The sequence below is a fragment of the Prionailurus viverrinus genome, chromosome D1 (assembly GCF_022837055.1).
Source record: "Prionailurus viverrinus isolate Anna chromosome D1, UM_Priviv_1.0, whole genome shotgun sequence".
NCBI lineage: Eukaryota > Metazoa > Chordata > Mammalia > Carnivora > Felidae > Prionailurus > Prionailurus viverrinus.
In genome coordinates this window covers 84,730,854-85,019,211 of record NC_062570.1, presented here as the reverse complement: position 1 = coordinate 85,019,211, position 288,358 = coordinate 84,730,854, and the positions used below count along the sequence as shown (strand labels likewise).

Sequence of the window (288,358 nt, the reverse complement as noted above, 5' to 3'; positions counted from 1 at the left end):
CTGGTTCTGCAAGTGACCACACACGCTATTTTTGTTCTGATATTCTATCTGTAGTATTTGGGAATATACCCATCCTTAATGAAGTTTCCTTAAATCCAGTCTATATAGCCCAGAGACTATGTTGCAAGGAGGGATCAGTCTTATTAGAGGCCATTAGGATCATTAACTAAACTCATGAATCACTCCTACAAAGCAACTGCTTGGTGGAGAGGCCCTGTTAAAAGCCAAGATTGCTCTTAATTTAATCTAGTGCAGGCAGTCCCCTGGAGAGTTGCCAAAGGGCTGTTTATGGGGATGGGGAAGTAATCAATACACCATCAGAGATGGATTCAAATAACTTAGGTCATGTTCATCTGAGGGAGGGCAGACCTTCTAGAAAGGGCATCTGTAACTGTAGTTGAGGGACAGAGAGGAAGGGAGGTGGGAAGGAAAGGAGAAGCAAGAAAGAATATGTTCATCAGGGGAATTTGAACATTTTTGTCCTAATCAGAACAATTAGGAAAAGTTGACAGGTTTCTTTAAACATGTTTCCTGTCAGATCTATTATTCCTAAGAGGTTCCTCAAAGGCCAGTTTGGTTGTTTCCCATCCATAGTTGAACATTCTGGAGCAGGCATTGAGTTCCTGCATCAGGCCTTCCAAGCTTCTCATCCATAGCTTCCTAGCTCATTGATGGCAACTGACAATTCCTGTTCAGCCCAAAATGTTCATCTGCATTCAGGTAACTGAACAGGCTACACATGCCTTTGGGTAGACACATCCCACCATTTAGATCATGTTTGGAAAATGAATAAGAGGAGTAACACAGACCTGAGCATGAACAGGTTGTTTGTGCATTCAGCAACTATCTTTCTACACGTGAGTCTATTTATTTTTACTCTTTCAAAAAGGCAATATCCACATGTGCTAAAAATTTCAGGTTTACAAGAGGGGCTAAAGGGTAAAATACGTCTCCCTTCTACTCATCTTGACCCCTTTCCATGTATACTTTCCAGAGACAACCATTATTATCATATTATTATTTTTTAACATAAGATAACATTCTTGGCACTGTTTACATTTTGCATTATTTTCACTTGACAATGTGCTTTGAACCTCATTCCTTGTGAGTATGCTTAGATCTGCCTCATTATTTTCAGTGGTCATATAGGATTCACTTTATGTGCATTTAGGTTGCTTCTAGTCTTTGTTTTCCTTTTCTTTTTTCTTTTTCTTCATCTCTTTCCTCCCCCTCTCTTCTCCTTGTCCTCCTCGTCGTCGTCCTCCTCCTCCTCCTTCTTCTTTTTCCCTTTTTTTTTGGATGCTTTCTGAACATCTCCAAAGATTCTGAGGACAAGATGAATCAGATATGATCCTTGCCTCCTTAAAGATGCCCTAGTGTAGTGGAAGAAACAGGAATAGAAGAAATTAATTGATTATTTGATTAATTGTTGTGTGGGATACAATGCTGAAGTGAATCAAGAATTAGAGAGACACACAGGAGAAGACACACAATTCTCTTCGGTGGGGACACAGATGGCATCATGGAGGAAGAGACAGGGAAGCTCACGGGGTGGACATGTAGGGAAGGAGGCAGAAGATAACTCTGCCAGAAGAGGAAACAGCCTGTGCCAAGGTGGGCCTAAGGGGCAACTTCAAGAAGGAATTGCAGGAGGAAGAGAGAGACTGATCATCCACTGACCACAGAGGTTTGCAGACAGAGCTGGTTCCTTCTCTAAGCCTCAGCATCCCCAACAAACAAATGCTCCTTCCTGCACCTTCTTTCTCAAGCGCCCAAACCGCTTAATACACAAGCCTCAGGGAGAACATTCTCAGGCCTAAGCCAGGCTTCCTGGGCACAGAGTATTTGCAGCCCTTCGTGGGAGCGCGACTGGCTCCCTCCACTGTCCCCCTTCCCTCCCTCCTGGAGCCCAGGCGGGAGCCGTGCACCTGCCCCTGAATTGTGTTCAAGGCAGTTGCCGCCCCCCCCGGAGCTGAGTGACACAGCAGGTGCCTCCAGCCTGCAGACAATTCCATATTTCAATGGAGCGTCGCCACCAAAGCTTATTATCTAGGGCAATAAAGTTTGGGATTAGGGGGATTCGGAATGATTGTGTGATTCTCCACAAAGCTTATCTTCTAATAGACCAGCTGCTTTATTAGGCTGCCCCCGCCCGCACCAGGCCCTTCCTAAAGCATCCCGAGTCCCAGGCAGCCGAAGGGGGCCTTGAAGGCGGCAGTGGCAGACAGCTGGGGGTATCATATCACCCTCAGTCTCCATCTGTGAGTGTTAAATTACGGGCGGCTTCCAGCTGGGCACACCCCAGCTCCCACCTTCCTCCCACAAAGCCCTCCCCACCGTGTCAATGTCGGGCATCTGCCAAGGACACGACATGGCTGCCCCTCCCCCATTGGTCCCCAACTCTGAATTCTGAAGGGGCCAGATCTGGGCATTTGTTTGGAGTGAGGGCCATCACTGTCACAGAGTGAAGTGCAGTGGAGAGCTGGACAGGAGGGGGCACCGTGGAAATTTCGTTTGCAGATGGGGCTCTGCTAGAAGTGTTCACTATAAGAAAAAAGGGGATATGGTTGTGCAGGCAGAATCTCAAAAAACCTGGCATGCTTATCATACTCTTGATTATTTCCCCCCAAACAGGAAATTAATTAACCCTTAGTTGTTATGGGGGTCACTCCCACACCCTGCTCCATCCCACTGCTCAGTTTCTTTTCTGGCTGGTACAGAGCATGAGGACAGTGCCTCTCCAGCCCCATGTGTGCCAGCAGCACTGAGGCCACCCTCATTTCCTAGCCCTCCCCAAGACCCCAGTCCCTAACAGAATATCTGTTCAGAGTAGAAGTTTATTAATAAGCATTCCTGTGCATGTTGAGAGGAATGTGGGAGTCTGCAGATAGGTTTGAGACATAATGAATGCATACCCTTGCTTTCTATGCTGGAAAACATGGATTCTACACTTACTTTGTAGGGCTATGGTGAGGATTAGAAATAATGTGAGGCAAGTGTTGTTTCCAACATTTGGCACGAACTCAGTGCATGTTGATAATAATAATAATAGTTATGATTATTATTGTTGCTTCTGCAGTCATCATATATGACGTGTAAACACATTTATTAATATGGACTCTATAATGATCCTACTAGTATGAGTGTGGGCAAGAATTATTGACTATAAATCTACCACAGTCAGAAGGGCTTGGCTGTTGTGAATGAGTTTGAGAGCATAACACGCCCTTGAGCAGTGATGAGAGGTCCATGTTCATCTAATCTGTGAGCTCTTTATTCATTTATTCAACAACCAAATCCTGAACTTCTATATGTGCTGGGCACTATCCTAGGCTTTTGGGGAAAACAACAGTAAATGAAAATCTAAAAGTCCTTGCCCCTGTGGAACTCCTATTCTTTGGGTGAGGAAAGAAAATAAAATGTAAATTTAAAAAATAATTTCAAATTGTGATACATGCTATGAAGACAATAACCAAGTGATAGGATAGAAGAGGACTGACAGGGTAGGGTGGGTGGGTGACATTAAAGAGTCTCTGATGGGAAAGCATTTGGGTGAAAACCTAAGCAATGAGAATGAGGCAGGCATGTGAAGATCTGGAAATGCTCAGGCAGAAGAAACAGCAAATGCAGAGCTTTGAGCTTCCAGTAAAAGAGAGGCAGAAAAAGAGGCCAGTGTGGCCGTAATTGGTGAGCAGAGGGCGAGGGACTGGGGCAAGAGCCAAATCACTCAAGTCCTTGCAGGCTCTGGTAAGAGTTCGAATTGTTTGTTTTTTGGTTTTTTTTTTTTTTTCAGCCTTATTGAGGTGTAACTGACAAATCAAACTGTAAGATATTTAAAGCCTATACTGCGGTGATTTAATACACATTTGCATTGTGAAAGGATTCCTCCCAACTAGTTAATTAAAACATCCATCATCACACACGTGCACACACGCACACACACACGTGCATGCGGGCGCGCACACACACACACACACACACATACACACATATAGGTGAGAACATTTCAGTTCTACTCTCTTAGCAAATTTCAATTTAGGATTTCATTCTAATTGCTATAGGAAGACAGTGAAAGGTTTAAGTAGTCAAAGGACATGATTTCATTTATATGTCGGGAAGGTCCTTCTGGCTAGTAATAGTGCACTTGCATGAAGACCCTTCACAGCATCGTCAACACAAATGTCACCAACTATCATGAAAATTCAAACACCCAGGACAGTAGAAGGCCTGATCCACAAGTGACCTGGCTCTGGAAACTAATATAAGCAAGAAGCCCAAGAAAAGCCTGTGCTGAAGATGAGCTGTAAAGCTGTGTCGACATTGTGTTCTCTATGGGCTTGGTGCTTTGCTCCACCAAGCAAGTATCTAGAGCAACTATAAAAGCTTAAGATTGGAGAATAGCAAGAGATTATACCTGATTATCTTTTGAATTGGCTACTATGTCCTACTGCTTTTTTTTTTTAATTTTTTCAGTGGTTATTTATTTATTTTGCGAGAGAGAGGACATGAGTTGGGGGGCGGGGGTGGGCAAAGAGAGAGGAAAAAGAGAATCCCAAAGCAGGCTCGGTGCTAAAAGCTTGATCCCATGAACTATTCAGATCATGACCTGAGCTGAAATTAAGAGTCAGACACTCAACCTACTGAGCCACCCAGGTGCCCCATGTAACAAATTCTTGTGAGTCTGTGGTCCGGTAGGAAATCTATAGAATGAGTGATTAAGAAAGGTGAAGTTTGGTTCTGGCTCTGCTTCTAACAAGCAATAAAAGCTTAGACGAGAAATTTATTCTTTCAGATTTCAGTTTCATTTCTGTTGTACGAGCATAGAGTAATACCTCTCTACAAAGAACCCAGGTCCCCTATACATGATTGAAAATCAAATGCAATTAAAAAACAAAAACCCTTCCATAAGCATCAGGCTAGATCTCCTACAATCCACATACAAAATCTCCTAACAATACAAATTGGAGATACCTTATTTCTACACTTGTTTTCTCATACTTTACACACATTGCTAACTCACTTGGTTTTCTGTTCCTAAATTTACCACATACATAGCATTACATAGCAGAAGCAAATACAGAATGAGAAGGATTCCTGTGTACTGACATCCAGGAACTATGGTTACATGATATTGTGCCTTAGAACTGTATCTTCTTTTTTTTGTACTTATGATGAAATCTAGCATATTTTAGGTACTTGAGGTAGATGCTCGCTGAAATAAAATTGATATTATCAATTGTTACTGATTTTTTTAAAGTCAGAAAATTCATAAAGCCAAGCAGAATTAAACGAATGTCTAAGTCTCTTAGGGTAGAGGCAAAGGGCCCTAAAATCATGGTAGTATGATACATAACAAAGTAATTAACAATGATATAACAATGATCTGTACCTCTCCAAAATAGCTAAATTATGGACAATATGCTTCAGTTAAGAAGGTGAGAAAGCCTTTTATATATTTCAGCAATGAGTTCATTTACATTTTTAAAAACCCAAACTCAATTATCCAGAAGATAGAGCTATTTCAAATAAATTATTTGTTGTTTATTTGTACACAAATATTTATTGACCACTTACTATATACCAGGGGGAAATAGTCCTGACATAGACAAACCGGGTCCCTTGCCCTCACGGAGCTTGTATTCTACTGAAAGAGCAAGAATATAATAAACACGGAGAAATACATAAGGAATTTACTTCAGGAATCTTAGTGGCTGAGGGTCTTCTCTAATAAAATCTCATAGGTCCGTCTGAGGAACAACTAAGAAATTAAATGTGAATGTGCTGTAAAAGTTAAATACACTCTAAAAATGGGAGAGTTTAACAGTTATTAATGTCCATCTTATTACTATGTATTCAGATTTGAAATAAAGTAAGTGAAAAAAAATTAAATTGCAGTATATATATAGTGTGATTCTACTCTTGATTATTCATTGAAAAGAAAGTCTATTCTGGGATTTTCACTTTTTGAAAACACTTCTATAATGTTTGATTTTATTTTATAAGGGACTTGTATGGTTGTTGTAATTTAAGGGTCTTTAATGCATAAATAGTCAATGGATGCTCATGGGCCTCTATAAATAGGCATGTGTGCATTCAAAAGAATCAGAATGTGTGTAAGATGGTTGCCATTAAACATGAAAAGTCTCTGCTGTATCTAGCTTGGGTAATGAGGTAGAGAGAAAAATTCATCAAGATGAACTTGGAGATAATTCCTTTAGCACAGAAGGCAGAAACATTAATTGATGGATGTGATGCCCACACAGGACAACACATTTAGCTCCTGAACACGACAGCTTCAGTTGGCCAATGTAAAAATGAAATGAAATGAAATGAAATGAAATGAAATGAAATGAAAGACTCTTGACTTTGGGATGATAGGGGAGAAGAAGGATGACTTTAGTGGGCACCAAGTATCTACTTTTCACTGACACAAGGTCCAATTAGGAGAGCTCATCCTCATTATCCTTGGGTCAAAAAATCAGGACTGGACCTTTCTTCCTTTTTTCTTCCTTTTGTTTTCCTTTCTTTCATTGTATCTTTTATTTTTTCCATTAAACAACTTCACTCAAGAGGAAATATAGAAATAAAGAAAAATGTTTTACTTTTCAAGAGAAACTATTCCCATTGGAAGACACCACACAAATCTATGCTGGTGTTTTCTTAGGTAGGTAGTTTGAGAAACAACGGTCATAAGGATCATAATCAAGGTGAACCAAGATTACCTGAACTCACTCTGAACCTCACGTTACTACAGAAGAAAACAAATCTTCCTGATTCAGACAAATCCAAATTGAAGGCTGACTGCGTAGACAAATCCCAGCTTATGGATCAGGCTGTTCCAGGGAAGCTAATTCCCAATGCCAGATCCCCTGTGCCCCAGCCTGCCTGGGATTCACTGCTCGCTCTTTTGCCTGACATTTCTTTCCTGCACATACATAGCTTGTTCAAATGGTGTAGCCATTGTAAACGAACAGACAACCCAAACAGTCAGAAAGAAAACAGGCAGAGGTGAGAAGGATGCCTCAAGTGTTTCTGAGCAAGATTCGAGATCCTCCCACTCTCAACAGACAATTTGCATTTACCTGAAGCAACACAGTAATCTCAGGGAAACAGAGGGGGGGAGAGGCTTGCATTTAGACAGAGCTGGGTTCAACTTTGGACTTGGCTATCTGCTAGCTGTGCAACCATGGGCAAATCACTTGATCTCTTGCACCTTCAGTGTTCTCTTCTGTGCACTGGAGACAATGATACCTGCCTCAGAGGGTCACACGAGGATGAAATGAGAAAACACAAGTCGAGTGTTTGGCGTAGCCTATCACATAGTAAGCACTCTGTGTTTGAAAGTATTATTACGGAGACTCTCGGACATGAAGATGGCGGCTTAGGAGGACGCTGGGCTCACCGCACGTCCTGCTGATCACTTAGATTCCATCTACACCTGCCTAAATAACCCAGAAAACCGCCAGAGGATTAGCAGAACAGAGTCGCCGGAGCCAAACGCAGACGAGAGGCCCACGGAAGAGGGTAGGAAGGGCGGCGAGGCGGTGCGCGCTCCACGGACTGGCGGGAGGGAGCCGGGGCGGAGGGGCGGCTCGCCGGCCAAGCAGAGCCCCCGAGTCGGGCTTGCAAAAGCGGAGGGGCCTGACGGACTGTGTTCCCACAACAAGCGCGACTTAGCGTCTGGGAGGTCAGAAATTAACAGCTCTGCTCGGAAAGCGGGAAGGCTGGAGGACAAAGGGAGGGAGAGCTGCTGAGCCCCCTGACAACAGAGCTCAGTTTGGTGGGGAACAAAGGCGCTCGCCAGCGCCATTTCCCCCGCCCATCCCCCAGCCGAAATCCCAAAGGGAACTGGTTCCTGCCAGGGAACTTGCTCGCTCCGCGCAAACACCCAACTCTGCGCTTCTGCGGAGCCAAACCTCCAGCAGCGGATCTGACTCCCTCCCGCTGCCACAGGGCCCCTCCTGAAGTGGATCACCTAAGGAGAAGCGATCTAAGCCTGCCCCTCCTGCCCCCGAGCACCTTGCCTACCCACCCCAGCTAATACGCCAGATCCCCAGCATCACAAGCCTGGCAGGGTGCAAGTAGCCCAGACGAGCCACACCACCCCACAGTGAATCCCGCCCCTAGGAGAGGGGAAGAGAAGGCACACACCAGTCTGACTGTGGCCCCAGCGGTGGGCTGGGGGCAGACATCAGGTCTGACTGCGGCCCCGCCCACCAACTCCAGGTATACACCACAGCACAGGGGAAGTGCCCTGCAGGTCCTCACCACGCCAGGGACTATCCAAAATGACCAAGCGGAAGAACTCCCCCCAGAAGAATCTCCAGGAAATAACAACAGCTAATGAGCTGATCAAAAAGGATTTAAATAATATAACAGAAAGTGAGTTTAGAATAATAGTCATAAAATTAATCGCTGGGCTTGAAAACAGTATACAGGACAGCAGAGAATCTCTTGCTACAGAGATCAAGGGACTAAGGAACAGTCACGAGGAGCTGAAAAACGCTTTAAACGAAATGCATAACAAAATGGAAACCACCACAGCTCGGCTTGAAGAGGCAGAGGAGAGAATAGGTGAACTAGAAGATAAAGTTATGGAAAAAGAGGAAGCTGAGAAAAAGAGAGATAAAAAAATCCAGGAGTATGAAGGGAAAATTAGAGAATTAAGTGATACACTAAAAAGAAATAATATACGCATAATTGGTATCCCAGAGGAGGAAGAGAGAGGGAAAGGTGCTGAAGGGGTACTTGAAGAAATCATAGCTGAGAACTTCCCTGAACTGGGGAAGGAAAAAGGCATTGAAATCCAAGAGGCACAGAGAACTCCCTTCAGACGTAACTTGAATCGATCTTCTGCACGACATATCATAGTGAAACTGGCAAAATACAAGGATAAAGAGAAAATTCTGAAAGCAGCAAGGGGTAAACGTGCCCTCACATATAAAGGGAGACCTATAAGACTCGTGACTGATCTCTCTTTTGAAACATGGCAGGCCAGAAAGAATTGGCAAGAGATTTTCAGGGTGCTAGACAGAAAAAATATGCAGCCAAGAATCCTTTATCCAGCAAGTCTGTCATTTAGAATAGAAGGAGAGATAAAGGTCTTCCCAAACAAACAAAAACTGAAGGAATTTGTCACCACTAAACCAGCCCTACAAGAGATCCTAAGGGGGACCCTGTGAGACAAAGTCCCAGAGACATCACTATAAGCATAAAACATACAGACATCACAATGACTCTAAACCCGTATCTTTCTATAATAACACTGAATGTAAATGGATTAAATGCGCCAACCAAAAGACATAGGGTATCAGAATGGATAAAAAAACAAGACCCATCTATTTGCTGTCTACAAGAGACTCATTTTAGACCTGAGGACACCTTTAGATTGAGAGTGAGGGGATGGAGAACTATTTATCATGCGACTGGAAGCCAAAGGAAAGCTGGAGTAGCCATACTTATATCAGACAAACTAGACTTTAAATTAAAGCCTGTAACAAGAGATGAAGAAGGACATTATATAATAGTTACAGGGTCTATCCATCAGGAAGAGCTAACAATTATCAATGTCTATGCACCGAATACCGGAGCCCCCAAATATATAAAACAATTACTCATAAACATAAGCAACCTTATTGATAAGAATGTGGTAATTGCAGGGGACTTTAATACACCACTTACAGAAATGGATAGATCAACTAGACACACGGTCAATAAAGAAACAAGGGCCCTGAATGAGACATTGGATCAGATGGACTTGACAGATATATTTAGAACTCTGCATCCCAAAGCAACAGAATATACTTTCTTCTCGAGTGCACATGGAACATTCTCCAAGATAGATCATATACTGGGTCACAAAACAGCCCTTCATAAGTTTACAAGAATTGAAATTATACCATGCTTACTTTCAGACCACAATGCCATGAAGCTTGAAATCAACCACAGGAAAAAGTCTGGAAAACCTCCAAAAGCATGGAGGTTAAAGAACACCCTACTAGCGAATGAGTGGGTCAACCAGGCAATTAGAGAAGAAATTAAAAAATATATGGAAACAAACGAAAATGAAAATACAACAATCCAAACGCTTTGGGACGCAGCAAAGGCAGTCCTGAGAGGAAAATACATTGCAATCCAGGCCTATCTCAAGAAACAAGAAAAATCCCAAATACAAAATCTAACAGCACACCTAAAGGAACTAGAAGCAGAACAGCAAAGGCAGCCTAAGCCCAGCAGAAGAAGAGAAATAATAAAGATCAGAGCAGAAATAAACAATATAGAAACTAAAAAAACTGTAGAGCAGATCAACGAAACCAAGAGTTGGTTTTTTGAAAAAATAAACAAAATTGACAAACCTCTAGCCAGGCTTCTCAAAAAGAAAAGGGAGATGACCCAAATAGATAAAATCATGAATGAAAATGGAACTATTACAACCAATCCCTCAGAGATACAAACAATTATCAGGGAATACTATGAAAACTTATATGCCAACAAATTGGACAACCTGGAAGAAATGGACGAATTCCTGAACACCCACACGCTTCCAAAACTCAATCAGGAGGAAATAGAAAGCTTGAACAGACCCATAACCAGCGAAGAAATTGAATCGGTTATCAAAAATCTCCCAACAAATAAGAGTCCAGGACCAGATGGCTTCCCAGGGGAGTTCTACCAGACGTTTAAAGCAGAGATAATACCTATCCTTCTCAAGCTATTCCAAGAAATAGAAAGGGAAGGAAAACTTCCAGACTCATTCTATGAAGCCAGTATTACTTTGATTCCTAAACCAGACAGAGACCCAGTAAAAAAAGAGAACTACAGGCCAATATCCCTGATGAATATGGATGCAAAAATTCTCAATAAGATACTAGCAAATCGAATTCAACAGCATATAAAAAGAATTATTCACCATGATCAAGTGGGATTCATTCCTGGGATGCAGGGCTGGTTCAACATTCGCAAATCAATCAACGTGATACATCACATTAACAAAAAAAGAGAGAAGAACCATATGATCCTGTCAATCGATGCAGAAAAGGCCTTCGACAAAATCCAGCACCCTTTCTTAATAAAAACCCTTGAGAAAGTCGGGATAGAAGGAACATACTTAAAGATCATAAAAGCCATTTATGAAAAGCCCACAGCTAACATCATCCTCAACGGGGAAAAACTGAAAGCTTTTTCCCTGAGATCAGGAACACGACAAGGATGCCCACTCTCACCGCTGCTGTTTAACATAGTGCTGGAAGTTCTAGCATCAGCAATCAGACAACAAAAGGAAATCAAAGGCATCAAAATTGGCAAAGATGAAGTCAAGCTTTCGCTTTTTGCAGATGACATGATATTATACATGGAAAATCCGATAGACTCCACCAAAAGTCTGCTAGAACTGATACAGGAATTCAGCAAAGTTGCAGGCTACAAAATCAATGTACAGAAATCAGTTGCATTCTTATACACTAACAATGAAGCAACAGAAAGACAAATAAAGAAACTGATCCCATTCACAATTGCACCAAGAAGCATAAAATACCTAGGAATAAATCTAACCAAAGATGTAAAGGATCTGTATGCTGAAAACTATAGAAAGCTTCTGAAGGAAATTGAAGAAGATTTAAAGAAATGGAAAGACATTCCCTGCTCATGGATTGGAAAAATAAATATTGTCAAAATGTCAATACTACCCAAAGCTATCTACACATTCAATGCAATCCCAATCAAAATTGCACCAGCATTCTTCTCGAAACTAGAACAAGCAATCCTAAAATTCATATGGAACCACAAAAGGCCCCGAATAGCCAAAGGAATTTTGAAGAAGAAGACCAAAGCAGGAGGCATCACAATCCCAGACTTTAGCCTCTACTACAAAGCTGTCATCATCAAGACAGCATGGTATTGGCACCAAAACAGACACATAGACCAATGGAATAGAATAGAAACCCCAGAACTAGACCCACAAACGTATGGCCAACTCATCTTTGACAAAGCAGGAAAGAACATCCAATGGAAAAAAGACAGCCTCTTTAACAAATGGTGCTGGGAGAACTGGACAGCAACATGCAGAAGGTTGAAACTAGACCACTTTCTCACACCATTCACAAAAATAAACTCAAAATGGATAAAGGACCTAAATGTGAGACAGGAAACCATCAAAACCTTAGAGGAGAAAGCAGGAAAAGACCTCTCTGACCTCAGCCGTAGCAATCTCTTACTCGACACATCCCCAAAGGCAAGGGAATTAAAAGCAAAAGTGAATTACTGGGACCTTATGAAGATAAAAAGCTTCTGCACAGCAAAGGAAACAACCAACAAAACTAAAAGGCAACCAACGGAATGGGAAAAGATATTTGCAAATGACATATCGGACAAAGGGCTAGTATCCAAAATCTATAAAGAGCTCACCAAACTCCACACCCGAAAAACAAATAACCCAGTGAAGAAATGGGCAGAAAACATGAATAGACACTTCTCTAAAGAAGACATCCGGATGGCCAACAGACACATGAAAAGATGTTCAGCGTCGCTCCTTATCAGGGAAATACAAATCAAAACCACACTCAGGTATCACCTCACGCCAGTCAGAGTGGCCAAAATGAACAAATCAGGAGACTATAGATGCTGGAGAGGATGTGGAGAAACGGGAACCCTCTTGCACTGTTGGTGGGAATGCAAATTGGTGCAGCCGCTCTGGAAAGCAGTGTGGAGGTTCCTCAGAAAATTAAAAATAGACCTACCCTATGACCCAGCAATAGCACTGCTAGGAATTTATCCAAGGGATACAGGAGCACTGATGCATAGGGCCACTTGTACCCCAATGTTCATAGCAGCACTCTCAACAATAGCCAAATTATGGAAAGAGCCTAAATGTCCATCAACTGATGAATGGATAAAGAAATTGTGGTTTATATACACAATGGAATATTACATGGCAATGAGAAAAAATGAAATATGGCCTTTTGTAGCAACGTGGATGGAACTGGAGAGTGTGATGCTAAGTGAAATAAGCCATACAGAGAAAGACAGATACCATATGGTCTCACTCTTATGTGGATCCTGAGAAACTTAACAGGAACCCATGGGGGAGGGGAAGGAAAAAAAAAAAAAGAGGTTAGAAAGGGAGAGAGCCAAAGCATAAGAGACTGTTAAAAACTGAGAACAAACTGAGGGTTGTTGGGGGGTGGGAGGGAGGAGAGGGTGGGTGATGGGTATTGAGGAGGGCACCTTTTGGGATGAGCACTGGGTGTTGTATGGAAACCAATTTGTCAATAAATTTCAGAAAAAAAAAAAAATAAAAAAATAAAAAAAAAAAAAAAAGAAAGTATTATTACGGAGAGAAAAGCAGTTAAATTGTGAGTTGAGGCTTAAGGGATTTGGTGTAATTGGCCAAGGACAATCCTTGCATATGGAACTCTTCCAGAATATCATGGGAAGGAATGCAAAAATGGGTAGTTTCGTCTGTGCTGCTAAATCACAGTTCCACAAATGTGTACTGAAAGCTTGGGGTGAATTATGTAATTTCTCTGAGTTCCAATATCCTTGTCTTTCAATGGGTAATATTTATACCCTAATGCAAATGAACTCACAGATCATGTAGTTCTATCTCAGAGTAATGTCACATACTGATTTCAACAGCCCAAAAGTAGTTGAAAGGTTATTCCAGTGTTCGCTGGTTTTCCTCAGAAGATGTTATAGACAATTTAAATACTTGGTTCACAGCAGTATTTATTCATTTCTTATACTCTCCCACCCACTTAGTTTACTCCCACAGTTGCTCTAAGCCTGTCTCCTCATGTACTCCTGAAAATCTAACACCACACCCCCCATCAGCAGCAAGGCATTCTTCTACCCTTCTATCAGTATTTTAATAATTATGTCAGTATTTCGTCCCTTCACCAGCAAGAAAGAATCCTTCCTCTTTGGGAGGGAGGAATTGGGGGAAAATTGAGATGGAGATCACAGGTGTCTTTCTGTTAGGCTAGAAGTCTATGAACATTGAAAATGTGCCTTCGCTTACATCTGTCTCATAAGGTTGTTGTGAGAAGTAAATGACCTAATATACATAAAATATAAGCAAAGTGCCTGAACATAGCAAGTGTTCAATAAATTGTTATTTGTTATCACTATTACTTGTGGGCTGATGATGGTCCTTGCTCAGCAAATAGTATACCTTAGTATAAGAAACATCGCAAAATTAGAATGCACAGACCAGAGTTCAACCTTGTTCACAGGCATAGATCTTACGACTCTTCTATTTGACACCTTGCCTGTTTAGACCTAGTGTACCTACTTGCCTCTCTTTAGCTGACTTCCTTGGAAATGACCCTCTGACCTTCCTAGGGAATCTACCAGGCATTTAATTTCCCTGGTCCTCCCTGCCAGAACGATTTAATTGTGACTGTCTCCCTGGAATTCCACATTTTATATCACCATATGTTCAGCAGAGATCTCTCACCATGAGAGTTTTCTCATGGCATGGTAGTCTTTGGATTATCCAGCCACAAGAATAAGGAATATTTTCTACCCAGTCTTTTGGGGATACTTCTGTTGATCCAGACTTGTATTTTCTATTTTAAGCAAAGTGAGTAAATAGTGCAGAAAGGTCCAGGCTACCGCAGTCTTTTTTTTTAAGTTTATTTTTATTTATTTTGAGATACAAAGAGCAAATGGAGGAAGGGCAAAGAGAGAAGGAGACAGAATTCCAAGTAGGCTCCACAGTATCATCCCAGAGCCCAATGTGGGGCTTGAACTCATGAACCGTGAGATCATGACCTGAGCTGAAATCAAGAGTCTGAAGCCTAAGTGACTGAGCCACCCAGGCACCCCTCAGCTACTGCAGTCTTAAATGGCATGCCCAAGCAGTGATGTAGTCACATGCAAACAGACCTTAGAATAAATCAGTAGAATGTTTACTTATCTACCATGGTAATATTTTTAGGAATTGAGCATTTTCTGGTAATATTTTTAGGAATTGGTCACAAAGTAACAGATACAGTTGATTAGGGAACCTCCCTCCCCATGCCTACACACATACTTTTAAAAATCAAGCTCTAGTTTTTGCAGAGGTTTATTAATATTTTCCAGCCCTGACAGCCCCAGTTCCACTACAGGACCTGTTAGGGGGTGAAATGGACTTAGTAATGCCTTTGACTTTCATTACTCAGCCAGATTGTGGAGTCTATCAATTATCCTAGCATTGACAGTCAGGTGAATTAATTGGTGCATTTGACAAGGACAGCTATTACCCTATGTTGTTCTGACAGCTGGTTTTGATATCAGGAATTTGTCAACCTCCCCTTCACAGGAGCAGTGGGAGGGATGGTTAAGTGAACCAAGAGAGGACATTTCAGAATTTTCTTCCTACTCTCAGCAGCTGCAGATTGTCCTCCTCCTAAATAGAATTGCTGACATTCTTAACCTGAGCATCCTGACATATGTCAGACTTTCACAGAATGACAATCGACACTGAATGGGGCTGACAAAATGAGAAAAAGACCCAGAAAAGTTGACGAAGTTATTAACACTGAACCGGGAACCCTTTGGTAATGATCTCGTGTGCCCTCGGAGAGCAGGTACCCTCACTATGCTCCGCCCTCTGGGCTGCATTCATCTGACAGTAGTGGACTTCTATCCTGATCAGTAGATAAGGTGGCTTTGGCCACAGGTCATACATGCAGCAGGTTCTGTCACCTCTATTTGAGATGGAAAGATGCAAATAATAAATGACTTTTTAGGTCTTTTTCAAGTTCAAGATTCTGTGATTCTAAAGCTTTTGGTAGCTTCCACAACAACCTTTTGGAATTCTCCTAACCAAGTAACTTGGGCTAGTGGGGGAAAAGAAAGAACAGGAAAACCTACTGACTCTGTGTGATAACGAAGAAGTCACATCTTTCTCTGGAATCTTGCAACCTGCATGCAGGAATGGAAAAGTGGCCATCCTGCAGCTTTCAAATACGGTTTTCCAAGATAAGGCATCTAGTAAGATTGGGGTAAAAATTTGAACTCTTTGGAAGATAAGCACAGTTAACCCAAGCCATTACTTTTACATTCCTCCTGGGTTTGTGCTGGGTGAAAAAGAAGAAGCAAAGTGCTGATTTCATTGGGATGCTCTAAGGCCAGGTGTTAATCACACTATGCTACGGTCATTTGGTATAACTAGTCTCAGACATTAATGCTGACCATGTGAGTTAACAACTCAGTAGGTCTGCGATTGTCCAGGGTTGAGCAAGAAGTGCTGAGCAGTAAATGTAATCCACAATCCATAAAATTAAGCCTGGTGGAGAAATGCAGTTCAAGGACATTTAAAACAGTTAAGCAAGAGGAAAAGCAAAACTGATGTTCAGTTACATTTTCTGGGTGGCATGTTGGGCTCATAGTGTGGAAGTGACCCTTTGAAAAGGTTAATGGCAAAGCAACTGCCTCCACCATTAGTGAGAAGCTGGGCCTTTCCCTTAGGACATGATTAGGTCTTCAGGGAGCTTGTAGAAGGTGTTTCTTGAAACTGTCTGCTGTGGATTCCCTCTCAACCGCTGAACATGCCACAGCATTAATCTCACTTCCGAGCCTTCCGATACTCTTCATAAAAAGATTGTTGTGTTCCTTGTTTTCTGCCCTCATTACTCTCGCCTGTTTCACCACCCACCCTTCCCGAAGATTCTACTGTGAGAGCATTGTTGGGGATGCAAGGAGGGGTCCAAGGGTATATCAAACAAGAAGAAGCAGAAGCTCTCAGCATCAAAGTGTACCTAAAAGTTCATTATGCCCAAACAGCCTTCCAAGTGTGGGCCCACAGGACGATGGCCATTGCCAGATGATTGTGCAGCTTTTACTTAAACACATCTGCTGTCGTGAAACTCATTACTCCTCATAGCTTCCGTCTTCAGCTTTATAAGGCTCTGAATAATAAAATGCTTTTCTTAAATTGACCTGAAATCTTTCCTTCTGTAACTCCCACCATTAATTAAAGCTCTAGCTTTCTGGTACCATATGAAATGAGCCATCTTTGCATATTAACACTTTGAAAATAGCTAACACAGGCCTCAGGAGCGGGGATGAATCCAAGTCTTGTGAGACCTGAAGCTTATGCAATTTGAAAGGCCCTCTTTAAGGTAAATGATATAAAATTACTCATGAAAAGTTAGGTACAAAAATAAATATTTATTTTGAATAAGAAAATGAATTTTGACCAACTGTACATTAAAAAAAAACCGACGATAATCCATGCTTCACAAATTCCAGAAAAAGAACATAACAATTTTATTACTAAATTGTCCAAAACACCACTGTGATATTGTGACTTATAATAAGAAAGGCATATTTGGTCTCATCCCCATTTCCTGCACAGAGGGCCTAAAACTCTTGGAATTCCTAAGTTAAGAGAACAATAAAGGTGTCTTGTTATATATTATGAGGTAATTTTTGGAATGCATCTAAGGAAGGGGGCTGGTTGCCAGGAGAACCTATCTCGTGATTACAGGGTTAGAATATCAGTCTTACCTCCCTTGACTTCCAGGGAGGGGAGAAGGGCTGGAAGTTGAATTGAACCAATGGCCAATGATTTCATCAATCGTGTGTATAGAAAGAAGCCTCCATAAAACCCCAAAAGGATGAGTTTCAAAGAGCTTCCAGGTTGGTGGAAATTTGGAGAAAGTAGAGCCTGGAAAAGGCATGGAAGCCCCATATCCCATCCTCATACCTTGCCTTAGGCATCTCTTCCATCTGGTTGTTCCTGAGTTACATCCTTTCATAATAAATGAATAATCTAGTAGCTCAGGTCATAATCTCATGGTTCATGAGATTGAGCCCTGCATCAGGCTCTGTGCTGACAGCACGGAGTCTGTTTGCGATTCTCTCTCTCTCTCTCTCTCTCTCTCTCTGCCTCTTCCTTGAACTTGTACACTCTTATGCTCTCTCTCTCTCTCAAAATAAACAAATAAATAAATGTTCTTACAAAATCCGTATTTTGTTTGCTTATTTGAGAGACAGCGCACACATGAGTGGAGGAGAGGGGCAGAGGGATAGAGAGAATTCCAAGCAGGCTCCATGCTCAGTGCAGACCCTGATGTGGGGCTCAATCCCACAACTCTAGGACCACAATCTGAGTCGAAATTAAGAGTCAGACCCTCAACCAACTGAGCCACCCAGGCACACCTTTGTATCAGTATTCTGAATAACTCTATTTGACAATTATTTTGTAATGTTATCTAAGGAAAAGAAGAGAAAGATAACTCAATCTTTCTTCTAATCTCAAAATGTGTCTTTTATTTTTGATAGATTAGAAGTATTTTTTTCAAACATGCTGGTTGCCAGTTGTGATGGGTAACATCAATAAATTTTTAGTATTGTCAAATTTGAGAAAGCCTACGTAATTTTCTTTTATATATGACCTCTAGGATTTGGAAGAATTTTCCACAGACCAACTTCTGGCTCTAAACATTTCATGCCTTGCTTCTCCACATTACCTATAAACATCTGATGCCAGGTACTGAGACTTTGGAAGTGCCATGAAACCCCAGCCTTGTATCTTTCTGACATGCTCAGTGATGAAGGTTAGCCAGCATAATCAGTGAAAAGAATATTCTTGGAAGCCATTTTTGTCTCAGTACGGTTAGCCATACTTAACTGTGTATAGAAATGAGTCATGTAACAATATATATTGAATCACTATGTTGTAAACCCGAAACTAATATAATATGTCAATATATGTCAATAATAGATAGATAGACAGATAATAGAGGAAAAGAAACACAATGATCTAGAAAAGAAAAGTAAATGTGAACCACCAACATATATCCCACTACACCCAAACTAAATATAATCCCATCCCAAGTTCTTAGCTGGGACTGAAAATACACACTGTCACTCTAACACTGTCTTGACACAAAAGAGTGTGGGTGGGAGGGGATGCCCTAATGGAAAGAGACAGTGGCTTTAACCAATTGTAGTTACAATATCTTACTTTAGTGAATATTATTAAAGCTTGTGACCATGTGAAACATATTGGTGCCCCCTCCCAAATGAAGGTCCCTGAATCTTAAGTTTCCTTAGCTTCACAGAAATCTGACTCTGCCTGTGAGTCTTCAAAGGTAAATAACTCCCATGGGGCCAAAGAGAAAGCAGGTCCCTTAACACTGGTCCCAGAAAACTGATGGCACCAGACAGGATCAGGAAGTGGGCCACTCATCTACCCTGTGGTTACTGTGGCTTTTGGATATGGCACCAAGCATGATACATTTACTGGCAACTTGACTGATCCTCGCTTTTTTGGGATGTGGTATTTTTTTTCCAGTAAAAGTCTGGATACCCCCAAGCATCAGCTATAGAAAAGTAAAATTGGCAGTAAGTTGTGTCTTATAAAGCCAGGATCAACCTCAGATACAGGAAAAAGCTTTACTTAGGAGGGAAAAAATTATCATCCCACCACATGAAGTTTTCATTGAACATATAACCATTTAGCTTCTCATTCCTTGTCTATGGCATGAAAGGGCAAGGTTGTCTTGAAACTAGGCTGTGCATTTAGATGAATAAATCATGCTGCCCCTCTCCTTTTCCACTTAACGCATCCTGGACCATGCTGTTTGTTTATTTAAGTGAATGTATTCCTTCTTCTTAACAAGTTTTTCATGAACTTAAAAATTATTTTTTGTATCCTCAGTATCTTTAGTATATATTATGTATAGCAGATTCCAAACAATATCAGTGAAAACCTCTTACATATATTTAGATTAGTCATCTGAGTTTAACAATTGAAATGAAAATTAGTTTTCATTTTTTTCTCCTCCATATTTTTGCTTCTCTCTTTTTTGCTTTCCCTATCTTCCTTCCTTAATTCATCCTTCTGTCTGTTGTCTTTTATTTCTGCTATATTTGGGCCTTTGGACCTAGAAAGAAACTGAATCCTGGCATGACTGACATTGGGCAAGAGACTTAGCTACGCTGATCTCCAATTCCTACATCTATAAAATGGAGCTAATAAGAGATCTTCTCAAAATCATTGTAAGGAGTTGATAAAATAATACAGTGAGTCTCAACCCTCCTAGAACAAATGCGGTAGTTTTATTACAAATATTTTGCAATGCCTCCTTTACTATCCTGAAATAAAATTCATAAATAACATAATCTATATGCACACATAAAAAATCCCAAATGCCCATATGTGATATAAAGAAGATATAAAAGGAAAGTAATTTATAATAAAATAACTTATAAATACTCAGGCACAATTCCACTAGACAATATGAAGCGGCCCAGTGTTTACACCTACATTTTTCACCATATATCTGTCAGGTACAAATGCAGACCAATACAAGTGTGTTATATTAGCAACTCAAGTACCATGGAGCACAAAATAAAATGCAGTCTTCCCTCAGTTTACGTAATAGTTGCAATTCTGGAAAGTTATATGTATATAAAAATATGCCAACATACTCTGTAAATCAAATGAAGTCAGGTTCTAGGCTCAGATAATTATAAACAGGTGTGCACTAGTGAGCCCCTTGAAAGCCATGTGGACTCTGGCACAATTCTTCCTTTTGCAGAATTGTTCCATGCACTGAAGGATGTCAAGCATGATTCATCTTTGGTCCCCACTTTTGTTGTTGTTTTCCAGCACCAACAACCAATTCTCCCAACACCAACTGGATATCCAGTTCTGTTCAATTGTGATGTTAACTATCTAGAGTCAGGGCAGATCCCACATTTAAGGGCTCATTCCCTTAAGGCTTCCCCCACTTCAGTCACTAGCTTCAAATGGAATGCCCAAGTCACCCACACTTTTGCCCTACCGACTACAGATGGGGAGTCACCACCATCTCCCCACCCCAGGCTCAATAATTTGGTGGAATGACTCACAGAACTCAGGAAAGTACTATATTTACCATTAAAAATTTGTTATAAAAGATACAATTTACGAATAGCCAAATGGAAGATATGCACATGGCAAGGTCTAGGGTAGAGGGAGGCACAGAGCTTCCCTGCCCTTTATGGTCATGCCACACTTTTGGGATGGAAATATGTTCACCAACTCGGAAGCTCTCTAAACCCCATTTGTTTAGGTGTTTTTTTCTTTCTTTCTTTTCTTTGTGGAGGTTTTATTATGTAGACATAATTAGTTTAATCATTGGACTTTGGTGATTGACCTCAATATCCAGCCCCTCTCTCCTCCCCAGAGGTGGGGAGGGGAGGGGAGGGGCACAGAAAGTTCTAACCATATCATCGTGGCTGGTCTTTCTGGTGACCACCCCTCATTCTGAAGGTATCTAGGGCCCCCATAGCCTCCCCCATTCCCCATCTCATTCCCTACTCCTTGCCTAACAGCTATCTCATTAGAAGACAAGACACTCTTATCGCTTAGGAGATTCCAAGCATTTTAGGGGCTCTGTGCCAGAAAACTTGGGCAAGTGTTTATTTTTTTCATTCTACCACACTACTCCATAAATGTCAGTAGTATTCTTAAATTATTATGGCAACAAAAAATGGCTACACAAACTTTCCAAATGCCACTTGAAGGTGGTACCCCCTTGACTAAGGACCATTGAAATATATCTCTAAGTAGCTAATGTAGTGCCCATATTGTAGTAGATGTACAATCAAAGTTAGTTGCCTTTTATTTGTCTCTTCTATTCTCTTTTTCCTCTATCAGTTGCATGAGTCCTGAGGCATTGAGGAATTATAAAAGGGTGGTGGAGGACTATGTCCAAATCACCCGTTTGGGAATAAGACAATGGGAAAAACAAACATGACTGAAGTAGAAGAAAATCCATTCTCATCCATGGGGCCCTTTGACATTTTTTTCTTTTTCCTTCTGTCTCTGTCTCTCGCTCTCTCTTTCTCTCTTTTTGCCCTGCAAGACATCTGTACTCTATAAGGACACACGTCCACCTAATTAACTTATTGGTAGATGGGAACTTCATCATGTTCAAGTAATTTAGAGGCAGTTGCCAAAGGATTAGGGGAATAGTCTTGGTTGTGTTTGCTTTGAATGGTACTGAAAACAAAGGTGACATCAGACTTCCCTACGGGCATCTGTTTCATTTCACAGGGAAACTGAAAAGGAATTGCCTGTTAAGGCCAGAGCACATTTGGCAACAGGATTTCCAATGAGTACCTTTGTGGTGCTGACAATAAACAGTGTCAGCTGAAGATTCCTGGTTCTGCGGAACACGTGTCCTTTGGGAAAGCCCACAAAACTTTGAACTTGGATTGGGGGGCAGGAAAGAGCTTTGCAGAGATAAGGTGATAATAAATTGGGTTAATTAGGATCCTTTCTGGAACTCATTTTGATGCTCTTATCTGCCAGTTCAGTGTGTCCTATGGATATTAACTCTTTCATCCTCACTTTTTTTTTCTGAATGCATTATAGAACAGAGACATGTAGCATTTCAAAAAATAAAATATTTCAGAAAGTAAAGAGGAGAACAATTTTGATGAGCATGCAGGTAACTGGGTGAAAATCTCTTAGAGTCTTTGCTCTTATAGAAGTGATAGAGTCCTGGTCAGATAATGTTGGGAACAAAACATCAGATACATCTTTTGAGATTGTCATAAAATTATCACTTAGAATTAGTTGTAATATGAACAACAACAACAACAAATACTTCCTTAGCACAAAGCACTGAAATAAGCATTTCATATCCTTACAGCAGCACCCTGTTGGTTTTACCATCCCATTTTATAGAAAAACTCTGCAAGGTTAAATACTTTGCCAGAGTGCTCGCAGCTAAAAGACAAATGTGAACGAGGTGGGAAGAAAGTCCACCTGATTGCAGAGACCTTGAGTTTTCTACTTCCTTCCTCTCTCTCAGGTTTAAGATATCCCAGAATAAACTCTTACTTTTCTTGGCACTGAAGCAGTGTCTAAGTCTTTCAGGTATAGAATAGGCACATGTTTAAAAATACGTAATAAAATTTAGAGGCAAAAAAGTTGATAAATTTGACTACATAAAATTAAGTAAAAATTTTGCAGGGCAGAAATACCTTTTTAAAAGGTCAAAAGTAATGAATGAACTGGGAAAAAATATTAAGTTCTTTATGCTCTTAAAAACTGAGAGATAAATGACCAGAAGTATGATACAAAAATGAGAAAAAATGAACACAAAAAATATAAAATGGCTCTTAAACATATAAAAAAAATATTCAAACCCACCAGCCATTATCAGCAAAATGCAAATTGAACCAACAAACTATATGCTTTTTCTCACCAATTATATTGGTGAAAATTAACCAGTAGATAGCACATTCTGTTGTCAAGATGATGGAGGAACAAGTATTTCTTTTTTTCCAATGTGGGGCTCTAACTCACGACCCCAGAATCAAGAGTCACATGCTCTACGAACTGAACCAGGTAGGCTCCCTGAAACAAGCATTCTTATATATTGCTGATAAAAATGCAAATTTGTGTGACCATTTTTTAAATGTTTACTTTTGAGAGAGAGAGAGAGAAAGAAGGCGGAGGAGGGGCAGAAAGAGAGGGGGACAGAGGCTCTCATGCTCCATGATGAAAGCAGAGAGCCTGATGTGGGGCTTGAACTTGCAAACTGCGAGATCATGACCTGAGCCAAAGTCAGACACTTAATCAACTGAGGCACCCAGGTGCCCCTGGCATGTCCGTTCTTGAGGATAATTTGGCAATGTCTAACAAAACTACAGATTCAATTACTTTTTGATGCAGCAGTTTCACTTCTAGGAATGTATATTGAAGATATATGTCCAGCAGTATGTAAATACATTTGCACAAGTTTGTTCATTTCAGCAATAGTTGTAATTGCAAAATATTAGAAAGAATTAAAATCCGCATACATAGGGAAGTGGCATAGTCACTCAATGAAGTGCTATGTAACTATAAAAAAAAAAGAATTGGAGTGATTTTTGGGATATGCTGTTAAATGAAAAAAAAAAAAAAGAAAGCAAAGTGTAAAGGGTATTTGTAGCATGTTACCTCTTGTGTAAGAAAGAAGGAGATATAAGAAAATATATAGGTATCAGTCATTTGTGCAAAAGATATACAGATAGGAAACACTAGAAACTAATTGAATTATCTACTGAGAGGTGGTGGGTGAACAGGATGGAAAGAATGGGAGAACAGGACAGGGTAGTAGGGATCAGAGAGAGTGACACTTCTTTGAGTGTATTTTTAAAAAATATATAGCTCTCTTAGGTACATTTTGCACACTCCCAAAATAAATTTATGAAGTTTATAAAAAAAACAGGATACGAGGAGATCCCCAATGGAATACAAACAATAAAAATGAACCTAACTGTATGACAAATTAATTATATAACTACTCCAAAAGGAGAAAAGAAGAACTAATATAAGTAACATTGAAGAGCAGTACTTGGATATGATTCAGCTAAAGACAAAAGTAATTATGTACAAAGACTATACTCCAGTTGGTAAGTTTATTTTTTTTCAGAGGGCATGTACTAGAAATTCTGAAATTCTTTATGTACATTCTAGGCTTGAACAAATAAATAAATGTACATAGTGAAAGGTTGCTCACTGTTGGATAAAGGGGTTATAAATAAGAAAAGGGGGGATACTAAAATTAATGCTATAGAGTTTGACTAGAATCATAGGTATCAACATGAAATCAGTGATAGATAGACAGGGGTAGACATAAAAATTAAGATATTTTTGCATTTATGTGTGAGTACACTTTGTTTATTTCCAAGCTCTATCCACTTGGGAGGGCTTAGAAACAATGATTCCCTGGTACCAAGGGGAATATCTTGTGCCCATATCTTGGTTTCTCTTTGAGAAATGTTTGATGCCAGAGGTGAAGAGAGGAAAGCACAAGGTGATTCTAGAATATCTTGTATGCCAGAAAGTAAAGAAGTGCTGAAAAAAAGGACGGGGACATGTTAACAGCACACAGAAATGAACTTAAAGGGGCTCTCATTGGCCAAATCTGGGGCAGTTTAAGAAACCAAAATCATTAATGATAACTCACGAATAAAATAAATAACTATTAGTTCACACGTACATAAAAATAGTTGAATAAATAAATAAATGGAAGCAAAGGGACAAGTCTTTCTTACAGTGGATTTCTAATAAATAAATATGGAATAATATTAGGAAACAAAAAGTAATAATTTTGTTTTTATGTATTTTGAAGGAGAGCAAGTATGAAGGGGGGAGGGGCAGAGAGAGAGAATCCCAAGCCGGCTCCACTCTGAGTGTGGATTGAGCTCTGTTGAGGGGCTCAATCTCATGACTGTGAGATCATGACCTGAGCCAAAATCAAGAGTTGGATGCTTAGCCGACTGACCCACCTAGGCACCCCAACAGTAATAACTTTTATAGATAAGAATCATTATGATACTAAAATTAGTAGGTGAAAGTATGATGATTTGCATAGTACAACATAGCCTTCCAAAAGATACTTATTAAGTTATCAAAATTAACAAAACCAGTAATAAAATATACTGACATAATGTAATTCCTCATATGATGCACTGAGAAGGGTACATCACAAATTCTGTGATCTTTTTGCAGAAATGTCAAAAATGCATGAAACTAGCCTGAGAACACCTCAGACAAATTCAAGTTGAAGAATATTCTACAAATAACTAGTTAGGACTCTTTAAAAGTATTGAGGTCATTAAAGATAAGGAAAAAAAACTGAGAAACTGTTACAGAATGTAGGAGACTAAGGAGACATGACATCTAAATACAATGTGGGAACCTGGGTTGGATTTTGAACCAGCAAGAAGATATTAGTGGGGACACTGGTGAGTTCAAATGAGTATTCCATCAGTGCTGATCTGGTTTCAGCCTTATTTCTCATAGGTTCTGGAGGCTGAGAAAGCCAAGGACAATTAGTAGATTTGGTAGCTGGTGAGAGCCCACTTCCTTGATTCATAGACAGCTATCTTTTTGCTATGTTCTCACATGGAAGAAGGGCTAATGATTTTCTTAGGGGTCTCTTCTATAAGGGCACTAATTTCATTTATAAGGGCTCTATTCTCATGACCCAATCACCTTCCAAATATCATCACAGTGGGGAGTAGTTTCAACATATAAATTTGAGGAGGATACATTCAGCCTATAGCAGTAACTCTAAAATTATTTCAAAATAAAAGTTTAAAATATATGCCTATTGATTATAGAAAATCAGAAAAATTTAGAAAAGCACAAAGAAAAAACTAAAACCATCAGTAATTCCATCACCAGGAGATCAAATATGTTATTATTTTGGTATAATTGTACATATATTCATATTTTTTCCAAAATTAGACTAATCAAATGTTCATTGTTACATAACCTGCTTTTTTCCCCCCAGTCAATGAGGCAGTGCTATGATGCAAGAATAACCACCCTGCAAATGCAGAAGCCAGGGTTTTCTTTGGTCTCTTTCACTAAGTTGACTTGTTAATTGGCTGTGTGATCTCAGGCAAATTCCTTAACCTCTCTGGGCTTCATATTATTCCATCTCAAACCAGGTCTTGGATTACTTCCATTGGCAGATTTTGACCAAAACTCAAAATTATTGCAGGGAAATATAGAACTTAATTTGAAATTACCACAAATGCGTTATGGAATATCCATGAGTTGGGCAGCAGTAGAGATCATTTAAGCTTTTCCAGGAGAGAACATATCAGATGCCACATAGCTTTGTTTCTGACTTTCCAAACCACCAAGTTCTTTACAGCCTCAGGGCATTTGCACTTGCTACTGTAAAATGTTTCCTTTGACCCACAGCTAGTTCACATTTCTCTCATCTCAGATATAATCTCAGATAACATCTCCCCAAAGAGGCATTATCTGTCCACTTATCAATTACTCTGTATCCCATTATCATTCTATTTCAATTGCTTCATAACATTTGAAATGATCAGACTTGTAGATTTATTCAGATACCCATCATCTGTTTCCCTCCACAGATTGTAAGATCCACAAAAAAGAGTTATTGAGTCCTTGTTCAAACTGTGCCTAGAACATCACCCAGCATCAAAAATGCCTCAAGGCAGGAAAGAACTTAGTGGGCTGAAAATTAGAAAGGAGGCTGTGTAGCTGGAGCTTTTAGGGTGAGGAGAAAAGCCGTAAGAGGTGATTCAGAGAGGTAGGCAGGGCTTAGACCACATAGGTCTTATTGGCATAATGAGAGGTGAGAATGATCCTGTCACAGGAGAGCCTTTGAAGCTCCTCAGCCATACATACTTCCAAAAAATAAACCATTTGCAAATATCCACACTTTACCTATTGTTAGTGACCAACTACTTGAGACATGCTTCAGAGCTGATCATCATCATCCTGGCGTCATGACCTTATAGCTTTACATGATGAGCTCAAAGGCAAGGGATCTTTCAGCCCTGGCTCTAGGGAGTTTGTGCATCCTAGAAGTGGAAGGAAGAATTTTGCTTATAAGTGCAAGCATGCCTGTGTGCTTCTGGGGAGAGTGTCCAGTGGCCTCAGCATATTCTCACTGGGGCTCTCTAAACCTCTAAATTTAAGAATTATTGATCCCCTCTCTTAGCTTTCTATGAACACCTTGACTCTTAGAGCACCTTGTTCTAGGCTGGTTGAGTATGCTTGCTGTCTATTTAAAAAAAAAAAATCACAACTTAAATTTGTGAACTATACTTTTATCAATAAGCAAGCTGAGAAGTAAATATGGGAAACATTTACTTTTTACAAAGATCAATTAGCAAATGACAGCACATGAGAAATCAGTGCTCATGTATTAAGTAACCTGAGTGCAGGTGGCGATGGCTGATTTTCCTCCCAAATGACAGTGGTTGAAATATCCATATAAAATGATCTTTAAATATTTGACTGTTGCCTTAAAATAGCTATCCTGATTTTTTTTAAAAGAACATAATTTAAAAACCCTTAGCTTATTTTTAATTTATAGTCCTTGAAAAAAAAAATAAGTGCCTGGCCCAATCATTTATATGCCTGGGCAAAAGCAATACATCTATATAAAAGTACAGTGATATATTTCTGTTGCTGGTTTAATGTGCTGCTCCTCGCCCTGTATGTTCTGATTCATTGGAGAGTAGCAATCATGTCGACAGGCTCTGTTCTTCAGTTCCCATCAGCGACAACTAAAGGCCAATTCAAGGTTGTGGTGGGGTCATGAATCTAACACAGTCGCTGATAGAACAATTTCCCTTCCGCACAGCATTGTCAATGGGACACACTGGGAATAGCCAGGGAGGCTGGCTGTGTGTATCTCTATCTTCTTGCTTTTCCTTTTGTTTCTGAGGCCATGTCTGTGGTGTGTACCAATCCAGTGCCATTAGGGAACAGAGGGCAAGTCCATGGAAAATTGATAAGGGAGAAAATTTCTAATGCCTCAAGAATTTGGGGGAAAAAAATCCTGTGCAAACAAGTCATCTAACAATGCATTGCAGAAGGGTCAAGAGCGGAAAGAACAGGAGAGGTGGAAATAAAGACCTACTGGTTGGAAACAAGAGGAGGTCTCAGGGCTTTACAAAGAAAATGTTTTACCTTCCAGAGACTCTGTGGGTTAATTAAATAACTGAGTTGTCTGTTCTTTCTACCTCTGCAGCTGCTTTGTCTGTATTCCTTATTCATCCTAGGCTGCCACCTCGGGTGGACCAGAAAGCCAAGCCTTACCCTTGGCCATCCATGGGGTGAAGGTAGGTTTGAATTAAAGCAAAGTACGAAGGTAGTGCCTCTTTAATTAGGCTTTCATAGGTGGTGTCATGACTTTTGTGGGATAAGCCTAAAGTTTCCTTCCAATTAAAGACATCTGTAAAGTGGGGTGTAGGAAAAGGACGAGGCTGGTTGTGGGACAGGTTTTCTTCAGCGGATGGTCCCAAGTCACAGTATCCAAGGAGCATGGAGTGTATCAGACATTAACAGCATTTAGTGGAGGATTTAAACATAGGTTTGGAATCCAGAGAGGGCATAGAGGGGTTAAGAGCTGATTCAAAGACACATTGGTGAGTGTGAACCTGAATTTGAAGCAAGGCCTGTTGGAGTGCAGAGTCCACTCTTAGTCAGCAGACTCACGGCTCCTAGTTTTGGATGTCCATACAAAGGAGGTTAACCATGCACATGCCCTCCTTCTCGCATCCCTCAGGGTCCTGAACAGCAACTGTCTTGACAGCAGCCCTGATTCTAAGGGTGGGAATTCTTTGATCTAACGGCTCAACTGTTTTTAAAACATTAAACAATTTAAGATGAGTAAGCAACGTGTTTTGGGGAGCTATCAATTGGCAAAGGTGGACCTAATTCCAGCTACCATGAAATAACTAACCATGCCTTTCTTCCTAGAACAAAGACAGCTACCTAGAAAGAATCATAATAAAAGCTAATAAACACAATAAATCCACATACAAGACAAATCCACCACAACAGGTCTGAAGTTCACATAAGGGACAGTTCTATTTACCACTGTTTCTTCTTACAAAAGAAAAAAAGGCTTACTTTTTAAAAAATATTTTTCCATATTATAAAATGAATACGTTATTATTATAGAACATTTTGGAAGTACTGAAGGAGAAAAGAAGTAAATTAACCAGCCATTGTCCTACCACACAATTAATATTTTAGTGTATTTCTGCTTCACCTCTTTTATATAATTTTATATAATATTTTTCAGATTTCAAATAGTCCTACTGAATACATAATTTTGAAAACTAATTTTTAAAATTTACCATTTCTATGTAAGCATTTTTCTATTTCCTTATAAACTGCTAATAAATATTTTAATGGCTGCTTAATGTTCCCACAAGTGGATATTCCAGAGTTTACTTAATGATTCCTTTACAAGACATTAGGTGATGTTTCAATTTTTTGCTATTACAAATAATGTCATGATAAATATTTGGGGACATTTGCTACATTTCAGATTACTTCCTGGGGCCAGATTTACAGAAGTATGATTTCAGGGTCAAAAGGTATGGAAACATGTGACACTCTTGAGAAACACTATCATCATATTGCTTTATGAAAGAGTTGATGCTGTTTTCACTGCCACTAGCAACTAATCGAGCAAAACTGCAAAGTGACTAAAAACAGTCTATGGGGTTAGACCAGGGTTTCTCAACCTCAGCACAATTGACCTTTTGGGCTGGATAATTCTTTACTGTAGAGGGCTGGTTTGTGTGGTGTGGGGTGTTTAGCAGCATCTCTCATATCCACCCACTAGATGCCAATAACAGCCTCCAGTTGTGACAATGACAAAGATCTCCAGACATTGCTAAATGTCCTGGGGAGGGGGTGTGCAAAAATCACCCTTGATTGAAACCTATGTGTTAGACAAACTTCAACTTCTATTTGAGCTCAACCTCATACTAATATGCCAATGTGAGCAGGTTACTTGATCTCCTTGGCTCCTCATTTATTCATTGTAAACTAGAAACGATCACACTCAGCCCAAGGGTTGACAACACATGTAAGGCATTTCGCATAATGCTTGGCACATGGTAAGAGCTCATAGCCATTTATAATGAAGATTACCATGTTAATGCTTCTAGTATCCCATAAAAAGATCTGGCCTTTTTATGTCAATAAAGGAGAGATGTAAGTATCTCCCTTGGTAAATCATTGATACTCATTTATTCACTCAATTTATTGAGCCCTAACTACATACCAGGTATTGTTCTAGGCACTAAGGACACCACAGTGAATAAAAAAAACTGTCCTTTCCACATGCAAGTCGGGAGACAGACTAAATAAGATAGAAAAAGTGAATTGTATAGTATGTTTGGGAGATGGAGGAGGTTAAAGCTTTAGGTGTGATACCTCAGGAAAGCACTCTCGAGAAAGCAACATTCGAGTTAAGACCAAATTTCACCATGCAGGCACTGTAGTAACAGCAACTCAGTCAGAGGGGACAGCAAGTGCAAAGGCCCTGAATCAGGAACATGCTGAGTGTGTAAGGACTAGCACACAGGCTAGTGTCCTGGAGGAGGCTGTAGAAGGAATGAAGATGGTGCGTGAGTGTTTGGTTGGTGGCTTGTTGATGAGGGACTTTGAGTGAGATGGGAAGCCATTAGATATGATTGTTTCATATCCTTTAAAATAATTTCTGATACAAAATCATGGAAGAAGAAATAGGCAATGGAAGAGTGTCCAAGGGATGTAGACCATATGCTAATAGTGGAAAAGTGGAAAAATCTGCTGCTGCTTGTTGACAGGGCTTATCCAGCCACCCTCCAGATCTTCCCAGTTTGGAAATTTCATCTTATCTCCACTGAAAGACCTAATTTGACTGAAGGTAACAGTTCAAGTTTAATGAAGATAGCTGATTGCAGGCATCTGGCATCATCATCATCCAAGGAGATGAGCTTGTTTTATTCTCGTGTGTGTGTGTGTGTGTGTGTGTGTGTGTGTGTGTGTGTTTGTGTGTGTGACTTCCATTGCCATGGACACAATTCTCTCCTAAGAATATGAAACTCAACCCTCTCTCCTCTCTCTGTACCAGCAACAAGTCTTCTAAAGCATCCATGGAGGGTATGTTTATTTCTCTTTCTTCTTGAAATGATTAGAAAATAAAGTATTGGAGTGAGAAACTGAGACAATAACTAAAAAGAACAAAGTTGTGTGGGGAGGGTTGAGGGCACTCCATTGTAGCTTGTTCTTATGGCTGTAGAGGGGGCAATCACTGAAACAAATTTCCGTCTCTTGGCAGATTTGGAATGTCGACTTTCTTGGTAAGACTATATCAGTGATATGCTTTTCTCTATTATGACTCAGATTTAAGGTGTATCCTTTACCCGTGTCAACAAGTATAAACACATGTTTGAATGTCTTTTTTTCCATAGTCCAAGTTGATATTAATCAGAATTCATTTCAGATAAAAATCTTAACAAGCACTTGAATTCAAAGGTGAGAGTGCATTCCATTCCGTTCTCATTTTATGGAGTAACTTTCTTGCCAGCTCCAGGTTGGCACCTTGACTCTCCTGCAAAAGACAGTTCTCAGGAGTGCCTACAGAGTAGGGAACATCTCTGACTACCCCCCACCACTTTGAAGGCAAGAGGGATTGATTCCTTGGTGTTGCCTAAGGTTTGCAGCATTGGAGGCAATTCTGTGAATTTTGAACTTTTAAAAATCTCTTTATATTTTGAAAAGTGAAATACTTTAGCTCAATTCTCCCTTTTGCTATTCATTTCAAGATTGTCACAGCAGGGTTTGCTAAAGGACCAAAGACAACTGTGAACCCCTTAAAAGGCAGTTTTCCTCTATAAATGTTACATAGGCAGATTGCTTGGGACTGCATTTATTCATTTCCCAACATTCATTACCATACTTCATCTTAGATTAATTTCTTGACAATGCTGACTGATCACTTTGTGAGCACCATCCCAAAATGGGAATTGAATCACTTCCTCCAGCCCAGAGGGCAGCCTTCATCTACTTGGGATGACAAAGATCTACGGTCCCTTGATCCAGTCATCTGTTTCTTAGTCAGCGTCCCTTTAGCTGAGGCACCTGAGCTATTGGGTGCTACCAGCCTGTCTGATGACTTTTAAGTCTTTTCTTATCACTAATCAACCTGCCTTATCAAAATCTTTAACCTTGAATGTGAAGAAAACCTGGCTGTTTGTGTGGAATGCCTCCTCACAACAGAACATTTCCCACCCTTGTATTAGGAAGGTATAAACTGGTACTCTTTGTTTCAGTGCTGTTCTGTGAAGTGGGACAGGAAAACAGGTGATGTCAGTGGCTTCAGGAAGCATCCACAACAGTAGTGGATCATTCTTTGGTTTCATAGGGTAGGGTCTAGTTTGTGATCATCTGCAATGGCAGACGCAGACCTCAGGACCAGGGAGAGCGCTGTGGCAAGTGGTGTAAAAGGATCTCTGTGACAGGAATATGCAGACATGGGTTTAGCTAGCTCTCGCTTCATTAGATAGATCCATCTTCTTGGTTGCAGAGAGACTTGAGCCAACTAAAAACTACCTATACTATCTGTATAATATTATGCAATTAGACAATCTCTGCTATTAGTATAGAGCAAAAAAATAATCTATTCTTATTTGCTGAATCCTGGGGAAAAATGGAATTGAAATATTTTCTACTGTTTTCTACTATTTTCTACTAATAATGACCCAATATTTCCTACTAATCATGACCCAAATCATTATCATCACTAAACCTACCCACACTGGCGAACACACACTCTGGGAAGGGAGAGAGGGTGCAGGAGGGTTGAATCAGTGAATGAATGAGAACCTGCTAGTAAAAATAAGGACCAAAGGATATAAAAGGAATATCAAATCATTCTGTGCAGTAAACCCAACTGAAGCAAAATGGTATCAATCCTCCTTTTTCAATCAAAGACTAAGCATTCTGGTAAATAAAATGAAATGATTTGGGGAAATGTAATTTACTTTAGTAGAAATACAATATTCCAATTTAAGAGTAACTTACATATAATCAAGTACATGAGAGACAGTGGGGTTCAAAATGTCCTTTTAATCTGTAATAAGCCAAGCATTGTAATGAGAGTAGTATCTAAACGGCTTTCCCCTTCTTGTGGTCTACACCAAAGAAGATGATTAGCCTGGCTTAGCTACAGAGAAGCAGCCTCCTAAGCAGCGGGGGTGAATGTGTCCTTCCTCTGGGAAAATGCTGGGAACCAAGAAGGCTTGTAAACATCAAGGGACAGGTGTATCCTTTTTTTTGCTCTTCACAGTTGAGGATCTGGAACATTCCAGGCTGCCTCCAAAATTGGCAGCAAAAAAAGCTTAACCAGCTGTAAAAGAATGGAAAAGGTATATCTAAAGGGGCAAACTCTTTCATGCCCTAGGGATGCTTTGGCCTCTTGTAAGAGATTCTGTCCACCTCAGTCTCTCCTCGCCTGAGGGAGGGCTGAAGCTAGCCAACCTGGGGCTTAGAAGTAGGTCCATAGCTGCTTCATGGCTTGTTTTCTAAACACGTCCAAATCAGAGACAGATCAAGACCAAGCTCAAATAGAGGATTTTTAGGCACGGGGTAAACTCGAAATTTTTGATTAGAGAAATGAGAGCTGAGGCAAGAGAGTGCTAATGAAAGATTCCAGGCAAAAACGTCAGGGCCAGCTGCCAGCTCACAGACTGAGCTTGGCAGACAGACAGTGGAGCTCTGACAGGGAGTTTCTCTGTGCATTTTAGAAGAAAGCAAAATGGATCTAAATGCAGCGAACCTATTGATTTATTCTCTTTGTACTGGACATGGCTTTTTATTAAAGAAAGCAGATATTCAATAGTGTTAACTAGTAATGGGGATTGACTTTTCGCTAATTGCACAGACCTTGGCATTAATACACTTTAATGGAACCTGGGCTCTGCGTCCCTCAGATCAATCCTGAAGTTTTTCTCTAACTCTTTCTGGTCAAAGGACATGAATAGCATTGTAACTGAGGGAGACCTTTTTTAATCTTTCTTTCTTTCTTTTAATTCATGGAATGAATAGTCTGAGGAACTTTCTTTTATTCCACAGGACCAGAGAGAGGGATAGTTTGTACAGAAAGTCTGTGGTCTGAACTGACTGTGGAGTTTGGTGTCGGCTGTTTAGAATTCAGTAATGAATGCTGGAAAAGAGTTTGGCTCCCCATGCACCTGGCTGGGTCCTACCCGTGCTGGATTCTCTGAGGCGGAAGACTCATCACTCATTCATCACTCATTGTTGGATTTATTAAAAGTAAATAGGATCCCTGACAGACGCTGAGCTCACACACAGACCTGGAACCAGCGATGTGAGAATATATATTGCTCTCACGAACCCCTAATAGAATCTGATCTCACCCAAAGGCAAAACACCATGGAATACCAGATCCTGCCAGGAAGGAGGACATTCCTGAAATTCCCAGGATGGCAAATGTTCCATCTCCTGTTCTCTAGATTCTTCCCCTGGCCCAGCAGGGCAAAGATGACCTTCTCAGACATAATGTTTCAAATCCAAACCATGAGACTGTGAGGTTTTCAAAAAAGGATGTTTGTGTCTTATTCATCTTTGAATACAATGCCCAGAGTCAGAGTGGCAAACTGCATTTAATTCATGACTTTAACCTCTTTCTAGCTGTGTGGCATTGATTGAGCCAGGCGCTTTGGGCTGCTATGTCTTTACCTAAAAGAAAATAAAAAGGGCACAAGAAACATATGCTTTGCAGAGTTGTTTGGGGATTAAGTTAAGATACTGTAAAGCTTTTACTCATTACACTCAAAGCTTTTTAGCTCATTGAGGGCACATAGTAAACTCCAGAGAAGGACAGTTAGGAGTTCATCATCTTGGAATCTTTTGAGCTTAGACATTGGGCATTTGGTAAATGGAGTTCAGTGAATGGGTTCATTCTTTGCTTCAGCTATTTTTATGCCTGCTATGTGCCAGCCACGGTTCTGCAGGGTACAGGCAGACACATCCCCTGACCTCATGGAGTTTACAGTTTGGTGAGGACATAGGCAATAAGTAAATGAGGAAAGAATGACTAAACTATCTGAAATGTGATTTAGGATAGTGATAAGTGCTGTGAAAGAAATTAAACAAGATAAAGGAATAGGAAGTAACTGTGTCTGTGAGAGAAGAGAGAAGGGTGGGGGAGGCAGAGAGCGAGGGGCTGTCGGGGAGACAAGTGAATAAATAACCGGACAGAAATTCTTCAAGTACCCATCATGCACCTCCCCCAGCTTGTTTCAATTCCCCTGACCATGTGCTAACTCAAGAACTTCTCTTTTCACCTAAGGATTTTCGTGCTACAGAGTTTGTCACTATGTAGTGAGGTGACGTAACTCCCATTATCCAAACCTCCGTATGCCTTGCATCCTTTTTCCTAAAGTGTCCCCCGCCCAAACCCAGGACTTCACCTCAAAAACGAACGCTACAATCTGGGAATTTTTCAACAATATAATTTGCTCGAGGGAGTCAGGAAAATGCCTCTCCTTTTACATCTGACTTCTGTACCTCCAGCTTGCCTCTGGAAGGGGACAGCTACGGATTCAAGATGTCTTGGGCCTGGAAGGAGTCTTTGCTTTCTATCTGGCTCTGCAAAGTATAACAAAACTAGACTGCCATATTGAATTATTTTCAGCAGTAGAAATTCTTCGGTGCCCCATCTCAGACCAGGCTCTAATTTGAAAGTAATAACATTTGGGCAAAGCTCAGATGCACTAAGTTGCTGCCGAGGGCTTGGTGGGTTTTGAGGTAATTGGTTTTACTCAGTTGCTGATGCTTCACTTGGACAAATGAGAAATCAAACTACAGCTCAGTTTGCAGAAAAGCCCACGTCAGCAGTTTATTCTGACTACTATTTCAGAGCTTGTTATGTTATTGGCAATAAAATGCAACTAATATACTGTTAATTAATATTGCATCCTACAGCTAATTTATCACATTATTAATCAGAGTGATAAAACCAGGGAAAATGCAGCTCACCTTTACTGTCTTTTCATCTGTCTCAAACACTGGTATTTATGCACAAATACATGTTTTGGTCAACACTGCCAAGTGTTTGGTTGTTCCTGGATGAGTGTATTCTATTTTCAAACAGTAACTTGCCCCTCAGGAATATTTTATTTAGCAAGACAGGACTTCAAGTGAAAGGGTAACCATTTCTGATCGTAACCTTGGCTTTGTGCTTCTGGTAATTATCCTTTAATTGCATTACCCTATTTGAAATAGAGTTGTAATTGGAAAAAAACAATTTGACATTCCCTGATGCTTACTCTGACATGCACTATTTGCTTTTTATTCAAATGTAAATTCTCTCCATAATACTATCAAAGAAAGAAAAAAAAATTAAGCAAAATTGAAATGTCAGTTGCAATTTCTGACGTGCAGGCAGTGTCATTCACTCGTGCTGTCTGGAAGGCAAGACTTTCGGTTCAGATGGAAAAAAAAAATCAAGCTATGAAATTAGCATGCTCTGAGGAGAGGGAGAGATGGATGGCGGAATCACAGATCCATCCATACGTGTCCACTTTGCACAATGGCTCCAAAATATCAGACAAGCTGCCAGCTATAATTTTTGGATGAATAAGCCTTTCTGCTTTACTATAAAAAAATGTTTTTGGTTAAAAAACCGAAGGATAATACACTTAACTCTAGAGTTATTTCACCTTAAGCTTCTTGAGGGTGTAATTTTAATTTGGAGCATGTGATATGTGATAGGCTCCAGCGATTTCAGCCCCCTGAGTCTCACCCTTTTGTAATCTCTTCCCTTTGAGAGTGAGCTGGACCTTCTGACTTGCTTCTAATGAATAGAACATGGCAAAAGTAATGGGATGTCACTTCCAAGATTAGGTTACACAAAGTGCTGTGGCTTCTGCCTTGGGCTTCTCTGTTTTGCCCTCCCATGTGCTCACTCTGAGGGAAGCCAACTACCATGTTGTGACCTGCCCTATGGAGAGGCCATGTAGTAACTGAGAGAGGTCTCTGGCTGACAGCCAGAAGGGAATGGAGGCCCTCATCCAAGAGCTCATGAGGAACCCAGTCCTGCCAACGGGATGGAAGTGAATCATTGCTCAGTTGAACTTTCAGATGAGCCTGCAGCCCCGGCCGACACCTGACTGCAACCTCCAGAGAGACTGTTAAGTCACAGGAACCCAGCTGAGTGGCACCTGGATTCTTGACTGATAGGAACTGTGAGGTAGTATGTGTTCATTATTTTAAGCTGCTAAGTTTCAAGGTAATTTGTTATATGGCAATAGATAACTAATATATAGGGCAGGAGAAAATGGTTACTAAACAAGTAATTGTAGATGTTTGGTTTGCCATGGGACTTGATAGGGAAAAAAATGAACAGTGGTGGAGGAAAACAACAGCTATGCTACTACCTCTACTACTCCTCTACAAAATGAGGAAGAGAATATCTACCCTGTCTTTCTGCAGTAGGTTTCCTCAAATAAGTCACATAAACTTACTGTGCCTCAATTTTCTTATCTTTATCATAGGAATAATTTACTCACAAAATTTTTGAGTTGAAAATGAAATACCAAATGCAAAAGCACTTAGAAAATTTCTAAGTACCATACATAAATGAAATGATTGGTATTAAAAATTTCTAGTACTTTTTCGGCACTTGGGTGGCTCAGTCAGTTAAGTGTCCTACTCTTGGATTTGGCTCAGGTCATGATCTCATGGTTTGTGAGTTCAAGCCTTGCGTCAGGCTCTGCCCTGGCAGCACAAAGCCTGTTTGGGATTCTCTCTTTCTCTCTGCTCCCAACTCTTGCTCTTTCTCTCAAAAATAAATAAATACACACACACACACACACACACACACACACACACACACACACACAAATTGCTTGTACTTTGGACAATATCCCTCCAATGTAGGACCACGGTATGATAGAATGAGCACTATGTCTCAGTAGACCTGGATTCGAATCTAGGCTTTTCCACTGCATGGCTGCATGACCTTAAAAAAGGACTTAGGCTCTATCACTTTCAATTTCCTGACACTGAGAAAAAGGGAAATAGGACAAGTAAGTTTTGATCAATAACAGCAGCCTAACAGCATGGGTATAGTAATTGGTCAAAAGTAATTGGTCACTCTGGTCAAAAGTCACAGAAATCCAACCTGAAATAGATTATCTCTAGGATCTACTCTAGATTTTAAAATATTGATTTTTAGTATTTGTTTGGGTTTACTAGGTTCCCAAAGGAATGTGATTGTAATTTTCCTTCACCTAGGACATATGTGTGTCAGAACGAGTGAAAAAAATACATTTCTTGAGAGCATGGTTAGCTAAGTGAATCAATTATACATGCAAATCCTGAGCAAAGGTATTAGAGCAATGATGTCGAAATGCCAGGTATGACAGAGTTGACTACCGGCGACTGTTTCTGATCATCTGATTCTTCCACTCAACATACCTCCAAACACTTCCTTAGGTGTGGAAGTGGTGTTCTTATTCACATACCCCTGAAGTCTGAATTTTGCAGCTATGACCTTCATGATATCACAGGGCCAGGACAAGCCCTTGCATAACCATGAATATAGGTGTCTCCTACTGCCTCACCTGCTCACTTGCTACATCCTAGTCTTGGCCCAAGTATTATTTCCTTTGGTCCCCCCAAACACAAGCAATAGCACTACCCTTTTTCTTATAAGCAGAGTAGAAAGTTGCTTAACCAGAGAGTTCTGAAGATCCTATGAAGGTTCCCTTGACCACACCATCTTTCTCAATGGCTTTCATCAATATCCTTAAGTCTAAGCTTTAGGTCACTTCCTCAAGTTAGAAGGTATTTGGGAAAGTATACTAAATTTGGAAGCAAAAGATATGGGTTGAAATTCAGGTTCTGGCAGAATATAACTGGGGGAATTTAGGCAAAAATTGTGAGTCGGAAGTTAATTGATTAATCTGGGCCTGACTTTTCTCCTCTACAAAATGAGGAAGAGAATATCTACCCTGTCTTTCTGCATGTTTTATGGATTAGGTGAAATAATGATTGAAGAATTATTTTGGAATTTAAAAAGTCCTGTGTGAGTGCTGTGATCCTTAAGGGCTAACACATTGTTCTTTATGTTAGCAGTGATGAGGTCGTCTGTGCAATCCTTAAGACACTGAAAAGAAGGTGACAAGGCTGAGTAAGTTTTAATTGATGAGCACAGGGTGAGGGCATGGGTACATGAATCAGGACCCTTAGATCAAAAGTGAAAGAAATCCAGGGCACCTGGATGGCTCAGTTGCTTAAGTGTCGGACTTCTGCCCAGGTCATGATTTCATGGCTCATGAGCTGGAGACATGCATCAGGATCCTTGCTGCTTGGGATTCTCTCTCTCTCCAGGGCACCTGGATGGCTCAGTTGCTTAAGTGTCGGACTTCTGCCCAGGTCATGATTTCATGGCTCATGAGCTGGAGACATGCATCAGGATCCTTGCTGCTTGGGATTCTCTCTCTCTCCCTCTCCCTCTCTCTCTGCCCTCCCACACTTTCTCTGTTTCTCTCAAAATAAACTTAAGTTTTTTTTTTTAATGTTTATTTATTTTTGAGAGAGAGAGAGAGAGAGAGAGAGAGAGAGCAAGAGTGGGGGAGGGACAGAGATAAAGGGAGACACAGAATCCAAAGTGGGCTCCAGGCTCTGAGCTGTCAGCACAGAGCCTGATGCAGGGCTCGAACCCATGAACCACGAGATCATGACCTGAGCCAAAGTCGAACATTCAGGTGCCTCCATCTCAAAATAAACTTTAAAAGTGAAAGAAGTCCAACTCAAAATAGTTTGGGAAAAAGAAGAAACTTTCTAAAAGAGCATTACACTTAACCTAGAGAAGAACAAGGGTGGAATTGCTCCTCATGGAAAACTGGAAAAGGACTCAAATTCAACCTGGGAGAGGCCCCTTCTCTAGTATGTAGACTGTTCTTCCACGTATTGGGAACCTGGCTGATGGGTGCTCCCACCATTCAAATTCTGTTGCTCCCACCACCCAGAGGAGGTGAATCCTCTCCTTAGTTGAAGCTCTAAGTTTTCTAGGGAAGGATTTGCCACCAGTGAACCAACTGTGGCCAGGAAGGCAGAATCCCCAGGGGAACACCTAGCAACTGCCTTTCCCAGAGGGGCGAAAATGCCTGGGAATGACCCTCCAAATGTCCTCCTCAATAAGGCCCTCACCACGTGGCTGGGCTGCTACATACAGTCATCTAGGCTGCACAGTGCCCTGTACACAACAGCCCCATCTGCCCTGGGAGAAAACTAAATGCCAGGAAGCTGCATGAAAGCACTTCATTTCTCAAGGGAATGTACCCCAAAAGGTGATAGCAAAAGAAATCATGTAAAATGTTTATCTTAATGAGAGGGGATGGGAAAAGTTTCCCCTGGGAGGAAGGATGTGCCCATGCCAGAGAAGCCTTCTCAATCCTCTGTCAGAGCCCACCAGTGCAAGGCCCTGGATAGAGATAGGCGATAATTCCATTCTGTTGTAGGGAGAACCCCTACACCTTTCATACTGATGGAGTGGAAGGAGAAACTCCACTCAGCCACTAATATGAATGGGAAAACTACAAAGTAGGAGTTCTCTCTTTTCACACATTAAAGAAATGGTTGCTCTTCCCAATGTTGCTGGAGGCATATTCCAAATTGAGCTGTTAAGGTGGGAGGACTCCAGTCACCTTTGTTACCCTCTGCCAGGATTATTAAGTGGCACTGAACCCACTCCATCTCTCCTACTGAATGCGACCGGGTTAATATTCCTCAAGCCCACAGGCTCTAATCCTCTCCCCACTGCCTGCATTCCCTCATCCGGGCACCCAAAGCCCCCCGCACTATGGCTAAAATCTGCCTTTCCAGGTCCATTTCTCACTTTCTCTCTAGTCCATACATATAGACCTTACTCTCCAATATGTCCAACTGGGGCTTACCTCCAATTCTTCAAGTGAGCTCTTCCTCTGCCTGGAATGTGCTGCCTTTTGACATCTTCCCTGTTTGTCCTTTATGAAGCCTTTCCCGACTCCCCCAAGTAGACATGTCTTCTCTGACTCCCGGAACTGATGGTTTGTACTTCCTTATGGCACTCACCACACTCTGTCTCAGGTAATATTTATACTTGTTATATTTCATCCTTTCAGTGAAAAGATCCTTGAAAGAAAGTTAAAAAAAAATGGTGGTGGCAAATAGGTACATTTCCTATTATGTGCTGACACCACTACCCATTTTAAGTTATTTAATCTTCAATACAGACGAAAAAAATTTACAGAGGAAAAACTGAGGCACGGAGAAGTTTAGTAACTTGCCCAGGGTCACATAGCTAAGTCAGGATTTGAACCCAGGTAGTGCTCCTCCCTGCACCTGTGCTTCTGACCATTATACCACTTCTCATGCAGGCAGAGGTGTGTTTACAGTGAAGCCCACAAAGTTCTTTCCAAGACAGTGTACTTAATTTTTACCTGTAATTTTGTATTCTTTCCTTAGAGAGGCCCTCAAGATTGTGTTAACTTCAGGTTGTATAAAACTGTCTTGCCCATCTTTGAATCCTCCTAAACCTTGATTAGTGACAATGATCATCAGAAGGGTGATGATGATGATTCCAAGCTTTACATAGAGCATTTACAAGGCATTCTCAGCCAGCATCTCACTGGATCCTTAAAACAACCTGGAAGTTAGGCCTGGTCATTGCCACATTTACAGATGGCAAGACTGACCTCAAAGACACTGATTGAGTTTGCCTAAGGCCGCCAAGCTAGTAAGTGATGGAGCTGGAGCTGAAATTCAGGGTTTCTGATCCCATACATCATGCTTCCTCTGCTTAGGTATTTGCTGCCTGTGGGTTCTGAGAACCTTTCCAGCGCTTAGTGGATGGCACTCCTCGCCCCCGCCCTGTGCAGACCCATTTGAAGAGCACTCCATCACAGCCAACAATTATCTAAATTGAAGTTGTCCATCCTGCCTTTTAAGTTCTTCTCCAGATAATGAACCTTTTCAACCAACACAGGGTGCTTGATGTTAATCACACAGAGAAATGCAAACTCAATCTATTCACCTTCGAAGGAGAGAGAGCCTAAAAGGTATGGGAAGTGCATTTAACTTCCAAGCCCTAATCTTGATCATTTCTACGGGGGGACTTCTTCATCTGCCTGTATTCCAGAGACTTTTCAAACACCTCACACAGTTGCTAAATGATAATAAAAATATGTTTGCCTGTATCTAGACATTTTTTGGTAAGTAGCCTACAATTTATCATTCTGCATTACAGAAAGCCTGGAGAATTATATTATATAGAAGGGTTCAGCTTTTACAGCTGATATGTAAATATATTCCCAAAGCAGAGGAACCCTGGATCCTGTGAATAATGTCTAAACAATGACCCTGGAGAAATCACAATGTCCAGTTATATCCAAGGACACAACAACTCTTAGTATCATGCAGGGAAGTGCCTCCACCAGCAGGCCCTTGTCTTCTTTCTCAGACTTAAGCGGTCAGTGGGAAAAAGGTAAACAGAGGCAGTAGTTAAGTCCTCTGTCCATGGAGTTAGGCCAGCCCGGGTATGACTCCAGCTTCACCCCATAGCAGCAGTATGGCTTACGCGTATCGCTAAATACCATTAATTGATTCGACAAATATTTACTGAGGACTTATTAGAGGGCAGCCAGCGTGGTAGGTACTGAGACAAAGAAGAGAACAAAACAGAAACCACGTCATCAAGTTTTCATTTGCAAAATGGAAATAATTGAAGCACCTATCTTATATGGTTGTGTGAGGATTACAACATGGCAGGGAGCAAGCTCATACTTATCAGTACACAAAATAACAAAATAATCTTTTACTTGGAGTTCAGATTTTAAAAACATCTCAGGATTGTTCATTTGTTTATATTTTGAGTCTCTCCAACCCCCGTTTTTCAGAAAAATTTTCAGGGGTTTCCCTTGATGGGGCCTGATATTAAGTTAAGTTTCTGGTGCTTCAGGCCACATGGGTGGGAACCATGGTAGGAGGTGGGACAGCAGGAGGGTGAGGTACATTCAGCAAATCCAGCCAAGGTCAGAATTTGCAAGGCGGCCTTGGCATAGATACTCCCGACAGAAGGGATTCTGCACATACTTTTTAACCTCTGGAGTTTCTGTCTGCCCAGAACACTATTAAAAGGTTTCAAATGAAGTGTTTAACCTAAATACCTGATGTTGTGGCTCACATTCATTTCGTTTCCTCTTGCCCTCCAGGTCTCAGTGGTTGGGGGTTGAGTTGGATGGCCCAGCCAAGAGATGCTCACTTCTGCCGGGGTTTGGATACCTGTGCTCTCCCTTGGGCCTCTCTGTGATGCACCAGGACCCTAAGCCTGTGAGCCGACCCATCTCTCCCTGGTACACAGACACAAGCCCAGGACCACTCCATCTCTGATGGCCCAGCACCTGCTCTTCCCTCCCATTCCCAGAGAACCAGACTTTTCTTCTTTCATCTTTTTATCACTAGGAATCCATTTCCCAGAAAGGCTTAGCATCCATCTCCTTGTCCCCCAGTTTTTGAGATGGGCTGAAACGAGAGGCAAAGTAAATATCTTACGAAATTGCCAATATAAACTATTTTTAACTGAGAGGAAGGAAAGAAGGAAGGCAGGCAAACTTGAAGAAACCAGGGTTGAATTTTGTAATGACTCCTCTGTTCTGCTCTTTAATAATAATTATTACAGTTGACTGAATGCTTCCTCTGTACCAAGCAATGAGCTGAGCAAAGTTTTACATATATCATCTCATTTAATGATCACAACTGAATGGAGTCCCTCTCCACTACCCCACCCCATTAAGTTATTCCCATTTTAAGGATGCAAAAACTGAGGGGCAGAGTTGTCAAGAGACTTGCCCAACGTTCTTAAATATTTGACCACAAGAGCCATGCCTCATCTGCTATATGAGAAGGAGGGGATACAAACCATTAGCATCAACAACTTTCATCACCTTTTGGTAATGCTGTATTTTTGTGATTATTACAGTAATAGTGTTCAGTACAGGAAATTTTTAAATTGTACAACATATGATAGAAAAAATATAAAAGGACATCAGACCAAAGATAAATTCCCTTAACATTTTGGGGTCTCTTTCTGTTTTTCTGCTTTATTTTGTTTTTAAACAAATTTGGAGTTGTCCTGGTTCCCTCGTTTCATACTCCGTCACAAAAAAATAATTAACATCATGAGTATTGCCTCATGTCATTGAAATTTTTCCAAAAAACTTATTTGTTTGCATTATGTTGATACATAAATATTATATACCATTAGTTAGTCAACAGTTTTCCTCTTGTTGGAAAATTAGTTGGCAAATTTTGCTATTATAAGGGTGATGAGCATCATTGTACAAAATCTCTATTTTTAAGCCCTAGTGGCAACAATGTTTGTCATTTAGAGGCAATTTCCCCCCTACAAGAAGTCTCATCATTTACACCCTCTGGTTGTTTAGTCATGATGACCTTCGTGCCTGGATGGAGCTGATACATTGCACCTGCTGGGAACAGGCACAGCTGGGCCTGGGCTGTGAGTACCCAGACCAAAGGCCAACAACAGGCAAAGTGACAGCACCTGCAGCTACTCACTGCTTGCTGTTCTGGGCTCAGCTGGGTGAGGATCTCCCAGAAGAAGGAGAGATGAGCGGAGTGGAGAGAGCAACCAATGAGAGCCCGTATGTGACTGTGGACCTGCACATACCTCTCAGAGCACACCACTGCCTGCCGCAGAGCCAGCTCACCTTGATGCCCACCTTTCGCACCTACAGCTGTTTCCTCCTGGGGCCCAGACTCGAGACACTGCACTTCCTGCAGCCCCCAAGCCTTTGCCTTCTCTGCATCAGATTCTTACCTACCAAAGATAAAACAGAGGACAGCAAGCAAAACACTTCCTTTTGTTTATTTTCCCCTTTATTTCCAAAACCTTATTCTTACTTGGTCAAACTCCCGTTCCTGACTCAAAGAAAGGAGGGGACTAACTTCTTTTACCGGGGGTAGGGAGAAGAAAGGAAAGGGAAGGAGGTAGAAATAAACCTAGTAGATTACATTACCAGTTTATCTCTGGCTTCCTGCTTTCCCTAAGGTGTAATGTTTTTATATTTAAAATATTTAGTCAACAAAATTTGTTGAACATGTAATATATGCCAAGAATTGTGTTTAAAGCAACAGAAATGACCAAGGCTCATCTCAAAAGAAAATTTCACATAAGTTTGCTCTGATTAGCTGCTTTTCCAGAAATGTAGAACATTGCCATTTACTGAGCATCTGTATTAGGTTCTTAAGTTGGCCCATTTAATCCTCATAATATTGCTATCCTGTAGGTCCCACTGTTCACATTTTACATGTAAGGAAATCCCAGGCCTCTAGAAACCAAGTAACTTGTGTGAAGTCATAAAGCCAGGAATGAATAGCAACAATATTCAAATATTCAAATATTCAGGGTTTTCTAAAGCCCATGTTTATAAGAAGCATTCCCCCACCAAAGCGTTTAAGCAAATGGTACTCAAGCAAATGGCACTCCCACTTAACCTTAAGAAATTTTGTTTCTAAATGTATATACTTTGTCCAAAGCAGGTTGGAGAAAACTTCACTGGAAGTTTATAGTAAAACATCGCCCTCTTCTGGACATATGGGCATCGTACAATGGAGATGAATACAAAGGATTTAAACGGCAGAACAAAGTACAGTTATGTGCCCAATGATACAATGGAAAGCTGTTGTTATCATTTATCAGGTGTATATCTTACTCTTCAAAGTAAGAAATGGAATGGAAGCAGAAAGACATTTTGGAACCAGCCAAGCAATAATTTTCCATCTATTTTTATGGAGGTGTCTCCTGGGGATAGAAGTAGGTAAAATCTTCAACTATAGGACACACCTTAAGAAACCTATAATATTACCTAACTATATTAATAACTATAATAACAAGCCATAATAATACCAGGAACATCAGAATCAAATAGCTCCAATGAATCCTGAATAGGAAGAAGTTCACATTCATAACCTGGATGGAGAAAGGATACATATAGTGAATATAGGTCAGCCTTTGCACTTTAGAGTCAAATTACCTCACTTGATTCCTCTCTCTTTCATTTATAAGCTGTGACCTTATGCAAGTTATTAAATTATTTGAGCCTCAGTTTCTTCATTTGTTAAAACGTAATTATAAAAGTAGCTTCTTAAGTGATATAAGCCAGACAAAGACAAATATTGCATGTAACACTCACAGGTAGAATCAAACAAGCAAGAAGTCAAACTCTTAGGAACAGAGTGTGGAAAAGTGGTTTCTAGGGCCTGGCAGTGGGGGAGCAGTGTACAGGGGAAATATGGAGAGGTTGGTAAGAGGGTACAAACTTTCAGCTAGAAGATGAATAAGGTCTGAGAATCTAATGTAAAACATGGTGACAGTAATTGCTAATATTGTAGTGTGTCATTGAAAAAGGAAAAGTAAGACAGGTGGGAAGAGGAAATGGGATAAAACCTAACAGAGGCAGTAGCATTGTTAAGAGTTAGACTCAATATGTGTGAAATGGTACTTTATTATTAGGTCTGTCCCAATTATTAACTGTATAGAATCAGGTATTGCTTTTATAAAATTTTTTAAAGTTTATTTATTTATTTTGAGAGAGAGAGAGGGAGTACAAGCAGGGGAGGGCCAGAGAAAGAGGGAGAGAGAATCCCAAATAGGCCCCACAGTCAGCATGGAGCCCGATGTGGGGCTTGAACTCACGAACTGTGAGATCATGACCTGAGCCAAAACCAAGCAAGAGTTGGACACTTAATCGACTGAGCCACCCAGGTGCCCTGGTTATATTAAATTTTGAACCACAAAAGCCAACAATGTAGAATTATAAAAACAGCATTTTTTTTTTCCTGAAGTGTGTTTATTTTTTTTAATGTTTATTTATTTTCAGAGTAGGGGAGGGGCAGAGAGAGAGAAGGTGAGAGAATCCCATGCAGGCTCCATGCGGTCAGCACACAGCCTGATGCGGGGCTCAGACCCACGTGCAAGATCATGACCCGAGCTGAAATCAAGAGTTAGACGCTTTACTGATTGAGCCACAGTCATCCCTGAAGTGTGTTTATTTTTATCAATGTGTTGGCTAATATCAAAGGTTGAACAAACCAAATATTTCTCTAAATTATACAAGTTTTAGAGCTACGTACTTTTCCAAGGAAATCAATGATATCCCTACAAAGATGGTTTGGAACAAGAACCTCAGAAATCTGACAATCTGTGAAATTCACGGCAAAGATAATCTATACTTTGTTTCATCTAATTTCAAAACTGAAACAAAGGTTTGAAAATGCATCAATATAGTGGAATATCAAAAAAGATGAATGTATCTAAATATCCCTATCATAAGTGATTTAGAATATCCAGCTTTCAGGGCACCTGGGTGGTCCAGTTGATTCAGAGTCCAACATCAGCTCAGGTCATGATCTTGGAGTTCATGGGTTTGATCCTCACGTCGGGCTCTGTGCTGACAGCTCAGAGTCTGGAGCCTGCTTCAGATTCTGTGTTTTGCTCTCTATCTGCCCCTCCCCCACTCACACCCTGTCTCTCTCTGTCTCTCAAAAATGAATAAATGTTAAAAAAAAAAAAATAATATCCAGCTTTCTAAAGTACCATCAAGTATCAGAGTCACTGTACTTCTAGTTTTTTGGCACTATTGGCATCGGAAGTGACATACAGAAAATGTTGAACTGTGTGTGCCTGGTTCTCCTTTTCTGGTAGGAACCTTGTCTCACACTTTCTACTTCAACCATACAGAATTAAATGTCCTGTTAAGGGCAGAAGGGAAGAAGAACCAGAGCTGTTAATGCTTAAAATTCACTTTGCTAGCAATGTATTATAAATCACTAATTTAAGGCAATGATATACCTTTAATTGCCTGACAAGTTAATTAATTCAGATTCAGCTATTAAAAATTTCAGATCATTTAACCTAGGAATGAGTTCTAACTATTAGATATAGGGTTACAGAGAAAATGCATTAGGTATTCAAACAAAAAATTTTAAAACATTCTAAGGCCTTTAAAAGCAAGTAATACCAACCAAAACACCAAACAGTGATATTTTAATTGTAAGTCTATTCTTTGTATTATAGAATTTCAAACCCTGGTGGCAAAGTACCAGTCTGTGCTGCATTCATCCTTTAAAGTAGGTTGAGTTAAGGTCCATGAGAACTATAGAGAAGCTTCTGCAAGAATTTGGAGGAGGAAGAAATATGTGACTATAGGTCACAGATGCTTGTGCTCCTTCTTTAAAATGTATATGTGTTCAGGGGCGCCCGGGTGGCTGTTGGTGAAGTGTCCCACTTTGGCTGAGGTCATAATCTCATGGTTCATTGGGTTCAAGCCCCGCATATTGGGCTCTGTGCTGACAGGTCAGAGCCTGGAGCCTCCTTTGTATTCTGTGTCTCCCTCTCTTTCTGCCCCTCCCCTGCTCATGCTCTCTCTAAAATAAACATTAAAAAAAAAAAAAAGTTAAAAAATATATCTGTTTCAAGGGCATGATTTTTAAACAGGCTATTTTACCTGTGAACTCTGGTGGTTTTTACCCTCGGATGAATAGAGTTAACTCTTCGTCTGGTCAATTCCTTGTATTCACTTAATAGCCAATCGTGGGGAAAAAGTGCAAATGACGGCTCATGTTAACTGAAAAGTACAGAATTGACTTCAGATGTAACTGGATCCAGGTACCCAAATCCTGTCTGTCTGTCTTGGTCTGTGGCTTCTGCTTTTACCTATGCTGCTTTCATTCTAAGTCAGATTCTTCTTGAGTGGTGTCCAGATTAACCACCAATAGGTCCAGTCCTAAATCTGTAAGATTAGAAACTGTCATTGAAAAATGAGTATCTCTTGTTCTCTAGTCCCAGCAAAGCTGATGTTTATTGGCTTTGATTGGCTCAGTTAGTCACTAACTGAAACAGTCACTAAATTTGGGGAGATGCTGCACTCTCAAAAGCCAGGACTTGGTGATGTGCCCACCCCTGGAACCACCAAGTGAGGTCAATGCCCCCTAAACAACATGGGCTGAGAGTATAAAGGCGATTATTCAAAGACAAATTTCAGTACTAACACCAAAAGGGGGAATTGATACTAAGCATGCAAAACACTATTGAGCTTTAACCAGGGTGGTGAAGACAAAATAAAAATGAACAGGAAAAAAAAAAAAAAATCAAAGCAGATTTAAGAATGTTCCAAGGAGGAACCAAATGGTTTTGACAATATGAATAGAAGAAAGGGGTAAAAAATGTGCCATATATTCATGGACTTACCTAAGGTAGGATACAGGAAAAAAAAAAAAAAATCTAATGAAGGGATTGTATTCTGATTTAGAGTCAGGGCCTTTCTGGGAAACAATTTGGAATAGACTTACTAGGTTATTGTATTAGCCAGGGTTCTCCAGAGAAATAAAAGAGGGTGTGTGTATAGAGACAGACAGACACACACACACACACACACACACACACACACACACACACACACACACAGATTTTTTAAGGAATTTGCTCACATGATTGCTGGGCTGGTAAACCCAAAATCTGTAGGTGATCTGGGCACCTAGAGAAGACATGATGATGCAGCTCAAGTCTGAAGGCAGTCCAGAGGCAGAATTTGTTCTTCTTTGGGGTTCATCAATCTTTTTAAGGCCTTCAATTGATTGGATGATGCCCACTCACATTGTGGAAGGTCATCTGCTTAATTAAAAGTCTACTGATGTATATGTTAATCACATCTAAAAAACACCTTCTCAGTATCTAGAGTAATGTTTCACCAAAAACTGGATACCCTTGCCTGACCAAGTTGACACAGAAAATCAAACATCCCAGTCACCCACTTGAATGCTGAATGATCTCCATATTGAGCCAGAAGGGAGTTGGCCTCCCAATGGCTCAGGCCAAACCCCAGACCAATTAAATCAAATACTTGGGGCTGAGGCCAGGTAAGGTATTTTTTTCTGATGTTCCACAGGTTGTTTCCATGTGCAACCAAGGTTCAGGACCATGCCCTGTAGAGCAGTGATTCTCCAAGCATGGCTTCCAGACTAGCTATTTCAACCTCATCTGCAAACTTGATAGAAATGCGAATTTGTTGTCCCTACTCCAGACCTACTAAATCATAAACTGTTGGTTCCACCCTGGGCCTGCAGACTGTGGTTTAACAAGCCCTCCAGGTAATCCTGATGCATGATCAAATTTGCACTGGTCTAGAGTTCCACAACACAATGCTAACAAGCACAGGACCCTAACACTATACCTTCACTCTCTTTTTTCTTAGTTAGCAGGGCAGGTCTGTTAGTAAGACTCTTTGGGTGAAAGAACTCATTAAAGCTCATTAAGGTTTGCTTAAGTAATAGAGTATTTTTTGCAAGGATCTGTATGAATATAAAGGAATCAACTGTGTGGCCAGGTTTCATTGATAGTGGGTAATTTCAAGATACAACAGATGTACTAATCTGACAGCAGCTCTGGAGACTCAATGACAGCTTCAAGAGCTCTTGCCTCCCAAGTGTGTAGGTCTAGAACCCTAACGTGCCTTAGCTGTTCTGCCATTTCATCTCTCTTTCTACAAACCTCTGAATTCTTTCTCTTGTATCTTGTCTAAATTTCTGAAATAGGAGCGCTGGGGTGGCTCAGTCAGTTAAGCGTCTGTTTTGGCTTAGGTCGTGATCTTGTAGTTTGTGGGTTTGAGCCCCGCGTCAGGATCTGTGCTGACAGTTTAGAGCCTGGAGCCTGTTTCAGATTGTGTCTCCCTCTCCCTTTGTTCCTCCCCTGCTCACACTCTTTCTCTCAAAAGTAAATAAACATTAAAACAAATTTTATTTCGGGGCGCCTGGGTGGCGCAGTCGGTTAAGCATCCGACTTCAGCCAGGTCACAATCTCGTGGTCCGTGAGTTCGAGCCCCGCGTCGGGCTCTGGGCTGATGGCTCTGAGCCTGGAGCCTGTTTCCGATTCTGTGTCTCCCTCTCTCTCTGCCCCTCCCCCGCTCATGCTCTGTCTCTCTCTGTCCCAAAAATAAATAAACGTTGAAAAAAAAAATTAAAAAAAAAACAAAAAAAACCAAATTTTATTTCTGAAATAATCTGATAGGCTCAGTTAATCTCTTTCATCACTTGGTGATGTTTCCTTTAATATTTGCCCAATGCGTAAGCTTTGCTAGCCTAATTGGCTTTCTTGGGTCAGGTCTCTTACGAAGCCCAACCAGTTGGGAACAGGGGAAAGCAAAATGCAGAGTAAGAATCTCCTAGGGCCATTTCTCTTAAAAGGTCTGAGGATCCTCCTAACATGAGTTTGTGGGTTATGTCACACAGTGGAAAGCTTGGTCTGTCAGGGATGTTTAGCTGTTCTCTCTTAAATCTATGTGTAGTTCTTTGACAAAAAAAGGTATCAAGGACAAATTAAGCATTCAACTATAACTCTTTGGAGATGAGTTGGAAACTTTTACTGACAAACTTTGGGAATGTTTTCCTTTCAATATTTGCTATAGGGAAGTCTTTTTGTGACCAAATTTAGAAATGCCATGAGCCGTAGTATTTTGGAAAATAATCTTATTTGCACGCACCAGTTTGTAGGGCCTATATTTTATGCAGAAATGCTCTTTGCAGTCTCCTTCACTAAGGCATAAATGACTAAAGTTTATTGGTATTTTCTAAAACCTTATTTACCAAAAAGGAAAAAAAAAAAAAAAAAAAAAAAAGCTCAAGTGATAGTTTTCTCCAGATCATCAGATTGGCCCTCCAGGTTCTCTTTTAATAACTGATCTGATTTCACTATACTAAGCTGAACTGAAATACAGGAAAGTCCAATCCAAAACGAAAGGCTTCCCCTTTGGGGTAGACATGAGTTTGTTATTTACAAACCTTAATGATGCCACAGTTCACTGAATGTCTCTGAATCATTTTACCTCTTAATGCCAAAATTAAATTTGTACTTCACCCAGATCTTTGTAGAACCCATTTACATGGTACTGGGATTGCCACTATTACTTTAGCTTATGCCACCAAATAACAAATTGAATTAAAAAATTGTAATGTTTATTTTTTAAGAGAGCACGACAGAGCATGAGCAGGGGAGGAGCAGAGAGGGAGGGAGACACAGAATCTGAAGCAGGCTCCAGGCTCTGAGCTGTTAGCACAGAGCCCGACGCAGGGATCAAACTCAATGAACCATGAGATCATGACCTGAGCCAAAGTCCGATGCTTAACCGACTGAGCCACCAGGCGCCCCACAAATTCAATTTTAAAAGTAACTGTAAGTAAATACTACTTTGAAGTCCAGATCATAAACTTGGGCTACCAGAATATAATTAAAACTGAAGTTTAATTTGGGTTGATCAAACTGATTGGTAACTGATTATTGGTAACAAAGGGATACTTAACAGAGATAGTATTTCTGTTTTTATTGTTTCAGGTCTCCTTTTACAGGCCATACTCTTCATGAAGTTCTCTCAAAAGGACAAAGATCCTGCAATTTGACCTGTGTCTAGTTTTTACACTATTTAAGAAAAATGTGCCCTCACCTCAAAATGTGTCTTTGAAAAGTATCATCTAAGTTTACAATGAAAATCATGAGCCAAACTTTTGTGTTTTCATGCATTATCTGTTGAAGTTGGGACTATTGGAAGGTTTTGGACATCCTAGAAATGTTTGTAAGCAGTATACTTTTAGTATGTCCATTTATTTCAAAATTACAGATGGGGGAGCCTGGGTGGCTCAGTCGGTTAAGTGACCAACTTCAGCTCAGGTCATGATCTCATGGTTTGTGAGTTCGAGCCCCGCATCTGGCTCTGTGCTGACAGCTCAGAGCCTGGAGCCTGCTTCGGATTCTGTGTCTCCCTCTCTCTCTGCCCCTCTGCTGTTCACGCTCTATCTCCATCTCTCTCTCTCAAAAATAAACATTTAAAAAAAAAAAAAACACAGATGAAGATTATGGCAACTCCTTAATAAAACATTTGCTTGTAGATTAATATGAAATGAGAAAATTGAAGTTTTTAAATCATTGTTTCACAAAGACATTTATCCCTCATGGTTTCAAGGGGAAAAAATTTAATATGGCTAGTTGTGCCACTGATAGGACTGTAATTAAATACTTTTAAATTGCACTTAAAGATGCAGTATTACTAATCCAACTCAGTTAATAATGTTTTACCAGGTAAATCTCCTTTATCTCCTAGAAGTTAGAGTATCTTGGTAAAATTAGTCAATCCTCACAACTGTGCCATTGCAAATAATCTATAAATTGGGGTATATATTCTACAGGAGTTTATTATGCTTTTCAAACTAAGTGTTCAGTGAAGCATTTGATGGTTTTTCAGTAAATAAAAACCATTATTTTCTCAAGTCTCTCCACTTTATAAAAATAAGTGAGGGGTGCCTGGCTGGCTCAGTCGGAAGAGCATTGTAACTCTTGATCTCAGGGTAGTGAGTTTGAGGCCCATACTGGGTGTAGAGATTACTTAAATAAACCTTAAATAAATAAATGAAACCCAGAAGTGCCTATGCATATTTTCATATCCTCATATTCCTGAAAAAAGAAATCTGGTTGACTACTATTGGGTGAGACCTAAGAATGCTACAAAGAGAAACCATTCTATTCCCAGGGTTCTTTAAAATATTCCACTTTAGCGTAACTACCAGTGTTCACAGTTTAATTTAAAAGTGAAGAGATTAAGCATTTAGTAGCAGCAGAGTTTATTTACATCAAGATACCAGCAGATGTCAGCAAAAACTAAGGCAGTGCCATATGACTCTGTACAAGGGTATTCCTAATGTCGACAGAAAATCTCTAATTACCAAAGTGCAGTCCATTTAAGACCCCCTGGTTTCATACAGTGTTACGTGACCCAGGAGGGGTGGGGCTGAGAGGCCGCAGCAGAATCTGCCTTTTCAGGGCAGCAACAGCTCTTTCAAAGAACTGACTGCTCAGATTTTGTCCAACAAAACCCACCTATAACACTGTATAGCAAACTAAACCACGCTTCAGACAGCCATCCCCATTTAAAAAAAAAAAAAAAGAAAACATGTTTTGGTTTACGGAACACTCATATTACCTAGGTTCTCTGATACAGATTCCGGGGTTGTGAACGTGGGAGTACTTGAGAGGACACAAATGCATTTCTCTGGAGAATTCTGTCAGATGGTAGAACAGCTTGTTATACAGACATAGATATAATATTAAAAAAATACAAGAATCTCATGAATAATATTTCAAAGGTAACTATTTTCTTATGCTTATAAAAGAAATAGAAAAAAGATTACATGGGATGCCATTTATTTCCAATATATAAATGCACTTTTTAACATTTGTGACCAACACTGTGTAAGACCAATGTTTATAGCCTTACATCAACTTCTTAAGCAGGACCCATATACAGCAGAAGTGTTCTTATCACTCTTATTTTTGCCTTTTAGACTAATAGTATTCTAAAATAATTTTAGCCACCATGAACCATACTTATGGAAAATATAAAAAGAATTCACATTATTTCATTGTATTCTGTATTTCTGTAATTCTACAGTAAAAAATAGTAAGTGAACTCATGATGTAATTTTCCCAAAACACAGCTTTTATTGTAGCAGACTAAATTAGATATACCTCTCTCTGTAAACATTTTGCATGCTCACTAAAAGTCTGGTCTTCTACATAGGCATAATGAACAAACATAAGCAAAATTATTATATAAATTTATCCCTGAAACAAGTTAAATATTACCATCTTTGAAAAATAACACAGAAATAGTCTAAGGACTGTTGAAATATAAACAGTTTGAATTTTAAAGTCATTTATTCTGTTGAAAATATATTCCTGTTTTAAACAAAAAAAAAAATCTAAGATTTATTTATTTATTAATGTTTGTTTATTTTTTGAGAGAGAGACAGAGCACAAGTAGGGGAGGAGCAGAGGGAAAAGGAGACAGAATCTGAAGCAGGCTCCAGGTGGGGCTGGAACCCACAAATGACCTGAGCTGAAGTCTGATGCTTAACCGACTGAGCCACCCAGGCGCCCCTGAAAAGCTTAAGCAATATAGTAAATCATACTTACTTAGAACCAAAAAAAAACCAAACCACAAAACAAAAAAAACCAACAAACAAAAAAACAAAACATTGGTAGCAATGCAACTAAGGTCTAATGAACCCAGAAGTTCAGATAAAATTAAAGTCTCTGTATCCTCTATAACAAAATATTTCCTTAATTCAGAAGAACACCCAAAAAACTAGCATCTAATTTAAGTATATAAAGCCAAAATATTCTTTTTGCCAGTGCTCTGTTGAAATCTGAATTAAAGACTTGATACTGATTATACTTCTGATAACTAGGTCAGTGGACAATTATAACTTAATGACAATACCATGGTTCAAAATGGCATTCCATCAAAGTAAAACCTGTTAAACAGATACCAAAGTATACAGAAATAAAAATAAACCTCCACTGGTCAATCCAATCAAATTGGCTGCATAAATTTCACTTAAATGACTTAAAATGTATCTGAAACTACTAAAAGCTTATCTGGTTAAACTAAAGTACTACAACTTAGGGAAAACAAAGCAAAAACCTAGTTTAGTGGCAATGCCCTAGCTGATAAAATATTTTAGACAGGGAGCTGCTTGAAAAAGGAGCAGAGAAGTTATCATCCACTCTCATTCTCCAAAGAGCACCCATACGAATTCCATACAGAACCAGTACATCAAGATTCAAGCAATTTCCAATATAATTTATATTGTCTCTACCACTGTTTGTCCACTTTTTTTTCCTTTTCATTACTAACTGCCTTAAAGCCTTTTTTTTTTTTTAGCCCTTTTGATCCTAATCACCACCTTATAAAACTTTAATAACATAGACACCATGTATCCCTGTTTCTGTATTGTATGAATATCCATGCTTTATACATAGTAAGATCTTTGCCACCAGGAACAAATTTTCACCAAGAATGTATGGCTAAACAATGAAAGGTTTACAATGCTAAAACTTTTTTTTAAGGGTAAGTAGTGAGAAGAATTTTAGCACTTAGATATGTAGATTATTTCCAAAATAGTTTTAACACTCAACCACCTAGTTTTATTGAAATTAATTTTTCCTGAAGTAGGCACTGTTCTCAGCTACAGTCCTTGGCTTGCACAGTAGTGCTGGACCATAAAAATGACCATTCGTAGCAACCTTAATAATCAATGGGGAAAATGTTCTGTGACCTCCAAAAACCCATCAAAATATTAAAAACTCGTTAGAAATGTAAAGGAAAATGAAAACACTCTAAAAAAAAAGGTATTTTAGTACACTGTAATTGAAAAACATTGGAAACACTGAGAATTAAAGCATTATTCCGTTGCAAAAAACTAATCAAGAGCGGTTTGAACAGTGCCTGCTTTTTTGCTAACTTAAGATACAAAGTAGGCTATACCATTGCAGATACTTAAGTTTGGATCTGCTTCTACCATTTTCTCATTTGTGCTTTCAATGTTGTAAAATCACTGTAATTTCCTTTAACGTGAAGTTTTTTACTATCACTTCCTCTGGGATATATTCAAGCTTTTCATCACAGCCTATTTCCCTATTTACATTGCTCCCCCCAGCAGCCCCCCCGCAAGCTTCCTCTAGCTGCATACTGAGGCTCTAGAGAAACAGCAGCATCAACCTTCCCATAAGTAATTTCTTCTACAACTCCATCTACGTTCAATGCATATCTCACATCTAGCATGATCATTTTTCATTTCTTCACTCTTTTATCTTTGGTGGCCAGTTATTTTGATGATCCACTTTTGGAAAATGTCACATGGGTGACAAGGAGACAGCACAACCACATGCTTTGCTGTCTAGGAGTGGACTGAATGACAGATGTGCGGTAACCAACCACTAGAGGGGTCTGAGTGAAGGTCACGGATGGACTGGTCACTGATGAGGAGGCACATCTGTTACATAATGACTTATGGACAAAGAGCCAGCAGGGAAGTTTGTACTTCACGTAACTACCCACAGTATATACCATGGAACTGAAATGTGAACTGTGCTAATGGAGGACTGCCTTTACCTACTTGTTGACATTGGCCTGGGCAGGCTTAAAGCTGACTGCTGAGTAAAAGCCCATATAAACTGACATCAAACAATAAATCTTAAAGCACCCTAACTGCAAAACTAATGCATAATGAGTGCATGCTGAGGTGGTTTTCAAATTGTCATCATTTGGCAGTCAACTTTAGAATGCGTCTGAGAGTGACAGAGTTTTAGAAATAGAGATGGGATTCCCATAATTTGATACCACAAATTATCCAGCATGTTTGTTATGAATGATTTCCCCTCCTTCGATTTCGATTTGCTCATATAGCCACTTGCGGTCACAGCGGCATTCAGCTCCGCATTTGGTGGAACCACAGGCAGGACAAGCATAGAAACATCCTAAACAGTCTTCATCGAGGCAGTCACAGAGGTCCATTCCACTGAAAATCAGCAGGCCCTGGCTATCATAGACCTTACTCTTTGCTGGTATCACTTGTCTGTAAAAGAAAACACAAGATGAATGATACTTCACAAAGACATTATTTTTGAATAAATGAAAAAAAGGTAAAAAAAAAAAAAAATGGAAGCAAGTAAAATATTTTGAATTAGGGATGAAGTCCTGCAAAACTGGTACATAACTTATCAGACTCAAGCCTACTCTATAATTACTAGTAATGAACTGTGTGAGAAGAGACCTCATTCTAAAGTGTTGAGACAAATCCAAAGAGCCTGAAAATGCCTCTAGAAGTCCATTTAAAAGTCAACTCAGTAAAGGAATGGACCAGAACTATTTCCAAAAAAATATTATTTCTGTGAAAAATATTTTCCCCTTCCCTTAACAACAACAACAACAACAACAAAGAATGGCTGCTTAATAATGGTACATTTTGTTGGTTACCAATCTCTATTACCCTATTGGTTTTTATACTGCAATTAATCTGTTTCTTGTTCTTTAACGGACTCGAGCAAATCTGGCCTAAAAACACTTAAATGACTCATTGGAAAATCTTAACAGATGGAATAAATGGCATATGTAGAAAATAATTCTGAATGATTACACTAACATTTCTTTGTCAACCTGTGTTTTAGAAATGTTCAGTTTAAAAAGTCATATTCTAAACAATTTACTTTTCTCATTCGTTCTGTTGACTATACCATAACTGTTTCTATTTTAGACATGTAAAAAATAAAAAGCAACCTTGAATTTTCATAAGATTTACTTTTTAGCTGCCCCCCATAGAAGGGTGATATACCAATTACATAATACCAATACTTTTCAAAAAACTGTTTAAATATGTTTGAATTTTAGTTCTCATGCCAAAAATGTTAACCTGTTCACTTCATTGACACTTCCTTAAAAATAAATTTTTAGAGCTGAAAGGGACGCCTTCATTTTATATGCAGCCCTTGGAGATTCCTACTAATTGCAGATTATCCAGTTTAAAATATCTTCCCAAAAAATTCAAAACTCCAGAGAAAGATGTGAAACAATAACAGACAGACGCAGCAAGCTAACAAAGGTCTTCAGGGAACACACAGCCTACCTGTCAGAACCAGCGGTTGCATTTTTTGTGAGCCTTCTTTTTTCTCTTTTACCAGTTTCTGGAGCAAATTCAGTTTGTTTTCCTGGGTTTGCAAACTGCAATGACCTCAAAGCTTTAGCAGTTCTTCCCTGAATAAAGGTAAACAAATTATCAACTCAAATCTTGACAACAGACCATGAATACATTAATATTTAACTTAATGTTAACCCTGATTATTCCTTAACCTGAAGGACAGTCTGGAATTCACAAAAAAGAAGAAAAAGGTTTTAGAACCCAAGTGCAATGAAATTTACACAGCCCTAGACAATATTCAAAGTTTAACTTTGGTTAACTTATTTGTAGTATTTCCATTACCTAATTTTAGTCTCTGGCCTATTAGAAGGGGCGATAGGCCTGCTGAAAACTGCTATGGCTTCTGTCAATATGGGAGAAAAGGCAAAAAAAAACCCCTGCTGTACGACCCAATGGGATAAAACTGAGTTTCCTGGGCGCCTGGCTGGCTTGGTCGGTGGAGCAAGCAACTATTGATTTCAGGTTGTGGGTTCAAGCCCACACTGGGTGTAGAGATTACTTTAAAAATGTAACAAAAAAGAAAAACAAAAACTGAGGCTCCTAATATCATCTTGAGTCCTTAAGAAAAGATTCTATTATTGTATACACAGTTAAAAGCAGAGAGATAATAATGGTTTCAAGTCCTGAAACAGTATTATCATCTTTTTAAAAAGCATTGGTAAAACAAAATTTTGATGGTTAAGGATTTAAGTTTGTTATCTGGGGAAAAAGCAGTTTATGTGATATATTACACAGAGCAACAAATAAATGGAATGGAGAAGACATCTATAGTGACAGGTGCAAGTACCTAGTATGAACTGCAAGGTAACACTGGGTCCTGGAGATATGCCTTTGAGGGGAGAACAAAAGGGAAGTACTACATAAAATTTAAAATTTTAATTATCTTTTAATTTGGTTTATTAATATAATGAAAAGGAGGAAATTGAGAAAAATATCCCAGCAGCAAGAATTATAAATTGGTTATAAATAGAAATTTTGAGAAGTGCTCCTTTGATATACTTGTCTTTGTTCTACACCCAAAGATAGCTTTATGAAATCTCGGTTTTTTTCTGATGTAGTTAAATAATCTCAATGTAGGCATATGAATAAGGGAGAGTTATAAATATTTAGTATTTACAATGTAAAAATGTATGCTTTTTGACCATAGGGAGCACTAAAATTAGCCTGATCATATCAAATAAGAATTCAGAGCTAAAAGCAAAAGAAATCCAAAGAACAGTATTAACACCAAAGAAGAAAGAAAGGTTGAAGAAACAATTATTGGAAGTGATTTTTCTGGTGTTCGTTTTAAAGCAGTAATTTTCAAGGGGAATTCACTGTGCTATACAGATCCTCACTGGCTGGCATGTCCCATTGAGTTACTTTGGTATTAGAAAAGAAGCTAAGATAATAACTAGATCCTGGCTTTACCAGAATGTTCTAAAAGCCACTCCTGACATCTTAGCCCTAGGAGTTACAGCTTGAGTCTTGGGCATAGTATGTTATTCCTTTCTCAAGCCTGGTTTATCATCCAGTCTAGGTACATGGGAATGTTTAGAAAATCATTTACTTTCACCTCCCCAACTTTAATTTACAATTAGTATCATAATAATATAAATGATTTCTTTATAGTTTAACAAAACCCCACATTGTAGAAGTAACACAGGAGACAAAAATGGCTGCCATACATACATCTGAATCAGGTTTTCTTCTCTGCCGATCTTCAGAATCAACATCCACACTTCCATTGATTATCTGTGTACATTTTGGACAAAGCTTCCACCCAGGTACAAGCTGTCTTCCAAATTTTGCACTCAGAAAAGTGGCATCATCTAAGTCAATTACATGCAAATTTTTTTTGGCTAGTTTTTTGTGTATGTTAAATGGGTCACAACATGACTTCTGCAAATCCTCAAATCTGTCAATGTAAATTTTCGCATGATGGAAGCAAATGGTATTGTTCCCAGAAAGTGTCATTCCAGTTCTAAGTTGAAGTAAAAGCATATCATTTGATGACAGTTCTTGCAAAGTCTTGAAACCCGTGTGACGAGTATAGTAGGTTTTATGGCACTCATTCGTGGTACGGAGTTGGACTCCAACTGAACATGGATCCATCACTCTTGATTCTAGCAAATTTCCCTTGTTAGATTTTGTCTACAGATCTCTCTCAAGTAGGTCATGTGCTGATTGCCCTAGAGAAAAAATTGAAGAGTCAGATTTGTGCTGCAAACTTTTTATCTGGGAAACTGAAAAAGCATTTGCTGAAATTCAACACCTATTTAAAAGAAAGAAACTCTTCATAAGTGAGGAATAGAATGGCATTTACCAAAAGCCTACAATAAAGATCAGATATGCAGGACTTTTATGGAGAAAATTATGAAACAGACAAAAAAGTTATCCTAAATGAATGTAGAAATTAATCATGGGAACTCTGACCAAAGTATATAAATTATCCAGGAATTTATCTATAAATTCAATACTATTCCAATAAAAATCCCCGTAGGTATTCCACTCATTCCACCTTGGAATTTAGCATTTGGTTTATTTGGGAGAGTAAAAATCCAAGACAGTCAAGATAGTCTTGAAGGAAAACAAAGTAACATATTTATTTGCTATAAAGCTATTATAATTAAATCTGTGGTAGCAGTACAGTATAGACAAATAGATCCGTGAAACAATAAGGGTTTGGTGTGACATATGACACATGATTTTATATAATCAGTGTTATAGGGTATTACACCTTAATGGAGAAAATATTAAAATATTAGGGATAACCAGATAACCACATGGAAATAGACTAAGATCTCTTTCTCACAAACAAAAATCAATTCCTGATGGATTAAATAATCAAACAAGAAAAGAAAAACTATACAAATGTTTAAAAGAAAACATAGACGGGGTGCCCGGATGGCTCAGTGGGTTAAGTGTCCAGGTCTTGGTTTTGGCTCAGGTAATGCTTTCACAATCTTGGGATTCTCCCTCTCCCTCTGTCTTTCCCCTCCCCTCCCCCCCCCCCCCCTCACGTTCCCTGTCTCTCTCAAAAATAAATAAGTAAACATTTAAAGCAAGCAAGCAAGCAAACATAGAAGACTTTGTGACATTGGGAGAAGAATTTCTCAAACAAGAAAGCACATACCCAAGGAAAAGATGGATATATCTGATTATACATCAAAATTAAACATTTCCTTATAACTCTAAAGGAGGAAAAACAGCCACACTTGAAAGGTATGGTTGGGATTATTATCCCAAATATACAAAAAAACAACAACATATCCTGACTTCTATAAATCAATTAGAAAATGACAAGGAACCCATTAGAAAACTAAAAAAATACAGATAGGCAATTCACAAAGGAAGAGAACAAAATAGCCAAGAAATGCATGCAAAGATGTACAGCCTTTACTGCTGTCAAAAAAAAAAAAAAAAAAAAAAAAGCAAATTACATACCATTTCTCAAACATTTGCATGGCAAAATTTTAAAATCTGATAACCTGGTGCTGGTTAAATTGTGGCCAACTCTTACATGCTCCTTATACACTGGTAGAAATGTAAATTGCAATGGCTGTAGAGCATTTTTGGCAATTTCTGGCAATATTAAAGAAGTCCACATCCCAGGACCTTGCACTTTCAGCTCTAGATGTCCATGCCAGAAAAATCTATGTCCCACATGAGCACAAAGACTTTGTACATTACATATACAAGGACTTTGAGTATTTATTGTCTTTGACAGTGAAAAGTTGGAAAGAACCTAATTTTAAGAATGAGACACCATGAGTTACTCAACAGGGACTCCTACAGGTCGGGTAAGATGACTAACCTACAGGAATTCTATGAATCAACATAGATAAATCTCAAGGACAATCTTAGGTGAAAAAGTTGTAAAAGGACACATACCATTTATTTAAATTTTTAAACACACAAAAAACAGTGTACATGGTTTATGGATAAAAATATGAATCATGATAAAATATACATATCAGATTAAGAAATGCCAAATTTGGGGCACTTAGGTGGCTCAGTGGGGTAAACAACCTGGGACTCTTCATTTCAGCTCAGGTCTTGATCCAAAGTTCATGAGATGGAGCCCCACATTGGGCTCTGTGCTGATAGGGCAGAGCCTGCTTGGGATTCTCCCTACTCCTCTCTCTGCCCTTCCCCTGGGCACACGTCCAAATGTGTGGGCTTTCTCTAAGTATAAAGAATTAAAAAAAAAAAAAAAAAAAGAAATACAAATTTGTGGTATACATACTTCTAAGGAGGAAGGAACCTTTTTAAAGATATTTATGGAATATAAAACTTGGTGGCATTTACACACATGCTTCATTTTCTGTACTATTTGAAAATTTCATAATTTTTCAAAGCAAATACAAAACCTTAGTTGAATTCTTAAGAAAAAATTCAACAAATACAAGTCACTAGGAAAAATATATGTGAGGGGCACCTGGGTGGCTTAGTCAATGGGGCATCTGACTTCAGCTTGGGTCATGATCTCAGAGTTGGTGAGTTGGAGTCCTGCATTGGGATCTGTGCTGATGGTGGAGACTGCTTCGGATCCTCTCTCTCCCTCTCTCTCTGCCCCTCTCCAGCTTGTGCACTCTTTTTCTCTCTCAAAAATAAATAATATTAAAAAAAGTAAAAACATTAAAAAATATATATGTGAATCACTGAAATCTGGATGGTGGCAGAGTGCTGAAAAATCTAGGATCCTGCAGTTTTGCAAGTGCTTTTATAAATTTTGCTCCAAAAAAAAAAAAAAATCGTTAGAAAGCTTATTTTGCCATGTTTTCTGTAGAGAAAAACCATATACAAAGAAATCATATGCAAAGAAAACACCATATACAAAGAGGACTCTGGTCTCATGTTAACAAAAAATGGTGACTATGCATCTGTTTTCAGTTAAAATACTAAATTTAAAAAGTTAAAAAATAGAATACAATTTAAAGTTCAAAATGTCACTGAACATTTTAACTTATGTTTTTAAAAGCTAGTTAAGGTGGAGCATATTTATATATTTTTTATCCTATTTTAACCAACTTTTAAAATTTAACTTCCAAGTAATGGTACCAATTATATCAGACAAAATGGCTTGTATTATACAAGCAGATTTCTTTTAACAGAAATGTGGATTAAAATAAATTAAGGAGTGGAAAAGAGGAAGCCAGAGATATGATTATAAAACTACAAACTATGCTGTACTGTACTTTAAGAGATATGGGACACAAATCTGGCTCTGAACTTTCTTAACAGTCAACACAAAGAAAAAAACTTGACCCGCACATTATGGAAACTGCTATTGTTTAATGTCTTATTAATGCTCGATTCTTTATATTTGTAGGTACTATACCCAATCTGTAGCCACTAATCTGTGATTTTTCAAACATAAAATTATTTCTTAGCAAACACTTGCCTCACCCTAACCGTATTTAACAGGAAAAGCATCCTGTGACTTAGAAAATTCATTTTGGAAATTCTGTCTACAGAATTAATACATTTTTACCCACTAGGGAATTCTTTTCCTTGGCTACTGGGGCATCTGTTCCTTTACTTTCCTTTTATCTTGTCTAAATTATGACATGGTTCTGTAGAGTTTATTAGCAAGACTGCTAGTTGTGCCAGCGTACTTATTTCTAAATGATCTCTCTCGGAAACTTGGAAATATGATTAACTCATATTAAACCACTTTTTAATGTTTATTATTCATTTTGAGAGAGAGAGAGAGAGAGAGACAGAGAGAGACAGAGAGAGAGAGAGAGAGAGAGAGAGAGAGAGAGAGCGCACAAGCAGGGCAGGAGCAGAGACAGAGACAGAGAGAGAGAGAGAGAGAGAGAGAGAGAGAGAGAGAGAAAGGGGGGGGGGGAATCTGAAGCAGGCTCCATGCTGTCAGCGCAGAGCCTGACATGGGGCTTAAACCTGAGCCAAACAAAGTAGGATGCTTAACCCACCGAGTCACCCAGGCAGCCCCACCTTTTTCTAAGTATTTGCTTGGAAATTCCACAATACCATAAATTCTTTTATTAATCTTAAACTACTATCAACCTGAACTCTTAGTTGGAAAGCATAGACTTAAATGTGTTTTTAATTCAATGTAGCCATGACCCTCTCAGTCCCTGAAAACATCCTCTACTGGTAAACAGGTGCTTCCAACTATTTTGAGCTTTTGGCACACTTCTGAGTACTATAATTTTTGGAGGAACACTTGCAGGAATTACACTGCTGTGCAATACCATTTTCTAAGCAGCTATCCCTCTGGTGTCACTGTTAGGGTAGATTTACTATTAGACTGGCCAATTAAACATGAATTCTAGACAACGTACATATATTTTAAGTATATCCCAAATAGCGCTAAAAAGTAATTTGTTGTTTGTCTGAAATTCAAATTTAACTGGGCATGCTGTATTTTTATTTGTTAAATTTGGCAACCTCATTTTTTGCATCTTCCTGGAAGTAGAAATGTTTCTTTGGTACCAGCTTCACATTATGCACCACTTCTCACTTGTTGCTAAAAGAAAGATGAACTTCCCATGAACAAATTATAGGACATGCTCAATTTAAAATTAAAACGTCCTATCAGATAGAAGATAAACTGCAAGTCACGGTAAAAAAATAAATTTTACACACTGATTAAAACTCAATGGCACAACTGTACTACTCATTTAAAACTGTCATGGTAGGGGCACCTGGATGAGTCAGTTGGTTAGGTGTCCAACTTTGGCTCAGGTCATGATCTCATGGTTCATGAGTTTGAGCCCCACGTTGGGCTCTGTGCTGACAGCTCAGAGTCTGGAGGCTGCTTTGGATTCTGTGTCTCCCTCTCTCTCTGCCCCTCCCCTGCTCATGCTGTCTCTCTCTCTCTCTCTCTCTCTCTCTCTCAAAAAAATAAACATTAAAAAAAAAAAATTAAAAATGTCAAGGTAAAAGTGTATACACCTGTGTCAGTAAAGTTTTACTGCTTGAAGTCTTACATAAGTTACCTTCCTGATCTACAATTAGGCAGTTTTTTCATGTATTGCTAAAGAAAAGTCAGGCTAACTCAAGGAGCACAAAATTTCGGCCGTCACCTTAAGTGGTTATTGCCTGTCTTCTAAAAATTACAGCCTCTAGCTGGTCCTCCCCTGTTGTAGTACCCGATGTCTTTATTTCTGTCTTTCCTCCCTAAGCTAAAGTTCTGCTGTACAGCTCTTTGCATCTATTTCCCAGCAACTGTTTCTTTTGCTCGTTTTGGTCTATGTTCTGGCAATGTGGCCCACAAATCATATTTATTCTTTTCTTCCAGTGACAGTCCAGTAGCTCCATGTTGCTCCCTTTACCTACAGCATGATGTAATGTTCTCCAGTAGCGATTAATCAAACACCTTCCTTAATTAACATAGTCAGAAATGCACTACCATTTACTGTCTCCGAACAGGTACTGGCATCAGCTGGGAACGAATTAGAAAAGAAGAATCTCAGTAAGGACCCTAGACCTACTGAATCAGAATCTATACTAAAACAAACAAACAAACAAAACAACAAAAGACCCCCAGGTGACATGTAAGCATACTACTTTGAGATCCAGATCCACTGCTTCAGGTAATGCAATTAAGAGAATATTAACCAAGCATCTTCCATATTTATAAAGCATATTAAAAAAAAAAAAAGGAAGATACACACCCAAACATGAACTTATCTTTCAGGAAGTCTAACATTTAAGGAAGACTATGAGGGGAGTGGAGTCATAAATTTGATAAAACCGATATATATATGAGAAATATATGCATTATTGAAAGCACAGAGATCTGGGTTTTCACATTCTGTGTCTTCCAGTGCCTTTCAGCTATTTTTCAACTGACAACTGTAGATAATGGATAATGGATAGCAATGCAAATCCAATTCTTGTCTATAGTCTTGTAAATTCTGTCTAATGGTGGCTCAATGGACTGCTTGGCCCACTGTGGAAGACCCTTTGCCTCCATTTGCTCATCTCAATAGTCCTGATCAATAAATGTCTGTTCTTTTGTCATTTGAATTGGTTACAACATAGTTCCCTCATTAATAAGGTAAACAAAAATCATGTGTTTATAATTTTATATCTGTGTAACAGTCATGATTTTACTTCCACCCCCTTTTTTGGTGGAAAATTCTTTTAAACGTAGTGAGAGATTAATTACCTCCAGTCAATCATTTTAAACAGTTCATCTACTATGCCTCTTGAAAGGAAAAAAAAAAGTCTTGCTTTTATTTTTCACTTTTAATTTTTTTAAACTTTCTTTATTTTGAGAGAGAGAGAGAGAGAGAGAGAGAGAGAACACAACTGGGGGAGGGGCAGAGAGAGGGAGAGACAGAATTCCAAGTAGGCTCCTCACCATTAGCGCAGAGCCCAGTGCGGGGCTCAAACCCATGAACGGTGAGATCATGACCTGAGCCGAAATCAAGAGTCCGATGCTTAACTGACTGAGCCACCTAGGTGCCCCAAAAAGTCCTGTTTTTAATTGGATAAGATGAAAACCAAAAACAAACAAAAAACCCTAAATGTGTTCATTTAGGCCTGATTAATTCAGTTCTTTTCCCCTACCTTTTGGTAAGATTTCACTCTGATACAAATGAGATCCAGGTCTTCAAATACTTTTAAACTGTACTTTGTGATGTAGGATTTACAAATACTAACAGTTAATTCCTGAAGGATCAATGGGTCTCCTAAGGCCTTCCTGTAGAGAGGTTTGGATGAATTTTATTTGTACACTCATTTTCCATTTCAAATAGCCTTTTGAGAAGTTGAATTTTACCTGAGGCCTGTGTTTCTGGTTCTTCAAGAGTCATGGTTAAGGAAATCCTCCCACTACTCTCTTTATGGCTTCTATAAGACTCTGAGGGTACCCCTTTGTCTACCTGAGACTAGGACAAAGGTCGTCCAAACTCCCAATCTTTGCCTCATTTACAAATTTGTGAATCTTAACTGCATGTTAAAACTGACAGTTAGAACAAAAATGTTTGTTAGTCATATTTTAAGTTTCTCTTCTTCCCCCAGGTCCCTGAACTTTGGATCAAGGAGATCTGTTGTAGCATCAGTTTACTCCTCCCTGGAGATGCTGGTAGATCTTTTGGTCGGAGAATTCTCTCTACTGCAATAGTTCCTTTTCCCCTATTGTCATACCTTTCAAATAAAGTCTCTCCTTACTAACTCTGGATTTTTTTTATTTGAAAAATCCCCAAAAACTTTTTGCATTTTGGACTTTCTGTTGCTTTAGGGTTGCCAACACTTTATTCAGTGCCTAAATATAGTATGTTTTGTGATTCTAAAATTAACATTTAATATTCTTACAGCAATACTAGAAGAGTCAAGAAACAATGAAATAAGTGTAGAACAGATTAGACCCCTTCTACCACCTTAGGTAGTAAACAAAATTATTTTCTCCTTGTATGATCATATGATTTGAACACTGCAAGCTCAAGAAACAAGTTTTTTTTCCTTAAATTGAGGTATAATTTACATATAACATTATTGGTTTCAGGTGTACAAGGTAAAGGTCTGATATTTTGCACATATTGTGAAAGATCACCACAGTAAGTCTAGTTAACATCTATCACCACACAGTTACACTTTTTTTCTTGTGAGAACTTTTAAGATTTACTTCCCAAGCAACTTTCCAATATGCAATACAGTGTTGTTAACTATAGTCACCATGCCGTACATCACATCCCCATTAGTTATTTATTTATTTTATACCTGTGAGTTTGTACCTTTTGACCCCCTTCTCCCTGGCAACCCCCTACCTCTGGCAACCACCAATCTATTCTGTTTATCTATGAGTTGATTTTTAAAAAAGACTTATTTAAAATTTATACATATATATATATATATATTTAGATTCTATGGAATAAGCTTTTAAGCATTATCACTTGCTATCCATTACAAAACTCTACAATAGGCAGGTTAAACACAGCTGGGTGAGCTCATACAAGGAAATGACTCCAGCAAGCTTTCCTAGTCTTAAGACTCAGGCTCAATAAAAAAAAAGATAAAGAGAAGTTAAAACCAAATATCGTCAAAGTATCACTTAAAATATTTGGTGCCTGTAGTTACTAAGTGTGAGGTATAGCACCAAGCACAAACATCATCTTGTTAATCTTTACAACAGTGAGATAAATACTATCATCCCCATTTACAGGTGAAGAAACTGAGGCTTAGAGCTCCAGTTACCAAGCCTAGCACAGAGCCTGTAATAACATTCAAGTTCTTACTGAATGAATAAAACCAAAAAAACCCCACAAAAATTAATTTTACTTTTATATGAAGAATCTCTCTTAATTAGGTCCTAATGATTTATTCTAGGTTTATCTAACATCTTCCCCTCAGATTTTCTTATTGCTTTGTCTAGTATAGTTTCAGATCATTTTTGGAACAATTTAGCAAACCTTCAGGCTTCCAAATCCCATTCGCAATTTGTCTCTAGTCTTCCAGCCCTTAAAGGCCAAAGAAAACTGAAGTGGGATTTCAGCAATGGAGACTGCTTCTAGACCAAGAAGAGTAAATAAAGCTCTTGGTTCTACCTGATTCTGGATGTGGGCCAAATTGTCAAAAAATACTTAAGACTCCAGTTGTTGAGTAGGTGATTGTGAAACTGAACTCTGAATCATTCTGTTGAAAATACTTTCATCTCTTCCTAGAAGATAAGAGTCTGGACTCTGTAGCATGGCATTACTTGTTCAAATGCCACATACTCCAGGCCAAACGACACTGCCTGCAAAGTTCTTTTACACTTTATGACTCCTGCTTGGAAAGCCAATGGCCCTTTCTGTGCCAGGCAATGCTAACTTATCCTTCAGGGCAGTACCAGTGTCTAAACCTATCTGGTGTGCCTTACCCAAGTACTATTATTATAGGTCCTTCTTCCTTTGTGTCTGCAGAGCAATCTCATGGTGCAATAAAACTTTTTCTCTATTCTCAGCTGTTGGAAGGCAGGAGCATTATGGTTTTATTTTCTGCATCACCCAAAGGCAAAAGAGGAGCATCAGGGACTTCCCTTTTCATAGCACTCATCACAGGGTTTTTGTTTTTTGTTTTTTGGTTTTTTTTTTGATGTTGTTAGTTTTTCAATAATATATTAAGCTCTGTGAGGACAAGGAATGAACCAGTTCCTGTTTACAGTTGTAGCTTCTTTAGCATAATACTGGCACTAAGTAATCACTTAACGTCTTTTGAATACATGTTCCATGTTCAGAAACTGTCAACATGTCACATCAAGAAGGATGGATCTCTCCAAATCAGGGTGACTAGGTCCCCAGGATGCTGCAATTATTCCCACTCCAACAGCATGATGGTCACATGCATAACGCCCCTAGGTGACAGTCACATCATGTGTCAAGCTACCAAATACATCCAATGAACACTTCCTATGTTCATGCTACTGGGATGGAAAAATGAATACTGATCGGCCTCCAGCCTCAATCAGCTAGGGCTGGGAGGATGCTCATTAAAAAATGAAAACGAACAGGCAGCGATACAGGATGTGGACGAGATTCAGGGCCATAATATCCCTCATGTACACAGTATAAGCCTAAATCATAGCTTTGAGGGCTCCAGGTCTCCCGAAAAGGGGCGACAACCCGCGGAGGAGACAGATGCGCCGGAAACTATGCTGGGCCCTGACACAAGGGGCCGCAGAAGAACTGGGAGGGTCGGAGCCACAGCAGCGTAGCCGGCTGCAGGAGGCCCAAGCCGGAAGCTGAAATCACTTTCATGTGTCGGGGCCTCCTCTCCCACCTCTCCTTAGGTGAACCGGCCCGGGCCCCCCTCCCACCCAAGGACCCGTCTCCTCACTCCCGCCCTTCCCAGAGCCTCCCCCGGGCCCCTTCCACCTTAGCTCGAGCTCTCCCCGGCCGAGGCTGGGCTGCACCCGCTTTCACGTAGAGCCGACTTGGCTGCCACCTCTTCCTCTCTTCCCCGTCCTACCACTGAGAGGACGGCTGGCAAGGGCTAGAGAGGCTCAGCGCTACCATAAAGCGACGCCCGATAGAAGCCTAGAGCGGATCCGAGCCCGGCCCGCCTCCTGCGCGGAATGGGCTGGGCGGTGTTAATTGGCGGAATATGCAAGGTGAGGCAATGGTTGCTTCAGGAGTCCTCTCGGTTTTGCGTTTGTTTTGTGAGGTTAGGGAATTGGGAGCTCCCTGGGGCTATTTCTTGGGAGATACAGGTTCGGCTGACTTGGATTGTGTTCGCAAATTCCTATGCCTGTTCGTGAGGCCAAATTTTTGCACCCCATTCCTCTTGATCCCTGGAGAAGTGAATGAGTTACAAGAACGTCACGAACAGACCCTTTATTTATAGTCTCACGTTTTGTGTGATTTTTGTTCAAACGAAATATATTGCAAAATGCATCTTTTTAAATTACAAACAATAGAAATAGCTATGTTTATTACTTGGAGTAAAATGTAGTCTCCAGGAAGATGCTTGTAAATTTTCTGAGGGAAGAAAACAGTTCAAACTATTTCTTGTATCCCTATTGTCTGCCACAGTTTAGGCGCTCAGTTTTTGGAGTGGGTATTATTCATCTAGAATCTTTGAGAGATTGTGATCCCTTAGACTGAAGACTCAGCCTTCAACCATTTTCAGGTGGGGATAGGAGGGAGGAAAGCACCCAAACTATTGTTTTTTTGACCACCCAAGTGAAAAATGTGAGACCGGGAAAGAAGATAAGGTCCACCAAGGCCCCAGCTTGTTTGTGATACAAAACACACCTACTGTAAATTGTTTTCTGCAGTGAGCCTATGGCCCTTCCTACCACTTTTTTTTTTTTTTTTTTTTTCCCCTGCTCTGCAACCAGGCTGGGTCAATCTTAGAACTAGGGAATGGGAGAAAGGCAAAAATCAAGAGATAATCCCCTCAGCTGTGTCTGCAAGAGGTCGCATTCAATAGTTCTTTTGTTACTTTGTGTTTGGTGCTTTGCTAAGGAATAATGAGACAAAAAGAATAAAATCTATCTCTACTTTGAAAGAACTCACAGCCTAGTGACAGAGGAGTAAACAGTTAATCACAGTGTGGTGTGATAAATACCATGATAGAAACACAAGGATATGAACAGGATATAATGAGATACATGAAAGCAGGGGCATTCAGTAAGGAGATTAATGCTTGAACTGAGCTGTTGTGTAGAAAACTAACTTGATGCACTCGTGACCTCCAAGTACACTACTAATTAAGCCATCCTAATGGTAATGAAACAGAAGGCTCACAGACCACATTAAGATACTTGAAAAACATGGTTTATTAAATCAACTTAAATACCCAGGCAGGGGAAAGAGTTGGAGTTGACACACTTAGGATGGGGTGTAAACATGTAGAAGGACGACATCACCTGAATCATGAGTTATGCGATGTTCGTATGTTCTCTCTGCCACATCCGCCTTTTCCACTGATGATATGCTTATGAGGACTAGAGATGGGGTTATAGCAAGAAGGCCTACAGGCAGAAAGTGCTTTGGGCCAATGACACACATCTACTCTGTTGGATAGATATAAGGAAACAGGCCTGGCCACAGCCAGAGCCTACTAATTAGCTTGATGAACAGGCGCTGATTTTATTTGCATTTCTTGGATAGAGCACATATGAGACTATACTAGGTGTCACTTGTGGGTAGCTAATTTAGGGCTGACGAAGCTTTCGTCCCAGAGATGGCAGAGTTATTCATACCTTAGTTTTTCCATCCCTGTTTGACTATAAATGACCCTCTTCCATCATATTTTTTATTTAGCTTTGGCATGCCTTATAGTTTACTAACTTACTATGTATATTTAACACAATTCTGCCTGTGTTTCAGAAAGTACATAGTTACTCATATTCTATATATAAAACATCCTAGGAGGTTTGCATTTGTCTCATAAGCTACTAGTGTACTTAGCACTTCTTGTGACTAACACTTCTTATGACTTTCTTCCATCCTTAAGGAAACTGCAAGGAATTCAGTATAGTTGGAGTGAGAAGCTGGAGAGGTAAGTAGAGGACAGATAGTGCCCTTTTTATGACATATTAAAGATACTACATTTTATACTGAAGAAAAGTGTAAAACTATAAGGAGAGTGGAAAATAGGGAAGAGGTACAGGCCTGGGCAGGAGGGCCAGGTGGAATCTCTTGCCCTAATGCAGCTGATCAATAATGAGGGCCTCAATCAACCAAGGCAGTGGTTCTATGGAGTTAGAGGTGATCCCCCTGCCCCCAAATACATTTGGTAATATTTGGACACATTTTTCATTGTTCAAACTAGGGGTTTCTACTGATAAATACTGGGGTGAGGACAGGGAAACTTCTTTTTTTTTTTTTTTTTAATTTTTAAAAATATTTATTCTTAGAGCAAGCGAGAGCACAAGCAGGGGAGGGGCAGAGAGAGGGAGACACAGAATCCGAAGCAGGATCCAGGCTTTGAGCTGTCAGCACAGAGCCCAATGCGGGGCTCAAACTCATGCACCAGGAGATCATGACCTGAGCCGAAGTTGGAACCCTAACCAACTGAGCCACCCGGGTGCCCCAGGACAGGGAAACTTACAAACATCCTACAATGCACAAGACCAATCTGTGCATCCTACAATGCACAAGAAGGTCTGCGTTCCCGAGAGCAAGGCGGGACGGCATCGCCTTTCCCGGCCCAGCCTCACAAACCACTTTTCTCCACCTTCTATTGGTTACAAGAAAATGTCAAGCTGGCTGAGATTTAAGGAGAAGCTACAGGCCCCGCCCAGGTGGGAGGGCCATCAAGGTCACACGGGAGAACGGGAGGCAGAGCAGGGGCTGCGGCTGCCTTTGGAAAATGTCCTCAGGTGCACCGCACTCTTTCCACTTCGCGGCAAATCTCAGACATCGTCTCCGTCCGTCACATCGATTTATACTTCAGTACTTTGGGTGCAGCTCTTCGACTTCAGATGAAGGCCACTGTCGCTTGGCTGCCCCAAGCCAAGCGTTGTTCACAACAGAGAACTGTCTGGCTTAAAATATCAGTAGTCCCAAGACTGAGAAGTAAGGGATCCCCCTCAAGTAAGGGATTTAAGGAAGCATAGAGAGGATAGAGGTTAAGCAATTCAATTTAGTTGGATTTTATAACTGATTATATATAGATGTGAGGAAGAAAGAGAATGAGTAACTTGGTAACTAGGAGTAACTGAGCTTGGGTTACTGAGGAGGACAAAGGAGGACAAACTGAGGAGGACAAAGGGAAAAATAGGTTAGGGAAAATGGAGATAAAGAATTAAACATTGGATATGTTAAGTTTGAGACATCCCCAAAATGTACAGTAAGCAGGTGGAAAAAGGAGAGGAGATGAGAAGAATTTGAGCTGGAAGATAAGAATTTCCTAATTTTTTAAATGTTTATTTTTGACAGAGAGAGAGAGGGAGAGAGAGAGAGAGAGAGAGAGAGAAAATGAATGAGTGGGGAGGTGCAGAGAGCAAGGGGAACAGAGGATCTGAAGTGGGTACTGTGCTGACAGCAGGGAGCCTGATACAGGGCTCAAACTCATGAGATCATGACCTGAGCCAAAGTCAGACACTTAACCAACTGAGCCATCTGGGTGCCCCAGAATTTTCTTATCTTAATAAGAAATGTTTGTGCCAGATTAAATTAGAGTCTGCAGGTAAACTCTAAGAATCTGCATTTCTGGCAAGCAATTAGGTGATCTTGCAGCATGCCAGAATTTGAGAATGATAGTTTTTGGTCTCAGGAAAAGTAGGGAAGAGCAGAGTCCCAAAAACCATGGAAGGAGAGAATTGCAAGCAGGGGTGTTATTAGTACAAGAGGTTGCTATAAAGCAGTACTGGCCATTAGAAGTATAATGCAAGTCACGTAGATAATAATTTTTTGTTGTTGTTGCAGTAGTGAACAGGTAAAAAGAAATAGGTGAAATTAATTTTAGAAGTATATTTTGTTTAATCCATTATATCTAAAACATTTTAACATGTAATTAATATAAAATTAATGAGCCATGTTGCATCCTTTTTTTTCATGCAAAGTCCTAGAAATCTGGTATTCATTTTATACCTCCAGCACCTTTAATTTGAACTAGCCACAATTCCAGTACTCAGGAACTACATGTGGCTAGTGGCTACCATATTGTATCTCACAGCTGTAGAAGGTCAAGTAAGAAAAGAACTAAAGTATAAGCTTTAGCTATAGTAATAAGGGTGGTCATAGATCATGTGATGAGAGCTCTTTCAGTGAAGAAGCCAAAATATGCCTAGCTAAACAGTGGAAAGTTAGAGATAACAGCTACCACTGAGAACATTTTCAAAATTTTTTGCAATTAATAATATAGTATGAGGGGTTTTGTACTTTTAAGTATGAATTTAAGATCAGACAGCATAATTCAGCTTTTTATGTAAATTTTAACAGTTATATTTGAATTTCTGCATTTGCAGAATTGTTCTCCCTGCAAAACAATTAGAAAATTGGGCATAATATATGAAGTCACTGTTGTCAGACATTGGACAACAGGCAATACAGAATTGTGATCCCTGAGAGAAGAGAAATAAGGGAAGTCCTACAATGACTCCAGCTTGCTGCCTGGAGGCAGTGTTCAGGACACAGAGCAGGGAGGAACCTAAACAGAAACCAGTGGTTTCATGAGTGAAAGAGACAGAGATGGAAATTGAAGGAAGCCAATGGGAAGATAGAAAAGTAAGAGACAGAGAGAGAGTCTCGGAGGTCTGTCTGGTCAGGTGTGATTTCCCCTTGTTCTTTGGCTGAGTGTTGATCTGCACAATGGAAGACTGAAACTTCATGAGACTTGGGAAAGGACCACCAAAAGCCACAGGCCCAACAATTTCTGATGCTTACACAGGGCTGGGAATAGTTTGTGTTCCATCAACCATAGAAGAGAAACCTTGTAACACCAATTGTAATACCAGTTGTTTCTACCAATTGAAATAAGACCAGGTGGAGCCTGGCCAGCTTGCTCACTTTCTCTGTCTTTCAGGTCTCTCCATGTGGTCTCTGCTTAGGCTGGTTTGGTTTTCTTCACAGCATAGTAGCCATAGGGTGGCTGGATTTATTACATGGTGGTTCAGAGCTCCTGGTGCTTGTGTTCCAGCAAGCAAGGTGAAAATTGCTTTGCCTTTTATGACTTATCCCCTGGGGTCACATATTGTCACTTCTACCTCATTCTGTTGGTTATGTGCAAGTCATTGAACTTGGTCCAGATTCAAGAGGTGGGAGCATGGCTTACACCTCTTGATGGGAGGAATATAAAAAAATTTGCAGATATGTTTAAAAGAATGCAAAAGATGGCATAGTCTAGGACCAAATCTAATAACTACCATAATTTCAAAGTAGTGATGAATATAAATGATATTTTGAGATATCTGTAACAACTTTAATTTGATACAAAAAAATCTGTGATTTCTTTGGTGACTAAGTTTTAGGTAATGGAGACACAATTAATGCTGCAGCAGTACTAACAGATACACAAATTCTGTGACACCAGCTGGGAGATTGTGTGGGGTCCCACAGGTTAAGGGTTCAGTCCTAAAAGACTGCCCCTTGCCTACTTCAGATGCTAATTATAAATCCAGCTTGTTAGCTGTGCTTCTAACCCACTGGCTATAAATCAGAGGTTCCCATCATTCTCTTCTTAGGTCAATTAATTTGCTAGAATAGCTCACAACTCAGGAAAACATTTTACTTAATAGATTATCAGTTTATCAGTTTATTAGAAAATGGTGTAGGGGTGCCTGGGGGGCTCAGTTGGTTAGGTGTCCAACTTTGGCTAAGGTCATGATCTAGCGGTTCATGAGTTTGAGCCCTGTGTTGGGCTCTGTGCTGACAGTTCAGAGCCTGGAGCCTCCTTCAGATTCTGTGTCTCCCTGTCCCTCTGCCCTTCCTCTGCTCATGCTCAGTCTCTCTCTCTCTCTCTCTCTCTCTCTCTCTCTCTCTCTCTCTCTCAAAAATAAGTATTAAAAAAAATTTTTTTTTTAAAGAAAATGGTGTAACAGGAACCACCAGTCTAAGAGATGCATAGGACAAATGTGGGAAGAGACACAGAGAACTTCTATGCCCTCTCTGGGGCACACCACTTTCTTAGAACCTTACAAGTGTTTACCAGCCCGGGAGATTTTCTGAACCTCATGCTTTCGGGTTTTTATGGAGGCATCATTAAGTAGGCATGATTGATTAAATCATTGGCCAGTGATGATTAAACTTAATCTCCAGTTCCATTTCCCTCCCAGAGGTAGAGAGAGTAACCACCCCCCCCCCCCTCCCCAACCTTTGTGGCTTTTCAATAGTCCCTTTGTTAACATAAACTATGGTGTGGTTATAAGGGGCTTGTTATGAATCACAAAAGACACTTTAATCACACTTACCACTTAGGAAATTACAAGAGTTTAAATTCCTGCCAGGAAAGGAGACCAAGACCAAATATAAATTTCTTGTTATGGATTACAATATCACAATACCCTTCACATACATATGTAATATCTCATTCATATATATATAGAAAGTGCCTAGCACACAGTAAGCTCTCAATAACTGGTAGCTATAATTATTCTTGTTACTATTTATGAACCTCCAAATGTATCTGGAAACACTGGAATGATCAGCTCACATATGTTCTGTCATTCATGGCATGCTATGTTCTAATCTTGAAAGATGGATATTAACCTGAGAAGTATTTGAACCTGTATCTCTTGACTTCCCTCTCACCACTTTGTACCCTCCTTCCTTACAACAATATTTAAGAGTTGATTGATGTAAAGAAATGTGATATAGGGAATTTAATTACTGTCCAGTAGGACAGATTGAAGTTGCATTTTTAGCGTCTTCTGGTTTTTCTCATTTGAAGCAAAGATTTCAGACTGTTGTGGGGGTGGCGTGGGGAAGGAAATGCAGATCTGTTCACAGCTGCTACTCAAAATACTAGCCATATAACCAGTAGAGAATTTGGCTCAAATTAAAATCCCTGGGCTCTTCATTGCCATCATAATCATTATTGTATCAATTAAGATTCGTTTGCATGTCCACAGTATTTGGCACTACATCAAGGAGGGAAGCTGATGATCACAGAATTGGTTTAGACCATTTTACTTATGTCTTAAAATGACCCAACTGGTATAAAGAAAAAGAAGAAATAAATCATTAAAATTTTGTAATTCAACAGCACTTAGAATCATAAAATATTACAACTGGAAAAGGATCCAACAATTCTGTTGCACAGCTTCTTCATTTAGAGATTGATAAAACTCAGCTCCAGAAATAGTAATATTATACAACCAATATATAAGTGACAATTATTAAAGGTTACACAACCAGTAAGTAATAGGGGGAAAAAAGACTCATACCCATATCATCTAACTCAAAATTCACTGTTTTTTGTACTTTACCGGCCTACAACACAATCTATGAGTAAGGATCATATTCTTAGAAAACCAGAAAATATAATATTACATATAACTCTCCTTTGAATTACTCTCTTGGAAAATTAGGACCCAAGTTATTAGAGTCTACATGTTTTGGCTTTTCTATATTAATCATTATTAGTGACGGGAGTAGGTACTGTTGGTTTTGATGGGGGTGTTTTGGTGTGCCGTAGGGCTTATTTAGGTGAACAATATGAACAGTTCTAAATATTTTCAGGGATTGCATGAGAGAACCCTCCTTAGGCCTTCGGGTGGATCTTTGTACAGCAATACTGCCTAGGAGCCAGCAGAGGGAGAGCAGAACATTGTTTTGCCAATTTTCACCAAGTTTCTCCTTACTGTTTTACCTCTTATTAATTTTTTTTACACATATTTGATCTATTCCTTGACAGTGGTGAGAAAAATATTACCTTTTCCTGCTTTTTGGGGCAGGATAGAGAATGCTTCTACCAATGAATTGGAATTCTACTGAACTTATTGGTCAATAGACTGTCAAATGAACTGGGTTTTGAAAGTCTTTAAGCATATTAGGAATTTGTGTGGCTTTCACATGCTTTTCCCCATAATATTGGGCAACTTAAGTGATTTTAAATATATGTAATCAAATATATATATTATCTTTTAATAACTACTTCAGAGAGAAACTAACAATGTATTAAGATTTGGAATTATCTCATTAGTCGCTTGATTTTGCTACGTAAGAGGATGAATATATACTGAATCCAGAGAAAGTTTAAAATGATGACTTTTGATACAAAGAGTTTTAGAAATAAAATCCACATATCAGTTGAAGTAATCATCTCATTTTTCCAGAAATCTTTGGTGTTTAAACATTCATTATTGCTTTGTTTTTGTATCTTCAGAGTTTGGGGTATAGTGTGATACACACTTATCCTCAAAGAGTTCATGAAAGATTGACACAGAAACAGATCACTGAAAAATCTAATGGCAGTATTAGACAATTAGGCATATAGGTTGGGGCAGTAAGAGTGCATGGAACACAAGCATTCAACCCAATAAGGGGATCTGGAGTGATTTCTGGAGGAGGGCCATCAGAGCTAAGTCATAAAGGAGTAGGAATGTATTCTATTCAATGTATTCTTTAATCTTCCCTCCCCTATTCACATGGTTATGTTGAGAGTGGCCATTCAGTACACTATTATACTGCATTCCTAAGCTACAAATTTTTGATCCACAAGTGGACATCTGAAATATGCTGGGTAGGGCATTTGGGTGGCTCAGTTGGTAAGCGTCTGACTCTTGGTTTTGGCTCAGGTCATGATCTCACGGCTCGTGAGTTCAAGCCCAGCATGGGGCTGTGTGTTGACAGCATGGAGCCTTCTTGGGATTCTGTCTCCCTCTCTCTCTACCCCTACCCCCGCCCCCCCAAAAAATATTTTTAAATAATATGAAAAAGGAAACATGCTGGGTCAATCAGTGTTCCTTACTAGGATTTTTCAATATGGGACCCAGTGAAACTGGAGAACTGTTAACTGCTTTGTTTTCTGCCTTTTGTCAGAGGAAAACACCAATAATAACCTGAGTTACATTGACACACACAAATTGAAGCACAAACTGTAGAGAATGCATCCTCCCAGCATTCAAGCCTCTGGTTCTTTTGTCACCCATAATATATGTGCAGCCACTTCCCTGTTCTTCGGTTTCATTAGACAGCCCAGTATCCTTATAAGTCTCTTTTTTTCTCAAACTGGTATGAGTAGGCTTTCTTTCCTTTGCAGCCACAAGAATCCCAGCTGGTATAAAGAGTTACTGAGGCAGAGAGAGAGGGTGAAGGGCATTTTGGGGACTACAGGAGCAAAGACCTAGAAACATTAAAAAGCATGGCCTGTAGGAGAAATAGAAATAGTTAAAACTATTCTAACTAACTATTTTGTTAAAACATAAAATAAGAGAGAGAAAGAGTGCTAACAAATGAGGTGAGAAATTTATCATTCTATGGAGTTTAACTTTACTCTGAAGGCAATGAAGAGCCATAGAATAGTTTGCACACTGACATAGATTTGTGGTTTAGATGGCTTACTCTGGCAGGAGTTTCTTCAACATTTCTTGCATCTCTGGGTTTATAATATGTTGTTCCATCACTTAGGACCCTGGGGTAAGGGAATGGGATATGGAAAATGTGTTCTGTCCCTAACCAAAACAAATCCTAGGGTCTTGACTTTTTATGACTTCATTTGATTACTTTCTAACAGCCTATCTTCCCCTTCATTCTGAAAGTGCCACTAGAGCAGGGGCATGTCTACTTTGTTCATCGTGAATTTCCAAGGTAGTTAAATGAGGTAATTCCCATGCCTTCGTACCTGGAACACATGGTTATACGATAAAAATTTGCTATATCAATAAATGAGTGAGTAAATAAATAGTGATGAAATAGAGGGAATAAATTCATGATATATTTTGGAAATAGGGCTTGATGAGTTTGATAAAACTAGCTATATATATTGAGCACTTACATATTAAGCAGGAGAATGAATGTTTTGCATGCATTACCTTCTTTAATCTTCACAACAATTCTCTGTGTAATATGTATGATACTTCCCCCATTTTACAGATGGAGGAAAAAAAAGCTTAAAGAGACTGAGGACTAGATTGAACCATATAACATTGCCATCTAAAAACTTGCAATATAGGTAAGGCATTATGTGCAGAGACCTGTTTGGTGCTAGTTTCTAGATCACCAAGTTATACTGTACATGGATGTGCAGGGTGGAGGAGAGGGGGGAGTCAAGAATGATTCCCAGCTTTCTATCATAGGTGAATGATGGTGCCTCCAATTGAAGCAGAGAATACAGAGAAGGGTACTTCTTCCAGTGGAGATGATGAATTTGATTTGGGATATATAGAGAATGAGGCCTGTGGGATGACCACAGGACAATGTCTGGCTGCAACTTAATATGAGTTTTAAAACTGTTGTTGAATAATTGGATTCATGGGTCATTAAGTTTCAATTAAATAAAGGTAGTGACTGAGATCTAACAAGGAAAGTATGCTGTTTGAGAGGAGTACTGGCTGGGTGCCAGCACCTTGGGAAATATTACATAGGAGAACTAGAGAGTACAGTGCCATGGGAGAAAAAGGAAATAGGGTATTTAAGGAGAAGGAAATAGTAAGGAAGGAATGATCTACAATGTGATTTGCAGCAGAGAATTCCTTAAAATATATCCTGAAAAATGTCTGCTTTTTTTTAATCTAAATAAAAACAGTATTAGTAAAATGGTTGGGTAGAAGCCAGACTGCAGGTGGTTGAAAAATGAAAGTACAATTGAATTGGAAAGTACAACCAAGAAGAATAAATGATACCTTCAGATGTTTTCAGTGAGGAGAAGAAAGAGGTCTAACATTAGTTAGATGAAGATTCTGGCAGAAAAGAGATTTTTTTTTTTTATTTTTAGGAAGAGAAAGATAATTGAATATGTTTACCAGCTATGGGAAAGAAGACAGTGGAAAGATTGAAGGTATCCAGGAGAGGATATTAGAGAAAAGAACTCACAAAGGAGGGAGGGAATAAGATGAAGCTTACAGATTGAGGAGTTCACCTTCAGGAGTTGGGACACTGAAATTCTGAGCTTAAAAGAAAGTAAGAGATGTATGTGAATGTGTGTATGGAAGCAGAATATTGAGAGACATCATGCTTGATGAGCTTGATTCTCTTGATTTAACAGGAAGCTTTGAGTAGGAACTTTAGAAGAAAGTGTAGAGTAGTCATTATTGGATATGGGATTGTGGAGTGACTGAGGATGAGTAAAGGACTGAAACTTTAAATGAGAGTTCAGTCAAGGTGAGAGATCACATTTGATCAGGGTAACAATTAGTATGGTTTTGAGGTATTCTTCTCAGTGTTCAGCTTTCTAGTTGACTAAGGAGTGAAGACAGACCATCACATTGATCCAGTTTAAATTTTACTGGGTCAATTGCAGTTGAGGGACAGTTGTACAAAAGAATGAAGAATGCTGATGTAACAACACTTTAAAGGATATTACTTCACAAGTTTGGATCAAAGTGTAAAGATATAGCTATTAGATATAGCTATCAGATATAGCTATCTGATAACCATATTCAGATTCTCAAAAGAAAAACCAAAAATTAGTTTCATGGCTATTAATAAGAAAAGAAGAAACCCTCACTTACAGATATAAGAGGATCAAAATAAACTTGTGAGAATTAGTGAAGGAATTTTTTTGGAGAAAGCTGCTTCTCTGCTCCCTTATATTTACAAGGTGGAGAGGTAGGTGATTCTTTGCTCTGCACTGGAAACCTATGTGGGTGAGTGTGCTCTCAAAAGATTATTTAGAGAGTTTAACAGAGTAAATAGTGAACTAATGCTTGACTTCTTTGAAAATCTAGAAGGCATAAGAAGGCATGAATCAAGCTGATAAGCTACTTTGGTGGCAGAGTACTTACCTTTTCTACTCATCACTGTATTGGAGGTTCTAACCACTGCAATAATGGAAAAAAAATAAAAAGACATACAGATTGGAAAGGAAGAAGTTAAACTTTATTTTCAGGCCATATGTTTGTCTATGTAGAAAATCCTATAGATACTATAAAATCACTACAAGAATTAGTAAGTTGAACAAAGGCTCAAAGGGTCAATATAGAAAGTTAATTGCATTTCTATACACTAGGAAAGAATTACTGGGAACCAAAACAAACAAAAACAAAAACAAAAAACTAGATAGGAGTGCATACTATAATGAGGTTCTCTTTCTTCCTTAGGCAATTTATAAAAATGTAGATATGGGGGCGCCTGGGTGGCGCAGTCGGTTTAGCGTCCGACTTCAGCCAGGTAATGATCTCGCGGTCCGTGAGTTCGAGCCCCGCGTCGGGCTGTGGGCTGATGGCTCAGAGCCTGGAGCCTGTTTCCGATTCTGTGTCTCCCTCTCTCTCTGCCCCTCCCCCGTTCATGCTCTGTCTCTCTCTGTCCCAAAAATACATAAAAACGTTAAAAAAAAAAAAAAAACAAAACAAAAAATGTAGATATGATTGGTATGAATAGAAATTTTGTGTAAGCTAATGAAGCTTCTAGATCTGAGGGGGCACAGGAACAAGCTAACCTGAACAAATTTAGGAGTAGAAGCAGAGAGAGGAGAAAGCATAGTGTAGAAATCATGCAGGTAGTTCTGCGCTGAGTCAAAGCAGAGTTACTTATTTCCATTAACCAAGAAGAAATTGTGGATTAAAAAAAAAAAAACCAGGGGCGCCTGGGTGGCGCAGTCGGTTAAGCGTCCGACTTCAGCCAGGTCACGATCTCGCGGTCCGTGAGTTCGAGCCCTGCGTCGGGCTCTGGGCTGATGGCTCAGAGCCTGGAGCCTGTTTTCGATTCTGTGTCTCCCTCTCTCTCTGCCCCCCCCCCCTTTCATGCTCTGTCTCTCTCTGTCCCAAAAATAAAAATAAAAAACGTTGAAAAAAAAAAAAGTAAAATAAAAAAAAAAAACCAAAAAACCAAACTTTTTGTAATCTGATGTCACTGGATCCCAGAAAAGGAAAGTTAAAGCTAGAGCAATAAACTAACCAAATGATGCTAGGGTGTCTTAGGGGAGGGAGGCTGTTGACTGAATATAACACCCAGGAGCTAAAGGATATAGTATCAAAGATTTCCTGGGGACAGAAAACAAAGTTTTGGTTTGTCTGAGGCAGAAATTTAGAACTGAATTCCCTTCCTGAAAGGACCTTAGACCACTCTTTCTCAGTGAAAAGGGAATTAGAACAACTAAACACTAAAACTAAAAACTAACAAAAGTTCCCCTGATAAATCAAAGCTCCAAGATTTTTCCATATACAGATGTGAAGTTTCATTTGACATTCTTCCTAGGATTTTAATGTGAACACTCATCTTTCACACCACTAAACCCTAGGATGTCCAGCAGCAGTAAAGCTCTCTGTAGCAATACTTCCAACAGTCCAGGGCAATAAGAGACACTCAAGAAGAGTTAGTGACTAAAACTTATAAATCATAGAAGAAAATAATTCACATGTGAGAATAGTTAGACATGGTGAAGAAGATTAGATCTTTAAGAACTTGAGAAAAAATACAAAAATATGAAAGATCCTGTACAGTAACTATGCTTAACACTATTAAGTTGACAAAAGGAGGAGTAAAAATCAAAAGGAAAGAATAGGATATTGTGATATGAGAATGTGTGAATCGGAAAAATAATTGAAAAGAACTCTTAGACATGAAATCATTTAAATTAAGAATTTTATGGAAGGGTTAAACGATAGGTCATAGTAAAAATGAGAATTACTGACCTGGAAGAAAGATTTGAGAAAACCAAAATGCAGCAAAGATAAATAAAATGAAAACTAGGGAAAAGACACAGAGGATAGAGGATTAAGACATAGAGGATAAACTGATGGGGTGAGCATATGTTTAGCAAAATGAGAGTTCTAGAGGAAAAGAAGGAGTGGAGAGAGGTGGCATTTAAAGAACTTCCCGTAATTGAATGTGATGGTTGTAAAAGCGTATAGTAATCTTTTTTTCGGTGTGACAGTCTTTATTTTTCTATTAATGTATAGATACTTTTTGTAATAGTTATTGATATATTTGAGTATATGCTGACTGCTATACTCTCTGTCTCATTTGTTCTATGTTGATTTTTTTCCTCCTTTGTTGGATTAATCAAATATTTTTATTATCCTTTCTCTTTATCAACATTAGAATTATTGATTATATTAGTGGTTAAAGTTGTGCTGTCCAATAGAGTAATCATTAGATACATATATCTGTTTAAATTTGAATGGGAATGTAGGGGTGCCTGGGTGGCTCAGTCGGTTGAGCATCTGACTCTTGATTTCAGCTCAGTACGTGATCCCAGGGTCATGGGATCAAGCCCCATATTTGGCTCCATGCCGAGCATGGAGTCTGCTTGCGATTCTCTCTTTCAGTCCCTCTGCCCCTCTCCCCCCTGCTCATATTCTCTCTTTAAAAAAAAAAGAATGAATATGAATATAAATAGGGAAAATAAAATTTTAAAATTTCAGTTCTTCATGTAAGGCACCCAGTAGTTATATGTGTCCATCATTGCAGAAAGCTGTGTTGGATAGGACTGATCTAGATAATCCAAAGGTCTGTTTATATCATCTGGGTTTTCTGTTTATTTCTTGGTATGTCTTATCATCTTCCATTAAATCGTTTCCATTGTATATGAAAAATTGCAGAAGTTCCAGATGCTTTTATCTTCTCTTAGAAAGGTTTCACTCTCTTGTCTGTTAGGAAGCCAGGGTGGGGGTCAGGTCATCTTAATTTGATCAACAACTGAGTTGCTATAAATCGTCTATATTGCAATTTTTATTAAGACTAATATACACTTGGCTTGTTACCACTCTTGGGGATATAGCCCTCGAAGGATTTTAACTGAGAAGTTGGGGTGTTCAATAGGACTCCTTCTTTTTGCTGAGTCATGTGGTCTTTTGTCTCCATGGCACTGTCAGACTATTGAAAATACCATTACTTTTAAGTGGCATTCTACTTAGGTTCTAGACCTTTTGCTGTGTTTATCTTTAAAAAATTGACTGTGGGTCATGCTTGCTGTGTGCTTCCCCCTATTTTTGCTATGTCAGTGACTCTGGCCCTATTTTTTTTGTCTTTTCTGTCCTGTGACACTACCAAAAATTTCTTCAGCTACTCTGCCTCTTAGCAACTGCTCCCTGACCAAATTCTTAGCCTTGCATCCAGCACTAAGAATTAGGAAATTCCCCAAGAGAAACTTACCCATTAACCTCTCTCTGCTTCACCTTTCTTTAGGATCTTGCCCTTTTAACTCCTGGTTGCCTCAGCAGTCCTCAGTTCAAACAGAGATTTATTTTTTCTTAGTTTTTCTTGATGTGGGAATACATTGCCTTGCTACAAGCTGCGCTACTATAGCTGGAAATAGAATCCCTCTCACTTTGCTTGCAGTCATGACTGATTCTGGTATAAGCTTTACTGATACTGACAGGAGAGTTACTTTATTATTACAATTTTTCCATATAGTTATGTCTCTTACTATGGTATCAAAATGACTGCTACTGTGCTTGTATCTGTAAGCTGCTAATGAAAATTTGGGGATGTATTGGAAAAACTCAAATGATTTAATGAGGATTTAATTTTTTTGGCAAGCTTCTGAGAGCTATAACAAGTGCCATTTATCAAGCCCCTATCAAATGCCTTGTGTGTTAGATACATGTTTCTTCTACTTATTTTTTTAATGTTTATTTAGTTTTGAGAGATAGAGTGTGTGAGAGGGGAGGGGCAGAAAGAGAGGCAGACAGGGTCAGAAATGGGCTCTGTGCTGACAGCATAGAGTCTGATGTGGGGCTTGAACTCATGAATGGTGAGATCATGACCTGAGCTTAAGTCAGATGCTTAACCAACTGAGCCACCCAGGTGCCCCTGTTTCTCCTAATTATTAACAACAATTCTGCAACATATATATTATTGTTATACCTTTACTGATACGAGAACCAGGGCTTAGAATGGTTAAATAACTTCCCTTGGCAAATCCAGGTCTGACTTTAAAGTCCCCAGTGTCATTTCCCACCTATTCTTGAGAATGTAGCAAAAACCTAGGAAGACTCTGTTCTTCACATTTCCTCACACTTTGCTACAGTCACTTGCTATTATTTAATTCAGCCTTTCTAGGTGATATCCCAAAGAAATAAAAATAGAATTAGTGACAACAGGTCATACTTATTGTACTGAGAGGCTCCAAAATCATTTTTAATGGACTAAACCTACAAAGATTAGTAATAGTCTAGTAACCACCAGCATGTTCTCTGCTTCAGGCAAAGTTTAGTTGGCTGGACATAGATGGGAAAGTCACAGATGAGGACTCTTTTTATCTAAATAAATTAGCAATGCCATGGCATTTATTATCTATTGTAGCTATTTTAAACTGGGAGTACCATGGAGAGCCAAGTAGAGGATGCTGGGGATTAACTTTTGTTTTACCTGCTGGCTTGGAGAAAAGTTCCATGACCCTGAAAAACAGGACCTGAAAACTCTTCTCCCCAGATCCTTGCTGAAGTACAGATTCCAAACTACTCATCACTTGTCTTCTTACTCCCTAGCCTCCTTCTACAGTACTCTTATTAATCCTATTCTTTGTAATGTTTTATTCTACTCTGAAATAGAATGATGGGAAATTAATTTATGGTCTATAGTTCCTAACTCAGATGTTAGCAATGTGATAGTTGAGGAATGATTCTAATTCATTGAGAACCAGAGGGCTTCTTTTAGACTGTAACTCTGTATTATTGGAAATGGATGAGTCTAGATATTACAAAAAAGAATCTAATCTTACAAATGGTTATTGCAAACATATTCATAGTTCAGAGAATGATGTAAAACATTTCTTTCCTGTTGCCATTGGGTTACCTTTCAATCTAAAAAGAATAATCGTCAGATAAGCACGAAGAAATATCTTCTTTTTCAGTGTCTTGACCTCTGTCCTTTTATTACGTCTGTTCTCTCCCTTCTCCTTTATTGTCTGCTGGGCTCTAGTGTATTTTGCTTCCCCAGGAAACCTATTTCAGACTCCATATTTGAATATCAGTGGTGAACTTTTATTTCCTTAAATGGACCACCTATAAAGCAAACAAAATTTTTTTTTGAATAATAAGTCAGTCATAGAGCATTAACGTTCATTTTTATGGGAGGGAGTCCTCCTCTGTGCATCAGGGATGAGAGTGGAGAGTGATGGGGTAAAGTTCACAGAGGCCCCTATGCTCCAGGATTATTAAAGAAAGTACATGTGGTATGACAAATGGGAGAAGATTTTAAGGAGTGTTCTTTTTTAAATGTAACAAAGATGGATTGCTGTATAACTCTAGGGAAACGACACATCCATTTATTGTGTTTATTAATCATGTACTCTGTATGAGGGACTAGAGACAAAATGGTATGTATTTGGTAAATAAAAAATATGTGGTTCCTGCCTTGCTTAGCATACAACCTAGTTGAGAAGATAGAGAGCAAACATGTTAGAACAAACAAACAATGGGAAGTTCAAAGAAGAAAAAGTAGGGGATATGGTTATAGGGAATATGTTCAGTATACGTGTGTGCATTTCCTGATTGGATATAGAAATAGAAGTCATCAGCATATAGATGGCATTTAAAGCTGTAGAAATCTAAGAGATAAACAAGGGAAAGAAGGTACAGGGATAAGAAAAATGATTCTTAGACTATGCCTTGGTGGACTTACTTTTTTGGGAGATGGGGGTCAAAATGAGGCTAACTCTGGTTCCATCTGTGAAGATTGCTTGAAAGTTCATTATCAGGCATTTTATTTCACAGATTTCTTTCCCTTGCTTGACTTTTGCAAGAACGCTGGGGACTCACAAGGTCCTTAAAGGCCAGCATAACATTCTACTGAAGGTTAATGCTCCAGTGGGTGCTTCTTTTCCACAGCACCAAGTTTAACCAGAGCGACTCTCACTTAGACTCCCAGGAGTGTTAACAATTCTTACCTAATCAGAGCCTTCTATTGTTCTTTTACTGTACAGGCATTTTAGGCAGATCAGTCCTGATACCCATCTATGGCAAATTTGCAATCCTAGAGAATCAACAACTATCAGCCTGCCAGATAATACTCCATAAAACCTCTATTCTGTTCTACTTTCCAAAGCTTCTTTCATTCTCTGAATGGACCCAGACCTTTGTAGCATAAAGCCCTTTTTAGGGGCTATCTTCTTGGTAGTGGATTCCTGTATGGTAACTCCTCGTTAGAGCTCTGATACACAATGTGATTGTTTATTCTTCTTTAGATCTGGCTCAGTCCTGAGAAATCAAGGCCTGACCCCCTGACTGGATGTGGAAATGACATCCTTCCTTTCTTCCTAATGAGTGTAGCTGTAGAGTAGCCAGCAACAAAACAAAATTATTTCAATAGATTATTCTGCCACTTTAAATGGCAGAATACATTTTAAATAAGTTTAAATTCAAAATACATGATTCACTGCTGGTTGGAATGGACACTGGTTTAGTATTTCTGAAAATTAAATTAATAGTATGGTTGTACCCTAAGAATCAGCAATCCCATTTCTGGGTATGTGTCACACAGAAATTTTTCTTTTTCTTTTTTCTTTTTTTTAATGTTTATTTATTGTGAGAGAGGGAGGGGGGAGGGGCAGAGACAGAGTGAGGGAGAGGGAGAATACCAAGCAGGATCCACGCTGTCAGCACAGAAAGCAACAGGAGGCACAATCTCACAAACTGGGAGATCATGACTTGAGCTGAAACCAAGAGTTGGAGCCTTAGCCAACTGAGCCACCTAGGCGCCCCTATATCACACGGAAATTTTTCTACATGTGCATGTAAGGAAATTTATCACTGTTGTCATTCAGAGGCAACCGAAGTGGTCACCACTAGGGCAATGAAGAAGTAAAAGTGTGCAATTTTCTCTTTATGTAATATTGTCATCTGTAACTAAAAACTATATATTTCTTTCATTGCAATTGTTTTCTTGATTAATTGTCCTGGCTAGAACATTTGTTGTTACAATGTTGACCTCATTTTTTCCTGATTTTAGTGGCATCATGTTTATTTATTCTCTATTAAGAATTATGTAGCAGTAGGGCTTTTTTTTGGCGGGGGAGTAAATATGCTTTATCAGGATGGGTTTCTTTCTATTTCTAGTCTTCTGGGAGTTTTTATTATGAATGGATATTAATTTTTATTCAGTTCATCTAATTATTGAGTTCATTTAATTATTATATGCATTTATTGAGATGATCATATGAATATTCTAATTATGTTAATATGGTGAATTATATTGATTGATTTAAAAATGTTAAACCAACTTTCCATTCCTGGAGTAAACCTTATCTGTAACTTAACTTTTCCTATGTTGAGGTTATTCAATTTGTTAATATTTTGTTAACGACTTTTGCATCTATATTTTTGAGGGTTATTATCCTGTACTTTTCTTCTCTTGTAATATCTTTGGCAGGTTTTGGTTTTAGGGTTGTATTGGTCTCATGAGATGACTTGGGAAGTGTTCTGTCTTTTCCTATTTTCTAGGAGAGTTTGTAAGATTGGTGTTGCATCTTTCTTAAATGTTTAATGGAATTCTCCATCTGAGTGAAGCAGAAATGGACTTCCATTTTCTGTCTAGGAAGGTTTATAATTACAATTGAAATTTTGTTAATTGATATCAGTCTATTAAAGATTTCTTTTCCTTTCTCTGTTGGTTTTGGAATTTGTTGCCATTCAAATAATTTATTCATGTTATCTAAGGGTAGATGAAACAATTTTGATGCTGAAGAAAGTTGCCTATTTCTCTGGGAGGAAAAAGTAAGACATGTCCTGCTATAATCAAGTTGGAAGGCTCTTTAGGGAACCTAAGAAAAATAGATTAAGGTGTGGCCTTTCTGGTGTCTCTATCGAATGTCTCAGGTGTTCATGAAGTTTCTACTGTGTTTGGTCATAACTCAGTGTTACCGGTAGACAAGTCAGTTTATAGCAACCTGATACTTGCTCTTTTCATTGTAGTTGCTCTTTGACCAGCTGTATGGGATCTTAGAATGAGCCAAGACTTGAGATCCTAATGCAGATTTCTGGCATTTTTTTCTCTGTTTAGTTCTATTCTCTTCTCTGTGGTTCTCTGCCTCACAAATTCTGCTTTTTGTCTCCCAGTTTTGTAGGCTAGCTTTCTTTGCATGGCGTATGCCTCCCTGCTTTGGCTTCCTAGGGAGCATTATGCAAGGTGATGTTTTAACTATAGAATCACTAGCAAGCCAAAAAGAGATTGGAGTACTTCCTAGGCCAGAAGCCTTAAGAACTTTTCTCTTGTTTTCTTTCTTTCTTTCTTTCTTTCTTTCTTTCTTTCTTTCTCTCTCTCTCTTTCTTTCTTTCTTTCTTTCTTTCTTTCTTTCTTTCTTTCTTTCTTTCTTCTTTTTCCTGGTTAGTGTCATCTCTTAGGTAGCCAGGTTCTTTCTCTCTCAAACCCCACTTGAAGAGAAAGTGCTTTCATCTCTTTAATGGAATGGCTATTTTCCTTATAGGAGACCATCTTCTTTAGCCTCTGTTAATAGCCTGCAGACTAAAACAACATAGTGCAGTGTCTTAGTTTATCTTTCTAGAGAAATAGTCATTTCCTTAGTATCAGAAATGTCTTATCCTTTTTTTGTTTGGGGCCATTGGTAAAAGAAGCCATTATAGCTTTGGACCTGTAGCAGACACTGTTTGTCTATAGAGCATCCATTCTTCTTTCTCCAAGTCTGAATTGTAGACTATGAATCGGCCCCAGTATCCACTATTCTCTCATGCTACCTAGGAAATTTACGGGAAGTTGACCTGATCTTCTTTCCATATAGTATGAGCTCAATAAGTCTTTGTTGAATGAATTGCATTTATTCAGTTTTAACTTCTCATTTGATCTATTTCCTTTACTAGACTTAGGATTGTTTCCTTTACTAGGTGGTGATGGCATAATGTCTAAAGCCTGAAAGCTGGGCCTCGGAAAATGTAAAAGACCTGCAAAAAACAAAATGGGGCTTTGTACTAGTCAGCATTGGTTAGATTGCACTGCGTTAACAATTATTTCCCAGGTCTTAGTGTATTAATGCAGAGGACTTTATTTCTAGTTTATGTTACATGTTAGTTACATGTTAATGACAAGAGAAAGGGCATTTTGGGGGCACCTGCGTGACTCAGTCAGGTAAGCATCTGACTCTTGATTTCAGCTCAGGTCATGATCTCATAGATTTGTGAGTTTGAGCCCTGTATTAGGCTCGGTGCTGGCAGTGCAGAGCCTTTGGGATTCTTTCTTTCTCTCCCTTTCTCTCTGCCCCTCCCCTGCTCGAGGTCTTTCTCTCTCTCTCAAATAAATAAACATTTAAAAAAAGAGAGAGAGAAAAAGGGCATTCTGGGCTTCCCAAAGTCCCTGAAGAACTGAGGCTGATAGAACTTCCACCATCTCTTAAATTGCATTATGTAGAAAACACAGCCTTCATGATTGTCAAGGTAGAATAAGAGAGCGCCTGAAGAGCTCACCACAGGCTTTTCTCTGTCTCGTCACTCACCTTCCATTGGGCAGGACTAATTACGTGGCTTTGCTCAACTGTAGGGAATGAGAAGTATAGCTTTCTATTTATCCAGAAGAGAGGAGAGCCAGATATTGGTGAATACTATTCTTGTGTCTACCAAATTCAAATGGGAAAATAAAACTGAAAAATCTAAATTTATAAATTCAAATTAATAAAAAATCCAAAATTAAAAAAGAAAGAAAATCCAAATTAATAAATAATTAAATGTTGACTCCATTATTGAGTTGGCTATTCACAAACATTTCATTGCATTTGAGAAGTTTGTTTCTTAATTTCAAAGTCCTCAAAGATATTTGCAAATTTCATACTGGATAAAGGGTTAGTATCCAGAATCTATAAAGAATTTACCAAGCTGAACACCCAAAAAACAAATAATCCAGTGAAGAAATGGGTAGAAGACATGAACAGACACTTTTCCAAAGAAGACATCCAGATGGCCAACAGACAACTAAAAAGATGCTCATTGCACCAAAAACCATAAAATACCTAGGAATAAATCTAACCAAGGAGGTGAAAAATCTATACACTGAAAACTATAGAAAGCTTATGAAAGAAATTGAAGAAGACACAAAAAAATGGAAAAAGATTCCATGCTCCTGGATAGGAAGAACAAATATTGTTAAAATGTCAATACTACCCAAAGAAATCTACATATTCAACGCAATCCCTATCAAAATAACACCGGCATTCTTCACAGAGCTAGAACAAATAATCCTAAAATTTGTATGGAACCAGAAAAGACCCCGAATAGCCAAAGCAATCTTGAAAAAGAAAACCAAAGCAGGAGGCATCAGATTTCTGGACTTCAAGATGTATTACAAAGCTGTAATTATCAATACAGTATAGTACTGGCACAAGAACAGACACTCAGATCAATGGAACAGAATAGAGAACCCAGGAATGGACCCACAAACATATGGCCAACTAATCTTTGACAAAGCAGGAAAGAATATCCAATGGAATAAAGACAGTCTCTTCAGTACGTGGTGCTGGGAAAACTGGACAGCAACATGCAGAAGAATGCACCTGGACCACTTTCTTACACCATACACAAAAATAAATTCAAAATGGATCAAAGACCTAAATGTAAGACAGGAAGCCATCAAAATCCTCGAGGAGAAAGCAGGCGAAAACCTCTTTGATCTTGGCCACAGCAACTTCTTAGTCAACACATCTCCGGAGGCAAGGGAAACAAAAGCAAAAATGAACTATTGGGACCTCATCAAAATAAAAAGCTCCTGCACAGCAAAGGAAACAATCAGCAAAACTAAAAGGCAACTGACAGAATGGGAGAAGATATTTGCAAATGACATATCAGATAAAGGCTTAGTATTCAAAATCTATAAAGAACTTATCCAACTCAACACCCAAAAAACAAATAATCCGGTGAAGAAATGGGCAAAAGACATGAATAGACACTTCTCCAAAGAAGACATCCAGATGGCCAACCGACACATAAAAAAATGCTCAACATCACTCATCATCAGGAAAACACAAGTCAAAACCACCTCAAACCTGTCAGAAAGGCTAACATTAACAACTCAGGCAACAACAGATGTTGGCGAAGATGCAGAGAAAGAGAATCTCTTTTGCATTGTTGGTGGGAATGCAAGCCACTGGTGCAGCCACTCTGGAAAACAGTATGGAGGTTCCTCAAAAAACTAAAAATAGAACTACCCTTTGACCCAGCAATTGCACTACTAGGCATTTATCCAAGGGATACAGGTGTGCTGTTTCGAAGGGACACATGCACCCCCATGTTTATAGCAGCACTGTCATCAATAGCCAAAGTATGGAAAGAGCCCAAATGTCCATTGATGGATGAATGGGTAAAGAACATATGGTATATATATGTACAATGTATATATTACTTGGCAATCAAAAAGAATGAAATCTTGCCATTTGCAACTACGTGGATGGAACTGGAGGGTATTATGCTAAGTGAAATTAGTCAGTCAGAGAAAGACAAAAATCATATGACTTCACTCATATGAGGACTTTAAGAGACAAAACAGATGAACATAAGGGAAGGGAAAAAATAATATAAAAACAGGGAGGGGGACAAAACAGAAGAGACTCATAAATATGGAGAACAAATTTAGGGTTACTGGAGGAGTTGTGGGAGGGGGGATGGGCTAAATGGGTAAGGGGCACTAAGGAATCTACTGAAATCACTGTTGCACTATATGCTAATTTTGATGTAAATTAAAAAAAATAAAATTAAAAAGAAAAAAGATGCTCAATGTCACTCATCATCAGGGAAATACAAATCAAAACCACACTGAGTTACCACCTCACACTGGTCAGTGTGGCTAAAATTAACAACTCAGGAAACAACAGATGCTGATGAGGATGTGGAGAAACAGGAACCCTCTTGCATTGCTGGTAGGAATGCAAACTGGTGCAGCCTCTCTGGAAAACAGTGTGGAAGTTCCTCAAAAAATTAAAAATAGAACTACCCTACGACCCAGCAATAGCACTCCTAGGAATTTATCCAAAGGATACAGAAGTGGTCAGTCATAGGGGGTGCATGTACCCCAATGTTTATAGCAGAGCTTTCAATGATAGCCCAATTATGGAAAGAGCCTAAATGCCCATCAACTGATGAATGGTTAAAGAAGATGTGGTTTATATATACAATGGGATACTACTTGGCAATGAGAAAGAATGAAATCATGCCATTTGCAGCAACGTGGATGGAACTGGAAGGTATTATGCTAAATGAAATAAGTCAGAGACAGAATATTATATGTTTTCACTCATATGTGGAACTTGAGAAACTTAAGACCATGGGGGAAGAGAAGGGGGGGAAGTTACAGAGAGGGAGGGAGGCAAACCATAAGAGACTCTTAAATACAGAGAACAAACCAAGGCTGATAGGGGTGTGTGGGAGAAGGGAAAATGGGTGATGGGCATTGAGAAGGGCACTTGTTGGGATGAGCACTGGATGTTGTATATAAGCAATGGACCACAGGAATCTTCTGCAAAAACCAAGGGCATACTTTACACACTGTATGTTAACCAATTTGACAATAAATTATATTTTTAAAAAAGTCCTCAATAAGTATAATTGCCATAAAATCATAATAATTTATGAGTTACATGTACTACTTGTGTCCAATAATGTTAACACAAATTTGTAAGACTACTTTCATAACTCTTACTGGCAGGTTTAAAAATGTTTGATATGATGTGTGATGTGGCCTTCCAAATTAAGAATTCCCAAGGAAGTCTTTTAATGACTGTTAGTAGACAGTAAATTCCATGAGGGCATGGCCTTTATTGCTTGTCATTTTATCCCTGGGGTCTAGCACAATCCCTGAAATAGTGGAGGAACTTGTAAATACTTGTTAGGCTACTGAACAAATAGATAAAATAATTGAGTCTTCACTTTTGAGGCAAGTGTAATCTTCATTAAAAAACTGACCTGTAAAAAAGCTGAACACATTTTTGTAAATGTAGTTAGAGTCCCAGTAGGAAGGAGTTGGAACACACAAAAATGGAATAATTTGAGAAAAATTTAATGAAGATATGGGCAGGTCTGAAGGTAAAAGGGAAGAAGCACTTGCTAGAGAGAGGGCCACCTACAGCAAAGGTGACTTTAGGTCAAGAGACTCAGCTAGCCTACAGGGACCTTTTCCAAGTTAAATGGAGAAAGTGAGTTGGAAAAGTCTATGCCAGGCAGAGAAAATAATATTTAACAAAGCAGAGAGGTGTGAAAAGGCCTAATGTGTAGAAATGAACATGGTGAGAATGTGCAGCATGTCAGGAGTAGGCAGGACAGGAAAGGTCTGGAGTGGAGGTAGATGAAACTAGAGAAGCTGATAGGAGTCACACTGTGAAGGGTCTCTGGAAATGGGATATTCCTTTGTTGACATGGCCCACTTGCTGATTAGGAAACCAAGCCCTACAGAACATTCTGAATAGAGATTATAAACTTCTCCCCAGGAGCTAATGCCAGAGAGATTTTATGGGTTAGCTTTTGTCATTGTCTTCAAAATACAACTCAAAAGCATTTTTTTTCAGGCAATTTCAAAAATCTCCTTTATATAAATTGAGAGATTAGGCCAAGAACATATTAGAACATGGCACCTGCTTTGTGGTAGCCAGAGAATATCTGGACTGAGGGTGGGTGATGAGGAATCTGGCCAGAGCAGTAAACAGGGGCGGAGGAGGAGGAAGTCTGAGAGCTAGATCTTGAGTCCCTGGACCCAACATTCTGGACCTAGAGCCATAGTTTCTCACATGTTCCAGCTGTTGCCAGAGCTGCCTTGGTATGAGGTGCTCTGGCTTGGTTTAAGGCTCTGACTCAGCCACTGTACTTGTTCAGGATGGCCTTTCCGGAAATTGCTGCTGATTGGCTGTGGCCTCCCCTCCAGCCAGGTGCAGACGATTTTGAGTTCCACCAGCAGGTGCAAGAAGCAGTATAGGGAGTTTAAGAGTTTGCTGCACAGGATCCATCCAAAGGCCAGGAAGCAGGTTGCAGACATCCTAGATGTGGGTGGGTAACAGCAGGGTAGCTATGTAGATGAGCTTACTCACAGTTTCTCCTTTTAGTGCCTGCAGACTTCAGCTCCTGACCTTTTAGTCTTGCATTCCTGGACTGTCCACATGCCCATATATCTCTTTCAGGGCCTTTTTAGTTCTCCCACATTCCTGTCTGCCTGCCTCATGGCTGATTTCCAGCCAGTTTACTCTTTAGCTCTGGGTATGATTACCACCTGGAAGTTTTCTTAGGTTCAGCTAAATTACCATAGGCCAGACTTAAAATAAGCTTCACTTATGGGGATAGTGGTCAGGAAAAATAGCATGCCAGCAAAGCAGTCAGATGTTTCTCTTCAGTGGGAGTAAGTAGTTCTGGAAACCATCTGCATTGTCATCCAGGAGCCAGTCTTTTTTGCACCTGCACCCAAGTTTTAGCTCAGGTGTGAGGAGAGGAGATTTAATTGGGTAAGTACATTATCCACTAAAGGCTTAGAAGCCTCATATTCCAAATATGACCTGGTATCTCATAGTCTCAGAAATGGGAACATGTTCCTTCAAGGGACGTGTTTACTTACAAGAGTTAACACTTTCAGGGACATCCAACCTGAATTTATGGTTCATACACATAACTTTCAGTGCAGATGCTACTTAGCAATCAGGAGTTGTTTTTACAATAATCACAGTTCTTAGTACCATAGCTGTTCTTCCACCTTTATCAGATTTCTAGGGGACAGTGCTAAAATGTTAACCCAAGGGCAAATCTGTAGAAGAGGAGAAAGGGTATTGTTTCACTGAGAAGTTATCACTTGATCAAAGGATTGAAGGAGGTGAGGAAGTTAGCCATGTAGCTATCTGGTGAAAAGTTCTCCAGGCAGATGGAGCAGTCAGTACAGATATCCAAGTTGGAGGCATGTCTGGATGCCCAAGTGAAGAACGTCAGGGATGTCAGTGCATCTGGAACAGAGTGGATGAGGATAAGGGTAATAAGAACTGGCTGGAAGTGAATGATCAGGATGCAGCATTAGTACCTCTTAGGCCATGTTAGAAGTCTGGATGTTTCTATGAGTAAAATAGGGAGTCAGAGAGTTCTGAAAAGAAGAGTGATTAACTTGACTTTTATTTTAGAAAATTCATTCTGGCTGTTGTCTTAGGAATAGACCGTAGGAAAGGGTGGAAGCACATGACTTGTTGGGAAGCTGTTGTAGTAATTCGGTGTGGATGGTAATTTGGGCTCCTGTAGTAGCAGTTGAAATGAGGGATACTAATCACATTCTTGATATAGACAGAGTATGCAGTTCATGTTTAGGTTTGCGTTCTCTATGAAGTATAACTTATTAAGCTTATTCAAATATCTATATACACGAATACAGAACATAAAGAACTATAGCAAGGTTTCCTGAGGAATTTGAAATATGGCTAGTAAATGTTTGGTCTTTGAGAATGAAGCAAAAAAAAAAAAATTCGCATTGCTCAGACTGACGTGTGAAAATCTCTGAAGGCTACATTGCAGTATGAGAGGCCAATGCATGTTTCTAAGTGTCTGGGAAATTTAGTATCTTTCTATTCTGTAAATTATCAGGCATTTAATTTCCTGCTCCCCTTTGCTCAAATGCTACATTATTGGCCAGCCCTTCCTTGCCACCCTCTTTAAAACAGAAAACTACTTTCTCCTGGTTCCTCGTATCCCCAATCCCACTTCCCTACTTTATTTTTCTCCACAGCACTGATCACTGTCTGATATATAATTTTGTACTTATTTAGTATATGTTTCCCACTAGAATGTAAGTTCCTTTATGGGCAAGTACTTTTGTCTGTTTTGTTCGCTCTTCTATTCCCAGTCCTTGACAAATACTAGGCACACATATATTATTATTTTTTTAATGAATAAATGATATATTTAATACAAGCCAGTTTGATTTCAACTAACCTATTTTTTTTCTCCTGATGTACTGCTGTTTTAATTGTTTGCTCCTGATATAAACCTGTTTTATCCCCCAGGCATGACTTCTCAATTATGGAAAATTGCAAGCATATCAAAGTAGAGAGAATGGTATTAAGCCCCAAATAACCATCACCCATCTTCAATGATTATCAAATTACCTGACTTATCATTTCCCCACCCTGGTTCACAAATTATTTTCAAGTAAATCCAAGGTATCTTATCATTTTAGTATGTCTTTAAGAGAGTAGGACTCTTAAGGTATACAGTTACATTACTATCATCATACTGCAAAGAAAGTGAATTACAACTCAGTGTCAGCATGGGAGAGAAAAAAAGGGGAATATTTCCATAATGTCAGCAAATACTGTTAGGTTTCTCAGTTGACATATTTATTTTAACAGTTTGCTCAAATCAAAACGTAAGATCTCTATATTGCAATTTGGTGGATGCATCATTTATTCCTTCAGTAATGCTTTGTAAAAAACCCCACAATACTTCTGAGGTAAAAACAAACAAGAAGTTATTGCTAATTGTTAAAAAAAATGCAACAGAGTAAATGTAAAGATCTTATTGGCTTTATTCGATTCATGAGTCAGGCAGCATCTCATCTAGCAAAGAGAAGATCTGAGCGGTACAAAATTGAAGGATTTTATAGGCAAAAGGAGCATTGGGACAAGGAAGTTAGAAGAGTGGATTATTTCAGGCAAGGTTTCCTTTCCTAGGGGAAGTCGGGGGATCTTATCATGCATATTAACTCATTAGTGCTAATCAAGAAATACCAGACTGATTGGTTTAAAATTTCACTACTGGGGGAGGCTGAAACTGCAGTTAATTCAGGTATTAAATCTTGGTGGGCCTTAGCAAAAGTGTGTTTCTTTTTGGGATCTGTTTCTTTTTCTTTCTTTCTTTTTTCTTTCTTTCTTTCTTTCTTTCTTTCTTTCTTTCTTTCTTTCTTTCTTCTTTCTTTCTTTCTTTCTTTCTTTCTTTCTTTAAGTTTATTTATTTTGAGAGAGAGAGAGAGGGAACGAACGAACAAGTGGTGAAGGGGCAGAGAGAGAGGAGAGAGAATCCCAAGCACACTCCACTCTGTCAGAGCAGAGCCTATGTGGGGCTCAATCTTGTGAAGTGCGAGATCATGACCCGAGCAGAAATCAAGAGTTCGACTCTTAACTGACTGAGCCACTCAGGTGCCCCTTGGGTCTGTTTCTTTTTAACACAGTGTAGCTGGGTCAGTTTGGCAACTCTGTTGATCTTGGTTCATTTGAATATCTGGGTTTGGCTGGCTATTGGCTATGTGGATGGGCCATACCTGGGGTGATTTGCATGATTTGGCCCTAATCCATATGTCTGTCACCATGCAGTAAACTATTCCAGGCATGTTCTCATAGCAGTGGCAAAGGAGTGAGACAGTAATAGCATGCTAGTTTGGGCTTAGATGTGGCACAACATCACTTCTATCTCATTCTTTTGGCCAAAGCAAGTAACATTGCCAAGTTAGTGTCAGATTGGAAAGCACTACAAACTTAAATTGCATAGGGTAGACTGAAGAAGGGGACACCTTTTTTTAATCTGTTGCAGTGAATACATCATTTAAGTCTCTTTTAATCTATTGTTTTCCCCTCCATCTCTATTTTCCTTGTTGCAATTCATTTGTTAAAGAAAATGCCATATTATTTATTTTTTTAATTTTTGCTCCACTCGACTTCAAGTACTTATTGTTCACTCTTCCTGTCTTGCAAGACTTTTCAGCCTAAACATAACTCACACAACTGCCTTTGTGCAGAGATCTTTTTAGACTCTAGGGTTAGGACTTGCTTAGGTCTCAGTAGGATTTTTTATTAAGGAAATTATCTAGGCAAACTCCTAGGTATATGATTATATTTTTCAGATATCCTAATTAGCAGAGGGTTAATTACTAGTTTCCTTATTAAGGAAAAAATCCTATCTCTGTTCCTTTATTCCTCATGGTCAGAGGAACATAGGGACTGGAACATACGGTCGCATGTGTGACTAGATGGAGGTTTCTTAGCCTTATGTTGCTCAGTGGATGATTAATTGAGTTCCAAATAACTGATACAATATTTTAATATTAATTGAAATTGGTCATTTTTAAACATATGGTAAAATATATTTTAGCAAATTGCCTGTATTGCTATGACATAAAAAATAAGGTTTGACCTGCTTATAGTAAACCCAGATAGTATAGAAAGATTCTAAATAACTTCTAGTCCTTCATCCACAGTCCTTCATCCATGCATTTACCAGCATATAGAAATTTTTCTGTGTTTTTGCACACAAAGGGATCATGCTTTATATACTATTCTGCACTTTCATAACTCAACAATATGGCTTAGCTATCTTTCCATTACCAGCTAATATAGATTTCTATCCTGTGTCATGGGCTGCATGGTGTTTCATAATCTGGGTATGTCATATTTTATTTAGTAAGAACTATAATGCTGAAACATGTGTTTCCGTTTTCAGCTACAGTTAATAGTGTTTGTATATATATGTATATATCTTGTATATATATATGTGTGTGAGTGTATTTATATATACATATAAACATACATATATACATACATATATACACATATACATATATACACATATACATATATGTGTGTGTATATATATATATATATATATATATATATATATATATCTTGGTTGGCTTTTGCAAGGGTGGCTGTAGATAAATTCCAATGGCTTGCTAGGTCCAAGAGTACATACACTTTAAATTTTAGAAGGTGTTGTCAAATTGCCTTCAAAATGTTGCATAAATTTACACTTCTACCAACAGTGTCAGTATTGGTCATGGTTAAACTTTAAAATTTTTTGCTCATCTTATGGGTGGAAATAACATCTTGTTTTGGTTTGCATTTCTTGAATTATGAATTTTTTCCATGCCTATTGACCATTTGTTTTTATTTTTAAATTATATGTTCATATTCTTTGTTTATTTTTTATTAGATTACTTATCTTAATCTTGATTCCTATAACTTCTTTGTTAAGGAAATTATTCCTTTCATATATGTATTATAAAGATTTTCCCCAGTCTTGAGTATTATTTTTAAAATTTTTTTGATGAATAATTTTTTAATGTAGTCTTATGACTTCTAAATTGTATCCTGTTTAGAAAGGCCTGCATTTATTGATTCCTTCTTCTGAACACTCATGGGTTTATTTATATTTTTTATTTTTATTCCAGTGTAGTTAACAATACAGTATTATATTAGTTTCAGGTTTATAATATAGTGATTCAACAAGTCCTGGTATTACTCAGTGCTCATTAAGATAAGTGTACTTTTAATCCCCTTCACCTATTTCACCCATTCCCCCCACCCATCTCCTCTCTGGTAGCCATCTGTTTGTTCTGTATAGTTAAGAGTCTGTTATTTGGTTTGTCTCTCTTTCTCTCTCTCTCTTTTTTCCCTTTGTTTTTTTTCTTAATTTCACATATAAGTGAAATCATATGATATTTGTCTTTCTCTGACTGGCTTATTTCGCTTAGCATGATACTCTCTAGATCCATCCATGTTGTTGCAAATGGCAAGATTTCATTCTTTTTTATGGCTGAATATGTATATACATACATACACATATATATATGTATGTATATATACAACCCCTTCTTTATCCATTCATCTGTTGATGAATGAGCTGCTTCCATAATTTGGCTATGGTAAATAATGCTGCTATAAATATAGGGGTGCATATATCCCTTCAAATTAATGTTTTTGTATTCTTTGGGTAAATATCCAGTAGTGTGATTACTGGATCATAGAGTAGTTCTATTCTTTTTAAGTTTATTTATTTATTGTGTGAGAGAGAGGGAGCGCATGAGTGTGCAAGCAGGGAAGAACAGAGAGAGAGTGAGAGAGAGAGAGAGAGAGAGAGAATACCAAGCATGTTCCATACTGTCAGCGCAGAGCCCGATGTGGGGCTTTAACTCACGGACCATGAGATCATGACCTGAGCCGAAATCAATAGTTGGATGCTCAACTGATTGAGCCACCCAGGTACCACAGGGTAATTCTCTTTTCAGTTTTTTTGAGGAACCTCCATACGGTTTTCCACAGGGGCTGCACCAGCTTAAGTTCCCACCAAAAGTGCACAAGTGTTCCTTTTCCCCACATCCTTGACATCACTTGTTGTTTCTTGTGTTTTTGATCTTCGCCATTCTGAGAGGCATGAGGTGATAGATATCTCAATGTAGTTTTGATTTGCATTTCCTGGATGATGAGTGACATTGAGCATCTTTTCATGGGTCTGGTGGCCATCTTGATGTCTTCTTTGGAGAAATATCTGTTCATGTGTTATGCCCATTTTTAATTGCATTATTTGTTTTTTGGGTATTGAGCTGTATGAGTTCTTCATATATTTTGGATACTTAGCCTTTATCAGATATGTCATTTGCAGGTAACTTCTCCCATTCAGTAGGTTGTCTTTTAGTTTTGTTGGCTGTTTCCTTTGCTATGCAGAAGCTTTTATTTTGAAAAGGCTGTACTTTGAAAGACCTATACTCAGAAAACTATAAAACATTGATAAAATACATTGAAGACAACACAAACAAATGGAAAGACATTCTATGCTCATGGATTGGAAGAACAAATATTGTTAAAATGTCTGTACTTCCCAAATTAATCTATAGATTCATTAATGGCAATCTCTATCAAAATACCAAGATTGTTTTTCATAGAACTAGAACAAATAATACTAAAATTTGTGTGGAACCACAGAAGACCCTGTAGACAAAGCAATATTGAAAAAGAAAAACGAAACTGTAGGTATCACAATTCCAGACTTAAGTTATATTACAAAGCTGTAGTAATCAAAACAGTATGGTACTGGCACAAAAATAGACACATAGATCAATAGAATAGAATAGAATAGAATAGAATAGAATAGAATAGGGAGCCCAGAAATAAACCGACAATTGTATGGCCAATTAATCTTCAATAGAGCAGGAAAGGATATGCAATGGGAAAAAGACACTCTCTTCAACAAAGGTGTTGGGAAAACTGGACCACTTACTTACACCAAAATAAGTTCAAAATGGATTAAAGATCTAAATGTGAGACCTGAAACCATAAAAATCCTAGAAGAGAGCATGCACAGTAATTTCTTTGACATCAGCCATGCCAACGTATTTCTAGATATATTCCTCAGGCAAGGGGAACAAAAGTAAAAATAAACAATTGGGGCTACATGGGTTTATTTTTAAGTGTTTAAATCTTATACCTTTCTGGAAATTATTTAATTGCTACAAACTAGATACAAATCTCTCCTTACTTTCTTAATTGGTTACCTATTGCCTCAACATGATTTATTGAATAATCTATTCTTTTTGACAATTTATTTGAAATACTCATTTATCAAATGGATTTACATCGATTTTGAATTATCTCTTCCATTCTATTGATCTATATGCTTTTTCTTCAGTACCAAACTAATTTAGCTTTTTACCATGTCTAATTATCAGGATGAGCTATCCTTTCTCATTTTCTATTTCAGAATATTTCTGGCTTTTAGTATATGTTCCTTTTTCCAGTTGGATTTTAATTCATCTATACAGAGAGGAGGCTAAAGAAATCTTGTTCTCGCCTGTGTTTCTTTACACATGAACATAGCTATATGTGTATTTATTTCAGCTGGGTACTAGATCATTGAGAATAACTGATTTGTAAACTCAAACATATGGTGGAAATCTGGACCATTCATTTTCCATATATATGGCCCTAAATGAGAAATAATGAAATCTTCCAGGTAGAATTCTAGAGGCTTGGATGTTTGTGTGTAGGTTGTCAAAATCTTGTGATTCTTCTTTCTACAGTGATAAAACCAACCAATAAATATGAATAATAAGGAATCCAGTAAAAATATTTAAGAATAATCTTTGATTTATTGACTAGGCATTTTCCTACCTTCTTTCCCAACTCTCAAAGTTCACTTGGTGTAATCAAGTATCATTTTTAATTTTGTATGTTTTTTTTTTTTTGACATTTTACCAACCTTTTTTTGGTCTTTTCTGTGTTGGCACTAAACTTAGAACAATCTCCTTGGGAATCTGATGCCCTTTCAGTTCACTTCTTTCATGTTCTTAAATATTGACAACCATTAGTTAAACTCCTAAGATCCCATCTTTCCCCATGGATTTTATATTAGATTTGATTTCTTTTCTTATTTGCACTTGCCATTGTAGAGGAAGTGACAGCCAGCATGTTGCCCTAAATCCTTATACCCACCCCCTTTTTAATATAAGTTGATATTTTAGCAGCTGGCTGCTCAGCCCAGGGAGATTTCCGAATCAATCAACAGTTTTTGGAATTTTATTAGAACTCTTAATCTTAGTAATGCTCTAAGGTATATATCATTATTCCCATTTAACAAAAGAGTAAACAAGCTAAAAGAAGCTAAGGGGAATGGAAAACAATAGTTATATTTACTGTGAACTTATATGCTAAGAGCTGTTGGGTGTTTTACTGCATGAGGGCAGTGACCAAGTTTGTTTTGTTGATCAGTCCATCCTTAGTATCTAGCACACTGTCTAGGACTTAATGCCTGCTGAGTATTAATTTTTGGAAGCTTGAATGAACATTCATTATGCAAGTCTGGATAAAAATGACTGATGAATAGGGGGCTGTTCTCCCTATGTTGATGAGTGTGTATGTGGGTATAGCCCTGTTTGTATACCTGTAAAAGAAAAAACTTTAATAAGCCTGGATTACTTTCATCTGTTTTTATCAGACCCATCTATCCTCAGTGACTTTTGGAAACTCCAGCAGAATTTTAATTTTCCAACAGTTTCACCTTTACAATTTTTAGTCCATCTGTGTTAAGGTTGAGGAATATAGGAATGGGAGCTGTACATAGAAACCTGTGCTTATTCTAGAAAGGGGTGTATCTGGAATGTATTTCTCTTTGTCAGATGTTGTCACTAACTCCTTTAACACTGCAAAGCATTATTCTTTTGAAGATAATGTTTGTGTTAAATTTTAGACCTATCCCCATGGGTAATAGTTCCATGGGAGGAAAATGTGTTTCAACATTATATCTTTGGGACAAAGTCAGGCTGGTTGTCATTTGGCATTTAATGATGTTTGTGTTATCCGTAACACTTCTTTCCATTAGCAGAATTAATTGAGGGTTGATTATACCTCCTCCACAAAGCCTCTTGGCTTTTCAGTGTTTCCATCTTCGTCACTTTATGTGCTTATGATAGAGCTCATGATTAATCACTCACTTTAGATATTTTGAACAACAGGACTGCTGCCTTTCTCAACCCTGGAAAGCCAGGGGAAGGCTACCATCACTTACAGCACACATGAAGGGGTACATCACAATAGCCTCAGGGTCTCCTACAACTCAGAGGTAATTTTTCACAGAAATACATTTTAAAATTCAAGAGCAGTTGTATGCCTTTTCTTCTAAATTGCTGAGCGATTTAATGTCTTTTTAATGTGAGAACCTATTTGCATTGTCCTGAAGTGTTACAGCTTTTAAACCAATCACAAAATTGTACTAGGCTCCATTTGCTCCCAGATTTCAAATGCTATAGTAACAGTGAAGGAAAAATCAGACTCATTTCTCAAACGTTGTTGGCTGTTTCTGTTGCTACTAATGCAAAGGTTTGGTCTTTAATTTGTTGGTTTCTGCAAAACACAAATCACATTATTGGTTTTAAATGATGATAGATGCTGTTATTTTAGATATGTGAGAAAACAAAACAAGGTTGTGGTGTGAAAATTCAATTTTAAATTGCTTGATTAATTTATTTTAGTGGCATATAGCAAAGAGTATTCTTTATTATGCTGAAATAAACCAATTTACTGTAAATCAGTCTAACAAATGAAATGCCTGGAGGTACCATATAAATTGCAGTACTGTTTTTGTTGTAGTGAATATAAATGAATCAAATGCAAATTCCTGAGACAGTTTGAAAATGTTTCTAGCAACATATGTATATAAATCATTAACCCAACTTTCATAGTTGATTACATTCAGCTAAGATTTTGTTTGTTTACATCTTCTCGATTCTGACAGAAATCTGAAATTGCCAACCATTTTGTTTTTTAATTTTTTTAAGTTTATTTATTTATTTTGACAGAGAGAGAGAGAGAACACATGTGTCAGTGGGGAGGGGCAGAGAGAGAGGGAGAGAGAATCCCAAGCAAGCTCTGTGCTGTCAGCCTAAAGCCTGATGCATGTAGGGCTTGATCTCAGGAACCATGAAATCATGACCTGAGCTGAAATCAAGAGTTGGATGCTTAACCAACTGAGCCACTCAAGTGCTCTGCCAAACCTTTTGAGCTATAGGTTTTCTTTTATTTGGTTGGCAAGGAAGGTTCTAATGCTTTATTCTCACTGGCCATGCTATAGAGTGAATGTTTGTGACTCCCCAAATTCATAGTTGAAACCTGATCACCAATGTGCCAGTATTTGGAGTGGGGACTTTGGAAAGTGATTAGGTCAAGTGGGCAAAGCCATCATGAATGGATTAGTGCTTTGATAAAAGAGACTCCAGAGAAACCTTCCCCTCCCCTTTCACCTTCTGAAGACAGCAAAAAGACTGTTGTCAATGAAACAAGAAGGGGTTCTCACCAGAAAACAAAGCTACTGATGCGTTGATAGCCCCCAGAATTGTGAGAAATAAATTTCTGTGGTTTATAAGCCACCCAGGCTATGATATTCTTTTATCAGCCCGAACTAAGGCCAGAAGATAATGCAGAGCTTTCATAAAAATCTAAGTATACAATGGATTATTATGCAGCCAATGCAACACGAATTAATATACTTAGAAGACTTTCCATAGATTCCACTGAATGAGAAAAGCAAGATGTAGAATAGAGGATTGTTGTGCATATAGATGTGTTGACTGTGTATATCTACATATCTCAATACTTAAAGATATACATGCAAACATACTGGTTGTTAACAAGGGTTTCCCAGGAAGTGAGGTAGGTGGGAATTAAGCCAATAAAAAAATTGAAAGAAAGTAAATAGTCACCAAAATGCAGGTATTGCATTTATTAAAATGGGCATGTGCATATCAGTTGATTTTGTTTTCTTAGAGGGGATAGAAGTAAGGTACAGTGGAAAGCTTGTCTTCATTTACAGACGAGTGAGCATATTAGATTTCTCTATACTTAACCAAGTTAAATATTGAATATTATATAAGGAAAACTGGAAATCTGACTGTTTAAAAGTGGAATATAATTTTTGTAATGTGGAATAATCAACCACCTTAATTATTAGTAAGCAAAAGCCCTAAAATGGATGACTAGTCATTATAGGGCTGTAGTCCTTTAGTCAACAATTATTTAGCACCTAATAGTGGGCCACATAGAAGTAAGATAGTGCAAACTTCAAGGAATCTATAGTGTAGCTGGAGAGACCAACAAGCAATTAATTTGTAATGTGTTTGCCAAGTGGAAAAGGGAAAGAAGGGAAAGCTTTCCAGGCAGAGAGAACCGTATGTCCAAAGCCCCAGATCTGAGAAAGAACATGGCATTGCAGGCACTGTGGAAGGAATGTGTTTAAGCAATATAGGGGAGGAAAGCTAATTGGAAAGAGGAGGGTTGGGAAATACCAGGAGACAAAAGGTGAGTTTGGATGAGATTATATAGTGGCTTAGTGGGCATACTATGAAGAGCAGGGGTGCCCTGCCACAAGTAATGAGGGGATCTAGAAAGTATTAGTGTAGAAGTGACATGATGAGATATATATTTTTAGAAAGGTAACTCTAGCAGCAAGGTGGAAGATATAGTTGAGAAGTAAGAGATTTGAAGCAGTGAAACCATTTAGGAAACTTTTGCCAAAGGCAAATAGGAGAAGATAAGGGTAGTTCAGAAGAGGAAGGAGATGTTGTGGTAGATAATATAAAGTGGTTAATGTTGTGAATTACTAGAGTGTAGTGATTATTGTGAAAGGTTGGCCAAGAAAGTCAGGAGTTAAATATGCCTCCAAAGTTTCTGAGAATAAAGTCAGTATAATAACTAATTCTCTCTCACTAATTTGATGAGAAGTGGAAGAGCTTACATTTAGAACATGCTTAAAAACAGACCAGCTAGTAAACACAATATTAATTTTTACTGAATATTTATTATGTATCAGGCTAAACATATTACATGCACTATTTCTTCACCAATATTCATTAAATAAATGTATATTGAGTGCCAACTATATGCCTGATAATGTTTTAGATAAAATAATAAAAATATTTATTTAATAGAACTATTATTATTATTTTTATTTTATGAATGAGGAAGCCTCAACTTCCCATGCCCATGATATCACAGCCAATAGATGGTGGAGTCAGGACTAGAATCCAGGTGTGTTCAATTCTCAAATATGCCTTTCAGAATCATGCTGTGTTGCCTTTTTGATATTATATGGATTTAGTAGGCCCAGTATTTCCCAGCAAAGCAAGACATACAACCTACCTGGTTCCACATTTATTCTAGTGTCTCTAAATAACATTGTTTCATTGATACTTTTTCATTTTTCCAAGCTGTTGATTTCTCTCTTTGAAAAATAATCATATAATCCTTTCCTCTCTTTGCCCCACTAAATACATGTGACCTTTTTATCTCATTCTCAATACAGTGATGATCTAATTTTGGTTTAATATATTCACTATTCTTATATTAGGACTGTATTCCGTAATCACAGCTGAGCCCTGTATAGACATATCATTACCTTTTCTCTACTACACAATTTTAATATTTGTCCCCTTTTGTTTATTTGCTTAATTTTTAAGTACCTGTTATTAATCTAGCCTCAGACTCTTCTACAACTGTCTGGAATGCCTCTGAATGCATTCGTTCACATTCAGGTTTCTATTTTGTCTTCCTGAAGAAGTCTGTCTTGTACTGCTCTTAGCTGTACCTGTCTGAATTGACTCCCTCTCTGATATATATTTGATCACCTTCTTGGGACCTTCTTTCATAATCATCCTGAGGTATTCTTTACCTCTTCTTTCTGTTTTGTAGCCTATTTCTGATTTTTCTTGTCTTTCTTACTTAATTCTTATAGAAAATAATTGTTTTGAAATTTTTTCATGTTTGAAAATATATTTTTTCCTTTATTTTTAAGTGGTAGTTTGGCTTGGTAATGAATTCTAAGTTGAAAATAATTTTTCATCAGAATTTTGAAAGAATTCACCACTGTCATCTCACTTACAGTATTAAGGTTAAGCCACTTTGAATCCCATTTTTCCTTTCTAGTAGGTTGACGGATATTCTCTTTGTTCCCAGTGATCAAAAAATGCCCAATAGTTTTTCTTTTCTTTGTTTGTTTTGGTAAGGAGTGGGGTGATTCTTCTGCTACATAGTCTCTCTCTTTCATTCCTTCCTCTCCCTTTCTCCCCTCCTCCTGCATCTTTAGTTTAGAAGTATGGTATAAGAAATACATTTGTTCTTTTTTCCGATTTCTGGTACAAGAAATATATTTGGTCTTTTTCCCAGATTCTGATTCAAAGCTCCTCAAACCCTTGGAATTTCCTGAATGATAGGAGTGTCATTTGTCATTCATAAGGAGCCCCTTTTGAGCACATCTAAGCTTTAATGAGGTGGCTTAGGATGGTGCCACTAGTCAGTCTCAGGATGGGCTGGTCACCAGAAAGACTAAGTAAGTAGAGGGTTGGAACTCTCAGCCCCACCCACTGACATCTAGGCCAGGGTTGAGGAAGGCTACAGATTAAACTGTATAAAACCTTTCCAACAGTAAGATTTGATAAGCTTCTAAATTGATAAACTTTCTATATACTGGGAGGGTGGTACACTCCAGTTCCACTGGGACAGAAACTCTTGCTCTAGGCACTCTTCTGGACCTCACCCTATGTAATTCTTCATCTGGCTGTTCATCTATATCCTTTATAATACCCTTTATAAGAAGCTGGTAAACATGGGGTGCCAGGGTGGTTCAGTGAGTTAAGCATCTGACTCTTGATTGCAGCTCAGGTCATGATCTCGTGGTTTGTAGGTTTGAGCCCCATGTCTGGCTCTGCATTGAAGGCACAGAGCCTCCTTGGGATTCTCTCTCTCCCCCTCTGTCTCTGCCCTTTCCCTGTTTATGTTTCTCTCTCTCTCTCTCTCTCTCTCTCTCTCTCTCTCTCAAAATAAATAAACTTAAAAAAAAAAAAAGCCAGTAAACATAAGCAAATGTTTCTCTGAGTTCTGTGAGCAGTTTTTGCAAATTGATTGAATCCAACCAGGGAGTTGTGGGAACCTCTGATTTATAGCCAGTTGGTTAGAAGCATAGCCTGGACTTGGGATTGGAGTAGAGCAGGGTAAGTCTTCTAGGACTGAATCCTTAACCTGTGGGATCTGATGCTATCTCCAGGTAGAAAGTATCAAAATTGAGTTAAATTGTAGGATACCCAGTGACTGTTTCGTAAGAACTGGAGAATTGCTTGGTGGTGTTAGAAAAAAACCACACCATTGGAAGAAGCTTTCCTTATATGTGTGTTGGTCTGTGGCTTTCTGTGTAGTTTTAAGACGGAACTAAGAAGCTAACTGAAAATATGAAAACATGAATATGGCTTGTTGACTGAGCTCCCTTGCAGGCTGTTCTGTCAAGGTCTCTGAATGGGAACCTCTGACATTTATATCCTCCAGGGCTGGTGAGATTTTGCAGAGAATCTTCAGTCCCCTTCCTGGGTGGTGAAGGCGAGCTGACAGCATGATGTGAGCCCAGTGGGGTAGAGATCTCCTCTATTTTTAATAAGGTGTCTCTTAAGGTCAGCTGATGTCACAGTTGTCAGTGACATCAGTCCAGAAGGGAGGTGCCTCTATCTTACTTTTTTTTTTTTTTTTAATTTGTATCTTACATTAAAGTCAGGTCCTCCAATCTTTGCTGGAACAGAGCATTGCTAGTTTCCTGACTATTCATAATAGGTTGGGGATTTGAGGCCTACTAGACTTTCAGATAATTTCCCTTTTTAAAGCCCTTATTCCTTTATTCACAGTTTCAGAAATGCCTGATACTGACAATTTCTGAGTCTTTTGCTACCAGCTGAGGATTCAGTTTTCATAGGGCAGCTAAGTTCTTTCTTTCTTTTTCTTTTTCTTTGTATTCTCCTCCAATTGTTTTTGTTTTATCTCATGTTATCCATGTGTTTGTGGATTTGTACCTTTAAAAAAATCCCTTTACTATTTTAGTGGATATTTGATAGGTAGTGGAAGTTGGTATGTGTATTCAGTCTTCCAACTTTACCCAGAAGTCCAGAAAATGTCAAGATACTCTTTCTGGAGTCTGTTGTGATGTTGTGCTTCTGATTTTATTTATTAAAGTTAATCTCCCTTGTGGCATCCTTTATGGAGATGAAGAATGAGTAGCCAAAATACTCTTGTGGAATGAACTGAACTGTTTTGTTGTTGTTGTTTGATTATTTGGTTTTGTCTCTGTAATCAACTGGCTCTGTGATTTGAGCCAAATCCCTTAAATTCTGCTCCTTAGTCTATGTCTCTACAAATAGAAATAAGATCCTGCACTCACAGGTTATTACAAAGATAACATCAGATAATCTAGCAGTGTTTTGTGAAAGGGTTTTAAAGTGTTGCATAAATGCAATCTAATCTACATGTGAAGTCACTTTAGTAGTTTTTCATAGTATAAACAACGTCAATTCATAAACCTTTTTCCCCACGGATTCTTTTTTTTTTTCATTGCCTGAATATTTTTGTTGCTTTCCCCTGAAACTTCTATTTTCTTAGAGAAGCCAACTGCTCTACCCTTTGCCAAGAGGAGCGAAATGATTATACTCCACTCTTTTATGTCAAACTTCTGCCAACACCTCCCATGGCATTTCTTCCCTAAGACAGAAACAATGAGGGAATAAATTCATCTTTCGTTCATTATGTCTTCTCTGTTTCTCCCGCCTTTGGGTATTCCATCTGGTTACCCTGGATGAGGCATTTTTCCCTTGTGCCATCACCAAAGTTGCAAACCAAATGACAGTACCTGTCAGCAGCTTATCCAACTGCCAAACTATGGAATATACTTGCTCCACTAGCTGAAGAAAGAGTTCTGACAAAAAAGGGCCTGAATTCAGTGACCTAAGCCAAAAATAGTTACAGGCAGGAAAAAAAAAATCATTTGTGATTCCCTGCTGGCAGCAAAGAACTCCAAAATAGCTACTCTTCTCCTGAACTTTCTGTGAAAAATTAATTGTCTCATGATTGTATAGTGTGTCAGTTCCTGAAATTCATGTGCTAGAGATACAATTCACGTACACCTTTTGTAAGAAGTTTTCTTTGAGGCTGTTGATGGTTGGAAGCTCTACTTTTTGCAGTATAAAAAGAAAATGAGTTGGCTTTTGACGTCTGGGCTTGATGGAGAAGTTGGGACCAGCTGAGCCTTCTAACTTTAAACAAATAGAAAACTGGACAAAATATATAGAATGACATCTTTTAAGAACACTAGATAACAGGCAATCCCACAACTCTGATCCCTGAGAAGGGAAACAAATAAGGTGAGTCTTAAAATCACTTTGGTTTCCTGCCAGAGGAACAGGGATGGGAGTCCCAGGATGAGCAGAATGAACTCCTTGATTTCAGGAGAGAGATCCCAGTGTGGAAAAGAGATGAGATAGCTGGGATTTGCAGGCCAGAGTACAGGAGAGGTGAGAAAGCTATGCAGAGAGAGAGCTCCAGAAAGCTGCACATGAGTCCCTGGGGTCTGATGCCAAATACGAATCTAGAGATTTGTAGATAGAAAACAGTGACGCCAGGGAAAGATATTAGCTGAGAATTCCCATAGTTCACACAGGGCTCGGAGATGTTAAAATTCTGACCAGATAGAGTGGAGAGTCCTCATTTAAAACCTAGGACATTTCCATAGAAACCACAGAAAGGTCATAGTTTAGAAGTATGGCAAAACTGGCCCTAACATAAGCTACTCTAGACTTTTCATAACAAAGCCGAAAAGGAAACTTTGAAAAGATCAACATTATTGCAAGTAAATTAACTGCCTGGCAGAACAATGTGCAACACTATTTAAAAGCTGAAACAAATCTAGTGTTCGAGAATATACAATTAACAATGACTGACATCCGATAAAAGATATTAAAGCAGTAAAGAACTTTAAAACAGCTATCATTAATATCTTTAAAGGTACTGGAAACGTGAAAATAATGATAAGAGAATCATAAACTATAAAAAAGAACCAAATGGAACTTTTGGAGCAGAATAATACAATACCTAATACATTAACTGGATGAGATTAATAGCAGATTAGATAGTATAAAATAAAAACATCAGTGAACTTTAATATATATGAAATAGAGTCTATCCAAACTGAAACTCAGAGAAGAAAGTCTCAAAAAAATCAACAGAGCCTCAGTAACCTGTAGAAAATATCAATTTATTTGGAGTCCCCAGAAAAAAGATTATAGGACAGGAAAATACATGAAGAAATAGTGGCTGGAAAATATTCAAATTCAAACTTGATGAAAATTCTAAAACCTAGTCCCAAGAAGTTCAGTGAACCCCAAGTAGGTTAGACTCAAAACCATATGGAAGTTGTCCACCAAGAAAGAATTCACTGAAAATTTAAGCAAACAGGCATTTATTTGGGCAATTAGAGTAGCAATTTGGGAGACATAGATTCAGGTAGAAACTTGACCTGTGCTCTGAGGAAGACAAAGAGGGGGCAGAATTATGAAGACAAAAGTTCATGAGTGCAGTTCTCTTTAAGGTACTTTATGCAAAACAGGGATTGAAACTAGGTTAGCTGAGATTGATTGCGTTAATATGCAAATGAGAGATTAAAATTTGTTAAACTGCATAGACTCCTTTGGAAGTGAAGAAAGCCAATGATTCAGGTGTCATGGTGAGGAGGTAGTTAAGTCCAGGCTGAGGATCTGTTCCTGGCAAAATGTTCGTATTTCTTCTATTAGTACATGCATACATTTCTCTTCCCTTCTGGCCCCTCAACCCTATTTTAAAAGGGACTCTCTTATCTAGGCTAGCTTGCTCCATTTTGAAATCTCCTTTTACAAGATACATAATAATCAAATTGCTAAGATTAAGGTTCACTTAGGTAGGGAAAGATTAATTTGAAAATATATACGCACCCCTATGTTTACTGCAACATTATTTCCAATAGCCAAGATATGGAAGCAACCTAAATGTCCATCAATAGACAAATGGATTAGAAATATGTGGGGGTATACACACACACACCCACACACCCACACACCCACCCCACCCCCCCCCACACACACACAACACAATATTATGAGGCCATTAAAAAGGACGAGACTTTGCCATTGGAGGCAAGATGGATGGACTTAGAGGGTATTATGCTAAGTTAGTCAAACTGAGAAAGACAAATACCATATGATTTCACTCATGGGTGAGCCTAAGAATCAAAACAAATGAATAAACAAAAATCAGAAACTGACCCATAATACAGAGAACAAATTGATGGTTGCCAGAGGGGCGGGGGGTGTTGGGATGGGCAAAATGAGTAAAGGAAAGTGGGATATACAGGCCTCCAGCTGTGGAATGAATAAGTCACAGGAATAAAAGGTAACAGCATATGGACTATGGTCAGTGGTATTGTACTAGTGTTGTATGGTGACAGATGGTAGCCATGCTTGGGTAGCAGGAACTATAGACTTGTGGAATCACTATGTTGTATGCTTGAAACTAGTGTAACATTGTGTATCAACTGTACTTCAATAAAAAAAAGAATCTGACTTTAATCCAATGCTTTTCCATTTTTATCACATTATATTTACCTTCAAAAAGGAACAGACATAAAGGATTATTTTATTTAGGCAATTACTGATGGATTTATTTATTTTTCAAATGTGAGGTATTATCCTCTCTCTCTCTCTCAGTACTAGTGAGAGCACCAAAAATCAAATGCTTTTTTTTTCAACCTTGCTGCAATGCAAGGTTTAATTATATCTGTGGAGAGAAGATTGTTCAAGATTCTTAGGACAATCTACAGAAGCAGCAGCTTAAGGGGGAAGGAAGCAGGGCAGCATGGAAATGAAAGGTCTCTATTATATAATTTTTTTTTAACTCAGGATAAATAAAAACAATACTGAATAAAAGTGAAATAAAGTTGAATTAACTCAGATACTTTATGATGATGAAAGAGAAGAAATTACTAAGATGTCCTGTGTTTCAGGACTGAATAAATAAGTAACAGTGTATAATGACAATAGAATTTTGTGCATCTAATGACATGAGCTTACTCATGAGTTTTTAATATGAGAGAATATTTTTGACATAGTGATGACTGGAACACAGAAATATTCAGAATTATAAACTGTCAACTCAACTATATTTGAAAAGTATACAGAAAAAAGGTCAAAGGAAATTTTCTAAAATTATGCTACTATTTTCTTGAGGTGGAAGGATTGTAGGAAACCTTTTTTTTTTTCATTTTATCTTGTTTAAACTTCCCAAATTTCCTTTATTTAAAAACATTTGTTTATTCATTTTTGAGAGACAGAGAGAGACAGAGCATGAGTGGGGATGGGGCAGAGAGAGGGAGATATAGAATCCGAATGAGGCTCCAGGCTCTGAGCTCTCAGCACAGAGCCCGACATGGGGCTTGAACTCACAAACTGTGAGATCGTGACCTGAGCCGAAGTTGGACACTCAACTGACTGAGCCACCCAGGCGCCCTTCCCAAATTTTCTTTAATGACCCTATTGTGTTTATCATCAGAATTAAAATTGAAGAGAAAAAATTCTTGGTTTTAAGAAGTGATCTATAAATAGAATAGCTAAATAAAGACAAGGTGAAGTGTTTTTTTTTTTATCCCTAAAGAACATTTCAGCTACATCTTTTTCTCTTCATGAACTGCTTGCTGTTTTATAGTAGAATATTTGCAATAAAGCCTTAATGCCTGACTGACTTGGTGACTGGCAATTTTTAGGAGGTTCTTTTGTATAGAGAAGTAATTTTTTTTTCCTATGTGATATGCAGCAAATGAGGATGGAGTAAATATTTTCTTAAATGATTCTGGAATAGGTTTATCTCTTAAGATTTTTTTAATAATCAAATTTCAAATGTTAATGCATACCACAAGAAGTCTCTTGGGTCTTAAGCAGATTCACAAAAACATTCCTTTCCTTAGAAGAAAACATGCTCCGTACTTTCACAAATTCTCTCTCTCTTTTTTTAATGTTTGTTTATTTTTGAGAGAGAGAGACAGAACACAAACAGGAGAGGGGCAGAGAGAGAGGGAGGCACAGAATCCAAAGCAGGTTCCAGGCTCTGAGTTGTCAGCACAGAACCTGACACGGGGCTTGAACTCATGAACCATGAGATCATGACCTGAGCCAAAGTCGGATTCTCAACCAATTGAGCCACCCAGGTGCCCCTCACATATTCTCTTTTAATTTTACAAATGGTCATGACCACTATGGAAGCATCTCTTTGCAGAATTACCCAGACATCTTTTTGTAGATTAATAAACCTCTAGTCTTGATATTTGATTTTGATTCATTTTGTAGATATTGCTCAAAAGGTTGGAGCCAGTGACTCCCATGTTTCATATTATGTGGCTTGTTGACATTTGAATTTTCAAAATATCAAGGATTTCTCTGACGTGACTCATTTGAGTCAAGTGCTTTTTTCTCTCCCTCTGAATGACGGGCTACTGATTCATAAATACATGATAAAATTTGAAATGCTAGCATTTCATTCAGTCTACTTTTAAAAATATGTTCTTTCACTTTTGGCTTATTAACTGCAACTAATTTGATTATTCAATTTGGTGCCGAGCTTTTATTTGTATTTTAATTTTATTTTTATGAACAAAATAACCTGAGGCTTACTGATAAAATTTGTATTGGAAAGGGCACCAGTCTGGGACTGTCGCTATCCAGGTGATAGTATTATCTCTATCACTAACTTCCTAGGTACCTGGGCTCTAGCCCCTTGGCTCTTAGTTTTATTAGCTGTAACATGAGACGTGTTGGACTGTGTATCAGGCAAGGTATGCTAAGTTATGCCATAGTAATAAAGAGCACCCACATCACAGGGCTTGAAACAATCAGAATTTATATCTTGCTCCCACTATATATAACCCTTATGAGTCGACTGGGATCTCTGCTCCCAAGTCATCATCATCCTCACTTGGGGGCTCAGGCTGACAGAGCAGCCACTGCCTGAAACACTGGTATGGCCATGACAGAGGGGAAAAAAAACATGGCAAATTTGGGCATGTATTGGCTCTTAAAACTTCTGCCCACAAGTGACACGTGTCACTTTTTTACATATTATGTTGACTAAAGCTAGCTTTTTTTTTTTTTAAAGTTTATTTATTTTGAGAGAGAGAGAAAGAGAGTAGGAGCAGGGGAGGGTCAGAGAAATAGGGAGAGGATCCAGCAGGTTCCACACTGTCAGTGCAGAGCCCAACACGGGGCTCACACTTATGAACAGTGACCTGAGCCGAGATCAAGAATCAGATGCTTACCTGACTGAGCCACTCAGGTGCTCCTAGATCAAATCTAGGGCTAAGGCCAAATGTGACTTCAAGAAGGGGAATTAGATATTGGTAAAACTGAATGCAATCTATAAAGGCCCTGTAATTTCTGGGAGTTTAGTTTTCTAAAGTGCATTGAGAATAGTTATGACAAACACTTGCCTGGAGAACAAACTTGTGCTTTGCAGCAATGACTGATAATATCTTTGGGGGAATTCTTATTGAGATAATTGTAGAATCACATGCAGGTATAAGAAATAATACAGAGCACTCTTGGGTGCACTTTACCCAGATTCCCTGAATGCTAACATTTTACAAAACTATGGTATAATATCACAACCAGGATACTGACATTGATACAATTTGCCTATTTTATTCAGATTTCCCATTTTCACTTGAACTCATGTATTTGTGAATGTGTATTTAATTCTCTGCAGTTTTATTAAATGCATAGGTTTAGGTATTCTCACCCAGAGGTTTGGTAAATATTCTCTCTTCCTCCGTTTCTGGAATATATTGTGTAAAATTGGTGTTAATCCTTTAAATTTTTGCTAGAATTATCCAGTGAAATCATCTGGGCCTGGAGATTTGTTTTCTTGGGAGCTTTTAAATTACAAATTCAGTTTTTTATGGTTATGAGGTATTCATGATGCATATTCCATCTTGGTTGAGTTTTGGTAGTTTGTGGCTTTCAAGGAATTGGTCAGTATCTTTTAATTTGTTGAATGTCTGAGCATAAAGCTGTTGTATTACCTTATCTTTTTAATCTCTGCTGAATGTATAGTGATAACCTCTGTTTAATTCCTAATATTGGTTATTTGTGTCTTTTTTTTTAGACTTGGTAGAAGTTAATTTACTGAAAATTTCTTAAGAACTAGTTTTTTGTTTCATTGATTTTCTCTATTTTCCTATTTTTTAATGTATTGATTTTTACTCTGTTATTTATTGTTTCCTTTCTTGTCTTTAATTTCAGATTATTTGCTATCCTCTTCTTTTGAGATAAAAGTTTAGATTAGTGATTTAAGAATTTTGCCATTTCTAATGTAAGCATTAGTGATAAAAATAGCACTGCCTTAGTTGTATTCCACAAGTTTTGATATGTTATACTTTTTCATTTTCATTCAGTCCAATCAATTTTTAATTTTTCTTGGGACTTCTCCTTTGATCCATTGATTATTTGGAAGTTTTCTGTTTAAGTTTCATATAAGACATTTTCTTGTATTTAAAAAAATGATTTCTGGTTTTATTCCTTTATGTTTAGAGAACACACTCTGTGTGATTTCAATTATTTTAAATTTGCTGAGGTTTTCTTTATGGCTCAGGATATAGTCTTTCTTGGTGAATGTTCCACAAGCATTTGAGAAAAAAGGTGTATTCTGTTATTGGTGATGGAATGATTGTGTTGTTCAGACTTCTTCAATCCTTGATGCTTTTCCCTAGTACTTCTGTCAGATGCTGAGACGAGTTATTGAAGTATTCAGCTCTAATTGTGGATTTGTCATTATGCCACCGTCCTCTTTGTCTCTAAGTAATTTTCTTTGCTCTGAATCTATTTTATTACATATTAACATAGACACTCCTGCTTTAAAAAAATTAATTGACGTTTCCATGGCATACTATTTAGCATCCTTATACTTTAAAACTACCTATGTTGAATTTAAAATGAGTTTCTTGTGAGTAGGATGTAGTTGGATCTTTTTAAACACATTCTTGAAGAGGGTGTGAGGGGTTGGTAGAAAGTAGAGATAAGTGCTTTTCTGGCCCCTTTTTGTTGTCAGACCTTCTGGTCAACCCGGTGGTTGGGTTGGGTTTGCCTGTTGTTGTCTAAGGGGCCCTAGCTGGATCATGGAGAGGAATGAAGTTGGGGTTTAGTAAATAGATCTGGGTTGCCTTCTTCTCTTAGTTGGAAGGATATAAGATGCCCTGCTGCAGTTGTCCCTCTAAATGGGATCCTACATAAGTTCACTTTCTTCTGAACACCTTTCAGAATTCTCCCTTGTTTGTGTTTTATGTTATTTCCAGGATTCATAGTTATGCTTAGCAGGAAGGAAGAGCAGGGAGAAATAGGTCTACACCATCTCGTCCCCACCAAAAGTCATTATATTTCGTATGTTACCTTACTAGATTATATAGAGTTACTGAATGAAAGATCTGCCTTATACTTGGTGTCTTTCATAGCCCCTACTACAGTTTCTAGTATATTATATCTTTTCAATAAATATTTTCAATTTTTAGTGGGAATGTTTACAATTATGAACTTTTAGCTATTTCTAGACCAAATAACTATGGATTTAAATGCCCATTTATAATTGTTTTCAGATTGAATAGTAATCTTATTATTAAATGGATACTTTTACATCATTTTGGCAAAGTTTGAAGTGGTTGCCACCATCATTGCAACATTGCTTGTCCTGCACTTCTTTCAAGATTTCTCTATGTTGGTTGTAGGACCTTCAACTTGAAAGGATTTTTTGGGTTACTTACAGATCTTGTAACCCAGAATCTGTAAAAATTAAAGATCATAAAAGTAAACTATTAATATGAGAAAGGGACCCTGATAAACTAAATTTTACATTCTGAAATAGACAAAATATTTATTTAAAAGTCAGCTGCAAGAAGATATAGGGAAAGATCTAGAGATTTTGTAAGTAGAACATGAGAGATTGGTTTTTAAAAACACTGTTTTCAACTAAAAGTAGATTAGCCATGTGGCTTGCTTTAACATTGTTGAATTCACTTGACTTGATCTCTGCTAGAGTTGAGATAAACTGGTTTGTTTTTCTGGTCTTACCGTACACATTATATAGTGTTACATATAATTATCTTTCCCATAACAATTTAAGTTGTTTATTTGTCTGTCATGTTTCAGAGAACTTTGAGCCTTCAATTTATTTTTTAAGTGGGCCAAAATTCTCCTCCACAACGCCATCCTGGTAGCTATTATATAATACATGATCAGTGGCTATGTATTCCAGTTAGCACATTTATTTCACAAATATATTTCCTCTAAAAGGTTTAATTTTTCGATCTGCTGAAGTCATTGAGAGGCTGGCTCTGTTCCAAGTGAGTAGGATAAAAGGTTTATTCTCATGGGCTGTCATTTGGAAAGGGGACTAGGGGCTAGGTTTTTGCTTAATAAAAATCCCAGTTACTAAGCTAAGTGACTGTGAAGAGAAAAAATACATACAATCACTTGAAATTCAAGAAGTGAATGCAAAATATCTGAAGTGGATAGCTATTTCTCTTTTTTCTGTAGCTTTCATCTTCTGTATTATGTATCCTAGCACTTTGACTGTATTTTGTTTTCTAGTGTTTGTTTTTTCCTCTGGTTTACATTATTTTACTTTTCCACTATATATAAGCTGCTTATGGATCAGAATGAAGTCTCATAATTTATCTGCTTTCTCCTGGGTCCTTTCAACTTTTTCTTTTGATTAGATGATCTTCTATTTAAGACTTTGTGACCAGTCTTAATTTAAAGTCTTTTACCTTGGCTCAGGTCATGATCTCAAAATCTTTACAACATGGGATAAACCATCAACATTAGCCACAATTCTATGACTACAATGTATAAATCAGAGCCAACAAACTAGGTCTCATAACTGAAGTAATACTGTAATTCTTTGGCAAGATGAACTCTCTTAATATTTGCAAGGATATGTGATTTCTGCTCTAATTCCAGAGCTAGCAATAGATAGTCATATTGATATTGAAGGCAATGGCTAGAGGGATGTGTTTCAGACCAATTTTTGGTTCAGAAAATAAATTCATCTTATCTATAGTGCTGGTTTAGTCCCTGGTTAGATTATAATATATTAGAGGACAGAATATCAGATTATATTTATCACAGTTTCCATTGTTGCTAAAACTAAAACCTAGGGGAGAGAGAAGAAGAGAGATAATTTCACTCATAAAATATTTAAATCTATATTATAATGATTTATCTTAAAAAATAATGGTCATATCTGCTGACTTTAGGTGTGGGAAATGAATATCTCTAAAAGTGGATGTGATAAAATCTGTTTTGTTCATGTTTATTTGAGAGCTATTTCAGATATATAACTGCAAATACATTTTAATCCTGTTTTTTCCTGGGTAAGCAAGTGACATTCTCTTATGAAACAATAAGCTGTCAGAAAAGAAAGGAATCATTGGGCTATTTAGTTTAATGATCTATATTTTTAATTTTCAGTTTTAGTAATGGAATAAGTTTTCAAACAACAGAGAGGATCCTGAGGACTTAGTGTGAGAACTACCCTGGACTTAGCACTACATGAAACTGGAACTATGGTGGCTATTCTTAATCATATTATTACAAACTCCCCCATTTGCTTGGGTTTCTAGTTCTTATAAACTAAGGGGAAAAAATCCCTGACAAATATAATAGATTTATTTACAATAAAATTGAGGATGAAAAATCATAAAGTATCTTTTTTTTAATGTTTATTTGAGAGAGAGAGAGAGAGAGAGAGAGCGAGCGAGAGATGGGGGGAGGGGTAGAGAGATGGAGATAGAAAATCCCAAGCAGCTTCCATGCTGCCAGCGCTGAGCCCAACATGGGGCTGAATCCCATGACCGTGGGATCATGATCTGAGCCAAAATCAAGAGCCAGATGCTCAATCGACTGAGCCACCAGGCACTTCATAAAGTATCTTCAGGCTTCACCTTTCTCCTAAAATTTCAATCAGAGTCTGTGATGGTTACTTTAATAGTCAACAAATAATTCTTCAGTGCCTATCATATGTCAAACACTGAGGTTCTAGGTTCTGAAGACTGAATTGAGAGGAAGAGGTAGTTCCTACCCTCAAGGAGTGCTTATAATCTAGAGGATTTAGCATCAGAAATAGACATTAAGTTATCTCCTCAAAGGATCCTGACTTTAGTCTTTACCTCCACCAGCCTGTTTGCTTTATAAGCTATTATGAAATTGTGTAGACATCTGATAAACTGTTCTGGTTGAGGTCCCATGTGTCTAGCCAATCTACCTAGAGTGTAGCTGGAGGCACATTGCACCTGTAACAGATTTCAGCTATGGATCTTGACTGGAAGAGCTTGACTCACTTTTTTGGGAGGTGGATGAGAGCTTTTTACAGCTATATTAGTTTTCTATTGCTACCATAACAAATAATCACGAACTTCGTGGCTTAAAATAACACAAATTTATTACTTTATAGTTGTGTAGATTATAGGTCCAACATAGGTCTCACTGGGCTAACCTCAAGGTGTCAGCTAGACTGTGCTTTTCTTGAAGCTTTAAAGGAGAATCTATTTCCTTGCCTTTTCCAGCTTCTTGAGGCCATCCCACATTCCTTAGTTTATGGTCTCCTTCTTCCACCTCCAAAGCCAGCAATGGCAGGTCAAGTCCTTGCATTGCATCATTCTGACCTTCTATAGTCACGTTTCTCCATGACTTTCCTCTTCTGCCTTCCTCTTCCATTTTTAAGAACCCTTGTAATGACATTGAAGTCACTTGGATAATCCAGGGTAATCACTCCATCTCAAGGTTCTTAATCACATCTGTAAAGTCCCTTTTCCTGTGTAACATGATATTCACAGGTTCAAATATTTAAGGCACATGGACATTTGGCCTACCACAGTAGGTTTTATAAGCTTAGAGCATTCTAATGTGGCCTGTGATTCACTAAAAGAAATTCATCACCTTGTAGCCTTCGTATTTAGCCATTCCAACTGTAGAGGTTGCTGTTCTCTTTACAGCATGGGGCAAAATAATGTTAAATTGGCTGAAGATATAATCATTTTTGTTTTGGACTGAATATTTGTGTTTCTGCCACATTCATATGTTGAAGTCCCAACCCTCAATGTGCCTGTATTTGGAAATGGGTAATTAAATTAGGCCACAAGGGTGGGGTCCTGATCAATAGGATTAGTGTCCTTTTGAGAAGAGATATGAGAACTTGCATGTTCTCTCTCTCTTTTTCTCTCTCTTTCCACCCCTCTCTCCCTCTATCTCCCTCTCTGTATTCTACATGAGGATACAGCAAGAAGATAACCATTAACAAGCCAGGAAGGGGAAACCGGGTGGCTTAACTGGTTAAGCATCTGACTCTGGATCTTGGCTCATATCATGATCTCATTGTTCTTTAGTTGGAGCCCCATAACAAGCTCTGCACTACTGATAGTGCAGAACCTTCTTGGGATTCTCTCTCCCTTTCTCTGCCCCTCCTGTACTCTCTCTCTTGCTCTTTCTCTCTTTCTCTCAAAAAAGAAAGAAAGAAAGAAAGAAAGAAAGAAAGAAAGAAAGAAAGAAAGAAAAGAAAGAGCCAGGAAGAGAGTCCTTGCCAGGAACTGAATCGGCTGGTACCTTGATCTGGGATTTCTGGCCTTGAGAACTGGGAGAAAATAAACTTCTGTTGTTTAAGCTACCCACTCTGTGGTTTTGTGTTATGGTAGTCTGAGTGACTAAGACAGACTTTGGTACCAAGAAGTGGAGTTCTGCTTTAATAAATAACTAAAAATGTGGAAATAACTTTGGAACTGAGTGATATGTAGAAGCTGAAGGAGTTTTGAGGTACATGCTAGAAAAAGTCAAGTTGTCATGAAGTGACTGTTGGTGGGATTATGGATGTTAAAGATGATTCTGATGAAAGCTCAGAAAGAAAGGAGTGCTGGAGAGAAAGCTTCCATTTTATTAGAGAATATGTAAATAATCATCAGCAGAATGTTGGTAGAAATATGGATATAAAGGCCATTTTGGTGAGGTATCAGATGGAAATGAGGAACAGTTTGTTGGAAACTGAAGGAAATGTGGCTAAGAACTTGGCTGAATTGTCTTGTAGTGTTTTGTGAAACATAGAATCTGCAAACTGTAACTGAATATTTAGCAGAGGAGATTTATAAGCAAAGTATTGAAGGTACAGATTGGGTCCTCTTTACTGCTTATAGTAAAATGTTAGAGGAAAGAGATGAATTGAAGAAAGAATTGTGAAGCAAAAAGGAACTGGAACTTGAAGATTTGGAAAATTCTCAGCCTATTCATAATGCAAAAATGCGAAGGCTTGTTCTTAAGAGAACATTAAATGTGTGGCTGAACAAACATTTGATAAAGAGATTATGGATACAATTCATAGATTTAATCAACCCTCTCAGCAGATAACAGGAATAAAGATGAGATAATACCATCAAAGGCACTACCAGTTTGAAATAAACTGGCAGATGATTACAGCTTTGTAGTAGAGGCTAAAGTCTGGGATTGTGATGCCTCCTGCTTTGGTTTTCTTCTTCAATATTACTTTGGCTATTTGAGGTCTTTTGTGGTTCCATACAAATTTTAGAATTGCTTGTTCTAGCTTTGAGAAGAATGCTGGTGCAATTTTGATTGGTATTGCACTGAATGTGTAGACTGCTTTGGGCAGTGTTGATGTTTTAACAATATTTATTCTTCCAATCCATGAGCATGGAATGTTTTTCCATTTATTTGTATCTCCTTCAATTTCCTTCATAAGCTTTCTATAGTTTTCAGCAGACAGATCATTTACATCTTTGGTTAGATTTATTCCTAGGTATTTTATGGTTCTTGGTACAATTGTGAATGGGATAAGTTTCATTATTTCTCTTTATGTTGCTTCATTATTGGTGTATAAAAATGCCACTGATTTCTGTACATTAATTTGTATCCTGCGACTTTCATGAATTCATGTATCAGTTCTAGTAGACTTTATGGTATTGGCACAAAAACAGACACATAGACCAATGGAATAGAATAGAGACTCCAGAATTGGACCCACAAATGTATGACCAACTAATCTTTGACAAAGCAGGAAAGAATATCCAATGATATCCAAAAAAAGACAGTCTGTAACAAATGCTGCTGGGAGAGCAACATGCAGAAGAATGAAACTAGACCACCTTCTTATACCATTCACAAAAATAAACTCAAAATGGATGAAAGACTTGAATGTGAGACAGGAAACCATCAAAACCCTAGAGGAGAAAGCAGGAAAAAAACCTCTCTGTCCCCAGCTGCAGCAGTTTCTTACTTGACACATCTCCAAAGGCAAGGGAATGAAAAGCAAAAATGAACTATTGGGACCTCATCAAGATAAAAAGCTTCTGCACTGCAAAGGAAACAATCAACAAAATTAAAAGGCAAGCGATAGAATGGGAAAAGATATTTGCAAATGACATATCAGATAAAGGGCTAGTATCCAAAATCTATAAAGAACTCACCAAACTCCACATCCAAAAATCAAATAATCCAGTGAAGAAATGGTCAGAAGACGTGAATAGACAATTTTCTAAAGAAGACACCAGATGGCCAACAGACACATGAAAAGATGCTCAACGTCACTCCTAATCAGGGAATACAAATCAAAACCACACTGAGATACCACCTCATGCCGGTCAGAGTGGCTAAAATGGATACATCAGGAGACTATAGATGCTGGCGAGGATGTGGAGAAATGGGAAGCCTCTTGCACTGTTGGTGGGAATGCAAACTGGTGCAGCCACTCTGGAAAACAGTGTGGAGGTTCCTCCAAAAATTAAAAATAGATCTACCTTATGACCCAGCAATAGCACTGCTAGGAATTTACCCATGGGATACAGGAGTGCTGATGCATAGGGGCACTTGTACCCCAATGTTTATAGCAGCACTCTCACCAATAGCCAAATTAAGGAAAGAGCCTAAATGTCCATCAACTGACAACTGGATAAAGAAGATGTGGTTTATATATACAATGAAATACTACTTGGCAATGAGGAAGAATTAAATCTGGCCATTTGTAGCAATGTGGATGGAACTGGAGAGTATTATGCTAAGTGAAATAAGTTAGGCAGAGAAAGACAGATACCATATGTTTTCACTCATATGTCGATCCTGAGAAACTTAACAGAAGACCATGGCGGGGGGGAAGGGGGAAAACCATAAGAGACTCTCAAATACTGAGAACAAACTGAGGGTTGATGGGGGGTGGGGGAGAGGGAAAGTGGGTGATGGGCGTTGAGGAGGGTACCTGTTGGGATGAGCACTGGGTGTTGTATGGAAACCAATTTGACAATAAATTATAAAAAAAAAAGAAAAAATTAAAAAAAAAAAGAAATAAACTGGCAGAGAAAGTGGGTGGAATGAATTAAGGCTGTCTGACTTGTTGGATTCTGTAGGACCAGAGCACAGAGCTGTTTGCCTGTGAACATGTGCTATTCTTCAGGGAAGGGGAACAATGACCCAGAGGCTATTCAGAGATCATCAGGGCTGCCACTTTCACCAGGGGCCCAGGTAGCCAGGCTATTTTCTCCTCCCTGGTTTCAGAGTGCAGAGCCTCTGCAGACAGCCATGTGAGCAAGGGCTAGAGGGGCAAGGAGCTTAAGGGGGAGGGGGAGAAGGTCACTACAGAGCTGTGGGGGGTGATGCTGCCACCCCAGTGACTTGGAAGACAGGATATAGAGGCAAAGGAGAGTAGTTTCAAGCCTTAAGACCTACTGGAATTTATCTTGCTAGGTTTGGGACTTGTCTGCGACTCATCACTACTTTTTTCTTTCCTATTTCTCCCTTTTGGATGGGAATGTTTATCCTCTGCCTGCCTTACTGTCTTATTTTGGAAGCACATAACTAGTTTTACAGGATCACAGCTGGAGAGGAATTTTGACTCAAGATGAATCATACCTTGAGTCTCACCCATATCTGACTTAGATGATATTTGGATGAGATTTTAGTCTTTAGAGTTGATGCTAGAATGAGTTAACACTTTGAGGGCTATTGGGTGGAATGAATGTGTTTTGCATATAAGAAGGGCATGAATTTTGGTCTGCCAGATATGGAATAATATTATAGACTTGTCTTCCCAAAATCCATATATTGAACCTCAAACCATGGTGTGACTATATTTGGAGATAGGGCCTTTATGCATGTAATTAAGATTAAATGAAATCATAAGGTCTGAGCCCTGATGTAATAATGATAGGATTAGTGTTTGTATAAGAACATCCAGGACATATATAAAACAGAGGGGTGAGAAAGAAAAGAAAGGGAGGGAGGGAAAATGGGAGGAAGGGAAGAAAGAAGAAAAGAAAGAAGAGAAAGGAAAAAACTAAAAGAAAGTTTCCCTCTCCATTTTTAGTAGAATGTGTTTGAACTTAAATGTCTACCAAATTAATATAGACTCCTAATTACTTGTATATATTATGAATATATCAACTTCATGGTAACTACAAACTTCAAACCTATAACAGATACACAAATAATAAAGAGAAAGAAAGCCAAACATAACACTACAGTGATTTGTCAATCACAAAGAGAACAAGAGAAGAAAAGAATAGAGAACTACAGAAATAATCAGAAAACAAATAAGAAAATGGCAATAAGTACATATCTATCAATAATTCTTGGAATTTAAATGGCCTAAATGCTCCAATCAAAACATAAAGTGGCAGAATGGATAAAAAAATTAAGACCCATCAATATGCTGCCTATAAGAGGCTCACCTCAGACCTAAAGATATATGCAGACTGAAGTGAAGGAATGGAAAAACATTTACTATGCAAATGGAAGAAAAAAAAGTCAGGATAGTAATACTTATATCAGGAAAAATAGACTTTATTTATTTATTTATTTATTTATTTATTTATTTAGGCTTCATGCCCAGCATGACGCCCAATATGGGGCTTGAACTCACAACCCTGAGATTGAGATCATAACCTGAGCCGAGATCAAGAGTTGGACACCTAACCGACTGAGCCACACAGGAGCCCCAGACAAAATGGACTTTAAAACAAAGACTGTAACAAGAGACAAATAAGGATATTATATAATGATAAAGGGAACAATTCAGCATGAGGATATAACAATTGTAAATATATATGCACCCATTGTTAAGCACCTAAATATATAAAGCAAATATATAAAGCAAATAGAGAAATTGATGGCAATACAATAATAGGGGACTTTAATCCCCCACTTACATCAATGAGGAAATCGTATCTATGAATGACACATTGGACCAGATGGATATAACATATATAGAGCAGTCCATCCCAAACCAACAGAATACACATTCTTTTCAAGTACATGTGAAACATTATCCAGAATAGATTATATATTAGGCCACAAGAAAAGCCTTGATAAATTTAAGATGACTGAAATCGTACTATGTATCTTTTCTGACCACAGTGTTATGAAACTAGGAATAAATGACAAGAAAACAGCTGGAAAAAACACAAACATGTGGAGGCTAAACAGCATGATACTAAATAACCAATGGGTGAATGAAGTAGTCACAGAAGAAATAAAAAAAATACATGAAGAAAAGTGAAAATAAAAACACAATGGACTAAAATCATTGGAATTTAGCAAAAGCAGTTCTACAAGAGAAATATATAGCAATATAGGCCACATCAGGAAACAAGGGAAAGCTCAAATAAACAATCTAACCTTACACTTAAGGAACTAGAAAAAGAAGAAAGCCCAAGGTGAGTCGAAGGAAGGAAATAATAAAGATTAGAGCATAAGTACATGACACAGAGATCACACACACACACACACACACACACACACACACACACACAAATATATATAAATTAAACTGAGACCTGGTTGTAGATTCATCAAGAAAAAAAGAGAGAGGGAGACAGGCAAGATGGCGGCTTAGGAGGACGCTGGGCTCACCGCACGTCCTGCTGATCACTTAGATTCCATCTACACCTGCCTAAATAACCCAGAAAACCGCCAGGAGATTAGCAGAACGGAGTCGCCGGAGCCAAACGCAGATGAGAGGCCCACGGAAGAGGGTAGGAAGGGCGGCGAGGCGGTGCGCGCTCCACGGACTGGCGGGAGGGAGCCGGGGCGGAGGGGCGGCTCGCCGGCCAAGCAGAGCCCCCGAGTCTGGCTTGCAAAAGCGGAGGGGCCTGACGGACTGTGTTCCCACAACAAGCGCGACTTAGCGTCTGGGAGGTCATAAGTTAACAGCTCTGCTCGGAAAGCGGGAAGGCTGGAGGACAAAGGGAGGGAGAGCTGCTGAGCCCCCTGACAACAGAGCTCAGTTTGGTGGGGAACAAAGGCGCTCGCCAGCGCCATCTCCCCCGCCCATCCCCCAGCCAAAATCCCAAAGAGAACCAGTTCCTGCCAGGGAACTTGTTCGCTCTTCTCAAACACCCAACTCTGCGCTTCTGCGGAGACAAACCTCCGGCAGCGGATCTGACTCCCTCCCGCTGCCACAGGGCCCCTCCTGAAGTGGATCACCTAAGGAGAAGCAATCTAAGCCTGCCCCTCCTGCCCCCGTGCACCTTGCCTACCCACCCCAGCTAATACGCCAGATCCCCAGCATCACAAGCCTGGCAGGGTGCAAGTAGCCCAGACGAGCCACACCACCCCACAGTGAATCCCGCCCCTAGGAGAGGGGAAGAGAAGGCACACACCAGTCTGACTGTGGCCCCAGCGGTGGGCTGGGGGCAGACATCAGGTCTGACTGCGGCCCCGCCCACCAACTCCAGTTATACACCACAGCACAGGGGAAGTGCCCTGCAGGTCCTCACCACGCCAGGAACTATCCAAAATGACCAAGCGGAAGAATTCCCCTCAGAAGAATCTCCAGGAAATAACAACAGCTAATGAGCTGATCAAAAAGGATTTAAATAATATAACAGAAAGTGAATTTAGAATAATAGTCATAAAATTAATCGCTGGGCTTGAAAACAGTATAGGACAGCAGAGAATCTCTTGCTACAGAGATCAAGGGACTAAGGAACAGTCACGAGGAGCTGAAAAACGCTTTAAACGAAATGCATAACAAAATGGAAACCACCACAGCTCGGCTTGAAGAGGCAGAGGAGAGAATAGGTGAACTAGAAGATAAAGTTATGGAAAAAGAGGAAGCTGAGAAAAAGAGAGATAAAAAAATCCAGGAGTATGAGGGGAAAATTAGAGAACTAAGTGATACACTAAAAAGAAATAATATACGCATAATTGGTATCCCAGAGGAGGAAGAGAGAGGGAAAGGTGCTGAAGGGGTACTTGAAGAAATAATAGCTGAGAACTTCCCTGAACTGGGGAAGGAAAAAGGCATTGAAATCCAAGAGGCACAGAGAACTCCCTTCAGACGTAACTTGAATCGATCTTCTGCACGACATATCATAGTGAAACTGGCAAAATACAAGGATAAAGAGAAAATTCTGAAAGCAGCGAGGGGTAAACGTGCCCTCACATATAAAGGGAGACCTATAAGACTCGTGACTGATCTCTCTTTTGAAACTTGGCAGGCCAGAAAGAATTGGCACGAGATTTTCAGGGTGCTAGACAGAAAAAATATGCAGCCGAGAATCCTTTATCCAGCAAGTCTGTCATTTAGAATAGAAGGAGAGATAAAGGTCTTCCCAAACAAACAAAAACTGAAGGAATTTGTCACCACTAAACCAGCCCTACAAGAGATCCTAAGGGGGACCCTGTGAGACAAAGTCCCAGAGACATCACTACAAGCATAAAACATACAAACATCACAATGACTCTAAACCCGTATCTTTCTATAATAACACTGAATGTAAATGGATTAAATGCGCCAACCAAAAGACATAGGGTATCAGAATGGATAAAAAAACAAGACCCATCTATTTGCTGTCTACAAGAGACTCATTTTAGACCTGAGGACACCTTTAGATTGAGAGTGAGAGGATGGAGAACTATTTACCATGCGACTGGAAGCCAAAAGAAAGCTGGAGCAAACTAGACTTTAAATTAAAGGCTGTAACAAGAGATGAAGAAGGACATTATATAATAGTTACAGGGTCTATCCATCAGGAAGAGCTAACAATTATAAATGTCTATGCGCCGAATACCGGAGCCCCCAAATATATAAAACAATTACTCATAAACATAAGCAACCTTATTGATAAGAATGTGGTAATTGCAGGGGACTTTAACACCCCACTTACAGAAATGGATAGATCATCTAGACACACGGTCAATAAAGACACAAGGACCCTGAATGAGACATTGGATCAGATGGACTTGACAGATCTATTTAGAACTCTGCATCCCAAAGCAACAGAATATACTTTCTTCTCGAGTGCACATGGAACATTCTCCAAGATAGATCATATACTGGGTCACAAAACAGCCCTTCATAAGTTTACAAGAATTGAAATTATACCATGCTTACTTTCAGACCACAATGCTATGAAGCTTGAAATCAACCACAGAAAAAGGTCTGGAAAACCTCCAAAAGCATGGAGGTTAAAGAACACCCTACTAACGAATGAATGGGTCAACCAGGCAATTAGAGAAGAAATTAAAAAATATATGGAAACAAACGAAAATGAAAATACAACAATCCAAACTCTTTGGGACGCAGCAAAGGCAGTCCTGAGAGGAAAATACATTGCAATCCAGGCCTATCTCAAGAAACAAGAAAAATCCCAAATACAAAATCTAACAGCACACCTAAAGGAACTAGAAGCAGAACAGCAAAGGCAGCCTAAACCCAGCAGAAGAAGAGAAATAATAAAGATCAGAGCAGAAATAAACAATATAGAATCTAAAAAAAACTGTAGAGCAGATCAATGAAACCAAGAGTTGGTTTTTTGAAAAAATAAACAAAATTGACAAACCTCTAGCCAGGCTTCTCAAAAAGAAAAGGGAGATGACCCAAATAGATAAAATCATGAATGAAAATGGAATCCTTACAACCAATCCCTCAGAGATACAAACAATTATCAGGGAATACTATGAAAAATTATATGCCAACAAATTGGACAACCTGGAAGAAATGGACAAATTCCTGAACACCCACACTCTTCCAAAACTCAATCAGGAGGAAATAGAAAGCTTGAACAGACCCATAACCAGCGAAGAAATTGAATCGGTTATCAAAAATCTCCCAACAAATAAGAGTCCAGGACCAGATGGCTTCCCAGGGGAGTTCTACCAGACGTTTAAAGCAGAGATAATACCTATCCTTCTCAAGCTATTCCAAGAAATAGAAAGGGAAGGAAAACTTCCAGACTCATTCTATGAAGCCAGTATTACTTTGATTCCTAAACCAGACAGAGACCCAGTAAAAAAAGAGAACTACAGGCCAATATCCCTGATGAATATGGATGCAAACATTCTCAATAAGATACTAGCAAATCGAATTCAACGGCATATAAAAAGAATTATTCACCATGATCAAGTGGGATTCATTCCTGGGATGCAGGGCTGGTTCAACATTCGCAAATCAATCAACATGATACATCACATTAACAAAAAAAAAGAGAAGAACCATATGATCCTGTCAATCGATGCAGAAAAGGCCTTCGACAAAATCCAGCACCCTTTCTTAATAAAAACCCTTGAGAAAGTCGGGATAGAAGGAACATACTTAAAGATCATAAAAGCCATTTATGAAAAGCCCACAGCTAACATCATCCTCAACAGGGAAAAACTGAAAGCTTTTTCCCTGAGATCAGGAACACGACAAGGATGCCCACTCTCACCGCTGCTGTTTAACATAGTGCTGGAAGTTCTAGCATCAGCAATCAGACAACAAAAGGAAATCAAAGGCATCAAAATTGGCAAAGATGAAGTCAAGCTTTCGCTTTTTGCAGATGACATGATATTATACATGGAAAATCCGATAGACTCCACCAAAAGTCTGCTAGAACTGATACATGAATTCAGCAAAGTTGCAGGATACAAAATCAATGTACAGAAATCAGTTGCATTCTTATACACTAACAATGAAGCAACAGAAAGACAAATAAAGAAACTGATCCCATTCACAATTGCACCAAGAAGCATAAAATACCTAGGAATAAATCTAACCAAAGATGTAAAGGATCTGTATGCTGAAAACTATAGAAAGCTTATGAAGGAAATTGAAGAAGATTTAAAGAAATGGAAAGACATTCCCTGCTCATGGATTGGAAAAATAAATATTGTCAAAATGTCAATACTACCCAAAGCTATCTACACATTCAATGCAATCCCAATCAAAATTGCACCAGCATTCTTCTCGAAACTAGAACAAGCAATCCTAAAATTCATATGGAACCACAAAAGGCCCCGAATAGCCAAAGGAATTTTGAAGAAGAAGACCAAAGCAGGAGGCATCACAATCCCAGACTTTAGCCTCTACTACAAAGCTGTCATCATCAAGACAGCATGGTATTGGCACCAAAACAGACACATAGACCAATGGAATAGAATAGAAACCCCAGAACTAGACCCACAAACGTATGGCCAACTCATCTTTGACAAAGCAGGAAAGAACATCCAATGGAAAAAAGACAGCCTCTTTAACAAATGGTGCTGGGAGAACTGGACAGCAACATGCAGAAGGTTGAAACTAGACCACTTTCTCACACCATTCACAAAAATAAACTCAAAATGGATAAAGGACCTAAATGTGAGACAGGAAACCATCAAAACCTTAGAGGAGAAAGCAGGAAAAGACCTCTCTGACCTCAGCCGTAGCAATCTCTTACTCGACACATCCCCAAAGGCAAGTGAATTAAAAGCAAAAGTGAATTACTGGGACCTTATGAAGATAAAAAGCTTCTGCACAGCAAAGGAAACAACCAACAAAACTAAAAGGCAACCAACGGAATGGGAAAAGATATTCACAAATGACATATCAGACAAAGGGCTAGTATCCAAAATCTATAAAGAGCTCACCAAACTCCACACCCAAAAAACAAATAACCCAGTGAAGAAATGGGAAGAAAACATGAATAGACACTTCTCTAAAGAAGACATCCGGATGGCCAACAGGCACATGAAAAGATGTTCAGCGTCGCTCCTTATCAGGGAAATACAAATCAAAACCACACTCAGGTATCACCTCACGCCAGTCAGAGTGGCCAAAATGAACAAATCAGGAGACTATAGATGCTGGAGAGGATGTGGAGAAATGGGAACCCTCTTGCACTGTTGGTGGGAATGCAAATTGGTGCAGCCACTCTGGAAAGCAGTGTGGAGGTTCCTCAGAAAATTAAAAATAGACCTACCCTATGACCCAGCAATAGCACTGCTAGGAATTTATCCAAGGGATACAGGAGTACTGATGCATAGGGCCACTTGTACCCCAATGTTCATAGCAGCACTCTCACCAATAGCCAAATTAAGGAAAGAGCCTAAATGTCCATCAACTGATGAATGGATAAAGAAATTGTGGTTTATATACACAATGGAATATTACGTGGCAATGAGAAAAAATGAAATATGGCCTTTTGCAGCAACGTGGATGGAACTGGAGAGTGTGATGCTAAGTGAAATAAGCCATACAGAGAAAGACAGATACCATATGGTTTCACTCTTATGTGGATCCTGAGAAACTTAACAGGAACCCATGGGGGAGGGGAAGGAAAAAAAAAAAAGAGGTTAGAATGGGAGAGAGCCAAAGCATAAGAGACTGTTAAAAACTGAGAACAAACTGAGGGTTGATGGGGGGTGGGAGGGAGGAGAGGGTGGGTGATGGGTATTGAGGAGGGCACCTTTTGGGATGAGCACTGGGTGTTGTATGGAAACCAATTTGTCAATAAATTTCATAAAAAAATAAATAAATAAATAAATAAATAAATAAATAAATAAATAAATAAATAGAAAGTACCCAAATAAAATCAGAAACAAGGGAGAACTAACAACTGGAACCAAAGAAATACAAAGGATTAGGGGTACCTGGATGGCTCATTTTGTTAATCATTCAGCTCTTCATCTTGGTTCAGGTCCTGATCTCGTGGTTCATGAGATCAAATCCCGTGTCATGCTCTGAGCTGTTAATGCAGAGCCTGCTTGAGATTTTCTCTTTTCCTCTCTCTCTGCTTCTCCCTGGCTTGCGTGCTCTCTCTTTCTCTCTCAAAAATAAATAAAAATAAACTAAAAAAAAAGAAACACAAAGGATTATAAGAAAATACTGTGAAAAATTATATGCCAACAAATTAGACAATCCAGAAGAAATGGGTAAATATCTAGAAACATACAGTCTTCCAAATGTGAACCAAGAAGAACTAGAAGATTGAACAGAATTATTATAACTTACAAAAATTGAATTGGTAATCAAAAAGTACCAAAAAGTAAAACTACCAGATGGATTCACAGGTGAATTCTACCAAACATTTAAAGAAGAGTTAATACTATTCTCCTCAAACTATTCCAAAAAACAGAGGAGGAAGGAAAGCTTACAGATACATCTTATAAGGCCTGATACCGTAACCAAAGAGACCCCCAAAAATCTACAGACCAATATCCTTATTAACATCGGTGCAAAAATTCTCAACAAAATAATAGCAAATAGCATACAATAGTACATTAAAAGATCATTCACCATGATTGGGGATTTATTCTCATGATGCAAAGATGGCTCAATAGTTGTAAATCAATCAAATTGATATACCACATCAACAAAATGAAAGTTAAAAATCATATTATCACCTCAATAGATGCAGAAAAAGCATTTGACAAAGTACAATATCCAGTCATGTTAAAAACTCATCAAAGTGGGCTTAGCCTTATATGAAAAGCCCACAACTGACATCATACTCAATGGTAAAAAACTGAAAGTGAAAATTTTTCCTCTAAGGTCAGAAATAAGACAAGGACGTGCACTCTCACCACTTGTATTCAGTATAGTACTGGAAGTCCTAGCCATAGAAGTCAGACAGGAAAAAGAAATAAGAGGCAAGGTGCCTGGGTGGCTCAGTTGGTTGAGCTCAGGTCATGGTCTCACAGTTTGTGGGTTCGCAGTTCGTGTTGGGCTCTGTGCTGACAGCTCAGAGCCTGGAGCCTGTTTTGGATCCTGTGTCTCCCTCTCTCTCTGCCCTCCCCTGGTTGTTCCCTGTCTCTCAAAAATAAACATTAAATAAAAAAGAAATAGGAGACATCTATATTGGTAAAGAAAAGTTAAACTTTTCACTATTTGCATATGACATACATAGAACGTCTTAAAGACTCCATTAGAAAACTAGTGGAAGTAATAAATTGTTTCACTAAAGTTGCAGGATACAAAATTAATACATAGAAATTATTAGTATTCCTACACAATAATAATGAAGTATCAGAAAGAAAAATTAAGGAAACAACTCCATTTACAACTGCTCTAAAGTGAAGAAGATACATAGGAATAAACTTAACCAAAGAGGTGTAAGATTTGTAATCTGAAACCTATGAAACATTAATGAAAGAAGTTGTTGATGACATAAATAAATGGAAGGATACTCCTTGCTCATGGGTTAGAAGAATTAATATTATTAAAGTGTACACATTACCCAAAGCAACTTACAGATTCATAGCAATCCCTGTCAAATACCAATAGCATTTTTCACATAACTGGAACAAATAATACTAAAATTTGTATGAAATCACAAAAGACCCTGAATTGCCAAAGATTGCCAAAGCAATCTTGAGATAGAAAAACAAACCTGGAGTTATCACAATTCCAGATTTCAAGTTATATAGAAAGTTGTAGTAACCAAAAAAGTATGGTACTGGCACAAAAATAGAAACATAGATCAATAGAACAGAATAGAGAGCCCAGAAATAAACCCACACTTATATGGTTATTTAATCTATGACAAAGGAGGCAAAAATACATAATGGGGAAAAGGTAATCTCTTCAATAAATGGTATTGGGAAAACTAGACAGCAACATGTAAAAAAGAGTGAAACTGGACCACTTTCTAACACCATATACAAAAATAAGCTCAAAATGGAATCAAGACCTAATGTGAGACCTGAAACATGAACATCCCAGAAGAGAAAATAAGCAGTAATTTTTCTGACTTTGGCCACAGAAACATTTTTCTAGACATGTCTCCTCAGGCAAGGGAAACAAAAGCAAAAATAAATTATTGGGACTGCATCAAAAGAAAAAACTTTCTCATGGCAAAGGAAACCATCAACAAAACAAAACAAAAAAAAAAAACAAACCCCTTATTGGATGACATATCCAATAAGGGGTTACCTATCCAAAATATATAAAGAACTTCTACAACTCAACACTGAAAAACAAACAACAATATGATTAAAAAATGGCAAAGGAACTAAATAGCCATTTTTCCAAAGAAGACATAAGATGACCAAAAGACACATGTAAAGATGCTCGACATCACTAATCATCAGGGAAATGCAAATCCAAACCACAAGGAGATACCATCTTAGACCTCTCAGAATGGCTATAATCAAAAAGACAAGAAATAACAAGTGTTAGTAAAGATATGGGGGAAATGGAACTTGTTGGTGGAAATGTAAATTGGTGCAGTTACTGTAGAAAAAACACTATGGGGGCGCCTGGGTGGCGCAGTCGGTTAAGCGTCCGACTTCAGCCAGGTCACGATCTCGCGGTCTGTGAGTTCGAGCCCCGCGTCGGGCTCTGGGCTGATGGCTCAGAGCCTGGAACCTGTTTCCGATTCTGTGTCTCCCTCTCTCTCTCTGCCCCTCCCCCATTCATGCTCTGTCTCTCTCTGTCCCAAAAATAAATAAACGTTGGAAAAAAAAAAAAAACAAAAAAAAACAAAAAAAAAAAAAGAAAAAACACTATGGAGGTTCCTAAAAATATTAAAAATACCAATACCATATGAATCAGTAACTTCACTATTGGGCATTTTACCCCCAAAAAATGAAAACATGAATTTGAAATGATATATGAACCCCTATATGTATTGCAGCATTATTTATAATAGCCAAGATGTGGAAGCAACCTAAGTGTCCCTCAGTAGACAAATGGGTAAGAAATATGTGGTACACACACACACACACACACACACACACACACACACACACACAGAGGAATACTATGCAGCCATAAAAAGTATATCTTGCTATTTGAGACAACATGGATGGACCTAGAGGGTATTATGCTAAAGGAAGTAAGACCAAGAAAGATAAATACCATATGATTTTATTCATATGTGAATCTAAAAAATAAACAAATGAGTAAATTTTAAAAAAGCAATCAGGCTGGCCATTACAGAGAATAAACTTGTGGTTGCCAGAAGGGAGGGGAGTGGGAGAATGAGAAAAATGGGTGATGGGGGGTGAGAGATACACACCTCCAGTTATGAAATGAATAAACCATCAGAATAAAAGACACAGCATAAGAATAGTCATTGATATTGTAATAGAGATGTATGGTGGCAGATGATAGCTACAGTTGTGAACGTAACATATAGACTCATTATGAAATCACTATGTTGCACACCTGAAACTAATGTAAGATTATGTGGCAGCCATACTCAAATAACTTAAAAAACAGAAGAAGAGACACAAAAATGCTCTCTTCCTCTTGCCTGTCTCCTCCCCTCCTCTCCTCCTCTCTCTTCCCCCTTGCCCACTTCTCTCTTTTTCCTCCTTTCCTCACTTTCCTCCTTTCTTCACTTGTTCCCTTTCCTCCCCTTTTCCTCCACCACGTGAGGATGCAGTGAGAAGGTGGCCTTCCATAAGCCAGAAAGAATGCTCTTACTAGGAACTGAATTGGCTGGCACCTTGATATAGGATTTCTAACCTCCAGAATTTCTGTCATTTAAGTCATCCAGTCTGTGGTATTTTGTTATGGCAGCCTGAACTGACTAAGACAATTCCTGAGACTGCTTTTTCCCCTCTTTCTTTTTCTTTCATTGGCCTATGTGTCCCCTTCCAACTTCTGCCCATTTGTCTTTGTTACAACTTTTATTTAAGAAAGTACAGAAGGACATAAAACATGTTCAAGGCTGGATGAGAATTTTACCCAGAAGAAAATTAAATTTTGAGACAGCATTCTGCAGGTGCATATTAACTGAACTCGAGGGGAAAATGGAATTTAGGATATGGTAAAATTGCATTTGAGTGGAGATGTAGTTATCTCACAGTGCCTGTGTCTATCTAGAGATCATTTCCATTTCCGTTTCCTCCATGTATCAGTACTAGCACTCCCTACTGCATTTCTTTTGGTATCATCAAGAATAAATTACTTAAGAATGATTTGAAGGTAAGTGCATAGCTAAGGGTGGTTTCCTGCATCAGACTGAAGATAGGGAAAAATAAAAACCATGAACGTAATGTTTCTTTTTGATCAATTGATTTCTCACAATGTATTAGGCAGTATAACAGGATGTTAAAATGAAAGTTTCAAGACATTGAGATATAATAGGTTTCAGATATTAAAATGAACTGACCATCCTCTAGGAATTTCAGAGCAGACATCCAAAAAATTTTTAGAGAGCATCACTCTCATTAAGGAATTAACTAAATGTTGATGGTTGGAAATGAGAGGGTCTTATGAAGATGAGTGCTTTGGAGGAGCTTGTATGAAATTCCCACTCTATTCCCTGTTGTAAAGTACAAAGGTACTCTCTCCTCATTTCTACTTCAAGGATGGGAGGCTTCAATGTGACCCCTTAGACAGCTTAATATACATTCTCTAGAGTTGATGCATATACTGTATGACTGACACCTGAGTCATGCCTGAGAAAGCTAAACATTAAGAAACTGGCTAAAGCTTCCTGTGACCTCAGAGTAGAAGGTCAGGATCTGGAAAGTAACTTCTCTCCTCTCCGATATCGGACTAGTGACTCAAAAATTCTGGGTCTGTATGGGAAGGCCACTTTAGGAATGTCTGTCTAATAAAGGATACTGCTTAAGAGGTTGTGTCAGAGGCTGGAGATACAGTGTTGGATAAAGACGGTAAGGGGCTCAGGAGAGGCATGCCTATGGTGATGCACTACCCCTGTCAGGGAATTGCAGTTGGAGAGTCCCAGCAGAGTCGCCTCTGGAGAACACAGACATATGCTCGGAGAGAGTCGGCTTCAAACAGTTGTCAGGTCCTAAAAGCATGCAATTATCTTTTTTATCCTTCTTTTCCCTACTCTGTATTCCCATCCAGGGGTGCCAGCAACCTGCAGGAAATCTATATGAGAGGGAGAGTTAAGGATCAATCACCCACTCCAGCAAGGATGGAAAAGTTTAATAACAGCTCCTGTTTGAAGTTTTTGTTGTTAGCCGGGACTGGAGGTTTGGGGTTACTATTGTGTTTGTGAAATGATAATGAAGATTTTTTATTACCCAAGAGTGACCTGTGATGCCATGTAACCTGATAAATTTTTATGCAGTGGCAGGGAAGGGACAGCTGCCTCTGAACAAATTCAAAGGGACAGTGGGAGAACAAATAAAATTGCTCTTAGGATCACACTCCACGAATCCTACTTTTTCAGTGTACTGATGACAATAGCATATAATATTTATATGTTGGGGCCAATGTATAGAAAGTAGCCTGAAATCAGATCAATCTTGAACTCGATTAATTACCTCTTTTTTCAAGTGCAGAACAATTACGTAGGCTTTTCAAGTCCATTAAAATTGTTGGGTATGATTTCAGCAATATCTATTTGAGATCTGGCAGTCAATCTGCCTGCCATGTTCAACTTCCCTTTTGAGATTAAACTGGCTTTTTACCTCTGCCTTGCTCAAGAAAACAACATCAGGCTGCTCTTTGCTTATGGGAAGTTACTGAAGGGACAAAGGTTATATTTTGCTTTCAAAGGCAGCCTGCTTTTAGGTAACTCAGAAGCCCACTGTTGGGGCATCTAGTGACCTTCATCATGGCCTGTGTGAAGAACTCTGCCCAAGTAGAGATGATACCATTTGAGTCAATCAAATCTTCTCTCTTGGGGATTTAAGCTAAGAAACTTGAAGAGAAGTTGTGATGGATTTTGGGTGCTGTGCTGAAAGGGGTCTCTAATTAACAGCCACATCCATACTGAAGATATTGGAGCTATTGTGCAGAGAGAGAGATATGTTAGAAATGAGCCTTGGGGACCCCTGAACAAGGATGCTGTCTTGATCCTTTTAAGTGTTTTAGTTTTAGTTCCAATTCCATGAGCATTCTTAAAGTAAAATCATTCTTTAACTATAAAGAAACGTGATGGGTGTCTGTCCTTTGACACCAAAAAAGGCCCTGTCTGGAGGAATGTGGTAAACTGGCACCAATTTCATTGCACACTTAACATAGCCACATCTTCAGGGCTCACCTGTCTGAGCTGCTATATGATGGACTTTTGTTTTCCTGCTTATTTTAAGGACAGCTGACTTCCTGAATATAACATCTATTATTTCAGTTGGTTCTGAGTGGATATTTATTATTTTCATTGTTAGTGTGAGCTGATTGTCTGTATATTCATGTCATCACATGGGCCAACAGACCATATTCTATGTATGGACTTTTAATATGATCATTATGTATATTGTTTCAAAGTGGCTCAGATTGTTTTGTTATTGATGTTATTTGGTGATCTGTATTGGAGCTTGAGAAAAAAATGCTGAAGGAATAGACTATCTTGCTCTAGATGGAAATAAATGTATTCCACATATGGGAGCCTTTGAGGACTTATTGCTTAATAACTGAAATTCTTTGCCTAGTTCCTCTGTACTTTATCACTCTCACTGGACTTAATCTCTAGCATTTGGTCTAATCATTATTACCTCTCCCTCAGGGTCACCCTCTCTTTTCCCAGGTGAGGTGAGGCTTTAAAATAATTACATTCGATAGACAGCATCATATCTTAGTGTGATATGAATTCCTGGCTTCATTAAAATTTATCAGTGACCTGAGTGTTGAATTTTAACGCCTACTCAAATGTTTCCAGGTGGTCTACCTCTAAGTGGATCCTCAAATTATCCTCACAATGAAGCCTGTGGAGAAACAGTGGAGCATTACTGTGTACACACAGGCATGGAAATCATGGGAACTTCCTGACTCTTGGATTCCCCACTTAATCCACTTAATATCTCTATGATCATAATGCCTTAGGAAAGAGACTTTACCAGGGAAACAGGAAGGAGGCACTAGCTTGCCTTTTTTGGGGAGGTCTTTTTACTGGTCATCAGGGCTCTTCAGTGTCATTCCCTGAATCTACTTTCAGGCTGAAAGACGAAGGAAGTTTCATTTAGGGAAATTGTGCACGCGTGTGTACACACACACACACACACACACACACACACACACACATCCAGGCTCAAAGTTAAAATACTAAATGACAAATTTTTCATTAGAAGCTAGTAATCTATGGGCATGTATGTGAACAATATTAGATAACTGACTTTGTATTTGGTTCATGTGGATTGGTATGAAACATTAAGTTTCTTGAGAACTGTGGATCCCTAGATTAGTTAAGGTAGCATTACCTGTTGTAAACCCTCAAGTTTCAGTGACTAACACATGAGAAGTTTATTCTTGATACTAAGTCCTCTCAGAGGGAACAGGTGTGTGGGGTTATGTGGATCCTCTGGTCATTCAGAGACAGGCTGATGGATGTTCTGCCATCTTCTATACGTGACTTCCAAGATTGCTTTAAGCATAAAACTCAGCCAGAAAAGACAGGAAGTATTATTCATTTATGGGAAGGATTTATGAGCCAGACCTAGAATTAGCACACATCATTTATGATAACCTTTCATTGGTAGAACTCAGTCACATTATCAGACCTTTCTACAGGTAAGACTGAGAAAGGTAGACTAGTTATGGTCCCAAGAAGAAAAGAAAAAGGGTTCTGGTGAGCATATAACAATCTCTGTCACAGTCCAAATATCTAAGAACAATACAAGTTTCATCCTTCTCCCTCATGTCAAACTACCTCCTTGCCTCTCCAAAGAGCTCATCCATACTTGAGTCCAGTTCCAGGTCACTACTTTCCAGATGATAAAGTTCTCACCATCATTCCACAAGTGGCTTCTTATGTGCTAGCAACCCATGAACTAAAAAGACAAGTTATCTTCCTTTTCCCTCTCCACCTAGTATTCAGTGATGAAGTAGTGGCACTTCTACACCATAATACTAATCACAATACCATTCCCATTCATAAAAGGGAAGACTAGGAGACACAGCTCATGGAATCAAGGATCAAATCCTACTGGACAAGCTTTATGAAATCCTTCTGCCTTGGCAGTTGACGAAATTCCTTAATTAGATGCTGATTCTTCTCTCTAGAGGAACATTTTTTTTTTCCATGTCCTTGTTCTCCATAGCTTCTGGCTCTACCATCACATTTTAAGTAGGTATGGAAAGTGGCCCTCCTTGGAGTTGTACAAGTTTAGTAGAGTACTTTCTGCTCACCAACTTTTAGGACTCAAAAGTTGTTTGAATAATCAAAGGCATTTTTAGTCTAATCTTTTGGTTTTGTTGACAACTCTCTTAAATACTTTCATTTTGTTCCTGGCACCTATAAAAATATCTAAAGTTCTTTTCCTAAACATGATCCTAAATCCTGATTTATTTATTTTTTTTGCTTCCTTACAGCTTAGTGGTTCTATTGTGGATACTATCTGAGATAAAAGACCTAGGTGATAAGGCCACACCTTAAATCTGTCTACCTCAGGACTGAATCCTAATAGATCTTTGTTCCTCAAATCCATTTTATCTCTTACTATTTGGGGTCTAGAAGCAATAACCTTTTATTATAAACCTCAAGTCTTCAAATCCTAGACTTTTTCCGTTCCCTTTTATGTCTATTTGAAAACAAACCATAGCTTTAATAACTAGAGGGTAAAAGCCAATTCTGTTAACATTTGAACTCTTTGTGAACCTTTTGGCAAACTTTTTCTGTAAAGGTCTAAATTGTAAATTATTTTAGACTTTGTGGACCATAAACAGTTTTTGTCACAACTATTGAATTCTGTTGTAGTGCAAAAACAGCCATAGATAACTGGCTATGTACCAATAAACTTTATTTTTTAAAAAAGTTGATGGGCCAGATTTGGGCCATAGGCCATAAATTTGCTAAAAGCTCAGTAAACATGTGATTAGCCTTCACGTTTTTACAGCAGAAAGTTTTACTCTGATTATCACTTTTTTTTATCCTATTGTATAACCACTAAGCTAATGCCACATCTGCTAACTTTTTTGTTAATGCAGCACTCTACTTCCAGTGCCAATTTATATATTACTTAAAATAATGAAATTTTTCTTAATTGATAAACCCACAAATGCCAGTAGTTTAACCCAATAGAAAATTTCTTCACTGATCTAAAGTCCATCCAGTCTGCTGTAAGGATTGTTGATGTTGGGGCATACTACTCCATGCAAGCATTCAGGAATCCAGGATGACAGTGGCTCTGTTATCATCAACATAAAGCTTTCAAGGTCATCCTGGGTGTTGACATCTAGCTGATATAGGAAGAGAATGGATGACTGCTTATGAGAGGATTTCAGGGGACAGATATGGAATATATCCTAGTACTTCCACTCACATTCTATTGACTGGAACACAGATATAACTTGATTGCAAGGAAGACTAGGAAATGGAGTTCAGCTTTAGAGCCAGGAAGAAGTAAGCACAGATCTTGGTGAACATCCGAAATTCTGCCTCAATTCCTAAATGAATATTACTGACTGAGCCTTGCACACTAGCTGTGTGAATTTAGGCTCAGGGCCCATCTCAACTTTCTTATAATGGGCATAAATTCAGGATTAAATGTATAAAGCATATAAAGATGCTTTGTCACTTGTTAACTAGCAAACACTTTGTATGTATGAAAGAATATAATGAGTACCTGGATAGCTCTTCCCCAGATTATATATATGTTAACATTATACCATATTTGTGACTTTGATTTATGTTAAGATATAAACATTGTAAATCTAGTTTGAGGTTCCTTAAGTACTTTCCTCCAGTTCCATTCATCTTTATCCTTCCTCGCTATTGTGAACTTAGTATTTATTAATCTTGTATACTGATACCACATTTTTAATCACTTAAACTGGTCAGTAAGTCAGCGCTACTGAATTCTACGATAGTCGGCAAAATCTCTCATGGGAGGAAAGGCATGGTATTCTGGTTAAAGCATTCCACGGTGGAAGATACAAAATCATCCCTCAACCCTCGTAGATGGTCTCAGGTATAGCAGCCTCTTGGGAATGAGGGAATGGGGAGATAGGAAGTTGAGAGGTAGTCATAGGTCAGACCATGATGAGCCTCATGTGTCAGCTAAATATTAAGATTTTATTTTGAAAAGAAAGAGGAATCCCATTCATTATTAGACATGATCAAAGTTGTGATTTGTGAGGAGTTGAGCCATGAGGACTTCTCAGAGGTAGAAAGACCCTTGCTATAATGCTAAGGAGAGATAATATGGCTTCAACTAAAATAGTGGTCCATGGGGTTAGGCTCTCAAGCACTTGGAGAGCTCACAAATGTTCTTTCTTGCTGCTTCATAAAGGATTGTACTTCAGTTTGGCATGGGGGTGTCTCAGGTGGAAAATGTTGCTCCTTCCTAGCATTTTGACCTTGATGTTCTAAGCTAAGTTATAGAGATCTCTCTACATCAATATTATAGTCCTTCTGCTGGACTCCTAAAGCACCTCATATTCATTATCTTTTTTAATCTTTACAGCAACCCTGTGGCATAGTTACCATCTTTACTCCATTTTAAAGTGAGGAAAGTGATGCCTGGAGTAGTTAAATAGCTTGCCTAATATTACTAGAAAGAACCTAAGCTATGTTGCTTTACTTAGGTCTGACTTACCATCTTGACACATCATATCTTTTAAAGCATAACATCTGGTATTTATTGGGGAATGCTGTGTGCCAGGCACTGTCCTAAGCCCTTTACATGTGTTTTCCCATTTAATCATCTGTATAACCCTCTGAGGTAAATATTATTATCCTCATTTTACAGCTGAGGAAAAAGAGATCCAGAGAATTTAAGTAACTTGTTTAAGATGCTACATCTGGACAAGGTGATTAAGACAAGTTAACTCTGGAGCCATTGCCCTGTACTGTCTCTAACAGGAAGGCAATTATTTTGATTTCTAAAAGTATAGCGAGAAGGAAAACATTGTTATAATTTAAAGCTCTTATTCAACTTTGCTTAATAAGTCCTAATTTCAGTGTGTCACAATATTGTAGAGAATATAAATAAGCCACTATCAGTACCAGATTTGAATGGGCATAGCTTGATTATCAATACATACAATTTTGCTTCAATCTTTGTCAAAATGACTTCTTAATATGGTGGAGTAGTCATAGGAGAGCTGGCTAAGAGCTAGGAGGCCAGGGCTCCTTTTTTTTTTCTTTTTAATTTTTGTTTTAGAGACATAGAGACAGTGTCTGTGCATGTGCAAGGCAGGGAGGTGTGTGTGTGTGTGTGTGTGTGTGTGTGTGTGAGAGAGAGAGAGAGAGAGAGAGAGAGAGAGAGAGAGAGAGAGAGAGAATCTCAGGCAGGATCCATGCTCAGTGTCGAGCCTGATGTGGAGCTTGATCCTGCAACCCTGAGATCATGACCTGAGCCAAAATCAAGAATTGGATGTTCAACCAGCAGAGCCACCCAGGCCCCTAAGATGCCAGAGTTCTAATCCTGGTTCTGCCATGAACTGTCTTTGTGATCTTGGGTGGGTCAATTAATATCCTTAGACTTCAGTTTTTCCATTTCAAAAATTCAAAAATGAACTAGAAAATCTCTAATGTCCCCACCCACTCTGTGATTCTTTGTCTCCCACTGCCCGCCCCCCCCCACTCCATCAGAAACTGAGTTCAAAAAATGATAGGAAATTTAAGTAAACACTTCTAGAAATGCAACAAAATTAATTTTAATGTTTTCAAAGGTGAGGACAATTAAATATTACAGAAGAACTAGGAATTATTTTTTAATATTCTTTCTACTAATATTATAAAGATAATACATATTTTAGTCATTTGCTTATACATGAAAAAATCTAAATCTAAGACTCTGTGGCTAGCATCTTTATTAAAAAAATAAGATTTAAATAAATTAAACAATATAAGTATGAAATAACTCCATGACTAAGAGAGGTAACACCTTGAAAAGAAATCAACTCATGAAATAGTTTTAATATTTATCCTCTTGAAAGAAACAGATATGGGAGAACATGGATAGACAGAAGAAAAGATTGACATACAGAGGATTTTAGAAAACAGGTAGTTTTTCTTTTTCCTCCTAGCTAACTCTTTCTAAAAAAGATATTTTTTTACACAAATGTGTTTGTAGATAGGATAAATGTACTTACTAAGTTGACAAAATTGCTTTCCAATCTACTTTCAAATCCACGTCTCTTCAAAGGAGTGGATCCTAGCCTGGAGCGCAGGGTGATGTAGTTTTTTTTTCTACTTCTCAAAGGGAATTTTGCAGGAGCCTGACAATATTTGTTCAATTTGTTTAAATGATAAAACAGATACGGGCTAATTTTCCCAGGCCCTCATTAACATTTCTTGCTTTTGCCCTTTAACTGAAGGGTTTGGTAGTAATAGTTAGAAATCCTGAGCTCTGGTAACCCCCATATACACTAAGCAATTCATGCAAGATGCATCATATCTCAGTACTTCATGTGACAGAGAAGGAGAGGTGAGGTGGGGTTAATGCCCCCACTTTCATGGACTGATTGGCATTGCTGAAGGCAATCTCATAAGCCAGAGTCAAACATGCTCTTTTAGTGTTTCCTATCCCTACCTTTCAGATCTTACTTTCCTTAAGGAAGCCATTGTTGAATTTCTTACTAAATTTCAGGCATGGTGCTAGGCATTGAGACTATAATCATGAAGATGCTGGCCCTGCTTTTGAGGGCTTAAATGTCTAGAAGGCCGCCTTTAGTACTCTGATCCATTCCCATCTTATTTCTGCCCTTTGGACCTAAAATCCCTTCCTTTTAAGGAAAGGGGTTGCCTGAGAGGACTTCTAAGGCTATTAAATAGGAAAGCACCCACATGTCTATAAGTTAAGTAAGACTGAATAAAATTTATGGAACCAGGTATACAGGGTTGAGTGGTGACAGGCTCCTGGCCCCAGTATTCTTAATTCCTGGACCTCCTCTGCCTGGAGAACAGGGATCAGGGGTCTAATGATCCCCTGGTCCACAGTGGTTTGCAGCCTGGGCATATGGACACACACAGACTTCTTGGATATTTTGGTCCTTTAGGACAAGGATAGGTCACCTGAAATGTCCATTGCTCTTTATTCTTTCATTTCACTGAAGGAGCAGTAGCTGGGCCCCAGGCCTTGTACGGTGCAGTCAGTACTGTCACTATCACACTTGCCACAGTGACATTCAGTGGCTACTGGATATGTATACAGGGAATCTGCCTGGTGAGCACAGCCGGGCACTTTCACTGTCTCGTACACCAGCTCTTTGAAGGTACATGTTTTCTGGTTGTTGGGCCTGGCTGGGTCCTTGTACACTAGATCCTGAGGAGTTTAGAAAGGAGAGGATTAGGTTAAAATATGCTGGAAGTTTCTATGTAGCATAATCAAAATGAGATGGAAACTTAATATTGCTTGTTCTAACTTTTACCCATTAAAGCTCACTTAAGGAATTCCTAACCAAGGAAATATGATCTTATAAATATCCTATTTCCTGGTTCTGGAAATCGCACAGAAAAGCTAAGTCATTCCTTTTCCTACTCCTTATGTCAATATCAAATCTTAAATATTTCTCAAACTGTAGAGAAATTTTAAATTTCAATATAGAAAAAGATGAAAAGTGAAATATAACAGAAATTTTAAGTTGATTTTTGTACTTAGTCAAAAGCTGTATTAATGACAACTTGAACCATAAAATACTGAAGTTTAATTTCTCAGAAAATGTTTCCAAATACATTGTCCCTTGGTGTTTATAAAAGGCCAAAAAAGACATAATAGGAAATGTTAATGCTTAGCTTAACATGACAATGAAAGCTCATGGAAAATTTTACATATTTTACTGTTTTGTAGACATTTCCCTCCCTTAAATGTTGTATGTTTTGCAGGGCTTTCAGTTTCAAAGCATACACGGTTTGCATATGAAAACATTTTTTTAAAGTTTATTTATTAATTTGAGAGAGAGAGAGAGAGAGACAGACTATGAAATGGGGGAGAGGTAGAGAGAGAATCCCAAGCAGGTTTCGCCCTGTCAGCACAGAGCCCAGCCCGAGGTGGGGCTTGATCCCAAAGTGAGATCATGACCTGAGCCAAGATCATGAGTCAGATGCTCAGCCGACTGAACCACCCAGTTGCTCCTGCATATGAGAACTTTTAATCCAGGCAGAATAGGTTTGTTCTAATAGTTTCTAGAAAAATTGTTTGCATCACGAGAGGAAATTTGCAGTGCTGCTTAATTTGTTTCAATATCATGCTACCAGGTCTATTGATCAAACTCATTTACTGCCCAATAAATATATTTCATTAAAAAGTTATTTTCAGTTTCAGTCTATAGAATGAAATTTTGCATAGATAACCAGGTATTATGGGAGAACAAAGTAAACAAAGTAGAAACTCTTTACTTGAGTTAATGCAAAGAAGCTGAGTGAATACAAACTAGTGCTTTAATGCTTCTGTGCTTTGTTTTTCTCAAAGACATGAAGAAGTGAGTACGATTGCTGATTCATTTTGGTTCTAATAGTCTGTATGCATTGACTGTGTTCTCAGGCTACTTGTTGCCATTTCTAATCAGGTAGACCAATAAGGCAGTTTTTATAATATGGCTGTTTGTGGGGCACCTGGGTGCCTCAGTCTGTTCTTGATCAGGTCATGATCTCATGGTTCACCAGTTTAAGCCCCATGTTGGGCTCCATGCTGACAGTGCAGAGCCTGCTTGGCATTCTCTCTCCCTCTTGTCTGTCCCTCCCCCAGTCATGCTGTATCTCTCTCTCTCTCTCTCTCTCTTTCTCAAATAAATAACTGTAAAAAATATGGCTGTTTATGTTTTTTATGTGGTATAGAAACATATTTTGATACTATCTCTGTTGCAACGATATGGCTTCAATTACAGAAAATGGCTTTTTGGGAATATTTTAGATCTATTATTAAATATATGTATGTTTACATGTTTATCTCTCTATATGTAAAACCTACCATAGCATTACTTTTTTTTTGTTTTTGGAAATGAAGAATTGGCATATTTCCAAGTTGATCAGATCAAATCTGAGGCTTCCCTAGATTTATCCTAATCAAATCCAATCCCAAACATCTAACTGATATCATGGCAATTAACCGCAATCATAACACAGGCAGTATTGGCTAAAGGACTCATGGCTATTATTTTGAAAAGCTAAAATATTCATAAAGTGAGAATTAATGAAGCCAGCCTTGTATAGACCCTTACCACCCTCACTTCCAGCAAAGCAAAGTTCCTACCCGGGTGTAGCAGTAGCCTGCACACCAAGTGGCATTGATGCTTATGCAGAAGCGACATTCCTCTTTCTCCACTGTGATGGTGATGTTTGTCAGCTCACAGCTCTTGCAGCAGATTACTCTCCAGCAACAGAAAAGGAAGCAAAACTGGACTGACTTCATCCTGGTCTGTAAAGCAAACAGTTAAGACTATGAGAAACAAACAAACAAAAAAAAAACCAAATAATTATAATCATTATGTAAGTTGGCCAAACCAAAAATAATTGATCTTCCCATCCTCCCCAGTCACATTTTGCTTCAGCAATTTTTTCCTTCCTTTTTCTTTCCTTCTTTGTTTCTTGAACAAACATTTCCTCTTATACTCCTTCTTGGTTTTTTTTTTTCCTTTTTTTGTCAAAGTAAACCCATATTGCAGGTCAAAACTCCAATATAATGATTTAAGCAGAGCAATAATATAAAGATTAGAGTATTTAAGTGATTATTCTGAGGATGGTAATTTGTGATTGTCATATTTGTCCATTCATTACCGTTTTAAAGACTATTTTTGTTTAAAAAGAAAAAAGAAATTCTATACTATAAAATTAGCTCATCATTTTTAGCATCTCATAAATATCATCATTTGCTTTTGCTCACCTTTGTTTAAAATAAGACTATTTTAAGAAGCCAGGTGAATTGGTCTGTGTAAAGTTCAATTGGTTGCTGAGAGTGACTACAGCATATTAACCATATTTAAGAATCAAGTTGACAAGCACAAATTGTCTACACAACAGTAGTTGAAAAGGTCTTGATTTGTTCTCCAGATCCTGGAAAACCTATAATTTTAAAAGTAACCATCACCACTTGATAACTATAGATGTCAAGACTCACCTTTTGTTGGCTGCCTAGTCTGGTGAAAGCTGTAGACTGAGTCATCTGAGTTCACCTTTTATACAAAATCATGTGCAACTAACACCTTGTGGATTTGTTGGGTATTAATAAGACCAATGTTACCCTGAAGCTTGCTGTAAGTGAATCAGTGTTTAGGTAGACAGGGAGATCAAGCCTTACTAAAGTAGTCTAAACGCAGTAGATCAGGGAAAATAATGTTACCAGAGATTATGATTTTGTACAAATTAAATTTGATATAGTAGCACACCCACTCCTTTACCTTGTCAAATTAAATGTGACTCTAGGTTTTTCTTTTGTATCTTTAACTCAGGGAAATCAGAATCCTTTCCAAGTATTGTTTTAGCCCTGTTGAGAGGGTGCATCAAAAAGATATGATTAATAAATTACTCTCAGAGCAGCTTGAAAGCTGTAAGGGAAGAAACAAACAAATGGAAAGTCTTTCATGATCTGACTCCTATCTAAAGTATAAATTGTATTTGTCTTTACCTCCCACGTCCAGATCCTCTAATCTCAAATGTGATTCTTTAATTTATGCTTTACTTGTAATTCTGTAAATGTTCTGCTGATTCATTTCTCCAGATCTTTACATGTGCCGTGTTTGTCCTGCCTGAAATGTCTTTGCTTCCTACCTGTGTTCTCCAACATCATTCCCATCCCTGGTAAATTTCTCAACCTTCCACACTCACCTGCCAGAATTTAGGATGGGAAATGGAGGAGAGCTCTAATCACCACCTTCTGTTTTGGAACATTTATATCTCTCTGTTTCTCCCAGTAGAGTATGAGCTCCTTGGATCCTGGGATTTATTTGTTTAACAAATATCTATTATTTAAGCAGTGTGGCTGGAACAAAAGAACAATGGTAGAAATATTAGGATATGATTTCAAAGATATAACAGAAGTCAAATCATGTAGAACCTTGGTTTTTACTGTCTGTGAGAGGGGATCAATTGTAGGATTTTGAGTAGAGGAGTGACATGTTCTGATTTGGTTCTAAAAGGATCCCTTGCTAAGGTAGGGGAAGAAAGGTAGAAACAGGAAGGCCTATTAGATGCTATTGCAGCAACCCAGGTGAGAAATATTTGTTCACAGTAGTGTGGTGGCAATGAAGGTAATGGGACATAATCTGATTCTGGATATATGTTGAAAGTAGAACCAACAGAATTTTCTGACAGATGAATGTTGAGTGTGAGAGAAAGAAAAGAGTCAAGGATGACTAGAGATTCTGGCCTGAGCAACTTTAAGGATAAACTTGCTATCAACTGAAATGGGAAGGCTGTCAATGTAGTAAGTTTTCAGCAAAGGTATAGAGTTCCATATGGACATGTTAAGCTTGAGATGTCTTTAAAACATCTAAATAGAATGCTGAATCTAGATTTTGGGAGACATATATTGGCTGAAGGTATACATTTGGGAGTTGTTGACGTGAGCCTAGAAAGAGATTACCAAGGGAGTGGGTACAATAGAGAAAAAAGAAAGACCAATAGTTGAGCCTGGTATACTCCAATGTTAAGAGGTCAGGGATAAGATGAAGGTTTTTTTTTGCTGCCTTTTTCTTTTTCTTTTTAATGTTTATTTCATTTTGAGAGAGAGAGAGAGAGCTAGTGGGGAAGGTACAGAGAGAGAGGGAGACACAGAATCCAAGGCAGGCTCCAGGCTCTGAGCCATCAGCCCAGAGCCTGACATGGGGCTTGAACTCACGGACCGTGAGATCATGACCTTAGCCAAAGTCAGACGCTTGGCCGACTGAGCCGCCCAGGTGCCCCTTTGCTGCTTTTTTTCTAAAGGAAACTAAGAAGGCCTGTTGAGGAAAGACAGGAATGGAGAGAATGTGGTGTCCCAGAAGCTAAGGAAGTGTATCAAGGAAGAGTGACAGCTGTGATAAATGCTGTTGTCAGGTTAAGATGAGGACTGTGAATTGTACAATACATGTGGCAATGTTAAGGTCACTAGTGTCCTTGGCTAGATAACTTTCTCTGGAGTGAGGGGGATAAAACCCTGATTGATGTGTATTTTAGTTATTGACAAGAGAAAAAAAAAGTTGAATATAGACAACTTTTTCCAGGAGTTTTGATACAATGATGACCAAAGAAGTAGGTGATTTGGTAAAGTGGAAATAGCGTAAAGATAATTTTCTTTTGATATCTTTGTTTTAAGATGGAAGGAATAACTGTGTGTTTGCATCATGATACAAATTATTGAGTAGAAAGAGAGAAATGACTATATTGGAAGAAGAGAGGAGAATTTCTGGAGTGTTCTTGAGTAGGTAAGAAGACACTGACTTTAAAGCCTAAGTGGAGGGACTGGCTTTAGACAGGAGGATGGAAAGATTATTCCAGTATCAGGCAGGAGGCAGAGCTTGTGAGGGCAGGTGCTGGTGGGTGTGGAGATGTGGTGGGTGCAGAAGATGGGGAGTGGTAGGTGTGGTGAATGGCTCTGTGCAAGCTCTCCTGTGATTAATTCATTTTCTTAGTAAAGTATGAAGTAAGATCATCATCTGAGAATAAGGATGGTAGAGGATTTGCTGAGGGTTTTGTAGAGAGAGGAAAATATTTGGGGAAGACTTCTGCAGGCTGTCTTTCCAAGCTCCATTGTCAGCAGGATTCACCTCTGTGGAGGGAGACTGGAGAGGGAAAAGAAAGAAGTCAGAGTATTTCTCTCCTTTACATTCTTCTTTTCTTGGCAGTAGCTGCATTTTCTCTCTGGGTCCAGGTCATATCAGACAGCTCCTCCCTCAGTGTTTCCGGCTTCTGTGAGGAAACTCCTCTTATGGCTTGAGCTTCTGCTGGGTGGTCTTACATTTTGGCCATGGAAACCCCACTTGTGTCTTCCAGTCCTGAGGGTAAGCGGACTTCCTGTGTTGTGCTGATTTTTGGGTTGCCTCATTTTCCCTGCCTGGGTTCTTAGCAAGTCTAACACTTGGTAGTCAACTCTCTGGATTAAATTCCTGTTTAAAATTTCTGTTTTTTGTATTAGGGGTCATTGCTCTTTTCCTGGTTGGAAGCTGATAACACCCGCCTTTATTTCTAGCTCTGTATTGTTTTTATTAATTCCATATTTAATGAAATATTGAACATTATTCAGGGAGACCCTATGTCAAATTCTTACTTTATTGAAGCACCTCCCCACTTCCCAATATACCATGTATTTTTTCCCTCTTCCTTGAAGGACAAAAGGTTCTGTTCCTTAGGCTAGATTTCCTTTTCATCTAAGCTACTCCTACAAGCACTACTATAAGACTTCATTTAGATGTAGCTTCTTTAGTGTGCATTCACTCCACCTTACACAGTAGTCATTATTCTCAGTTCAGTGCTTTCTGTTTTGTTTCATTAGTTCCCAGGACTTATCTCAATGTTAACACTCATCATATTCTATGTGTATGTGTTTATTTGTGTGTATGTATGTATGTGTGTGTATATATAGTTATTTTAAATATATATATTTTAGATATATATTTAAAATAAATATGTATATTTACATAATAAAATAAATATATATTTATTTATATTTATATAAAATGAATATATATTTACACACACATATATATATATATATTTTAGAGAGAGAGTATGAGTGGGGGAGACTAGTGCAAAGCTCAATACAGGACTCGATCCCACAACCCTAGGATCGTGATCTGAGCCAAAATCAAGAGTTGGACACTCAACGACTGAGCCACCCCTTATCACATTATAATTTAAATGTGAAACAGACTTATCTTGTGAATTCTGGTGAACCAATGACCTCAACTGTGTAATATTCCTAGAATTTCTACCTGTACATATGCTCAATGACTCACATTCTTCTTTCATTTATAAAGAATTTTTAGAGGTACGTGGGTGGCTCAGTTGCTTAAGTGTCTGACTTCAGCTCAGGTCATGATCTTATAGTTCATGGGTTTAAGCCCCTCATTAGGCTATGTGCTGACAGCTCAGAGACTGGAGCCTGCTTTGGATTCTGTGTCTCCCTGTCTCTCTACTCCTCCCCCACTTGCACTCTCTCTCTCTCTCTCTCAAAAATAAGTTTTTTTTTAATTACAAAAAAAGAACTTGTAAAGTCATTTTTAAATGTTTGAGTTTAAAAAATAGGAAATTAAGTACTCATGCTTGTATTTTGATAAACTACTTTTTCCTTCTATGGTATCCTTTTTCTCCTTTTCTTTGCCTATGTTTCATTATGTTTCATTATGTAGATTTTTAAAAATGCTTAATGTATTTTAAATAATTTCTAATTCAAACGTGTCATTTTTAGTTACTCAAATTAGTCTTAGTTATTTAAATTTATTTCCTTTAGGGGCGCCTGGGTGGCTCAGTCAGTTAAGTATCCGACTTTGGCTCAGGTCATGATCTCATGGTTCGTGGGTTCACGCTCCATGTCAGGCTCCGTGCTGTCAGTTCAGAGACTGGAGTCTGCTTCAGATTCTCTTTCTCCCTCTCTCTCTGCCCCTCCCCTGCTTTCACCCTCTGTCTCTCTCTTTGTCTCAAAAAAAATGTTAACAAAATAAAAAAAAATATTTCCTTTATTTAAATTACACAGTAATATATAATATATATTATGGGATATTTCCATATTAAGTACTAAATTTTTATATTTTACCCTACTGAATTACCCAACAATAGTATGGAGCTGTTGTACTGTCCAGTATGGTAGGCACCACCCACTTGTGGCTATTAAACACTTGAAACGCAGCTAGTCCAAACTAAGATGTACTGTAAGTATAAAATACCCACTGGGTTTCAAAGAAAGCATATAAATTATCTCAATGATTTTTCTATTGGTTACATTGAAATGACATTATTTTGGATATGTTAGGCTAAATAAAATACTACTAAGTCAATCTCACTTATTCCTTTTACTCTAAAATTACTTTAAAATGTGGTTACTAGAATATTTTAAATCACATAAGTGGCTCATGCTATATTTTTATTGGACAGCACAAGTATAGAACATGTTGGCTAATGAGTAAATTTTCAGAAGTTATAAGACCTGTTTACTGGTCTAATATCTGGCTCTGTGTATTACACATTGCCAGACTAGGTCAACTGATAGAACTAAAAAATAATGAAGTGAAAAGTCTATTGGTTGACATGTTTATTAACATGAAGATACAATAATGCACTTTATATTTTTCAGTGATGGGGTCAGGAGGGTCAGTCTTCATGTTATCAGGTAAACTTCTTGTTCTTATCCACTGGGGCAGTCAGATGGAACTTTAATTTATTTCATTCTTTGAGACAGTAGCATACTGTGAACAACGAAATGAAATCTAATGCTCATCTTTATTGCATTTTCTTTTCCTCAGAGCAAGATGGAATATAGTAGCATAGAGCTCTCCTGATAGAAACTCTTTTAAAAGCAGTAATGGCACTCAGAATATTCCATGATAGTGTTCCAGTAAGAAGGCAGTACATTTGGTATCAGTCAACTGATAATGCATGAAGCTAAAAATATTTCCTAAGCTTTATAGCAATTGTGTTTTGCATAGAGTAAGCATTCAGTAAATACTTATGGATTTGATTTTTGTTTTGATGCTAGTTGGCAAATTTCTAGAAACTAAAGAATGAAGCACTAAGAATAGAATGGACATCTAAGTGCTAACAATATATCGATTCTTGATGTGGCCTATACTGAAAATAATGTGAAAAGATAATAATCAAATGTTGGAGTGGCAGTTACCCCATCATGAAATGCAGATTCTAGTTGTTTGTACATATTTTGTTTTCGGAGGGAGCATCTCATATATATGCATACACACACATACACATGTAGACATACATAGAAAATGCTGACATAACCATTTACGGTGCTTTCACGGCTTCCTTAAGTTCATGTGTATCTTTTGAGAGTAGTATTATGGTCCTCATCTTACAGAATACAAACATTTACTGAACACTTACTCTGTACTAGTCACTGTGGTAAATACTTACATACATGGAACCATTGAATGTTCCCAAAAGCCTTCTGAAGTACATATTACTAACATCTGTACATTGTAAATAAAGAAATGAGGGTCAGAGCAGTGCATTAGGATGCCCAATGTCACAGTAAGTAAGTGGCAGAGCTTCAACTCCAGACCATGCAAGAAGACTCCAGAGTCCCTGCTATTCTTTTGGGCTGAGCCAGTAGAAATCTCTTGCATGACTTCTGATGCTCTCTTCTTTCTGTGGGTACTGCAGAGTCTTCATCTTCCAGGTGGTGCAGCTGTAAGTTAGGAGAGACTCTGACAGCCTGTGTCCTTGGGTGAATGTGTAGAGCACAGTCACCTGTGACTCATGTTAGATATGTAGTATAGGAAAGCAGTTAACCTTTATTGTGTTAAATCATTGCGAATTTGAGGTTCTTTTGTTACTGCACCATTACCTAGCCTATTCTGACTAAGAGGCCTCTACCAGGTTCCCTGGAGGGCGTGTTAGTAGTCTGCTTGATACTATAGGATTCCAAACCACAAGGAGAGGAAGAAAAATACATTCAAAGCCTGGAATCTGTTCTAATATGATTTTCAGAATCACCCTCTGCGTTTCCAAAGCTTTCAATCATCACCACACCTTTTGCTTACTCTGTGTTCTCTTTCTTCCTCCAGCAGAGCATGGCAAAACATAGCATCAATACAAGTTACTTTTACCAAGACTCCCTTTGATTCATTCCCTCCCTTAAAGCAGTTTAGAATCACTAGGTGATTTCCAATCATTCCATCTTTCTAGTGCTTTTCAACAAACCACAGAAGAAGCAATAATAGTGGTAGCAAAACTAAACACTCCAGAAAGTTATAAAAGCTGGTTTTTTAGCTGTTCTGCTTGCCCTAAATGTCCAGGATAGCTTTCTCTGCAAAACACAGTTGTTAGAACTGTAATTATTAGAATTTTGCTTGAAAAACAATAACTTCTGTTATGAAGATCTAATCCTATATCTAATAATAATTAAATATAGGAAGTAGGTTGGAGAGACCATGTTGATAGTGTGATACTTCATAAATCTTGGAAATTTCTAGAGAATTTCCTTTTCTTTCTCTGATAGACCAGTGACCCTATCCGAATCACCTAGTATCAGACCACATACCTTTGTTTCTGGTCTTTTGCTGTATGCAAATAAATCTGCCACATTTTATTAAGAGACCTAAAAGGATAATGGAGATAATTTGAATGAGAGACATATGTTTAAAGGAGACAAAAGAGAATTTATTGCTCTAATTCTATTTTGCTTCAAGAGTTATTTATGTCATATTTCAAAAATTTCTTTCACCTTTATCATCTCAGTGTATTCCCAATCGAGTAAGGCAGAGAGTTAAACCACTGAGTGACTTCCCGACAGTTACATCAAATGCCAGAATTTTGACTTCTACTTCAACTTTTTATAAGAATATGGAATTTAAAGCATTCTATTTTAGGTGACTCCAGAATTTATTATTAGCCCAGAAAAAGATAGTGAGTTGAGGAGCCCGAGTGACAGACATTGCTAGTTGTTTCCTGATATCCATTCTTTCTCCATTCTCCCATAGCAGTAGATTTTTCAGGTGGGCATATGGTTGCATGGAAGAAAGAGTAAAATGTACCCACCTCCCTTGCAGCCAGGAATGGTTATGTTTGAAAAGATGTGATTAAAATGTTGTGTGACAGCTTTCAGGAACTTCAGGAGACAGGTGGCAAGCAACTTTATGCCCCTTTTTCTTCTTTTTCATTCTTCCTTCATCCTGTTCCTTGTAATATGGATATGTCATTTTGGGCTAGGAGGGTGAAGGCTACACTGTAGAGCTGGTGGTACAGTGACCTGGGGAGCACATGAGGTGCGGAGGACTTTTCAGAGTAGAGCTTCCAGTCCAGACTCAATCTGCATAATTTTAGAATTTTGCATGAAGAGGAAAACAATTTCTATGTTGTTTAGGTCACTATTATTTTGGGTCTCTATTACTTGAAGCTGAATGAATTGAACTAATATGTATAGTCTCACAGCCATTATCTCAGGGTAGAGCTCCAATTCTTAGGTCAAATACATAGGATAACTAGGTTTTATAGAGTCTGGAGATTAGGAAAAGCCTATGATACCTTGAGATGACCCCAAGAATGATTCTTGGCTCTAATACCTTGGAACATCAAAATGGGGAAATTGCCATTTAAAAAACTGCTTGTTTTTGTCTTCTAAAATATGAAGATTTTAATCATCTTTGGTGGAGAAACTTTTAGTTAGACAAAAATGCATGTGATGTGACGGATTTGTGTTTCCTTTACTCTGTTTTTTTCATTTTCTGCACTGGTAGTAAGGGGGATATTTTGATACAGTGCATTGACGTGATGTTACTAGAGATGAGGAAGGAATTTTTGACTACAGATGGTCAGCTGTGAAATATTTGAAAAACCAAGCTACAACTATAGAGGAGTGAGAAAGAAAGGTGTGCATGGCCTTGATCTAGGAGAGAACATGGACACCAGCAGGCCAGGAGCAAGAGGGTAGAAAAGAGAAGCTAGAGGGAAATCAGGAGAGAGAAGATGCCCAGGTGTCCATCTGAGGCTGATTCAGTATGGATGAAAGTGATCAGGAAAAGTGGAGAGATACTTAGGTGTCTCTCTGTGGGTATTCCTCAGAGACTAATAAGATGTTTTCTTTTTTTTTAATGTTTTTTAACATTTATTTATTTTTGAGACAGAGAGAGACAGAGCATGAATGGGGGAGGGGCAGAGAGAGAGGGAGAAACAGAATCCGAAGCAGGCTCCAGGCTCTGAGTCATCAGCCCAGAGCCTGACGCGGGGCTTGAACTCACGGACCGCGAGATCGTGACCTGAGCTGAAGTCGGACGCTCAACCGACTGAGCCACCCAGGTGCCCCGAGATGTTTTCTAATATATTTACTCACCTTTATGTCTGCCCAGTGCTGTAGGTGATAGGAGAAGGGGTTATATAAATCTAAACATCTCTAATAAAATGGACATGTTTGTGGAGGCATTACTGGGGCACTGATTGGAAGGAAAATGCCCTGTTGGTTAAATGTGAACTTGGGGGAAATATATTTTCAATTGACTAGATTTAGACTAACCTGAGGAAGAACTGTTGCATGTTGTCAGAGAAAGATGTATGGATTCTTCTTTGGGGACTTGCCCCGGGAAGATTAAAGAAATGTTTTCTTTGGAGCCCAAGTGACAAAGTATGGCATAGGGTTAGAGAAGAAGAACATTCTCCTACCTCAACAGGAAAGCCAGTATCCCTCTTCCCCATTTTAGCACTTTCAGCAACATCCATGGCATGAACTTTGGCATCATATGACTGGCATTCATCTGCAGTGGGGACTACTCTCAAATCCTAGACAGGGAAAGCTACAGCATGAGAGGAAACAGGGCAGACCCTGGGTAAAGAATGGGGTTGGATAACTGGTTTATGGGCATGGAAGCATCTTCTTGCAAACCTCCTAAAGAATTAGGGACACTTGTGGGAGTTACGGTTCTCCTTGAGATGGTTGGAAGGGGAAGGGGGTAATGGCCATCAAAATCTGAGCATATGGTGAATCATAAGTGGTTGAATGAGGATTCATCAAAACAGAGGACTTAACATTTTTCAAAAGGATGAGTGTGCAAATCCCAGAGAAAATTGAGAGCTCGGTGCCTACTAAGAGCTCTGGTGTGAGTAGCTCCACCAGGTCATGTGGAGGCTTGACATAGTTGACAACTGTGCAGCAGAGACTGTGACTTCCTATGGAGACCAGTGGATGTGCCAGCCTACCAGCCTAATGGATTAGCCCTAAGCTTCATTTATGCATCAGAATTCTGGGGAGACTAGGAAAGGGTTATTATTCAAAAAAAAAAAAAACTAGCTACGGTCCATAGAGAATCTTCTTATTTAGATTTTAAAATATAAGGTGAGTTTTTAATAGAAAAAAATCTCCCTTTTTGGCAACACTGTTTTTATTCAGTATCAGTCCTTCTTTCCTTTCTCAGACCAGCAAATTTCCTCCAATATACTAATAAAAGCAGTTTCAGTTAAGTACTTCTTCCTCTGAGCAATTTCTTTTGATGTGACATTTCTGCAGACACTACTGTTTTAAAAGGCACAACCTGAAAGAGTAGTTTAAAAAAAAAGACAGTGCTTTTGTGTGGGTTGGCATATTTAAGGATAAAAAAAAAATGGGTCATAGGGCTTTTGAAGTGGGTGGAGAGCATATATTATAGTCTTGTGTACCATTCTGGAAGATGACAGGCAGCTTAATTTTAATAAAATAAGTTGACCCCAGCATGATGAAAGTCATAAAAGCCCATTTGGATTTGTAACATAAGCAGAAAGGTCATAAGGTCATTAAGAGTGTGTTCATAGCATTGGAAACTGCCTGCTTTTTGTTCCCTTCTGCCTCTGTAATCAGGTATGCTAACACAACCCCAGCTTTCACACACGAAATTCTTTGAAAATCTTTATTGCTTCCCCAGAATATTTCTGGTTCCATACTGGAGAGATTTGTGCTTGATAACAAGTGGCTCTTACTAGGGACATAATAGTAATAGTAAATACCAGTTCTCAAAGAATTTTCTTGTGGTTGTTGCCAAAGTGGAAAAGGGCATAGTGGAAATAGAGAATAATCAATGAATATCCTCAAGCAGGTCAGTATTCTGTATTCTCTATTCAGTGTTTTGTAGGGTATTATAAGGAAAACTTTATTGTAGTCTCTATCAGGGGTTGGCACATTTTTTTGTAAATAGCCAGATAGTAAATACTTTCGGTTTCGTGTATATCTTAGTACATTTGTGCGCTGTAACAAACTATGACAGACAGCTTATAAACAACAGAAATTTATTTCTCAAAGTTCCGCAGGCTAGAAGCCTACGACCAAGGCTTTGGAAGATTCAGTCGTTGTTGGGATGCCTGGGAGACTCAGTCAGTTAAGCAACTGGCTCTTGGCTTCTGCTCAGGTCATGGTCTCACAGTTTGTGAGTGGGAGCCTCACGTCAGGCTCCGTGCTGACAGTGCAGAGCCTGCTTGGGATTCTTGTTCTCTGCTCCTCCCCCTGCTCGATCCCTCCCTCCCTCTCTCTTTCTCTCTCTCTCTCTCTCACACACACACACAATAAATAAATTAACTTTATAGCTTCAGTTTCTGTTGAGAACTTGCTTCTTGGTTCATGGATGGCCATCTTCTCACTGCATCTTCACATGGCAGACAAGGTAAGGGAGCTCTTTGGGGTCCCTTTTGTAAAAGCGCTAATAACATTCATAATCCCACCCTCATGATGTGAGCACTAAGCAAATGCTCTGCCTCCTAATATCATCATTTTGGGGTTTAGGTTTCACCAAATGAATTTATATAGGGACTGACATGTGCCAGATCACCAATCTAGTGGGTAAGCCCTAAACTAATTCACAAACATTCAGTCCATAGCAGCAGGGCATATCTTCTGCAGTGATTCAACTCTGCCTTTGTAGTGAGGAAGCAGCCACAGATGGTACATAAATAAATAGGTGTAGTTAGTTTCCCAAGTTCCAATAAAACTTTATGTGTGAAAACCAGCAGTGGGTCAGATTTGGCTTGTTGCCTTGCAGACTCCTGGTCTGTGTTTTCTGAGTTGAGTTGTATAGTGATAGAGAGCAACTAACAGTGAAATTGTAAACCAACAGTTCTCAAAATGTGGTCTCAGGGCCAGCAGCATCAGTCTCATCTGGGAACTTGTTAGAAAGACAAATTGTTGTGCCTCACCTTTGAGCTACTAAATCAGGACCTGTAGGAGATGAAGCCAAGCAGTATGTATTTTCAGAAGTCCTCCAGGTGATCCTGATACACACTTGCTTGAGAATCGCCATCGTGGGCAAAGCTTTTTTGATCAAGAGAAATGGGAATCTGCACAAGCTAACTCAGATAAATGTCTTACTGAAAACCAGAGTAATTAACAGTAGCTGCTACAACAAGCAATTTCCAAAGTCTTGGTGCCTTGACTCAGAAGTTTATTTTTTGCTTGTGTCACAGTCTCTTGTGGGTTGGGTGGCCTCTGTGTTGTGGCTTTGCTACCTGGAGTTCTTGGTCCCTGAGGTCACTGCAGTAGAGGAAGAGACAGCTGGAGGATTGGGTGTTGCACGACATTTCTAAGTGCTAGGGGTTGGAAGTGGTCTGATGAGTTCTTCCTGAACGTTAATGTGCAGTAGAATCATCCAGGTTCTTGCTAAAAGGAGGATTCTGACTCAGGAGGTTGCAGGTGGAGCCTGGAGTCCTGCATTTCTAACAAGCTTCAGTGTGATGCTGCTGCTGCTGTCTTGCAGACCACACGTTGAGAAAATAGTGCTTACTTCCCTTCTAAATACATCCTGTTAGTCTGAGTCCTTTTCTTGACCCCAACCCAACTGCGAAGAGATTGAGAAACTATGTGCCCAGGAAGAGGCATTATTTTTGTCCCATAAAACTGCAGTAAGCAGCAGTATGAAGTCAGGGTTGGAAATGATCTCTAAGGCTGAATGGTTACCATGGTAGGCTAACAGGCCACCCCACCCACCCCAGTTGTCCACATCCTAATTCTCTTAGCCAGCTACATTCCCTTACATGAGAAAGGACTCTGGAAATTTGATTGAGGGTCTTGAGATGGGAAGACTATCCTGTATGATCTGGATAGGTCCAATGTAATCATCTGGGTCCTTACAAAAGGGAGATGCATGAGGGTCATAATAGGGACATAATAGGGGAGACCATGTGACAACAGAAGAAGAGAAATTATGGTGATGGAAGCAGAGGTTGGAGTGATCCTATACCTGGAAGGGGGCCACAAGCCAAGGAATGCAGGTGGCCTCAAAGAATCTGGAAAAGGAAGCTTCCAGCTTCCAAAAGGAATGCAGCTCTACCAACACCATGATTTCAACACAGTGAGACCCATTTTGGACTTCTGACCTCTAGAATGATAAGATACTAAATAGTATTGTAAGATAAATCAATCTGTGTTGCTTTAAGTCACTGAACTTACAATACTTTTTTTGATAAGGTTGAATTTGCCTCTATTGGTGGCAAGTGCCACAGAGACCGTACTTATGGTCAAGTTGGAGTTCTGCCTTCACAGAGCCAGGGCAGCCAGAGGCTATTGTCTCTACCCACTGTCTGCCTGGATTGGTGGATAATGCAAAGCTCAGTTAGAGAGTGGATTCAGGGGCAGAAGTTACCAAGGCCAGCGGCTGAATGGAGAAGGAGAGTGGGGTGGCACCTGATTGGGATGCCTGTGTCAGCAAGGACGGCCTAGCCAGCATCCCAGGACAAAAGAAAGGGTTGAGGCTTCTTGGGAGAGATTGGCAAGCAGTACCCCAGGGTGGGGGTTCCACAGGCTTGAGGGGCCAGTGGGCCCACAGGGGAGGATAGCTCTACAGAAGCCCCTAGCCCGGTCCTGGGTTGATGCACCTGAGAAGCTTGTGGTAATTTGTTACAGCAGCTACAACAAACAGATACAATTAGTCTACTGATTCCTTTCTTTTCAATCTTTTTCCTCTTCTCTTTTAATGGGCTTTTGTTATTTATTCTATCTATGACTGTGTAGCTATCAGTTTAACTCTATATGCTGATCTTTTAGCTCCACCTTCTTTCTTTTACTGGAATTTTGCCCTCTTATTATTTAGATTTTCAGGTAACAAATGTTTGAATTGAATTAAATCAGTTTATGGATGTGCCTCCTTTAAGGTCAGTTGACCTGGTCCCATCAACTAAGTTCAAGGATTAGATTGATTTGGTTAATGTCTAATTAGCAGGAGCTGAGAGTGGGACAGGTAATTATAAATATATTTAATCCTATATGCAAGAAAAGGAAAAAAAATTATCATTTGTATTTACTAGTTACTGTATTAGACTCTTTACAACAACTATTATGCTAATTTTATAGTGAGAAAAATGAGGCTCAAAGCTGAAGTAATATCTCCAAAGTCTCATAGGTAATGTGTTTTGGAATTAAGACTTAAACCTATACCCTACTGGAGTACTTTCCTCTGCATCTAGCTCTCAGAGAACCCAGAAGTTGGTTAAACACTCAGAAAAGCAAATGGCTGTTTTTGAAGGTATAGGCAAAGAAAAACTACATTTTTCTTGTTTTTTAACACTTTATTTTTGCTGTGGGAAAAAACTCATAACATAAAATTTACCATCTTATCCATTTTTAGGCTTACAGTTCAGTAGTGTGCAACAGGTCTCCAGAACTTTTTCATCTTGCAAAACTGAAACTTTGTACTAAATACCCACTAACTCCCCATGTCTCCTCCCTTCAGCCCCCCAGAAACCACCATTCTATTTTCTCTCTGTGAATTTTATTATTTTAGATACTTCCTATAAGAAGTATCATAAGGTATTTGTCTTTTTGTGACTGGCTTATTTCATTTTGCATAATGTCTTCAATGTTCATGTTGTAGCATGTGACAGGATAGGCTTCCTTTTTTTTTTAAGAGAATAACTGGATAATATCTATTTTATTTTTAATTTTTTAGTTTTTATTTAAATCCCAGTTAGTTAACATACAGTGTTTATTAGTCTTAGGTGTACAATATAGTGATTCAACACTTTTGTACACCACCTGGTGCTCATCACAAGTACATTCCTTAATTCCCATCACATATTTAACCCATCCCCCCACCCACCACCCTTCTGGTAACCATCAGTTTGTTGTCTATAATTAAGAGTCTGTTTTTGGTTTCTTTCTCTCTCTCTCTCTTTTCCCCCTTTGATCCTTTGTTCTGTTTCTTAAATTCCACATTTAGTGAAATCATATGGTATCTGTCTTTCCCTGACTTATTTTGCTTAACATCCATAATGCTAAGCATCCATGTTTTTGTAAATGGAAAGATTTCATTCTTTTTAATGGCTGAATAATATTCCAGTGTGTATGTGTGTATCACTTCCTCTTTATCCATTCATTGATCTATGGACACTGAGCTGCTTCCATATCTTGGCCATTCTAAACGATGCTGCTATAAACAGGGGTGCAAGTATCCCTTTGAATTAGTGGGGGTGTTTTTGTTTTTGTTTTTGTATTCTTTGGGTGAATACCCAGTAGTCTGATTGCTGGATCATAAGGTAATTCTATTTTTGACTTTTTAAGGAAACTCCATACTGTTTTCCACAGTGGCTGCACCAGTTTGTATTCCCACCAACAATGCAAGAGCATTACTTTTTCTCTGCATCTTCACCAACATTTGTTATTAATTAGGTTGTTGATTTTAGCCATTCTTACAGGCTTGAGATGATATCACATTGTATTTCCCTGAAGATGAGTGATAATGAGCATCTTTTCATGTGTCTGTTGACCATGTGTATGTCTTTGGAGAAATATCTGTTCATGTCTTTTGCCCATTTTTTAATTGGACTATTTGGTTTTGGGCGTTGAGTTTTAGAAGTTCTTTATTTATTTTCGATACTAATCCTTTATCAGATATGTCATTTGCAAATATCTTCTCCCATTCCATAGATTGCCTTTCAAGTTTATTTTTATTGTTTCCTTCGCTGTGCAGGTTTTATTTTGATGTAGTCCCAGTAGTTTATTTTTGCTTTTGTTTCCCTTGCATCAGGGGATGTATCTAGAAAAAGTTGCTATGGCCAGTGTCAGAGAAATTACTGCCTGTGCTCTTTTCTAGGATTTTTATGTTTTCAGATTTCACATTTAGGTCTTTAATCCATTTTGAGTTTAATTTTGTGTATGGTATAAGGAAGTGTCCAGTTTCCTCCTTCCCTGCTCCCTTCCTCCCTTTTTTTCCTTCCTTCTTTCCTTCCTTTCTCTCTCTCTCTTTCTCTTTCATTCCATGTTGCTGACCAGTTTTCCCAATACCATTTGTTGAAGAGACTTTTTCCCATTGCATATTCTTTCCTGCTCTGTTGAAGATTAATTGAACATATAATTAAGGGTTTATTCTGGATTTTCTATTCTGTTTCATTGATCTGTGTGTCTGTTTTTGTGCCAGTGCCATCCTGTTTTGATTACTTCAGCTTTGTAATATAACTTGAAGTCTGGAATTGTGATGCCTCCAGCTTTTCTTTTCTGTTTAAATTTTTTTTTAATGTTTAATTTTGAGAGAGAGCGAGAGAGAGAGAGAGAGAGAGAGAGAGAGCGAGCGCGTGTGTGTGTGAGCACACAAGAGGGGGAGGGGCAGGCAGAGAGGGAGACACAGAATCTGAAGCAGGCTCCAGGCTCTGAGCTGTCAGCACAGAGCCCGATGTGGGGCTCAAACCCACGAACTGTGAGATCATTACCTGAGCTGAAGTCCAACACTTAACCAACCGACTGCACCATCCAGGCGGCCCCCAAGCTTTGCTTTTCTTTTTGAAGATTGCTTTGGCTATTCAGAATATTTTGTTGTTCCATACAAATTTTAGGATTCTTGTTCTAGTTTTGTGAAAAATGCTGTTGGTATTTTGATAGGGATTATATTGAATCTGTAGATTTCTTTGGGTAGTATGGACCTCTTTGGTTAGATTTATTCCCAGTTATCTTATTTTTTTTGGTGCCATCGTAAATTGGATTGTTTTCTTAATTTCTCTTTTTGCTGCTTCATTATTGGTGTATAGAAATGCAACAGATTTCTGTACATTGATTTTGTATCCTGCAAATTTACTAAGTTCGTTTATCAGTTCTAACAATTTTTTGGTGGAGTCTTTAAGGTTTCATATATAAAGTATCATGTCCTCTGCAAATAGTGAATTTTACTTCTTCCTTACAATTTGGATGCCTTCTATTTCTTTTTGTTGTCTGATTGCTGTGGCTAGGACTTACAGTACTATGTTGAATAAAAGTGGTGAGAGTGGACATCCTTGTCCTGTTCCTGACCTTAAGGGAAAATTTCTCAGTTTTTCTCCATTATGTATGATGTTAGCTGTGTTTTTTCATAAGTGGCCTTTATTATGTTGAGGTGTTTTCCTTCTAAACCTACTTTGTTGAGGGTTTTTCTCATGAATGGATGTTATACTTTGTCAAATACTTTTTCTGTATCTATTGAAATGATCATATAGTTCTTATCCTTTCTCTTACTGATGTGATATATCATGCTGATTGATTAGAGAATATTGACCTGCCCTTGCAACTTAGAAATAAATCTCCTGTGATAGTAGTGAATGAGTTTTAAAAAATTTATTGTTGGATTTGGTTTTCTAGTACTTTGTTGAGGATTTTTGCATCTGTGTTCATCAGGGACACTAGCCTGTAGTTCTCTTTTTTGTGTGATGTCTTTATCTGGTTTTGGCATCAGGGTAATGCTGGCCTCATAGAATGAATTTAGAAGTTTTCCTTCCTTTTATGTTTTGTTTTTTGTTTTTGTTTTTTGGAATAGTTTGAGAAGAATAGGTATTGATTCTTCTTTAAATGTTTGGTAGAATTTGCCTGTGAAGACATCTAGTCCTGGACTTTTGTGTGTTGGGAAGTTTTTAATTACTCATTCAATTTCTTTGCTGGTTATCAGTCTGTTCAAGTGTTCTCTTTTTTCCTGATTTAGTTTTGGTAGTTTATGTTTCTAGGAATTTATCCATTTCTTCTATGTTGTCCAATTTTTTGGCATATAGTTTTTCATAATATTCTCTTAAAATTGAATTTCTATGGTGTTGGCTGTTATTTATCCTCTGTCATTTGTGATTTTATTTATTTTATTCCTTCCTCTTTTTTTTTATATATGTCTGGTTAGAGGTTTATCAGTTTTATTGATTTCTTTTTCAAAGAATGAGCTCCTTGGGGCACCTGGGTGGCTCAATTGGTTGAGTGTCAGACTTTGGCTCAGGTTGTGCTCTCCCAGTTTGTGAGTTCTAGCCCCACATTGGGCTTGCCACTGTCAGCGTAGAGCCTACTTGGGATCATCTGTCTCCCTACCTCTCCACCCCTCCCCTACTCACACTCTCTCTCTCAAAAATAAATAAACCTTAACAAAAATAGATTGAGTTCCTGTTTTCAGTGATATGTTTTATTATTTCATGAGTTTCTATATCATTTATTTATGCTTCAATCTTATTATTTCCTTTCTTCTTTTGGTTTTAGGCTTCATTTATTGTTTTGTTGTTGTTGTTGTTGTTGTTTGTTTTTTTAGCTCTGTTAGGTGTAAGGTTAAGTCATTTTTTTGAGATTTTTTTCTTTCCTTCTTGAGGTAGGCCTCTATTACTATAAACTTCCCTCTCAGAACCACTTTTGATGCATCCCAGAGGTTTTGGACTCTTGTGTTTTCATTTTCATTTGTTTCCATGTACTTTTTTATTTTGTCTTTGATTTGCTGTTGACCCATTCATTGTTTAGCATGTAATTTAACCTCCATGTATTTGTGGTCTTTCCAGATTTTTTTCTTGTGGTTGACTTCTAGTTTTATAGTGTTGTGGTCAGAAAAGATATATGGCATGAATACAATCTTTTTGAATTGGCTAAGCCTTGTTTTGTGGCCTAATATGTGATCTATTCTGGAGAATGTTCCATGTGCACTTGAAAAGAATGTGTATTTTGCTGTTTTAGAATGGAATGTTCTGAATATATTGTTAAATCCATCTGGTCCAATGTATGGTTCAAAGCCATTGTTTCCTTGTTGATTTCCTGGTTAGATATGTCTATTGATGTAAGTGAGGTGTTAAAGTCCCCTACTATTATTGTATTATTGTGGACAGTTCCTTTATGTTTATTATTAACTGTTTTATGTATTTGGGTACTCCCATGTTGGTTGGGTGCATAAATATTTACAATTGCTATATCTTCTTGTTGGATTGTCCCCTTATTATGTTGTTTCCTTTTTTGTCTCTTGTTACAGTCTTTGTTTTAAAGTCTATTTTGTCTGATATAAATTTTGCTGCTTCAACTTTGGACATTCATTTGCCTGATAAATATTTTCCATCCCCTCACTTTCAATCTGCAGGTGTCTTTAGGTCTAAAGTGAACCTCTTGTAGCAGCAATTAGCTAGGTCTAGTTGTTGTTGTTGTTTTTGTTGTTTAATCCATTCTGTCTTCCTTTGCCTTTTGATTGGACTATTTAGTCCATTTACATTCAAAGTGATTATTGATATATATTTATTGCCATTTTATTAGTTTTGTGGCTGTTTCTGAAGATTTTCTCTGATTTTTTTCTTGCCTTTCTCTGTTTCATAATTTGCTGGGGTTTTTTGGTGATATATTTGGATTTCTTTCTCTTTATTCTTTACATATTTATTAGTGGTTTTTGATTTGTGGTTACCATTAGGTTTGTATATAACATCTTCTGCACATAGCAGTCTATTTTAATTTGATGGTTGTTTATATTTTAACCCATCACTTACTCCTTTCCTCTCCATGTTTTAGGTATATTATCATATTTTACATCCTTTTTATTTTGTGAGTTCCCTGACTGATATTTTACAAAAATATTCATTTTTATTGCTTTTATATTTCCTACATTCATACTGTCACTTTGGTCTTTCCTTCCCATTCAAAGAGGCCCCTATAATATTTCTTGCAGATCTGCTTTAGTGGTCATGAACTCCTCTAGTTTTTGTTTGTTTGGGAAACTCTCTCTCCTTCTATTCTGAATGATAGCCTTGCTGGGTTTGGGAAACTTTCTCCTCCTATTCTGAATGATAGCTTTGCTGGATAGAATATTCTTGACTGCAAATTTTTCCTATTTAGTACTTTGAATATATCATTCCACTCTCTTCTGGCTTAGAAAATTTCTGTTGAAAAATCCCCTGATAACTTTATGGGATTTCCTCTTGTATGTAACTGTCTTCTTTGTCTTCCTTTGTCTTGATGCTTAAAATTCTTTTCTTTATCACTATAGTTTGCCATTTTCATTATAGTATGTCTTGGTGTGGAACTGCTTTTGTTGATTTTATTGGGGGTTCTCTGTGCCTCCAGAATCTGGATATCTGTTTCCTTCCCTAGATTAGGGAAGGTTTCAGTTATTTTCTCTTCAAATAGATTCTCTGCCCCCTTTTATCTCTCCTCTTCTGGGACTCCTATAATGGGAATGTTCTTAAATTTAGTGGAGTCACTGAGTTCCCTAAGTCTGTTATCATTTTATATAATTCTTTTTTCTCTCTTTTGTTCGTCCTGATTACTTTCCATTACTCTGTCTTCTAGGTCATTAATTCATTCCTCTGCTTCATAGCATCAGGCATGTTTTTAATCTCGTTTATTGTATTCTTTATCTGTGATTGGTTCTTTTTTATGTCTGTGCTCTATGTCTGTGTCACTAATGTCTTTCACTCTTTTCTCAAGTCCAGTGAGTATCTTTATGATCACTGTTTTAAATACTACATCAGGCATGTTACTTATGTCTATTTTGCTTGGATCTCTGGCTGTTACTTTTCCAGCCGCTTCATTTGGGAAAAATTTCTCTGTCTTCTCACTTTGTCTAAGTGTTTTGCCTGTTTCTCTGTGTTAGGAAAATCAGCTACATCTTCTGTTCTTGAGGGTAATGGCCTTATGAAGAAGAGGTTCTGTAGTGCCCTGCAGTGTAGTGTCCCCTGTTCCCAGGGCCTGGTGCTTCAGAGAATGTCTCCATTGTGTTCTGCATGTGCTCTGGTGTTGTGTCTTGGCCACTTTATCCTTCAGGTCAGTCGTCTACAGAGGCTCTTTCTGCCTGTTGTGGCAGCGTTTGGTCCCTGGCTTGAATGTGACATGTTTTGACTAGGTGTTCTTTGATGTGCTTGTGAAATAAGGCCTGTTGCCTCTGCTGCTGGAACCAAGGCTCCACAGACTCCTGAGTCAGTAGATGTGGTGTTGACAGGGATTTAGGCTATTCTTCTGGGGTATAGGGCCCTCTGCGCTGGGACTGAGGCAAGCATGACTAGGAAGGGTGATCCCACTGGAGCACAAGGTCGTAGGGGGCGGTGTAACAAATTAGGGAGCATTTGTCAGTCCTCTGCTGGTTCCCACAGGTGGTCCTGTGTTTATGCTGAGGGACAGGTGAGGGAAATGGTATCTTCCAGTTCTTTTGTTCCCAGAGGGGTCTCTCCAAGAATGCTGTCTCTCTGGGATGCATGAATAACCTCCCTTCTGTGTGTCCCAGGTGCTCTTTAGATTGCCATTTGTCCTTCCTTCTTGCCAAGAGCAGCCCTAATGCCTTTGGGCTCTCCCTGAGCCAAGCCTGCTGATCTTTAGAACACCAGGCTTTAAGCCCCATTGATTGCAAGAACTCATGAAATTTGGTCCCTCTTGCTTTCCAAGCCAATTGCTATGGGGATTTGTTTTCCCCATGCACTCCCTATGTGTCTATCTCTTACCCTTCTCCATGACCGTGGCTCCCTTCCCACCACAATGGCCACCATTCATTTCTTTCCCAAAGCACATCTTTGAACTACCTACCTTCTTCAATGTGGCTGCTTCTATACCGTTAGTTGTTGAGTTTGTGCTGCCAGACTTCAGGTTGATTTCTGGGGTATTTAGGACATTTAATAGTTATCTAGTTGTATTTGTGGGATGAGTGAACCTAGGGTTCTCCTCTGCTCCCACTCCCCCACTCAAGAAAAAATACTTTTGTGAGGGTAAGTTTGACTTCCTAAACTGCCAAATTGATACGCTATTCCCTTTTTAAACTTTGTCTTACATGACGTTTGTATAACATTTTTACTATTTTCCTCTTTAAAAAAATTGGTATTTTTTCCACTTAACATTTTTATCATGAGCTTTCATTCATGTCACTAAATATTCTTATAAAACTCATTTTCAGTTGTTGAATGAACTTTGGTTAATCTAACCACTTCCCAATGGTTAGACAAGCTGTTTTCAACACCCCCCCCCCCAACTATTGCAAAGAACATTGCAAGGATATTATTTGTAATTCTGAATGTCTGATTTTTCCTTAGATCAGATTCTTAGATGCAGGATTATTATTGTATCTCTACCTCTCTGTCTCTCTCATGCTCTCTGTCTCTCTCCCTTTCTCTCTTTCTCTCTACGTGTGTGTGTGTGTGTGTTTGTGTTTGTGTGTGTGTGTGTGTGTGTGTGTGTGTGTGTGTGTGTGTTGGAGTTGTGGTGAGAGAGGCTTTCTGTGGACTGGCTCAGATTGACTTGAAATTCTAAATTCCATTGCTGTAAGCACATGGCTTGAAGAGACAGTTCTGTTCTTTCCTGCATTATGGCCCTTAGGGAGGGCCTGCATTATCACTCCTTAGGGAGTGAGGCCTTGACTCTTCTTCTGCAGAACACAGGTTTGGGTGCAGATGAGCTATAGTGGAAACTAGCCCCATGTTATTAGTACAGTGGGGAAATGGCTGATGTCACCTCTGTGGTACTACCAATTATGTCTGTGATTAATTTTTGGGATTCCTTGGAGCATGGTTAAATGCATCCATCTTGTCATAAAAACTGTTGGGCTTCCTATCTTTGTATCCAACTTTCATCCTGGCCTGAGGCTGCTGACACTTGACTTAGAGGCCATTTATTTAGTGCAGAGTGCTCATCTGTATCTTAAGTGAAGCAGCAAGGTCTGGGGGTGTATCAGGGGGAAGGAATGGACACCAATACTGAGTGCCTGCAGCATCTACTATGACTTCCTTATTGAGACCTTGTAACCAAAATATTTAAAGAAACTGATTTTAAATGAGAATTAAAGGGCCAATATTCTCACACATGGGCAAAATACACACACATACACACACACTATGGTAACAAGGCCTCTCCTTACTCTCCTTAAACTGCTGGCAGTACATTGAAATTCTTAAAAAAGGGTATGCGTACGTGTGTGCGTGCGTGTGTTTGGCAGTAACTCAAAAAATTATAACTATTTTCTTAACTACTGGTAAGGTTGAATATTTTTATTTGTTTGCATTTGGTGAATTGTTGGTTTCATCTAATTTACTCATTTGTTAAATGAGTAAAAGGATATCTTTATTTTTATAAATCTTTAAATTTAGTGTAGCCAAACATACCAATATTTTCCTTCATAATTTCCTTCTAACGCTTCAGTGCAAATCAGTTATATTTCAGCTAGTTTACTATGTGCTGTGTTAAGATGGGTAGTACTTGGTACCTGCGTTTAGGGATCTTACAGTCTATCAAGGTGGACAAATATATGGATAACCAGCAATAATGCAATATAAGTTGGGCTACAGTATGTTCCAATAACATTACATAGAGGGGAACAACTAGTCCCCATTGGGGTCAGAGAAACCTTCTCAGATGTTCATAGATATTTTCTGATATGGGAGTATATGTCAGGGGAGAGTTGGAGTAATACTCAGAAGCATAATAGAGTAAAAAGGATGTCAAAAAATGAAGTTGGAAAGCCTTATAAGCCCAATGTCCCGAGATCAAAATTTGCCCAAAGCTAACCTTGTGTATCTTTAGAAGGTTAAGAGCTGTGACTGCAATTTTCATTTCTCCTAGTACTTGCCTATTTAGAAAACTCTGTCAAATAAATGAGAGAAGACAGCCCTCACCTGTTCAGCCTGTGGAGCTCAGGTGCCCTCAAACCAGCTGCTGAGGATGAATCACAGAGTATTCCCTGGTGCTTTTTGCCTGGAAGTGGGAAAGGTGCCCAAGCTATGGCTGTGGCATTTTGGAAGAATCGCATTAGAAGTCTAGTTGGAGCTCTCCCAAGGTTCACCTCTTGATCCTTTACATTCTTGACCTTAAGAATGAGTTGCAGTCTAAATTTCTGAGGTAAGCTGTGGGAAGCTCAAACCAGGGATTTTTATGGGTGTCCTTGTTGAGCTCAGCTGTTTTTATAGGGTGTTGGGAGCAAAGGTCAGGGGCAAGTGTCCTAAAGGGCTCAAGAAGCAACGAGACGTTGATGACATGTAGGGAATTGAGGGTGGGGGAGTAAGTGGGAGAAGAGTGATGATTCCATGATTTGGAACCCTAGAGAAGACGTTAGGGTCAGCAGGTAGTGTATTAGAGATGTTGTTTTTTTTTTTTAATTTTTTTTCTTAATGTTTTTATTTATTTTTGAGACAGAGAAAGACAGAGCATGAGCAGGGAAGGGGCAGAGAGAGAGGGAGACACAGAATCGGAAGCAGGCTCCACGCTCTGAGCCATCAGCACCAGAGCCCGATGCGGGGCTTGAACTCACAGACTGTGAGATCATGACCTGAGTCGAAGTCGGACACTCAACCAACTGAGCCACCTAGGCATCCCAAGAGGTGTTGGTTTTAAACTTAGTAAATCTGCTTCATGAACTTCAAGGATAGAGGACAACTTTATCTTGTTATTTCTTGCAGAGTCAGCAAGCAGTTATGAAACTGAGAAGCCAGCTCCATTCTAGCACTGTTCATGACCACCAAAATGCTTCATAAAGACATATTTTTAAAAAATTTAAACATATTTGGAACTTTAAATTCAGGTATTAACATTAGGGGTTATTTTAGTTCCTTTGTACAGTTGGAGTTTGGAGGTTTAAGACTTTAAAATTGCAATTGAGACTTCTAGTTTCTTCCTAGGAGATTTACCTCACTGCAGGTGGTTGCCACCAGGTGAGACCTGGAACTAGATTTTGCCATCAGCTGTTCAGCCTTCCTGCTCTCTGGCAGGTGCAGCTGAACACACACCCGCCATAGCCCGGATTCTCACTGTGCTTACCTATAAATGAAATACGGTGGACAGCAAAAATGAGCACTATTACTAAATCACAGATCCCTCCTGCTGAAAGCACAGTTGCAACACAACAAGAAAATACTTAAGTGCTAAATGATCCATTACCTGTTTGAGCTGATAACTCTGATTTTGTTCCCTGATAGCATTTTCCTCTTATCCAAAGTCTCTTTTCTGCAGAAACTTTCCCTGCAGTTGTACTCTGTCTATATTTTGTTAGTTTCTCACACTAGCACATCATTAATTTAGATAAAAGTCTTTGTAAGATGAACTAGCCTAGTTATACTGTTTTTGAAGTTATACTGTTTTGAATACTTATATTTTGAAATAAGGTTGGGTGTAAATAATTAGTGGTGCTCTAACTCAAGCTGCCATTCTTCCAGAGCTGGCCTGACAGTCTGAATGCAACTGAAAAACTCTGGGCCTTAGATGAGGTTCTAAGAAGGACTCACAGTACCAAAGCTGGTGGTCAGGCCTTGAGCAATGATAAATGATTCTATAAATCTGGAGTTCTGGACAGTTGGCAGCTTACCCCTTTCTTAGAAGAGCATGGTATATACTGCAGTATTTGGGGGGCAGCGGTGTTCTGGCATTATTTCCTGCCAGTCTTGGGGTCTCAGAGAAACTACTGCAGAAGGAGTAAAGAACTGAGTTTTTCAGAGGTGGAGGAGCCTTTTGAAACAGTCTACTTGAGTAGGTCATATTTTTGGCAGGTGGGGACTCTCTTTGTTCAAGAACCATGGCTTACATCTTAATCTTGATGTCTCCACTTGCCTTTGCTCATTGAGTTCCAGCAATTCCTCATAATCCTTCTGAGCCAGAACCCCATACAGGCTGTTATGACCAACATGGAGATGTCTGCTCAAGTCTATTATTTTAAAATATTTTTAAAAAGTTTATTTTGAGAGAGAGAGAGAGAGAGAGAGAGAGAGAGCGAGAGCAGGGGAGGGCAGAGAGAAAGGAAGAGAGAGAATCCCAAACAGGTTCAGCACAGAGCCCGATGCGGGGCTCTAACCCACGAACTGTGGGATCATGACCTGAGCTGAAATCAAAAGTCTGATGCTTAACTGACTGAGCCCCCTACGTGCTCCTCACATTTCCTTTTAGGAAAAGAATTGCTGCCCAGCTGCCAAGAGTATGATACTTCGGGGTCTCTCTGCTTTTGAGCTTAGATTGTACTCTTCTCTGGGTGGCTGCTTTTCAAGCCCTGAGCAGAGTTGTGGGCATAAGGGCCTGGCCATTTCTGCCCAATCTGAGACGACTTTAAGGGTTAGTCTGTGTTCCAGAGCTGTTAGATGGCAGCTATAGCTACCATGGCTAGCTGGCAGAGATAGCTCCTTTTGTTCAATCCTACTTCTCTATTTCCTTGCACAGATATTACTTCTTAATAAACCTTTTGCATCCCTGTATCACATCTGCATCCAAATAATCCCAGCCAGCATAACTACTAGCCAGCTTTGCAAGAAAAGACACACACTAACACTTATTGAGCACGTATCATGTGTCAGGAACTGTTCTAGATAATCAATATGTACTCTCTTTTTAAACATTCACATCCTCTCTTTTTAAATCTTCACATCATCTTATGTGCTAGAAGCTATCATTATCTTTATTTTTAAGATGGAGAAACTGTGGCACCGAAGACATAAATTACTTGCCCAAGGTCAAATAACGAGGCCATCTCGAGGATTTGAGTATCAACAGGCTGACACTAGTGCACTTAATTGTTCTCCTTGTTCTCCATATTTGACAGTCCTGGGCTAGTTGAAGCACTTTAGCCATCTTTTACCACCACCATGTAAGCAGGAAGATTTGCTCAGGTGGTAGACTGTTAGTTGGTATGTATGTGGGAGGAGACGGGTCCCTTCATTCTGATATTTCCAGCCCATAGTATGTTGCCTGACACATAAAAGAATCACAGTGAAGTTTTGATGATGAGTGAACAAAGGGGAACTGAACATCCTAACATCCCGGTTAGGTAAAGGAACATGGCACAAAAGATAGTGATTACTTTGGGGAAGAGATAATGACAGTGTATGGAAAAGCTGTGTCATGGAAGGAGAGAATTTGTGGATTGTGAAAACTATGTGTGAGCTTTTATAATTTTGAGCTCACTCTAGTTTCAACATAGCTTTATCCCCCATTAGTCTGGCTGGTGTGCTAATGTGGGAGAGAGCATAAAGCAGTTAACTCTGATCTACCTGCCCTTATCATGTGAATCTGTACTTTCCTTTAACCAAAACAGAACAGTGTCCTTTAAATTTTAATTGAGATATTGAAATGTAAAAAGTATTTCTTTCTCTTTTTTTTTATTTTTTAACGTTTTATTTATATTTGAGAGAGAGAGAGAGCATGAGCGGGGAAGGGGCAGAGAAAGATGGAAACAGAATCGGAAGCAGTCTCCAGGATCTGAGCTGTCAGCACAGAGCTCGATGTGGGGCTTAAACTCACAAACCATGAGATCATAACCTGAGCTGAAGTTGGACGTTTAATGGACTGAGCTACCCAGGCGCCCCTCTCTTTTCTTTTTTGAAAGCTAACAAGTATTTCTGAAGGGAAGTTGATTTTGTGCTTCAATATGTTGTGTGGAGTCATCTACCTTCTTTCCCATTATTCTTCTCATCCTCAGGCTGAAAGTTCATACTAGATTAGGAACTCAGGAAGGACTGGTTAAGATTCAGGAACATCCCTGGAGATCAACTCTGGATGTATGCTTAGGGATTGGATCACTGGGGCCCTGCTAGTGAAGTTAAACGATGATGTGCTCATAGTTTGCATGCGTATAAATCTGTATGGTGTCATTGGTGCATCTTTGAAATTCAACCCCCTTTAAGAGTCTCTGCACCATTTTAGGTTGATAAAGAATAATACTTTTTTGTTATAAAGTTGTAGAAAGAGTAATTGATAGGATATACTTATATACTTGCCTCGTAATAGGGATTTAATATTCATCTCTTTAATCTTTTTTTTTTTAATTTTTTTTTGTTTTTTTCAACGTTTATTTATTTTTGGGACAGAGAGAGACAGAGCATGAACAGGGGAGGGGCAGAGAGAGAGGGAGACACAGAATCGGAAACAGGCTCCAGGCTCTGAGCCATCAGCCCAGAGCCCGACGCGGGGCTCGAACTCCCGGACCGCGAGATCGTGACCTGGCTGAAGTCGGACGCTCAACCGACTGCGCCACCCAGGTGCCCCATCTCTTTAATCTTTGATAGAAAATATTACTTTAAAACTTTTCTTTAATTGCATTCTTAATAACCAAAGAAGTGGTTTTCCCTTTTACAGAGCACACAAGAAATCCATTCTGTCTTTGGCTGTTGTGTTTTCATTTCCATTGGGTTGTCAGTTTCCATCAATGATATTGAAGCTTTTGTGCAAATGCTCTTCTCCTTACAATGCAAATAACAGAAAATGCTGCAACCAAATATAATGGGGGTTAACTAAAAAGGAGACTTTCTAATTTGAGATTTGACAGCAGTTTCACCTTAGCATAAGGTTTGGTAAATATTTAAATGGATTATATTTTTTGAAAGGACTTGTATTGAATTTTATAAAGAAAGATCAAAGCCTTGAGGTTTAAGTTCTGATTCTGCATATTTCCCTCTTAAAATATACTGAAATCCACTGAATATTTTTCTCATGCAAGAAAGTTTTAATAAATCCTTGGTAAACCATTTCCACTAGAGATTTTATTACAGTGAGCAGACTAGATATTTTAATTCATGTTTGAATTCCTATTCCAGAGCATATAAATGTTCTGTCTTCTACAGCATGAATGGTCAATTGGCTAACTATATTTCATGACCCTGGTTTGTATAAAATTCATATAGGGAAGACATTTAACTAGTTTATTTTTAATACTCATAGAACATAGTTCTAAAAGTACAAATATATCCTAGAATGTAATAACAATGATAACAGTAGCACAGCAACATTAATTATAGCGTCTAATTTTTATTGAGTGCTTAATATGCCCTAGGTACTTTGGTAAGAACTTTATATATACGTATTTATTACTATTACTATTATTATCCCCAAATTACAGATGAAAAAACTGAAATTCAGTAAAATTATATAACTTGCCTAAAGCTATATTATAATTGACCTACTTAGAATACTGTGATTCTGATTCACTTCAGATCACAGCTTCTTAACCATTAAGCGCTACAGCTAATAAAAAAATAGAGGTTTATATAGAAGGTCTATTGTAAAGAATATAATTGCCTGTGGACTCCTAGCTCTCAGAATTAGAAGACATATTAAAGGTCATTTAATCCAGTCACTAATTATTTGTGGAATGAGATTTATTTAGTTAAGGTCTTTGCAAGTTCGCCACATTAGGGAAAGAAGACCTGTTCCTGTTGCAGATCTGACAACTTGTTATATATCTTCTTAAATAATCTCTTTGTGTCTGAGTTTTTTAATGCATAAAATGGTCATAATAACATTAGCTAAACTATCCTAAAGCTCTGTTACATGAGTTTATACATATGGAAAAGTTTTGAAAAGCATCATGTTACATTACTATGTTACAGTAATGAATGCTTTTACATCCTTACTTCACAGTAAAATTCCAATTTGACTTTGGTGAAGGTCTTGAAGGAAGCAGTACCCTACATTTTCTGTACATTTATTTACAATAAAACACTGTAGAAAAATTTTTGTATACTGTACACACCTATAACCTAACATATATTATCTATATTATACTCAGAGGCTAATAGCATGTTAAGATTCAAGAACTAAGTAATAATTGTCACATATTAATACACTTGGAAAGTATTTATAGAAGCAAAATTTTTTAAATTCATTCCTGAAGCTTCAAAAACCAGTGTGTGCTCAGTGTAACCCTCCTGCTAAGTGATTAGATTGAACACAAATAGAGAGGATGGTTATATTTCTACTGACCCTGAAATAAATATCAAAGGACAGAGCAATATTAAATTCCAGACATAATAATCCGACTGTATGAAAATACCTGAATCCTGAGTAACTGTCTCTCCTTGTAAAAAGTGACCACATTAAAGAAGGATAAGGCATATCGGACAGATGTGAAAGTCACTGTTGTTAAAACTCATCCCTTCCCCCAAACAGGTGAGACAGTAGCATCGACATTTTCAAATGCCAGCTGCTAAATTCTCATTTTAATCTTCTTGGTACAAAACAACATTGGTTCATTTATTCAAAAAGCCATTTTTCGAGTACCTGCTATATACTAGGCACCATGGCAGGCTTCAAAGGGTGCCAGACATAAAAAATAGAGATTTTCCCTAAGGAGTCCACAGCCCAGTTCAACAGACAGACACAGAAATCAACTTCATACAGAGAAATTGTTAAGGATGGCATTGCCCTAGAAAGATGGTAGGTTCAGAATAAGGACAGTGAATGGAAAGGGCATTCCTGTGTAAGGAGGTAACATGTACCAAGGGACAGAGGTCACAGAACTTTGGGCAAGCATGTAAGAACAGTTCTGTGCTGCTAATTCTGAAGGATTTTGAAGGGCACGAAAGGGACATTGTTGACCACTCACATATCCTCATTCTCTTCTAATTGTCCTACTTCTTGGGTCACGCCTTCTTTCTGCCTCCCTCTGTCGTTGACTCCTCATGTTACTGGTTCTCCTAGGGTGAGCTCATTTATAGTTATACGTGAAAGATTCCCAAGTCTTTACCTCCAGGCTAGTGTGCTATGCTCAGCTGCAGAGCCATGTTTCTAGCATCCTCTGAAAATCTTCCCCTGGATGGATATATAATGGGCTGAATTGTGTCACTTCCTCAATATCCCCCCAAATTCAGATGTTGGAGTCATAACCTCCAGTACCTCTGAATGTGACTATATATTTGGAGACACAGTCTTTAAAGAGGTAATTAAGTTAAAATGGGTTTACTAAGGTGGTCTTAATTCAAGATGTCTGGTGTTTTTGTAAGAAGAGATTAGGGTAGAGTATTGACAACAGAGGGAATACCTTGTGAAGATACAAGAGAAGATGGTGATTTACAAGCCAAGAAGCGAGGCCTAGAAGGATCTAACCCTGCTGACATCTTGATTTTGGGCTTTTAGCCTCCAAAATTGTGAGAAAATTAATTTTTGTTGCTTAAGCCACTCAGTCTGTGGTACTTTGCTATGGCTGTCCTAACTAATATAGATATCTCACACTTGACATATTTAAAATGAGAACTTACGTGGGGTGCCTGAGTGGGTCAGTTGGTTAAATGTCCAACTTCAGCTTGACTCAGGTCATGATCTCTTGGTTCATGAGTTTGAGCCCTGCATCAGGCTCTGGGCTGACAGCTCAGAGCCTGGAGCCTGCTGTGGATTCCATGTCTCCCTCTCTGCCTCTACCCTCTCATGCTCTGTCTCTCTCTCTCTCTCAAAAATGAATAAACATTTAAAAAAATGAAAATAAACAAACAAGCCCTTACCATTCTTTCCCTCCCAGGCATTGAAAACCAGACACCTACAGGGGATGAAATCCAAAGTTAGTCTGAGAGCCAGTGGAACTCTTCCTAAAACATTTACTGGGACAGCCAGATATAGGAAAGGCATTTATGATTCCCTGGAAATAGTACTGGATTGGAAGTCAGGATTAATGTCTGGGCAATGAAAGAAAAGTGAGAATATATAGATAAGCAACTAGAAAAAATAGTCACCACATAAAATCCCACCATATTCATATAAATGTTCCCCAACTTTCTGCCTGTGAATAATATGCATTTTTTGGGTAAACTGGGATATGTTGTTATCATGTTGTTTTTAAATATTTTTTTACTTAAATTTTTTTTGATATATAGGATTTATCTCCAAGCCAGTATTCTTGCTTGAATTATTTCTGTAGGCTATTAGCAAAATTTTCTATTTTTTTCTTGCTTTCTTGCATCATTGCCCATTTAGCAAAGTACTATTTTTAAATGATAATAATATAATAATGTACTAGATCATCTTGCTTCCTTCCCTCAACCCTCTCCCTCAACCTTCCATCCATTGGCTGCCCATTGCACTTTAATAAAATGTATACTTCTTGCCATGACTGTAGTACCCTCATGCCCACCATTTTGACCACATCTCTCACAGCGTGGCTTGCTGTGCCTTAACAACACTGGGCTGCTCTTGGTTTTCAGAGTGTTGTAAGGCTTCAGAGACTTTGCTTTGGGCGGGGTGGGGGAAATGAGGGGTGTTTTGCATTTTCTGATTGCTCTTTGTGGAGCACCCTTCTCCTTATTCTTTCATTGACTTTTTATAATTCATTTCTCAGACTGAAAGTCACCTCCTCACTGATGTTCCTCTTCCTGTCTACCTGAATGAGAAACAACATCTTCTGGGCCACTGTTTATCACATTCCTCCATTTTATTCCTTCAGTACACTTAACACTCTCTGAAATGGCCTTGTCTGATTATTGTCTGCCTTGTCTAGAATTTCATCTCCCTGAGGGCAGTGACTTTGTGGGTCTTACTTATAGTGTCTGTAAGAGTGTATACCTCTTTTAATCCCTTTCCCTTTCCTTTTCAGAGGTAACCACTATTATGAAATTAGTCTTTGGTGACAGGTCAAGGGAATGCTTTTTCTTTTTTAGTAAGTAAGACTTATAAGTAGCCCTCAATTTCTGAAGAGTTCGAAATTATGTGAAATTTAATTTCTTGTAGCAGAAGAAATAATAGAGTTTCAGAAGTGAGTAGGCAAAAACCCCTATGCCTGTTTCCATGTGTTCCTTCCTTGTTCCTCAAAACTGGCCTTATCAGGTGACCTCATAGTAACAATAGCTTGGCTATCCTTCTTCAGATGCCCCTCTAGATAGATCTGGGAAGTTCCTAATGACCAGCATCTAACTAACACCAGTCACTCCTCTTTTACTCTTTTAATCAGGGAAAAGCAGAATGAGAATCTGAACTGGAACCTTTGTTCACCAAGTGAGTTTAGGCACACCACTTAACCTCTTTTAGCCCAAGAGATAGTTTCCTTACTCTTAAGTGAGAAGAATGACTTTCACCCTATATGCCCCCTTGAGAGTATTAATTCTTATGCATAATTTGTGTACTCTCTTGTCCTCCCTTTGCACGTCGTATGCCTCGATTAGGTGTATCTGGTTATAAGTGCCTTATTTGGGTTCTTAGGGCTTATAGAAATCAGTAGTTGTCCCAACACCCTGTGAATTGTAAGCTTTTACAATTTCTGCATCCTGGCCAGCTTGTTTCAGGACAGCAATATGCCCAGCCCCAAGCATTGAATCACGACTTGGTTGATCTAGTCTGACAGTGCTCTTATTCTTTTCCAGATACTAGATTTTACACTTTTCCTAGCAACTAGGTATAGTTATGTAATCCAGTTTAGGCTGATAAGACATACATACAGTAAAGACTGGTTGATAGAGGGGTGCCTCTGATGAGAGGGAAACTGATTCCTTCATGATCTCACGGAGCAAATGAACTACCCTGGCCCTGCTAACTCCAAACTTATTGTTATTGAGAACTACAAGCCCATATTTATTGAATCCATTCTTTTAATTTGTAGCTAAAAGTATTCTTACCCGAAATAAAGGTTTAGAGTAGAGATTATTCCCCACAGTGCCCATATCAGTTTTCTATTGTTGCTATAACAAAATCTTAGAGGCTTATGCAACACAAACATATTATCTTACTGTTGTGGAAGTCAGTCTGGACTAAAAACAACGTGTTGGCAGGGTTGTGTTCCTTTCTAGATCTAGAGAAAAATACTTCCTTGTTTTCTCTTGCTTCCAGAAGCCACTCACATCCCTTGACTAGTGGTGCCCTTCCTCCATCTTCAATAAGTCAGCAACATTTCTTCTCTCTGTGCCTTTCTTTTGTGGTGACATCTTCCTATGACTGACTCTCTTCTACTTTTAATGATTCTGTGATTACATTTGACTCACTTGGATAATCTAGGATAATCCTCCACCTCAAGGTCAATTGATTTGCAATTCTAATTCCAACTGCAACCTTAATTCCCCTTTGATGTAGAACATAACTTATTCAGTTTTCAGAGATTAAAATGTGAAAATCTTTGGGGGACAGGAGTACTATTCTGCCGGCCACAGTGTCCGACATGGTACTCTGTTTTTCAACAATGACAGCAACAGCAGCAACAACAATGCACCTGCTGCCTTCTGTGGTGTTGCAGGGTAGTGGAAGAAGAGATGGTCTGAGTTGAGTCCTGTTCCTGCTTGCACCACTAGCCTGAGCCACCTGCTTTCTGGGTTTCATTTTCTTCATCTCTTAAAGGAAAAAAAATTGTCCTAGACCAGCAATTTTTTATCTCTATTTTTTAGTAGCAACTTCCTTTTAAATAAAATAAAAAATACAAATTTTCATGACTTCAGTGATAGTGCAATTTATGCAGAAAGGGCTCGATTCCTCATCCTTCCCTGTATCCACTTTCCCATTGCACTGGGTTGAATAGTGTCCCCCCAAAATTCATGTCTACCTGAAGCTCTGTAGGTAACCTTATTTGGAAATAGCATCTTTGCCAATGTAGTTAGTTAAAATGAGGTCATAATGGATTAGAGTGGACCCTAAACCAATGACTGCTATCCTTACAAGAAGAGAAAACAGAATAGACACACACAGGGAGAATACCATGTGGCAATGGAGACAGGAATTGGAGTAGTATCTCCACAAGCTGAGGAACATCAAGGATTGCAGAAACCACCGTAAGCTAGGAGAGAGACATGGAACAGGTTCTCCTTCAGAGTACCCAGAAAGAACCAACCTTGCTGATACCTTAATATCAAGGCATAGTCTCCAGAACTGTGATAGAATAAATTTGTGTTGTTTTAAGCTATTCAGTTTATGGTACTTGTTACAGCAACCCTAAGAATCTAATACAACCATGAAACTTTGCAGTGCTCTCCTACTCTGACACTGGACTGAGCCATATGATTTGCTTAGGCCAATCAAATGTTGGCAGATGTGATGCAAGCAGAGGCTTGGAAAAAGTACTTGTGTGTAATTGGACTTTGCCTTTGCATTTGTGCTGCTTTTCTTGCTTAAACATGTGCCCGAGCTAGCCTGCTGGAGAATAAGGGAACATGGAGTAGAATGCAGTTGCCTGGTCATCCTAGATGGCAGTCATACCTTTTTCAAACATGTGACTGAGCCCAGCCAAGATCAGTAGACTTCCTAGCCAAAAGCCAGTTTATTTGAGACACGTGATCAACAAATGCTTACTTTGTATTCTAGTAGTGCTTTGTGATTATTTGTTACTCAGCATTATTGTGATAGTAAATAATTGATACAGACAATGACAGCAGTAAGATGACAAGAACAAGTGAATCTCCTTTATGGAACCCATACTGCAAATCCCTGTGCTAGTAGGGTTTTGAATTCTCACCAGTTTTGACCTTCTTTTACTGCCCAGGATACTACAATGAAGTTTATATGGCATCCTCTTTTGAAGGTTGTGTTTTCAGGAGCCAACTTTTGAATCCAAACAAATTTAGAATCATCCATCATTTACTGACTATAAATCGTGCACAAGAATCAGTGAGCTCTGATTCCCTTGTCCCTAAAATGGGGAGAAATATTATCTAAGTCATAGATCTATAGCAGGAACTAAAGAAGGTGGTGAATTAATACTTAGCCCAGTTCTTCATTACCCATGGTCCACACAGTAGACTGAAAAGCACATATTTAAAAAAAAGGTGGTTTTTTCCCCCCTTGTCCTTGATACATTATAGATATGCTGCAAATCTCCATTTATTTATTGGCTGTGAAAGTGACAATAAAATGTATGTGTGTTTCACATATATATTTTACACATATATGTTTATATATATACACACAATATATATTACCAATATTTATAATATCCCTATAGTAAATAATATCTCCTAAATTTTAAATGAATAAATAGAGCCTCTGAGAGATACGGCGATTTACTCATAATCACTTACCTTTAAACTGCCGATCTAGTTCTGTTTAGATAAAGTCCAGGAGATTTCTGCTATATGGTTGTTTCTTCTTGATTTCCAAATGGGAGATAATCTCAATGTTCTAACTGTTGGATATCTTTGAAATAAAGATGAAGATAAGATATTTTACTTTGTCTTTCTTGACCTAGAGAATTTCATTAATAGTTACAGCTATCTGGACTCCACTAAAATGTTGAGGAAGGAGAGTGTGCTTTAGGTGGGTAGCCACTAGGTGGCAGTGGCGCACACCCACAGCTCAAGTAATCGTGCTGAGAGCCAGCCACTTGGTTGGAGGTGATGGATAACCTTGTGGTCCACCTTGCCTCTCTCTCATCAGCATCAAATCACACCGAAAGAGCAAGGCTCTGGTATTTTGATGCAGAACATTAATAACATAAGTGGATGGAAAACCCGAGAACTGAAAATGCCACCTTAAGCCTCAAGCCCCAGGTATGAGACAGACTCACTGATTACAAGGCTCTTACCACATATGAACAACTAAGATTAACTGTTCTGGGCTATCTGAGGGTCAGTTTTCCACTATGGCTTGTGAATCTTTTTTATTTTGGAATAGAAAGAAGCCATGCAGAAAAACAAGGGTTTTTTGCCATTTGGGAACATAGTCTACCTTTGAGCAGGTGTCTCCCTCTTTTCCCATCTTTGAATGCATTCAGACCTGTCATTCTTTGCCAGGGACAGCTGTGTTCATGTTCATACAGCAGAAGCAAGGGCCTGCATGCTCTATGCAGAATATACATGTATGGAGTCTTGTCAAATGCCTTCCCCTCCCCTCTCTCTGGAACTAATTTCCTATAGAAACTCCAAGGGTAGGTACAGTGTGCTAGCTGAACCTTCCAACCGAAACCGGACTATTTCTATTTCTTGCCTAAGGCCACACCTCCTGAATATAAAACTTTAACAAAATAAGACTCTCTTCCAATTGGCCAGTATTTGGAATTGCTTAATTTGGTGAGTTTAAATTAATGTAACCCCGTGTTTCAGACTCTTCTACAAATAGTAGTTGGCGGGGAGGAGAGGATGTTTTGGGTGTAATGACAAAAGGAGCCCAATGTCAAATATATTTGAGGAATGTTCTATTGACAATAGTAGGTGGTTTGTGTTGTTGTTTCTGGACTTATTAAAATCATTTGTTTTCTTGTGTGCAATGGGAATCTTTAAGAAGGAGATATAGTATGAGCGACCACAGAACTACCATTTCCTCTCCCACCTTAATTTTTTTCTCAGAAAACTTAGTGATACCTCCAAGGTATTAGGATCTCTGTTAGAGTGGTATGAGAAATATTTGCCCATCTGTTGCTTACTGTATCATTCTTTTATTGCTACATAATAAAACCACCCAAACTTAGTGGAATAAAGAACAATTAATTATATTACACTCAAGATTCTGTGGATCAGGAATTTGTAAAAGGCACAGTAGGGATAGGAGGGATGTCTGAATGCTCAGCTGGGAAGACCACAATGCTCAGGGTAACTTGAAGGCTGGAATCATTTGCAGCCTCTTTTAACATGTCTCGAGGGACTGGGACTTCTGCTACAGCTACTGGCAGGAACACTTGTACATGGCTCCCTGTGGTTGCTGAGTTTCCTCACAGCATGGTGGCCATGTTCCACGACTGAGCATCCCAAAAGTCCCAGGAAGAAGTTGTATCACCTTCTATGGTCTTGTTTTGGAAATCATATAGTGGCACTTTCTTCAAAGTCACAAGCCCACCCATATTCAAGAGGAAGGAACATGTCTCACTTCCAGTGGACAAAGAGTCAATGTCTCACTGCAAGAAGACTGTGGGGGATAGGAGATAATGTTGTGACAATTTTTGGAATATATGGCCAGACACAGAACAACACTTTATCTTCAGAAAGCCATTGATGACTGGGATTCATATCTCCATAATATCAAACATTCTCTATATGTAGTTATTTCTTGAAGGATATTATCTTATAGAATATTAGAACTAGAAGGGAGGTTATATAGTCCCACTCTCCATGGAGTAGAACTTTAATTTTTGAAAGGAGGCTGTGCAATAAGGACCTGAGGATATCAAAATATATAAAGTTTTAAACTTGTTTTTAAGGAGCTCACAGTCTATCAGGGAAAGCAGATTTGTAAAGAAAATAAATACAGGTACAGAGATAATACTTTGTAGTTGGGCAAAGAAGATTTCAAAGACATTGTGAAGTATGAACTGGGATTTGAAAAATAAAAGTAGTTCAAGAGGCAGCAGGAGCAGGAAAAGGCATTCCAGTCTGCAGAGACTGTGTGAAGGCAGGGGGCAGAGAGGGAATCGGCATGCTGTATTTCAGAAAATCGAAGTGATTTATATATAAAGAAAGTCTGAGGCACAGAGTAAAAGGAATAACTGAAGTGTGCTCATCCATTATCCCACTAAGGAATTTGAATTTTATCCTTAGCCCACAGAAAACCATGCAAATATTTTGAACAGAGAAGTGACAAGATCAGGTTTCTGTATTAGAAAGGTCCTTTATGTGGAGGATGGACCAGAAGCCTTGGGTGGCCAGAGCGAGAGACTCTTGGTGAGGAGGGAGCGGTGATCCAGAGGAGAAATGAGCCCCTTCATTAGGAATCTGGCAGTAAAAATGGAGTGGAAGGAAAGAATTTAAATAATATTTAAGACCATGTATAATTTAATGTATATAAAGCACTCATGGCGAGGGCTAGTACATAGAAGCACTCAAAAAGCACAAGCTGCTATTATTAGTGTTTTTGTAAGAACTGGATTTTCTGAGGCACCAATTGTAGGGATGAGGAAAAGAAAGTGTCTAAGATGACACCACTACACTCCTGATTTGCTAACCAGGAACAGTTGGAGCCATTTCTCAGCATAGGCAAACAAAGGAGAAGTCAGTTTGAGGAGATCAATAATGAGTCTAGTTTTGGACATGTGAATTTTTAGGTGTTTCTGTAATTCTGCAGAGATAAGTTTTAATAGTTTGTTGGGAATATGAGTCTGGAACACAGGAGCAAGGTCTTGGCTTGATTAAGGATTGGTGATGATTATTGAATGTCAGAAGAGTTTTAATGAAGCATATCTAATTAATTAAATGTTTTAAGACACTTGTCTAACTGCCCCCTGCCCCCTCCCCCCATTCCTCATGTACTGCAAAGGCACTTTATTTTCTCAATATTCTTTTTAAAACATACTTTTAATATAGCTCTTAAAATATGATAATATTATTTAGAAGGTACCTTGGCATAATCTTAACCTTAATAGACTTGAACGTGAACCTTAACTTATTTTAATAGAACCCTATTGTCCTCTGCAAAAGCAAAGCAAAACAAAACACCTGTATTTCCTGTTGTGATTATTTATTTTGATTCTAGGTTCTGACGACTTTCATTACATTGCTTTGGTTTTAAAAACAAATTTATTAAACTATTGCCTTTTCTTTGTTAACATAATTTGTGCTTTGTTAAAGAAATTTCTATCCTAACTGACCAATGAAATACCACAGGGCTAATGCTATGGATGAGTTGATTAGGTGGCAGCAAACCTAAGAGATTACAAAATTATTTTTGGCTCCAAATGTCTGCAAGGTTTGCCTCTGGATCAGGTGGAAAAGAATTTGTCTCTGTTTTGGGATGAGGTTGGATTGGCAAGTATGTGACATAATTACAACTCTTCCCTTCCTATTCCATGGCAGATACCATTTGGATCTCAGAGGCGGCTCCAAATCTTTCTTAAAGTATGCCCCTTGCAGCTACTAATAGATCATTATGTACTTACAATAAAACCAGTTTTCCATCCCATCAAAGGTAATGTCTTCACAGGCTTCTATCAAAATACTTGGAAGAATATTTTATTTTAATATTTGTTTCCACCAACACATTAGTGAGAATTATTTTCAGCATTGATAGATATCACTAACAAATAGAAAACAATTCATATAAAACTTGTCCTATCCCTGAACCTATTTTCCTTGATGTTTTTGCCAAATACTTAGTGAAAGACAATAAAATCAAGCTAATAAATTTTCTGGGAAACAACCTTGGAATGCATACTTGATCATAATATCCTCTCCAGATCTTGTTAAGCTAGAATAAAAGACTAAGTTAACAAGATAAGATAAAACTGATTAGAAAAAATGTAAAGTTCTGCCAAAAGTTTCAACAAATCAATACAAGCACAAGACAGGGGTGAGGGGATGAGGCTTAATAGATGCTTCTGAGGAAAAGTGCAGGTAATGGCTCATTTCACAAACTGATGTGAAATGAGTGTCTTTAAAGACTGTTCTGATAGGAGCACAGCATTGCCCAAAGTCTGTTCTACAGGAAGGACTATTCAGCGAAAAATGCCTGTATCAAATAATTTTGAAAAATGTTTGGTTAAAGTCAACATGTTTCTCTATTGCAAGACTTCTCAGGAACTTAGGTGTGCTAATGAGTTTTCTAACTCTAAAATAGCAGCATGGGGATGAGGAATCCCTCAGGGGTGGGGACGTTACAACCCTGGTCACTGTAGGGCTAAGGGCAGTAGGGAACACACATTCTCTGCATATGGGCCACCTCCCAAGTAAAGGAAGAGACAAGGGGCAACGATACAAATGTACAAATAGATACCTCTCTCTTCTTCTCTGGGGGACAAGTGATGGGGCAAAAGGAGTTCAGAGATGTTAAACTAGTGGAAATGCACAGAAATATCAGGAGTGGGAAGAACATTCTGTCCCCCCCCCCAAAAAAAAGGAAATATCAAGAAGATTTAGGGTGGAGGGTGTGAGAAAGTTTCAAGATGTATTTCACAGAATGAATGAGGCCATAACCAAGGAACAACACAGTTTTAGCCAAATACAATTATTGAAAAATTAGTAGATTCCCTTCTTTCCCAAAGATTATCTATTATTTGTTTGAATTATATATTTTAACCTGCTCCTTAAAATAAGCAGAGATAGGGGAGCCTGAGTGGCTCAGTTCAGTCGGTTAAGCATCTGACTTCAGCTCAGGTCATGATCTCACAGTTCGTGGGTTCGAGCCCCACATCAGACTCTGTGCTGACAGCTCAGAGTCTGGAGCCTGCTTCGGATTCTGTGTCTCCCCCTCTCTTTGCCTCTCCCCTGCTTTCACTCTGTCTCTCTGTCTTTCTGTCTCTCTCTCTAAAAAATAAATACACATTAAGAAAATTTTTTTAAATAAGAGATAACCCCAAAATGTGATCTGGCAGTACATAAAACTCTGCCAAAGAAATGGATAAGAGACCCAAATATAATAGCTATAACTATGAAATTTCTAGAAGAAAGTATAGAGGAAAACTTTTGTGACCTTGAGTTAAGCAAAGATAGGGCACAGAAGCAAGCCAGTTTAAAAAGATTAGGAAATTAGATTTCATCAAAATTAAATATGTTGTGGGTGCCTGGGTGTCTCAGTCGGTTAAGCATCTGGTTCTTGGTTTCAGCTCAGGACACGATCTCATGGCTCATGGGTTCGAACCCCACACTGGGCTCTGCACTAATGGCGAGGAGCCTGTTTGGGATTCTCTCTCTGCCCCTCCCCTGCTACTGTGCACATTCTCTCTCTTTCTCTCTCTCTTGTTAATAAACACTTAAAAAAAAGTTTGTTCTTCAAAGGATTCCCTTAAGAAAATTAAAAAAAAAAAGGCAAGCCACAGACTGGGAGAAAATATTTTCAAAACATTATTTGATAATGAACAAGTTGAATTCTTATAACTTCATAATAATAAAAAATGGGCAAAAGATTTGAATAACTGCTTCTTCCAAGAAGCACATTAAAGCAAATTAGGATCTACATCATTAGTAAATAGGAAATGGAATTTATAGCCACAATGAAATACCACTGCATGCCTACTTGGAATGGCTAAAATGAAAAAACAGACAATACTAAGTGTTGATGAGAATGTAGAGAAGCTGGAGCTCTCATTTACTGCTGCTAAGAATGTAAAAATGTATAGTCACTTTGGGAAACAGTCTGATAGTTTCTTAAAAAGTTAAAAACAGAGGCCCTTGGGTGGCTCAGTCATTTGAGCGTCTGACTCTTGAGTTCGGCTCTGGTCATGATCTCATGGTTCATGGGTTCGAGTCCTGCATCAGGCGCTATACTGGCAGTGTGGAGCATGCTTGGGATTCTTTCTCTCTCTCCCTCTCTCTGCCCCTCCCACACTTGCTCTCTTTCTCTCTTTCAAAAACAAATAAACTTTAAAAAAAAAGGTTAAAAGCATACACAAACATAAGTATATGCTCATGTGGATATTTACCAAGGAGAAATCAAAATATATATCCACACAATGGCTTGTATGCAGATATTTGTTGCAGGATTACCAGGATTAGCACCAAGCTGGAAACACTCCAAATGCCCATCAGCTGGTGAATGGATAAACAAAATGGGACTACACATATAATGGAAAACTATCTAGGTATCAAAGGAATAAACTAGTGGTACACACAATAGTTTGCATGAATCTCAAAAACATCATGCTTAAGTGAAGGAAGCCAGACAAAAGACTGCACTGTGTATGACTGCTTTGATGTGAAATTGCTAGGAAAGGCAAAGCTATAGTTACATGAACTTTCATGGAAACAAGAGTTACAGTGATTGTTTTGGGCTGGGAGTGGAAGTGGAGTTTGACTGAAAACGGGAATTAGATAATGAACTTTATGGAGTGATATGAGTATGCTACAATTCTATTGTGGTATGGGTTGTGTGACTACATAAACTTACCAAACAGAAATCACTCAACTGTTCATCTAAAATGGGTGGGTTTTATGGTATCCTCAATAATGTTTTTATTTTTATTTTTATTTTTATTTTTATTTTTTTCTTCAACGTTTTTATTTATTTTTGGGACAGAGAGAGACAGAGCATGAACGGGGGAGGGGCAGAGAGAGAGGGAGACACAGAATAGGAAACAGGCTCCAGGCTCTGAGCCATCAGCCCAGAGCCCGACGCGGGGCTCGAACTCACGGACCGCGAGATCGTGACCTGGCTGAAGTCGGACGCTTAACCGACTGCGCCACCCAGGCGCCCCTTATTTTTGTTTTTAATGGTATTTTGGTGTTCCCTGTCCAGAATGCTAGGATTCGTTTACCCAGTTGTACTCTTGCACTACTCCGGTCTGTCCTTTACACAGCATACACAGCAACCAGAATGGTATATATATATATATATATTTTTAACATAGATTGGTTTGTATCAGTCCTTTGCTTAAAAAACTCTAGTGGTTTGTCATTGACTTAAGAGTCAATCTAAACTCCTTACATGGTTTAGGAATCCCTCCAGGATCTAGCTTCTCTCTTCCTCTCTGACTCATTTTATCTCATTACATTGTAGCCATATCAGGCTTCTCATGGTTTCTCAAGCCCACCAAGCTTATTCCTGTCTCAGGGATTTGCAGTTGCTATTTCTTCTGCCTGGAATGCTCTGCCGCCAGAGTCCCATGGCTAGTTCTGTCTTTTCACTCATTGCAAACACCTTCTCCTAAGACTTTCCCTGAACATCAGTTTAAATGATCTCTCCCACAAAATCTGTCTCTGTTTTAGCCATCTACTTCTGTATAACCACTCACACTAAAATGTAATAGTCTAAAACAACACTTTATTATATGTGTTACTGGACTCAGCTGAGTGGTGCTTCTCTTCATTCAGTGAGAACTGCTCGGAGCATGGATGTCTCAGATGACCTCTTGTTTAGCAGGGCCTCCCTCCATGTGGCATCTCTCACTCTGGAATTTGGTCTGAGTTTCTTAACAGCCTGGCAGCTGGATTCCAAGAGAGAGACATGATTCTGTTAAGACCTGGCTGGAAAATCTTAGAATGCCATGTCTGCTGCATTCTGTTGGCCAAAGTTAAGTCCTGTCCAGATTCAAGGGAGAAGAAAATAGATTCACTTCTTGTTCAGAGGAGCAATATGCATATACTTGGATGTGAGGGATTATTAGCCACTACATTTTCAATCAACCCAGTGTAATCTTTTTATCAAGGCTTTTCCCCCCATAATATCTGATATTATGTTGCATGTTTATGTGTTTAATGCTTTCTTGACATCTTCCACTGCATCTGGTAGCCACATATAAATCGCCTTATCACTCATAAGTTTTAATGATCACCCACGTGAGCATTTAATTGTGTAGTATGACAATCCACAGTCTGTTGGTGAAAAACTCAATGTATTTTCTTTTTTTTTTCTTTCTATTCCTTGGCTTAACTCCTATAATACTGTATAAAAGCCAAAAGTTTAAAGATAAACCAACATACTATTCTCCTGTAAGTTCAGAACTTGGGCAGCTTGGCTCATTAAGGCTGGCTGACTTATTATTGCCCTGTTAGTCTCACAAAGATTGCTAAAGCTTCTTTATATGACTCATAAGGCTCTAGTGTTATAACCATGGAAATCAGTTACTTTTAATTCAGAAGGATATTTTGAAAACTGATTCACTCATCAATTTATTTAATCTTTGTAAAGTATTTCTCCACAAAAAGGAAAATAAAATAAGTTATGACTTTCTGGTTGGTTGGATACTGGGTGAATGGGAGTTTACAGTAGCTTTTTATTCTATTATTGCCATTTTATTTTTATTGTATATTTATTGCATTCCTATCTTATATTTACTATATTTATTATATTTTATTATATATTTATTATATTTTTCTTTTACCCTTCAGTGAATTCATTACCTCAGGCACACGTACTTTGAGTCCTTAATTCATATTAGAACTTCTTCTTTTCTAAATGCCAATCTATGAATATCAGAATAAGTATACACCTGCCTGCTTTATCTTATAATCTTGAGTGATGGCAAGGTGCATTTTAATCTGGTCAGCAAAGCACAAAGTTGGGAAACTTTATTCTATGGAGAAGAAAAGATGGGATTGCACTTATCTTTTTGGAGCTACTCTGAACTTTTTTGGTTTGGTTTAGGAATGGGTTTGGCCAGAATTCTATAAAGGAACAGATAGTAAATATTTTCGTCTTTGTGGACAACCTGGTCTCTGTTGCAAGTATTTTCTTCTGTCATTTTTGCACAGAAGCGTGTGTAGACACTACATAAACAAGTGAGCATAACTGTATTCCAGTAAGACTTTATTTACAAAGACAGACAGCAGGCCAGATTTGGTCTTTGGGCTATAGTTTTCTGACTCCTGGTTTTAGGATATTAGAGGTGTGATGGGAGATGCTTTCTGGTGTAATGGAAAGTACATGAGCAAACAGAGCCAAGTGACTTGGTTTTTGGTCCTGGCTCTGCCAGTTTTATTTAACTCAGTGAACATTACAGAGCATTTGTTGTAGGCATGGAAATACTGAGAATTGCACTGCCACTCTCCTCTCTCTTACCTATCAGTCAGCAGGCAACACTATTCAATCACAACATTTCTTCATACAGAGTTCAGATGTACTCTTGAATCCTTCTAAACACAGTGTTGCAGGTAGCCACTGTCAGTGGATTAGAATTGCTGTGTGAGATGAAATGATTTGTCACTCCTGAAACACTGTGTGTCAGTTACTGTGCAAGGTGATAAGCATATTATGATTAGACTTAGTGCTTACCACTTACCCTTCAGGGGCCCAAAATCCTGAGCCATTTTCCTAACCTAAGTCAAATTATTCAACACCTTTGAAATCCATAAAATGGAATGCAGGGTCCTACCCTGTCTTTTCCCACCACACAATTGTGAGGATTGAATGAGGCACTGTGAATGAAAACATTCTGTCATTGGCAAAATATTGAGTAACATGTCTTTACGTGCTTTCAATACTTATTTAAAAAGTGAAAGCACCAAACAGTTGTCTCTCAAGCCACACTTCGTTGCATAAAATTTGGGCAGCCCCTGAGATGAGGATTAAATCCCTACAGACTTTTAGGTTTACATGAAACCATTCCGCAACTGGGACATGAGAAATTTAACCATCCATAAAAATGACTTTATTTTGAGAAATTAGGCCAAACATTTCACTTTTGCAAAACTGATGTGTGAATTGTGTTGCCTAAGGTGTCCTCTGTTCCCAAGTCTTGTAGATGCCAGGTGCCAAATTCTTCTGAAATGGTTCCTAAAAGACAGGAATCCAAACACAGTAATAGTAGAAAACATTTTTAGTAGAGACAGCAGTGGGTGGGAGCCTTCAAGGGAAGCTCTTTGAGAGATCTCAGGGGACTATAATGCTTTTTCAGTTTCAAGTAACAGAAACCAACTTGGTTGCACCTAAGGAAAGACAGGGAATTTATTTTAAAGAAACAGGGTTTTCTCTTGGAACTCAAAGGCAAAAATGCAGCCAAACCTCAGGAAGTGACTAGAAGCAGAAGTGTAAAAGCCATGAGGCTTCTCTGGATGTCACTTTGGTCTGTGTGTCACTGTTTCATGCCTTGCCTGTTCTCTCTTTGTGTAGTGTGATTTTCTCTACATCTCCAGATGTAAGAAAGAGAAAGATGGTCATGCTTTATTTTCCAAATTTCTACATTAGAGGCCTCAACTAACTACAATTTTTAATTATTTTAATTCCAAATGTCCAGGATGGAACTTTAGCTATCAAATGCGTACTGGCTCAGTTAAATGAAGTCAACGATTATGAAGATACTCCAAGAAGGCACTTCAGTGAGTTAGAAGGGGACTCATTTCCCAGAGAAAGGGAGTAGGGTCATTGACTTAATGTGTAAGACAAACACTCCAAAAGATGTCTACTTCAGGGTTCCAATGAAAGGATGCCCTTCCTGCCTAATAGTTTATGCGCAAATAGTATTTGAGTATAAAGCTTGGTTTAGGAGAATAAAGTGGTCCTGGCCATGTCACCTCCAAGAATTTCATCTCAGAAATGTGTCCTTCTTCATATTCTTCATCCTAGGCCTGTGTTTTCAATTTTCCCCTAGATCTAATGAAAATCTTTCTAATGAAATGAGTTCTCAGAGTATTACACCTTCTATAAATTCTTGTCCTTTGCCAAATATATCATAAATCTTTGATACAGAAGAGAATATTTGTTCTTGTATATTTATTCCTCCTCTCTGTTCCTAGCACATGGCTGGGTACATGATAGCTGCCCCACAAATATCTGCTAAAGTGTCTTCTCTGATAGGAGGCCAAGATGATGGAATCATATGAAAGTGATCAGAGAGAGAATCCTTAAATACAAAAGCTGGAACAGAAATTCATTTCTAAACTAATGTAGCAGGCTGGTTATTGATCCCACACAGGTCCACATCTTAATCTTGTGGCACTGTGAGTGTTACCTTTGTATGGCAAAAGGGAATTTTCAGATGTGATTAAGTTAAGGGTCTTGAGATAGATTATCCTGGATTAGCTGTGTGGGGCTGAGGTAATCATAATAGTTCTTATAAGAGGGAGAAATACAGGAGCAGTCAGAGGCAGAAGAGAAGGCCATGTGGTGACAGAAGCAGAGTTGGAGAGGTGCAGTTTGGAGCTGGAACAAGGGTCCACAGGCCAAGGAAAGCAAGTGGCCACTGGACACTGAAAGAGGAGAGGAAATGCACTCTCTTCTCAGGGCCTCCAGAGGGAACCAGGCCTGCCGACACCTTGACTTTGCCCGGTGGAACTAATATAACTAGGGATCCCAAACTGAAAGACACAGGCCAACTCCAGTTAGGATATCTGTTTTATTTGGCCAGAGTAATATTTTAATAAAGGAACTGAAACAAGGCAGTATTTAAAAATTGGTGTGTTTTATGTAAAAATCTGGATTTCTAGTTTATCTGAAATGCAAAGACAAAAACAAAAACAAAACCCAGAGGTTTAGAAATACAGGTTCTGTATCCCTGTGTAGCAGCTGTCCCCCTGAATCTGCCCTGCAGCTCCTGCCTGGGATTTGTACACGTTAACTCTAGTCTCCTCCATCCCTACTGTATCTCTTACTGAGGAAGAATTATCAAGATAAGATTGCATTTTGTTCTTCTTTAGTAGAGAAATATTTCTATGTACTCATTTCTGTAGGTAGGCTGAGAGGGCTGTGTGTTTAGAAAAAGTAGTTGTGATAAATGTATGATACTAATATGAGATGCTAACAAAAAGGGAAACTGAGTATGGAATGTATCGGGACTCTACTGTCTATAAGTTTGTCTATAAATCTTAAACAATTCTAAAATTAAAAGTTTCCTAAATGGAATTGGCATATTTCTTTAGAAAAGTGGAGAATATTATGCATTACACATACAGGTGAAGAGTTTCTCTGTTGTGAGATGAATCCTTCGTCTGTTTCATCATTGCCTTATGCTCGGGGCCTTTCTGAGCTTGCATTTGTGATATGCAGACATTTCCATTTTATAGATTAGAATCTGAGGCCCAGAGAAATAAAGTAACTTGCCCAGGGTCACAGAGCTAGTCTAGGAGGAGCTGTGGTTGGAACTCAGGCCTCCTGACTATCTTCTAGTGCAGTGTTCTCATTTTTTTTTTTTTTTTTACCTACTATTGTGGGGAGTAACATTAACATTCTAGCATACAGTGGGAATCTCACTTACCTATCTAGAATCCTCTGTTGGAGCAAAGAAGCAGCCTCATACTCAGAACAGCCTACTTGCTTGTCTCTTGCCTTTTTTTTTTTAACTTCCCTCATTTATATTTTATATGTGGTGCATAGGGAAAACATTTGACATTTGTCCAAATACCAAATGTACTTTGGATTTCATCACTTACGTATTAGCAAACGCCAGCTATGCATGAGAATGTTTCCTCTGAAAGAAGGAAACTCAGGGTTTGAGAAGGTCGGAGCAGAGGCCTCTTGATCAGAGCAGAGTGAGCTCAGGTCTTTGCTGATGTTGTTGGGTAGAGGCTGAGACAGGCATTCTGTGTGGGGTCCAGCTCTGTTAGGAGGTGTGGATTAAGGGATTAAGTGGATTTGGGAGGTTATGACTACTGCTAGAGCACCATGTGTTCACAACCTTGGTTCTAAAGAGCCTTTGGTGTGACTGATTCAGAGCTAGCCAGAAGGTCAAGGTCAGCTACTTGAAGACTAAACAGGCTTAGAAATGGGAAAGTCCCTGGCCTTCCTGGGGCCTTATCTCTGCAAGGCTATTTCCATGCTAGTAACTTTCTCTGGGATCTGAAGTGGTTGGGGTAACTGAGACATGTAGCTTTCCTACCCTTTAACTGAGGTTAAAGACTCTGGAGGTGTGAGGACAGAAGCAGAAAGGGAGAGTAATGATAATGATACTTGCAGTAGTATTGAGTGCTTTCTGTAATTTATATACGCAAGCAAAGTGTCCCTCTAGGAAAAAGTATCATTCACTGAGTTACTCTTTGGGCATCTCTAAGCATGAATTCATGACTCCTGACATTTTTATATTACCAGTGAGGATTCTGAGGCCGAGAGAGAGAGAGAGAGAGAGAGAGAGAGAGAGAGAGAGAGAGAGAGAGACTTGCACAGGGTCACAGAACTACTCAGGGAGGAGCTGTGAGTAAAACCCAGGCCTCCTGGCATCTAGCCTAATGTTCTTTTCTTTCACACTGCTAAGGGAAATGGTGGCCATAGGAAGAGAATATTCTGGAGTTCATACTTATGATAGTATAGGCAGTATGGTACAATGGCTGTAAGCAGACACTCTGAAGCTGATTGCCTGGGTTTAAATTCCAAGTCCACCACCTAATAGTTGTGTGACTTGTTTAAAATTTTTAATCTTTCTGAACCTGTTCCTTCTTCTGTAAAATGCTGCTGATAATAGTTCCCACCTCAAATGACTATATGAGGATTAAATGAGTTAATAAATAGTACCTGGCTCATAGTAGCTGCCATATAAATGTTAGCTCTTACTGTGACATGGTTATAAATATTACCCTTATTTTGAAATTGAGGACACAAGCTCAGTGAGGTTACATAGCTTAACCAGCAGCACACAGAAAGGAGGCAAGCTGGGGTTTGGACTCACATCTTTTCTCTCAATCATCTATTATATTACCTTTTAGCAAATAGGTTTTTTTCACACCAGTATTCCTTGGCCACTTCTCTGGGAAGCCCTTGGTATGTAAACAAAGTTGCGGTGTTCATGTTGATAAAATATCAGTATTTCTATAGATCTTAGATCTTTCACGAATTCCTTTCAAGTTCTTGCCTTGAATATTTTTCCTGTTTTTCTTTGTGAAAAGAAATAGAAAGAATAAATGATGTAAAATCCAAACTCAATAAGTGGACTGAATGACATTTGTAGTAGTAACACTGAGTGTAAAAAAGAATACTTATCTTTGAAGTGGGAAAAAGCTTTGTCTTAATGGCTTCAGACTTCACTAAGTAAAAATAATTGAAATTGAAAAGAAATGGGATTTGACCACAGGCTTAACACATAGGTCAGTGGTGCTGAGAGAGCAGGAAGACAGTGCTCTGATCAAGTCATTTAGACATTGCCACTAGAGCCTGGTGTGTGTAAGGCACTAGGCTGGGTGCTCTGAACATAATTATAATGCATTCATTGTCGTCAAAGACGTTTTGTGTGAATCTGATGTCTGCAGTTATTTAAAGCCCTCAGTCTGGGTCCATTCTGCCCTTTTTGAATCTCCGTACTTTCTATGAGCCCTTAACACACAGAGGAATATTGATCAGGATTGTGGGAAGGCATGTTTGAGCTCTGGATTATTCAAAGAATAGCTAAATGAACTGATCATCTTCAGGCTGGAAGTGAGAACCTAATTATTCTCCTTACTTGAATGTGTTCAAGCAGAAAATAGATTAATCTTGTTTGGGATGGTTCCAGAAGACAAAACTAGATGGAAATTGCAGAAAAAGAAATTCTCAGTTCAGTTTGAATCAATCCAATTAAACCACTAATGGTACCTACTAAGTGCTAAGGGTTTACTCAGAAGTGAGTGAGGCAGGCAGAATCCCTGCATCAGCAGAGTCACTAAATTGTTGTTATTTTGGTCACCAGAGTTTCAGTCTACTTTGGGCATTAAAAATATGGTAGAAAATATTGAAGTATGTGGTGGTCTACACTTTACAGATAGCCATATTTGAATGAGCTAGTTTGGTTGGCAAAGTGTTTTCATGGCATAATGGAGATACTCCAAAGAGACACTAAAAATAAGGAATTGGGGTTCTAATTCTGATCCTATCATGGCCTATGTGGTCTCAGGCCTCAGTGTTAACATCCAGTAAATGGCAACATTGAACTAGATGGCCTTCAATCCTCTGTCCATTCCATAATTCTATTCAACTTTCATTTTGTCCTTATATCTTTGTACAGTCAAAAAATATTATCACATCTATTCTCGAACTAGGCAGATAATTATTACGAGAGGCCCACAGATTTAATATGTATTCCGTATGAGAATTTCGAACTGGAAGAAAAAAGTCGTTTGGAAAAAATCATTTTTTTCTTTAGGAATTTAATTTTAATGTTTTCTAGCTTTATTAAAGGTATAATTGACATACAGCATTTTTAAGGTATAAAATGTGATTATTTGATATATATGTATATTATGAAATGGTTATTGCAATAAAGTTAGTCAACATGTCCACTACTTCACATAGTTACCTTTTTATTTATTTTTTTGTGGTGACAATTGTTAAGATTTCTCTTAGCAACTTTCAAGTATGTGATACAGTATTGTTAGCTGTAGTAACCATGATGTACATTAGATCCCAGAACTTATACATCTTGTAACTGAAAGTTTGTACCTTTTGACCAGCTTCACTCATTTCCCCCCCTCACCCCTGACCTTTGGCAACAGCCAAACTGTTCTCTGTTTCTATGAGTTCATTTTTGTTTTTATGTTTGTTTGTTATTTTTAGATTCCACAAATAGGATCATACAGTATTTGCCTTTCACTGTCTGACTCATTTTGGTTGATCAATATTGATCTGTGTTGTCATAAATGGCAGGATTTCCTTTATTTTAAATGGCTGAATATTTCATTGTATAAATATACCACATTTTCTTTATCCATTAGTCCATTGACAGACAGACACATTGTTTCTGTATCTTGGCTATTGTAAGTAATGCTACAATGAACATTGAACACATCATGAACATAAACACATCTTCAAGATGTTGATTTTATTTCCTTCCCATATATACTCAGAAGTGAGATTGCTAGATCACATGGTAGTTCAATTTTATATTCTTGAGGAATTTTTATACTATTTTCTGTAGTGGTTGCACTAGTTTGTATTCCTACCAGCAGAACACAAGGGTTCCCTTTTCCATACATCCTTGCTGGCACTTACCTGTTATCTTTTTGATACTAGCCATTCTAAAAGGTGTGAGGAGATATCTCACTGTAGTTTTGATTTGCATTTCTCTGATGATTAGTGAGTTTCTGGCATCTTTTTATGCCAGTTAGACATTTGTATGTCTTGTTTGGAAAAATGTCTATGTAGGTCCTTTGCCCATTTTCAATCAGATAATTTGGGAGGGTTTTTTTTTTTTTTTTTTGGTTTTGCTGTTGAGTTGTTATGAGTATATTTTGGATATTAAGCCCTTATCAGATATTGGTTGGCAAATATCTTCTCTTCTCCCATAGGTTACTTCTGTATTCTGTTGATCATTCTTTTGCTGTGCAGAAGCTTTTGTGCTTGGTATAGCCCTACTTATTTTTTTTTTTTAATTTTGTTGCTTGTACTTTAGGTGTTATATTAAAAAAATAATTGTCAAGACCAGTGTCAAGGACCAGACCCCATATTTTTTCTTCTAGGAATTTCAGGATTCAGGTCTTACATTTAAGCCTTTAACTCATTTTGTGTTAATTCTTATGAGTGGTGCAAAATACAAGTCCATTTTCATTCTTCTGCATACGAATATCCCCATTAATATTCTTGTCTCCCTTGTCCTTGACTATATATGCATAGGTTTATTTCTGGGCTCTTGATTCTCTATCTGTTTTTATGCTAGTATCATACTATTTTAATTACTATAGCTTTTGTGGTATAGTTGAAATCAGGAAGTATGATGTGTCTAGCTTTATTTTTCTTTCCCTAGATTTCTTTGACTGTTCGGGATCTTTTGTGGTTCCATATGAATTTCAGAGTTTTTTCCTTATTTTTATAAAAAAATGCCATTGAATTTTGATAGGAGTTACATTGAATCTGTATATGACTTTGAATAGCATGGACATTTTAACATTAATTTTTCTGATCCATGAACATTGGGTATCTTTCCATTTATTTGCGTCGTTAATTTCTTTCATCAATATCTTATAGTTTTCATTGTACAGGTGTTTCATTTCCTTGGTTTAATTTATTCATAAGTATTTTACCATTTTTGATGCTATTGTGAATGAGATTGTTTTCTTTGTTTCTTTTTCAGATAGTTTGTTTTTAGTATATAGAAATGCAACTGATTTTTGTATATTGATTTTGTATTATGAAATTTTACTAAATTTGTTTATTATTTCTAACAGTTTTAGGATGGAGTCTTTAGGACTTTCTATATAAAAGATCATGACATCTGCAAAGAGAGACAATTTTACTTTTTTATTCTGATTTATATGTTTTTTTTTAAATTTTAGATACCAGTGTAATTAGCATTTGATTTGGATGATTTAAAATGTTTTTTCTTGGGGCGCCTGGGTGGCGCAGTCGGTTAAGCTCCGACTTCAGCCAGGTCATGATCTCGCGGTCCATGAGTTCGAGCCCCGTGTCAGGCTCTGGGCTGACAGCTCAGAGCCTGGAGCCTGTTTCCGATTCTGTGTCTCCCTCTCTCTCTGCCCCTCCCCCGTTCATGCTCTGTCTCTCTCTGTCCCAAAAATAAATAAACGTTGAAAAAAAATGTTTTTTCTTGCCTGATTTTTCTGGCCAGCACTTCTAGTACTATGTTTAATGGAAGTCATGAAAGTATGCATCCTTGCCTTGTTCCTGATATTAGAAAAAGAGCTTTAAGTCTTTCTCACTGAATATGATGTAAACTGTGGACTTGTCATATGACCCTTATTATGTTAATGTAAATTCCTTCTATACCCAATTCATTGAGAGTTTTTATCATGAAAGGTTGTTGAGTTTTGTCAATGTTTTTTCTGCATCTACTGTGAAAAATAATCCTTGATATCCATGTGCTGAAAAATATATTAGCTCTAGTACTTTATTATTATTATTATTATTATTATTATTATTATTATTATTTTAACTTGAAGTATAGTTGATACACAGTATTATATTAGTTCCAGGTTATGAGTGCTAGTACTTAACTAGATTCCAAAGGTTATAAGGAAGACTTCCACTGAGCCTGAGCTGCAGAAAAATAAGTTAAGGGCTTTCTGAGAATAAGTCAGTTTTAATGTAGACAGGGGGTGAGAAGCAACAGAGATATTTTAAGAAAATGATGACTTATTTCTTAAAAAAGTTTCATTGAAACAATTTTGGTAGATATATTTTAGGGAAAAAAGACCACAAAAATCCAGCAAAATTGTTATTGATATTTCCAAGGGAGCAATGAGTTCAGGTTATATTTATAGACACATTTGATTCCTAATAATATTCCCACTAGTATTATGAAACTCTACATGAATGTGTGTCATGAATAAGTGGCTCAAGAATGTCGAAAAATCTAAAGTTGTACCTTTGGTAGATAACATTTAAAAATTTTTTCTGTATGTTTTAACATTCAGCTAATAAAAGTTAATATTTTTTAAAGTAATTTAAGTCATGAAGCATTTTCAGTGTGTACCCTTTTGAAAGATCATAGATTTGGGAGAACAGGTAGTCAAGTGATAAAGCAAATGTAGAGAGCCCAGAAAATATAGCTAATCTCTGTGGAGTCCCAACTCTTTTGAAGGGAACTATTTCTCTGAACAGATAATTGGCAACTAAGTTACTAGCCTGTCAGCAATCTCTTTGACCTTGACCATAGCAACTTCTTACTAGACATGTCTCTGGAGGCAAGGGAAACAAAAGCTAAAATGAACTATTGGGACTTCATCAAAATAAAAACCTTCTGCACAGCAAAGGAAATAATCAACAATACCAAATGGTAACCTTTTGGGATGGGAGAAGATATTTGCAAATGATGTATCTGATAAAGGGTTAGTATCCAAAATTTGTAAAGAACTTAACAAACTCACCACCTAAAAAACAAATAACCCCGTTAAGAAATGGGCAGAAGACATGAATAGACATTTTCCAAAGAAGACATCCAGATGGCCAACAGATACATGAAAAGATGCTCACCATCACTCATCACCAAGGAAATACAAATCAAAACCACAATGAGATACCACCTCACACCTGTCAGAATGGCTAAAATTAACAACACAGGAAACAGCAGATGTTGGCAAAGATGTGGAGAAAGGAGAACCCTTTTACACTCTTGGTGGAAATGCAAACTAGTGCAGCCACTCTGGAAGACAGTATGGAGGTTCCTCAAAAAGTTAAAAATAGAACTATCCTATGATACAGCATTTGCACTTCTAGGTATTTACCCAAAGGATATAAAAATACTGATTCAAAGGGGCATATGTACCCTGTTGTTTATAGCTTCATTATCATTAATACCCAAATTATGGAAAGAACACAAACGTCCATCTACCGATGAATGGAAAAAGAAGTGGCGTGTATATATACATACACATATATACATACATATGTATATATATGTATACATGTATGTATATATACATATGTATATGTATATATACACATACACACACACAATGGAATATTAGTCACCAAAAAGAATGAAATCTTGCCATTTGCAATGACATGTATAGAACTAGAGTGTATTGTGCTAAGTGAAATAAGTCAGTCAGAGAAAGACAAATGCATATTTCACTCAAATGTGGAATTTAATAAATAAAATAGATGAACATAGTGGAGAAAAAAGAGAGAGGCAAACCATGAAACTGACTCTTAATGGTAGAGAACAAACTGAGGTTTGATAGAGAGAGGTGGGTGGGGGATGGGCTAAATGGATGATGGGTATTAAGGAGGGCACTTGTTGGGATGAGCACTGGGTATTTTTTTTTTTTTTTACAGTTTTGTAATCTGCTTTATTTTTTTTTATTTTTTTTTTTACTTTTTTTTTAATGTTTATTTATTTTTTTTAATGAAATTTATTGACAAATTGGTTTCCATACAACACCCAGTGCTCATCCCAAAAGGAAGCACTGGGTATTGTATGTAAGTGATGAATCACTAATTTCTACTCCTGAAACTAATGTTACACTATATGTTAGCTAACTGGAATTTAAATAAAAATTTGAAACAAACAAAAACTGTCAAGTTGCCTGAAGTGCTATCACATGTACTTCAGGGTTCCCATCCCACCAAGGAGGAGGATTCTGATCCAGATGACACAGCAACAAGCAACAGGTATGCATCTTATGGCCCGAGAGGCAGTTTTGCAGGAGGCTGGAAGTTCTCAGTCAAATTTTTTTTTAAGTGGTAAAACACGTTTAGGGGAACAACTCAGGAAAATATATTCATTGGTTTTGTAATTGAATTTCTACAGACCCAAACTAATAGTTCTTGGTCTGGGTTAGTAATTCAAATTGGAAATAAAGATTTTTGGGGTGCCTGGGTGGCTCAGTTAAGTGCCCGACTGTTGGTTTAGGCTCAAGTCATAATCTCATGGTTCATGGGTTTGAGCCCCGCATCAGGCTCTGTGCTGACAGTGCAGAGCCTGCTTTTGATTCTCCCTCCTCTCTCTGCCCTCCCCACTTTGCTCTGTCTCTGTGTCTCTCAAAATAAATAAATAAACTTAAAAAAATTGTTAAGATGTGGTTTTTTAGGCTTCACATTCTGAATGCGTGGCCTGTTTCCCAGCACTACCTCCCTCTACTCTTCTCCTACCCTCACAGATCAGCAAAAACTTCTTTGCCAGAAAAACACAGGCAAAGTGGAACTGATGTTACCACCTCCAAGGACCAGCGATGAAGTGGGCAGTCTTGGCTCAGTCTCCCTGTCTTCCTGACTCTCCCCTTAATATTTAAATGGTTAGGTACTGGCTTTAGGACACTAAAACAATACTGGCCCTGCCCTTGCACGCCGTGCATCTCATACGAGATTTAGTTTTCCTACCCAGTCATCTTGAGAGCTCTTTCTTCCAAGTCTAGGTTTTCTCATTTATAAAATCATAGAGTTTCTCTAGGGACCTCTAAATCCGTTGAATATGGGAAACAACTTAAAGCCCCAGAATTCAAGTGGAATGAAACTGACTGAGCCCACACCTAAGAATACAGGGATGAGTGGTGCCAGGCACTCTCCAATCCTGGAGCTCCTCCTCTGCCTGGACAACAGGGATCAGGGGCCTGATGATCCCTTGGCCTGCAGTGGTTTTTTTAGCCTGGGCACATGGACGTACACAGAGTTTGGGATATCTTGGTCCTTTAGGACAAGGGTAGGCTGTCCCAAATGTCTACTGCTCTTTATTCTTTCATTTCACTGAAGGAGCAGTAGTTGGGCCCCAGGTTTCACACGGTATAGTCAGTGTTGGTGTCTCACTTGCCACAGTGATATGCAGTGGCTACTGGGTACATACACAGGGCATCTACATGGCGAGCACAGCTAGGCACTCTAACCATGTCATACATCAGCTCCTTGGAGGTACATACTTTCTGAATGTTGGGCCTGCCTGGGTTCTTGTACACTAGAGCCTGAGGAGTTTAGGAAGGAGAGAGTTAGATTATAATTCTGGAAGTTTCCTTTTGGCTTAGTCAAAATGAGACAGGGATTTTGGGGTGCCTGGGTAACTCAGTCAGTTGAGCATTTAACTCTTGATTTTGGCTCAGGTCATGATCCCAGGGTCATGGGACTAAGCCCTGCATCTGCCTCCACACTGAGTGTGGAGCCTGCTTGGGGTTCTCTCTCTCTCTCTCTCTCTCTCTCTCTCTCTCTCAAAAAAGAGGGATTTAATACTGCTTATTCTAATATTTGTCCTCTGAAGACCGGGTTGTAGGATCCTTAAGCACAGGAAACATGACCTTATTTTAAAAAATGCATGTTATACCACTTTTCTAAACTGTCCTGGAAATGTTATAGAAAATATGACTGTTTCCTTCCTCCCTACCATGATAATACCCATATGTTTAATATTTGTAAAGTTCTATAAAACTTTAAATTTGTATGGCATAAAAGCATGTAGAGATAAAGGAATAAAGAAATATGACCTTGGAATATAAAGATTTTTTCTTTTTGTACTTAGTAATCTGAAGCTATGTTAATGACAGATAAAAACATATAACACTTCAGTTTAATTGCTTATAAAGATATTTCCATCACTCTTTTCTATGTATATTTAAAAGAGGAATAAGAGTCATATGCTGAATTATTCATGCTTGCCCGAAATATGAGTGAAGTCTCATATTGGATTTTGGACCTTCTATTACTTTTTAAGTTTTTCCTTGCCACTGCCTTAAATTCTTTGTATTTGCATGGTTCTTAATCCAAAAGTAAATGACATAGTTTCAATATCAATACATTTAACTCAAGCCAAGTATGTTTCACTCTTCTACTTGCCCAATGAGAAAATAATTGGCTTTAAGGGAGAGAAGAGGTTGCTGGTTAATTCCTTTCCCAGGCTGGCCACAAGGTCTCTATCCCACCTAAAGTGCAGTGAGTTAAATTTCATTGATCAAATTTTTACTATCACATAAAGTATATTCATTAAAATGCAGCCACCTTAAATTTCAGTTTATTGAATCCCTGCATAGCCAGATGCAACAGAAAAATGGCAAAGAAGAAACATGTTCACTGAAAACTGGCCAATTTGAAGAAGCTGTAGAGAATGTAGACAAATGGTCTAATGCCCTTATGCCTTGATTTCCTCACCAGCATAAAGGGAGTAGGTTTGCTGATTCCTTTTGGTTCTAATCTACAGGGATTGATTGTTTTGAGGCTGCTTGCTGGCATTTGTGTTAAAGGTAGACCAATAAAATGAATCTTCTAATTGGCTGCTTGTGTTTTTATTTGGCTTTAAAGGCATTTTGGTACTATACCTGTTACAAAGGTATGCCTTTTATTATTGCATTTGGCTGTTTGAGAGTATTGATCATATTCCATGATCAAATATAGATATGCATTCATGCCCATGTTTATCTCTCAATAGGTAAAGCTAGCAGAAAAATATTCTTTTAAAATGCAGAATTGGCGCATTACTGAAGCATTCATTTACATCAATATGAGCTGTCCCAAATTTGTTTTACCCAAATTAAATCCAAACCTAGACATTGAAATGATATCATGGTAATTAATCACAATGCAGAGAAGTTGGCTAAGCGATTCATGGCTATTGTTGAGGAGAGACAAAATGTTGATAAATTGGGAATTAATGAAGCCTGCCTTGTACAGATCCTCAGTACCCTCACTTCCAGCAGGAGTGAGTTCCTGCCCAGGTGTAGCAGTAGCCCACACACCAAGTGGCATTGGTGCTTATGCAGAAGGGGTATTCCTTTCTCCTCTGTGATGGTGATGTTCGTTAGCTCATAGCTCATGCAGCAGATTGCTCTCCAGCAATAGAAGAGAAAGCAAAACTGGACTGACTTCATCCTGGACTAGGAAGCAAACAATTAGAAACTCAAGGTATTTTCACCGTCATGAACTTTGACCCAGTCAGACTGAATGGAAATAAACCTGCTCCCCAAACTCCACAGTCACATTCAGCTTTAACAAGCATATTTTGACAAAAGAGAAACATGTTATAGATGAGAACTCCTCATAAAATTCTTTAAATGGAGGTGTATTTTTTTTTTTAGGGATTAAAATGCTTCAGGGGATTATCTTAAAATGAAAATGATTGCCTGGAACCAGGCAATTGTCATTGTTAAATGGCCCCTTCAGTCTCAGTTTTAATGACCATTTTGATTTTAATAAAGAAAATTTTGTGCCTGAGAATTCAATTTTTGATTTTTGAATTAACTAAATAAGGGCATATAATTTTGTTCACATTTGATTAGTAGGAAAATATTTCAAAGGTCAAGTTAATAGGTCTATAAAATTAGTTAGTTGCTATCCCTGTTTGTAATAGATACATAAATTTTGAGAAATTAAACTGGCATGTCTGGACTTCCTACAAGACAGTAATAAAAAATTCTTTCCTGAGAGTCTCAATTTGTTTTTTAGATCCTGAGAATCAATAATTTAAAAAATAACTATCCCCAATTGATAACTACAGGAGCAGAAACCTGTAGTCTGTTGTCTTGGATGAGGAATGCCATAGACAGAGGCAAATCTCAAGTCTACCATTTATACAATAGCATATGTACCTACTAACGTGGTCAATTTCTTGGGTATTAAAATGTTCCAGGGCTTGACTAGCGCTTAAATTGAAGAAGTATTTCAATAGATAGAATGATCAAATATTGTTAAAACTGTCTAAACAATATATTAGGGAAAAGAATGCTAAAATAGATTACTTTTTCAGAACTAAATTCAATATAATAGCATATCTACTCCTTTATTTTGTTGGTTTATACATGACTATAGATTTTTCTTTGGCATCTTTAATTTCATGAATTCAGAATCTCCAAGTTTTGGTTTTGGCTATGGTGAGAATGGTGGGTCAGAGAAATAAATAATACATTTCTGAAAAGTATATTGAAATTATATGACCTCCATCACTGGCCTTTTAACTCCTTCCTTAGACTCCTGTCCCCAATGGTCTGCCTAATCCCCAAATCCCACTCACCAATTTAGCAACATCACTATTCTGTTTTTAATTCCCAAAATGTGCTGTTAATCCTTTTCTCCTCAAATCTACTATGGACCCAAATCTTCTTTTTTTTTAATTTTTTTTTTATGTTTTTATTTTATTTTTGAGAGAGAGACAGGTGCGAGTGGGGGAGGGGCACAGAGAGAGGGAGACACAGGCTCTGAATCAGGCTCCAGGCTCTGAGCTGTTGGCACAGAGCCTGATGCAGGGCTCGAACTCACAGACTGTGAGATAATGACCTGAGCCAAAGTCGGATGCTTAACCAGCTGAGCCACCCAGGCGCCCCTGGTGCCAAATCTAATGAGAAGGAACAGTGTGCACAGATTCTTCATTCTTTATGACCCATATCAGGTGCTGTTTACCTGTAGCTCTAACTGAAGCAAAGGAATGAGGTAAAGGAGAACTTTTATCATCCTCTTCTCTGACTGCCTTGGCATCTAGCCATACTCCTGTTGTGAATTGTTTCCTTGTCTGCCTCTGTGGAGTGTGTGCGTGTCTTCAAATAATGTATTTAAAGGCAGGGGTTGATACTTATTCATGCATATTTTCTTAGCCTTTGGCAAAGGCTGTGCATATCATTTAACACACGATCAATGTTAGTTAAATGAAAGTGAAACTGCAAGTATTTAATATACCACTAGAAGTGGACATATATGGACATATATTACTAAATACACTATTATAATTTTATACCTTTTTAAAATTCAGTTATACTGGGTTTAATTTACTCTTCTTTTTTCCAGGTTCTTAAGGTGGAAGCTTAGATAATTTCTTTTACACCTACTTACTTTGATAACATAAGCATTTAAAACTACAAAATTCCCTTTAAGTGTTGCTTTAGATTCATCTCCAAATCTTAATTCATGTTGAGTTGTCGTTATCATTCAGTTAAAAGTATTTTATAATTCTCCTCTCTTGTTTTATCCTTTGATCCATGGGTCATTTAAAATCATGTTGCTGAATTTCTAAATTTAGGTGATTTTTTAAGATTTTTTTCTGATTATTTATTGATTAATTCATTGTGTTTAGAAAGCATACTTTATATAATTTCTATTATTTAAAAATTTTTGAGATATATTTTATAGCCCAGCCTATGAATTATTTTGAAAACATTTGTATGTATTTGTAAAGAATGTGCATGCTGCAGTTTTGGGGTGGAGCGTTCTACAGATGTTTATTGACTTGATAGTGTTGTTTGACTCTTCATATATGTTCTTATTTTCTGTCCACTTGTTCTATTGATTATTGAGAGGAATGTTGAAATTTTCTACTATAGTCTTATCTATTTAGCTTTTAAATTGATCAGTTTTTGTTCCTGTATTTTGAAACTCTGTTATTAAGTGCATGGCACATTTTAGATTTTTCCTTTTTTTTTTAATGTTTAATTATTTTTGAGACAGAGAGAGACAGCACATGAACAGGGAAGGGGCAGAGAAAGAGGGAGACAGAATCCAAAGCAGACTCCAGGCTCTGAGCTGTCAGCATAGAGCCCAGTGTGGGACTTGAACTCACCAGCTGTGAGATCATGACCTGAGCTGAAGTCAGACTCTTAATTGACTGAGCCACCCAGGTGCCCCAGATTTTTCCATATTTTTTATGAATTGACCATTTTATTTTATGAAAAGTTCCTCTTTATGCCTGGTAGTGTTCCTTCTCCTGAGCTCTACTTCCTCTGGTATTAATATGGTCACTCCAACTATGTGATTAGTGTTTGCAAGATATATCATTTTCCATCCTGTGCCTTAATACTGAAAGGGCATTTCATTTGAGTAGCATATAGTTGACTCTTCCTTTTTAAAAAATAATCTGATCAGGTGATCTTTGCCTTTTCATTGTGGTGCTCGTAATCTTAACATTTAACATAATTTGTATACTCTTGGGTTTATTTTAATCATATTGTTATTTGTCTCATCTATTCTTCATTTTCCTATTTTTCTTGTCTTCTTTTGAATTAATTTTTAGTATTTATTTTATCTCCACTATTGGCTTATCAGCTTTATTTATTTACTTATTTACTCACTCTCAAGTTTAAAATGCATATCTTTACCTCAAATAATATTATTCCACTTCACACATAATGAAAGTATCTTATAACATTACATTTCAATTTTGCACCTTCATCCTTTGTGCAATTGTCCTTTATTTTCCTTTGACATCTTCCTAATCCCTCAGTGTGTTCTTAAATAGTCAATTATATTTTTTAAAAACTTAGAAAATGAGAAAAAGTCTTTTATACTTACCCATATTACCTCTTCAACAGATCTCATATATTTTCCTTCTGTCTAATGAACATCCTTTAAAATTCTTTGTCATGCACATTTTCTGACAGTACATTCTACCAATCTTAACTTTACTAAAAATATCCTAATCCAGTTTAATGTTTGAAGGATATCTTTGCTGGTTATAGAATCCTATGTAAGTTTGTTGGTTGGCTGTTTTGTTTTAGCACTTCATATTCTTTGTTTGCATTGTTTCTGATGAGAATTCTTCCCCCTCTCTGTAATGTGTTTTGTGTCCTCTGACTGCTTTTAAGATTTTATTTTTATCACTGATTTCCACGTGAGTTTCTTGGATGTACAAGTTTATAGTTTTCATTAAATTTGAGAAAAATGTACAGATAATTCCAAATATTACTTATCATTGCCTTGAGTACAAAGTAAACAATTCAATTATTCTTTGGCTTCTGTCTCTTGGTGTTCTAAAATATGTTATTATTTATTTTAAAAAGAATCAAAGTAAGGCTTAGAACAGAGATCAATCTCAATTTTAATAGGGTCTAAGATGAGCATTTGTAATATATTGTCATAATTCTAGATGTAATAATTTTCTTAATGTCATGCTCCTCTGCTATACTGTGAACTCCATGAGAAGCCAGTAGGAACAAAGAAGACACTCAGTACATTTTGGTTGTTTTGTTTAGTGAATGAATGAATAACACATGGCTTTTCACTCAAAGAGTGAGACAATATGAATTTCTCAGAAACACTAAAATGGATGGGGAGGTAGTCATGCCAGAGGAAGGTGAGATTTCAGGGAAACAAGCCACTAGACATATGTTCAGAGATATCTCTGTATCTCAGTCCAAACTCCAGTAAAGATGTCTAACTAGATGTGTGGCATAAGAGCAGCAAGAAACTGCCCACCTGGGCTGCATGACCCAACAGAAAGGCACAGATTTTTGGAACCCAACTATATTAGTTTGCTAGGGCTGCCATAACAAAATACCACGAACTGAACAACTTAAACAACAGAAATGTATTGTCTGACAGTTCTGGACGCTAGAAGTCCAAAATCAAGGTGTCAATGAGTTGGTTCCTTCTGAGAACTATGAGCAAGAATCTATCCCATGCTTTTCCCCGTAGTTTCTGGCAGTTTTCTGGCAATCTTTGGAGTTCCTTGGTCTGTAGACTATCACCATGATCCCTGCTTTCACCGTTATGTAGCATTCTTCCTGTGTGCATGTCTGTGTCCAAATCCTCCTTTTTATAAGGATATTAGTCATATCTGATTAGGGATGCCCCCTACTCCACTATGCTGTCATCTTAACTTCACTAATTATATCTCCAATGACTCCATTACCAAATAAGGTCACATTTTGATGCACAAGGGGTCAGACTTCAATATATGAATTTTGGGGGGACACAATTCAACCCACAGCACTTATAGACCTGAATTTGAATTCTGTCTTTTTTCTCTTACTGATGTAACATGTTTTCACATGTGAAAATGGGGATAATGGTGATTTACTTGCAGGGAAATTGTAAAGATTAAATGATAAAGCGTTGGCAATGCACTTAGTTCGAACTTGACATGTAGTAAGGACTTAATACATGGTGTGTCTTACTGTTTTATGCTGTTTATTGATTGATTGAATATGTTGTGCTCCTGAATATAATTGAGAAATGGATTTATTTTTCATTTGATTCTCTTGTCCATTAGAAATAGATCTGGCCTCTGTGAAATTTTTGCCAGTTTCCCTCTCAGGTTGTTTTCTAGAGGGGCAGGAAGATAACTACTGAATTCCAAGTGCTTAAATAATTAAGCCAAAGCAAGAGAAAGTTGATAATAAACACTTTTTTGTGCATTATAATTGTAGAGAAATATCACGTAGATAGTTAACCTTGAAGGCTTTATCGATTTGACTGAAAACTAATCAACTAATAACTCAGAAATACTGTTGGAAGCACTTCTCCAGAGAGCCATTGTAATTAGCAGCTGGTACCCTTCTGGGCAGTGGAACTATCACCCTGCTTGCATTTGGTCAAGTAATTTTTCAGCTGAGTGATCATCCCAGAGGACATCATTTCCCTTAATACAACTCCCTCCATTTCACTGGCCATAGCAAATTAGTCCCATCTTGGCTTCTGAAAATGGTCAGACTTTAACCTGAGCGTCTCTTCTCTTAGGATGTAAAGGGGATACATTTAGAAATTCAGAGAGTTTGAAAGAGAGATCTGATTATCTTGACTACTTCTGTGTGGTCAGGTTAGAGTTACAGTTGCCTGGATCTGCTTCTCATTAGTGTAACTGAAACTGGTTTTTAGTTTGTTCATTTATTTTTTCCACGATTTTCTGGATAGACTGTCTTTCATGAATGTGAAGAATGCCACTCCCCCCTGCCTTTTCATTCCTGGTTTTTGGATGGAGGGATAGTCCTTAGAAGCTATCCTAGCATATCTCAAAGTCTTTACTGCTCCACCCTTACAGTGATGGAGGGTTTTACCTGATTGTAAACGTGGAAAGAAATGAGGGTTTGCTTGGCCTTTCTCTGCCTTTCTTTCTCTGAGACAGACTTACCTACAGAGAACATGTCTCACATCTTCCTTTTCTTTTTTAGAAGAAGGTCAGCCTCTGTCTCAGTAGGTGTTCACCTTATTTTGGGGTGGAGTTAGTAGGCCAACATTGCTTTTCACAACACTCTATGTCCAGTTTAATTTCTATCAGGAATAAGGGGGATATGTGGGATTCCTTCTGATATACTCTTGGTTCTATTTCTCAACATTTTGAGGGCTCAGGCAGGGATGTAGAGCACTATTTATTTGGGTCTTGTAGGAGATAGAGTTGGCCAGCCTCTGAGACTCATCAACAGAGTTGTCTTGTGAGCAGTTTGCTGAAATTCTCCAATGGTGTAATCATTCCTTAGGTCCTCTGCCTTTGGTATATTTAAGGAAATTCTCTTTAACTGAATTGAGATAATCTGATCCGGAACAATTTCCGTGTATCTCCAGTTATAATTTCAATCAGGGATTAGAGAATTTCTATTTAGAATAAGTCCAACAAAAAAAATTGAATATTAGACGCCCAAGATCCTTAGAGAAAGCAGGGAGAAGTAATATTTATGTTTAGCCATTTATTAAATCCCTGATCCCTGTGGTGTGCACGTTAGTCACATAATTTCATTTAATATTGAAAAGGATGTGGAGCCTAGTAAAAAATCAGAAAAGATGTCACTTTGCCTTGGCAAGTCTTTTATGGCTTGTGAGAAAAGTATGGAAAGCTAATCCTTTTTCATTAAACATAGTCTCATAAAGAGTATGATAACCTTGAGTGGACCATCTCAGGCACAGAACCGAGAGGTTTTTTTCTAGTTTCTTTCTTAGGTGAATGGCTGTTCTAATACTAATGCTGAATTTGACCTGGTGAGTCACTCATGGTTTGGTGATGGAAAGAATGTCAAAGTTGATGAAATCCTGGTACTGAATTCTTTTTTACAGAGGAGGAACAGATCCAGAGGTTATGGAACTTGCCCAAGATCACACTGCTTTGAAACAGGAGAGCTAGGAAGAGAAGTGAGGTCTCTAAGAAGGGAGACTTCTGCTGTTGCTCATTCTGCTCTGTCCTGTTGTCTCCTTACCAGGCACTTAATAGACAGCAATCAACCACTTTCACCACTTACACTGTTTTTAGGGCTGTCCTCTGGCAGTGGATAGGAAAAAGTCTGAATCCAAGAATAGCACTATAAGGTGAGCCCTTCACTTAGTAACTTTATTTCTCAGTAGCTTATAACATTTGTATTGTTGCAAAGAATTAGCATATACTCCCTTTCTTTTAGGATGCCAGGTCAGGTAGCACACTGCTGCTACCTTATGGCAGCTACAACTTGTCTTTTTGACAAGACAGATAGTATTCCAGCAGAATAATATTCTGTAGCATCGATCACTGTGACAGGATATATAATAATAATTGGGACACTTACCATGCACCCCATTACACTTTTAAGTTCACTGAGATTTTCATTTTTCCTGTTACCCTGTCTTGTTGGCAATTTGTTGAAATTCTCCAGTGATATAACCATTTCTTAGGTGCTTTGCCTTTGGTATATTTAAGGAAATTGGTGTGTGTATGTAGTTGCTGATAGTTATTTTGGAATGATTTGAGAATCATTTGGAAGTAAGTCCCAGCATAAATGCCACTTTCTTTGGATGTATTGAGAATCTATTCTTGATATCCCCAGACTGGACCAGGGCTCACCTTTGGGTTCCTATGTACCTTGCATTTCCCTCTATCAGAGCCCTTATTGCTTTGCACTGTTACTGTTTATGAGTTTTTCCTCTTTGTTAGAGAGTGGGTTCCTTTTTTTAAAATGTTTATTTATCTTTGAGAGAGAGAGAGAGAAAGAGAGAGAGAGAGAGAGTGACTGGACAAGGTGCAGAGAGAGAGAGAATGTGAAGCAGGCTTCAGCACAGAGCCTAACACAGGGCTCGAACTCATGAACCACGAGATCATGACCTGAGCTGAAGTCAGAAGCTTAACCAACTGAGCCACCCAGGAGCCCCAAAAGTAGGTTCCTTTAAGGTAAGGTTTTTAGAGTCAGATGGATTCAAGTCCTGATTCTGCCACTTATCAGCAGTGCATTTTGGGGGCAAGTTAGTTAAACTGTCTAAAATCTCAGCTAGCTAATCTGTAAAATGGGTATAATATCCTTCACAGAGAATTTTTGAATATTAAGTAAAGACCCATGTGTCAAATGCACAGCATTGAATTGTAGAAAAGAAGCACTCAGTGAATGCAAGCTCTCATTTACTTTATTGTTCTTGTTGTCATCCTGGCATAATTAATAAAAGTTTCCCTTTCACTCTCCAGACTGTCCTCATTTGAATTGTAAGTTATGTGGTTTCCCTTTTTGACATAATCTGTTAAAGAAATAGACATCGTGGGGCACCTGGGTGGCTGAGTCAGTTAAGCATCTGGCTTCAGCTCAGGTCATGATCTAGTGATTCGTGAGTTGGAGCCTGCCTTGGGCTCTGTGCTAACAGCTCAGAGCCTGGAGCCTCCTTTAGATTCTGTGTCTCCCTCTCTCTCTGCCTTTCCTCTGCTTGTGCTCTGTCTCTCTCTTTCTCAAATAATAAAGAAACATTAAAAAATAAAAGAAATAGACATTGTTACTGTCCAAGAAAAGCATATGTCTAAATGTACAGACAATAAATAAACATTTTAATACCTACTCAGATAAATGATTTCCTTGAAGTTAATTTATTTGGCTGACTGAATTTTTGTCCATACATGTTTTATTCCTAATTTGAGGTGAAGACTTATATGGTGGCTTGTTTTGGTGGCCAGACTCCCAGTAAATACCGTCCATACCCAGAAAATTGTACCTATGTACAAATCTAGAGTGTGGCAAGCTAAATATAAAAAACAGGTAGCAAGGCTTTACTCATTTAAGTACTATGCCATGGAATTCTCATTCTTTTTTTTTTTTTTTTTTTTTTTTTTTTTTTTTTTGTTATTTTATTTTATTTTATTTTTATTTTTTTTTTTTTCTGAAATTTATTGACAAATTGGTTTCCATACAACACCCAGTGCTCATCCCAAAAGGTGCCCTCCTCAATACCCATCACCCACCCTCTCCTCCCTCCCACCCCCCATCAACCCTCAGTTTGTTCTCAGTTTTTAACAGTCTCTTATGCTTTGGCTCTCTCCCTTTCTAACCTCTTTTTTTTTTTTTTTTTCCTTCCCCTCCCCCATGGGTTCCTGTTAAGTTTCTCAGGATCCACATAAGAGTGAGACCATATGGTATCTGTCTTTCTCTGTATGGCTTATTTCACTTAGCATCACACTCTCCAGTTCCATCCACGTTGCTACAAAAGGCCATATTTCATTTTTTCTCATTGCCATGTAATATTCCATTGTGTATAAAGAAATTGTGGAATTCTCATTCTTATACAGAGAACAAGTCAGATTCAACATCACAGTAATCAAAGGGAATTAATTTTGCCTGTCTTCCTGCTCCTAGGAAAGATTATACTTACGTAACTGCAGATAGATGACTATCATGTCTCCTCTTTTTATTGCCAAGCAAGGCAATATAAAGTACTTCCCAAAGAAAATGAATATGGTTCACTTTGGAATCTTATAAAGTATTTGGTTTTATATACATTATATATATATGTGTGTGTGTGTTTATATATATATATACTAAAACATATTTTTATAATCAACATTTTGAATATGATTAAAAATGTCTATGTCTATTTTATAACTATTTTTTAAGTAAGATATTTTTAATTATTATTAACCCAGGGCAAAGCACATTGCCTGTAACATAGTAAGTGCTGAAAGGGAATGTATGTGGAATAGACAAATGACCTTCAGTACTGTTTGAACCCTTCTGTTCTGATGTTATTTCCCATATTTACCTATATATTACAGTTGTGTTTACTTATCTCGATCTCTTTCTTCCTGGAGCTTCCAGTCTAGGAGACATTGATTTCGTCCTCACCAAATGGAGAAGGTGTGAGAGAAGTGATATAGGTGTGATGTGTGCTTGGTCTGGCCCCTAGCTTCACCTGTAGCTCCAGCAGATACTAGATGCTTGTCACAAAGTTAGCTCAGCCATCTTCCACAGATGTTTAATAGTTAGGAGCACCAGACTACAACCAGCAGGGGTGAGAATAAGTGCCAGAGCCTATTCCTGACCCTTGTGGGCACATTGTTCCTTCTGAGAACTGACTGAGGGAGGCCTGATCTTCTCTGGTTCACAGTGAAACAGCCATACTAGGTCTTAAAATACTGAAACACTTTTTCTCCAGGGCAGATACTTCTGCCCTTAGCTCCCTGAATAACCCCCTCCCCCACAGGTACCCTGGCCACCGTGGACCCTCTCTAGGACCTCCTGGACCTCCCATGGCCCAGCAGCTGAAGAGTTAATGCCTGGCTTGGCAAAGGGCCTCCAGGACTACACCCATTTTGCTTGCTCCCATGTTTGCTTGCCAGCTCCTAAATATTTTGAGCACCACCCCTTTGCGGGGAGTAACCAAGCTGCTCCCTGAACTCCTTTTTGGTCTTACAGATTTTCCTTCTTTCCCAGCCTGCCAGTGTTCTGTTTTTACCCTGCCACCTCCACGTCTGAAACCTGGTACCACTCTCTGTAGTCACCATCCTCCAGTCCTTTGTCCAGCCTGCTCCTGGTGACCGCCACATATGGCTTATCTGCCAATGGTTGAAATCTCCTCCCTTGATCCAAGCTTCTCTCAAGGCTCATGTTAATTGTCTTGGCCTTATTAATAGAACTTGGCTTTTAATCATGGGCCCCTTCCCTTAGGATTGGCTTGCCAGGCATCCTGTATAGATAGCACATATTCTGTATTTAATGATTGTAACTTGCATTCCGTGTTGACTTTGTCAGAACATTCTAAGTACCTGATCTCAACTTTTTTCAAAAAAATTGCAGAAATATGATGGGCTATTTTTCAAATCACACTAGATATCCTGATTCCACCTCTCCCCCTTAAAATCTAGCAACTCTACCTTCCTACCCTGAGGACAACAATTTTACCTTTATTTCTTTGTATTCCTATTAGTGCATGCTATTCTTTTTCTCTGTCTGGGACAAGGTCTTTTCCCTTTGTCTATAATGCTGTGTAGACTGCAGGCTAGGTGGTCAACACCAGTTTCCCGCTAATTAGGACACAAGCAATATTTACTGAGTGAATGAATGAATGGATGAGTGGATGCATAAAAGAAAAGAGTTTGTTCCATAGGATTCTCCTTCTCTTTAAGATCCCACTCAGAATACAGTGGGGACTTTGAGTCTGAAAAACAAGTAACTATATATTCTGGAGAAGTCAAACTGCCTTATTGTTGCTTCTCTCTAGATTTAATTATTTTTTTTTCCTTAGCAATTAGTAAAGTGCCAGTCTGTCTCAGATGTGCTAAGCAGAACCAAGAGAAGATGTTTTTTGTCCACACTTGAGCCAAAGTGTTAAGGGAACAGTGGCACACTTGGGGTGGGGGCTGCGAGAGAGTGGAGATGGAAAGTAATTAATATTTATTGAGCAACCATCATGTACTTTTTTAGGTATGATCTCATTTTATCCTCACAGTAACCTTGCAGAGTATATTCTAGGTAATCATGGTCAGCCAGGCCAGGTAGCTTGCTCAAATCCTTGAGTTATTAAATAGCTGAACTTGAATGTAAACCTAGGTCTTGCCACAGAATACCATTCTGTCTCCCATTGCTAAGAGCACCATAGTGGTGGAAACAGTAGGGATCAAAGCCAGAGAACTCGAGGGGAGGGTAATAGCCTAAGACAGAGCCAGGCCCACTCATTTTCTAACTCTTCTACGCTCTTTCTCTCCTTCCTGCCTTCCACTCATTCTAGACCATTCCTGGCATAGTTCTAGATTCTCAGGGTGCTGATGAGCTGGTGAACAAGATGAACACAGTCCCTGACCTCCTACAGCTATATACTAGGGTAGATTATAGAGATTGAAGAAAGTAATTTCAAGCTTGATATAATTATTAAAGTTATTTTGGAAGCATCCAAGGAGATACTGGAAGATGGCAGTTGTTGGAGGGGTGGAGATCAGCAAAGGCCTTGTGAAGATAGTAATATGTGGGTTGAAATGTGAAGGATGAGAATAATTTAGCTATGCCAAAAGTTGGGGGAACAGTTGTTTCAGGCAGAAGAAACTGCCAGAGGACGAAGATGGGATGCATTCAAGAGTGTAATAAGAATGGCTTATCTTTCCAAAGTGAAAGCTGGAGCCTCCCAGTTTTATTTCATTAAGGGAGGTAGCCTGTTGCAGTAGGGAGAGATCATGAGTCCTGAGTGCTTAGGAAAAGCTATCACATGGAGAAATATTAAGACAGAAAATGGGGCAGTCACACAGGCTGGTTTGATTACAAGCAGTTGAAGGAGGCAGAGGCAGAAAGTAAGGGTAATGGCACAAGCAAATGAAGGACTCAGAGGGACATTTAAGGTTAAGTAATTTGATAAAGAAAATCTCCAACTGCAGTGGCAGCTCTGACTTTGCTGGTTTTGAAATTGCATTTGGAACGAGGATACAGTAAAATTGTAAGAAAGCCACTCTGCACTGGCAAAGAATATACTGAGTGGCAGTTGGGAATGTGATCAAATCTAATCTCCCCACTTCTCCAATTATAAACTGTTTTCCAAAAGTGTAGGTAGGCTGATTAAAGTACATACTCTGAAAGAGCCAAATGCTTCCTCCAATGTTTAAAATCCAAGCAGGTCCTTTATCACAGAACACTCTCTGTATTAAATATTGATCAAATTAATTTCATTTTGCAGATTCAATACTTAAAATATCAATTTGATGATGGATCATAGTCTTTAAAGCTGGAAAAAATAGTAAATGCATCATTCCCTCCACTCCTTGCATTACAGATGAGGGAACTGGAATCCAAAAAGGATAAGTGAGTGCCTAGCATCACAAAACTAAGTTATAGTAGTTAAACCAAAATATTCCATTGTTCTTGATAAAAGCAAAGAACAAGTAGGTTGATACTGAGCTTCAGCTTTAACTGCACTGTCCACTGATAGTATATAGAACTTTTCCCGATATTTTGTCCGTTGACAAATATTTATTTTTCTTGCTTTTACCTCTAATGAAATCTTCATACTAAAGTGATTGTTGCTATTAGAAATCTGGATGGCATCTCATTAAAAGTGAGGAGAGGAGAGTGTTTGTAAACATGGCAAGTGGAACTAACTGTGGATCATGGAATATCCTAGCATCACTGTGCTCTCCTTTGTGTCATGCCAACATGCTCCATAAGCTTCAAAATCATAAGATAGTAGCATGCTTCCCCTCTTTTTCATTCAACCCAGACTAAGCTCCTGCTTTGACCTCAGTTCCATACTGGGTACAAAGTGTTGGAGGCAGAGCTTAGAGATGCACTCTAGTCTTAGGAAATTTACCATTTAGATAATTTTGGTAATGAGTAGACAAAAATGAACATTTGTGGGGCATCTGGGTTGCTCAGTCGGTTGAACTTCTGACTCTTGGTTTTGGCTCAGGTCATGATTTCACAGTTTGTGAGTTCGAGCCCTGTGTCAGGCTCTGCACTAACAGTGTAGAGCCTGCTTGAGAGTCTCTCTTTCCCTCTCTCTCTCTCTCTGCCCCTCCCCCATGCTCACTAGCTCTCTCTCAAAATAAATAAATAAACTAAAAAAATTAAAAAATAAATTAAAAAGTGGACATTTGTATCGAAGATAAAAAGGGCAATTAAAATTGCTAAGAGAGTTGGAAGCAGGATTTCTGCAGTGCAGCCTTGACGATTAAGAAAAATGAGACAACCAGCACCTGGTACCTAGATCTGTTTCTCTCTTCGTCAGAGGGTAGAGAGCTGAAAAGCAGCTGGATAAAGCCAGGTCAGAAGGTTCTGCTGAGATCTGACTTGAAGTTAGGAGGGGGGCTGAAGGAGCTAATCAGAGCTTTTTCTATCTTCAAGTTACTCCATATTTCTTTACTAAGACAGGAGTGAGTGATAGAAATGGCGTATATGAGCCACACACAGAGGTTATATGGAACTGATGGCCAGAAACCCGTTAGTAAGTTCTACGTAACTTCTACTTCCTGGGTCTACTGGCAGGTACTCAATCATGGCACTCTTTTCCCCTCTGAGGCTCAGAATCTTTCTCAACACCACTTTTCAGCTAAACCCTAACAAATGATTGGAGTTAGTGCATGAGATGAAACTGAGTTCCAATCCTCGTGCCAAGGTGTATGGCACAGAGTGAAGGGACATTAGTCATGCTTGGAGTACCCTGTGTGGCCCAACGTAAGAGATGCCATGAGCCGGGTTTTAAAGGATGAGTACATTTTGGGTAAGAGGAGGGTAACCTTGGGGAAGAGTATGTTAGGAACTAAAGTGTATACACAGCAATGAGAATAGCTGTTTCAGGGAGATTGAAGGTGCTGACCTGCATAGAGGAACAGGTATGTGTGAGGAGTAGGAGGAAATGTAGTTGGACAAGAAGAGTGAGTCAGATAGTGCCAAACATTCTGAATTTGTTGTGATAGGAAATAGGGAACTATTACAGGTGGGTGTAGAATTGCAAGTCTCTTTAATACCAGGCTTCATAGAAGGCGGCTGGATTCTTCTGTCCTATGCATTCAGTTGCTATATTCATGAGAAAACAAGTGTGAAAAAGGCAAATAACATCTTACTGCTATTATGATAATAGTTTTGACCTCATGAATTCACCTGAAATGGTGTCCGGGGCAGCCAGAGAACTGCTGTTCTTGACCTGCTAAGGAGTAGGAGGAGTTAAAACAAGAGTGGAGACAGAATCGGACATACATTTTAAAAAAATTAGTTTGGCTGGTGTGCTGTGAAAAGATTGTGGGCAGGTAGTCACACAAGTAGAGGCAACAGACTTAGTAGGTGGCTTTATCATAGTCCAGGGGCTGGCATAATGGAATGGGAACGAATGTGTGCCTGGTTGAATGAGTAAGAGATATTTTATTTTACTTTTATTTTATTTTATTTTATTTTATTTTATTTTATTTTATTTTATTTTTTATTTATTTTTAAACTGTTTATTCATTTTTGAGAGAGACACAGAGTGTGAGTTGGGGAGGAGCAGAGAGAGAAGGAGACACAGAATCCGAAGCACGCTTCAGGCATTGAATTGTCAGCACAGAGACTGATGTGGGGCTTGAACCCACAAGCCATGAGATCATGACCTGAGCCGAAGTTGCAGGCTTAACCAATTGAGCCACCCAGGTGCCCCAAGAGACATTTTAAAGAAAGAATCAGTGGTTCCTGAGTCAAACACTTCCTCTTTCTGTTGTTATTGAAAAGAATAAAACAAGAATTGACAGCATTTTTTTTCTAAAAATTAGGTAACACACCAATCTACCATATTAACACAGTGAATATTTTGCTTTTTTATATTAGTTATCATGCATAGATGTTTTTATAAGACTGAAATTAATATATATTTTACTCTGCAATATGCTATTTTAACCTATCAAATATATGTGTATATACACATGTATACACACACATATAATTGTCCATATTTCTATATAATTTTAGTTTTGAAGCCCTGCTTTCTTTTTTTTGTTACTATGCCCTGATTTATAAACTCTTTCCAAGGGTTAACCTTTCCATCATTTACATTTTCTCCTCTTATAGATAATGCTGTTGGTATTCTCACAAATGTATGTTTCAGTTGTATTAAACCATTCTGTGTTTAAGATAAATTCTTAGGTGTGGAACAAGGGAATCAAAAAGTATTGCTTGCTTTTTTTATGTGAACATTAAAACTTGGGAAGACTTTCCTCTAGGTATTAAGGACTATCCACTTCAGCAAGAGAAATAGATTTCTTACTTCCAAGTACTCAGGCCCCAAACCTTGGAGCCATTCTCGGGGAAAAAGGGTGAAGGATTTATAGATGCTCTTTGTACTAACCTTGCAATTTTTCTATAAATTTGAAAATACTTAAATACCAAAAATCGAACAAATCTGTTTCCTGAGGCAAAGAGGCCAGACATAAGCACCAAAAACATAGAGACACTCAGAACATAGTTGAGTTTCTTTCATTATTTCATATCCTACATGTAGTCCATCAGCAAATCCTATCAGTTCACTTGGCAAAATAAAATATAACCAGAATGTGCTATTCCTTACTGTCTTTACCACTAACACCCTGCTTCAAGCCATCTCCTCTCTTTCCAGGGTATTTCAATAGCTCCCCACCCCCACCCGGTCTCCTTGCTTTACTCTTGTATCTATCCTCGTGCGATTCTATTAAAGGCACATTAGGTCACGTTATACCTCTGCTTAAAGTCTTTTATGGTCTTCCCATTTTAATAAGAGTCAAATCCGAAGCTCTTAAAGTCTATAAGTAGGGTGATACTATAATTTATTATCCAAAGTGGAACTATTTGGGGGCAAAAGAAGGTGCTATTAGTAATTCTGTCCAGACAACAGCCATGAATGTAAACTTCCAGGTATCTAGTCACCCTGCTTTTGTGATCCTACCTGTGCCTTCCTGTTACCTCTCAATCTTACCTTTATCATTTTCTCCATCTCCACCCATCCCCTTGGGTCGCAAGGAGCCTCCTAACTGATTCCTTAACACCAATATGATGCTTTTCTTCCGTACAGCCTCACAGTTCATTCCCTTTCTTCCATCAGGTGTTCTTGCAAACATCACTTTATTAGATGTGCCTTTTCTGAGCATTCAATATAAAATGGTGTTACCTCTTCCTCCCACTCCCACATGTCCTTGCCTCCTTAACCTGCTTTATTTTCTTCATAGCACTTGTCATCTTCTGATATACTTGCTTCTCTGAATATTGTTTTGTCTCTTTCCACTAGAATGAGTGCTCTATGAAGCAAGGAGATCATTCTGTTCACTTTATTCCCAGCATTTAAACAGGGCCTGGCTCATGGTGGGAGCTCAATGAATATTTATTGAATTAATGAAAGAATGTGAGATGTTCAGCTGCTTGGTTGGACCTGTAGCCAGCAATTGCAAACTCAAGGTTCAGTTTCTGTTCCTAACCCTGTAGAGTCATGTTCATATCACAGGGTGGTAGCATCTTCAGTTCCTTCTATTCTTCATACTCTCTTGCCCAAATATATCCCTACTCCTGTGTTTCAAGAACATCTGAGGTTGGCCTCTCTCTTAAGCACATCTAATTGAGTAATCAGTGTTTCTACATGAACCTTTTCAATATATAGCCTTCCTGAAAAGTATGTTATAGTAGCAAGCAAACCTCTTTTTAGTTCTTTAATTAATTTTTTCAAGTAAGGTTAAGTGTTTCCTAGGAGGCTTATGGAAGCCAGCATCACTCTTTTAACCTCTTTGTCACATTCCCTAGCATCCTACTTCATGTCTTTTATAGATGAAAGAAATGCCCTGATTTTTCATGCTGTGGTATCTTTGTAATATTGTTCTTGTCTTGAATATTCTTAGAAACTTCTGGTGGTCCTTTGATTCTTTAAAGCTCAACTCAAGTAACTCTATCAAATGCCTTTTTTGACTCACTTAAGCAGAGTTGAATACTCCCTCCTTTGTGTCATCAGTGTTCTTTATTATATATCTGATATACTGGCCCTATTCTACTGCAAATGTTCCTAAAATATCTCCCCTGTTAGTGTACTCTTTAAGGACAAGGACTACACAGCATCCCCTTTGCTTGACAGTATCTGGAATGTAGTAGACAATACAAAGTCAGAGAAAGTAGAAATGAAGTGTCAAGATGGCTCCAAGGTCTAGGAATAGTAGAGATGTTTTAGCAAGCCATGAGTTTTAAGTCTGATGCACCTGAAATACGCTATGTCACTTTGATACTCTCTGATGCTGAGGAGGTGGCATAGAACAAAGAAGAGCTCATTTTTTATATAGTCCTTGATTTCATTAACATGTACAACCCTTGCCCTTCTTGATCAGACATTTTTGTTAGATGGCTTTATTCTCCAAAAATTTTTTATTTGCTGCAGTTTCTCCTTCATGGTTCAACAGATGATACTTCATTTTCCTGGTTGACAAAGTATTTTTACTCTCTAACCTTTGCAGAATGGGATACTGTATCTATCCCTGAGAAACAAAAAGCCTTAGCATATAATATGGTCTGTAACATCCAATGTAAAAGACAGAGGGGCATTGTGGTGAAGCAAGGGATTCATGGCCAGACAGAGTTAGCATCAAGCTCTGGCCTTATAATTTTCTTGATGTGTAACTTAGGGAACCTCTGAGCATTAGTTTCTTCACCTACAAAACAGAATAATTTCAGTTACATAAAGTAGTTACAAGAACTTGGTATAGTGCTTGTCATATAAGCCATTGAGTATGTGGCTATCCCATTTTTTTCAGGGAGCTTGGGTTTTAATGGGAAGGCAAAGATCATGAAATATTTGGAAAATAGTCATGGTACTGTGAAACTGAGAAAGTTTGTGGGATGCAATTGTCAAGAAAACTTCCCCAAACAAAAGGACTAATTTACTTTTAGAAGGAGGATGAGGACGAGGACGAGGAGGTTGAGGAGGAGGAGGATGAGGAGGAGGACGAGGACCTCAAGGGGTGAGTAGGAAGGGACTAGGAGATAGAGAATTTAGGGGAGCCCATGCATAGTTTATGGGGGTTGGGTGAATAGTCATATACCCAGATGTAATAGTAAGACATTTAAGCCATGTCTAGTGTATGGAAAACACAGTCTGTTGCTGCTATTTTTGCTATTTCCCTTGGTGAGGACATCTAAGGCCAGCAGTGCAGAGTACTGGATCAAAGACAGAACAAGTGTAGAGAGTACTAGATTCACAGCCTTCCCTGGATCCCTCAAGGCTGCCCTTGGAGCTTCCTGGTCCCAGTGCATCAGAGCTGTACACTGTTCCAGCTGTCAGGCCAGATAGAGAATATCGGTGCTAAGGATCTGTGGGACTTCCCTTCAGGCTGGCCTGGTTAACATACAGAGCCAGGCTGTGCAAATGCTCTTTATGATCAGCTACAGGAAGCCTTAGGGTAAAGATGAAGCATTGGAGAGCATCCTTCATTTCCTACTCGAAAGAGGCAGAGATAAACTCATACATGCGTGTGGTAAAATACAGCATTTAGCTGTTCTCTACAGGGTTGAAAAGAATAATGTATGAAAGCATTTTTCAGCACAAGGCAGTGTTTTGCTCATGAAGTTTATTGAGAGCTCTGTGATCTCTGGGAACAAATTCTAAACTTAGGTTTGACTGGAGGTGCATGTTCTCAGGTATAACCACTTATATATTAATGCTTTGTGATCTACATCCACAGCGATCTGCTCTCTCCAAGAATCACTAGTAAGATCATCTCCAGGTTTGAAATGCAGGGACTTTTTCTCTGTTCTCAGCTTCCTTGCTTGAGGTGCCTTGGTTTTTCTATCCTTTGAATTCTTCTTTTGGAAGTTGATGATGTACCTAGTCTTAAAGCTTTTGGTTGCTTTTTTTATAGTTATTTGAAAATAGGGAATATATCTTATTCTTCTTCGTAACCTGCCCATCACAGTAACTTCCATGTACAAATATTTGAACTGATAGATGGCTTCTCTCTTCACAAATGAGTCAAGGAGTTCTACAGTGACCTATGTTGCTTTTGTCTTTCTAATTTGCACTTACCACAAATTTCTGATGGGTCTCTTTTCTAACTCATCCCTTTAATTATCGTCACTATCAACATAGACTGCTTATGACCACAAGGTCATCCACAATTTTGGAAGAGAAATAGTCTTGCTTGTTTGTTATTTCTTATAGAAACACTGAGCCATCAGGAATGACAGAGTTGAAGGAGAGTTTTCAAGAATCTGTGTCTCAGGAGCCAATAGAATTGCAATCTCACATCAGTTGATGACTTTGGGCGAGTCATTTGTCTTTACCCTTTTTGAGATTAGCAAACAAAGCACAGAGAAATATTTGCCTGGAAGGTTTGTCACAAGGGTTAAATGAAGAAATATTTGTGAAAATACTATGTAATATGTGAAGTGCTGTATAAGTTGGTTTGATGATAAATTGCTCAGGTCCTACACTAGACTATGTCTTAAGATGGAGAAAGTTCAATAGAGAAAATACAGAAACAAAAAGCTGTTCAAAGTGTATTTTGACATAAAATGTATATTATTTTCATTAATATGACTTGATTTGGGTGATTATGGGGGGAAACTATATTGTTAGTTTTAGTCAACAATATCTAAAGCATTTTCTTTAGATATATGAATTGAGATTACAGAAGAAAGTATTCTTTGGTTGTATAAACTTGGAAAATATTGAATTGAAATTCACCAAGTTTCTATTCTGATATATCTTAGACCTTTGAATATGCCAATTTTATTGAGAAATTTCCAAAAAAATTGTGTGTGTGTGTGTGTGTGTGTGTGTAGTACATCTTGCTGTATTTCCTAAAAATATATGAATATGGATGGCCCTCCCCTTTCTTTTTTTCCAAAGAGCATTTTGGGTTAGAATTCCATAAAATGTGTTTCAGAAAATGCTGCTCCAGAGAATAGCTGGAACATTTTTGTGACCCACATATTTAGCTGAAATATGGACCTGGAATAATGGTTTGATAACCACAGGTATAAACTATTAAAGATACAGTATGTTCTTAAGATGTGACTGAGAAGCTTGGTCAAGCTTCCATTTAATTTGGCAAGGTATTCACTACCCTCAAGCAAATGAAAAGGCTGAAAAGGAGATCCAGATGGTCGTGATACAATGTGGATTAGACTGGTTGGAAAGAATTCTAAGCCTTTCAATGATGACTCCAATGTAACCATAGAAGTCAGTCCTGCTGACTACCCCTGGCATTTACTTCTCAACACTTGACCTTCCCCACTAGACCTAAGAGAAAACTTAAAAGAATATAATTTTATACAATTTTGGGAGGGGGGCAATGTTTTTGCTGTAAACATCTACAAGTTATATAGACCAATACAAGCCACAGTCTTGGGCTCTAAAAGGCCATGAGTAATATTTGGGTTATTAGGGTGGCTTTTGCTGTGTATCTGATAGGAAGACTTCCCTGCCAAGACAAGCTGAGAGTAGTAAAAAATTTGAAGAACGACCACAAACTGGCAGTTCACTGACTACATGTAGTTTTCAGATATTTCCTGCTTGGGCCACATGGTGTTTTTAAAATGAGGCAATTATACTACAATTGAGATTTATACTTTCTCTTGAAAATGTAAGAGATTTAGTAGTACAGGGCTACATTGCTGCATGAAAACAATCGGTGAGAGCTGAATAGCACTTGCCCAATTTAGATGGGCTGTATGCTTCCAGTTTTCCATATTCCCTTCCTCTTTTGTTTTGGGGAATGAGCTACTTAACTCAAATTTTGTTTTTTAACCTTCCTGGCCCTGTAGCACTTTATAATTGATGGCCACTGCACAAGAAATATTCTTCTTTAGAGCCATTTAGCACTGATCCTTTTTCTATCTATTCTGTTTAGGAATACAAAGAGACATAAAGTGAAGGAAATGTTTATTTAATTCATCAATATGCAGTGAGCCCCACCTGCTAGATTACAAGCTTGGAAAGGGCAGGGCTGTTACCCTCTTGTTTTCTCTTATAGCTAGTGTTAAGCATAGTGCCTGCCATATAGTAGACACTCAGATGTTTGTTGAATGACAAAAGAAGGGAAAGATAAAAAGAAAGAAAAAAGAAGGACAACACAAGGATAGAATGAAGGAACAGGATAATGAGAGACAGAAAGAGAAAAGGAGAAGAAAGAAGGAAAAGAGAAAGAAGCGAGGAAAGGAATGGGAAGAAGGGAAGGGCAGAGAAAGAAAACAGGAACTGTGTGTTAGGGTATAATCTGGGCTGCATATTCAAATATACATAAATTTGTGTTCTCTATTCTTGAGTTCATGGTGATTTTTTTTCTCTTTCATATAGCTACTGAGATAGAGATTTCCTGATATCAATTCACTTGCTACAATAATATGAAGATAGCCTGGCAAAAGAACTGTTTTTGCTGTTGAGAAAATATTATTAGCTGATATGGGAGTAGAGTCAGGGGAGGTCAGAATGAGGAGTGTTCTGAAAGTCAGGTGCAGTTGTGGTTCATTTTGGGTTTTTTTGTGTTCTTTTGCATTCTTATTAGCATTTGTGACTCCTTCTGAACTCCTGTTATTTTCACAAGGCTTAGAGTTTTTAATAATAACATAATATGCAAATAATAAAAGATGTTGTTAAAGACTTCTTTTGGTCCCTTCCCTGGCTATCTAACATCTACCCATGTAACTGTCACTTCTGGGCAATTATGAGTTATCATACAAAAATGTTTAAACTCAAATTTATTGAAATATGTATTCAGGGACCTAGATTGGCCCATGGACTATGCCTACTTTTTCTCTAGAATGGGGTGGTGGTAGTGGTAATCAATTCTCAGCCCCATGTGCCTGGCTGTGGCTAAAGAATACAACTACAACAAGCCTCTCTGTAAACCACCTTGAACTTAAGGGAGCCTATAAATTAAAAGAAGTATCAACATAAAAGACTGTTCCATTCATGCTGTTTGACTAAGAAAAAATGTGTTGGTAGGAAAGCTAGAGGCAAGCATGATAGTCTCCTATTAACACAGACATTTGATTATCTCTCAGACCCCTGCATAACTACCTGTCTTGCTTCATATTCCAGAGTATGTGCTTCCTGATAATTGATAAAACAGGTGTCTGTAGTGGACCTTTTGGGAAGCAAAACTGTGGATGCTTCATTAAGGAGCCCACTGACTGGGGAATCTGGCTGCCTTTGTGGTCCTTTCTGGGTGTTGGAACCTACAGTTCCTTGACAAGCAGTATTCATTCTATGTGTGACAACTTAGACTGCCTTGCTGATAGAAGATGTAAGAGTAAAGATCTCAACAATAATCACAGAACCGCCTTAATAACATTAACAATAACAAAATTATAATAATTTTCTGTCCTCTAAGTGTAGAATATGAAAACTAGGCCCTAGAATTAGGCCAGATTTGAATTTCATTTTTTTAATTAATGTTTATTTATTTATTTTGAGAGAGACAGAGAGCACAAGCAAGGGGGGGGGGTGCAGAGAGAGAAGGGGAGAGAGAATCCCAAGGAGGCTCCACACTGTCAGTGTAGAGCCTCACCTGGTGCTCCAGATGCCACAAACTTTGAGATCGTGACCTGAGGCGAGAGTCACAGGCTTAACTGACTGAGCCACCCAGGTGCCCCTAGGCCAGATTTGAATTTTAAATTCTTCATTTACTAGCTTTTAATATACAACCTCTCTTAGCAGTGTTTACCTCATATTTGAAATGGGAGTCCTTTTTTTTTTTAATCCATATTCAAGGTAATTGAGTTTTTGTTTTTTTGCTTTTGAAATATAGTTGATATCCAATACTACATTTGTTTCAGGTGTACAGCACATAGTGATTCAACATTATATGTGTTACAAAGTGATCACCACAATAAATCTTCCTACCGTCTGTCACCATACAAAATTGGTACAATGTTACTAACTCTATTCCCTGTGCTGTACATTGCATTGCCATGTCTTAGTTATTCTATTCTGTCCCTTCTGGCACCACCTGATTGTTCCCTGTCTCTGTGAGTCTGTTTCTGTTTTGTTTTATTTGTTTCCTTTGTTTTTTAGATTTCACATTTAAGTGAAATCATGTGATATTTGTCTTTCTCCAACTTATTTCACATAGCATAATACCCCTTAGGTCCAACCATGTTGTTGAAAATGGCAAGATTTTATTCTTTTTATGGCTGAGTAATATTCCATTGTATGTATAAGTACTATATCTGTATCCATTCATCTATCGATGGGCATTTAGTTTGCTTCCATATTGTGACTACTGCAAATAAGGCTGAAATAAAGGTAGGGGTGCATATATCTTTTCAGTTAGTGTTTTCATTTTCATTTTTTACTGGATCATATGGTAATTCTATTTTTTATTTATTTTTAATGTTTATTTATTTTTGAGAGAGAGACAGTGTGTGCCAGGGAGGGGCAGAGAGAGAGAGAGAGAGAGAGAGAGAGAGACAGACAGACAGACAGAATCTGAAACAGGCTCCAGGCTCTGAGCTGTCAGCACAGAGCCTGATGTGGGGCTTAAACTCATGAACTGCGAGATCATGGCCTGAGCTGAAGTCGGACACCCCACCGACTGAGCTACCCAGGTGCCCCATGGTAATTCTATTTTTAATTTTTTGAGTAACCCCCATACTGTTATCCACAGTGGCCTCACCAGGTTGCATTCCCACCAACAGTGCATGATGGCTTCTTTTTCTCCACATCCTTGCCAACACCTGTTATTCCTTCTGTTTTTGATTTTTGCCATTCTGAGAGGTCTAAGGTGATACCTCACTACAGTTTTCATTTGCATTTCCCTGATGATTGGTGATGTTGAGCATCTTTTCATGTGTCTGTTGGCCATCTGTATGTCTTCATTGGAAAAATGTCTGTTCATGGTTTCTGCCCATTTTTAATTGGATTATTATTATTATTATTATTATTATTATTTTGGTGTTGGGTTGTGTAAGTTCTTTATGTATTTTGGATACTAGCTCTTTATTGCATGTGTCATTTGCAGATATCTTCTCCCATTCAGTAAGTTGGCTTTAGTGTTGTTTATTTTTTCCTTTGCTGTGCAAAGACTTTTAATTTGATACAGTCCCAGTAGTTTATTTTTGCTTTTGTTTTCCTTGCCTGAAGAGACACGTATCTAGAAAAATGTTGCTGCATCTGATGTCAGAGAAATCATTTCCTGTGCTCTCTTCTAGGTTTTTTTTTTATGGTTTCTATTTTCACATTTAGGTCTTTAATCCATTTTGAATTTATTTTTATATATGAAAAAGTGATCCAGTTTCATTCTTTTGTGTATAGCTGTCCAATTTTCCTAACACCATTTGTTGGAGAGACTGTTTTTCCCATTGCATATTCTTGCCTCCTTTGTTTAAGATAAATTGAACATACACTTGTGGGTTTATATCTGGGTTCTCTATTTGGTTCTATTGATCTATATGTCTATTTTTGTTCCAGTACACCATACTATTTTGATTACTACAGCTTTGTAGTATACCTTGAAATCTGGAATTGTGATGCCTCCAGTTCTTTTATTCTTTTTCAAGATTTCTTTGTATATTCAGAGTCTTTTGTGGTTCCATACAAATTATTGGATTATTTGTTTTAGTTATGTGAAAAATGCTGTTGATATTTTTACAGGGATTGAATTAAATCTGTAGATTGCTTTCGGCAGTGTTGGCATTTTAATAATATTTGTTCTCCCAATGCATGGGTATGGAATACATTTTCATTTGGTTGCATCATCTTCAGTTTATTTTAAGGTGTGTTTTACAGTTTTCAGAGTACAAGTCCTTCATCTCCTTGGTTAATTTATTCCAAGGTATTTTATTATTTTTAGTGCAATTATAAATGCAGTTTCTCTTAATTTCTCATTCTGCTACCTTATTATTAGGGTAGAGGAATGCAATAAATTTCTGTATATTGATTTTTTATCTTGCAACCTTACTGAATTCATTTATCAGTTCTAGTAGTTTTTTGGCAGAGCCTTTAGAGTTTTCTATAGACAGTATCATGTTATCTTCAAATATTGAAAGTTTTACTCCTTTCTTCCCAATTTGGGGGCCTTTTATTTCTATTTTTTTGTCTGATTGCTATGGCTAAGACTTCCAGTATTATGTTGAATAAAAGCAGCAAGAGTGGACATCCTTGTCTTGTTCCTGATCTTAAGGGAAAAGCTCTCAGGATTTCACCATCAAGTGTAAGGTTAGCTGTAGGTTTGTCTTATAAGGCCTTGATTATGTTGAGGTACTTTGTTGAGGTTTTTTTTTTTTTTTTAATCATGCATTGACGTACTTTGTCAAATGCTTTTTCTGCATCTATTGAAATGATGATATGGTTTTCATCCTTTCTTTTGTTGGTGTGATGCATTATATTGATTGAATTGTGACTATTGAACCACCTTTGCATTCAAGGAATAAATCCCACTTGATGATGGTGAGTGATTTTTTAAAACATATTATTAGATTTAGTTTGCTAATATTTAGGGTTTTTGCATCTATATTCATTAGACATAATGGACTGTACATTTTTTTGGTAGTGTCTTTATCACTATCTTTATCACTATTATCATTGCTGGTAATTGGTCGTTCAAATTTTCTCTTTTTTTCCTGATTCAGTTTTGGTAGGTTACATGTTTCTAGGAATTTATTCATTTCTTCAGGTTTTCCAAGTTGTTGGCATATAATTTCTCATAATATTCTCTTACAATCCTTTGTATTTCTGTGGTGTCAGTTGTTGTTTCTCATTATTTTCTGATTTTGTTTATTTGAGTCATCTCTCTCTCTCTCTGTCTCTCTCTCTGAATCTGGCTAAGGGTTTATCAATTTTGTTGATCATTTCAAAGAATCAGTTACTGGTTTCATTGATCTGTTCTATGGTTTAGTTTCTATTTCATTTACTTCTGCTGTAATCTTTATTATTTCTATTATTTCCTTCCTTTTACTTGTTTGGAGTTTTGCTTGTTCTTTTTCTAGTTTCTTGGTGTGAGTTTAGGTTGTGTATTTGAAATTTTTCTTACTTTTTTTTTAAATTTTTTTAACGTTTATTTATTTTTCAGACAGGGAGAGACAGCATGAACAGGGGAGGGTCAGAGAGAGAGGGAGACACAGAATCTGAAACAGGCTCCAGGCTCTGAGCTGTCAGCACAGAGCCTGACGCGGGGCTCAAACTCACGGACCGCGAGATCATGACCTGAGCCGAAGTTGGATGCCCAACCGACTGAGCCACCCAGGTGCCCCTTTTTCTTACTTTTTGATGTAGGCCTATATTGCCATAAACTTCCCTCTTAGAACAGCTTTTGCTATAACCCAAGGATTTTGGACTGCTGTTTTTTTTTTTTTAATTTCCTCTTTGATTTATTGGTTGACCCATTCATTCTTCAGTTGCCTTTTATTTAGCCTCCATGTATTTGTGTTCTTTCCAGACTTTGTCTTGTAGTCGATTTCTAGTTTCATAGTGTTATGGTTATGCATAGTATGACTTCATTCTGCTTGAATTTGCTAAGACTTGTTTTGTGGCCTGACATGTGATCTATTCTATAGAATCTTTCATATGCACTTGAAAAGAATGTGTATTCTGCTGTTTCAGGATGGAATGTTCTGAATATATGTTAGATACATCTGGTCCAATGTGTCATTCAAAGCCACTGTTTCCTTATTGTTTTTCTGTTTTGATGATCTATCCACTGATGTAAGTAGGGTGTTAAAGTCTCCTACTATTATTGTCTTACTATCAGTTACTTCATGTTTGTTATTAGCTGCTCTCTGTATATGAGTGCTTCTGTATTAAGTACATATTTACAATTGTTATATATTGTTGTTAGATTGTTCCCTTTATGATTATGTAGTGACCTTTGTCTTTCGTTACCTTTGTCTTTGTCTAAAAGTCTATTTTGTGTGATACAATTTTTGCTTCCTCCACTTTCTACTTACTTTTATTTGCATAATAAGTGCTTTTTCATCCCTTCAATTTCAATCTGCATGTGCCTTAGGTCTGAAATGAGTCTCCTGTAGGCAATACATAGATGGGTCTTGCTTTTTTATCCATTCTATATCACGCTATATCTTTTGATTGAGCATTTAGTCCATTTGCATTCAAAGTAACTTGATCGATATGTACTTACTGCCATTTTGTTACTTGTTTTATGATTGTTTTTATAGTTTTTCTATGTTCCTTTCTTCTCTTGCTCTCTTCCCTCATGATTTGCTAGCTTTCTTTAGTGATATACTTGGATTTCTTTCCCTTTATTTTTTGCGTATCTATTACTAGTTTTCGATGTTCGGTTACCATTAGGTTTGTATATAACATATTATGCATATGGCAGTCTATGTTAAGTTGATAACTACTTAAGTTTGAACCCATTCTAAAAGCACTAAATTTTAACTCACCATCCCGCCCTACATTTTAGATAGTATCATATTTTACATGCTTTTTTGTGTGTGAATTCCTTCACTGGTTTTTGTAGACATACTTAATTTTTACTGTTTTTATCCTTGCTACTTTTCCTACTGTTACTTTGGTCTCTCCATTCCATTCAGAGTCCCCTTTAGCATTTGTAAGGCTGGTTTAGTGGTGATGAATTCCTTTAACTTTTGTTTGTCTGGAAAACTTTTATCTCCCCTTCTATTCTGGATGATAGCTTTGCTACATAGAGTATTCTTTGTTGCAGGTTTTTTTCTTTTAGCATTTTGAATATATCATGCCACTCCCTTCTGGCCTTCAAAGTTTCTGCTAAAATATCAACTGATAGCCTTATGGACTTTAACTTGTCTGTAACTGTTTTTTTTTTTTTGCTATTTAAAAAATTCTGTATAATTACTTTTTTAAAAAATTGCCTTAATTTTATTTTTGAGCCAGAGAGAGAGACAAAGCACGAGCATGGGAGGGGCAGAGAAGCAGAGAGAGAGGAAGACACAGGATCTGAAGCAGGCTCCAGGCTCTGAGCTGTCAGCACAGAGACTGACATGGGGCTTGAACTTACAAACTGTGATATCATGACCTGAGCTCAAGTCAGATGCTCAACTGACTGAGCCACCCAGGTACCCCTCTATGACTACTTTTTTTAAGTTGATTTATTTATTTTAAGAGAGAGAGAGCACATGAGCAGGGATGGGGTAGAGAGAGAGAGGGAAAGAGAGAATTCCAAGCAACCTCTGCACTGTCAGCACAGAGCCCAATGCAGGGCTCAAACTCAAAAACTGTGAGATCATATCCTACACCCAAATCACAAGCTGGAAGCTCAACCGACTGAGCCACCTAGATGCCCTATGACTACTTTTTGCCACATTAATTATTATGTGCCTTGATGTAGACCTCCTGGGGTTGATTTTATGGGGGCTTTCTGTGCCTCCTGGATCTGGATTTCTGTTTCCTTCCCCAGATTTTGGAAGTTTTTAGCTATTATTTCTTCAAATAAATGTTCTACTCCCTTTTCTTTCTCTTCTTCTTCTGGGATCCCTATAATGTGAATGTATTACACTTGATGGTGTTGCTGAGTTCCCTTAGTCTATTTTTATTTTTTATTATTCTTTTTTCTCTCTTCTGTTCAGCTTGGTAAGTTTCCATTACTCTATCCTTCAGGTCACTGATATATTCTTCTGCTTCCTGTAGTCTACTATTTATTCCATTTAATTTATTTTTATTTCAATTATTGAGTTCTTCATCTCTGATAGGTTTTTAATTAATGTTGTCCACCTCTTTGTTGAGGGTCTCACTGAAGTCTGTCCCTCTTTTTTCAAGTCCAGTGAGTATCTTTATGACCATTACTTTAAATTCTCTATCAGTCATACTATTTATCTCCTTTTAATTTAGCTCTCTTGCTGTGATATTGTACTGTTCTTTCATTTGGGATATATTCCTTTGTCTCCTCATCTTATCTGACTCTCTGTATCTGTTTCCATGTGTTAGAAAAGTCAGCTGTATCTCTTGCTCTTGAAAGTAGTGGCTGTATGAAGAAGAGGTCCTGTAGTACCCTGCAGCACCCTGTCTCCTGTTCACTAGAACCTGGTGCTTCAGGGGTGTCTCCTCTTATGCCCTACTGTTGTGGCTGAGCTGCTTTTGCTCTCTGTCCAGTTGTCTGCAATGGTTCTCTTTGCCTGCTGTGAGCAGGGTTGGGTCCCTGAGTTGTTGGCAGGCCAGGCTGGAGCTGCATTTGCCAGAGATGCACTAGCACCAAACTACAGGGCACTATCCCTGTGTTGTCCTCTGAGAATCTTTCTTTGTTGGGCAGGGTGTGCAGTCAGACCAGATGTCTGCCCCCAGCCCACTGCTGGGGCTGCAATTGAATTGGTGTGTGTGGTTACCTTCCCTCTCCCCAGGGAGTGAGTCACTTTGGAGCAGCAATGGCCCCTGTCAGAGCTGCTTACACATCGCCAGGCTTGTGGCACCAGTTTTGATGGACACCTGCTAAGGGTATGTTGGAGGTCAGGGGGCTACAGAAGAAATCAGGGGTGGGATGCATGATGGCAGCAATGTCTATGCAGGTTCACTGCAAGAAAGGACCTGCAGCTACCTGGGAAAACTCCTGTTGAGGCCTGCTGGGTTGGAGGTGGTGGAAACAGAGAAGCTTGCAGGGGCAGGGTACACTGTTGGCAAACTAGGTGGAGAGTGTTGGTGCTATGCTGGTTCCCACAGGTGTCTGTGTATTTAGGCTGAGGAACAGGGTAGGGAAATGGTGCCTGCTAGCACTTTTGCTTTCAGAGAATTCTCCCAAAGATCCCTCCCCTCAAGCACACACTATGAGATTAACAAATAAATCTCCTTTCCATATACCCCAAGTGTTTTTCAAACTGCTGCTTTTGTGCTATATCTCAATAGGGTTGCTTGTTGTGTTGTCTCTTTAAGGGTCAGGACTCAATTTCCTATTGCCTTCCAGCTCTTCCAGAGCTGAGCCTGCTGATTTTTAAGGTTCCAGGTGCTAAGCCCCACTGACTGTAAGAGCTCACAAAGCCAGGCTCCTCTGGGTTTTGAAGCCAAATGTTAGGGGATTCATCTTCCTGGTGTGGGTCTCCCAGGCCTGGAGTGTGGGATCTGTTCCTCTCCTCTGTCTGCACCTGAGACATCCCTTCCTCCTCTAGATAGTATTGCAGATCTGTTTGGCTCCCCAGCTTGCCTCTGTCCTTCCTAACCCCCTCAATGTGGCCTCTTCTCTACATTTAGCTCTGGAGAGTGTTCTGCTAGGCTCTGGGTTGTTTTCTGGGTTATTTATACTGATGTGGGTGTTATCTAGTTGTATCTGTGGGATGAGATGAGCCCAGGATCCTCCTACTCTGCCATCTACCTAGGAAGTCTGTCTTCTGTCTTCATTCCTTCTTAAAAATCTGAGATTCCAACTGGTATCATTTCCTTTTCACCTGAAGAACTTTTTTTAACATTCCTTATACCGCTAATTCTATTAGTTATTAATTGTTTGAAGATGGTAGGTCTGGTTTTTTTTTTTTTTTTTTTTGCTGCTTTAAAGGTGTTACTCCACTCTCTTCAGGCCTTAATGTTTGTTTGTTTGTTTTTAAGTTAGAACTTGAATCGTAAATTGAACTTTAATAGTTCCCCTGAATATGATGTGATCTTTTTTGTCTTACTGCTGTAAATATTTTTTCTTTACCTTTTGTTTCCAGCATTTGTGCTTCTCCAAACTTCCTCTTCTTGTTCTTCAAGTCAGATGCAGTGAGGGTTTTGACTCCTCTATATAATCTCCTCTACAGAATACATTCTACCGACCCTTTATTCTCTTTTGTTGTTGTTACTTTGTTGAAAGTTTATAGTCATTGCCTACAGGAAGACCAGTCTGATAGGAGCTTTATTAACTGAATGAGGAGTGGAAGTTTCCCCTGTATATTTTCATTCCCAGGAAGTCGTAATGGTGACTGAATCAGTAATATACCTTGCTTCTGGTATAGGGCAGATGGACTTTAAAATATAAGAACTATTGAGCTACAAATTAGGCTTTGTTTAGTTCATAGCAAGTCAATGGTCTTGAAAGACTGGTGTTATTAAGAGAATAATGAATTTACAAAATTCCAAAAGCTTTCCTTTACATATCAAGAACTAAGCTGGAGATCAGAGCACAGAATTTTCCAAAAAGCCATAATGTAGAGGTACATTATGATGACAACAGCTTTCCTGACTGTGAAAAGAAAATAAAATAAAAGAAGACAGGAATAGAAAAAAAAAATCAGAGGAGATTAGATTAAGTTCCTATACAACCTGAGACTCTGAGAATGGTAATAGAATTTCTATGGTTACTTACTCTGCCTATCTTTGCCCTAAGGAAACCAAAGACAGGTGGAGGGAGGATCTATGTTTATGCAGGTTGGTGCTCTGCATCCCAGCCATATGCAGAATAGTACCAGAACTGTAAGGCAGCCTTAGAGGAGGATGGTGTTGAAATATGAGCCTGAGGGGGCGCCTGGGTGGCGCAGTCGGTTAAGCGTCCGACTTCAGCCAGGTCACGATCTCGCGGTCCGTGAGTTCGAGCCCCGCGTCGGGCTCTGGGCTGATGGCTCGGAGCCTGGAGCCTGTTTCCGATTCTGTGTCTCCCTCTCTCTCTGCCCCTCCCCCGTTCATGGTCTCTCTCTGTCCCAAAAATAAATAAATGTTGAAATATGAGCCTGAGATGATGTTCCCAGTTGTCCCTCGCCTGGGCATGGCACTTGGGAAATGCAGAAAATACTTTGTGCCTAATCAAGAGGCATGGGATTGCTTTAGAGGATAGATGGTCTGAATACATTTGGGGTTAAGAAAAGAAGGCTGTAAGAGTATAGGGAATTCATGACCGGAGGCAATGGTAAAATTCATGTTTATCAGCTGTGGATCTGCACAATGCTGAAGACTTGGTATAGGCTAGTCACACCTTATCAGGTGTCAGTGAAGAATGTCCAGAGCTCAAAACAAAACAAAACAAAACAAAACAAAACCCAAAGAGGTTTTTTTTTTTTTTAAGTGGAAAAAAATTTAAAAATGGCAGCATCATGTGATTATATGCTACCCTGTACTGACTTTTATTTTCATCAGTCTCCTACAAAGATCAGGCTAGATATATTAAGGACTCAGTATCTACTTGTCAGTTTGACTTGCAAACATATGAACTGGAAAGCTCTGTACCCTCTTTCCTGCTTCTCTCACACCTTTGACCTAACAATTGCATTGCTCAAATATATCATGCAGTTTCACTCATCCAAAAATACAAAGATATATCTTTTTTCTATTTTTTAAAATTTTATTTAAATCCAAGTTAGGTAACATATAGTGTAATGGTTTCAGGAGTAGAATTTAGTGATCCATCACTTATATATAACACCCAATGCTCACCCCGGCAAATGCCCTCCTTAATGCCCATCACCCATTTAGCCCATCCCCCCACCCAGTACCCCTCCAGCAGCCCTCAGTTTGTTTTCTGTCTTTAAGAGTCTTTTATGGTTTGCCTCCCTGTCTATTTTATTTTTCCTTTACTTCCTCCATGTTCATCTGTTTTGTGTCTTAAATTCCACATATGAGTGAAATCATATGATATTTATCGTAAAGGATGTTTTTTGAAGCATGGTTTGTAATTGCTGTTTGCTGCCATTTCTGGAAAAAAAAAGTCAATCAAGGTCTGGGTACATAAATTTTGATCTGTCCATAATATTCATGATATGTGGCCACTTAAAAGTGAGGCATATTTGTAAGTTCTGGTATAAAAAGATCTCCAAAGTATATGGAAGAAACAAGGGTTTTATTTATGTTTATATTTTAAAATAGTTATACACCTAAAACTACATAGAGTGTGTCTGAGAATAAAGGTAGGGGAAGACTTACTTTCATCCTAAATTTTTCTATACTTTTATGTTTCTTTTTTAACTGTACATACATTGATTTTACAATGAAAAGGTAAAATTCATGCCTCTTTCTCAGTATTCTAATGGGAAGAAACATAAATGTGAAAAAATTGAGTCTTCAGTATAGCTTTTTTTTATAGTGTACTCCTCTCATTTTTACTAAATTTTACCTATAAAATTGTTATTGTAGAGCTACTGGAGAAAACTAGACAGTTAAAAAAATGATAAAGTACTTAATTCCTACTTTTACATGGATGCCATCGTATATTCCGTATCTACAGTTTTGTGTTTCAACGGCATGGGTGAGGGATGCTTTCAGCAAAGACAGCAGATAGAATTTATTTTTCATTTATTTTTAAGTATGAAGGCTTACAATATTCTCTTTTAAAGAAGTCCATAGCAAAGAGATGACAAAATGATTTGGTGAAGGTGATCATCCTGAGAAGATAAATAGACTCTAAAATTGTTTTGTTTTGTCCTGAAAAATCAATTCCATTTCCTACAGGCTTCATGGGAGGAAAATCACCTTTACTGAGGAAAATGTTGTTTTTGCTTCTGAGAGGAACAAACCAGCATCAGAGGAGGGAAGACTTTTTAAAGTGGTGATACATCCCTCCAAGTAAGAATGAGCCTTTATAGAGAAATAGGGGACACATACTTATCTTTTTCAGCATTGGATTAAAACCATGTCATGCTTAGGGCACCTGGGTGGCTCAGTCAGTTAAGCGTCCAACTTTGGCTCAGGTCATGATCTCTTGGTTTGTGAGTTTGAGCCCATGTCAGGCTCTGTGCTGACGTCTTGGAGCCTGGAGCCTGCTTTGGATTCTGTGTCTCTCTTTCTCTTTACCCTTCCCCTGCTCATGCTCTGTCTCTTTTTGTCTCTCAAAAATAAATAAAATATTTAAAAAATTAAAAAAAAAAAAAAAAACCGTGTCATCTTTTATTGTTCTCCCAGCTCCAGGGCAGTACTCGCTTAGATATACAGGATAGAGCAGCAGAAAACTATTTCAAACTGTGAGGATAACAGACTAATATCCTGATGAATAAAAACAAAAAACCTTGAAGGTGAGACCATAGGAGAGAAATGTGCAGAAAAAGTATGAGTTGAGCAGATTATCTCAAGTAGAGAGTCACTATAGCATGCTGTAGCTTTCTTCTCCATGTTGAGTGACCCGTGGGAGGAACAATAACTATAGATTTTCTGTAAGGACCAGACAGAAGCATGAACAATCTTCCGGCAACTTGTGGGAAAAGACTAGCCAGAGATATCTGACTTGTGATGAATAAAGGAACCAGTTCTTGCTTCCTTGGGGAGAAATATCAGAAAAGGAAGTTAGGGGGAAGGGATTAAGAGGACTTTGAAGATCTAAAACCCTCCTTCAAGTGATCCAGGAAAAAAGAATGAACTGTTTGAGCCCTAAAACCACCCAAGGGTTTGATGGAAAAGATGGGAAGAGAACTGACATGCAAACACATTTTCTATTTGCAAGTATTGCCTTTGTTTTCCCATTTAATCTTAATAATATCAATGTGAGGTTGGCATGGCTATCACCTTTTTATAGATGAGGGAACAGATTCAGAGAGTGTAAGCCTCTTTCCTGTTGCCACACCACTATGAACTAGTGGAGCCAGCTTCTGACCCACCTTTATTCTGGAGCCTGGGGTTTCTCTTCTATACCAGTCCATCTCTCAGTTACACTGGGGCAAACTTAGGAAGCTCATTGCCAGCACATATTTCCCATTTAACATCTTTATTTTTTACCATCTCAAGAATCTCTCTCCTTTTCTGCCTTTATTCTCCATTAACCATCTACTCCAACTCCAGCATTTAAAAATACTGTTTTCTACATAACATCCCTGAGAGGTAGCTGTTGTTTCTCTTCATGTTATAGATAGAGGAGACTTACTGGTCACTGTAATGGCAAAAAAAAAATAATGTTTGGTGTCACTGAACACAAGTGTTCTGGAACTTTAGAGATAGAATCAGCTTGTTGGCTTGAGCTAGTGTTAGAGCGAGGACTAGAACCCAGTAGTTGGAACTGTTGTGCAGTAATTCTAATCTCCACTAGATGGCACTGTAAAAAAATGCTTTGAGAAGTGCCTTGGCTTCCTCTGGGAGAGCTGTATTTCCTATTGAGAAAATGTGTTACCCACCAGGGAATCCTGGGGCCCAATTCTCCTGAGTGGCTGGCATCCCACCTTTTACTCAGAGCTCTCTGTTCTGATGCATCCCTTTAACCATCATTATTGGGAAGGGGATCATGAATGAGTTATTACTAATGACTCATCATTAATGAAAATTACCAATGATTAATCTTTAAAATCTCTCCTTCTTGGGAGGTTTGCTTCCTTCGTGGAGTTTATCCCCCATGAAAAGTAGCCATCTGCCCTGCATAACCCTTCTTAATCAATGGGGAATCCCCCTGACCTAGATTCATTTTGGAAATTTGGGAAATTGTCCCCAAGACAGTAACTGGATATCCACTCTGCTTTTAGTAAGAAAGGGTGATTCATGGGCTTGACTCTCCAAAGATATGCCCTTTGTCAAGGAGTCAGGTTAACTCTGGAACCAAATTGCCAAGTCTGACAGACCCAGGCATCAGTTAAAACTGTTGCCACAAATGCATATAATCAATGATAACTGTTTTGCTAGTTCCCAATCATGTATAAAGATGGTTTATATTGTTTATTTTCTATATTCTGTGATTTGATCTTACCAATAAAATCAGCTGTCTCACTTTGGAGACCTGGAATGCTCTTGTTTCTCTATTGCCTAAATGAGGGAACAGAATATGCAAATTTCTGTGCCCTGTTCAGATCTCAGCCTAATTATCACTTGTTTCTATACTGTTGTGTTAGGTTAGAAACCAATGTTATATTCTTCGATAACACTGTATTCTACCTTCAAAGCATTTTGCACACTAATTAGCTCTCTGAAACGGGAACCCTCTTACACTGTTGGTGGGAATGCAAATTGGTGCAGCCACTCTGGAAAACAGTGTGGAGGTTCCTCAAAAAATTAAAAATAGACCTACCCTATGACCCAGCAATAGCACTGCTAGGAACTAATTAGCTCTCTGTATGTTTAAAACATGTCTGTTTTACTTAGTAGATTTGAAGGACTATTAGTGCAATAATCTTTTTGTCTTACATATAGTTGGTGATAAATAAATGTTTACTGAAACTGAAATGAATGTGTATTTTAGCTCTTCCTAGTCAGCTGCTTGGAGAATAAGTATCCCTTGATGAAGTCTATAATATAGATTTATAAGGTACATTTAGTTTTGAAGGATATGAGAGCGTCACAGGGTTAAGAGGAGACATACATTCTCTTGCTGATAGCATAGGGGAATTGCCTCCTGGACTGCATGGATGAGATCCAAAAGGAAATGCTAATCTTTGTGTTATTTGAAGAAAGCATCAAATAAATGCTTGTTGGAACTATTATATTATATTTTATCTCTTGGGTTCTTGATTATAGACATGACTTCCAAATTCTATTTGAATTATAGTTGTGGTCTGATAAACTCATAAGTCCTTATTCTACCACTACTTTTTGTTCTTTTGCTTTTAATTGATGTATTGTTTGTGATGTCTGCAATAGGGGTAATGGAGAGAATTTCATAGTGTATAAAAGAAAAAGCACTAGGGTTCTACTTGGGGATGTAGACTGGCTACATGATCTTTTTATTATTATTATTATAATTTATTGTCTAATTGGTTTCCATACAACACCCTATGCTCATCCCAACAGGTGCCCTCCTCAATGCCCGTCACCTACTTTCCCCTCTCCCCCACCCCCCATCAAACCTCAGTTTGTTCTCAGTATTTAAGAGTCTCTTATGGTTTAGCTCCTTCCCTCTCTGTAACTTTTTTCCTCCTTCCCCTCCCCCATGGTCTTCTGTTAAGTTTCTCAAGATCCACCTATGAGTGAAAACATATGGTATCTGTCTTTCTCTGCCTAACTTATTTCACTTAGCATAATACTCTCCAGTTCATCCACGTTGCTACAAATGGCCATATTTCATTCTTTCTCATTGCCAACTAATATTCCATTGTATATATAAACCACATCTTCTTTATCCATTCGTCAGTTGATGGACATGTAGGCTCTTTCCATAATTTGGCTATTGTTGAGAGTGCTGCTGTAAACATTGGGGTACAAGTGCCCCTATGCATCAGCACTCCTGTATCCCTTGGGTAAATTCCTAGCAGAGCTATTGCTGGGTCATAGGGTAGATCTATTTTTAATTTTTTGAGGAACCTCCACACTGTTTTCCAGAGAGGCTGCACCAGTTTGCATTCCCATGAACAGTGCAAGAGGGTTCCCATTTCTCCACATCCTCTCCAGCATCTATAGTCTCCTGATTTGTTCATTTTAGCCGCTCTCACTGGCATGAGGTGGTATCTGAGTGTGATTTTGATTTGTATTTCCCTGATGAGGAGTGACATTGAGCATCTTTTCATGTGTCTGTTGGCCATCTGGATGTCTTCTTTAGAGAAGTGTCTATTCATGTTTTCTGCCCATTTCTTCACTGGATAATTTGTTTTTTGGATGTGGAGTTTGGTGAGTTCTTTATAGATGTTGTATACTAACCCTTTATCCGATATGTCATTTGCAAATATCTTTTCCTATTCTGTCACTTGCCTTTTAGTTTTGTTGATTGTTTCCTTTGCAGTGCAGAAGATTTTTATCTTGATGAGGTCCCAAAAGTTCACTTTTGATTTTAATTCCCTTGCCTTTGGAGATGTGTCAAGTAATAAATTGCTGCGGCTGAGGTCAGAGAGGTTTTTTCCTGCTTTCTCCTCTAGGGTTTTGATGGTTTCCTGTCTCACATTCAGGTCCTTTATCCATTTTGAGTTTGTTTTTGTGAATGGTGTAAGAAAGTGGTCTAGTTTCATCCTTCTGCATGTTGCTGTCCAGTTCTCCCAGTACCATTTGTTAAAGAGACTGTCTTTTTTCCATTGGATATTCTTTCCTGCTTTGTCAAAGATTAGTTGGCCATACTTTTGTGGGTCTAGTTCTGGGCTTTCTATTCTATTCCATTGGTCTATGTGTCTGTTTTTGTGCCAATACTGTACTGTCTTGATAATTACAGCTTTGTAGTAGAGGCTAAAGTCTGGGATTGTGATGCCTCTTCCTTTGGTCTTCGTGTTCAATATTACTTTGGCTATTCGGGGTCTTTTGTGGGTCCATACTAATTTTAGGATTGCTTGTTCTAGCTTCAAGACGAATGCTGTTGCAATTTTAATTGGGATTGCATGGAATGTGTAGATTGCTTTGGGTAGTACTGACATTTTAACAATATTCTTCCAATCCATGAGCACGGAATGTTTTTCCATTTCTTTGTATCTTCTTCAGTTTCCTTCATAAGCTTTCTATAGTTTTCAGCATACAGATCTTTTACATCTTTGGTTAGGTTTATTCCTAGGTATTTTATAATTCTTGTGGCAATTGTGAATGGGATCAGTTTCTTTATTTGTCTTTCTGTCGCTTCATTTTTTGGTGTATAAAAATGCAACTGATTTTTGTTCATTAATTTTGTATCCTGCAATTTTGCTGAATTCATTTATCAGTTCTAGCAGACTTTTGGTGGAGTCTATTGGGTGTTCCATGTACAGTGTCATGTCATCTACAAAAAGTGAAAGCTTGACTTCATGTTTGCCAATTTTGATGCCTTTGATTTCCTTTTGTTGTCTGATTGCTGATGGTAGCACTTCCAACACCATGCTAAACAACAGCGGTGAGAGTGGACATCCCTGTGGTGTTCCTGATCTCAGGGGGAAAGCTCTCAGTTTTTCCCCATTGAGGATGATATTAGCTGTGGGCTTTTCATAAATGGCTTTTATGATGTTTAAGTATGTTCCTTCTATCCCAACTTTCTCGAGCGTTTTTATTAAGAAAAGATGCTGAATTTTGTCAAATGCTTTTTCTGCATCGATTGACAGGATCATATGGTTGTTATCTTTTCTTTTATTAATGTGATGTATCACATTGATTGATTTGTGAATATTGAACCAGCCCTGCAACCCAGGAATGAATCCTACTTGATCATGGTGAATAATTCTTTTTATATGCTGTTGAATTTGATTTGCTAGTATCTTGTTGAGAATTTTTGTATCCATATTCATCAGGGATATTGGCCTGTAGTTCTCTTTTTTCGCTGGGTATCTATCTGGTTTGGGAATCAAAGTAATTCTGGCTTCATAGAATGTGTCTGGAAGTTTTCCTTCCCTTTCTATTTTTTGGAACAGCTTAAGGATAGGTATTATCTCTGCTTTAAATGTAGAATTCCCCAGGGAAGCCATCTGGTCCTGGACTCTAATTTGTTGAGAGATTTTTGATAACTGATTCAATTTCTTTGCTGGTTATGGATCTGTTCAAATTTTCTATTTCTTCCTGTTTGAGTTTTGGAAGTGTGTGGGTGTTTAGGAATTTGTCCATTTCTTCCAGGTTGTCCAGTTTGTTGTCATATAATTTTTCATAGTATTCCTTGATAATTGCTTGTATTTCTGAGGGATTGGTTATAATAATTCCATTTTAATTCATGATTTTATCTATTTGGGTCAACTCCCTTTTCTTTTTGAGAAGCCTGGCTAGAGGTTTATCAATTTTGTTTATTTTTTCAAAAAACCAACTGTTGGTTTCATTGATCTGCTCTACTGTTTTGTTTTGTTCTGTTTAGATTCTATATTGTTTATTTCTGCTTTGATCTTTATTATTTATTTTCTTCTGCTGGGTTTGGGGTGTCTTTGCTCTTCTGCTTCTATTTCCTTTAGGTGCGCTATTAGATTTTGTATTTGGGATTTTTCTTGTTTCTTGAGATAGGCCTGATTGCAATGTATTTTCCTCTCAGGACTGCCTTCGCTGCATCCCAAAGCTTTTGGATTGTTGTATTTTCATTTTCATTTGTTTCCATATATTTTTTAATTTCTTCTCTAATTGCCTGGTTGACCCATTCATTCTTTAAAAGGATGTTCTTTAACCTCCATGCTTTTGGAGGTTTTCTAGAATTTTTCCTGTGGTTGATTTCAAGTTTCATAGCATTGTAATCTGAAAGTGTACATGGTATGATTTCAATTCTTTTATACTTATTAAGGGCTGTTTTGTGACCCAGTATGTGATCTATCTTGGAGAATGTTCCATGTGCCCTCGAGAAGAAAGTATATTCCGTTGCTTTGGGATGCAGAGTTTTAAATATATCTGTCAAGTCCATCTGATCCAATGTATCATTCAGGGCCCTTGTTTCACATGATCTTTTTTAAGCCACCTGTAGTGTCTGAGCATCATCTGTGAAATGAGGAATTTGGTTTACCTGAGTGGTGTGGCAGGTAGCTTTGGACATGGCCCTTAATTATCTCCACTGCTGGTATTCATACCCTTGTGTAATTCTCTTGCCTTGAAAGTGGGCTGAATACACAGAGTTGCTTATAACCAATAGAATAGGGCAAAAGTGATGGGATGTCACCTTCATAATCACGTCTGCAACGATTATGACTTCTGTCTGATCAACACAGTCTGTCTACCTCTATCTCCCTGGCTTTGATGAAGCAAGCTAAACTATTTGAGGGGCCCACATGGCAAAGAACTGAAGAAGGTCTCTGGCCAAGAGGTAGTGAGGAACTGAAGCCCTTATCCCCAAACCCCGGGTAAATAAATCTTACTGAAAACCATGTAATCAGATCCTTGAAATCAGATCCTTGCCTAGGCAAGTCTTCAGATGAGACCTCAGCCTTTTGCACCACCTCAGATGGGACCACTATAGCATTATGAGAGACGTTGAAGAAAACTATCTAGGTAAGCCATGCCCGAATTCCTGATGCACAGAAACTGAGATAATAAATGTTTAGTGTTTGAGTTCATAGGTTCAAGACTTCTACATCCCACAGCCCAGGGCCTTCTTCCTTTTGGGGGAGTATGACTTAAAAATTAAAAAAAAATGTGTGCAGAGAGTAGAACTTGTTACCCAGCAACAGGTAACTAATACAAGTGGTATTCAAACTTAACCTGTATAGCTCCCTGTCCACAGTTATCTCCCCTACTCTCACCCATTCATGCACAAACATGTATGACACCTGTAGAACCTATAATACTGCTTTCTTTAAGGCTAATAAAATGAAAACCTCTGATAAGGTATGTATGCAGTTATCAGAGAGGGGCAACAGAGTAATGACAGGTGGGGTCAGAAGAGCTAATTATTGATGAGTGTTTGGTCTAATCAGTTAACTCTTTTAATGCTTCATTCCTCGTTTGTAAAATGAAGAGGCTGGAATACAGCTGGGTTCTCAAAGTGTGACCCAAGATCAGCAGTATTAACATCATCTGAGAATTTGTTAGAAATGCAAATTCTCAAGACTCACCACAGATCTACTGAATCAGAAACTCTGGAGGTGGGGCCCAGCATTTGAGGTTTTTTCCAGCCCTCCAGTAATTCTGATGCATGCAAAAGTTTGAGAACCACTTGGGCTCAAAGTTCTCTAAACCCTTACAGCTCTATTTATACTGATGACAGTAATTACAAGAAATATTTATTATGTGCCAGGAATTGTGAAATGACTTTATATTCATTATCTCATTTAATCATCACAATATCCTATAAGACAGAAACACTTATTATCTTTCCAGTAATATTTCTAATATCTTTGCTTCTTAAGGGCAGGGGCATCTTTTTTTTCATCTCTAAACTTCTTTAAGCCTTGTACAGGAGTCACAGTTATTTTGTACATGTGTGTGTGTTTGTGTTTGTGTGTGTGCGTGTACGTGTGTGTTTTAGTTGGTATTCAGTGTTTAAAATGAATAAGTGAATGAATGAAAAATTGAATTTATGAATAAAATTAGTAGGAAGGCACAACTGAGATTTTAAGTAGAAACTAGGAAGGTAGTGAGATGGAAGCCTGGGACAAGTTGGATATTCTCAGATAGTTTTAAATAAGTATTAGGGAGCACCAATCTGCTTACCTATGAGGCTGGTCTTGATCAGAAGGTAACCAACCTCTTGGGGCACCTGAGTGGCTCAGTTGGTTGGGTGACCGACTTCAGCTCAGGTCATGATTGCACAGTTTGTGAGTTCGAGCCCTGCGTCGGGCTCTGTGCTGACAGCTCAGAGCCTGGAGCCTGCTTCAGATTCTGTGTCTCCCCCTCTCTCTACCCCTCCCCTGATCACACTTTGTGTCTCTCTGTCTCTCTATAATAAATAAACATTAAAAAAAAAGAAGGTAACCAACCTCTTGATTCCTATTGACTTCAATTTGCAGGCCGTAGCTATTGAAGAATCTAATATGATATTTATTTATTTTCTCCCAGTGACTCTGGGAGAGAAATTATTTTACAGAAATAAGTTGATATCTCAAGGGGATAAACAAGGATTTAAAATGGTATTTCAGACATATTAATCAGAGTAAGTCCTGTGCCCTCCAGAAACTAGAGAGGGGACCCTGAAACAGTTAATAGGTACTGCCCCTCATTTCTTGAATCTTTTAGTTGAGTTATCAAGTTATTTGGTTTTTTCTCCACATCCTTTCCAGATCTGGTCTCCTTGTCAATTAAAGGAACAGCAGGATATCTGGTACTGTCAAACATCTCAATAACCAAGCATACATTCAGAGCTGACTCTGAATTTGGCAACATGTTGCACATTGCTTAGCACTATTGCAATGTGACCCTTGGTGTGTGTGTGGGGGGGGGCATGTGTACATTTCTTTCCTTCTTCTCCTCTTCTATCCTCCATAACAGTGGTAAACACTGTTCAAATCTCACTGCAGATCTTTTCTCAAAATTATCCTGTAAGGAAGGTACAGTTGCTGTTGTGATTTTGCAGATGAGAATACTGTAGCACAGTGAAGTTAAAATATCTTGCTTTAGGTCAGAGTGGTTAGCTGGGGTTCAAACCCATACAGTCTGACTCTAAATCTAAGGCTTTTAACTATTATTGTAAATACTAATCTGATTCGATCAGAATTTAGGATTCTGATTGGGCTTTATTTAATAATGGGTGCTGTCACTGCCTCAGCATAGGTTAAAAATCCATGAACTTGTAAGTGTGACTCTCTCATTCTCTTGATTTACATGTAGCAGAAGTTAAAGTTAAGTCTGTGTGATAGAATGCTTGGTATTCTCTCTCTCTTTCTCTCTCTCTCCCTTCTCTTATATGCATGTGAAACTCTCATTGACTCAGTCTTGGAAAGCTATTAGTAAATTTGGCTTTAGAAGAGCTTCCTCTTCAGAAGCCTTCCTCTTAGGTTTAAGTTTCAAGCCAAGGCCCAATTACTAGATGGGTTTACATTTGGTATAAGGAACCAAGCCCAGCTATAAATAAGATGTGTATCTATTTGTTATCATCCTTGTTAGCAATATATTTTTTAGAGTCCTGAGGAAGAGGAACAAATGTCTGGACCAAGAGTAAAATGGGAACATCTCCTATGTCCCCTAATCATGATACCTTTTAAAACCCCAGCATTAACACTAAGCAATATATTTAATGCAAATATACTTAAAGCAGTTAGAAAATGACATGAGATAATGTGTGTTTACTGGTTATGTTGTATAGAAAAGGCTAAACTTCTCATGTGAGTTCATAGGAAGAATTAACTATTGATTAAATTTAGAAGGAAAGGATTAATTGGGAAAGTAGGATATGACCTAACAGGGCTTGGTTATAGGAAGAAGGAAGATGATATGGCATATCAGGCAAGGGAACAGCTTGGAGGTAGAAACAAGCATGGTAAGTAGAAGAATCACTGAGAAGATTGCTCTCTCTCACCCTTATCTTCAGGACAGTTGAAATTGGCTGTGAATATTATGGGCAACATTAAAGCCTGTGCCATGGAATTTATATTTTAAGTAATATGTAATAAAGAGTCATGGTGGAAATATTCTACAGGAAAGGTCAATCTGGCAGAGGGGGGCAAAATGGACATGAAAGGGCAGAGGTTCTTGTAATTGGATTGGCATGATGGGTCAGGGATGAAGACAAATGGGATGGAGGCAAGAATGCAGAATGGAATGCAGATACAAATGGCATTTTGAAACAAAGGGCATGTGATAGAGTGAACACTGGTGATGAAGAATCGGCATGAGTAAAAATCGATGTCAAGTATTTTGTATTGATTATAGGTTGGGTTGGAATTTTATGCTAGTATAATAAGAAGTCCATAAATTCTGCCTTAATCCATCCAAGTCTCCTGCTTCTGAGGCCACTAAATAAGATACAAGAAAAGCAAGTAAGAACAAGCAGAGTAATACTGCTATTAGCAGAGACTTCAGCTTGGAATTCCAGTGCAAAATAAGCTAGGAGGAACCACATGAAAACTTTGTAAGGCACAGAAGCAGCCTATGTATAGCTTAGATCCAAAGCAGACCAAACAGCTTCTATGTGTATTAAGTTCAGCATGAATAGGAGGTCTTACACCGATAGTATGGAAAGACCAATTCAGAGCATACCCAGTGCCAGGGAAAAAGTGCTGGTGGCTCTAGGCATGAATGAAAAAATATTCACAAAGGAGAGAAAAAAGGGTTACACAGAACAGCTCTGAGCCTTCACCCTTTTGGCCTGGTTAAATAAAGAAAAGAAACTGCAGCCTCAAAAGCAGTTAATGTTATTTCATTAGAAACTCCAGTCCTAGAAAATGTGGCCAACTCATCCTTGAATGTAACCAATTCCACTAGTTTTTGTTGAGTGTCATTTCTTGCCTTTTTTCCTGGCTCATCCATAGGGATAAATAAGGTATAGGGGTGCCATGAGAGGAGCATCATCTTAAGGCTGGTTAATTGGCAAGATAGTGGCAATGTTGATTGAGAAAGGGGACAAAGGAGGGAATTCTGTTTGGAGTGGGAGGTTGGCATATTAGACAACATCTATGAACAAGATGACATAGTGCACTCAAATTGAATGACTTTGAGTGGACAGAGTTTAAAGAACATGAGATCTATTAACCACTTCTTGTCTTGAAAGGTCAGCAGGAGAAAATAGTAGATTGCAAGAATGGTGGTGGGCAGTATGGAGAGAGCAGGCTGAAGAGAACTATGGCTTCAGGCTATAGTCATCCCTGATGATTCAACAGGTAGGGTGCTGGGGGGTTATGCACTCCAACCTCACTCTCCTCCAACCCTTGAATCTTTTGTTGATGTCTCCATTGGCCACTGACCATAAAATGCCTGTTCATGAAGTTCACATAGGTCAGCCTATGTGGGCACAGTAAAACATGGAGGAAGGTTCCAGAGGGGGAACCAGAAGTTTCTAATGTAGGATAGATTGTGAACTAAATGATGAAGGTGCTAATAGTTGGAAATACCTCTCAGCTAATAAGAAGAGCAGGCTAGTGGGGTGCCTGGATGGCTCAGTTGGTTAAGCATCCGATGCTTGGTTTCAACTTAGGTCATGATCTCATGGTTTCATGAGTTTGAGTCCCACATCAGGCTCCACACTGAGAGTACAGAGCCTTCTTAGGATTCTCTGTCTTCCTCTCTCTGCCCTCCCCAACTTGCACTGTCTTTGTGTCTCTCAAAATAAATAAATAAACTTAAAAAAAAAGAACATGCTTAGTGATAGAAATTTGGGGTACAACTTATGGAATGTTTAATCAGGAAGAAAATAAAGAATTTATACTAAATACTTATTATGTACTGGGCATTGTACTAGGCATTTTCATATGTTACCTCATTTATTCTTCACAATAACTCTATAAAAGAAGAATTAACATTCTGAGAGATTTGTTGGTTCATGGGTCTCAAACTGGCAGCTCATGGGCTGAGCATCTGTGTTTTATTTGGCCTGCATGGTGCTTTAAAAGTCAGAAGATTTCACATAAAAATACAGGTTTCTGGCTTCTCTGGAAAAATCAGAAGATTTGGCAACAGCAAACTTACATTCCTGCAACCTAGAATTGTGTGGTAACTTTCCTCTTTAGATTGGACATGAACTTTGGCACATTGCCCACCACTCCTTATTTGTGTTGAAACTTCCAGATTAATTAATTGAAATTATCTGCCAAGTATTTTAATTTGCAGCTCTGATCTACGACCTCTTATTTTATAGGTGAATAAATTAAGTCATGGAGAAATCAGATGACTTGTACAAAATTTCACAGCTAGATAATGCCAAAGTCAGCCTTAGGACTTAAGTCCTAGGCTTCTGTATCATGATATCTATGAAATGTGAAAGTTGATTACCAGAAATTTTATGATAATCAAAGCAGGGTGGTGCTGGCTTAAAAACTGAAAAATACATCAAAACAAAATAGAATCCAGAAATTAAACCGCACATATACGGTCAACTGATTTTCAACAAATGTGCCAAGGCAATACAATGGGGAGAGGAAAATCTTTTCAACAAGTGGTGCTTGAACAACTGGGCTAAACACATGGAAAAAAGTAACATCAACCCCTACCTCTCACTCTACACATAAATTAATTCAAGATGGATCATGAAATGTAAAAGCTAAAATTATAAAGCTTCTCGAAGCAAACATAGGAGCCTGCCTTTGTGACTTGGAAAAAGCAAAAATTTATTGGAGAGGAAACAATATGCAACAACCATAACATAAAATGAGTATTTAGAAGAATGGATGCACTTCTTGTCTGAGAGAAGAGGGTCAGGAGTGCTTAGTATGGGGATATGAGAAACCTGAGGCATTGAAGAAGCAGCAAGAGGTAAATAAAAAGTGTTGGCAGAACTACGGTGAGAGGTTAGGATATTCTGAATCTTTCCCAAGGCTCCAATAACAGCCTATTTAATTTGGGTCTATAAAGTTTATTTGGAAACTTACTAAAAGCCTCTTCTCTTAAGCTTCAGGAAACTAATGATTCAGATTACTGAAGCTATTTCTTTTTAAAATTTTGAACCTCTCAGAGTCTGTCTTTAATTCTCTGTCTATGTTCTGAATCTTTTTTTCCTCCCCAGTCTTTGTCACACCAGGGTTTCTGGCCTTGGCCACCAAACTCTGTTAGGGCAATAGCTCCACACAGCGTTGGTTTAAAACAACCCTGTGTGCATAATGCAGTGGAAACTGCACTCAGAAACACCCATAGTCTTTTTTTCCTGATTGGATCAGTTTGTGACATACAAAAAAAGGTGAGTACAAAGTTGAATGAGGTTGTTTTTCATTTCCCCCTTGCCATTTGGATACCCCTTTTCAGCCGTGTAAGCAGACATTGGGTTTCCTCATGGTGCAAGTTTCCTCTTTTCCCTCCTGAAATGTTCACTTTAGTGAATTATTGTATTCTTGATTCCTTTGTGGCAACTGTTCGTTTTTCTGTGTCATATAAGAGATTAAAAGTAGAGTTCTTCCAAACTAATATGAAAAAATCAGACAAATACAGAGAACAAACTGGTGGTTGCCTGAAGGGAGGTAGGTGAGGGGATGGGTGAAATAAAGGGAATAGGTACAAAATTCCCATAATAAAATGACTAAATCACATAGATGATAAGTATGGCATAGGGAGTATAGTCAAAAATATTGTAATAAGGCTGTGTGGTGACAGATGGTAACTACACTTATCATGGTAAGCATTGAGTAATATATAGAATTGTCAAATCAAATGTTGTACACCTGAAACTAACATCACATTGTATGTTAATTATACTTCAATTAAAAAAAATAAATTAAAAAAGGGTAGAGTTCTTTTTGGATTTGGTGCTCTGCTTCTGAAAAAGTATATTAACAAAAACTTATTTTTAAAATTTTTTTGTTCTCCTATTGCTTCGAAAATATACTAGGTTTTTTTTTTTTAGTAGAACAAATCTACCATTTCCACTTATAAGCCACCTTCTGTTTTCTTAATATAATTTCTTGTTCTGATCGTAAATTTGCTCCCTTTATTGTCTGTTCCTTAGATGTTATCATTTCTGTGTTTATTATGCCTTGAAGATTTTTTCCCTGTCTTTTATGCCCTGAAGGTTAGTGAATATTTGAATTTGGGCAGCAAGATGATGACCACCATATAATCTTCTTTTCAACTTCATTTCCTTTTTTAATTACTTTTTTGAAGATGGAAACTTACCTTAGTTCCTTGGAGGAACTAGAACAGCCAAATGGGAGTTCAGCTCCTAGGGGAAAAAGAATGTAAGAACACAGAATAGCACACTTGGCATGTGTATGTTCCCGAAACAGCCTTGTGCACAGCTCACCTGCTATCTTCACAAAAAGGCTCTTAGCTGTGGTCATGTAAAATATGTTTTCTGATGAACAACTTAGAAGGTACAAAACCAGCTGTGTACTGTCAGCCTTTTCTCATTGTAGAACAGGTTGAAGAAAACATGAACTGTATAAGCAAGGACTATGGATCTAACACAGTGACATTTAAATGCTGGAACTTTCTGTAGGGAGGGTTTCTGTGTCTGTTGATGCTTGTGTCTTCTATTTGAGCTCTTCTATAGAGCTACTATTACTGTTGTCATTTGAAGTCACAGAACAGCTTAGGATGTCAAGGAAAATGCAGATGACACTTAGGAGGAACTTGTGAATTTGCAAACAGAAGTAGACCAAGCAGCAAATATAGCTGCTACCCTCCCTCAAAATTTCTCCAGGTTCTGTTCTCCCTCATCATCTAAGACATTGTTCCCTAGTTTTGATAAGGTGATATACTATACTTCTTTCTTTATTATATATTTTTAAATATTAAGATAATATCACAGAAAATTTGGAAAACAGGAAATGATTAATAAGCAAAAAGTATTACCTATGAATTTGCAGTGGGTTGCAGGCTCTGTAATACTGAGTACTTTAGACACAGTTTGCCATTTTGTCATGACAACTGCTATGAGGTTTGGTATTATCCTTGTGTTACAGATGGGGCTGAGAAAATCAAATAACATGAATGAGTTCTGCCACTGGTCAAGCACAGGAACTGACATCAAAAGCGAGTCCGTTGGGCACTGAAGCACATGTCCTTTCTTCTCTTGCTGGGCTTCCTCATGGCTTGTTGGTCCAAGAGTAAGTGAATATGCCGACTTCTATGGTTACGAGTGAGGACAGTTAGATACATGAAGCTGACTTTCTGGGAGTTGCAGCAAAGATGCCTTGACCTTTTTCTGAGCAGGGGATGATAACATGATGGAAGGAAAGTTCTGGGAAGATGAATGTCTCATGCCATTATGCAAGATGGACTGGGAAAGAGTGACTAGATGCAAGAACGCTAGGTGGGGAGGCTGTGGCTGTGATCCAGGTATGACTCCAAAAGGGTCTCAGCTAAGCGTTTTATTACTTTACACGGTTTTCACTTTCTCTTTAGAGGTCACTGCAGTTTTCACAAGGATAATATTTCTCTGAGACATACCATTTTGGATCTACTTTGGTTCCAATTTTTTTTTTCTAATATGTTCTCTGGCCTTAGGGTGACCGCAAGTGAAATACAGTCTCTTAGCCACTCTTTTTTTTTTTAATTCCTTGATCCCACTCATCCTTTAAGCCTGTTCAGGTCACTAATTAGAACACAAGAGACTCCTTTTTAGCATAGGCTGAGCCCCTCATCCTCAGCCTGATAAGCCCTTTGTAGTTGGAGGTGGAAGTGTTTGGGGACTACCAAAGGAAGTTATTTTCTATTATGACTGAGACCCAGTGTCTATGTTGCCTTGGAAATTGTATAACAGAGCTCGGTTCCTTTCACTGGGGGTCTAGGTCCTGGGCATCCTCTCTGCCATCCCCAACCACTCTTCCTGGCATTGCTGTATAGTATCAACTGGATGCCTCTGGGAGCTCAGGGCTGCAGCAGGCTAGCAGAATCCCCTCCTATTTCTCTCCTTTCCAGACTCTAATTCAGAAGCCCCATTTACCTGCAGAGAATTGCAGGTTGTCTGTCCGCTGGCAGCCTGAAGCTATACGTTTTCTGTCTGGTTGTATCAGTGCTCATTATTTGCTGTTCTGTTTAGCTGAGTATTATGCAGAAACTTTGAGATGTTGTGGGGAATCAGCCAAGTCTTAACATATCTAGGAGTTGCCGATTCCACACAGCTGTTTCCCAGCTTTACATTGGTTAGAGCCCACAAGCCCAAGTGCCTGCATCTCATCGGAAACATGAACGTTAGGTTGAAAATACCTTATACATTTGGTAAAGTATGAAGTTCCAGTCAGACTACATCTCTTCGTTGCTCTTCATACAGTCTCCCTTTTCTGCCACCATTGACTGCTAATGTTTTATCGAGGTGGAATAAGATATATTAAAGTAAGAATCACAGAAATTTGGGGAGGAAAACAGTATCCCTTTGAAATGCCTTTTAGGAACTTACAAATCTCTATTCTTTGCAAGTAGCCTTCTCTTCCTCCTCCTCCTTTTCCTCCTCCTTCTCTTTCTCCTTCTCCTTCATGGATTCTATGCCTTACCACATGACTGCCCTCTGGCATAATTATAGGGTCCCCTGAAAGTCTTCAAATTCTGGAGACACTGAAAAAATCCCATATTTTACAATTCCTTGCCCATTATATTATAAATGAAGCCAGTAAAGTTAGCTCCCTCTAGAGGTGTCCACTTGCAAATGTTGATCTACCAGGTGAGCTGGGGATTGGAAGCTACCAGAATTGATGCTACTGAAGGCAGAATCCTCATCTCCAACAACTTTGGGGAATCCCATAGTGGTATCTGATGGGCATGGATTCAAATGAGTTATCAGGAGATATAGCATATGTAGGGCTGAAAGTAAGCAAGACTGATATGCCCATTTCAACATGTAAGGAAAAAATACTGCTCATTCCCTGTCCAATTCTAAGGTCTGGTTCCCCCTCCAGTGTCAATGCCTCCATATACAAAATTTACCCCAGACATAGGAATTAAGTGAAGGTTTTGGAAAAGAGTTTCATTAAGTCTTCAGGAAGATGGACTTTTGCCTTTGGGTCTAGGGCTTAGTTACAGTATGTGTTTTTTCTGTCATGATGGTCTAGATGTAGGAGACATACGCACACAAACACTTTAATACATAAAACTGTCCAACTTGGAAAAAGGAATCTTGATTCCTTAATTCCTGAAAAAAGAGGTTCAGTTACCAGTGCTCCCAGCTTAGTCTGCTCAAGTAATTACAATGAACATCAGTATCATTCTCTGACTAATGCCGGTCTCAGTCACCATTCTGGGTCCGTTTCTTTCCAAATACACACTTCTGAGAGGACCAAATATGAGTTTAGTGAGGAGAAGTAAAATTGTTGAAAGGAAAACACTGAGGGTATGGCCCAAGCATATCAAAATGAACAAAGTAAGCAAGTGACTTAGCCTATGAGACACTTTCTCTGTTTCTTCTTTTCACATACATGTGAATAGGCACTTGGGTCTTGGTCTCACTGTCATGTTGTCATTATGGAAGTTTCTTTTGTTATTTGCTCTGAAATATGATTTGACTTCTCATCAGTAGAAGGAACTTCAGTGGGGTTAGGTTAAAGGCCCCTCCACCAGGTGGCTCATTTTGTCTGTACCGGTCCTCCAAGAGACCCAGCCCAAACTTATATCATGGCCACCTTCCTGGTGACTAACTTTATACTGGGCCTCTAATAGGGCTAGCAAATAGGCTTCACCTTATTTTCTGGCTGTAATTGACTAGGAGTGACTGTGTGGTATGATATTTGGAGAAAAATTCTGAAACTACGTCCAGGCTCAGAGCAAATGAATTCATGGTTGATATGAAATTCCTGTCATAAGCACAGGTCAAGGGTAGTGTTAGCTTAGATGTCAAGTATTCACCATCCTAGAACATCTTGTCCCTCTTTGAAATGACCTCTAGTACATGCTACATCTAGTTTCATATCCAGATTTTTTATTCAGTTGTTCTCTAAACTTACTAGGAACCTCCCAGAGTAATCGTGACAGCTACCACCTATATAGTGCTTATTATGTATTATTATGATCTAAACATTTTACATACATTTACTCTTCACTACAACCCTGTGAAGTATTTTATCACCTCTGTTTTAAAGGTTAGGAAACTGAGGCACAGAAAGTTTAAGAAAATTGTCGAGGTCATAATTGGTATGTGGCAGACTCAGAATTTAAACCCAGGCAGTATGGTCCCACATGTAAACACTACTCTGTGCTATTTCTCTTATTAGTGCAATAGTATTCTGATCTCTCCAAGGGACCTATCCCCTCACACACATCAAGGAGCCAACTTTAATAACTCTCTCTCTCTCCCTCCATTCCTCTCCTCTTTCTCCCTCTCCTCCTCTGTCTCCTTTTCTTTTCTTCGTCCCTCTTCCCTCTCCTCCTTTTCTCCCTCCCTCCCTTTTCTTTTTAGAGAGAAGCAAAGAGATACATACAAACTACAAGACATCTCAACAATTGATTTCATTTTTTCCTGTTGGACTTCCATTAACACTACTTTCTAAGGCTCATGTTGTTCTAATGTTAAAGTGCATATAATAAGTTTATAAATTATATGAGAGTGAAAGGGGAAATGGTCTAATAAGGATAGATTCAGAATCCTGGGTAGAGAGAGGAGAGGAAAAGGGGAGTAAAAAAGAAGAGCAGAGTCAAGGCAAAGTAATTGGGTAAGTAGTAGAATATTGCCATTTCTAGAATTAGACAATTTAGGTTATAAAATTAATTAATTGATCAATCAAGTATTTTGTGTCTACTACGTATCAGGCATAGAGCAGAGCACTGGAGATAAAACAGTGGTTAAGACATAGTTCCTTTATCTAAGAGCTGTATGTTTATCACAAGGAAATAAATATGTGGAAACAAACTAAACTTTATGAGTTAGTCTCCTGGTCCTGGCTTCTCTCTGCTCCCTGCCCATTCTTACCCTGGGAGGATGGGTGACTTTTTGGTCTGGAATTGCTTGTGTGTGGCTGAGTCCCTACTGGGATCTTCTTGGTGTCTGTCTGCCTGGAAAGAGCATGCATTCTGGTATGCTGTCTGGGCCAGGTTTAGTGGGATAGATCCTGCCCCTGAGAACTAGGCATGTCATTTCCCATCTCTGTCTGTGACTAGCTGCATAAGGTGACTTTTTAGGTACACCATTTTTGCCACACATAAGCCATGTGTTCCTATCCAAAATTAAATAGCAATGAAGCTAACATTTTAGTTACCATCTGTACCCCTATTCCTAACTTTCAATTACATCTGAACTCACAGGGGCCTATTTTTTGGACATCCTCAAGCCTCAACAGCTTACATTATGCTCCTAGGATTTTAGTGAACCCCAGAAGTCCCTCATCTCCACCATTATAAAAATGGGCTGAGGAGATTGATTCAACCCCGGCCCAGCAATATCCTCACTGCCAAGGAGAAGCAAGTAATAGTTTATGATTCATGGACTGATTGGCAATCACTATCAGGATTACCAGAAATTCATCTGGAATGTTTTGTAAAGCTTAAAAAAACCATTTAGCATGTGTTTCACTGTTTTTAGTAGCTTGTCAACACCCTAGAAACTGAGTTTCTAGTTGACAAAACCCTGAGTATGAGTGTGCACTGAATTAGGGTAACACCCAGAGAGTGCATACTTGGTACATTGTAGAGGAGGGAAGGGCTGTCATAGCTTTTCTCACTGACATGTCTTCTCTTTGTAAGCTCATTTGTCACTCAAGAAACATTTGGGGCATCATAATCATGGAGAAGTCCTCCCTGCTCCCCTATTGTTATTCCACAACACTCTGCGATATAATGCTATGGCATAGGGTCCTGATTGTGTGTTATCTTGTCTACATTACCAGAGGGTAAACTCTCATAGGGCAGAAATTGTGGCATGTCCACCTTTGTGTTGGCCCTCAAGATGTAATTATAGAAAGGAAGAAACATGCTAATTTAGTTTGAAGCATCTTCAACCGGGATGGAAGTAGGTATCCAAAGGAGATAGGAGCAGAAGAGATAACCAGAACTTTGGAAAATGGACATCAAATGACAGAGGATAAAATGTATGGGTATGTGTGGGGGACAGAATCAGAATTTAATTCATTTTCTTCACCAGTTCAGGTCTGGCATTTGCTGAGTACAATATGTAGAATGAGAACACTGTGGCCAGTATGAACAAGTTAATTCCAGTAACAGTAGTGTTAGTTGTGATGAATCCACATGACTAAATGTACCAAACAAGAACCTCCAAGAACAGTAGGTATAGGTTTGGGCATGGGTATATGGCTATGGGATGTAAGAACTTGAAAAAGCTTTGGAGTGGAGGATGGTGTTAAAAAAGAAAGAATGAAAGAAAGAAAGAAAGAAAGAAAGAAAGAAAGAAAGAAAGAAAGAAAACAAAAAAAAAAAAACAGCTCAAGATGGAGTCATTTGCCTCTCAAGACAGCAAACCAAGATTTAATTACAATTTCAACCTACCCCAGTAATGTGGCCTTTTAAAAGTCACTCTGAAATTTCCTGATCTGTGATAGTGAGGTCATCTGTGTGATAAATAAACAAACAAATCAACCAACAAACAAAAACCTCTGTCATGTCCTTCCCCTCCAAAAGGAGATGTCCTGGCCTGAACAACCCTTTTCTTTTCTCTTGCTAATTAATAGCTTCCTTGCCCCGCTGTCCTGCCTATAAAAACTTTCCATTTTGCACAACTCCTCAAAACACCTCTGTAAGCTCATTCATTATTTTTGCTGAATGGGATGCTACCTGATCATGATTGCTTAATAAAGCCAATTAGATCTTCAAATTTATTGGATTGAATTTTGTTTTTTTTTAAACAATGGATACCAGACCTATAAAGAGGGATGAAAAACTTAGGCTTTCTTAGCATGAAGAAAAACAGGAGTGGGTGGTAACAATGACTCTAAAATACATGAAGATTTATTCTGTGGGGCTGTAGAATCCACAAGGTATATGTGGCTTGATATGTTACTCTACAAACACTCTCAAAATTTACCCTTGAGAGGGTTTAAGTGGAGTATTTTCACATCTATTTTGTAATACACATTATTGACTGAGTTAAAGAAGGGAATGGAAACTTGTGGTATATGGAACTTGATTTCGTGTGGAACAGTTGAAATGACTGGCTGACTTAGTTGATTACAAAAGGGCATAATTTAGCTTGGGTGCTGAGCTACTGTGACCCAGGTAGATAGTAAATGGTTGATGCAGGTGATATGAAGGATTGAGTGATTATGAGAACTTTAAGGAAAAAAACAATCACCCAGTATAGAAAGAGAAAAATAAATGGAAAATGAAAAATAAAAAACAGTGAAAACAAAAAATTAAATACCACCCACAAGGTAGTATTGTTAACATGCAAAGGACAACATAGTCTAGAAACTAAATTTTTAATGATTATCAATGACTGCTTATGAGGTCATAGAAACTATAGGCTTATAAAACCTTCGCATCTTAAGAATTATTTCCCTCAAACAAATCGATAATCTCAGCAACTCCAAAATCCAATTATCAGAAAGTTTAGCCAATTTTATTCCCTCTGGCCTTGAGCAGTCACTGTTTCTTTGAGTGTATATTGTTGAGGCCTTTCTTCATCCCTCTGACAATGCTCTCTCATCATTGTCTCAGCCTGTTCCTTAACAATGGTCATTTATTGAGTGTACAACATATAGGCCTATGCTAAGTACTTGTGCTCATCAGTTTGTTAGTCTCCATATTGTGCTATTGTTCGTGCATTTTACAAATTAGGAAAGTGAAGCTCAGAGAAGCTAAGAATTCATCCAACGAGAAGAAATTATCAAGGAGCTAACCTGGATTCAAGCCTAAGTCTATTTGACTCAGGATCTGTATTTCTAAAACATAAAATTATGCCACTCCCATACTTGGTCTCATGCCAGCACTTACAGGACTGCTCTCACTCTACCACAGCTAGATTCTGGAGGAAGCCAAAGGAGATGGACAGCCACTGATAGTGTCTGTTGCACTAAGCATCCGGGCAAGCACTTGGCATTATCTGAGTTTTAATGTCTTGCCAATCTGTTGGCTATAAAACAATATCTTATGGTGGTTTTATTCTCATTTCTCTGATTACTAATGAAACTGACCCCTCTGGATACATCTGTTGCCCATTATTTGTGTTTCATGTGAAATGCCCATTTTTATCTTTGGCCCATGTTTTATTAGATGTTTTAAAATTTTTTCTTACTTATTTTTAGGACTTCTTTGTTCATTCTTAATACGTGGCAGAAAAAAACGAGCTGTTGATCAAATCTATTTTTCTTCCACAATGGGCATACAGCTACAGCTATATGGGCATACAGCTATTCCCATCCTCCTTCTCAGTTAGATGAGGTTGTGCCTGACTTGTGATGAATAGAATGTAGGAAGAAGCAAGGCATATCAGTTGTCAAGCCTGTCCCAGAAAAGCCTTCCTTGTGATCTGCTATTCTTTGTCTTCCTCTGTCTTCCAGTTAGGCACTGATTACCAGGTAGATCTTAGAAGCCAAGTATTGAAGATAGCAGAGCCTTCCACAGCCTGGGGTTCCTGAATGACTGAGTTAAAGGAAACCTTCCCAAGCACAGACAAGAGTTTACATGAGCAAGAAATTAACTGCTTTTCTGTGATTCTACCTTGATTTCAAGATTTACCAGTTAAAGTAGTAGCTGATCTTCATAGAGGATGCTGACCTTTTTCAAATTACATAAGGTGCAGATATCCTGGATTGGAACATATGGTTTATGCATATGGCAAAAATGGTCTCATTAATATTGCAACTAAAAAGTCACTTTATCTACTTAGTCATGGACAGAGCTGGAAGACTATAGGCCTGGTTCATAGGAGCAAGACATACCCCAATACATCTATTCATGGCCCAGAGTGCAGATCAAAATACAGTTGACTTTTGATCAGTTTGGGGGTTAGGGGACCCAACCCTCCATGCAGTAGAAAATCCACATGTAACTTTTGACTCTTCAAAAACTTATATAGCCTAATGTTGACTGGAAGCTTTACCAATAACATAAACAGCTAACACATATTTTGTATGTTATATGTACAATAAACATAAGATATTGTAAGATATTGTAATATCTTACAATAAAATAAGCTAGGTAAAAGAAAATGTTAAGAAAATCATAAGGAAGATAAAATACATTTACAGTGGTGTACTGTATTTATTTAAAATAATTTGTGTGTAAGTGCACTTTGCTGTTCAAACTCATGTTCAAGGGTCAACTATATGTGTTTTTTCTAGGCAGACAATACCAAGAAGATCCTAGAAGAGGCTAAGCCACATAGGATGCAATTCCAAACTGAAAAGTCACTCTTTCCAGGAGAAGAGTGGGCAGTGGGCAGAGAGAAGCCAGGACCAGGAGACTAATTCTGATAGAGGTACGTCTAAAAACATTTAAAGATCAATACAGATAGAAAAGTAAAAACATTTTTTTTTTAGAACAGGGCATTATTAAGCTAAGATCATTAATGACAATAGTAGTTAGGAGTGTGGTCTTTGAAGTCACACATAACTGGATTCAAATCTGAATTTTGTCAGTTACTATTTGTGTGACCTTGGAAAGATTACTTGCTTTATTTCAGCCTCTGTTTCCACATCTGTAAAGTGAGAGTGATGTGGTATGTACATTGTTACAATTGTTTCAAGACTCAAATGAGGTTTAAAAAGTACAGGACACTTAGCACAGTATCTATACATGGTAGGAACTTCATGAATGGTGGCTATTATTATTTTCAGTTGTAGGTCAGTTCAAATGAGATAATATATGTGAAAAATATTTTGTAAATGAAAATACTCTGGCTATATGCTCTTGGAACACTTTTTCCTGCCTCCATAAAAAGCACTTTGACTCTTTCACAATCTAGTTGTTAGATTAGTCTTGCCTTACCAGCTGGTGGGCCTAGGACTCTGAGGTAGACTGTGGTTCAAGAGGAGGGAGCAGGTATAAGTTGGACTCTGCTACATGTCAGGGCCCACAAGGACCATTGAGGACATCCAGGAGATAGTAGAAGAGAGGGGGAAAAATAGGTACTAGAACTAATAAGACTATATAATTGGTTACATTCCAGAATGTGTTGGTGTTGCCTTTGGAATGGGCCAATGAAAGCATGTGAAGATTTTTGAGGCATCAATGAAAAGAGCTTGGATCCCTAATTTTGGGCATGTACAGAAAGGGAACCCTACCACACACCTTTGTCTACTTGTCTTCCTCTAACACCACACATTCAAATATAGATGTCTAGTGTCCAGCCAGGACCTAAATGGGGACCATCATTATAAATATTCTTTATTCTAACCCTAGCATCTAGCCCAGTACCAAGAAATGGTGAATCAATAGTATATGCTAAATCAGTACATTAATTTAAACATCAAAGACATTATGTGTTCACTTTGGTTGGACCCCTTGTTTCTTAGATATTCCTAGGGCAATCCTGAATGGCAAGAGCAGAGGCAATAGAGGAAAGCAAAGGACCACAGGGTTTTGTCACTTCAACCATCAAAACGAGAGAGATGCATGCCATAGTGAGAAAAAGAGCTATTCTAAAATACAACTGGCTCTCATACAAGAGAGTGAGCTGTGGGCAGGGTAGAAGGGAGGTGGAGGTGGAGGCAGGGTGGCATCAAGCAGAAGCTGCATGACCATGAGTTGCATTGAGGACAGTGCAATAGAGGGATGCCTGCACAGAGTCAGAGCTGGACTGTATCACCATCCCCACCCCTGGCTGAAGCAGAATTAACTGTGGATGAGATTTTCTAAAAAAAAACCTCATTCCTAGGCCGTCTACTTAGAAATTTTGATTTTTTTTGAAGAAAAAAAAATATTTTTTTCTTATTATTTTGAGAGAGAGAGAAAGTGTGAGTCAGGGAGGGACAAAGAGAGAGGGAGGGAGGGAGAATCCCAAGCAGGCTCTGTGCTGTCAGCGTTCTATCTCACCAACCCTGAGATCATGACCTGAGCTGAAGTCCAGTGCTTAACCAACTGAGCCACCCAGATGCCCCAGAAACTTTGATTTAATACATTTGAATTGTATCTAAACATCTTTGAGTTTTAATTAACATACAAAAAATGCACCCATTAAAGTGCAAAGGTTGATAAGTTTTAACATACATGCATGCACATACCTATCATAATCAAGACAGAACATTTACATAACTCCCAAAATTTCCCTTAGATTCTTTGTGGTCAGTTGTCCCTTTCCCAGTTCCAGGCCTCCAGTGATCTGCTTTTTGTCACTACAAATGAGTTTGCCTGATCTAGATTTGATATGTGGCATCTATAGGATGAACTGTGTTTTTTTTTTTTTTAATGTTTATTTTTTTGAAAGAAAGAGGGAGAGACAGAGTGCAAGTGGGGCAGGGGCAGAGAGAGAGAGAGAGGGAGTCACAGAATCTGAAGCAGGCTCCAGGCTCTGAGCTGTCAGCACAGAGCCTGACACAGGGCTTGAACCCACAAGAGATCATGCCCTGAGCCGAAGTCAGATGCTCAACCGACTGAGCTACCCAAGTGCCTCTATAGTATGAACTCTTATGTGTCTGGCGTCTTTCCTTCAGCACAATGTTTTTGAGGTTCATTCATATTTCCAGGTGTATCAGTAGTTGGTTCTTTTTTTTGCTGTGTAATATTCTATTACATAGATATTCCACAATTTATTTACGCATTAATTCATTGATAGGTATATGTGTTGTTTTGAATTTTTGCCTGTGATGAATAATATTGCCATTAACATTTCTATGCATGTCTTTGTGTGGACCTTTTCATTTCACTTGGTGAAAAACCTGGGAGTAGAATTATTACACTGTATGGTAAAATCTATATAGCTTTAAAAAACTATAAGATTGTTTCCCAAAGTAGTTGTATCAGTTACAATTCCTGCCAATAATATGTGGCAATTCCAGTTGCTCTACATTCTTGCCAATACATGGCGTTGTCATTCTTTCTAATTTTATCTATTTAATTAAGTATGTAGTAGAATCTTATTGTGGTTTTAATTTTTGTTTTTCTTATGACTAATTATGTTGAACATCTTTTTGTGTGCCTGTTAGCCATTTGCATATCCATTTTTCTGATGTGTCTTTCAATCTTTTGCCCATTTTTTATTGAATTGTCTTCTTGTTAAGTTTTAAAAGTCCTTCGTATATTCTGGGTACAAATCCTTTGTCAGATGTAAGTATTAGAAAATTTTATCCCTGTCACTGTCTTCCCTTTAAAATTTTCTTAATAGTGTTTATTATAGGCTGAATCAAACACACCCAAAATTTATATGTTGAAGTGTACTCCAAGTGCCTCAGAATGTGACAATATTTAGAGATAGGGTCTTTAAAGAAGTTATTAAATTAAAATGCAACAATTAGGGTAGATCCTATTCCAATTTGACTGGTGTCTGTACAAAAAGAGGAAATTTGGACATACGTGGAGACACCTAGAAGGCACGGATACAGAGGGAAGACCATGTGAGGACACAGCAAGAAGGCAGCCATCTGCAAGCCAAGGAGAGAGGTCTCGGAAGAAATCAAAACTACTGACACCTTGATCTTGGCCTTCTAGCCTCGAGAACTGTGGGAAATAAACTTCTGTTTTTTAAGCCACCGGTCTGTGGTATTTTGTTATGGCAGTCATAGCAAACTAACATAATATCTTTCAAAGAATAAATGTTTTCAATTTTGATGAAGTCCAGTTTATTACTTTCTTTTTATATGGTTTGTGTTTGTTGTGCTCTACCTGTGAAATCTTTTTAAACCTCAAATTTGTAAAGATTTTCTCTTGTGTTATTTTCTAAAACTTTTAGTTTTAGCTTCCACCTTTTAGTTTCATAATCTATTGAGAATTAATTTTCGCATATGGTGTGAGGTAAAGGTGGAGTTTATTTTCTGTTTCAAGTGGATATTCAGTTGTTCTAGCACCATTTGTTGCAAAGACTACCTTTTCCCTATCCAATTACTTTGGAAATCAAGAGACCATACATGTGTGGGACTTCTTGGCTCTCTATTCTGTTCCATTGGTCTTTAACCAAGGGAGTGTTTTTTAATAAGCTTCATAAGTGATCCTAATGCACAGCCGAATTTTGAAACCTCTAGGATGGATGATCTCTAAGAAACCTAACTCTTTAATTCTATGAGAGCTCACTCAACAAGTAACTGCCTCTGAGTCAACACTAAAAAGGCAGGAAATGATAAAATAGATGATCTCCAAGAATCTTAAAGTATTTGTCCTCTCCCTTGGCACTTGAAGTGACTCTGGACTCAAAGCAGGTATTGATTAAAAGAGATTCTCATGTAGGCATTGAGGAGGACACTTGTTGGGATAAGCACTTGCTGTTGTATGGAAACCAATTTATCAAGAAATTATATTAAAAACAGAGAGATTCTCATGTTAAGAACTGTTGTCCAATGGTGAAAAACAAATTTGGAGCACTCTTTTTTTTTTAATGTCTATTTAGTTTTGAGGGAGAGAGAAAGACAGAGTGTGGGTGGGGGAGGGGCAGAGAGAGAGGGAGACACAGAATCCAAAGCAGGCTTCAGGCTCTGAGCTGTCAGCACAGAGCCTGACACAGGGCTCAAACCCACGAACTTGCGAGATCATGACCTGAGCCGAAGTGGGTTGCTTAACTGACTGAGCCACCCAGGCGCCCCAAGGGAGCACTCTTTTTTAGAAGCATCTGCTAAATGGCATTAGCGTTCATTCACAAGCATCTGTTAATTGTGGTATGTTGATACAAGCTAAAATGGATATTATTTAGACACAGAAAGATTTTATTCCACTTAATGTAAGAGGAGGAGCAAAACAAGTCCTGGAGATAAAGGCAGATCAACAGAGGAAGTAGGAGAAATCCTAGCTCAATGTCTACCATACACTATAGTTTTAATGGATCTAGTATCCCCAGCATGTAGAATAGTATCCAACACATATTTGATGTTGGCTGGTTAAATGAATGTGCTAAGAAAACAAAGGAAAGGGGGTTAGAAAATTTATAACAGGATCAGAGTAATAAGGTATCCAGTCAATAATACAAATATGTAAAGAAAGGGTAACAATTTAATGATGTAGTTAAGAGCAGAATCATTAGAGTCTGAAGATTCTAGGTTCAAATCCTGACCATTTAACAACACTGACCTTGAAAAAGGTATTTAATTTCTCTAAGCATTACTTTCTTCAGTGAACATTAGGATAATGGCATTTTTTGTTGTGAACACCAAACGAGCTAAGAATTATTTCTTTGTTTTTATTTGTAGCTATAAATTCTACCCGTTAAGGATAAGGATTGTGTTCATGACCTTATTTTAGAGCATCGAAAAATTCTGGGCACTTATTTTATAAATATTTGATAAATGAGTTACAAGATATGAAATACTTAATACTGTGTTTTACATGTAATAAGCCCATAGTTAATAATAGCCCATGATTATTTTTCTTTTCATTGCATTGCAGGAAGGCCAATATTACAGTCAGCTAATTCCCCATTGGTGACAGAAGCTATCTGTTATAAAAACAAACAATCCAATTAGGACTGTGGCAGTTAATGTAGGTACAATTCATTAATGGTCCACCTCTTGATGGATATTTATAGGGTCACCAGCTTGAACTGTGTCATATGCAGTTTTCATGCTGATATTTGAAATGGTCAATTATTGGTTCAAATGACATTTCTTTCAACAGGACATATTTCCATGGATGGCTGAACACTGATGAACACATTCCAAATAGAATTAGCACCACATCTTGTTTGTCTCCATTGTGGAATGTACATGAAGAGAGATATCAAAGTCTCTTCCCTAATGTATGTGTGGGCTCTAGTTTCCACAGTCATTAACAAAATTTAGAGCAAGCAGTCCATTCTAAAAGGCTAAATGGGAAGAAGCCTGCCTGTGAATAATAGCTGGTGGATTCTGAAGCCTCAACTGCTTTGCAATCTCGGCTCTCACTTTGTAATTATTTATTAGCCCTTAAATAATCAGATCGGAGGTAGAGAGCTCAGAGGCTTTGTAAATTCACATTACTCTTACCTAAAGGCACAAAACAGAATGTTTTCAGTGTGAATGTTTTCTTTGACAAGGTTGCACAAACATATTTTCAGTGAAATCAAAATATTTACATTCCATTCATTTTTTGTAAGTTAAACATTTGAGGATCTGCAATCCAAGGAGGGCCAAATGTTAAGCTCCATTATTCTAACAATTTATGGTGCATAACATTTGCTAACACATACAATGGTTTTAAAGGAGTGGGCCTGCCTCACAGGTTAAGTGGGGTTGGGTAAAACAGACCCTGAATGCTGGTTGAATAGACCCAAATGCTATGATTTGAGGGCTAGCAGAAGAACTTGGTAAAAATCTCAACCTGTTCTCTTCCCTTTCCCTTCTATACTCTTCTCAGTTTGGCTCAAGCACAAGAAATTCCTACCTTTATGTACACCTTGGCTTCAAACCTTTAAAATCTCCTACTGAAATACAGATATATTTTCTTAAAGAAGCTGGTATTTTTAAAATCACCAATTAATTATCCAATCGCAGATAACACAATTTAGTTTTTTTTTAAAAGGCATAGGCTTTGGGGTGCCTGGGTGGCTCAGTCGGTTGGGTGTCTGAGTTCGGCTCAGGTCATGATTTTGCAGTTTGTGAGTTCGAGCCCTGCATGGGGCTCTGTGCTGACAGCTCAGAGCCTGGAGCCTGCTTAGATTCTGTGTCTCATTCTCTCTCTGCCCCTCCCCAACTTGTGCTCTGTCTTTGTCTCTCAATAATAAGTAAATGTAAAAAAAAATTTTTGTTTTGAAATTTATTGTCAAATTGGTTTCCATACAACACCCAGTGCTCATCCCAACAGGTGCCCTCCTCAATACCCATCACCCACCCTCCCCTCCCTCCCACCCCCCATCAACCCTCAGTTTGTTCTCAGTTTTTAAGAGTCTCTTATGCTTGGGCTCTCACCCACTCTAACCTCTTTTTTTTTTTTCTTCCCCTCCCCCATGGGGTTCTGTTAAGTTTCTCAGGATCCACATAAGAATGAAAACATATGGTATCTGTCTTTCTCTGTATGGCTTATTTCACTTAGCATAACACTCTCCAGTTCCATCCACATTGCTACAAAGGGCCATATTTCATTCTTTCTCATTGCCACGTAGTACTCCATTGTGTATATAAAGCACAATTTTTTTGTCCATTCATCAGTTGATGGACATTTAGGCTCTTTCCATACTTTGGCTATTGTTGAAAGTGCTGCTATAAATTGGGGTACAAGTGCCCCTATGCATCAGTACTCCTGTATCCCTTGGGTAAATTCCTAACAGTGCTACTGCTGGGTCATAGGGTAGGTCTATTTTTAATTTTCTGAGGAACCTCCACACTGTTTTCCAGAGTAGCTGCACCAATTTGCATTCCCACCAACAGTGCAAGAGGGTTCCCATTTCTCCACATCCTCTCCAGCATCTATAGTCTACTGATTTGTTCATTTTGGCCACTCTGACTGGTGTGAGGTGCTATCTGAGTGTGGTTTTGATTTGTGTTTCCCTGATGAGGAGCGACATTGAGCATCTTTTCATGTGCCTGTTTGCCTTCTGGATGTCTTCTTTAGAGAAGTGTCTTTTCATGTTTCTTGCCCATTTCTTCACTGGATTATTTGTTTTTTGGGTGTGGAGTTTGGTGAGCTCTTTATAGATTTTGGATACTAGCGCTTTGTCCGATATGTCATTTGCAAGTATCTTTTCCCATTCCGTTGGTTGCCTTTTAGTTTTTTGGTTGTTTCCTTTGCTATGCAGAAGCTTTTTATCTTCATGAGGTCCCAGTAGTTCATTTTTTCTTTTAATTCCCTTGCCTTTGGGGATGTGTCAAGTGAGAAATTGCTAAAAAAAAATTTGTTTTTAAAAAGCCATAGGCTTTGGAATCAGAAATACGATCTGAGTTCAGATCCTAATTTTGCTATTTTCAAACTGGGCACATTATCAAAATACTCACAGTTTGTACTGATAAAAATACTGAAATTGAACTATTCCTGACAAGAGAAAACTTAAGTCTTTACTGAATAATCCAAGATCCTTTTGATTACTAATTCCAAAATCTGTTCATGCCTTATACCAGGGAAAGTGTGTGAGTCTTGAAAAATCTGAAATGTTAACTTCAGTAACCCCTTAAAGGATTGTGTTCGTGAACTTGTGTTTTTATGTTATACTCTTGGTTTTTGTAGGATGCTACATACTAAAGCTAGCTCTTAGACTGGCTTGGGAAAATGCTATCTGCCATGTTACTTCCTGTCTCCTATAAGAGGGATCCACATAAAAAAAGTCTTTCAAAATCCAACACAAGACATACTTTGTTTCTTCTAAGGAAGAGGTATGCTTACATTTTCCTAATGTTGAAAAAATACACACTTACTTTTGCTTTCCATTTGGCTGTGACAGAGACAAAGTTAAAGTGCAATTCTATCTATTGCATAAGTCCTTTATGGCCAATATATTTGTGTTCCTACTTTGTCTTAACATTTCTCCTCTTATTTTTACTGTTTACCTGCATCCAACTATCTCTATCATATAGTTATTGTATTTTTGAATTTTTGTTATTAGCTTCATTAAATTCTTTATGAGATGAGGCTGGCAATAAATAAATAAATAAATAAATAAATAAATAAATAAATAACAAATATAGTAAATGATTAGATCTCATACTGTTTATTACAATAAAAAAGAAAGAAATCTTATAAAAGTTAAAGGAAATGGTAGACCAGGCTGTCAATCAAGGTGTATTAGTTATCTATTGCTGTGTAACAAACCATTGCAACACGTAGTGGCTTAAATTTAAAACCATGTAAAAAAGAAATAGTCATTTCTTGCATTAGCCAAGCCTTCTTGCAGTGACATGGTGGATCAGTTAAGACCTTATGGTCCATGACCTCCCTCATGTGACTGGTAATCGTCAGGCTGGTTGGTCTAGTAGGCCTCAGCTTGGTGACTTGCCTATACTTGATCTCTTATCCTATAGCAAACTAGCTTGGGCTTCTTTAGAGGATGTCTCAGGGAAGTAAGAGAGGATAAGTGACTTTGAACAAGCAGTTTTCTTGTCTCTGTCTATGTCACATTTGCTAATGTCTCTTCAGCCACAGCAAATTTCATAGCCATTCTTAGTTTTTAAGGAGTAGAGAAATAAATTCCAACTTCTTTATGGGAGGAATGGCAAAATCAACTGCAAAGGGACATGAATACAGAGAAGAAAATAATTTGTAGCCAGTTGCAATCTACAAGACAAAGTAAAGATAAAATAAAGACAATAGATCTTTAATGAAGAACATAAGGGACTGCTTCCATATCTTGGCTACTGTAAAAAATGGTTCAATACACATCGGGGTGCATATGTCTCTTCAAATTAATGTTTTTGTTTTCTTTGGGTAAGTATCTAGTAGTGAAGTTACTAGATCATATGGTAATTCTATTTTTAATTAAAAAAAATTTTTAATGTTTGTTTATTTCTGAGACAGAGAGAGAGCATGAGTGGGGGAGGGGCAGAGAGAGGGAGACACAGAATCAGAAGCAGGCTCCAGGCTCTGAGCTGTCAGCACAGAGCCTGACATGGGGCTTGAACTCACAAACCGTGAGATAATGACCTGAGCTGAAGTCGGTTGCTCAACCGACTGAGTCCCCCAGGCACCCCTATTTTTAAATTTTTAAGAGATCTTCATACTGTTTCTCATGATGGCTGCACCAATTTGTATCCCCACCAATAACATACCTTTTTCCTTTTTCTCTGTATTTATTATTATTATTTCTTGTTTTTTTATTTTAGCCATTATCACAGGTGTAAAGTGATATTGCACTGTGGCTTTAATTTGCATTTCCCTGACGACAAGTGATGTTGAGCATCTTTTCATGTGTCCCTTGGCCATCTGATAAAGAAAATGTGGTATATACACAATGGAATATTACTCGGCCATAAAAAAAGAATGAAATCTTGCCATTTGCAAAAACATGGATGAACCTAAAAGCTATATTGCTAAATTAAATAAGTCAGGGAGAGACAAATACCATGATTTTATTCACATATGTAACTTAAGAGTCAAAACAAATGAACAAAGAAAAAAAGAAACGAAGAAGCATATGCTTAAATACAGAGATCAAACTGGTAGTTGCCAGAGGGGAGGTGGGTGGGTGGATGGGTGAAATAGACCAAGGGGATTTAGAGCACACTTACCTTGAGGAGCACTGAGAAATGTATAGAATTGGTGAATCATTGCACACCTGAAAGTAATATAACACTGTATGTTATTGTACTTGAATTAAAAAATATATATATACATAAAAAAGAAAAAGAAAAAAGGAAGAAATGGGAATCAGTTATTAATGTTTATTGAGCACCTACTATGTACAAGCTATTTGTATTTATAGAGCACTTGGTTTAGGAGAAGGAGGTTGTTTCAACTACAGAATGTGAGTCAGTGACAGAGGATTTTCTATGACATTGTCTGGGCAGGATTCCATGTATCTGCTTTATAAATTCATGAACTCCAGTTTTCCCTTCTCTGTCTCAAGATAGGTTTTGGCATCTCAGCAATTAAGAGATGCTAGAAAGTTAAATAGTTGGAGTAACAGACTGTGAAGTTCTCAGGATACTACAGATAAGAGGAACCTGTTGATTTGGGGACATTGCAGCTGTGGTTTTGCTTTGTGTATGATTGAAGGATCTGCCAATGTAGGGATGTGGGAAATTAAAATTCACCAGACAGTTTAAGGTCTTATCCCCCTTTGTGCAATAAGGATCAAGGGATTAATAGGATCTCAGAATTGGAAAGAATGTCAGAAGGTCATAGAATCATGTCCTGTTTGTTACCCTGTTTGGTTTTTTGACTGCCACTCAAGTACCTGTTTCTTCCAGGTAGACAGCATGCCCATGGTTGGGCTCTCAGTTCTGGTTCCAGACTCAGCTGTCTCTCCCTTTGAATCTGCATGTACCACTGTTTCAGTCCTTTTCTTCTCTTCTCTTCTCTTCTCTTCTCTTCTCTTCTCTTCTCTTCTCTTCCCTTCCCTTCCCTTCCCTTCCCTTCCCTTCCCTTCCCTTCACTTTCCTCTCCTTTTCTTATTTTAAAATGTTTATTTTTGAGAGAGAGTGAAAGAGAGAGCAAATGGGGGAGGAGCAGAGAGATAGGAGGGGACAGAGGATCCAAAGCGGGCTCTGCACTGATAGCAAAGAGCCTGATTCAGGGCTCGAACTCATGAACCATGATATCCTGACCTGAACCGAAGTCAGATGCTAATTGACTGAGCCACCCAGGCACTCCCTTCCAGACCATTTCTGGGGCTCTCACCCACCCCAATGGGATATTCAATGGGATAGTCCTGAGGGCTCTGCTGATTAGGTCTTCCTGAATTAGTGAGGAGGATACTATGGAAAGAAGGATAACCTTATCTTCTACTACTTAGAAGGAGAATTTCAGGTTCTGATCCAACAGTTACTGAATGCTTTCTCAGTGCCAGAGACTATGCCAGATGATTCTACATTTCTTCTAATTTATTTTAGTTTTTTTTATGTTTATGTATTTTTGAGAGAGAGAAAGACAGAGACAGAGACAGAGACAGAGACAGAGACAGAGACAGAGTGTGAGTAGGGGAGGGGCAGAGAGGGAGAGACACACAGAATCCGAAGCAGGCTCCAGGCTCTGAGGTGTCAGCCCAGAGTCTGAGGTGGGGCTCACACTCACAGCCGGCGAGATAATGTCCTCAGCCGAAGTCAGTCGCTTAACCAACTGAGCCACCCTGGCACCTCTCTTCTAATTTAGTCCTAAACACTCTCTGGCCAAGATCAAGTGGAAATTCCAGAGACTAAGCTTGTCACTCTCAGACTGCTTTACCAGGAAAAAAAAATACTTTAAAAAATCAGTTGTACCCAACACTTCATATTTTAAAACAATTAAAAGTACAACCTTTTTCTCTTCAAATACTTTGGATTCCTTCTTTTGGGGGTGGTGTGGCAAGGTCTTTGCATTCTATCATAGGGTGAAAGGGGAAGATATAAACTGGGTATAAACTGTGATAACTGTGAATCGGACTTTTTCTAAGGCTGTATTCAGTGTGCATGAACAAAATCTCAACTAGGCTCTTCATTCAGACACAGAAACCTTGATGGATGAATATTCAAAATTCATTGACGAGTTCCATACCCTCTTTCAAAGATAAGTGCCAAGTCCTTCCCTTAATTATACTCTGAACAAAATAAGATATGTAGAAGAAGAGAATGCATTTTGAATTTCTATTCACTCTCATCCCTTCTTCTAATTACACAAAGCATCTTTTATATGGGAAATCCAGAGACAATTTTCTGCTTGAGAATGAGGGCAGACTTTTTTGCAAGTCAATAGCGTAGTCGTTATGTTGTTAGGTAGAGACAAGATGACACAGTATAGCACCACATTTTGTTACTCCATGCCTGAGAAGTTTTAAGTCTCATATCAGCTTCAAAAATTTAAATAGGGAGTTATGTTCATTTAGGTGGATTTCATGGTTACAGGATGTGAGAGGTGTGAGATGCCAACAATGGGGATTCACGTGGGCCAGAAAATAGAAGAGACCTAAGTGTTCACAAGTAGAGGCAAGTTTTGTACAGAGAAATCATCCAATACTTCATCTGGTGGATGGAGTAAAAGATCAATGTCTCCTGTAACCATCCATTACTGGTCTGGTAGTGGATGCTGTTAAACACCAGACCAGATTTCTGGGAGTAATAAGCAAAGAGAGGAGTACTCGAGAACAAAATGTTAGAGAATATTGATTAGATCACCTACTGCAAGTAAGAAAGAGATATAAAACAATGAAAATGGCCTGACACAGAAAACCACAGGGCAAAAAATAAAGAGCTTCTTTAGAAGTGTAAGGAATATGAAAGAATTGGGGGGAAATCACTATTACTGTCTGGACAAGGCCCCAGGTATGGCTGTGCACAGTTAAGACCATCGATATTTAGAGAGGGTAAGGAGAAGGAATCCCAAGGTGATGCAAATCACCTTTAACGTGTTAACAAGCAGAAAATGTCAAGCAAAGAGAGAAAACGTAGGTAATAAATTGGGAAATGAAGTGGAGAACTGAGACAGGTACTCTAGAGGCTCATAAATGGGCAGTGGAGCAGGCAAAAACCGGGAGAAATCATGTGAGTTTCAAAACAGAATATGGGGAGAGAAGACTATTATAGTAGCTGACAGTTATTGAATGCTTATTGTAGGCTAATTTCTGTCATAAGTAATATTCCTCATAATTCCTTCAGGTAGGTACAATTATGATCCTCTGTTTATGGTCCAGGAAACTAAGGTGTAGTGAGGGAGGATAAGTAACCTGCCCAAGGTTACATGGCTAGCAGGTGACAGAAGCAAGAGGAGACTGCTTCCATAAACTACCTCTGGGTTTAAGAGTTAGTGATCTGCAATAGGTTCACTTATATGACACCTAAAGGATTCTATTTTTAGAAGGATCTGATTAATTGCTTTTGAATATGGAATAATGGCCCCGGATCTGTTCTGTTTATTGGGTTTTAGTAACACTTGTAAGAGTGTTTGTGAGGCAGAGAACATAGGGTAGAAGCAAAAGAGCAATGAGAGAGTTGGGACCTATTAGGCCAGGGCTCATGGAACCAACATGGCAGTTAGGTTGTTTACTTTTCTCTTCCAGAAGAGGTCAGTTGTGCCCAAATCTCCTTATTCAAAGGGAGCTTGACTGTGCTGTCCTTAGACTTTGGTCAGCATCTACAGATTCTAATCAAGGAGGTTGGAGCTGTTGGGAAGTTGCATTACAAGGAGGTAAGGCAGCCGATTTGGGTTTGTGCAAAGACCAAGCCAACTGGCTGTGTAAAGGGACAAAATCTACCCTTATAGGTAGGAAGTAGGTAGGGATTCAGGAACACAGCCTGCTAAGAGGTGACCAGCTAAAAGACAAAACTCACATATTTTAAAATTAGAGCTGGATTTGGATTCTGGCTCCACTCTTGATTAGAAGCTATTTAATTACTTTGAGCCTCAATTTCCATATCTTGAAAACAGGCATAAGAATGTCTATGTTGAAGATATGTCATGAATATTTTGAAAAGAGATGATATATATGAAGCAATCAGTTCCTGATACACACAAGATGCTCAGTAAGCTAGCTGTTATTATTACCAGGTGATGACGATAATGATAATGATGTTGATCATTATGATTCAGAGCTGTGTACCATTCTTAGTGAAAAGCATGGTGCAAACCGGGAATAGAAGTGAGATAGCACTGGAGTAGGGTATGAATAAACCCAGCTGTTCTATTTGGGCATCCATGGAGGGGTTTAGGATGGAGGTCAGCCTGAAAGACAGCCCAGTATTCAAATTGTAACCTCTGCACACCCAGCTCAGGGCAACAGATTGAGTCTCCCCTTACATTTCTCTATATCATGCATAGTAAAGCCTCTCCTATGATAATACTAGGTCTAAGTCTCATCAGTTCAGAAACAGACAGGCATGGGTTGCTTGTAGTAGGGCTTCAGCACCCACAGTCAGGCCTTGAGCAGACAGGAACTGAACGATTAGCCTACCCCCTCTCCTGCTGTAAGGCAGCCCCTCTAACATGCTGTCATTTAATAAGTCATGAGGAACAGTATCTCAAGTAGCATCTCCTGTGTGGCATTGTGTTTTAAATAACTCGAAGGACTTGATGAAGCTTGTATGCTGGTCTGAGATATTGCCAGCAGTAGGCTTGTGTATCTTATCACTTCCTTGGTTCACAAACAAGAAGTTCCTCTTAAGGATTAGATGACATTGGCTAACATTGATATACAAAGACAGATTAGTACCAGAGGGACATAGTGGAAGAAAGAGAAGAGAGATGATTTGTATGATGATCTTAGTAAAAATTTGGATAATTAATAATGATAGCAATAGCAATAATAGTATATTTTTTCCAATGCTCAGAAACTGTTGATGGTGAGATTTACTATCATTTGAAGAACAGCTTATTCTAGTGATGGCTGGCGGCAAAGGAGATGTATATACCAACTTCAGGAGCAGTAAAAGGAAAAATATCTTAGTGGATATAATAGCTAATATATTTTGAGCACATTTTTCTAGGCACTCGGCTAAGTGCTTTACAGGCCTTATTTATCACAAAAACTCCAAGTAGCTATTATTATTATTATTCCCTCTTTATAGAAGAATTAGAGGCTTAAAGTCTGAATTAGATAAGGTAATGCTGTAACAGCTAAACCCTGAAATCTCAATGTTTTCTTCCAATAGGATTATACTTGTCATTCATACAAAGTTCAAAATCAGAGAAAGAAGGTGGTGGTGGTGGTGGTGGTGGTCAGGGGTGGGGGCACATCACAGTCATTCAGAGATCTAAGCTAATAGAGGTTTCACTCTCCTCAACACCTGGATACTGTGGTCACCTGCACATTGATATGCCAACAGGGATGGGGAAGGAGACAGCTTGGGGAGGCGGTTTACAGGCCAGTACAGAAAGTACGCTCTCTTGACCAGAACTCATTCACATGGCCCTTTCCACATTTAATAAAGGATGAAAATGAAGTTGCTGGCTGTGCAACTGCTTCTCAACACACTTCTGTCATATGGAAGAGAAGGATAGAGCAGCATCAGCCAGTCCCACCACAAAGTGGTTCAGTAGATTAACTGATTAATTAGCAAGGGCCAGGGCCAGGATCTAAACACACGTCTGTGTGATAGCAGAGCCTACATTCCTGGTATTCCAGCTGTGCTGGGGTGAGAAGAATTGATATGGAGAGAAGCATGTGTTTTTGTTTTTTGTTTTTAAGTTGCCTTTATTCTCAGCCCAACTTGAGGAGCTCAGAAAGAAACACTTTGCCCTGCTGTCTCTTTCTTAAAAAGATAAAATTGCCTGGATGATGCACTGTTTTGTTTTGTTTTTTTTTTGTTTTTTTTTTCAGTGACTCACCCAAGATTGCTTTAGTTCAGCAAAATGTATCACATCATGAAATAGAATGACATCTTTGAAGCCAGAGCACAGTACTTCTTGACGTGACACACAAAAAATGTAAAGTGAGCCTCATTTTCTGAAGAAGCTGAGAAAACAAATTTAAAAAAAGGCAATAACACAAAATTTTTATTAAGACATACCCTGTTCAGTCATTGCTACCCTAAGTTTTTGAGGGTCAGTGAATTCTGTGCAAATGTTTTGACTGATTCATGTGACTGCTCTGAGTGAATTTTTTATATATTCCTTTGGTAACTGTGGTATTAGGAGTAGTGACATTAGTAGGAAATAATGAGTGTTTACTCTCAACCAGAATCTTGCCTAATTGCTTCTCATGTATTATCCCATTTAATATTTTATAAACTGTGATAAACTCTATCTCAATTAAAGATACTTTATAACATAGTTATTGTTATTATTTAAATTTTTATTTATTAGAGAGAGAGAGAGAGCAGGGGTGGGTTGAAGAGAAAATCTTAAGCAGGCTCCACAATCAGTGTGGAGCTGGATGCAGGGCTAGATACCAGCACCCTAGGATCATGATCTGAGCTGAAATCAAGAGTCTGATGCTCAACCAACTGAGCCACCTAGACGGCCCAAGCATTGTTATTATTATTTCCAGCCTTAAAGGTTGGGAAAATGAGGCCCAATACTGTTAAATCATGTGTTCAAAGTCACAAATTGAGCAATAGAGCCAGGATATGAACCCAGATGTTGTGACTGTAGAGTCTATAGTGTTAGTCACTACTTGTGAGGGCCCCCCCTACTGAAGGTGGACGGTACACAATAAGCAAGTTGAAGAGGTGGGGAATTGGACCTAACATTAATGGCAAGCCTACATGGTTCTGGGCATTTTATGCATGTAAATAGGTGCCAGGTGTTCTCCATATTCTCATATGATCTTACTGTTTCAACCCTATATCCAATGATTTTCAAAATTTAGACACTCACAAGCTTTCCATCTCAAAGTATAAGCTGAAATCCTTACAGTGGCAACATGGGCCAATACAGCTGGATTCTCTGATCTCTCTGACCCCATCTAGTTCTCTCCCTCACTTCCTTTTCTCTAACCATGCTGACTTCCTTATCATTCCCCAGTCACATCAGGCAAACTTTCCATCAGGGCTTTTCCCCATGCAGTCCTCTCTTTCTGGAATGTTCTTCACACAGGTATCTACATGGCTAGCTCCCACTCATCTTTTAGTTATTTGTTCAGAATTGCTTTTTCAGAAGTTCAGCTTCTATCCATGATGAAGTAGTTCCTTATGGCAAATCCTACTGGAGGCAACAAATAAGACTTAGTACATTTTAGGAACAGGAAAGTGATCAAAAGCAAGTAGATGCTGAAAAGAGACAATGCTTGAAAGAAGAAAACATTGACTTTCTAATTTTTAGTAGTTTTCATCTCAAAGAAGGCCTCAGTCTGCCTTGTGTAGGGTAATTAAAACTCTGAAATAAAGCCCATAGTCTTACTGGTTTGAGGCAACCACAATCATTCTGGAACATCCCAGGAAAAACAACATCAACAATGGTGCCAGACTGGGCTGCCCAGGTGGCTCGGTAGGTTAAGCATCCGACTCTTGATTTTGGCTTGGGTCATGATCTCATGGTTCATGGGTTTGAGCCCCACATCAGGTAGGCTCTGTGCTGACAGTGTGGAGCCTCCTTGGGAATCTCTCTCTCTCCTCTCTGTCAAAATAAATAAATAAATAAATAAATAAACTTAAAAACAAAAACAAAACAGAACAAAAACTATTGTACTGGAGAAGGAGAGCTCAAAATTCTGTGAAAAAACTTTGTCAAAATCTCTGGCCTCTGAGATGTACACATAGGCAGAGTCCAAGAAGCCCTGTTAACTCTAAAAGAACTGAAATGACATTTGAGCTGTAGCAGAGACAGAACTTTGCCATTTGCACACAACCCTGTGCAAGTGAACCCCTTGCTTAAATCAATACTGTATGCAGGAATATTTCAGAATCTCTACAGCATGTCATTCCTAATGTCCGGGTTATATCCCAGAATTATTGAACATATGAAGATTCAGGAAAATGTGGCTTATTTTGAAATGAAAAGGAAATCAAAGAACACTGACACCAAGATGACCCAGATGTTGCAATTGGTAGACAAGGGTTTGAAATTGACTATTATAAATATGTTCAAGGTTGGAAGGGAAACCACATGTATGCTGGAAAGACAGAAAACAAATGATAAATTTCTGTTTAGAAATAAAATTGTTTTCTGCAGAGGAATAGAAATTGTGAAGAAGAAACAAAATTCTGGAGTGCAGAAGTACAGTATCTGAAATTTTTAAAAAAGTGGCTGTACTTCACGGCAGAATGGCAAAAACAGAAGGAGAAAGATTAATGGAGATTGTCTCATCCAAAGACAGAGAAAACAATTTTTAAAATATCTCACATATGTAACATATGTATAATTGGAGTCCCAGAAAGGGAGGAGACAGATAATGGGACAGAAAAAAATACTGAAGAAATAGTGACTGAAATTTTCCCCAATATGATAAAAGATAGTCATTTCCTTCTCAGGGAGCCCTTCTCAGACCACCTTTGAAAAATTAAAACCTCCATTTCTCCCAATATTTCATATCCTCTTTTATGCTTTGTTTTTCTTGATATATATCACTTCTCTCCATCTAAAATACTAGCTACTGTACAGGATTTGAGTTCCATGAGGATGAGGACAAGCATTGATTGCTATGTTCTTCACACTGCCGTATCTTCAGTACACAGAACAATACCCATCATATGGCTGGTACTCAATAAAAATCTGCTGTATGTTGAATAAATGAACCTTGCTAATATTTCCAACTTAGAATACAAAGTTTCTAGGCACCATCACTGAGTATATAATGCTTTTGTTCAAATGACATTCACTCTGTGAGTGTGACATGGCAGGAAAGTACAGATAGCATTTTTTCCCCCTCCAGTTTCCCAAGGTACTTTTCAGAGCTCATCACATGGAAGTCAGTGAGCTGGATATCCTTTTCTGGATTCTGCCATTGTAGTTTGAAGGTAGACTGAGGGATTCACCTGAGCACCTGCCTTCTTGCCTGTTCTTGTTTATGCATCTCCCTGAGTCATCCTCTTGTGGGGGAAACTGAAATCTCCAAATGACATATCTAAAGTCTGTGTTCAGAAGCATATTCCTAATGTTGTGTTACATGTGTCACAATTCATCATGTGTCAGATAAATCCTGGGAAATAGGTGAACACACACCCCACCTGACAGATACCTTCCACCTCATCTTTTTCCTCAAATATATCAGTTGGGGCAGTAACATTTAGGGGACACCTAGTTCACTGTGTGCCATCCCTCTAGGTGAAGGCAGACATATGACAGGGTTTTTCTAATTTGATATTGTGAAGATTTTGCTCACTGTGACCTGGATACATATCTTCTCTGTATCAGTCTTGACCTGCAGCTGCCCCAGCCCTGTTCTTCATAGTGAGAAGCAAGTGATTTATAAGGAACCCAGGCCCTTCCAGGATTTTAATCAACACAGCCAGACAAGTCTATCCCCTTTCCTCTTTGTTTTTTGTTTTGTTTTGTTTTGTTTGTTTTTACACACAAAAAAATACTCCTGGCACTATGCTAGACAGAGGTGGTCTATCCCTCATGGAGCTTTGACTTTAATGGAGATCTATGAAAATAAGTGGCTGATTCATACATCATGTAGTTAAGTATCATAAGAGATCTAAGAATAAAATGCCGTGACAGAGTACAAAGGGCCACTGGACCTAACTCTGTGGGAGCAGAGAAGGCTCTCTGGAGGGATTTAAAGACTGAAGGATAAACAGAAGTTAGTTAACTGAAGGTAGGAGAATAAGAGGGAAGGGGCAAGGAAGAAAAGTCTAGCATATGTAATGGTACAGATGCAAGACTATTGGGTGTGTCCAGAACACTGGCAGTGGGTTGCAATAGCTGGAGCTCTCAGTGTTGGGGTGAGGAAGAGCAGAGAAAGAAGATGCTAAAGAAATAGACAGCCCGGATCCCTGTCTGAAGGGATGGGTAAGCATTGTTAAAGTATCTGGACTTTATCCTGAGAGCAAGGGAGGTCACTGATGAATCTTTGACAGAGCAATGATGTGGTCAGGTTGTATTTCAGGAAAACTATCTCACCATATTATGTAAAACACATTTGTGCAGGTGCTGTAAAAAGCTGTAGAAAGGAAGAGTTGGGGTGGTTGTTTGGACTAATATTATAGGTCTTAAACTACAGAATGAGGCGGGGGAATGGAGAACAGATTTATGAGATGTCTGGAGGGTACTGGAAAATTAATTGGAAATTAATCTTGGCTGTTTCATTCAAAGGTTTAAAATGCAAACACTTTAAAGATGTCATAGAGAGACTGCCTACTGGCCAATCCTACTTATAGTTGGGACTTGTAGAGGGTCATGTATGAACAAGGAGGACTGAGTCAATCCTGAGGTCCTCAGACTGGGGGATGCTAGACAGGGCTGGACAGGTAAAACCACACTTGACAGGCAGTGCTAGGTGGGGACAGAG

At 38.5% G+C, this 288,358-nt stretch overlaps 2 protein-coding genes, 1 long non-coding RNA gene and 1 pseudogene across 3 annotated transcripts; 1 reads left to right on the top strand and 3 right to left on the bottom strand.

The window, feature by feature from the left end:
- Positions 1–53,999: 53,999 nt before the first annotated feature.
- On the bottom strand, positions 54,000–70,849 carry ARL14EP (ADP ribosylation factor like GTPase 14 effector protein). The gene is made up of 4 exons (XM_047823335.1): positions 70,744–70,849; positions 60,602–61,101; positions 58,859–58,986; positions 54,000–57,811 (listed from the first exon to the last, which is right to left on the bottom strand). The coding sequence occupies exons 2-4, from the start codon at positions 61,022–61,024 to the stop codon at positions 57,583–57,585; spliced, it is 780 nt and encodes a 259-aa protein (XP_047679291.1). The 5' UTR covers positions 61,025–61,101; positions 70,744–70,849; the 3' UTR covers positions 54,000–57,582.
- A 99-nt stretch (positions 70,850–70,948) lies between these two features.
- LOC125146638 (uncharacterized) lies at positions 70,949–269,687 on the top strand. The gene is made up of 4 exons (XR_007144829.1): positions 70,949–70,979; positions 72,830–72,874; positions 268,143–268,279; positions 268,970–269,687. It is a non-coding gene; the product is annotated as an uncharacterized LOC125146638 (long non-coding RNA).
- LOC125146636 (follitropin subunit beta) lies at positions 149,065–151,380 on the bottom strand. Its single transcript, XM_047823336.1, has 2 exons — positions 151,222–151,380; positions 149,065–149,295 (listed from the first exon to the last, which is right to left on the bottom strand). Exons 1-2 carry the CDS (start codon positions 151,378–151,380, stop codon positions 149,065–149,067), a joined length of 390 nt encoding a protein of 129 aa, XP_047679292.1.
- Positions 208,728–210,845, bottom strand: LOC125146637 (follitropin subunit beta-like; annotated as a pseudogene).
- Positions 269,688–288,358: the final 18,671 nt, after the last annotated feature.

Bases quoted from the DNA above. Each gene is read 5' to 3' on its own strand.
- ARL14EP (XM_047823335.1), bottom strand. From the start codon at position 61,024: ATGGATCCATGTTCAGTTGGAGTCCAACTCCGTACCACGAATGAGTGC. The intron at 58,987-60,601 runs GTATGTATGGCA...ACCTTTATTCAG, and splicing joins GAAGAAAACCTGATTCAGAT to GGAAGAACTGCTAAAGCTTT. The intron at 57,812-58,858 runs GTAGGCTGTGTG...TTTCTTTTACAG, and splicing joins GCAACCGCTGGTTCTGACAG to ACAAGTGATACCAGCAAAGA.
- LOC125146636 (XM_047823336.1), bottom strand. From the start codon at position 151,380: ATGAAGTCAGTCCAGTTTTGCTTCCTTTTCTGTTGCTGGAGAGTAATC. The intron at 149,296-151,221 runs GTAGGAACTTTG...TAAACTCCTCAG, and splicing joins CAGGCTACTGCTACACCCGG to GATCTAGTGTACAAGGACCC.